Raw genomic sequence first — 246318 nt, forward strand, 5'->3', positions numbered from 1 at the left:
GTTAATGTATGCAGAAGTTATAACACACTTCCTGTTTCCATTATTCGCCATAAATTCGTTTCCTCGCCATGGCCAAACCGTTCGAGATATCAAAAATCCCCTGGCAATTTTTCATCCTCAATGTCTTGACATCATGCACACCGAGTTTCGTTGCGATTGGTTGAATTCTCTAGGAGGAGTATATCAAATTCCAGGGGCATGCGTTTCCAAACAACCCTAAATAGCCGACTTCCTGTTGGGCTGGCGTAAAACTTAGAGCACGAATGTTGTTCGGCCCGATGACATCTATATGTGTATCGAGTTTCATATTATTACATGTAAGCGTGTTTGATTTATGGACCAAGTTTTCGGACCCCGTTCCAGGGGGCGCTGTCGAGCCCCCCTGCCACGCCCGGGTACCATCTCCAGCCCGGCCCTGATGGCCGCGGGTTCTGACCTGTGTGCAAAGTTTCAAGAGTTTTCGTGCACGTTAAGAGCCCCAAAAGTGCCCGAATAGTCGATAAAATAATAATAATAATAATAAATATAGCTGCGAGCAGCGATTACGGGCCCAAGCCGGTGGCACCGCAACCCCGGTGCCTTTAGTTACCTAAAGGCACCGGAGTGGCGGTGCCGCCGGCTTTGGCCCTTCATCGCTGCTCGCAGCTATATTTATATATATATATATATATATATATATATATATATAAACAAGCCGGTGGCACCGCCACCCCGGTGCCTTTAGGGTTACTGTGCATGCCGGGCAATATCGTAACTCCGCTTTGACCTTTGAGAAGATGTGTGCTGTAGAGCTTGCATTGGTGTGGGCTCTGCAAAAGTGTGCATTGAGGGCACATATCAACCACAAAGTATGCGTGAGCAACCTTCTGAAACCTAAAATGAAAAATGAGACACCCTACGGTCTCATGGACTTAATGCACACATGAAATAAGTACACAAGTTTGAAAGTTATATGAAGTGTGCCAAGACAGAATATTACTTGCCTGATCTGATTAGAAAAATAGTTGGTGTGTGTGTGTGTGTGTGTGTGTGTGTGTGTGTGTGTGTGTGTCTGTGTGTGTGTGTGTGTGTGTGTGTGTGTGTGTGTGTGTGTGTGTGTGTGTGTGTGTGTGTGTGTGTGTGTGTGAGGCGTGATTGAACAATGTAGACATAAAAACATACCCCGTCCTTTTGTTCATACAGGACATTATTCAAACTGCAAAGTGTTTACTTATATTTGTGTACAATCACAATAAAACACAACATTGTGCTTTTGTCAAACTGTAAACTACAACTGTCACCCAACCGAAATCTCTTACACACACACACACACACACACACATAGTTTAAAAGCAAAAAAAATCTTTTGGACATTCATCATATTGCATTGGTTTTCATTTATTGTCCTCGATCAGAGCCCTAATCTGTTTATTTTTTCAGTTACACATTCTACATTGATTAAAAAAGAAAAATCAAATGTGTTTTTATTTTATACATAATTAAATAATCTATCATTCAGATGAGAATAAAGTTAGTGTTAGTTCAAATTTTAAGGAAAACAAATATATGATCTGAAATATAGCACATTCATTTATAATTCATTCAGGTTCAATTACCAAACATACAATCTTAATGTAATTTAAAGCAAACAATACATTTAAAATACATGGGTTGTATGCTATTTTTTTTTATATAAAAAGATATATATCCAAAAAGACAAGGCCTAAACTTTAACAAGGGTTAAACAATCACTGTAACAGACACAATCTCACACACACACACACACACACACACACACGCACACACACACACGCCAAATCACTTACATTTTAGATGCAATATTGACTTTTTTTTCTGTTTCAGCAGCGAAAATAGTTAAACAAAGATCACAGCAGAACCATCGAGCATCTCACAGCAACGCGTTCTCATTACTGATTCAGCATTTTGAACGAATCGGTTGACTCAAAGATTCAACGACCAATCCATAATCTGTCTCATTCATGAATGACTCAGCCGTTCGAACGAATCGTTTGAACGAATGAATCAATGACTCGCTCATTAAGACGGTCGCCTAGCGACACCTAATGACGGTTTAGTGATATTAAAAGTATCATTCTTTCCAACGATTGTTAATTAACTCATATTTGAAACATAAGCTATATATATATATATATATATATATATACACACATATATATACACAAAAATAAAATAAAAACACATTTGAAGCGTGTTTGCTTACTAAATTGTGAGCGGAACGAAAGTTGCAGCAAATATCAGCAACAGGAGTCAAATTTCATTAATCACGAGAGTGAAGAGCTGACTGAAAAGATGATGACGGAATAGGCTATTTTATGTAAAAGCCCCTATTTAAGAGAATCTATCATTGTACTCTTTTGTTGTTGTGTTTTCCGTGAAAAATAATTGACTATTGAACTCACAATTCAAGCAATCGGCCCCGTTATTGCACTAATTTTAAAGTGACACTAAAAAGTATGCGGCTGCACTGGCATTCATAATGGTGCGCGTCCATGGCGACGAGCGAGCAGAACAGAGCGAACGTTTTTTAGTTCATTCCTACTTCCATAGGAATTCCCTCAAGCGCTCTGCAAGCGCAACCCTTATCAATGTCCGTGTGGACGTCCGTATTTAAAAGCTCTCGGTCCTCAGTCACATGCTTGCCAAATATATGTATAAATATCATTTTGGACACAAGAGGGCAGTATGGCCCTATGTATAATTTTGTACAATAACTATCAATCGAAGAGCCCCTCCCCACACAGACACACACACACACACAGTTCGCCCGCGCCTCTCTCTCACACGCACACACACACACACACACACTCCAGCATTGCAATCTTGAGATCGCAGCTTGTTCATTATGCTGCGTTCACACCAAACTTTTATACTCTTTTGTTGTTGTGGTTTCCATGAAGAATAATAGGCTATTGAACTCACAATTCAAGCAATCGGCCCCAGAAAAGGCGCTAATTTTAAAATGAAACTAACGGCTGCACGGGCATTCATAACGGTGCGCGTCCACGGCGATGAGCGAGCAGAACTTCCATAGGAATTCCCTCGAGCGCTCTGCACGTGGCCATTATCAATGTCCCGTATTTAAAAGCTCTCGGTCCTCAGTCACATACCAAATATATGTATAATGTATATATAAATATAATTTTGGACACAAGAGGGCAGTATGGCCCTATGTATAATTTTGTGTTTAAACTAAAAGAGCCCCTCCCCCCCCCTCCCCACACAGACACACACGAATGGCAGGGTGCATTCTCTCTGTCAGAGGGAGAGGGAGAGAAAATTCTCAGAAACATCCACATTCAAACCAAAATATCTGACTTCCTCTTGGTCTGAGCTAATGACAGTTAATTAGAAAGTTGTCCGGCTTGATCTGAACCATATGCATACCTGTGTCTGTCGAGTTTCATGCAATTTCAAGCATGCTAAGAGTCTCAAAAGCATCAAACAAGAATATTAAAGTTTGATGTGTTGCCACGGCAACAGTATCTAAGATATCAATAATCCTTTCACAGGTCTACATCTGCCGTGTGTTTACATTATACACATAAAGTTTGAAGCAAATCGGGTAAAAATAAGAGGGTGATTTCAAAGCATTTAGGAAGTGACACACTTCCTGCTGCCAGTTGGTGGCGCTATAACTTTGACTCACAATAGTCACATCCATGTGATCGGGCTCTTACAACGAACACACTGCTGAAGTTTCATCAAGATTAGTTAATGTATGCAGTAGTTATAACACACTTCCTGTTTCACGTTTCTCGCCATAATTTTGTTTCCTCGCCACGGCCAAACCGTTCGAGATATCAAAAATCCCCTCGCAAACTTTCATCCTCAATGTCTTGACTTCATGCTGACCGAGTTTCGTGCCGTTTGTTTGAATTCTCTAGGAGGAGTATTTCACATTCCATTGCGTGTGTTTTACCAACAACCCTAAATAGCCGACTTCCTGTTGGGCTGGGGTAAAAAGTAAGAGTGTGAAGTATATATGAAACGAGGAGATCTACATGTGTACCGAGTTTCATATTATTACATGCAAGCGTGTTTGATTTATGGACCATGTTTTCGGACCCCGTTCCAGGGGGCGCTGTCGAGCCCCCCTGCCACGCCCGGGTACCATCTTCAGCCCGGCCCTGATGGCCGCGGGTTCTGACATGTGTGCAAAGTTTCAGGAGTTTTTGAGCATGTTAAGGCCTCCAAAAGTGTCCAAAAGGTAGCAGAAAAATAATAAGAAGAATAATAAAATATAGCTGCGAGCAGCGATTACGGGCCCAAGCCGGTGGCACCGCAACCCCGGTGCCTTTAGTTACCTAAAGGCACCGGGGTGGCGGTACCACCGGCTTTGGCCCTTCATCGCTGCTCGCAGCTATATTTATATATATATATATATATATATATATATAAAGCCGGTGGCACCGCCACCCTGGTGCCTTTAGGGTTATTGTGCACGACGTGCAAAAACGTAACCCTGCTTTGACTGTCGAAAAGAAGTGTGCTGTAGAGCTTGTATCAGTGTGGGCTCTGCAAAAGTGTGCATTGAGGGCACATGTCAACCACAAAGTATGCGAGAGCAACCTTCTGAAAGGTCAGGTCTACATCCAGGTCTACATCTGCCGTGTGTTTACATCATAGTAGTGAAGTTTGAAGCAATCAGGTGATTTCAAAGCTTTTTGAAAGTGACAGACTTCCTGCTGCCAGTTGGTGGCGCTATAACCGGGGTGGCGGTGCCGCCGGCTTTGGCCCTTTCACGCTGCTCGCAGCTATATTTATATATATATATACACACACACACACACATATATATATATATATATATATATATATATATATATATATATATATACATAAATATATATATATTGTTTTTTTAAGAGACAAGACAGAATATTACTTGCCTGATCTGATTAGAAAAATAGTGTTTGTGTGTGTGTGTGTGTGTGTGTGGCGTAATTGAACAATGTAGACATAAAGACATACTCCGTCCTTTTGTTCATACAGGACATTATTCAAACTGCAAAGTGTTTACTTATATTTGTGTACACTCGCAATAAAACACAACATTGTGCTTTTGTCAAACTATAAACTCTTGTCAAACTGTAAACTACAACTGTCACCCAACCAAAATCTCTTACACACACACACACACACACACAGTTTAAAAGCAAAAAATATCAAACAATCCTATTTAAAAACAGTCTGTGGGAGCCATCTTTTGGACATTCATCATATCGCATTGGTTTTCATTTCTTGTCATCAAACAGAGCCCTAATCTGTTTATTTTTTCAGTTACACATTCTACATTGATTAAAAAAGAAAAATCAAAGGTGTTTTTATTTTATACAGAAATAAATAATCTATCATTCAGATGAGAATAAAGTTAGTGTTAGTTCAAATTTTAAGGAAAACAAATATATGATCTGAAATATAGCACATTCATGTAAAATTCATTTAGGTTCGATTACCAAACATACAATCTTAATGTAATTTAAAGCAAACAATACATTTAAAATATATGGGTTGTATGACTATTTTTTAATATAAAAAGATATATATCCAAAAAGACAAGGTCTAAAGTTTAACAAGGGTTAAACTCTTATCACTGTAACAGACACAATCACACACACAATCACACACACACACACACAAGTCAAATCACTTACATTTTAGATGCAATATTGACTTTTTTTCTGTTTCAGCAGCGAAAATAGTTAAACAAAGATCACAGCAGAACCATCGCGCATCTCACAGCAACGCGTTCTCATTACTGAATGATTCAGCATTTTGAACGAATCGGTTGACTCAAAGATTCAATGACCAATCAATCCATAAACATCTATCTCATAAGTGTTTACTTATATTTGTGAACAATCGCAATAAAACACAACATTGTGCTTTTGTCAAACTGTAAACTACAACTGTCACCCAACCAAAATCTCTTTTTTATTTTATACAGAAATAAATAATCTATCATTCAGATGAGAATAAAGGTAGTGTTAGGTCAAATTTTAAGGAAAACTCTGAAATATAGCACATTCATTTAAAATTCATTCAGGTTCAATTACCAAACATACAAATCTTAATGTAATTTAAAGCAAACAATACATTTAAAATATATGGGTTGTATGCCTATTTTTTTTTATATAAAAAGATATATATCCAAAAAGTAACAGACACAATCATACACACACACACACACACACACACACACACACACACACACACACACACACACACACACACACACACACACACACACACACACACACACACACACACACAGACACACACACAAGTCAAATCACTTACATTTTATATGCAATATTGACTTTTTTCTGTTTCAGCAGTGAAACTAGTTAAACAAAGATCACAGCAGAACAATCGAGCATCTCACAGCAACGTGTTTTCTCATTACTGAATGATTCAGCATTTTGAACGAATCGGTTGACTCAAAGATTCAATGACCAATCCATAATCTGTCTCATTCATGAATGACTCAGCCGTTCGAACGAATCGTTCGAACAAATGAATCAATGACTCGCTCATTAAGACGGTCGCCTGGCGACACCTAATGACGGCTTAGTGATATGTTTAAAAGTATCATTCTTTCAAACGATTGTTAATTAACTCATATTTGAAACATAAGCTATATATATATATATACATACATATATACACACAAAAATAAAATAAAAACACATTTGAAGCGTGTTTGCTTACTAAATTGTGAGCAGAACGAAAGTTGCAGCAAATATCAGCAACAGGAGTCAAATTTCATTAATCACGAGAGTGAAGAGCTGACTGAAAAGATGATGACGGAATAGGCTATTTTATGTAAAAGCGCCTATTTAAGCGAATCTATCATTGTACTCTTTTGTTGTTGTGTTTTCCGTGAAAAATAATAGACTATTGAACTCACAATTCAAGCAATTGGCCCCCGATATTGCACTAATTTTAAAGTGACACTAAAAAGTATGCGGCTGCAGTGGCATTCATTACGGTGCGCGTCCATGGCGACGAGCGAGCAAAACAGAGCGAACGTTTTTTCATTTCTACTTCCATAGAAATTCATTCGAGCGCACTGTGAGCGCCACCACTATAAATGTCCTTACTTTACTTTCACTTTTAAGTTAGCGATATAAAAGCCCCCGGTGTTACACGTCAAATAACCGGTGAGAAAAAATTCTCGGAGTCACATAGCAGCTACCTATATTTAAATACAACAGGCCTACCTGATTTTGAACACAAGAGGGCAGTATAGCCCTATGTATTATTTGATATATTTATTTTTTAACTGAATAGTGCATCCTGGCTGTTTTTAAACTTGTACATTATTCTTAAATTGAAAACAAGAATAAAATGGGTTTAGTTCTGATATTTGTATAATTTTATCTAGAAATAAATGGTGTATAATTAAATTTTTAGAAGATATGAGGCTTTTAGTGTTTATTTTTTTTTACATGACTTTAATCCCTCGCCATAGCAAAACAATTAGAGATATTCAATAGATATTCACATTTATGCTTCTTTAATGTATTTTCATCATGTTGAAAAAGTTTGGTGGGAATAAAATAAACCACTTAAGAGGAGTGGGTAAAAATGTAGAGCCTGGTTTTGCAAAACATCCACATTAAGACCAAAATAGCCCACTTCCTGTTGGGCTGGCTTAAAGTTGTTTGGCCCGATGAGATCTATATGTGTACAGAGTTTCATAATATTACATGCAAGTGTGTTTGATTTATGGACCAAATTTTCTGACCAAGTTAATTTAATTAATAAACTAATTATATAAAACTATTTTCAATGCACTACAATTCAACTGGTTATATGCCTTTACTTATTAATACAACTTATTTAAAAAATACAAGGCGTAAGACATTTTTTTTTCTTTTTTAATGCAGGCCAAACCACACAGCAGTCAAATGGTTAATCTAGCCCCCCTCCCCCTCCCCACACTCACAGACACACACACACACACATAGACGTAGGCTCAGAGAGAGAGAGACATAAAATGACAATTTTCAAACCAAAATATCTGACTTCCTGTTGGTTGGAGCTATTGAGTGTAAATTAGAAAGTTGTCTGGCTGGAGGAGAACAATACACATACCGATTTTTATTACTGTAGATAAAATCAATCCCCCCACTTTTGACAAAAGGTGGCGCTACTGAGCCCCTCACCACGCCCGTTTCTGAAACTCTGCACATGTCTACTGTCTAATAAATGTGATGTGTCTGTCGGGTTTCATGCAATTTCAAGTATGTTAAGAGTCTCAAAAGCATCAAACAAGAATATTAAAGTTTGATGCGTTGCCACGGCAACAGTATCTAAGATATCAAGAATCCTTTCACAGGTCTACATCTGGCGTGTGTTTACATTATACACATAAAGTTTGAAGCAAATCGGGTAAAAATAAGAGGGTGATTTCAAAGCATTTAGGAAGTGACACACTTCCTGCTGCCAGTTGGTGGCGCTATAATTTTGACTCACAATAGTCACATCCATGTGATCGGCCTCTTACAACGAACACACTGTTGAAGTTTCATCAAGATCAGTTAATGTATGCAGTAGTTATGACACACTTCCTGTTTCACGTTTCTCGCCATAATTTTGTTTCCTCGCCACGGCCAAACCGTTCGAGATATCAAAAATCCCCTCGCAAACTTTCATCCTCAATGTCTTGACTTCATGCTGACCGAGTTTCGTGCCGTTTGTTTGAATTCTCTAGGAGGAGTATTTCACATTCCATTGCGTGTGTTTTACCAACAACCCTAAATAGCCGACTTCCTGTTGGGCTGGGGTAAAAAGTAAGAGTGTGAAGTATATATGAAACGAGGAGATCTACATGTGTACCGAGTTTCATATTATTACATGCAAGCGTGTTTGATTTATGGACCATGTTTTCGGACCCCGTTCCAGGGGGCGCTGTCGAGCCCCCCTGCCACGCCCGGGTACCATCTTCAGCCCGGCCCTGATGGCCGCGGGTTCTGACATGTGTGCAAAGTTTCAGGAGTTTTTGAGCATGTTAAGGCCTCCAAAAGTGTCCAAAAGGTAGCAGAAAAATAATAAGAAGAATAATAAATAATCCTAAGGAAAACAATAGGGCCTTCGCCCTTTGGGCTTGGGCCCTAATAATCCTAAGGAAAACAATAGGGCCTTCGCCCTTTGGGCTTGGGCCCTAATAATCCTAAGGAAAACAATAGGGCCTTCGCCTTTTCAAGGCTTGGGCCCTAATAATAATAATAATCCTAAGGAAAACAATAGGGCCTTCGCCTTTTCAAGGCTTGGGCCCTAATAAATAATCCTAAGGAAAACAATAGGGCCTTCGCCCTTTGGGCTTGGGCCCTAAATATTCCTCATTTAAATAATTCCCATCCAAGGCATATGCAAAAAAGGGGTGATGCCTGGTTGAGCTGTGCTAGTAGTGTGTTGGAACGGTAAAGGAGCGAGTTGACCAATCACAACACATAGTCCAGACGACCAATCAGAGCACATTGTGCATTTCAGAAGGAGGGGCTTCACAGAGACAGGAACTAAATAGAGTGTTACTGACAGACTGGGAAGCGAGGTGCTGCAACAATGCAAAACATGAAAATAATGTGTTTTTTTAACATTAAAGTATGAAAACCTATTCTAGTAGACCCCAAAAAAAACAAAATCAAGACTTTGAAAAAGGGTATAATAGGTCCCCTTTAAGCATATGCAAAGTAGATGCAGGCCTACTTAAAACTTTATATTCGTTTTTTTTTAAATAGCCTACATTATTGAAAAAAAAAAAATCGGTGCCATGGTAAGACTCAACATCTAATCCATTTATTTTACATTTCTTCTGAACATCACCTAGCATTCCAAATACACAGGATAGGATACATCTTTGACATTTCTGTCTTGTTCATTTTCGTATTCCTATAATTTATGTCTTAATAAATGTAATAGAATATTCATAAACTTATTATTTTAACTAATTTGAGTTTTTTTTTATCACATCAAAATTAGGTAAACATGTAAGTCATTTTTAAATATTGATTTAGAGCCAATATTGCAATTTCTGCATGCTCCATGCACATCTAACAAATCTCAAACATGACAAAATGGCAATTTATTAGGAAGTTTATTTTTCGCCCTCTTTTTTTCTAATCAATATGTTTGAAATTAAACATGTTTTCTTGGGAATGCTGTTTTAATAAATGTATAGATTTTTCACTTTCCATTTTTTTATAATAGCCCTTTAAAGTCACCATGAAATCAAAATGGACAATTCTTGGTTTAAAATGGAATATTGCAGTATTTATTATAAATGATTTATTTGTTCATCATTTAGACAAATTCATGTCACTCTTAATCTTTAATCAAAATAACTTCCCCTCCCTCTTGCAGTGACACCTTTTCTTTTCTCTGATGCTGTGTTTACTGGACCGAGGGCGGGACAACCTGTCACTCACATCAGATCACAGTAACAGCAAACCACAATGATACAATTAATTCCCGATGGAAAAAATCAAGTCCCGCCTTACATTTTTAAAAATTTTTAGAGAAGCCGCTTCACTCGGATATTACAATATGGAAAAGATTATCACAACTTTTGTTTTATGCCGAGTTTAACAAAAGCCATTTCCTTAATGACATCATTCTCCAGGAAGTGACAACATTTTGGAGAAAAAACATCGGCAGAAACATATAAAACATTCCTGTCATGATTCTGCCATCATGTCCTTGATTTTTCCTAGTCTTGTGGCAGGATCATGACTGACCCATGTTTTGTACAAGCGCATGGTCTGTTGTTTGGGCCATGTGCTTGTGTTGTCTCGTTATGTAACTCCGCCCCCTTGTTACCCTCGTCTTGTCATTATTGTCTAGTCAGTTTCACCTGTCCTCGTCATTAGTGTTCCCTATTTTATCCCCTCATGTTTTCTGTCCTGTGTCGGTTCATTGTCAATCAATGTGTAACCAGCCTGTGTTTGTAGGCTACCATTGCTGAGAGTTCCTTGTCAAGTAAGAGTATTTTCTAAAGAGTTGTATGTAGTAGGCCTATATAGTGCTCAGTCTAGTTATTGTTTTGCTTGTTAGTCAACCATCCTTACCTCTGTTTTACCCCCTCGTGGGTTTTGTTTTCCCTGTTTTCTGTTATAAATAAACCTTGTTTGTTTGCATATTGTCTGCAATTGGGTTTATCCATCACCATCATGACAATTCCAGACTATTTGATTAAAAAAATGTCTATGATAATATCAATATCTTAAAGTATTGATAAACTTTGAGCTTGTAAAATACTCAAGATTTAGGTAAACTTGATTAGTAGCCTACATAGGTGCAATGCAGAGAAGAGGAGAGAGAGAACTTTTATTTTAAAAATAAGTATTAAAGAACTCTGTCTCTACTCATACACTGTAAAAAATAATCCTGTAAAAAAACGGTAAACTACTGGCAGCTGTGGTTGCCAGCATCATACCGTAAAAATATGGTGTGTTACCGTTTTTAAAATTAACAGCTAAATACCGTTTTGTCAGCTACAGCTATATGCTGTTAAATTACAGCATATAACTGTAAATTAACAGCATATAGCTGTAGCTGACAAAACGGTATTTAGCTGTTAATTTCAAAAACAGTAACACACCGTATTTTTACGGTATGATGCTGGCAACCACAGCTGCCAGTAGTTTACCGTTTTTTTACAGGATTATTTTTTTTACAGTGTAAATACCTTTAAGTACTGTGGTATTCTGCCATGTTTCTCACTGACATGCCCCCAACTCATAAAAATCAGGGCTTAAAGAAAATCCCAAGCTTTCCACTCATATTAACGACATTGTGGTGGAGGTCATGTGCAACTCGTAAATACGATCTTTCCAACATGGCTTGAACGCACCATTACATTCAGAGCCTTTGCCATCACTGGACCCTCATGGTCATCATAGTAGTTGTGTTACTACTCACAACCCCATCTCAATTTTAAATATACCCTGCATTTTCTGTTATGTGGATAAAAAAAGAGAACACAACACTAGATAAACTTTTAGATTTATTCTCATTCAACACTAGAAAGACTTTTACAATATGCCTTAAAACAGGCATACATACAGTAATTACATACGTGCATACCTTAACTGTTCATAAAATACAAATATACTCTCAAGTCAGGTTTCAATGAACACTAGCCCATTACTTTATATCAAAACAAATAGTTTATAAAATAAATATCAGTATTTGATACTTTTGGACTGATGGTTAAAGTCTTTTCTGCACAGTTTTCCAAGTTATTTTACACACCTCTTTTCTCCGTGCAGCTTTGGTCCTCTTTTACAGATTTATTCCAATAAAGTATCTGAAAAATAAGAGGAGAACATTTTCAATTAAATGATTTGCAGTGTATATTTTTGATTATTTAAAAATGTCTAATCAAAAACTACTGGATAATTAACTGAAGACTTGGAATAAACTGCACAGGTCAAGTTATGTGTCAGTCTGGAAATGTGAGCTTTGTTTTAGTGAAACAAAATGCAGACATATATGACCAAGAATGATAAAACAAGGAGACACAGGCAAGCATTTTCATAAGGTCAGCAGGAGTGGCAGACATCTATTGGTAAATAAAACAATTAAGATGACTGACAGTATCTGCAAATAATATTTTTAAAACGTAATGTGCTACTTGTTGCTTGTATTCTACAGAGGCAATAGGCCTATCATTCAGAATATGAATGGTTTATGTAAAAATTATATTTTTTTCATTTACTCACCCTTATTCAAATTTAAACTCCAATGATGCAAAAGATGATATTTTCATTGGGATGAAATGTCTGTTTTTCCCTACAATGCAAAAGAAGAGAATGGGGATCAAACTTTCAAACACCAATATTCATAGTAAATGAAGGATAAAGGTAATTCATATCTGTCACATGGTTTAACTAGTTTTCTGAAGTGATTCAATTTGTTTGGGTGAGAACAGACCAAACACTTTTCATCGTACATCTAGGCCTTCTAGTCTTCTGAAGTGAAGCGATGTGTTGGTGTAAGACAAATATCCATAAAACTTTATCAACTAAAATAACTAGTTTCCTGCAAAGGCCATACGCATTGATTTACGGCAAAAGAATAACATTTGAACTTGACACACAACGTAATGACGAACGCAGTTGCCCAGCCCTGTGTGTTTGAACTGAGAGAGGCGTCAAAGCTTACGCTACTCCTACATCTATGTCATACATTTTTAAGTGTTACTCTTGTGGCGTAGTTTTAAATATGGGCATTTTTCTTACAAGAACGCGTCGCTTCACTTCAGAAGGCCGTAATTAACCCCTCTGATCTGTTTTGGACACTTTTATGATGGATAGATGCACTTGTATGGACTTAAAAAAAATGGGGCCCATTCACTGACATTAGTTTGGAAGAGCCAGGAATTTTTTTAATATAACTCTGATTGAATTCGTCTGAAAGAAGAATGTCATATACACCTTGGATGGCTTCGGGGTGAATAAATCATGGGCAAATTTTGGTGAACTATCCCTTTAATTGTACTGTACCTTTATGTTCCTTTTGGAGCTTGGTCCCCATTCGTCTTCCATTGTTTGGGCAAACAAACAGACATAATTTCTCCTCGACAATATCTTAATTTTTCCTCCAAGAGAAAGAGACAACATAAGGTTATGAAGTAAATGATGAGAGAACTACCATTTTTAGGTGAACAATTACTATTCAGGTGTTCATAGAACAAACAATAGGCAAACTTACAGTTTCTTGAAGAAGCAGTCATTGCTTCTCTACAAAGTAAGCCTTCATGAGTTGAACTACAATGACAAGAAAAACATAATGTAAAGAAGAGATACATAAAAAATAAATAAACTAAAAAAGTCTCAATAAAAAAGAAAAATCTGAAAATCGACATTCCGTCCATCCATCTGTTATTTCTGCAGCGGTTTGAACACGCACGTTCACAGTACACAAGAATTATGAATTTTTATCATACCTCACGTATATTTTGCTAAGCTAAAGATTGGGACATGTGTCCGTTGCATCTGCATAAAGTGTGCATGACGGTAGCAAACCAAATGCAGTCTGAGAATGCTAACGAGCTCACAAACAAGCTATCATATTTTACTCGGTTACTTTTTCCATGATTAAAACATGCTATCATGTCATCTTACACTTAGCTGGATAATTTTTATACTGTATGTTAATATTTAGAGGTAGCCTACTTGGTAACTTAGGCTACAGATCAAATCAAATACGTAGTTGCAAATAACAGTAGCAGATAATGAACAGTTTGAATCTCACTTTAAAATTGTAACCACACAAGAAGAAGAAAAAATATTTCACACTAATTTTTATACTCCGATAAATTTTAGGAAAATGTGCAAGTTGGATGAAAGTTTCTTACCCGTTTGAATGTGATGTGATGACAGTCTGTAGCCTACAATGGGATCACGTTCCTGTGGTCTTTATCCGTCTCTTTATCCGATTGAAATCCCAAAAACATCACTGGATGTTTAAAATGTAATATTTAAAAGTAATAGTTTACAAATAAATGAATAACAGGCAGAGCTGCAAAATGACCTCATGCAGAAACTAAAATGTCTTCTCACATGTACACGGGAAAATATGGTATTATACTGTTAAATAACAGTGTCATACTGTTGCTGGTCAAGACGAAATTTGAAGCGACCAAGTTCTCCCATAATGCATTGCAAAAAACAGTAACTTACAGTTATTACATGAAAACAGCATTTTGCTGCTAAATTTCCATGTAAATTTACAGGAATTTTTTACAGTGTAGCTATATATTTATGATCTGAATTAATTGGATCAGTATCCTTGCTTGCCTTATTTGACCCTGAGTGCCTGTTTCTTTAAGTGGTTTGATAGTTGTCGGATCTACTGCTGAATCGCGCAGTCAAAGCTTCCATGTAAATGTGCGCACTGAAACAGACCAGGGACTGGATCATAGTGGACCTGAATTAGGCCTATGTCTACTAGTCTCATGTTCAACACGATCTCACGGCAAATCGTACGTATTTAACAAGGTGTCTATTTTTTTTTTTTTAAATGCTTTTTTTTTTAATCGTAAGAAGTCGTAGGCTACGAGGTCGTACGTATTTGTACGATTTCTTAAAAAGCGTCATCAGGAAGGATTGCCCCTTACCATACTTTTTAAAAATCAATGACTTGAAAATTCTTGCTGTAATACAAAATATTAATTTAACATAAAATCTCATGATAATATCATTAGAAGGGAGAATGGGCTAGGCTACTTATTCAAAATTCATAACCTCATTTTTACACTGTTCCTTCACATAGCTGAATAGCCTTACTGTTCCTATAATTCAGCAGATGTCAGATGGGTTGTAAAGCAGGCCCAAGTGTTTAAAGTGGGTCTTGGAGTTAAAGGCTCTTTCCAGGAGAAATAAGTGAAGCCAAAAGCAGAGACGTCATGACTCAAGGCCAGTCATTAACAGCATTCGCTGGTTCAACCCTGTTCCTCTCGAGGAAAGCCCAGAGGGCTTGTAAAGTAAAATAAGAACTGTTCTGTTGCCTCATAATAAAATCTTTGCACACCAAGTTAAAGTAAAAATGTATTTGATTATTTATTATGTTTCTTTTTGTTCCTCTATAGCTCAAGTAAAATTTTACTGAACTGTTAACACATAATGAACAAATGCCTATAGCTTGAGCATCTGAGTTGACGAATTCACTATATGCATTTGAACATACTCAGTAAACAAAACTACTTCCTAAAAACGTTTGAAACAGGGTGAATTCAGGTAAAGTGGGCCACTTTTTGTTGAGCTTTTAATCCTTTTGTTAACTTTAAGGTCCAGTTATTATATATTTATTTGAATTCAGTCCATAGTTATTTGCAAGGTAGGCTATATAACAATAAACACATTGAGATAATGCACTCCAGACAAATGTATGTTCAGTGGGCCATCCCTGATTTATATATATATATATATATAAAAAAGATCTTTAGAAAACATATAAAACACATGGTTTAGTAATAAAATTATCAGACTGACAAACATATTCAACAACATAACAACCCCAATAACATATTGCTAAGGATATGAGTGAAATTCATCAGTTCACTCAATGCATAAAATTCAAAACAGCTTTGAAATGACATTTGACGAAAACCTGGATATCAGTGTATTCAGATATCAGAATATTGATGAAAATGAACTCTACAACATATTAAAAATCTGTGACATGCAACGACAAATAGGCTAACAAAACAAATGATGAATGAACATTTAAAATGTAATCATGGTGTAAAACTTGAAATTAACTTTGTGTCCATATTTTAAAGCTTTATACTCGGCATCTAAATTGTGCTCCTCTTATCCTTTCTTCATTCCACAGATGCTTGCCTTTCTTTCTGCTCACTCTTTCATTTCTTCCATCTCTGACTTGAATTTCCTGACTGCACTGTTTTCTAAATAAGTACATTATAAAATAACTTGTGAATTTCTGTTTATTTAATACATTTGAGTATTTTTGAAAGTTAGGTCACCCACTTTACCTGAATCCCACTGGCCCACTTTATCTAACACATTCAGCCAAAGTGGGCCAGCTATAATTAAACACCTTACAAGAAACATAATATATATATTCTTTGTATTCTATTCTCTGTTTACTGTAGTAACAAGCACAACTCTGCACAGGAGAGGAAATGTCGTAATCATATTTGTTTACATTTTGTGAACAACCAGTTAGAAATGAAAATCTTTATCTGAATTAATCAAACATGCTTAGGCCTATAGCATACTTATTATACAAACATTAAGGAACATTCTGTTTGATTATTTTGCAAACATTGTGGGAACGTTACTTTTGAATGTTCTTTAAACATTCTGAAACAAGTAATATTTATTAAATGTTACACAAACATCCAATTAAAATGTTCCATTAACCATGTATAAATAATGTTTTTGTGCTAACTTTTTGAGAACATTATTAAAAGCCAGATAACTTTATTAACTTCATAATATATTAACGTTACTTGAATAATGTTTTATAACTTTGAGAGAACCTTGCCACGAACGTTAGCCAAAGTTCATGAGAACATTCACTGTTAGCTTGGTATTTGTTTGCATACGAACGTTTTCAGGCAATTCCTCAAAAAGTCTGCACTGCAATTCATTAAAAATTACTTGAGTAACAATAAAATGAAAATGACAAAATATACCCCTCTATAAGTGTATTCACAGCTAGCAAATGAGAGGTGTAAAATAATGTGATTGTGTATTTAAAAATTGTTAATTGTGTTCTACCAGGTTTAAGAATACCACACTGTTCTCTGCATTTGCCCTCAGACAATAGGAATAGAGACAAATGACAGCCTAATCCCTCACGGTCTTCCTCCGCACTTTCATGACATAACGCCACTTAAACACCCTGTCCGAAATGGCACACTTCGGCCCTGTCCCAAATGGCACCCTAAACCCTCGCGTCTTCCTACGAGTCTGCACTTTCGTGACGTAACGCCGCTTTGACTGTTGGGAGGAAGTCTTCTGCGGAGCTCGCATCATTGACGGTTCGGCAAAAGTGCGCATTGGCATATCGACTGCAATGGGGGGCGCTCGTGAGCACCCTTCTGAAACCTAAAATGAAAAAAGGGACTCACTACGTCTCATGGACTTAACGGACATTGACGCGGCAGCCATTGTAAGTCAACAAGACCGAAAGTGCACATGAAGTGTGCCATTTGGGACAGGGCCTTTATGCACTTTTAGTCTTGTGGACTTACAATGGAGCCGCGTGGAGCACTTTTATCATGGATGGATGCACTTTGATGGACTTCAAAACAGAAACAACCATTCACTGCCATTATTAAGCTTGGAAGAGTCAGGACATTTTTTTATAACTCCAATTGTATTCGTCTGAAAGAAGAATGTCATATACACCTAGGAAGGCTTGAGGGTGAGTGAACCATGGGGTAATTTTCATTTTTGAGTGAACTAACCCGTTAAATGTCTCATGCTGGCTCCATAGCTATTCTTAGCTGTGCTCCGTTACGGCCCCTATTACAGAAAAGATCCATCAGCAGAAGTGCCACATAAGACACCAGCAGATAAACAAAACACATGACGCGGTGGGAAATAAAGTGTCACATCTAACTCTTACAAGTTCCAAGTTCTTTAAGTTTAGGCTCTCAAATAGGATGTAACTGACAGTTGCTGCTGGATATGAAATTCTCTGTCTGGTTAAAAAGTGTCAAGCATATGATAAGTTTCTTATTCTAAAAGACAATCCCACGTTTCATACTGTGCGCAGATGGCAAACATGTTTTTGTCAATGTTCTGTAAAATGGTTATTCTTAGATGAAATAAATAATCTGAAAGCATATCCCAAAAAAAGTTTTCTGGGTTTGCTTACAAACTTTTAGGAACACAAGTAGTGCATCTCGATGCTGCTTTTCTATTATGAACAATCATAGTAGTTCACACAAAAAAAGAAATATTTTGGCCATCTTCCAATCCTGCACTGGGGCATTAATAATCAATATGGTTGCATTGTTTGCCAATTTTTTTTACACGGTTGTTGTTGATTTTGTTGTCAGATTCAGTGGAAGCTTGTTCCAACCACCGAATAAAGAAAAAGAGGCAATTGCGACTTTTTTTCCTCAAAATTATTTTATCTCCAAAACTTTTTTTTCGCCGCAATTGAAAGTTTATATCTCAGAATTCTGACTTTTTTTCTTGCAATTCCAAGTTTATTTCACAATTCTGAGAAAGAAATGTCAGAACTCACAATTGTGAGTTATAAAGTCTAAATTGTGAGATATAGGCTAATTTGCAATTAGGAGAAAAAAAGAGTCCGAACTCTGAGATAAAAAGTCACTATTTTTTATTCCGTGGCAGGAACAAGCTTCCATAACTTATTCTCTTTTAATGTCAGGATGTTTTTCCTTTACTTAAAATGATTGTTGATTGTGACTCATATGTCATGAAGTCCATGCATGTGTAAGGTATTAAATAGTTAGTTCACCCAGAAATGTTGTTCTAACCTCATGTTGTTCCAAACCTATATGAGTTTCTGTTGAACACAAAATAAGATATTTTAAAGAATGTTGGTAACTAAACAGTTGACGGTAGCCATTGACTTCCATAATAGGGAAAAACAATACCATGGAAGTCAATGGCTACCGTCAACTGTCTGGTTACCAACATTCTTTAAAATATTTTCTTTTGTGTTCAACAGAAGAAAGAAACTCATACAGGTTTAGAATTAATGATGACAACATTTTCATTTTTGGGTGAACTATCCCTTTAAGGTTTTTTTGTCTCATGAACGTTGATGTGATGTTGTCAGAAAGTTAAGACAAACACTTTAAACTTTGACACATTTCTCATAGAAAACATTAAATGAAGCACATGGCTGTAATGCTCACTTGCTTGAGTGTTCACAAAATAACAAGCGACTGTTAAAAGTGTTCTATGATGTTCACGCTTTGTCGACTAAACTGTGAGCATTGCATCTCCCATGGTTGGTCTCGAATAGAGGCCATCTCAGCTGTTATTTATGGAGACGTCTATGTGCACTTGCTGCTCCTTTCTCAAGTCAACTTATGTGTAGCCCATGGAGAGAAACTAAGATCTGAACACACAGGGGGCAAATTCTCATAAATGTCAATTTCACAGTTTACGCTCTAATAATGTTTCAGCCTCTGGAGCATAGCAACGTCTTTCATGTGTTTTAACCAGCTGATGTCACCAGTCTTATTTAATTCAGTGGAATGTTGCATTGGTAAATGTTGAGCTTTCAGTGAAAAATCAGTGAGGCGCACTATAATTATGTCCTAGGGCCACCTAAACATACGCTACGCTGACTGGCATCATGCCGGAAAACTGCAAAGGGGTCGTCATGGGGCTTGTGAAGTCAGTCCGGTTCAGAAAAATACATGACTTGTGACAGTCATAATGTAGGCCTATGTATGATATACAAAACAAGAGCGTTTTTCACAAATCCCAGGTCGAGGCTTTTGTTACATAAATGTATACAAGTTATACACTGTAAAACATGATATTGAAGTTAATCATAACAATATACATTTCTTTTTACATTACTTTATCTCATCAAAATAAGTTAAGCATTTAAGTTTTTTTTTTAAGTTATACAAGATTCAACAAAAATTACTTGTACAGCCAAGTTGATTGTCCTTTTTCTTGGTAAATGAAGCTTTCCAGTGCAGACATATAAATACAACAACAAGACATAAAATTAAAGAAAAAAATATATGAAAAAGTAGTTAGGATAAGTCCGAATAGGCATATTTACAGATATGAACATTTGACATACCGGTATATGAACAGTATTATGGATAATGGAAGTGAAATAATATGATGTAAAGCAGTGTTTTGTATGTTAGCCTATACTTTTTGGTACCTTTTTGGTACATTTTTGCTCTACCAATATTTTTGTTTCATAATAGTTTTTCTGTTTAAATATAGGCTACCTGAAAAATTTGTAATAAACAGGTTCCATTGTGACAAATTATTCAATATTAGGTGACAACATGCCCCGCTATTGGTTAATATGGGTTAAATGAACTTGGGCAATAACATTATAAACAACTTTTTAAAGCCAAGACTTTAAAGTCCCCCTATGGTGAAAATCAAGCTTTTAATGTAGTTTATATGTCTATGTGGTGTTTTTAAAATGCTTTAAGACAAACCATGTGCAAATTCATAAGTCAACACCATTGCTGAGTATTTTATCCTTACAACAGTGAACCAAAGACAGTCTCAAATCGCTGGTGTTTCTGACGTCACAAATTACCTTGTAACCAATCAGGTTAAGTATGATCGTCAATGAGTGGATCTCTGAGCTGGTGTGAGTGAGTGAGTGGAGGCGGGGATAATTTGCATATTAATAGAATCGCGTATACTAAATGAGGCAAGGGTGTAGTTACATTCAAGCTATTTTAAAGCATGAAGAAATTTGTTTTCAAGGAAAAAACTTTCAAATATGTCATTTGGTGAGATATAGGATATAACTTTAAGATATAGACCTTGTGAATTTACCCCTGTGATATATAGGCCTAGTCTCCTCTATACGTAGGCCTATTTACAAATAAATGTATTGATTGTTATAGGTGTAAATTTATGAAAATCAGATTTACACTTGTATTCATGATGTGCAACTAAGTTTACAGATGTCAAAGTGTATTGTGACATTGTATTAGGCAATGTCTTGAAAAAGATTAATTTCAGCGGATTGTTTTTTAGAATGTTTTTTCAAGAACGTTTTAATGATGTTCATTTCTTGGATAATTAATTTAGGACACAGCATGCAATCTGTATAGGCTGCGTCGTGAATCTCACAAGGAGAACAGCATGAAAGTGTTTGATCAGGCTTCATTCCCCCCCACCCCCCGACACTATAACCTCCCTCTCTTCTCTCCTCCTCTCCTCCTCTCCTCGTCTGTGCCGCTTGTAGAGGCTCGCGCAGCATTGAGGAGACCTGAGCGCGGCGCGCGGGTAGAACAGGACGAGCTTCCCTTAATTAACGGAGCGCGAGCCCTGCAGGAATGCCAGCGAGACGCTGCTTGGAGAAGGTAGGCGATGCCTTTATTTTCTGTGAGTTTACGGTGACACCAAATACGGAATAACCGATGAGGCACAAGACAGGCAACATCTTTTCCCCAAAGATTGTCATCCTCCTGACTACTTTTTCTGCGACTGAAAACCAGGAAACGCTTCACTATTCTGTTCAATGCTGATGTTCACGCGCCGTTTAAAGCTCCTCAGATTAAATATCACAAGTATTATTAACAGGATAAAGCGCACTTTTAGGAACATTTCTGGCGTGAAAAGGATTAATGAACTTAAATACTTATTAGAAAAATCAAATGTAAGTATTCTATGAGTCTACTTAAATTGTGAATATTGATGTTAACTGTAGCCTACCGTGTAAGAGAGACCGAAAAGTCTTACAACACATTTTATTTGTAACTATTTTTCCCCCCTCAAACTTTAAAATAATATTGTAATATACATTATTTACCTGCTTTAAATCAAAGTAGTGACTTATTTTGTAAGCCGCATTAACTGTGCCTAAATGTCAAGTGAGTCGGGTAATTTGTAACAGTAGCTATAGGTTGGATGGACTGCAACATCTTTTGACGTGGACGTTTTAAATGTTGTGCATAAATATATTATAGTAATGCTTAAAACATATCATACAGCGTTTGTTAGTTACTTTCACAATTGTAAATATAGCCTGTATAACACTGTCTTATCTTTGTGGATCCAGCACTGAAACGTGTTGCAACCCTCCCCCATATCTCTCTCTCTCTCTCTCTCTCTCTCTCTCTCTCTCTCTCTCTCTCCCTCTCTCTCTGTATATGTAAATGTATACCATTTAGCATTTAGATGGAAAGCTTGTATAGATGTTATATATTAAGGTAAACAATATAACCTGCTGTTTCCATTTATACCAGTTTTGTCATTTATCACTTTTAAAATGATCCCAAATTAGATTATAAGCCAGATGTGAAATTATTCTTTTTCCCCTCATAATATTTGTCTTAGTATTTTGTGCTTTATCTAAAACTGAAAGGTTTTTATTGCCTGTTATAAATTGTTGTTTTTGTCCTCATACTGCAGCATCTGCCTGCTATGAGATGAACATACGAATAGAAGTTCAAATGGCTGATCTTAAAGTCCTCTTTTGTGGTCAAGACGCTGTCCAGACCGATCACCTTGACTGGTCCCTAAAACACCAGCAAAGTCATCACTCAGTGTGTGTAGATGAAAGAGCCCTTTACAATGAAGAGTGCTGCCAGGCGTATCTGGAGGAGAATGTTAATGAGGCAAACAGGCTTTCAGAACCATGGACAGCGACTCTGCCAATTGGACGACTCTGCAAACTCAATGAATGGGGATTCGACGAAGAAGTTGAGGTGTGTTACGATGAGCAGTATGAAACAGCTTTTCCAGGTGTGGCTGACATTACTGATCATAAAGACGGTCAGTTGTTAGAGGAGGAGACCATCTATGACAACTTCAGTTGGAATTCATCCAAAGAGCTCCAAGATGGCGCCCCGGAATGCTCCCTTCTTTCAGTTGACGATTTCATGGTGGATTCATCGGAAAAGTCAGTGGATTATGGATTTATAGGTGCTGTTACCTTTTTAGTTACTGGGATCTCCTTGGTTGTCATCTCCTACACGGTCCCGCGTGATGTCAAAGTGAATCCCGACACCGTTTCCGCCCGGGAGATGGAGCGCTTGCAGAGAGAGAACGCCCGAGTGGGCGCTCACCTGGACAGGTGTGTGATTGCAGGGCTGTGCCTCCTCACACTCGGAGGTGTGGTACTGTCAACCCTGTTGATGATCTCCATGTATAAAGGGGAGATGATCAGGAGACAAGCGTTTGCCTACTCTAAGCACCAAGCCAGACCGTACGGCTCTATAAATTTCAGAAGTGGCGCGAGCCCGACCGGTGCTCCTTCGCTTTTGTCTCTCGATGAAGATGAAGGTCCTGTTGAAGTGTTGAATTGAAGCCAAAAAACATATCTTGTCAGTTCTTCAAATGATCATAACAGCTTTGTGATACTGTGATCTAAGAGGACACATTATAAATACACAGTTTGTCATATTTGAAAAAATCGATAAATTACTACTAAATTTGAGTTGAAACTGAATAAACTTGACTACATTGGGTCATATCAACAAAAGTCATTTTAACGGTCCAATCAGGTTGAAATTCTACACTTTTTACACTGTATGTAATGGACAATTAAATGTTACATCGATGAAAATGTAACATACCAACATGGATTTGAGTCCTGTTTATGTGAGCAATGTCCTCGTGTGAGTTTGTGCATTTTTCCAAAGCATAAGTTCTTGTAAATATACAGCATGCTTTATAGTGCAGTTATATAAGCCTCTCAATTGGTGTGATCAGTTTCTTTGGATATGCAACTTTTTACTATCATAGGACCATGCATCTATCTTGCCAAATGCACATACGTGTCATATTTAGCCAGTTGTCACATTGGAAAAGAAAAAAGGCTTTTTTATTCTTCTTTTTTTTTTTGGCCTGGCTTGGCAGACTATGTCTGACAGCTGACTTAATCATCAGCCATTGTATGAAAACCTCTCTCCAATCAGGAGGGACGGAGATTTATTCCAATCCCTCTCTGACGCCAGTCAAATCTATACATTTGCATTCGCATTTACATAAAAATGCCCACTATAAACAGCTTTGCAACAGAGGTAACATGAATGCACACCAGGGAGATTTGAACTATTTTTTTTTTTTAGCTTAGTTTATTAAGAGAATATCTGTGCTTTTAATGCACATGGGATGCGGGAAACATGTGAGCAGATGTCTCTCTCTCTTTCCTCTCTACCTCTCATCAGCGTGCCAGTGTACTGGAGGAGTCTCATGGGAAATGACTGCTCTATGTTTCTCCTTCCCAATAGCAACTAACCCCATTAGAGTCACACATCATAACACGTAATGACCTGAAAGAACCGAATCCAGAATGCAGACCGCAGCAAAAGGCACATGCCATCGTGTAGATTCTCATCCCCCAAAGCACAAGCTGTCAGAAACAAGTAAAGAGAATTATCCTGAAACAGTGTTCAGGATTTTTGAAAATATCTTCTTTTATGTTCAATAGAAGACTTAAGTCGTACAGATTTGGAATGACATAAGGGTGAGTAATAATGACAGGATTTAGGAACACTTAAGATAGCGGAATCTAGACATATAAGCCTCAGGTTGCAGGTCAAGGTAAAAAATGTGTCCATGAGGCTTTGAACAAGCAATAGGCTCTTTTTGTGCTTCTGCTGAGGAACGCGGTCCGAATAAGAAACGCTTACGGAGGGCCGGATCAGATTATCCCTCGCTACACACCAGCACTGCAGACAAGATTCCTGACATCAGTGTTCTTTTCATCCCATTTCTACGTGACAGCACACACATGAGTGTTTTAACAGCCCCCTCGAGTGTCTGTTTGCGTGAGATCACTTACCTAGGGTATCGTTTGACGCTTAAACAAACGCTTGTAGGAAATTGCAGCTATTAAATCTGCAGGATACTAATATCACTTGTGGTTTTAATAAAGCTTAATGGTTCGCCGTAAAACCAAACTCAGACTTGTGCCCTTGATATGGGTGAAGATGGGTGGAAGGGGTGTTGTTTCTGAGAAAAAGTGGCACATATTCTTATATGTCATGTATTTTTAGTTTGCACACAGCAGTGTGGATAGCAATTAATGAAATGTCAACAATGCATGACCACATCTACTGATTTATATGCCATTTCTCCTCCTCTGGCTGTCGCCGTCTCTCTTTTTGTTTCTTTTTCCCCCTCTCTCATTCGCTCTAACCAGCACTCAGTATAATAACTCAATCACTTAGGGCCGCTGGCATTAGGAAATGGGGCTAAATTGATTAAAGGGTCAGTATGGGTCAGGGAGTGGGTGTGGACATCGTCTCAAGGGACAAAGTTACGGTCATTGTGTGCACATACACACAAGAAAACACATAGCTGAGCCATACCATAAATTGCCTGTGGCGCAGTGACATCCTAACATATCATCTCACTTTATTCTTTGGATAAGGAACCAGCCCAAGCCAGTCTGAGTGAAAAGATATCAATAAAATGAAGTCCATTCCAGACTGTCTGTGAGATACAGAGTTGTCAGTTATACTGTATGTCATGTGAGTGACCCTTTGGCCAGCTCATCCGTTCTCCTGTTTTCTTTTATGTTTGGTGTAATTATTCGGCAAGACAAGTCATGTGAACATTCCTCACCGTTCGTGCTGTTTAATGGAATGTTTGACAAATTGATTCTTATTACCTAGAGTTTGTTGCATAGCAACAGTAAAAAAAAAAAAAAAAATGTTATACAAAAAGTCAGCGACCATGAAGCAAAGTATGTCCAGTGGAAAAAGGCACTAGTTCATCATTCATCGCTTTTATTCGGGAGATCTTTGTGCATCACAGAGACCAAAGAAAGAAGTCAGCAGCCTTAGTCACAAGTCAGGGAGCTGCATAGTAATGTAGCAGCCGCACTTACTTCAATAGGATCTGAATTTATGACACCACAACGTATTGCAGTTTCTCAAATTAGGTGGCGGAAATAAAAGGCACCTTGGGGAAAAGCACAGTGCTCTATAGATAATTTCTGGGACCCTCGTTGTGCTTCTTGATGATGTAGTACTGTGACCTACTGTGGAGGAGAGTTTTGCACACGTTCTGTTTTAGCGACAGAGTCCAATTATAAGAACAGAATCCTTTAGTAAGCTTAAAAAGAGGCAAGTCAGTCATCATTTAATTACATTTACATGATTTCAAATGTGATATTTACATTTTTTGGAACACGAAAAGCACAACTTGTCATCTTTTTCAAGCTAACCAAAACAGCTTCTCTTAATCAAATAACATATAGTGAGCTAGTAGGTTGTTAGCTTGCCAACTGAAGCTTAACTGAAAACACTAAGAAAGAGGAATGTTTAAACCTTAAATGCTTGAGTTTCTCCAGTCACCATTACATATTAGGGTCTTTAGCGACCCGGATCTATATATCTAACACGGATGGATCTCTACCTGTCGCGATAATTTAAAACTCTCCTGATATTAGAGTAACAATTACAGAAGAATAAAATAAAGCATATTTTGTTACCTTTTGGAGCTTGGAAGGGTTCAGTTTGAGCAGATGTTTTATAATATCATCACTGTCTTCATCAGAACTCATTTCCCAGTGCATTCTGCATCTGGCTCATATTCGCCATCTCAAACATAATCTCAAAACTATCATTTTCAACATCTTCAAAATCAATATTTTTATATCGCTGACAGCTTCTTCACCAGATCCACCATCAAGTGACAGTAATATTTGATTGTGTTCATCAAATAAAGTAATGAAAAGTAAAATGCAGTAAATCGCTGAGCCATTTCAAGTTTTGCTGATGAAACTTTCTATTCTTTTGTTTTCTGCCTGCGGTAACTATGAGTGAAACGTCACTTCACCATTGTGTTTCAGACATTGACACCTTGTGGAATAAAGGTGAATTGCATGCATTTAGTCATTAAAGATTACATTTTTATTTTGCAGAAAAATATACTTACACCTCGGGTTGTATAGCGACCCTATACAATTTTAAAAATAAATAAATTGGAAAACAGGCATTATTTTATATTTGTATTGTTTTTTTCTTGCTATATTGTTTATAATGAATTTATTGAGGAATACTAAGAAGGTTGATGTCTACTTTAAAAAATGAATGAGAAGGAGGGTAGTGAATGACGTCTTGGGTCACTAAAGACCCGAGGTATGCATTTAAAGGTTAATTTGACCACTTTTAGTTTCAATAATATAATGTGATAATGTCATTTAAAAGACACTAATTTGCATATTTTCATAACTAGACCATTTTCATGACAACTACACCAGAATAGAGTTCCCATAACAAAAGCCAAAAGGTTTCTAAGGTGTTTTGAGCACAACTGAACTTGAATTTGTTTGATGTGAGTCATATGAAACCATACGATTTTTTAAAAAAGTAAGCTTTAAAAGTTCTCCCCTAACCCCACCCCAAAACATAACTGACACTGAACAGATTGTACGAAAACGTACGAATAAGATTGAACAAATTCATATGAATTAGCTACTAATTCATCAATTGAAATGAGACTGTGTTGGTTTTATTATAGGTATGTTGATAAAGTTAATAACAGTAAGTATGCGTAAATAATATTCAATGATCCTAATTATGACCAAGAATATGTCTAAGTCAGTAGATAATTAGTATTAAATTGCAATTAGAAGTATGATATGTGAGGTGCTTTTATAGTAACGATTCTATACTATTACAACAGTGGGTCAATAAGAATTGAGCTTTTCCTTTCAGTTCTGCCAATGCCATTTTCATACTGAGATGGTAAAGATGTTACGGGCGCGGAGCAATCACCTTTTCGCGGATTTCATGTCATTTCCTTACCCGTATTTTCCGGGTAATGAGTCCCATGAGAGTTGTGGTACCTTTCACATGCCAGAAGAGAAAAAGATGAGTTGGGGGGTGACAGGTGATGCTTAAACAAGAGAAACGTACCTTACTAAAGACGTCAACAATGCAAAGAGTGAAGCCTCATCATTTTATGTCTGTAAAAAGAAAACAATCTGCCAGAGCAGGGACTTTTCAACCATTAAAATTCAAGTTAAAGCTATTATCAGTCATAATAAAGATACTGCAAGTATTTGTGTGTCTCTTTCACCAACAGGGAACGCCTCACCTTGTTGACTTCCTGTGCCTATCGTTACAGTGTATCTACAATGATTGGTTGGTGAGTTAATGAGAGCCAGCTGGGATCGTGTTTGCATCGCCCACACAGCAGTGTCCCTCTCTCTCTCTCTCTCTCTCTCTCTCTCTCTCTCTCTCTCTCTCTCTCTCTCTCTCTCTCTCTCTCTCTCTCTCTCTCTCTCTCTCTCTCTCTCTCTCTCTCTCTCTCTCTCTCTCTCTCCTGTCCTGTTAAGGGCACATATCCATAGAAACCAAGTTTCGCTTGTTGCTAAGGAAAGAACCCTGCTGAGGTTTGAATATGTGTAACATCAATTGGGAAGTCGATACTGAGGTTTTCTGCTGAGTTTATGTAGTCTAACTTTGTACTTCTAATTGTAAGCCTCAAAGAAAACAAGCTCTGGCTGTTGTTTTCCATCCATTATATAAAAAAAAAGAGCTAGTGGCGTAAATGATGTTTTCCCTCTGAAACCGCTTCTACGGTTTACCAGAGACTGAATTAAAGTTGGGGATTGCTTCAGAGAACTCATTAATGTGCATATGGACTCTAGACAGTGATGGATGGCGCACAATATTGGAGATATGTCTTTATGGGTTTTTATGAACAGGCAGGTGAACTGTCAGACAATATGTGCAAATCATTCTCTTTCATGCGGCGAATGAAAAGCGCTGACTCATGAAATCATCATGTGGGGAGTATCAAAAGTGGAGGATGTAGGTTTGCATTGAAAGGGGAACTTCATAACCTACACCCCATAATTCTGCGATGTGCATAATTTAACACTGAGAGCAAAGTGAGATTAATCTCGCCGTGGGAAAGCTTTACTTACATTTTTTTTTTTGATTTACGCTGCTATTATACTTCATGCTAGGTTCCTCTCAGGCTTTGTCAATAGGGCTTAAGGCAAGAAGATGAGAAGTTTCCATTCTGTATTGATCTAGTTTTTTAAGTGCTCTGAACACTTCGATACTGAAAGTCTTAAACACTAGAGTGTTTATGACCTGCTTTCCATAAGACAATGCTGGGTTCTCTTACGAGAGGTTCTCTCGTATTGCGTAAGTTTAGCTTACGCTACGGGAAAGATTCATCTTCTCGAGATATTGATGCCAAAAAATTATCCTAATTTTGTATTCATTGTCAACGCAGTGCAGCAGCTAGCAGACCTAGAGCAGGCAGTCTAGCGTGCTCATTGGCTGCCCTGCAGGCAACTGCTGCAGCCTACCAGTGAGCCCGGCGTGACGTCACGCCCAATGAAGGGCGCTCGCGCCTTCATAGCGTCACAGCCCGCCAGAATGGGCGTGGCTTAGCGTATAAAAGAAGGGGCTCGTAGGCTGAATTCCCTGATTTTTCGACTCTTCAGCGAGCTCTTCGCATCGCTGGATTGAGGGAAGCCACCGTCGCCGTCGAGACAGCGAACAGCCAGCCAGGACAGCGCTGAGGAAGCCGGCCGTCTTCGCCACCTTCAGCCATCCGTGCGAGCTACGCTATCCGGCGACGTATCCTTTTTACATTGTTGTTGTATTCTCTTTTCTCTTACTCCTAAAAGAGCAGCGAGCGTCTTTTTCAAGATGCCTCGCACTTCCTGTGGACAGCCGGAACCTGTGACCACAGCGACGCGCTCGCCGGAGAACCTCCCTCGAGCCTCGCTCTCGCCTTCCCCGCCTCTCTTCACCGACGCGCAGCTGCCGCTCACGAGCCTCACTGCCGTCGCGTCTGAGGATGAGGTTGAGGGACACGCCACAAGGGACTGCTGTTCTAACCGCGGCTAGCTTCCTTTACGTTACAAGGAAGCTACCGCGACTCCGCAGAAGCAGTCACTCCGCCCTTTGTGGGACCGCGCAGTGATAAGCGCCGTTCCCAAAGGCAGCCGGAGCCTGTAGCCACAGCGACGCGCTCGCCGGAAAGCCTCCCTCGAGCCTCGCTTTTTCACCTTCCCCGCCTCCCTTCACCGACGCGCAGCTGCCGCTCACGAGCCTCACTGCCGTCGCGTCCGAGGATGAGGTCGAGGGACACGCCACAATGGACTGCTGTTCTAACCGCGGCTAGCTTCCTTTACAAGGAAGCTGCCGCGCGCGCTCTTTGTTATCTGCTCGCGCTACTTAAGCTTATGTTGTTTCCCCCGTGGCTCAGTGGCTAAACTCTAAGCTTTCGCGCCAGAGACCCGTGTTCGATCCCGGCTCTCGCAGCAGATACAATTTATGCAGCTCTCCTCTCTGAGCTCGCGACCAGCTTTCTTACATACAGAAAGCGAGCGCGCGCCCCGAGCGACACGCACACGAAAACTGTGATGACGCTCTCTCTCTTATCTGCTCGCGCCAACTAAAGCTTACGTTGTTTCCCCCGTGGCTCAGTGGCTAAACTCTAAGCTTTCGCGCCAGAGACCCGTGTTCGATCCCGGCTCTCGCAGCAGATAAAATTTATGCAGCTCGCGCGACCAGCTTTCTTACGTACAGAAAGCGAGCGCGCGCCCCGAGCGCATGCGTCACCGGCGAAAGAAGGAAAGAGTGTTTTTTTGTCCCGCCGAGGCTTGACAAACCCCCTCTTTTTCTCAAACATTTTCCAGCTCCTCCTAGTTCGAGCGGCTGGTAATGTCTATACTGCAGTAGAGAGCCTGTTATAACACGCACGCCTGCAGACAATGCCGACACGCACACGAAAACTGTGATGACGCTCTCTCTCTTATCTGCTCGCGCCAACTAAAGCTTACGTTGTTTCCCCATGTGGCTCAGTGGCTAAACCTTAAGCTTTCGCGCCAGAGACCCGTGTTCGATCCTGGCTCCCGCAGCAGATAAAATTTATGCGGCTCTCCTCAGCAAGCCGCCGTTTTCGGATCCGGCTCACGCCGATGGTGTTTTTTAGTGTAGAAAGGTGCCCACATCTCGGTGTTCACCCCTACACACAAGCACAACACTTCCCGTGTTATTCACAGAACAGAGCCCACTCCCTTAAAGCGGGAAACCGCTCGAGTGTTGAACGTAGGATATGTGTCCACGAGTTCGTGCCCATGCCTATTTTTCTGCCCGCTCTATCACTAAAGACTCATATCAAACTATGAGAGAGAAAGACGCGCGTGTCCCGCTGCGGCCGGACCGCCGTCAAAGTTTATTTCCCTGTCAGTCCCCTTCAAACAGGCTACTGCAGTGGTCCATTTAGCAGCCAACGAGCCGGTTCATTTACCCTCTCGCCTGCACACATACGCCGTCTTCACGGCGACCCAGAGAAATCTCAAAAGAGTATAGTGCCGTTGGTGTCTTAAGTGTAGTGAAAGTGCCCACGCCCCAGTGTTCACCCCTACACACAAGCACAACACGTTCCGTGTCACTCACAGAGCACACTCTCATAAAGCGCAGAAAAGCCGCTCGAGTGTTGAGTGTAAGAAATGTGTCCACAGGTTTGTGCCCACTGTCTGCCCGCTCTGTAACACGGTCAATGAAGCAGGTTATGAATGTAAGTCTCGTGCCCGCCAGAGAGCGTTCACGCTTACTAACACACACTTCTCCCCGGGCGCCGCCCGCGCGTCTAAGTGTTATCACAAGGCGCAGGGCGTTAATAAGACGCTCCCCATCCTATTCGATCGGGGCGTCAAATACACTTGTAAGTCTCGTGCCCGCGCACACGCGTTCACGCTTACAGAAAGCTTCTCCGCCCAGAGCGCTGCTCGCGCGACAAAAAGTGGAAAGAGAATGTTCCCCATCCCTTATGATTGGGACATCCCACATAAATCAGCCGGTTTCGGTTTTCAGCGAGCAGCCATTGCCCAGAACCGAGAGCGCGCGCGCCACGCTTTCGGCTCCGGTTCAGTTTTCACAAGCCCGCGAATGGCGGCGATCTGAACCTGGAGGCCATTCGCCCCCTAGCGGCTCACGTAGCTGCATGGGAAGCTATCCCAAGGGTTTCAGAATGGGTGCTGAGCACAATAAAGCATGGCTATACACTTCAATTCATTCGCCGTCCCCCGCGCTTCCGAGCCCGGACCGCGACGATAGTGAATGCGGAAGTAGCACACCTACTTCACGCAGAAATAGCAAAGCTGCTGTGCAAAGGGGCAATAGAAAGGGTACCGCCTTCTCTGAGCGAGTCAGGCTTTTACAGCCGATATTTTCTCGTACCCAAGAAGGACGGAGCCTTCAGGCCCATCCTCGATCTGAGACATTTGAACAAGGTGCTTGCGAAAAGACCGTTCAAAATGCTTACGACCAGAAAAATCCTCGCGCACGTTCGCCCGAGGGACTGGTTTATTTCTCTAGATCTGAAGGATGCCTATTTTCAGATTCAGATAATACCCCGTCACAGGCGATTTTTGAGATTCGCCTTCGACGGTCAGGTATATCAATACACCGTCCTGCCGTTCGGCCTGTCTCTAGCACCCCGTACATTTACGAAGTGCATGGACGCGGCGCTCGCCCCCCTGAGAAGTCAGGGGCTGCGAATAATGAACTACCTGGACGATTGGCTGATATTGGCACAGTCAGAGACAGAACTGATGTCTCACAGAACAGTGCTTCTCAGTCACCTGGAAAGCTTGGGTCTCACGGTCAACTGGACCAAGAGCTCATTAACGCCCAGCCAGTCAATTTCCTTTTTAGGAATAGAACTGGACTCGGTGACTATGACGGCATGTTTATCGACGCAGCGCGCGCGCCGTGTTCGACACCTAGCCGCATCTTTCCAGAAGGGCAGCTTTCTCCCTCTGAAAACATTTCAAAGGATGTTGGGCTGTATGGCGTCAGCTGCAGCGGTCCTTCAGCTGGGCCTACTGCGCTGGTTGAATGCTCGCGCGTCTTGCCGAGCTTGGGTGTCTGGCGGCCAGAAAATCAGAGTGACTCAGACCTGCATAGCGGCTCTGCAGCCCTGGTTAGTAGCCGACTTGTACCAGCAGGGAGTGATGATGGGAACCATCTCTTACCGAAAAGTCACAGACCGGCCTTCGGCCAGTGGTCAGATCAAGAGAAGTGTTTCCACATAAACTGTCTGGAGATGTTAGCGGTCGAGAACGCACTGAAGTGCTTCCTCCCGTTCATACAGGACCAACATGTTCTTGTCCGCTCGGACAACATGTCTGTGGTATCCTATGTCAACCGTCAGGGCGGTGTCAGATCCAGGAATCTCTGCAATCTGGCGGAACGCCTCCTTATGTGGTCTCAGATGCACCTGCGTTCGCTGAGGGCGACGCACGTGCCTGGCCATTTGAACGACGGCCCAGACAAACTGTCCAGGGACAATGTTCCCCCAGGGGAATGGTCCCTGCACCCACAAACGGTCCAGAAACTGTGGCGCCTATTCGGCAGAGCGGAGGTCGACCTATTTCCGTCAAAAGACAACGCTCAATGTCCGATATTCTTTACGAAAGACGAGGACGCGCTGGCCCAGGTTTGGCCCAGCCTCCCGCTTTATGCTTTCCCTCCGGTCTCTCTGTTACCTCAAGTGTTCAAGAGAATCAGTGAAGCACGCCACTCGGTGCTCCTCATAGCCCCGCGATGGGAGAATCAGATTTGGTTCCCGGAACTGACACAGCTGTCACGCACAGCTCCGTGGCTCGCGGCACGATCTGGCATCCCTATCCAGAGCGCTGGTCTCTGCACGCATGGTTGATCAACGGGTACTCGTTACCCTGCCAGAAGGAGTGATGAACACAATCACACAGGCTAGAGCTCCTTCCACGAGAAGGCTCTACGCGTCTAAGTGGTCGGTGTTCTCCAGATGGTGCACCGACAGAGGTCTGGACCCGCGGACATGCGGGGTGGCGCATCTGCTCACTTTCCTACAAGAGATGTTGGATAAGGGGAGGTCCCCATCCACGCTCAAAGTGTATGTGGCGGCCGGGGCAGCGTTCGCAGAGCCGACGCACGGCCAGTCATTGGGAAGACATGAGCTGGTCATCCGCTTCCTTAGAGGAGCTAGAAGGATGAACCCGCCGCGCCCCCCGTCGGTTCCTGTGTGGGATCTTTCATTGGTCCTCGAGGCCCTGAAAGCTTTTCCATTTGAACCACTGGACTCCGTGGGGTTGAAATATCTATCACTAAAAACCGTTTTTCTGATTGCACTGTCGTCAGTAAAACGTGTGGGGGACCTGCACGCGCTGTCTGTCAGCGCATCGTGTCTGGAGTTCGGGCCGAATGACTCTAAAGTCATCCTCAGACCTAGACATGGCTATGTCCCTAAAGTGATGGGCACTCCATTCAGAGCGCAAGTCATTTCACTGTCAGCTCTGCCAGCATCTGACAGCGAAAGTGATGTGAATCTCCTCTGCCCTGTTAGGGCGCTGAGGTTTTACATTACGCGCTCCGCCTCCTTCAGGCGTTCGGAACAGCTGTTTGTTTCGTTTGGAGGGCGCACCAAGGGTCTCGCCTCCTCGAAACAGAGCCTGTCCAGATGGATAGTGGACGCTGTAGCAGCCGCTTACGCGTCAAAAGGTCTGCAATGCCCTTTGGGTATCAGGGCTCATTCCACGAGAGGCGTTGCCTCGTCGTGGGCGTGGTCCAGTGGGATCTCTATCCATGACATATGTGTAGCGGCGGGCTGGAGCTCCCCGTCTACCTTTGTCAGGTTTTATAACCTAGAGGTTCCCGCCTTGCAGGCTAAACTTTTGTCAGTTTGAAAGGGATGTGTATTCTGCCCAGAAATTCTGCTCAGATCACTCTCACGTGACTCAGCTCTCCTGGTTGAGCTGCACCAGTAGGGTATGTGCCATGTGCCTATACAGACCACTGCGCTGCTCTGTATTCCCTATGTGTGCTTATATACAAGTGATGGCCCGCATGGCTGGCCACCTTATTTTTCCCACTTATTGGGCTCCCCTGAAGTTCGGGGTCTCATGGTGGATGCTTGGCGCGCACGGCGTTGACAAAGTGTTCCCGTAGCGTAAGCTAAACTTACGCAATACGAGAGAACCTCTCGTAAGAGAACGATACTCGGTTACTAACGTAACCTCGGTTCTCTCTAGAGAGGGAACGAGTATTGCGTAACCGGCCGTGCTCGCGCCACGAGCGACTTCGCTTCAGTTGTCGAAAAACCAGGGAATTCAGCCTACGAGCCCCTTCTTTTATACGCTAAGCCACGCCCATTCTGGCGGGCTGTGACGCTATGAAGGCGCGAGCGCCCTTCATTGGGCGTGACGTCACGCCGGGCTCACTGGTAGGCTGCAGCAGTTGCCTGCAGGGCAGCCAATGAGCACGCTAGACTGCCTGCTCTAGGTCTGCTAGCTGCTGCACTGCGTTGACAATGAATACAAAATTAGGATAATTTTTTGGCTTCAATATCTCGAGAAGATGAATCTTTCCCGTAGCGTAAGCTAAACTTACGCAATACTCGTTCCCTCTCTAGAGAGAACCGAGGTTACGTTAGTAACCGAGTATCGTTTTCTTAATACAATAAAAACAATATTCAGAATTAAAAAAAAAAAAAAATTAAGTTTGTAAAAATATGGGGAAATAATTCAAATGAATATTTTTGCTAATTATTTACATATTTCCCTTAAAATATAGGCTACCACTCATTAATTCAAATACTCTGTTGAGACTTTAATTGCACGTTGTCACATCAAAAATAAATCCTTCGAAAGTCCTTCGAAACTAATGTATAGTCACAGTAACTGTTCACTCCGCAGACTTTCCAAATCCATTTGACCTGTTGTCGGAACAGCACAACCACATGGACTAGGCTAGCTAAGTCAGAAATAGAACGAGTCATCTTTTATTATCGTTTATTGCCGGTGTCTCGAAGTGTCGAGCCGCAGCGCATCCAAGCGAATTTTTCGTTTACACAGGTACCTGAAACTGATTTCCGACAGACTAGGCACTAGGCAGCATAATGGTTTAATGATCTACAACAAAATAGAGAGAGTTTTGGTGATAAAGCAAATATTTAATTACCACAATACACATTTCCTGCTAAAAAAACAACATAAAAAGTAAAAAAAAACGTTGGTCAAAATGTACATTTACAAACAAACTGGCAACCGAACGCAAATTTCAGACAGCATTTTTATGTTTTAGCTCAACTGTCATGGAATGGAACGCACAGGATTGTGGGATATCAAAGGCAGCAAAGGATACATCTATGCAGCCTTCAGATGATGGTATCTCAGTAGACAGGCTGTGATACATTGGATTTAATCATGCATTGTTGCCTTCATACCTCCTTATTCTGCCTACGGAGGCTTTTCAGCTTTCGGATGTTGCCACTGGCTCTAGATGATTCTCGGACTATGAACTGCTAAAAGGGGTCACACCACACTTTTTGTTCCATTGACTTCCATTCACTTCCATACATATTAGAATGTGGGAGACAGGAAACACAAGCTCATGCAAATTTTGATGCGTTCCAAATGCCATGGTCACACTAGACTTTGAGTATGCAAAAATCACCATAACGTCACACTTAAAAAAAAACTAAAAAACATCATTCAACAAATAATCCCTCTAAAGTATCTCAGAATGGAAAATAACCGGTTCTTAAGAGTCATTTGTTCATAAATCAAACACACTGTGTTCGTTCGTTGTTGTGTGCATGCAGGAAAAAATGGCTTGCACTAAAGATAATTTTACATTTTCCCAACCACTGCAACTAAATGTTGCATTATTGGTGTGTTTAGTTTTCTGGAACCCTGAAACGTAAACACCATTTTACCTCTAACATACACTCAGGCCCTGTTTACACCTGGTGTTAAGATGCGTATTGGTCGATCGGATTACAACTGAACGACACTAAATAGAGGTGTAAATGGGATCAAAAACACATTTTGAGCTTGATTCATTCTTTAACGCTTTAGATGCAACGAGTCAATAAACGACATTTTTAGTCACAAAGATCTCTTTTTCTCCAGAGCAAAAGATACAATTCAGCATCCTGTGATGTATAAAATCACTTTTTATAGAAATATGCTCTATCAAATACATCACCCAGTGCCCTTTGATTTAGATTGAAAGACTGCACTGCTAAAGAGTCAGCGCTTTTGAAAGACCCCTATATCTGTTCTGTTTTGGCTGATGACTCACATGACCCTGCTAGGCTTTTGAGATCTGCAAGCAAGGCAGACAAACTCTTTTCCCCAAAGAGTCAGTTCACTATAGCAACCAAATGCATGGATGGATTATTTATTTGTCCCTTAAGGATGATCTTCTGTCAGTGATACCCATCAAGCACTGCACGGAAAGTGCCGGCGGACAAAATCTTATGCCCTCACCTCCCCGGCAAGCTGCACCCCCGCCCATCGTTTGGTTTCCATGGAGCACCTTCAACCTGTTTCTGAAGCTGTCCAGAATAAATGAAGCTATCCGTCAAACTTCTGCTTTTATGAGGCGTATAGTGGAAAACGCAGTGATAAAGTCACCCCACAATGGAGTTGAAACAGAAGTAAGATTAATGATGTGGAACAGCACTGACACTATCTAGCATGGCTCAGTTACAGGTTAGCTAAACCCGACCTCTTTTGTAATGCAGATTACACTGTCTCCTCTCCATTCTCTCTCGTGCTCCCTCTGCTAAATGAGCCCTTTATAGCCGTATAATTTGCGAATACTGAATTACCAGCCCCCTCATCCTGCTGTACGATTATAAGTGAGTCTGCTGTTTTGCTGTTATCAAGGCTATGGATGATATCTGTCACATTTATCGGAATAACTGAGTTACCATGAGTTACCAAGAGTTACCATGGAGATTTCTTTTCTGTTCCACATCACAATGTTTTATTATATCTTGAATTCAATGTCTGCAGTGCACCATAATTCATCCATTCATAGAGTGAAAAACTACAAAAATCACAGCTATAATGGCTACAACTCTAGGCATAGAAAAGACAGATGCTAAATTATGCCTAAAACTATGTTGAGATTAATATTATTTTAATATTTGAGTAGGCTACATATTTAATATTGATATTAAATTCTTTATAAATGTAATTATAAATAAACATAAATTAAATAAACACTATACTGTAATATAGCAACAAAAAAGAAATGTTCACAAATGTAATGAAATGAACATGATTTATTATTTATTTGACCAAAAATGCATTTTTAAAGTATGCAATTAAGAAAATGCAATTTTAAATAAAATAAAATATAATAAATACATATTTAAATGCTTGGTTGTTGGCTGAGGCTGATCATCTCAAAATGGGCAAATATCGTCCAATTACTATACTTATAAATAAATCATCTTAATAGTATACTGAAACAATGTAGCCACAATTTTCATTTTGCTAATTGCTAATAAATTGCACAAATAATTACAAAGAATCATTAACACATTGAATTAAACATGCAATTTTGAAGAAGAAAGACTTCAAGAGTATTTTCTTGAAGAAAGTCCTCAAATAATCTTTGTTTTATTTACAACTTAATTTTTTTTAGTAGTAGTAAAAATAACTGACTAAAAATAACCTCTTTCATTAAATCCAATTAATATGAATAAAAATAAAAACTAAGTGGCCCCATGAAGATTTATCCATGCAATTTTGATATATTGTAGACTTGAACCAGTTAAATTTGTATCTCTGCATGATAGTCCTGAAGACTATCATCACTCAGCATGGGTTGAAATATTCATTATGATGACTAATAGGCTGTAGTGTAATCTAATATAGGACATGTTTATTCTGAAACCCTGGGGAACAAATTAAAATGTTCACATAATATGTTTTAATTTGTCTCAGTTATTGGCCTTTAATCTGCAAAACAATACCATTTTACGGGCAAGATCCGCCAATACAGAAACTGTCCAATACTGTCACTCTGGGCTAATGATATTTTATAGGAAATAAACCACAGATTATATCTGTCTATAATTGATATGCTCTTATCTTCAGTATTTTTCATTAGCCCACTTTAAAGTTGGTAAGATCACCTCCTGTTTGAAATTAAACGAGACAGAAATTAAATTTTAATGTGCCACACTAGACTTGAGTGTTAGTGCGTTTACTAGACCTTTTGTTTCTTCAGACACATTGACTTTGAAATCATTTTTTAATTTAATGCTAGATAAAACATCAAAAGATGTACTGTGGCATTTACCAGAGTGAGCAGCATGACAAATTTAGCAATTAACTGAGAATGATGATGATATGTGTATCATAAGAAGAGTCTTCTTGAGAGTCAGAACACTCAATCTGTTTCGTCCTTTATTCATTTAGGTATCCTTTTACATCGAGATAATGCCTTTGCAAAATTACCATGGAACCCATACTTTCTGACAAAAGTCCATAATGTATGGACTCCTGCGATGTATTTCATTACATATTGTATAAAATATTAAACTCACTCACAATCTTCAGATGGAAATGATATCACTTAATAGAGGTTGCAAAGTTTGCCATAGTGCATATGAACCCTACAATCACACAGAAAGTGTTGGAGGACAAAATCTTATGCCCACACCGCAAGTATAGCACCACCACATTCCTTTGGGAAAGGAAAAAACAGGTCACCTAATTTTGCTTACAGTAGCCTATCTTTTTTAGGGAAGTTGTTATTTGAGCTTTTCAACCCCAGAGTTACGTGCATGATCTCACAATATAATTCTCAACTTTATATCTTAATTTGCATCCTGCTAAACGTGCTATTGTGTAAATAATCAGGTCATAATGAATAAAATGTATGTGCCAGAGCTTGATAACTTTCAATTTGGTATACCCTTTTGTAAAAATATTTTCTTAAATTACTAAACAAACCAATTTTTCTGTTTAAAATGAATGACACAGTAGGCTATAGCATACAGTTATATTACTACTATATCATCAAAACATCAGAAATTAAAATGACACAAATATTGTTTCAAGTGGATCCCATATCCTCATGAGACCTTTTTTTTTTTTTGTAGACAAACAATATATATAAATATATATTATATCTCCTATAGAGGACTCTAGGACTCAGGAAATTAAATCAAGAATCAAAACAATGTTTTTTTTTTATGTATACATTTTTTATAATATACCAGTCAATTTAGGCTATTTTTTTCTATAACTTATCCTCTGTAAAACAGCTATTTCCATTATATACATGGTTTTCCATTATATGTTGTCTCTAATTTGCATATTAATGTGTTCTGGGCAACATGTAAAAAAAAAAGAGAAGTAGCTATACTAAATACAGTAATAACTTGGCAACATTTTCATAATATCTCATATTTCATAGAAATATTAATATGTAATTTCTTCCCTATGCAATTATTCACCTAAAATGTCTGGTGCATGCTGTAAGTCCTGGACATGAAACTGATGCATGCCTCAAAACAGAAAGTCATATTCTGATTTGAAACCCCACTAAAGTTGTCTTGAGATGTTAAATTATGACAAACAATATGAAAATTAGTCTGATTTAGGCCTAAATGATAATTGCAAAATATTATCATATTCCCATAAATGCTGAATTAAGTCATTCAGTCAATGTCAGTCATATTTAAAGACCAAGGAGAGTGAGTTGTCATGGTGTAACCTCCAAACTGAAAAGCCCTGGATGTGCTAAAACTGTGGCTTATAAATGGTCTCAAAGAAATTTGTTAAAATATAATGTCTTCTACAGAGGAAAAAACTCCATTGCTGGGTCTCACGAGGATATGAACAGTTGTATACTAACAATAAACACCAATCTACTAAAGGGAATGACTTGAGCAGAGGTGTAGTGGTAAAAAAAGAGCTGGGTAAACTATAAATTCTGGTGGACCACGACGTGGTCACCCGGTAAGGTGGGCCACTGCCTACCGGTGTATGTGTATCCTGATGACATTGCTATAGGCAGGGCTCACATTAAGCCTTTTCATACGCTTGTCCTTCGGACAAGTAAATCTGTCATTCACTTGTCCGAGTAAAAAAGTTTCTCGTCCGGATTTTTTTTGTGTGTGTGTGTGTTAATTTATTCTGAAACAATATTCTCATCAGTGTTCAATTAGCTTTGATATTTAAATCGGCATATTGTAATATTGGCATCCCCTCCCCCAATATTATTAAATGTATGCTTCATCTTTCATTTTAAATTCCTAAATTTGATCAATAAATTCAATTATTTCGAATAATAAGACACTATAGGGCTGATCAAATTTAACCATTTACACTGAAAAATTACAATTGCATAAAATAATGTTTTGAAATTGATTTAAATTTACAAATATGAAACGTTGGAAAGAATGATCTACTTTTAAACATAACACAAAACCGCCAGTAGGTGGCGGCAGGCGACCGTCTTAATGAGTGAGTCATTGATTCATTCAAACGATTTGTTCAAACGGCTGATTCATTCAAGATTGAGACAGATGTTTATGAATGGGTCATTGAATCTTTGACTCAATCGATTCGTTCAAAATGCTGAATCATTCAGTAATGAAAACAGGTTGAGTGTTCCTGTGAGATGCCCCGTGGTTCTGCTGTGATTTTTGTTTGGAACTATTTTCGCTGCTGAAACAGAACAAAAACAGCCAATATTGCATCTAAAATGTAAGTGACTTAATTTTAACTGTTTTAACTATTGAACTGTTGTAGGAAATCAATGTCACATTTTCAATCATGATGGTGTTCAGGAAAAATAATTGAGGTTGCTTAACATATGTTAAAAATATAAAAACTCCACATTTAGATTTTTTATAGGCAGTATGTTGTTAACTGAGTGTGTGTGTGTGTGTGTGTGTGTGTGTGTGTGTGTGTGTGTGTGTGTGTGTGTGTGTGTGTGTGTGTGTGTGTGTGTGTGTGTGCTGTGCGCTCATTTGTGTAGATTTCTGCTCGAGAGGCTGCGCGAGCGTCAACAGCGCAACCTTACCGTCAGTAATACAACACTGACAGTAATGCAGCGCAATATGAAAGAGTTCGTCTTAGGTTTTACAACCTATGAAACTAATAATGAACAATATGAAACTAAAACGACATAAGCTTAACTTATAGCTCTTTAGAGGTGGATAAACGCAATTTAGAGGTGGATAAACGCACTTTGGAGGTGGGTAAACGCTATTTCCGAATATTGGGAGGTGCGTAAACGGCGTTTACGTGCGTTTAGCCTCCACTACATCCCTGGACTTGAGTGCTTGTGGAGTGCAGCAGGTCACTGTTGTCTCTTCAGTGTTTCAATAAAGTTATTTAGAAGCTCATTTCCGTTTCCAAAATGGCGGAGTACGATCTGACCACCAAGATTGCGCATTTTTTAGATCGACATTTGGTCTTTCCGCTGCTGGAATTTCTTTCTGTCAAGGAGGTAATATATAAACCACAGTAGTGTAAAGTAAATACTTCGTTACTCAGCTATATTCTTAATTAATTGGTAGTCGCTAATCGTGCAGCGCCACGTGTGGCGGAAAGTCAGCTGGTCTGGATAAATTATTTGGTTTTCTTATCTGATATTAAAGCAGAAATTACCTCTTTATAGTGATAATTGCATTAAACATTTATTTGTTTTGTATTATTTTTTGACAGGTCAGCTTAATTTAAAGCATCAATTTGTATTTCGTAGCTCCTGTCTCTTTTTATTTCTACTTGTATATATTATACTTGGACATAGTGTTATGTTAATAACACCATGATATTCTTCAAAGTAACACGTATACCATAAATACGTAAATATTGTCATCATTAATTGTTGTGGTAAAATACTATTACTGTGTGATACCATCACTTGGCACAACGAAAGTAACGTTACTTGTTTGTTTGTTGTGAGATAAATGAAAATATGTATGTCATGTAAGTTAGTATTCAGTGCTTTGACTATGATGCATGTCTGTTAAAATCATGTTATTATGGTGCATATTACCTCTCCAATTTAAAGTCATATTACCTCTCCAATTTAAAGTCAGTCATATATTCAGAAATCCTGATATAGTGCTGTTAAATCTGATGTTTATTGTCACCTCAGATCTACAATGAGAAAGAACTTCTCCAAGGGAAGCTGGATCTTCTCAGTGAAACGAACATGGTGGACTTCGCCATGGACGTATATAAGAACCTTTATCCTGACAAAGACATTCCACATTGTAAGTGTTTCCCCTCTCACCTAAAATAAAGTTAAATAAAAACGTATCTGTATATCTGGAATTGAATCAAATCGCAAGCTTGTGAATTGAAATCAAATTGTGAAATTAGTGTCAATCCCCAGGCCAGCCAGATATATTATATGTTTTGATTCAAGTCCTAAATGTTGATGAACAGGTTAAGTTAAAATGTAATGAATATGTAAAATGTAAGGGTGCATATATTTAGCAAAATGCTCCTCTTCAGAGTTCATTTTTCTAGCTAACTGATCATGGGTTTATGGTCATTGAATGGCTTTCCTGAGGTAAATGTAAGGTTACCTGACATATTGTTTACAAGCACTTTTATTGAAGTCTTTCTGCACTTGAAGCACTGACTGAGCAATTACATGTAATTAAGATTTTTACATCAAATAGAGTGTGTTACTATACAGTAGGCCTACCAGTCACAAATTTGGAAATATTACTTTTTGTATTGTTTTTTATAAAAGTCTCGTATGCTCATCAAGCCTGCATTTATTTGATCAAAAATACAGAAAAAGCATGAATATTGTTAAATATTATTACAATTTAAAATAATGCTTTTATATTTTAATACTTCAAAATTTATTATTTCTGTGATGTAAAGCTGAATTTCCAGCATTATTGATTTAGTCTTCAGTGTCACATGATCCTTCTGAAATCATTCTAATGTGTTGGTTTATTGTCAATGTTGGAAAGAGTTGTGCTGCTTAAATTGTGATACTTTTTTCAAATACATTTATGAAGAAAAAGTTCAAAAGTAAAAAAGTAAAGGGCCCAGTAATTTTTTTTTATTTTTAAGAAATTCATACTTTTATTCAGCAAGAATGTGTTAAATGGATAAAAAAGTGATAGTAAAGATTTATATTGTTAGAAAATATTTCTTTTTTTTAGTAAAGGCTTTTCTTTTTAACTTGTTATTCATCAATTAATCCTGAATAATAATATTACATGTACTACGGTAATTTCTCTCTGTTTAGCCTTAAGGGAGAAAAGAACCACAGTGGTTGCCCAGCTGAAGCAGCTCCAGTCTGAGACTGAACCCATAGTGAAGATGTTTGAAGATCCAGAGACTCAGAGACAAATGCAGTCCACCAGGTCTGCTGTCACCATATAACTGCACTGCACCTTGAAATACAATATCTGGTGTTTTTAGTGGTCATGCAAGTCACTACTAAGATGCACCTTTTTTTTCTTAGAGATGGGAGGATGCTGTTTGAATATTTAGCAGACAAACATAGTGTAAGTTTTGCAACACACCTCAAACTATAACCAATCATTCCTTTTTTATTTTCAGAGAAGCTAATTAACAACTTATTGCATCGTTGAATATTTCATTTCACTGCCATATTCTTCTCCCTCAGTTTCGTCAGGAATATTTGGATACGCTATACCGTTATGCCAAATTCCAGTATGAGTGTGGCAACTACTCGGGGGCTGCGGAGTATCTCTACTTCTTCCGTGTGCTAGTAAGTGTTCTTGTTCATGTAAGCAAGACTGCTAGTGTTTATCCTATGTTTTTGGTTAATTTGATTTGTGAAGTGTGAAATTGACTTTGGCAGAAAGTAGAAGCAAATTAATTAATTAATTCAACATTAATAGTAATTAAAAATGTTTCTTGAGCATCGAATCAGCATATTAAAATGAATAGTATTCTGAAGGGTCATGTGACAATGAGGACAGAAGTATTGGCTGCTGATAATATCAATAATTTAGCTTGAAAATATATTAAAGTAGAAAACAGTTAATTTAAATTGCAAATATTTATATATATATAATTTATTTATTTGTGAAAAAATTTCCTCAATGATTTCCAAATAAAAGTAAAAGTCAGTTGTGGTTTCAAAATTGTGTCCTAACCAATCGAGACATGGCAATTTTCATAAACGCTGAAGCAACAGTATATCTGAAACATTTATAGTTGTGGGAGCTGGGTCAATGAAATTTCACTGTGGAAATTGGCAGAGAATTGATACCAACAAAATCAATATGTTTTGTTGTTATGACTCAGGTTCCCTCCACGGACAGGAACGCTCTGAGCTCTCTCTGGGGAAAACTGGCATCCGAGATCCTCATGCAGAACTGGGAGGCGGCCATGGAGGACCTGACCCGCTTACGAGAGACCATCGACAACAACGTACGTCTGTCCGGCATCCTTCAAGCCTCTGTCTCCCCTGTATAATAGAAGCTTTGCGGCTGTATTTCATCAGCTGGAGCAATCCAATATCCTTCCCACTGGTTAATTTGCTGTATTACCCATGTTCCTTTGAGCTCAGATATAACAGTCCTCTAGCAGACATCAGGCATTGGATTAACTATACACACAAAATTGACCAGGATGACATTTACATTGCATCAGCTTTGAGAAGTAAATGCTTGGAATTTTTATTTGCAGTGCAGTTAAAGATGGATGTGTGTGGATTTACAGCGGCCTCGCTTGCTTTGCTAGTCCGTACTTGTAATGTATTGTCAACGACATGACATAAGGCTGAAGCAATGTTGACATATTTTTAATGAAACCATGTTTTTCTTTCCTGCCACGGTTCAGTCGGTGAGTTCCCCTCTTCAGTCGCTACAGCAGAGGACGTGGCTCATACACTGGTCTCTGTTTGTCTTCTTTAACCACCCCAAAGGCAGAGACAACATCATCGAGCTGTTCCTCTATCAGCCCCAGTGAGTACGACAACACAAAATTGCCTCTTTGTTATTATAAGCACTCTCAAATTGCTCATTAAAGGAACACTCCGACTTTTTGGGACTTTAGCCTATTCACCTTATCCCCCAGAGTTAGATAAGTCCATACATACCTTTTTCATCTCCGTGCGTGCTATAAGTCTGTTTGACGCACCCACCGCTAGCCTAGCTTAGCACAAAGACTGGATGTAAATGGTTGTACACTCTGTGACTATACAAATCACAACATGTAAATAGGAAAATGTTTGCGCTATTTTGTCACTTATTTGGATTAGTATGCTAGCTGCAACCATTTACATCCAGTCTTTGTGCTAAGCTAGGCTAGCGGTGGGTGCGTCAAACAGACTTATAGCACGCACGGAGATGAAAAAGGTATGTATGGACTTATCTAACTCTGGGGGATAAGGTGAATAGGCTAAAGTCCCAAAAAGTCGGAGTGTTCCTTTAAAGAATATAGGAATGCAGCACACCACATTTGCATAACATTTTTGTTGTCACTTGCTAAAGGGACTTGCCATGATGTGTGTGTTGCGTTTGCATCAATAGCTGGAAAATTCACTGTTAATGAGATTTGCTCTTGAAAGCGTTACATTTTTAGGGGGTACAGTGCTTGTTTGCATGACCATATAATGAGCATTGCTCAGTCTGAGCACTTTGAAGATGATACACTGTGTTGAGTATTTGAAAGACCACAGTGATGTAATTTTAAAACAGGAACCAATCAAAGTTTTTTTTTTTTTGGACAAAATATCGATTCGATTATCGCATTTTCTCGTGGTTTATAATTGTCATTGGCTTTTAGAGCTACATTATATCTGTACTGATTTCTTGAATTTATTTGATTCAGTTACTCAAATTCTGATTCAATATTATTTAATTTTGGAATGTTTCTGTTATTGGAAAATCTACAAATAATATTTGAAATTGCAAAACATAAACCATATACACTACAGTTCAAAAGTTTGGGCTCTGTAATATTTGTAAAATGTTTTTGAAAAAGAATTGGGCACCAAGGCTATTTTTTTATAAGAAATACACAGTTATGTCAAAAATAATGGCAAAGCTGAATTTTCAGCATCATTACTCCAGTCTTCAGGGTCACATGATCCTTCAGAAATCATTCTAATATGCTGATTTGCTGCTAAAAAAAAACCCATTTCTTATTATTATCATCATTAAAATAGTTTTTTTTTTCAGGATTCTTTAATGCATAGAGATTTTAAAAGAACAGAATTAATTTGAAATAGAAATCTTTTTTTAACATGATAAACATCACTTTTAATCAATTTAATGTATCCTTGCTGAATAAAAATATACATTTCCTATTTTCTTTAGAAAAAAAACTTTACTGACTCCAAGCTTTTAAACTGTGATGAATACAAAATGTTTTGCATTACTGATGGATGTTGTCTGTTTCTTAGGTACTTGAACGCAATTCAGACCATGTGCCCCCACATTCTGCGCTACCTGACCACGGCCGTCATTACCAACAAGGACGTGAGGAAACGACGACAGGTCCTCAAAGACCTGGTCAAAGTCATCCAACAGGTTAGCATGATCGCTGCAGATTTTCTGAATGGCTAGTGGGTATATAGTTATACCGTGGCAATTTCGCGTGAAATTGCTATGGATGCTGCAATGGGCGTGATATGATGTCACCAGTGTTTCCCACAGGATTTTGTTAGACTATGGTGTTTCGCTACTGGGAATCGGGGGCATAACCCCATATGTTTTTGTACATTAAAGTTAAATTCTTCTTTGAGAGTTTATTGTGCAAATTGAACAAAGAAAAAAGTCGGTGAATTGACTTGTGCTTTAAATGGGAACTCAACCCTCTTGTTAGTTGTGATATACAGGGTTCCCGCGGAGTCTTAAAAAGTCTAAAAAAGACTTAAATTCAGAAAGTGAAATTTAAGGCCTCAAAAAGTCTAAAAAACACAAGTTTAGGTCTTAAATTTAATTTACCCAAGTCTTAAAATTCTTACCTTCGTTAATTTTGTTAATTGTGGTCAAGCGTTGTCCGCCGAAAATAAAATGTTGGTTGTTTTGTTTTCTAGTAGGCTACGTGATGATGATAATCCCATGTGATAATCCCATTGCGTGATCACTGCAGGTATAACTCCTGTAAAGTAGGTGGCGGTATGTAACCCGCGCCGCCAATAAAGTGAAGGAAGTTGGTTCACTAGCTACCTGCCCGCCGAATTCGTGCAAGTTGCAACGTCGAGGTCGGGAAGTCGGGGCTGTCGTCGAGCGCGTAGTTTTCAAATATCATGGGGACAGGGGAAGTGTGTGTTTAACATGACTTGGCTCGATAAGGGTGAGTTTTGCAGCTGGTTACAAGCTGTCCCTAGCAATAGATATGAAGCTCGCTGCAAAATATGCAAGAAGATAATACAGCTAGGGACATTGGGTGTGAAGGCGCTCGAGCATTGCGAAAACGTTTACGTGCGGACCGAACAAGATCGCTTATATAGCAAGATTTGGTATAGCGGACTTCATCAAGAGAGATCTAATTAACACCATTAGCGGACCGTATGTCTTGATGTTCGTTGTTTACTCATTAAACTGCAAGAAAGAGATGATAATTTGGTGGATGATTTAAAAATATTCGTTAATCATCTGTAAATTGTGTAGTCATTTGAATAACGGTCGCCTGAGGGCGCTCAACGACCACGTCATCCGTAAGCGTGAGTTTCTAACAAAAAAACAACAGTTTACTAAAAAGAATAAATACATTAAATAATTTACCATTGTTAATTTGTGTTTATTTTTGTTTGTTTTTGTATTTAACCCTTTCACACGTAAATTTAAAATATTCGAACTGATCCCCCAGCGTGAGTTTTTCTAGGCGACCGTTATTTAGAACCTGTCACTTTAATGTTTCCATGGTGACGCGTCATTGCTTGTCACGTGACACAGCGCAACCACAACAGTGCTGAATGAATGATGATCTGCTTTGATGTCATTTTCCCTTTTCTATTCAAAATATTCACATATGTATTAGCTATAACATGAAACACTGATATTCCGATTGTCAAATATGTGCAAGTGGATGTGTTTTGTTGTTTAAACACCTTCATAACGATCGCGTTAGTTGATCGTTATGAAGGTGTCAGCACAAATCAGCTGTTTGTGCGATGGGCGGCGCCATGTTAGTTTACAACACGTCAATTCCTCAACTTCTCACGAAATACATGAAAGTGGCCGGAGAACTGGGAGAAGAATAGTTTAAAATGTAAAGCTACTTACACAATGTGTATCTGATATGAATAAAACGTGTCGTCTTATTAGAATGGAAAGGATTATTATTGCCGCTTCCATAGACATCAGTCAGTGTGTCTGTGTATTTTACAAACTTAAAATATGTTTAAGAATTTCTGGGATCATTCTAATGTTTCTATTTATGTGTCGTGTTGGTCTTAAACTTCACACATAATGGTCTTAAAAGGTCTTAAAAAGGTCTTAAATGTAACAAACTGAAACCTGCAAGAACCCTGGATATAGTGTCTTAGTCTACATTAAAGTGAAGTGAAGTGACGTGAAGGTCAAGTATGGTAACCTATACTCTGGGTTTGTCCTCTCCATTTAAACTATCCAAGTTAGTGCACACAGATTAGGAGTAGTGAGTAGTGAACACACACTCACTGCAAACCGTGGACACGCACACCCGGAGCAGTGGCCAACCATTCACTGTGGCGCCCGGGGAGCGATTGGGGGTTAGGTGCATTGCTCAACTCAGTCATTTCCTGCCAGAATTGAGAATCAAACTCACGACCGGGTTACCAGTCTGACTCTCTAACCAATAGGCCACAACATTCACACTGGTGTTTTAGGAAGCCAAACAATTAGAATATTATAATAATAATAATTTTATATTATTATTTCTATGACAGTAATAGCCATATATTGTAAAACAAATGAATATTTCATGAATATATTATTTTACTTTATGCTACTGTAAGAAATTAAAATACTTTTGTCCTAATTTCTACATTTTCAAACCCATGAGCCATTATTTTGACAGAAACTACAGTTATGCTATTATTTTGTCGGAAACCACCGTTTCTGAAAACAGGTTTACAAACGTGTCTCATTACAAATCTAGTGAAATGCTGTAATCATCTTCCTACAAAAATGTTGGAAATTATGCAAATGTGAAAATAATGCGTAGCTGGTGCTCGCTACGTTCCCAAATGCATGAGCTTGCGTTTCTGGTTTTCCGCATTCATGTGCATTTGAATGCAAGCCAGTGGAACAAAAAGTAGTGTAACTGCCCCTTTACTCTGGTTTAGGGTCATGTTGTTTGTTTGCCATAAATTAACAAAATAGATAATGTAATGTTTCATGGTTTCTTTGTACAATGACATCGCTAGGTTTGCTCAGTGTTGTGTGTTAGATTTTACTGTGTTAATTTGTCACATTGTGTAGACCAAATATATGATGCGTTCAGATATTAACTGCTGAATTCTAAGAGTAACATCATATTAATACGGTTATGTTAATTATAACAGTAATTAACTACATCAATATCAACATTTTTATGCTTTAAATATTAAAGCTAAAATAAACACTCAAGAAAAAATGAAGATAAACCAACTAGTTGAACATCCCTTGATCACACATGCTAATATGCATAAAACCACTGTTTTTATGAAAGTGCATCCGAGCCGATAGTTTATTTGAGTTCAGGTTGTTTTGAAGATTGTCTTTGTGGTTCAGATGAACGAGCAAACAGATTTTCCTTTGAGGTTTCTATCACGACAAGCATCATCGCATTCAATTACGCTCATACTAAATGTGCTTCCTTTTAAGTATTGATTCAGAGTTTGTGAATTAGCTTCTCTTTTTAAATGTAGTCGTCAGAGTGCTTCTTGGGGCGACGCCACATTTATACCCCCGACTTTGGCACTCGCTGTCAAATTAGCACGAGATTAATGTTTCGCTCTGCTTTCACTCTCTCAACAGGAGTCATACACATACAAGGATCCCATCACAGAGTTTGTGGAGTGCCTCTATGTTAACTTTGATTTCGACAGCGCCCAGAAAAAACTGAGGGAGTGCGAGTCGGTAAGATCACCACCCGCTGTGTGTTACCAGGCCTGTCATCCCTGTGATTCCAACTAGCACTGTTTCCCTCAGTTTGAGTCGTTTGGAGGCATACATTGAGAAGAACACTCATCCTAGAGCTTGAAGCCATATGTCTATTCATCCACTGCAAATCCCTGTCTACTGTAATTTAATGCTGTTTCCCACTGGGCTTTTCAAAGCCTTTCTGCTGTCAGTTCTCAGACCTACAGTTATGAGGCAGCTCCTCTCTTAGACGTGGCCAGAGGGAGCGTTGAGCATTCAGACCTGTGAAAACATAATCTCAACTGCCTTTTCAACACCATTTCAGTTTACGCCTGTGGGATTTGTCTATAAAAAAAATAAATAATAGTAATAATATATATATATATAAATAATATATTAATATTATACAATTAATAAACTATATATATTTTTAATTATTATAATATATTATTATAAACATTTTATATATATTGTATTATATATAATTAATATATTAATATTATATAATTAATAAATTATGTATATTTATAATTACATTATTATAATTTATTATTATTATAAATATATCATATATACTGTATTATATATATATATATATATATATATATATATATATATATATATATATATATATATATATATATATAATGATTTTAGTATAATTTGCTCAATTCGGAATTCGGAAGTTATATATAATAATATATATAATATTTTAAAGCATTATTTTTGCAATTCTGTTTGTGCTACTGCATTTTGCCAGCAGCCATATCACCCTGTAGCCCAAGACTGGTTGCCCACTGAAGCTAAGCAGGGCTGAGCCTGGTTAGTACCTGGATGGGAGACCTCCTGAGAAAACCAGGTTGCTGCTGGAAGAGGTGTTAGTGAGGCCAGCAGGGGGTGCTCACCCTGTGGTCTGTGTGGGTCCTAACGCCCCAGTATAGTAATGGGGACACTATACTGTCAAAGAGCACCGTCCTTCGGATAAGACGTTAAACCGAGGCCCTGACTCTCTGTGGTCACAAAAAATCCCAAACCAAATTTGCCCAGTGGCCTCTGTCCATCATGGCCTCCTAATCATCCCCATATATATATATATACCAATTGGCTTCATCACTATGTCTCCTCTCCACCAGTAAGCTGGTGTGTGGTGGGCGTTCTGGCGCAATATGGCTGCCGTCGCATCATCCAGGTGGATGCTGCACATTGGTGGTGGTTGAGGAGATCCCCCCTTCTATGTAAAGCGCTTTGAGTGCCAAGAAAAGTGCTATATAAATGTAATGAATTATTATTTATGTGCAGGAAATCATACACTTTACTGTAAAGTTTTATTGGAGAAAGTTTATTTTCTATAAAAAATTTGAATTGTTTTTAATGTAAAATTAAGTGATTTTTTTTTTTTTTTTTTTTTTTTTTTTTTTTTAAGTACATAGTTCAGTCTCCTTGCCTTTCAGTGGACCATCAACAATTTGAATGGACTCTATTTGTTTTCAAGGTGCTGGTGAATGACTTCTTCTTGGTAGCCTGTTTGGAGGATTTCATTGAAAACGCACGTCTGTTCATCTTCGAGACGTTCTGCCGGATCCATCAGTGCATCAGCATCAGGTAACCCCCCCCCCCGACCCAGGATGAATCCTGATAGACTAGTGTGCGCTAATCCTCTTAGCGCTGTAAAAAGAGCGTAGTGCGCTGCGAGGATTCACTGCGCTGCCAGGATCAATGGGCCCCAGCCAAATCTGACAAAAGCTGAGAGACATCACAATGGTGTACATCCTGAATACTGAGCTAAGGATAGCTAGATGGAGAGTACAACTGTTACGTGTTATTTTAGTATCATTGAGATACTATTAGAGTTATTTCTAGTTTTATTTATTGTTTTATTCGGGTGTGTGCGTTTAACATTAAGTGAATTGAAATAAAGTAACAAATGTCTGTTGGTTTTAGTTTCCGTTTACTCTAATAACATTTATAGGCACATTTCTATCCACATTTTTTTATATTATTGCAGCACCTCTTTTTCCAGTCTGTCAGTAACGCTCTGGACTGCGTTTCTCAAAAGCATCGTGAGCTAAGTTGATCTACTTGGGCTTGCGATGCTTTTGGGAAATGCAGCCCTGTTTAGTTTCTGTCTCTATGAAGTCCCTCCTTCATAAAAGCGCAGTGTGATGTGATTGGTCAACCACACTTCGAGCATGTTTCGGAAAAGTCACGCCCCTTACCACAACCACGAGTTTTAACACACTACTACTGCAAAAGAACCAGGCCTCACCACTTTTTTTGTATGCCTTGGGCGGGATTTATTATAAAGAGGAATATTGTGACGTGTTCGTTCCCAGACAAAAAATCAAGACTCCAATCGAGCCGTTTCAGGGATTTCAGAAACAGTGTTTACTTGAGTGGACTTTGTTCTTTGTCACTTTGCGGACCTTTTTCATGCTCAAAAAGCAACAAAATGCAAAAAAAGCATAATAGTTCCCCCTTTAAAAGTTTCTTTGAACACCACTATTTAGGAACCCTGTTGTGTTCACATTTAATCATAGACATGGTGGTCCTTCTTAATTCATGTCATCTGCTTGTGTTTATTACACTGATTGATTTTCACTGAGACTGTTTGAAGTCTTGTTTGAAGAGGAGAGCTACAGCTTGTTGTTGACCTTAGGCAATCTCAGCATTTCTCATTTTCTCCCTCTCATCCATCGCTCTTCCTGTCTCTGGGCAGCATGTTGGCAGATAAGCTGAATATGACCCCCGAGGAGGCTGAGAGATGGATCGTAAACTTGATCCGCAATGCCAGACTGGATGCCAAAATCGACTCCAAACTGGTGAGCAAGCTTTGGGGTGCAGAACACATGTCCAAACACAAAGCCCATTATTTTGAGACGCACTAGACTCCCTCTGACAGTGAAAGAGGGCTGTTTGTTGGTACACTGTATATGGTACACATAGCCTGAAGCAGTTTTTTCAGTCTTACGTTTATTTTATTTTTTTAGCTCAATATGAACCTTATAGGGATAATTCAGCCAAAAATCAGTTATTCACCCTCATGTTTCAAACCTATACATTTTTTTGTCAGCAGTTTTTACAATTGGGCTTTCATTTGATAGCATTATTTAACATGAACTAAAAATGAACAATACTTATGCAGCATTTATTAATCTTAGTTGATAAAAATTTCAATATTTATTTTTACATTTTTTAAATCAAAAGTTGTATCTGTTAGGGATGCACGATGATATCGGGACAACATCGGTATCGGCCGATAAAAGCTTAAAATGACCATCATCGGCATCGGCCGATATGAATATTTCTGCCGATGAGCCTTGCCGATAGGGTGGCGTGTTTCCTATGCGCACGTGACGCGAACGAAGCATGAGCGCCAGCAACTTAAACTTCCAACTAGGGGTGTGCGTCTCACGGTTTTTGATCGTGGACGATTAAAATGTCTCCACGATCTGCTTTTGAAGAAAAATCATAGTATCGTGCATTCTATCAGTTAAATTCTGGCGCCTTCATCTGAACATACTGTACAACGCGACGTACATTCACATCACATCACATGTAAACGCAGAGGTAGAGTTACACTCACGGTCACGGGACACCGCAATTCACAAAAGTTCATTATTTGCATGTGCGTCAAAGTCTTGCTAGGTAAACATATCATTCACGTGCTGATGTGCTGTTCTAACATGCGCTTTTCTGAGCACGTACACGCGAAGCTCACAGGAACTAAAAGCCTGTCACAGCGCCTGCATACTGGATTAATCTTTCGAGTCTTATTGCGCTGATACTGTCAAATACACACACGGTTTACATAAACAAAGTTGGTTATGTCTAAAGTGAAAGCAAACAGAGAAAATCTGCTTGTCAAATGCGTGTATATTAGACGCGTCGCGTGCAGTTCTTAAAGAGACAGTATAATATGCTGCCGCTTGTCCTTAAAGAGATACTGCACCCAGAAATAAAAATTCTGTCATTATTTACTCACTCTAATGTTGTTCCAAACCTGTATTCATTTCTTTCTTGTGCTTAAATATACTATGGAAGTCACTGAAGTACAGCAACTGTTTGGTTAGCCACATTCTTCCAAATAACTTTTATAATTTCAACAGAAGAAAGAAACTTGAGTAAATGATGACAATTTAAATTTTGGGGAGAACTATCTCGTTAATGTTAATAAAACAACAAAACACAAAGAGGAAATCACTCACTGCTCTTGACTGAGAACTTTAATAGAAGCTTTAATAAGCTTTTTTTGCACTTAAAAAAACACACAAATATATCAGTATCGGCATCGGGCAAAATTAGTCTGAAAATATCGGCATATCGAATATCGGCCAAAATCCTATATCGTGCATCCCTAGTATCTGTTAATATTAGATATTAGATTGTAAACTAACATGAATGAAGAATGAACAACTGTTTTTTAATTAATTACCAATATTAATGTTAAGTTATAAATGTCATAGTAACATATTGCTCATTGATAGTTAGTGAACGGATTTATAGGTAATGGATTAACAAATGGGGCCTTATTGTAAGTTACCTTTTTTTTTTTTTTTTCTGTGGGACATAAAAGGAAATGTTTAGCAGAATGTCCAAACTGCTCTTTCCCATTTTACACAAGTAAAAATTTAGAATAAAAGGTAAACATTAATATTAGCAAAAAACACTTTTTTAATATAGCTTTAAATATTAATCTAGGTTACTGTTAATTTTTAAACAATCTATTATTCATCTGTAATTCATTTTGTTCATAATACAATAACTAATGTTAATTTATTGAAGTAGTAAAATTGTTTATGTAGAATTTATCATTAAGATTAATGTAAAAATATTAATAGTTTCATGTAAACTATTGCATTAAGTAATGTTAACATAGAATGTTATTGTGAAGTGTTTCCAAAGAACATAAAACTTTATATTATAAATTATAAATATGTTAAATTCTTCTGGAGTCGTCTTCATGTTAGCTGTACCTCTCATAAATCTATTCCTTTGTGCTTGTGCATTTCTAACTTGCTTTCACGACGAGTCATGCCTGGTTTGACATCTTTGACCATTGTGTGCAGACTAGTGTTGTCACGATACTAGAATTTCTAACTTCGATACGATACCTTGAAAAATATCGATATTCGATACCATTTTCGATACCACGGAGAAAAAACTGCCACAATATTAAGGGGGTATTTTTTTAATTTAAAGCTAAATATAACAAGTCTAGAACATGACAATGAGGTATATTTTACATGAACAAAAATGTCCTGAGTTCTATTTGTTTATATTTTTTTAATTGGACCAGAGCCAACATGATGTATTTTTATTACTGTTATCAAAGATTAAAATATACTGTAACAAAAAAGCACTTAACAGTATCAAATTGGAGGATAGAGAGTCAGTAATGTATAATAATAAGATTAAACATTCAATTTTCAGTTAAAGGCATGTCATTATTGAATTTAGAGATGCCATTGTCTAGCTGTTTAGTTTAATTAATATCTGTGTAATCAAATTGATGATAATAGCTAATGAAGGAAAATTGCAGAATTAAATAATAATTTTTGAATAAAGTTAAATAGGCACCAGTTAATTTACATTTGACGGTTTTGACCACAGTTACAATATTTACTTGTCTAAGATTCCTCAGTCAGATTATGTTAACTTTAAGAATTAAAACGAGACAACACAGACTCTTATCAACAACAATACTAGGCCATCTTGGTTAATGTTTCAGAAAAGTTCAAATGGGAAGAGTTACAGTGTTTCCTTGAGGATTTTTTTTTAGCAGTGGGGGCAGGTCTGTCCAAACAACCAACACCCCTGATGCTGAGCATATGCTGCTAAATAGTAGCCTACCCCTGGAGCCTGTTCCTTAAGTCTGTTTTCACCTATACAATAATTTTAAAAAATGAGTGATGTGAGGGATTATTGATAGTCAAACAATCTGTTGGGTGCCCGCAGCCCGCTCGCGTGTCCGCGCTATTCTCCGACATGCCCGCTCGCGGTGTGTAGCTCGTGTCCGCGCTATTCCCATGCCCGCTCGCGGTGTGTAGCTCGCGTCCGCGCTATTCTCCGACATGCCCGCTCGCGGTGTGTAGCGCGTGTCCACGCTATTCTCCGACTCCGACATGCCCGCTCGCGGTGTGTTTTTTACGCGTGTCCGCGCTATTCTCCGACATGCCCGCTCGTGGTGTTCTTTATCAATCAACCAAAGCCGGTCGCGGGGGCGCGGCCCTCGCCATCTTTCCATTCACTTCACTTTTGCTATTTAACCAGAGCGAATGAGACGAGTGCGTCACGTGTGGTGTTTGTCAACGCGCCTTTTGAGAGAAGTGAAAGTGACTGCTCGGTATCGATACTTCGGGAAATTAGTATTGGTACCGTTCAGATATTTCAGTATCGATATTTATCGAAATATCGATATTTTTGACAACACTAGTGCAGACAGCAAAGTTTGAATATGTGCAAGTGCGTAAGAGATTTTAGATCTACAGAGTATGACGGAAACATGAGGGTGGCATTTTTTTGTATTGGTTGACCTTTTTAACTATGGAGTTTAAAGGGAAAAGCAACCAGTTTACTTGCCTTTCTTGTGTGTTTGTCAATGAATGGGGCTTTTATTGTAAGCTGATATAGGAACTAGGGGTGTGCGGTATTGACACTATCGTAATATTTTCTGGGATTTTGTTTAAATGGATTTTTACCTGTTATCTGCATTTTTACCTAATTAAATGTAGCTTATGCATCATTTATTATGTCAAATTATTACATTTAATCAATAAGTTAAATTACAAAAAGTAATTCAGGGGACCTGTTACCACATCTTAAATAAATGAATAGTTTTAATTTATTGTTATAATTAAACCTTTTAAGTTGCAAACATTATTTTGTAGAGTTCCGTTGACATAATAATGTTGATGTTTACATTAACTTAATATTATCTGTAAGTTAAACTCAAATTTCTGTGTTAATTGGCTTTTTAAAAACATTTGGTTGTAGTAACTTAATGAAATTGTCTTTAACTTCGGAAATTAGGCAGTGGATTTCTAGTTCCCAGGTTTGCATAGGACTGGATAAGGAGAATACATGTTTAAATTAAATGTTAATTTATTTGTTTTTAGGGAACGAAAAGACCTGTTAGTGTGTTTAATACTGTTATAACGTCTCGGTTACATATGGTAACCCGCGTTCCCTGAAAGAGACGTTTGTCGGAGGGATCCGACAGAAATGGGATCTTCGCAGAGGGACCAATCTACTTCAAGAGAAACTAAACGAGCCAATGCACATTGGCATGCGATAATTGTGCCAGCTGCTTCTGCAGCGATGGTACAACAACATGGCGACGGGACGAACTCTTCCTCTTTCAGGTAACGTGGGTTACCATACGTAACCGAGACGTTCCCTTTCATGTCGGTCACTCCAATGTTCGTCCGAGGGATCCAACAGAAATGGGATCCCTACCAACATGCCAGCTTCATCCCGGTCCGGGTCGCCCGCATACCTGTCAACACTCCCGTTTTCTCCGGGAGTCTCCCATATTTCACACCCATCTCCCGCCCCCCTCCCGTTTTGTTATTTCTCCCGTGAAACTCCCGTAATTTGTATGGCCCAAACCTCGTTATATGAATAATCACATCAATATATTATTCCAAGGTTGTCCTGTTGCCAGATCTTGTATAACGCATTCTACTCACTCACACAATCAACACATCATACAAATTTCAACCCATTTGTGAGCTCAACCTGGCCACCTACAACCCAGTTGCACAGTCGATATCTGCACAGGTAGTAGATGCGGGAAGTCACTGGTAGAAATGGGAAGAGAAGACTCAGTTGTAAATATTTAACGCAATTAACGTAGCATCCATTTTTTCTGTCATTCTTTGGCTGGCGTTACATTATATGATGCGCTCTTATTCATGCAAATGTTTTTAAACAATTCAAGCCAAGACAAATTGAGCGCCAGAATCGAGTTCTCTTTCGGGTTGAAGTTGACCGAACACTAACACACGCAATTATGCCAAAATGTCCGTTTTGTCGAGTATCCTCATAAGAGCAGACTGAGCAGTCTTAAATGAGTTTAAAAAAAGTTTTAAAAGAACTTTTTAGAGAGTTGTGAGAGATTGAGGCGCGTGTGAGATCCTCTTCTCTGTCAGCAGCGGCTGGTTTTAAAGGGACAGTAGCCACTAAAGCTTTCTGTCAGTAAAGTTAATGAAAGATCAAAGGGAACAGAGAAAAACACTTACTGATCTTGACTAAAAAAACTTTTGTAACTTTAATAAGGATTAATCTATATATAATTTAAATTTAAATGTTTGCAGTCCAAACTGTTTGATAACTTTATTCAATTTCTGTATATTTCTGTAAGACAAATATTTAAAATATACTGTCTTTACGTTGTTTCTACATTAATTTGGAGATTGACTGTGAAATTATTACATTGTAAAATATATTAAAAAACGTTAGGTTTTTTTAATGGCGATTCATCGTGATTAATCACAGAAAAAAAAGTGTGATTAATCTAGTGCAATCGATCAAAAATGAATAAAAACAGAAACATGAGAAACTCCCTCTTTAGATGTTGACGGGTATGGTCGCCCGTCTCAGAGGTGATTTTTCACTGACCTCGGCGGCTGAGACGAACGGCGTCGTTTCCCTGTGAGGCTTAACGTCATAGTAGAGCTGGCTGTGGTAGAGTCCTCCTTTTTCTTGAGGAACGATGCCCTTGGCGACGAGCAGACGGAGGGGCAGCCCACGAGTGCTCTTGAAGCACAAATGGGCAAGCTCTTGATTGCCTCAGCCTGCTTCTGAACTACGGAGAACTGCTGGGCCCAGTCCGAAAAGGCCACCTTGTGAGATGAGAGCATCGAGAAGGCACACTTGGCGATATCTCGCACCTCTGCAAGGTTTGGCCAGGGGGCGCTTCTGGACCACCAGGGTGGACATCGTCTGGCCGAGGGCCAACGCTTTGACTTAATCTCAGTCAACATGCAAAACATGCGCAGCTCAACCCCGGCTCAGAACTACCCTCCTGCATTATGAGTGTTTTGGCCTTTCATAGTTTCAGGGTGGCCATCACATGCAGGGTAGAGGCGGCCTGCGCGTAGCACTGCCACCCTACCACCGTGGGTAGTGAGAGAGAAAAAAAACTTTTTCTGCAGATTTAGGCATGTTTGGCTTGCCATATTGGCGTCAATATGCTTCCATACTGCCAAAGTTCTTCACGCACATCCAGGAAAACAGCACGGAGGCGGGCAAGGCGATTTACGCGTTGCGCTCCCAGAGTGACCCTGGAAAGCATGGCTGTCAAGTCTGAATCTGACTCAAGCTTAGCATCATCATTTCCAAAGTATAACAGCCCTCTCTCCGATGCAGCGGTCGACATCTGTCCTCAGCTGGAGCCCCGAATGAAACGCTAGGTCCCCCATGAGAAGGACCAGCAATCCCATCCGTAAGCTGTCAGGCATGCGAGACCGTGAACGTGGCCGTCAAACTCGACGGCACACGGTGCGCTGAACGCTCATGCCCTTATGAGAAAGGCAAGACGAACAACATGCCAACGTGGTGCTGTTCGTCATGTTCTCTCAGGAGAACATGAATCACCCACTAATGCAGTTTCAGCATGCTTAAGCCCAGGCATGTGAGACAGTGATCGTGGGCGCACGAGTGGACACACGAGTGGAATGTCACACTCGTGTAAGCTCTTTTAGGAAAATTTGCTCTCTCTTGTGCTGAAGCGCACAGGGGGATGTCCGCGGCCAACAGTGGGAAATAGTGCAATCCGCTGAGGCACACAACCGAACCGCCACGCTAAGAGCTGTGAAAACAGCTGTTTTTTTTATTTAAATTTTTTATTTTTTTTATAGGTGATCCTGCCGTGACACCAACACGAAGGAGAAGGCTTCTTTCCAAAAAGAACACTCGAAAAGTTGTCTCTTCTTTAGAAGTAAGACTGCTGGAACAGAACATAAATCAGTTCGGCTCCGAAGTGAAATGCAAAGATGCGTTGCACCTCCTACTCATTATATACCCGCACTGCATGATAGAAGCAGCTGGCGCAATTATCGCATGCCAATGTGCATTGGCTCGTTTAGTTTCTCTCGAAGTAGATTGGTCTCTCTGCGAAGATCCCATTTCTGTCGGATCCCTCCGATGAACGTTGGAGTGACCGACATGAAAGGGAACTTATGTTTGACATTTAAAAGATTTTCTGTCATGTTGAAGTTTTAGTGGTTACCATTGTGCACTACATTGACTCTATAAGCAGTGACTGCGCTAATGCCAGTGACAAGTAATATCTTAGTTATTCATTAAATATACATGTTAAAATAAGTTATGTTAGCATGTGCTATGATAGCTGTTGATTTGAACTGAAATGGATAAGATTAATTGGTTCCAGGGCTGGCTTAATCAAGTTAAAATTTTGTTGATGCTACAAATTACATTAAGTCCCTCTAACTCGATGTAGCTTGTTGGTTAAATGTAAATTCACTCAGTTGTCATAATAACCCCCAAAAAATGTATGCAAACTGTTGCGTTCATTTTTTTTTTGTTGAGCCAACACATTATTTTTTAGTGCTCATGAAATCAGCATCAACCAAATCCATCTTTGCAATGCAGACTGTTTAATGCTGCTCAGAGGACATGAATGGACATGAATGCATTTAACCTGCAGTTACAAATGCATAATGTTTTGATGTTTTTAAAAAACATTGAAGATCTATGAAATGATTTTAAAATTGAAAAGATACTTTAAATGTGAAACTGCAACTAGGTGGCGGCAAGTCACCGTTAATGAGCAAATCATTAAATAATTCAACTGATTCATTCAAATGAACTGATTCATTCAGTAAAGAAACACAGCTGTGTGTTTCTCGGAGATGCAAAACAGTTCTGCTGTGGCTCTGTGCCAAAACAGGCACTATTTTGTCTAAAATGTACGTCACTTAATTGTTTATTAAACTGTTATATAAAATCAATATTGCATTTGCAATTATGCTGATATTTGGGGGGGAAAATGCCAATCTTTGTGTGACTGCTTAACTATGTAATATGATATAAATATAGCCTAAAAGACTAAAACTCATAGGCGTGTTTTACTCTTTTTTTTTTCCCTTTTTTTTTTTAGATTTCACATCATTAAAACAAGTACGATATTATCATAGACGATATATTTTGCACACCCCTAATAGGAACTGTTATTTAGTAAAAGAATAGTTCGCTGAAGTTTTGCTAGTCACTTTAAAACCAAAGTGACTTTTAATCCCCAAATCCCCTGAAGCCTTTACTCTTTCATTATATTACTTAGAAAAGTTGTTTGATAATTTATAAAGGCATTGTTTTAGTCTTATTCAGTACCCTGTTCCTCTCTAATGGGTGTTTTCTACTCAGGGTCACGTGGTGATGGGCAACAACGCAGTGTCGCCGTATCAACAAGTGATCGAGAAGACCAAGAGCCTGTCGTTCCGCAGTCAGATGCTGGCCATGAACATCGAGAAGAAGATCAGTCACAGCAGCAGGAACGAGGTAGACTCAAAGCAAACAAAACGGGTTGTAGTAATGAGTTTTTCCTTCAGACGGGCCTCATTGGGATCATTACCGTCACGAAATGAGTGTGCCGGGAAACTTTTGCTTTTAAGCGTTGAAGCATTTTTTCCTTAACTGAACATTAGCCAGCATTAGCTGGCATACAGTTCCCCTGAATATCTCACACACTCCCAAATCAAAGCCCAGGCTCTGCGTAATATCTGAATAATGGATTTTATGTCAGCAAAGCAATTCACGTCATGTATCTTCTGCTGTCCTGTATTTTGCTTGCTGTTCACTCTGGAGACATTGCTTGAGTCAGAGCATTTTAAATATTTATGTCAAACTTGTTTTGAGTAAACTTCTGCTGTATATCCTGCATCTTTTATGCAACTAATGATCCTCCATTATCTTTCTAGACACCGAACTGGGCGGGTCAAGAAACTGGCTTCTATTAGACCGGAAGCACAAGGCAAAGAGTGGATTTACTGTTATACTCCTCAACCTCATCTTAGTATTTAACTAACATCTTTTATCTAGCCATGTTTTATAATAGGATCATTCTACGAAAGACTGTTGTCAACATTTCCAGCATGACAAAGCTATGGAGTTTCGGGATGCTGTTGTAAATTCTGTATTCTGTATGAAGGAAGGATTTTACCAGGCAAGTTTTTATGAATTATTCCAGTTCTGTGTAATCTCAAAGGACATTTTTTTTTCTTTTTCCTTATGTTGAGCATCATAACACCACAATAAACAATGAAAGTGTGTTTTTGAACACATTTTCAAGGATCCTATAATATACTTCGGAAATCTTTAATGGTTAAAGGTAAAGTGTGTAATTTTGTCATAATTGGGCTTTCCAAACGCTCCCTTATTTCTACTATTGTTTGGTCCAACAGGTCCTGCTCCAGTCTAGTCGTTTAAGCCGGTGTTTGTCTTGTGAGACACTTCAGCAACATTTTTAATGGCTAGTTTTCTGTGGACAGTAAAATTGGGATGGGAGAAACTACACACTTCACTTTTAATTCTCTTTTTTTTTCAATCTATCACCATGGTTCCTAAAGTACTGAAATATTAGAGGATTTTTAAAATGTGTGACTTTCAGGCCTGGAAAAGTTATGCAAATGAATAATCTTGGACATTTCTGTAAATACTGTTAAAAAATTTGGGGCCAGTAAGATTTTGTAACTTTTTGAAAGTCTTATGCTCACTTATTTGATCAAAAACTGTAAAAAATCAGTAATATTGTGAAATATAATTTCAATTTAAAATAACTGTTTTCCATTTTAATATTATTAAAATGTATATATTTTAAAATGTTATTTATTCCTGTGATGCAAAGCTGAATTTTCAGCATCATTACTCCAGTCTTCAGTGTCACATGATCCTTCCGAAATCATTCTAATATGTTGATTTGCTGCTCAAGAATAATATCTTATTATTATCAATGTTAAAAACTGTTGTGCTGCTTAATATTTAATATGCTTAATATTATTCGATGAATAGAAGGTTAAAAATAACAGTATTAGTTGAATGCTTTTGTTACACGACTTTACTGTCACTTTTGATCAATGTAATGCATATTTGCTGAATAAAAGGATTAATTGCTTTCAAAACAAAAACTTGCGGACCCCAAATATTTGATCAATTGTGTAATTTTAAGTAACTGTTCTAAAGCTTTTTTTTTAATTTTATATACACTACCGTTCAAAAGTTTGGGGTCGGTACGATTTTAAATACTTTAAAAAGAATTCTCTTCTGCTAACCATGGCTGTGCTTATTTGATTAAAAATACAACAAAAATCAGTTATAGTATTAAATATTATTCCAGTGTAAATCAGCTGTTTTCTGTGTGAATATATAGTAAAGTGTAATTTATTCCTGTGATCAAAGCTGAATTTTCAGCATCACCAGTGTCAGTGTCTTCAGTGTCAAATGATCCTTCACAAATCAGTATAATATGAGGATTTGATGCTCAAGAAACATTTATTATTATTATCTATGTTGAAACAGTTGTTGGTCTGTCAGTTGTACAGTTTTTTTTTTTTTTGGATTCTTTGATGAATAGGAAGTTCAAAAGAACAGCATTTGTTTGAAATATAATCTTTTGTAACATTATAAATGTCTTTACTGTCCTTGATAAATAAAAGTATTGATTTCTTTCCTCCAAAAAATTCAAATAAAATTCTCACTGACCCCAAACTTTTGAACGGTAGTGTATATGTATACGATGGTCACAGATGGTGAAAAGTAATTTCAAATCACAAATTCATTGGTCATAAATTGTGGGAACCCAGCATCAGTTCTGTAATGAAATCCTTTATTAATTTTCAGCTCATGTTTTATCCACTAGGTGGCAACAGTGACTAACTTTTCCACCACTGTTTTTTTGTTTGTTTGTTTTTTGACAAGGAAGTAACATACAAAACTCTAGTAGGGGAAAGAGAATATACAAATGTTGTCAATATACAAAAAGTATTAACCAAGCAGAAAAAAATAAAAAAAACAAAAAAAAAACAAAAAAAAACAAAGAGGGGGAGCTACTTCAAAATACACAAGTCAAAGGCAAAATAAAATTCACATTTGAAGCGCCACACACACACACACACAAGGGGAGATTAATCAAAACAGTAGTTTCCTAGATATGGCACTATACATTTTCCTTTTTCCACCACTGTTTGGCTAGTCACCCATAGACGGCCACAAACCATTGATTACCAGTTGCCTTCTTGATTTTGCACTGTTTACAAGCTGAAACCTAGGAATGTTGGGCATCTGTGTTTGATTTTGTGACCAGGTAATTTTGGGCCAGAGGTTTAAAACACAGGGTGTGTGTTGTCAAAGAAGCTAACCGCGATGGAAAGATCCGGTAGTGACTCACAGATGACCAGCTTCCTCTAAATAACAGATTTTCCTTTGGTTGTTTTTTATACTTCATCCAAAGTCCAGACAAAATGCTTGTGGAAAGTGTGTGTTTTGTACTTACTGAATGCATGTTGTTCCTGGAAGCTGATCTATTTGGTACATTCATCAAAATGGTGACTGTAAATGTATACCTTTCTGTAAAATCATCAAATATAGTTTTGAATGGGAAAGAGAACAATGTTTTGTCATAAATTGTGGACCTACTTTTTATTAACAGCTATATATTAACATTTAGTTATGATACAATGCACTTATTGTGTACTTGCATGTTTTTGCATTATACTTAAAAATACCTGCTTGTAATTACATCCATAATTACACTGTTGACCCCTTCCTTTACCCTTTAACTCTACCCATACTACCAAACCTGTCCCTGATCTTACCCGTATCCCACCTCAATAGCAGCAAAAAAAAAATTGCGATACAAGTACATTGTATCTTTCATTTTTTTAATGTAAGTACATAGTAGTTTAAGACACCTCAAAATTGCCTTATTACGAATATATAGTAAGCCAAAAAGTGAAGTCACACTTAAAATGTGCAAATGATTCTAGAGACCTTTTCTCAGAACTAACTTCACTTTTCTCAGCCATTTTAGCAATGACTGAACTCAAGTCTTTTTTTTAGTGGATGTATGTTATCATTTCCGCTCAAGATCTTTTTTTATAAGTGTGACTCAAGTGTCCAAATACATTTTGAGGCCACTGTTTACATTAACTACCTCTATGATTGTACACACACTCCTAGTGCGTGAACTATGTTGTCTCTTTAAACCGCCTCGGGTGCATTTCTCGTCTCCTACCTACCATTAACCAACAGGTCTCGGAGCCTGAGTGAAATGAGGGTGTGTGTGAGTGAGAGATGTTATGCCCTGGGAGTGGCTGCTGGATATTCCAGGCAGGGTTGCGAGTGCCGTACACACTCGTATACGCACTCCTCCAGAGCTGACGTGGGCTGTGGCCTTAAACAGCTGTTGCCCATCTGCCACTGAGAAGCAGCCACAGGAGCTAGACGAGAGGAAAGAGGGAGTAGACAGAGAAAAAGGGGCTAAGAATGGACACGCTGCAGGACTGGGCCCTGGAGTACCCGGCTCTGGCCCGGCTGCTCTGGGTGATCGTGCTGGTTTTGGCCACCCTCCTGGTCTGGAGCTTGTTCTTCTGTTGCTGGGGTAACCAAAGCTCCACCTCCCCTCTGGAAAGATATCTCTCAGGTAATACAGCTGCTTTTATTCTCACTCAGCTGATCTGGAATCAGTTCTTACTGATGTTCTTCAGCTATTTCCAGATCAGTAGGAATTCCAGACTGTTTGAGGAAGAAAGTTTTTACAGTGGAAACAATGCCGGTTTTTCATGACTGGCTGCATTCAGTGGGCACAGGATGGTAAAGTGGTTGAGTTATGTGTTCACTTGACGTCATCTGAAGGGGCGTTCTGAATCCTCAAATCACGGTTTACTATTTTTCAAGCGTTATCCCTAAATTATATGTTCCCCGGGATGTTACGCAATGGCAGCCTTTGCAGATTTCGGCTATTTCCAAACCAAGATCTGAATTGCTTTAAAAAGACCCACTTTGGAAAGACCACAAAGAAATTGTTGTTAAATCAGATGTATAATTGTAGCCTTCAGTGAAGACTGTCAGCAATGTATTCTTTGAATAAATGAAACCCATTCCTGTAGATTTTCACAAATGTAGAAGCCAAGAAACATTGAGGGTCTGACATGCATTTGAGCTTGAAAGAGTGAAGAATCAGTTCATGTAACTTGACTATTTCTTTCTAAGAACTTGCTGTTTGAGTGATTACTCTGAGTTTTGACAGCTGGACACAAACTTAACCTACTGTTCATACAAATACACAAACCTCCTCATGTGTATGTACTGAAATGTTTCAATCAATATCATGCCACACGGTTGAGAAGCATTTGTCATTATTCATTTGTAATCAGTATTTCAGTTGGCCAGAGCTCATAGAGTTTAATTTTCTCCACAGGGGCTTTCTTTATTTGATTTAATACTGCGTTTCTGTTTCAGCCATGAAGAAACAGTCAAAGACAAAACACCAGAGCCAGGTACGTCATCAGTCTATTACCATATTAATGATGCCGATATGATGTTTGTATTAAAGGGAAAGTTCATTTATTTATTATTTAATATATTTAATTTATTATTACTCACCCTCATGTCGTTCCAAACCCGTAAGTCTTTCGTTCATCTTCGGAATGTAAATTAAGATCTTTTTGATGAAATCTGAGAGCTTTCTGTCCCTCCCTTGATAGCTACACAACTACCACTTTGATGCTTCAAAAAGTTCATAAAGATATCGTAAAACTAATCCATATGAATTAAGCGGTTTAGTCCAAATTTTCTGAAAATACGATCGCTTTATATGATAAACAGATTTAATTTAGGCTTTTATTCACATATACTCATTGATCAGCGAACATAACCAGAAGTTCAACTGAACCGGCTTGACGCGCGAGAACAAATCTCACTGGAGAATGAACCTCATTGGTTCTTGCAGAAGCTCAAACATGCTGCGTAACACTAGAATGAACCTCATTGGTTCTTGCAGAAGCTCAAACGTGCTGCGTAACACTAGAATGAACCTCATTGGTTCTTGCTGAAGCTCAAACATGCTGCGTAACACTAGAATGAACCTCATTGGTTCTTGCAAAAGCTCACACATGCTGCGTAACACTAGAATGAACCTCATTGGTTCTTGCTGAAGCTCAAACATTCTGCGTAACACTAGAATGAACCTCATTGGTTCTTGCTGAAGCTCAAACATGCTGCGTAACACTAGAATGAACCTCATTGGTTCTTGCAGAAGCTCAAACGTGCTGCGTAACACTAGAATGAACCTCATTGGTTCTTGCAGAAGCTCAAACGTGCTGCGTAACACTAGAATGAACCTCATTGGTTCTTGCTGAAGCTCAAACATTCTGCGTAACACTAGAATGAACCTCATTGGTTCTTGCGGAAGCTCAAACATTCTGCGTAACATGAGAATGAACCTCATTGGTTCTTGCAGAAGCTCAAACATGCTGCGTACCATGAGAATGAACCTCATTGGTTCTTGCAAAAGCTCACACATGCTGCGTAACACTAGAATGAACCTCATTGGTTCTTGCTGAAGCTCAAACATTCTGCGTAACACTAGAATGAACCTCATTGGTTCTTGCGGAAGCTCAAACATTCTGCGTAACACTAGAATGAACCTCATTGGTTCTTGCTGAAGCTCAAACATTCTGCGTAACACTAGAATGAACCTCATTGGTTCTTGCTGAAGCTCAAACGTGCTGCGTAACACTAGAATGAACCTCATTGGTTCTTGCAGAAGCTCAAACATGCTGCGTAACACTAGAATGAACCTCATTGGTTCTTGCAGAAGCTCAAACGTGCTGTGTAACACTAGAATGAACCTCATTGGTTCTTGCAGAAGCTCAAACATGCTGCGTAACACTAGAATGAACCTCATTGGTTCTTGCTGAAGCTCAAACATTCTGCGTAACATGAGAATGAACCTCATTGGTTCTTGCAGAAGCTCAAACATGCTGCGTACCATGAGAATGAACCTCATTGGTTCTTGCAAAAGCTCACACATGCTGCGTAACACTAGAATGAACCTCATTGGTTCTTGCTGAAGCTCAAACATTCTGCGTAACACTAGAATGAACCTCATTGGTTCTTGCGGAAGCTCAAACATTCTGCGTAACACTAGAATGAACCTCATTGGTTCTTGCTGAAGCTCAAACATTCTGCGTAACACTAGAATGAACCTCATTGGTTCTTGCTGAAGCTCAAACGTGCTGCGTAACACTAGAATGAACCTCATTGGTTCTTGCAGAAGCTCAAACATGCTGCGTAACACTAGAATGAACCTCATTGGTTCTTGCAGAAGCTCAAACGTGCTGCGTAACACTAGAATGAACCTCATTGGTTCTTGCAGAAGCTCAAACATGCTGCGTAACACTAGAATGAACCTCATTGGTTCTTGCAGAAGCTCAAACATGCTGCGTAACACTAGAATGAACCTCATTGGTTCTTGCTGAAGCTCAAACATGCTGCGTAACACTAGAATGAACCTCATTGGTTCTTGCTGAAGCTCAAACATGCTGCGTAACACTAGAATGAACCTCATTGGTTCTTGCAGAAGCTCAAACGTGCTGCGTAACACTAGAATGAACCTCATTGGTTCTTGCAGAAGCTCAAACATGCTGCGTAACACTAGAATGAACCTCATTGGTTCTTGCTGAAGCTCAAACATGCTGCGTAACACTAGAATGAACCTCATTGGTTCTTGCAGAAGCTCAAACGTGCTGCGTAACACAAGAATGAACCTCATTGGTTCTTGCAGAAGCTCACACATGCTGCGTAACACTAGAATGAACCTCATTGGTTCTTGCAGAAGCTCAAACGTGCTGCGTAACACTAGAATGAACCTCATTGGTTCTTGCTGAAGCTCAAACGTGCTGCGTAACACTAGAATGAACCTCATTGGTTCTTGCTGAAGCTCAAACATGCTGCGTAACACTAGAATGAACCTCATTGGTTCTTGCAGAAGCTCAAACGTGCTGCGTAACACTAGAATGAACCTCATTGGTTCTTGCTGAAGCTCAAACATGCTGCGTAACACTAGAATGAACCTCATTGGTTCTTGCAGAAGCTCAAACGTGCTGCGTAACACTAGAATGAACCTCATTGGTTCTTGCTGAAGCTCAAACATGCTGCGTAACATGAGAATGAACCTCATTGGTTCTTGCAAAAGCTCACACATGCTGCGTAACACTAGAATGAACCTCATTGGTTCTTGCAAAAGCTCACACATGCTGCGTAACACTAGAATGAACCTCATTGGTTCTTGCAGAAGCTCAAACATGCTGCGTAACACTAGAATGAACCTCATTGGTTCTTGCTGAAGCTCAAACATGCTGCGTAACATGAGAATGAACCTCATTGGTTCTTGCTGAAGCTCAAACATGCTGCGTAACACTAGAATGAACCTCATTGGTTCTTGCTGAAGCTCAAACATGCTGCGTAACATGAGAATGAACCTCATTGGTTCTTGCAGAAGCTCACACATGCTGCGTAACACTAGAATGAACCTCATTGGTTCTTGCTGAAGCTCAAACATGCTGCGTAACATGAGAATGAACCTCATTGGTTCTTGCTGAAGCTCAAACATGCTGCGTAACACTAGAATGAACCTCATTGGTTTTTGCTGAAGCTCAAACATGCTGCGTAACATGAGAATGAACCTCATTGGTTCTTGCTGAAGCTCACACATGCTGCGTAACACTAGAATGAACCTCATTGGTTCTTGCAGAAGCTCAAACGTGCTGCGTAACACGAGAAAGAACCTCATTGGTTCTTGCTGAAGCTCAAACGTGCTGCGTAACACTAGAATGAACCTCATTGGTTCTTGCTGAAGCTCAAACGTGCTGCGTAACTTGAGAATGAACCTCATTGGTTCTTGCTGAAGCTCAAACATGCTGCGTAACTTGAGAATGAACCTCATTGGTTCTTGCAGAAGCTCAAACGTGCTGCGTAACACGAGAAAGAACCTCATTGGTTCTTGTGGAAGCTCACGCATGCTGCGTAACACACGAGAATTAACCTCATTGGTTCTTACAGAAGCTCAAACGTGCTGTGTAACACAAGAATGAACCTCATTGGTTCTCATATGTCAAGCGAACATGCATGAGCTTCCGTTTACCACAACTGATGTGTCAGTTGATGGATGTTTATATGTAAATAAAAGCCTTAATTCAATCTGTTTATCTGTTTATGTTTATATAAAGCGATCGTGTCTTTTCAGAAAATTTGGACTAAACTGCTCAATTCATATGGATTAGTTTTACGATATCTATGAACTTTTTGAAGCATCAAATTGACAGAAAGCTCTCAGATTTCACCTAAAGATCTTCATTTGTGTTCCAAAGATGAACAAAAGTCTTACGGGTTTGGAACGACATGAGGGTGAGTAATTAATGACAGAATTTTAACTATCCCTTTTAGTGCATTAGTTTTCAAGACACTTATTAGGAAGAATATTGGTTTACTAGAGTCAAAGCCTACTTGCACTGGATGTGCTGTTTTCAGCCTCATCACAGGCTGTAGCCACGTCCTCTTCTCATAAATGAAACACCTGTGATTCAGCAACTTCCTGATGCACTCGCATTCATGTAAAGTAGCCTTGTTGACAGCTTTGGGCAAGGGCAAAACGCACAAGATACAGTACCTTCAATGCCCTGTAGATGGTGATATTGCCTCTTTTGCAACAGAAATAAACTGCTGCAGAAAAAGTTAGGTGCCATGCAAAATGTGTAATTGCATGACTTATTACAAATGTAGTCAAGTAAAGTCGTTAAAAAGTGGCTAATATATTTGATACTGAAAGTACAAAGAAGCCATAAATATACTTAAGTGCAGTAACTAATTACATTTTCTCAGATACTTTACACCACTGTACTGCAGAGCCGGCGGCAGAAACAAATCAATGGACGGGCATTTAATATTCTTGGGGGGGCCTAATTATGACATCTAATAATACATTTTTCTATAGGACAACAACCAACTATTGCTACAACAGTTTCACGGCAATTTCAATATCCTAACTACAATTAAAATAGAAAACTTTTGCGATTTTTTTCTAAATGTCGATAAAAAACTATTGCGAAATGAAGGCATTTCCATTAACCGATGTTATGCGACTAAAACGTCCTTTTTTCCTCCCGCGTTAAGTCATTCCAAAAATCATGGCAACGGACGTTGGTAGGTTTATAGCCTATATGCAGCCACCGCACTAGACATTATTATTATTAATGGAAGGAGACGTGGTGTGTTATCCAAGCATTAATGGCAGGGAAAGACCCTTATACTGCGAACGGCACACATAAGGAGTTTCTGAGTGTTTCTCCCTCATTTCTGCTCCGAGGTCTTGATTGTGGCATTTCTTTGAGGTTTAGAATCCAGTAGCCTATTCCTGTAATTATTGTTTCTTTTTTATGAATTTAATAAATAACTGTCTCGTATTCTGTCCAAATGGTCGGTGTCAGGGTCACTTTTGTGTCCATTCGTTTTTCCTTTTTTAACAGGTAATTTTGCTAAACGAAAAATGAACCGTTGTTGTATTTTTAAAACGCAAAGTTGAACACCAAAATGTAAATTTGAACTGTAGCCTACGCACCAAAATGCTGCGCAAAATAATAAATAGGCCTATTGACGGATTTTCAGATTTTTGTTTGACTTTTTGCCCCTTTATTAAACATTTAAAATATTCACAAATTAATATGAAAAAAAAAAACCTTTTCTTGTTATTTTGAGTTTACGCAAATCAAAGTAGTTGAGAATAATGTATTATTATTTTCTGTGTGGCCAGAAATGATAGAGTATTTTAAGTTGTTTCCACTGTTGATAGGAAATGCAAGTGTTCGCGCCCGCGCCTCCCTGCCATCCAGTGCGCGCTCCACACTCGCACAAACACTTGGATATGCGTCAAAATCATTATGAATGACATTTTACGAATTGCTTTCTAAATATGTAGCCTAATAAATGTTAATTATTATTATTATTATTTGCGTCCACAGACCCCAAACACACCGCGTCTTCAAAGTCAAGTGACTGTAAATGCGCAAAAACTGTTTCCATTGCAGTTTTGCGAAATATTCCTTTTTCCAATTACCTGAAAAACCTCCTCATGCGAGCGTAACGAAAAACCTTCGTATCCATATTTTCAATTTCCACTTTCACGATTAATTTAACCTAGCTAGCTAGCTTAGGCAAAACCGAGCGCATGTTGCTTCGCTATAACTTTACCGAGATGCTGCTGTTAGGGAAACTCCTTTTTTGTAAACAATCAGTCAAACTTCCGAGTGTTTTTTTTTTATGAGTCAAACATTACACTTAAATACACACATCAATAAATATATAAATACTACACGTAAATTATTATTATTTAAAAAATAATTTATTAAATGCATATTGGATGGAGCACAGGAGCACTGTAGGGGGGCCCGGCCCCCTAAGGCCCGCCCATAGCGCCGGGTATGCTGTAGGCTACTGTTTAGTAATATTAGCATGCTAGTATGTCATCCCAAACATCTCTAGTGATCATACATTTTATCCAGCAGCCTCTAGAGGCCAGTATTGTAAAACAAGCAATTTGATGACATTTTAAATGGCATTTTCAGCAACTTTTCAGAAATCCAAAAATTATTATGTGGCAAAATACTAGAATTGTTTGTGGTTAAATATGCTGGTAAATGATTTGATATGCAAGTAAAACATCTCAGAACCTCACAGTTTACTTGATATATGGATGCACACAGTAAAAAACAGCTGAGCATTCTTCCTTATGGTTTACAAAAAATTTGTACTAATTGATGTATATGGCATAGATTATTGAGTCTATGGGTCAGTGTTCGGTGCAGGTTTGTCGCGTTCATGCTGGTTTGATAGACTGCCGGTCAGAGCTTGTCTGTGATAGCTCTGTCTGCATGAATGGAGACACTTTGTCTCTGCTCACTGTTATAGGACAACAAAAGGCTGTTTCCTCCCCTGTTCGCAAGTGGACAGAGAGAAAAACAGATCCAAATGTCATTATCTCTCAGCCTGAGAGAAAAGGCAAGTTTATGAATTAGATTTATTTGTGCAATTTACGGAGCAGATGGTCAAAATAATTAAGGTCATAATAATTTATTCTGGATACCGCAATATCCTGGATTGAAGTTTTTTTTTATTATTATTGCAGAAATATTTTAACTTTTAAATTATTTTCCAATACAATTTATTGCATTTTTGTGTTGATTCGGAAATGGCAGTGGCACCAAAAAGGAATTAAACACTTGAAATATTGTATGAATTAGATTTTAATAAACAAACGCACAAGTGGCTTATATATTACGTTAATGTTATTGGTTAAAAATAAAGCAAAACGGCTCAGAAAAGTAAAGTTAGTTCTGAGAAAACTTGCATCATTTGTGTGCAGATGCTGCTTGGTTTGATCTTTTTGATCTAAAATGACGATGTTCATATATTTTTAATTATGAATTAAGTTTCCAAATACTTTTTGGTGGCTGTACTTCATATGTTGGAGAAATAAATTATTTTGCCCCATAATATAACCGGCACTTTGGTTCTTGCATTTGCATTTGTCTATGACGTCAAGACTATCATTATCCTCCTTTAGTCTTTAAATAGTGTTAATTTAATGCTCTATTTAGTTTTCAGTTTGAGGACGTGAGTCCACTCCATATGTGTCTAGATATTTACATTTAATCATTTATTTAGCAGGTGCCTTTATCCAAAGTGGCGTACAAATGACGAGAACAATACAAGCAATCAAACCAACAATAGGGCAACAATATGTAAGTGCTGTGAATAGTCTTTGTAGCTTTTCTTAGTCATGTGAGGGTGTATGTTAAATCACTGCAAAATGTAAGTGCTACGTTATGTACAAACACTAAAATCTCATTTGGTAATGGACATTGGGTAATTAAAAAGCCTTGATTCAGGGCTTGAAACTGTGAATGATGTTCTTGTACCTGCTTTCTGTGTAAAAAGTGATTTGACTGACAGAAATGGCCTTTTAATTGTGTACCTGACAGATTCAATCACACTCACAGCCTGTTGAATAAGGACTCCTTTGTGTGATCCAGGCAGTGGGCGTCCGAAATAGCCGAACAGTCTCTAAACTCACTGATAACCCCTTTGTTGCCTTTTCCGAATGATCTTATATGACCACTTGGATCCATCTAAAGTCCGTTTTACCTGCATGAGTTTGAAAGGTGGTTCTTGTTGCAGGTTTTATTACAGCGTGCGAATGAATACGCTGATTTCACTGTTTTTTCAGCGGAAGAAGAAGCCGAAAGACAAGAGTGTCTCTGCGGCTTTGCTAAATGAGGGGATCGTCGGGGTGATCAAACTGGCAACCCCTCTGTCTCAAGAGAAACAGAAGAAGAAGGAGAAGGAAAGACACGGGAAAAAGACAGAGGAAGAGGAAGAAAAGAAGGAAGGAAAGGATGAGAAGGAGGAGGAAGGGAAAGGAGAGAAGCCCTCTACAACAGTGAGGAAAAGAAACAAACGGCACCTGAAAGTGACCATCGCACCTGGAACCGTGATTTCAGCATCTACTGACCAGGTGAGATCAGGCTTAAGTCAAATAGAAAGACAATAGAAAAATTCCTTTAGGCTTTTATTGTAGTGTCATTTTCAACATCATTTTCTGATGGTGCTAATTGTGCAGATTTTCCTCACAATATACAACTTTCATTAATTAACTTGCATAAAGACATAAACAGAAGCTCAACCGTACATGCTTGATGCGCAAGAACTCATTGGTTCTGGCGGAAGCTCAAACGTGCGGCATAACACACAAGAATGAACCTTATTGTTTCTCATATGTCAAGCAATCATGCTTGAGCGTCCGTTTACCACAAGTAATGGGTAAGTTGATGAATGTATATATGTGAATTCAAGCCTAAATTCATTCTGTTCATCATATAAAGCGATCGTGTCTCTTCAGAAAATTTGGACTAAACCGCTCAATTCATATGAATTAGTTTTATGATCTTTTTATGAACTTTTTGAAGCGTCAAAAGTGGTAGTTACGCAACTATGGAGGGACAGAAATATCTCAGATTACATCAAAAATACCTTCATTTGTGTTCCAAACATCACATGCGATGAAAATCGTGCAGGTTTGGAACGTTTGTAAGAGTGTTACTCTTTCGCCGTAAATCGATGCGTACGGCCGTCTGCCGGAAGCAAGTTATTTTAGCCAATAAAATAAAACATTTCTTACAAAAACGCATCGCTTCGCTTCAGAAGGCCTTTATTAACCCCCGGGGCCACGTGGAGCACTTTTATCATGGATGGATGCACTTTGATGGACTTCAAAAAAATATACAGCCGACCACTGCCATTATAAAGCTTGAAAGAGCCAGTACATTTTTGAATATAACTCCGGTTATATTCGTCTGAAAGAAGAGTGTCAAATACACCTTAGGATAGCTTGAGGAGAGTGAGTAAAGTGCATTCAAGATGAGTCATGTAAAAGCATTGAAGTTAGTCTTGTTAGTTTTGAAAAAGGCATCTGCTAAATTGATAAATTCAATAAGTGAAATTCAAGAAATGTTTAGTAGCTCATTCTGTATTTTGTCTGACCCAACAGCTTCAAACATTGTAAAATACTCATTTGTACCCCTAATGAAGTGAACTAGAGGGTTCATTTTAGTGTTCATTGTGCACAATAGGCTGAAGCTGGCACTGTGTTCAATAGTAGCCCCTCCCTCAACTGGCTCATGCTAATGGCAACAGCTATCCTTTTATTTTTCTTACAAGCCATTGAGTGGTATAAAAGCTTCTGTTATGTAAGATGTTGTCAAGCCTGAGCTCTGTTATTTGCTTGCAAAATGCGATGAGATAGCTAGAAACTGTAAAACCAATGCTTTTAATGCTGCTGCATATGTATGTGAAAGAATTATTCAGGATTTCATATAAAGACATGTAGTTTGATCCACAAATAATTGGTCTTTTAATGTAATGTGGCATAAACATTTAAGGACCCATAGATTCCGTAAGGGTTAATGCCCGACGAGGTGTGCATTCTGCTGCGCGTCGGCCGGTTCACACCTCGCCCGGTTCACACCTCGCCGTCGTCCATTAAAACCTGACAATGGACACCTCGAAGGGCATTAACCCGCTTATACCATGGTCACTTGCCAAATAAAACATTTTTAAAACATTAGTTTATATTTTTATTAGGCTAAATCTAGTTTTTACAAATAATAACTTGCCTGATGGTTTATTTAGCAACCGGAGATATTTAGTCCGCTCAGCTTGTAGAACCCTTCAGGTTAAATTCTTTTTTTTTTTTTTTTTTCATGAAACACAAAGTTTATTTTTATTACACATAAAACAATTAATCAAACAACAATCAAACAACAAAAACAATGAGTACTGCGCTCCAGCGATTTGCGCTTATAGAGCGCAATAAATTAATCAGATCAATCTCCGTTTTATTTAAATTTTTTCTTTCTTCAGCAGCATCCCAGTCGTCAAAGTTGTCATATTCTCCATAAATGTTAAAAGAAATAACGAAGTCGCTCATTGTTGTATTAGTAGGCTATGTAATATCTAACTAACGTTAGATGTTTGTTTTGATAGAGCAAATTGTTAACGGATACTTTGACTGCCTGTTGCTATGGTTACTCACAGCTGTTGTAGGCAGCGCATTTATTTATTAATTTCGAATGGTAAACAGTCAGTTTCACCAGAACTACTTTACTAGGTGTCCTCTATCACTTTTTAACGGACACCCTGCAGCCAATCAGAATCGAGTATTCACCCAGACCATGGTATAAAATGAGATATTTGATTATATTGATAATGAAACTAACACCTGTCATTGATTAACTAAAGTTAACAAAGATCAATAAATACTGTAACAGATGTATTGCTCATTGTAAGTTTCGAAGGAATTAATTGATGACGCACCGCTGAATTATTATAAAAATAATGCACTGAGGTCAATATGTTCAGATTATGTATTTCGAGACATTTGTCAAGTTTTTGTCTTTAAAATTCTCTTGTGTGTAGGACTAATTTCTTACGCATCTAATCTTGCGCCTAATTTCAAACTGTCATTTTAGAGCTATTAACGGAGGCTTGAGCCCCTGATAGCAGACTATTAATGCAGTTGAGAGAGAGAGAGAGAGAGAGAGAGAGAGAGAGAGAGAGAGAGAGAGAGAGAGAGAGAGAGAGAGAGAGAGATTAAGTATGTGAATTTTCTGAGTTTGTGTGTCTCTCAACAGTGTTTGGCAGCAGTGTCTACTAATAGCGAAACTGTAAGATTATCTGCTTCAAAGACAGCACTGATATTACCTCGCTAAAGAGAAATGTCATGTAGCTTGTTAAACTATTACTATACTGATAAAAGCAGATCAGAGCAGCACTGACAACGCGGTTCTGTGAGAGTGTGTGTCCGACTGGTTTGAGTGAGAGAGAGCAGGAGCAAGAGAGTGCTTTCCGTACATATTAAAATGTCATTTTGTCCCAAAATTGTTCACTATTTATTTGCTTGGTCAGTGTCCTTGTGGGTTTTGGTTCTTTTGCTGTTGTAGTCTGTAAGGTATGGAAGCTTGTTTGCGCCACAGTGTAAAACATTAAGATGTTTGCGACTTTTTATCTCACAATTGCGAGTTTACGTTAGCCTGGCTAACGCCAGACCACGTCTCATTGACATGGGAACCACCATAGATAGTAAAAGAAATGGACACAGCGACCCCATTGATTTCAACGGAGAAAATTGAAGCCCGTTAAAAGCTGATAGCCAGGCGTACTGCGCAGGCTCAAACTGAGCCTGTCACGTGAGCAACCTGTATGTCTTCTAGTAGCTGTGCCGAGTGAAATCTGAATAATTCCCTTCCGAATCTCACAGAGACGGAGAGAGTGAGTATTAGCTGTCCATGAGCTAGCAGCAGGATCAACTTTATGACTCTCTCTGGGCTTCTCCCTCGACTTTATGCCTCCATGTACCCCCGATTGCCTGCGAGCTTCTCCTCCTGTCTATACGGTAATTTCTCTACTGTGCGACGGAGAGTCGATTCATTATGACGCAATCGTTAGCCTATTTTTACAAAAACTGCTTCTACGGGGCCATAACGTAAGATACAAGGTAATGGAGCCTTTTATACATTGTCGTGTTTCTTTAGAAATAAATAATGGACAAATGGAGTCTTTGGACACCTCAGATGTAAAGTTATTCGCTGTCAAAGTGACGCCAAAATGAATGGGAGTCAATGGAATGCTAACGGCAGGTGAAGTTCTGCTACAATGGCGGGTCCCGCGAGGCTTCCCCCTTGGGAACCACATGTTCATTTTCTCGTATTTGAGGCATGGCTTACGACTGCCCAGAGCCGTTTATTGGGTGCTACGAATGTCTATCAAATGCGCCTGTACGTAGCTCATAGCCAATCATTTCAATTATACCAGATGACGTATGTGGAGCGAAAGAAATTAGACGAGGAAGAAGACGATGGGTCAGAGATTTATTTGCATTCTAAACTACCTAGAACAATATCTAAGGCTGCGTCTGCTGCCATGTTTGATCCATAGGTATAAACAAACTGCTTCGGTGTGTCGCATAGACGTCGTCATCGTCTTGCTGCTTCTGTGATTGGTTCCCTAGATGAGGCGAAAATTTGGTCCATGTTATCCAGAATAAAATCGCGCTGCGCAAAGGCAGTATGGGGAAACCCAGGCTAAGTTTACGTCACGGAATTCTGACTTTTTTTTCTCCAAATTGCGAGATATAAACTCGTAGTTGCGAATTATAAAGTCAGAATTGCGTGATATAATCAGAATTGTGATATAAACTCACAATTCTGATTTCTTTTCTCAGAACTGAGATATAAACTCGCAATTGCGTGTTATAAAGTTAGAATTGCGAGATAAACTCAGGCATTCTGACTTGATAACTTTCAATTGCGAGTTTATATCACGCAATTCTGAACTCTAAATTCGCAATTGTGAGAAAAAAGTCAGAATTGTGAGATAAAAAGTCACAATTACCTTTTTTAAGCTTCCATAGTAAGGACCTTTGCAAAAACTGAAATCATTTTGTCAAAGTGATATGGAACTGTAATGCGGTAAAAACCTGAACTATGTACTTTAGCCGAGCGTTTCCCTGAAAATAATTAGAATGTTCGTCAAGCAATCAGTTCAAGCATTCTATATATAATAAAAGGTAACACTTTTGATTTAACTAACATTAAATAGATTTTTAAAAAACATAGATTCCTAAAATAGAAGCTGTAATTATCAATTATTTTTTAATTGTATTTCCTTAGGAATCGAACCCATGACCTTGCCATTGCGGGATGCTTTACCACTAGTTATGCTTCAGGTTTCTTTTGTAACTCATTCTGCATCAATAAGTCGATATCGAAGCATATCTAACAAATTCCTATTACAAATTATTTATTCAAATGTTTCAGTCACTTTTGAGGGGGTAGTTAGGGTGCATTACTTTGGGTCACACAACTGTGTATAGTTTATCAAACAGAGGAGCATTTGTTCATGGGGAGGCAATAAACTCTCCCCCACATAAATAGATAAAATCTATCGTTGCATTGTGCAAAACACCCAGTGACATTCCACCATTGTGTGGAACTGAAGCACTACAGGGGGAACACGGAGATCAGATCATAGATCACCTTTCCCCTCTCGAGCAGTGATCATCCACAGCATTTTGCACCGTCATCTCCACAAACAACACCAGAGCATCCAGCGGTAAAAAATCCCTTGACATTCATAACTAGGGCGCGTTCGTGCTGGATTCATCCCCGGTAAGTTCCACTCTGCAGGTACATTTCTCCTTATCGCTGCATCTTGCAGTCAGGCGCTGCTTCACTGAATATGCGTTATTCGCCGGCGGGACGCTGTAAGTTTGGCATCGTTTGAACCGCAGCGTTACATGAGGGGTGGAGGACATTGCCGTTTTGACAGATCAGAGGGGAGGGTGAACAGCTGAATGTAAGGAGACGCGGTACCGTTATAAAGCAGTTGTTTAAAGGATGCTCGGTGTGTTTGCCGCATCGTTGAATCTGCTGAGCAATGATGACGAGAATGTTTCTGCGCGCGATGATATGCGCCTCTGCAACGCGCTGACATTTTTTAAAACAACGGTTACATTTACAGGGCACGTGAAACGTAAACGACAGGGTTTTCTGTCAGTATAATAAGATGGTTTAAAAGTCGTTAGTAGTGCGTTTGTTCTGGTCGTAGGTCGAACATGACAGTGTCCGTGTTATAATGTCAGGCTAAATATCATAATTCAGTGGTAAACACTACCAAACGTGTGGTGGACACACAAGACACAAACTCATTATTTTCTAGAATAACAGTTGTCCAAATTATATAAAACAAATGGTGTATGTAGGTGTTTAATTTATTTATAGGCCTACATTTAAAAATTTTTGGGGTCAGTATAAGTTTTTCTTAAATGTTTTTGAAAAAAAGGTCAAAAGAACAGCATTTATTTGAAATATAAATCTTTTGTAACGTTATTTTTGTTAACAATTTAATGTTTCAATGCATTTGCAATGCAGTCCTTGCTGAATGAAAATGTCCTTTAGGCTACTTTAAAAAATAATCTCACCGTAAACTTTTGAAGGCTATAGTAATGAAATTATTTATGAAAAAAAAAAATACTTTACAGTTTTGTAAATAAATTTATGCATAGATAGAAAACAATCATTTTAAGCATTTAAGCAAATGTTTTAAAGATCATGTAGAACATAAATTAAATAAAATGTATGTCCAAACTTTTGACTGGTATAGTTTCTATTAAAGTAACATGCATTACCATCTAATACAAGCACTGTAACATTATACTGTCATGGTATTCTTGTAAGGGTAGTATTAATCTGTGCTTGTGTATGAAGAAGAGTGTGCCGGAAATATTTAGCTAAATAAAAAATGTAGGTCCAGTCTTTTCACATTCGGACAACAAAGGTCACAGAAGTTGTGCCAGCTGACTTTGTAACCTCTCTAAATCACCGCCCTGCATTTTACTCCTGTCTGAAGTCTATTCAGACACTAGTAACAATAATGAGATTCATTTTCTTCCTCAGGGGCAACTGAAACATGCTCTTAACAACACCTTCATGTTGCCTTAGTAACTCGTGAGTAATCAATTACCCTCAAATCAGTCTCCGACAAGGTTTTCCGCCCTCTTCAGGAAACCGAGCAGAAACTTCCTGATTTCTTGTTTAATTAACATTGGTTATATTCACAGACTACAAGCTACTTTCACAGGTTGAAATGCTGTTCCATACTGTAAATAGCAATATACAAAAGTATTTATTTATTGCACACTTATGGTGTAGTCTCTTAAGATATTATTAATAAATATTAAACATGCTGATGATATGCTGTGATATGCTTTGTAGTGTCTTCCAGTGACCCTAAACAGCCAGCAGTTGTCCAAAGACGTGCACCAAAATGTAGAACTGAAACCTCTATATCCTCCTGAGGAGTGTCAGCTCTCTGCTGTTGCATTGTGTACTATTGTTGAATCACCTCTAACACTCACGTTTACCGTCTCACCGTTCCCAGGTCATGTCAGGGGGTCGCCGGCGGATACTGGAGCGGTCTGCATCGGAGGAGAGTGCGAGTGACCTGTGCTCCTCACCTTTTCCCGGAGACACCTTACCTTGGAACCTCCCTAAACACCAGCGCGTCAAACGCTCCAAATCTGCCTCCGGAGATGTCCTGGACCCCGCAGAGAGAGCGGTCATCCGTATTGCAGGTATGGTTTTGACATTTTAAGCCAAGAAACTTGAAACTATGTGAGTTTAATTAGTTTTAAAGAGTCTTGATTTCGTCTTGATTCTTTTTTGGGGGTCTACTAGGTTTTCATGCTTGAATGTTCAAAAACATCTTCCACATATTTTACCTTATTGCAGCACCTCTTTTCCCAGTCTGTCAGTAATGCTCTGTTTAGTTCCTGTCTCTATGAAGCCCCTCCCTCCGAAAATCGCAATGCACTCGGATTGGTCATCAGTACCATGTTGTGATATGTCAACCTCTTCGAGCATGTTTCGGAAATGTCACACTCCTTACCATAACCGTGTGTTTCAACACACCACTACCACAACTCAACCAGGCGTCACCTCTTTTTTTTTGGGGATTATGGCTTGGACTGGAATTTTTTAAACGAGGAATATTGTGACGTGTACGTTCCCGGAAGAAACACAATTCAGAAACAGTGCGAACTGATAATAACTCAGTTTGGAGTGGACTTTGCTTTGTAACTTTGCAGACCTTTTTCATGCTCAAACAGCAACATTACACTACAAAGAAAGTTGAAAGTATAAAACAGCATTATAGGTCATCTGTGTTTTTTAGATGCAGCAAAAAGCCACTTGCAATTTGCAACAATAGCATAATAAATGTAATATAATATAATACTATTAAATTTACACAGAAGTCACTGTCAAACAAAGCATCTTTCTGCAGCAAATCTGCATGACCATCTTAAACCCGTTGCGAAATCAATGCAAAATTCCCAATTACTAAACTTTGCAAGTGAAAATTCCCAGAACAATGGTAAATGTGAACTCACCTTAGTCAGAGTACATGGCGACTTTTTGAATTGCAGTCTGTGTAGAAGATGCTCTTTAATGCAAAGTGATACAATGTACCTTGATACCTTTTTAAATCACTCAGAAATGACAGCATGATTTAAACTTCACCACATGACACATTCTCTAGCAAGCCTTTTTAAGTTGTCTATAATTCCCCCGGTTGCTTTTACATGTAAATTTCTATATCTAGCTTTTACATTTAACCATATAGTCAGTCACTCAAACATATTTACAGATGGATAAAAAGTGGCAGAGGCTTCGCTAACTGTATTTGCATGTGGGCTTAAATGTTTTAGCGTAGACAAATACAGTGTTTTGTATCATACACACAAGCCTAGAGTCCACTATGCACAAGGAGTATTACTTGCTTGGCAGGTGTCTGATGTGCCGTTGAAGTTCCGTATAAAAGACTTCTGGTGTATTCTGTTTGCTTAAAAATAGCTTTTTCCTTGTGTGAGTCATTAGATAGAGAACTACCAAACCTTTTCAGGATATTGTAAACTATTGGCTTGGGGGGGGGGGGGACACCCCTGGCATTCTGGATGTCCTGTACTTGCGGGTTGTATATTCAAGTAGAACATTTATTTCAGAAAAGCACATTCAGAGGCATGTTACAGTCTGCTGTGTTTTTTGTTCATTAAAAAGCTGCTTGTGTATATATTTATATCTGGTAACCTGCAGTAAGTCTGTTTCCTATGTGACCCTGCCATGCTGCAATAGGTGTGATGCAGCAGTTGTTCTGTGTGTGAGTGCGTAACACACCATACACACTCGCACAATATTAGGCAAGGGTGTGGTCGGAAGACTGCAGTGCTCTTATCTCATATAGTTCCTCTGATCTGCATCATGCATGTGTAGGGAAGATTTTGACACTATTAAGCAGATTATTACATTCCTCCTTTGTGCCATAAATCTCTTATATAAGTGGAGAATTTTCTTCTGAATAACTGACATCTTTATTTTACTGTGGAAAGCAGGATGCGGATGTATAGTCTGGGTGAACCATATCCATTCTTTCATACGTAGACCTTGAGTGTTTTGAGACTGTTTCAGGAAACTTTAAAGCATTTAACGTTTGTGCATATTTGGCTCACATTTTTCCAAAATGACTTTCAGTGCATTAAGGGTTGGCATTTCATCTTTCCATGACTTTGGTGTTGCTAGTGCCTTCCTTGCTCTACCAGAGTTTTCCTTTTTCTTGCAGACATGACCATGTTTCTAGTAATAATCATATTATCCACAAAGTAGATTACCACAGGATGTTTTGATAATATTCCAAGTTTGATCTGCACTTGGCTGCCATCCTGTGGTAGTAAATTGTTGCTGTGGAAATTAGTGAGTCAGCATCTCTGCTTGCTCAGCTCATTTAAATTCAATGTAGAACTGCACAATTATGACAAAAATACTTTCCTTGACATTGTAATCACAATTATTAATATTGATTAAATTAATCACAGTAGCCTTTATTCTAACCTCAATTATTTTTCAGATTTTTTCAGATATTGTCAAAACATACATCCAATTTTTAGGGACTAGGAATACTTAAATAACAAAATCAAAATATTAGATTTATAATGCTGAAATGCATGATCCTTTGCATCTGAGTCTGAATACACAAATTTAATTTGTGACTCTTAGCTCCTTATATTTTGAACTCCAGATCTGATGTTTCTGACCTGCCATCCCATTGCAGGGGCCAGGTTTCACACAGTTGCCTCTGGCTAGTTTGAGCCCTGCAGAATGCTCTAGAATGTCTGTAATTTTATTTGTGTAGACGCCAGAGAAGGGTTTGAGGGGTGATTGTTATGGGTTTCATGGAAAGGCAAGCATAACAAACTCTGACACTGAACTGACAGGATGACAGGGAGTTATAGTTACCAGACACAATATAATAAATCCAACCCAAGGCGTTATATTATATATGATTGTGATATTTTATGAACTTCAACACGTCCAATTTTTCCTTCGTGCCATCACTGCACAGCACAAACTGATTATCAGTTACTCCTCACTGGAACTACTGGCATGTAGAAAATCTCCAGACGATTGCATTTAGCATTTATGTCATTAATTAAGAATTCAACCAACCCATGCACGTGTATTGCAACAAGATGTATCTGCTATAAGTAGCTTGTACTATTTATTTATTTTTTTTGCTGCTGCTGAAAAATTTCAGATGGTTGTCTCCCAAAAAATTCTTGGGAAAATCTGTAACCTTTTAGACGGCACACCATGAATCAATTATTCATGATTAACTATAAATAGCATACTGAAGTTGATTCCACATACTTCCAGACCTCAAACAATCCAGTGAATTATTCACAGGTTCTGATAGTCAAGCATCTAACTTCTCATATCTCATTGTTATCTTTACATTTCACACACAGATAATGTGCAAGAGTTCAGAAGCAGATCTGAGGGAAATCAGTGGAGACTATCCGTTTTGATCTATATACCGATTTGGTGTTATAAGCTAAAGTCCAGGTTAAGTGCCTTGATTCAAGTGTATTGTTTTTTTCTTATGTTAGACAATGACAGAAAAGTAGATTGCGGCAGTTCAATGCCAAATATTTTTGAGATTTTATGTAGCCCCCAAATGTCAGTCCTACTGCAACCACATGGTGTCAGTAGTTCAAGCAAAAATATCTGAGAAATGTTTTAGATTGATTTTTTTTTTTTTTTGCTCATACAGGCTTTCCAGCAAGCATTCTTTTTCCTTTAAAGTCCAATAGTTTAGACTGAGTTTGAGTGATACCGATCATGTAGACCAAGATGAAAAGCTCATTAGGCCAAAAGACATCTGTCCTGCTGCTGCAATGTAGAAACTCGAGACATTAGTGTCATGCCTTTATTGATTATCTGATTTTGAAGACATGAAAAGCTAACTGTGCTATGTCAATGTAAATGTGTAGAATTCAATGCTGCTATTCTTTGGTTCTCATGATGAACGTAGACGCATGTTGGTTCTTTAAATGTCCAGTAAGCAACCATCCACATTACCCTAGCAACTGCATAGCAACACATTAAAAACAACTCAACGCTTTAGTAACTGCATAGCAATGTCCTGGCAAACCAACAACACATTAGCATCATGGCGGAGAGTAGTGTTGCCAGATTGGAAATGTCAAATTATCATACCAGAAGCTCAAATTTATCGTATTTGGAAGAAAATTATCGTACACGAGTCAAACGTACAGAATACAGCTATTTATCTATTCTAGACCAACAACTTTTAGGACCTGCAAATTACTGTGTTGCTAAATTATGAACCTCAACTGACTTAAGCGTCGCGGCAGGAACGTTAACTTGTGCTCGTGAGAGAGAGTCATTCTCCACGATGATTGGCCGATAAGACATAACGTGAGATGAGATGGAAGACGTGTAATACCACGTTCTCCTCACAATCATGACGGTAGACGTAGGATCTACAGCTAGATCAAGAAGTATAGAAGCCTTATGATTACAACGACAATTATTTGGAGTGTCACAATTTTCAGAAATTATCGTACATCGGTCAAAAATATCGTACAAATACGATAATTACAGTACGTCTGGCAACACTGACGGAGAGTTTTGTGCTACCAAGAGTTTTCTTCAGAAAATTAAAAAACTTGGTTTATTTTTGTTTCTGGACAGATTTTCAGCTGCTTTGATAAATAAACCAGCTGTTAAACTGTGATTTGAAAAGAATCCATAAATATGTTGGACCATGTTTTGCATCTTTTTAAGGCATATCCAGTTCCCTTAGTTCTTGACAGATTAATCACATACTTTATTTTCATTCCACATTTGGCAAAGGTGTTCAGAGCACATATTTCAGACATGAATAAATTATTTCCGAAGAATTTATTACATGGCATTTCCGGAAAAGCAATACAAATGAATGTATTTTCTAGAAAATATACTCCGTTCTCTTTTGTGAGGGTGTGCAAAATAATCTGTATTTATTTTGACGTTTTATGGCTCCTGAAGCCAAAACATTTGCAGTAGTTTGAGAAAGAGCTTCTCAGTGACATTAAAAATGTAAAAAACTGACAAGCATTATCCAGGATATTGGAAAAGAGCTGACAGGTTGATGCATTGTGGCCACCTTGGGAATGCTCGTAACAGGGCACATCTGGTGTTGGGGATTTCTTATGGTAAGGGGTGGGGTTAATATGGATGGCTGCAAACATATAGCCGCTACCAGCTTGAAAACATTTTTGGAATGTTTTTTTTTTTTTTTTAGAAAGGGGCTAAGGAGAGACAGCAGAACTGCATCTCACACCCACTTCATTCTTTAAAAGCTAATTGCTTTTTAAAGTGATAAAAGTTCAATTCCTCCGCCCCATCCTCATCTCAGGAAGCTTTTCCATTTCCTCCTGAGATAGACTGTAGGACACACTTCATACAAAAGGGCTTTATTTCCTTCTCTCCTTCCCACTCGCTCTCTCTCTACTTCATTTAATCATCACTGTCACACACACACACAAACACACACACACACACACACACACTTTTGCTGGTGGTTTCTAGGGTGTTTTTGGTTGTTGCTAAGTGCTTTCTGGGTGTTATTGGTTGTTGCTAGGTTGATTCGAGGTGGTTTCTAGGGTGTTTATGTGGTTACTAGGGCATTGCCATATGGTTTCCAATGAGTTCTGGGTTGTTTCTGAATGCGTTCTTGGGTATTCTGGGTAGTTGCTAGTATTTTGTTAAAAGTACTGGAACTTTGGTATCAAGCCGATAATAAAAAAAAAAAAGATGCTACATGCCGTTTTAATGTATGAAGGCTATATGCCATTTTAATGTGTTATTTACTTATATATTTTTATTATTGTGATTAATAATGAACTGGATTTTTTTTATTGTAAAATCATTAAAAAGTTCCGACTGTTTTTGCTATAATAAATTGGTATGTGAAATTTTCCTAGTATTATTGCCAAGTGCCAACTACTGAAATTTTGGCATTGTGACAACAACACTAGTTGCTAGCCAGGGTATCCTGGGTTGTTGCAATGTTTGTTTATTTTTTATTTTTTATTTTTTTTTATACAGGGTGTTTTAAGTGGCCAATAGTTGGTTTTTAGGGTGTTCTGGATTGTTGCAGAGTGGTTTCTAGAGCATTCTGGCTGGTTTCTTGGGTGTTGCTTGGTGGCTTTTAGGGTGTTTTGAGTTGTTGCTTACTGGTCCAGTAACTCTTTTATCATCTGGCAGGTGTAAACTGTTAGTCTGGACATTTATAAAAGTTGCAACTTGCAACTGCATGATTTGAAGTGTTTTTCATGTGGAGGATGATGAGAAATATGGATGCTTGCTGTAGCGAACACCGTTATTAATGGATTTGTTTTGGTCAGGATCTTATTTCTTATGTTGCCAATTGCCATTGTTGAAAGTTTAGTATTTTTGTTCATCTGTTCAGTTCTATCTGATCTTTTCTTCTTAAGCATGTTTTTTAAAGGGGTCATCGAATTCCCATTTTCCACAAGTTGGTATGATTCTTTAGGGTCTTCATGTAAGGTTTGTAACTTACTTTGGTTAAAATTCATCAATGGTTGTGTAAAACAACTAGCCTGGTCCCACCAGACTCTCGTACATTTCCTTTGTACAGAGAGTCTGGCCTCGCTCCGTTGACAAGCGTTAACTTCCTTGTAGGCGGGTACTCTGTTGAAGTTTAAAACTATTGGATCTGCCCAGAGCCACTCTGGATCTGCCATAACCAATCGCTAACGTTAGGTCATCATGACGTATGACGACTCAAACTAGCGCACACTATGAGCGCACGACATCAATGTCATCGCTCTCTGCCACTCCCTCTCGCTGTTCGCCGGTTGGACCGGTAAATAATTGACCAGAGAAAACCAAAGAATAGACCACAAGCCCAGACGTAGTACTGAAGGAAAATGAAAATTGAGCGGAAGTACGTAGGAGGGCGGAGGCAGGCTATAAAACAACATCCTTTTTACATCCTCAAAAACAGCTCTGTTCACAGTGACCCGTTTCAGTGCATGTCTCTTTAAATGATAATGAGCAAATGATCACCTCTCTTCCATTGGATGTCACACAAGAGTCAAGACACATAAAGTGCTGCCTTGGCAACCTGCCTTGGTGGACAGTAAACAAATGGCTGAGGGCGGAGATATGCTAATACGGGACAGTCCTTCAATGGTCGTGGGCGGAGCATGAGCAATATGACATCATATTGCTCAGAAAATCCAAACGGCTTGATTATTGAGAGTGTTTAGAATTTTTGAGGATAAAAAAAAAAGGAGTGAATAGATTTTTTTCATTGTATGGTGGTTGTGTCCACACACTGCAAAGACACATTTATATGCAAACACCATATAAAAGTGAATTTTGCATCGATGACCCCTTTAATGGCCGCTTAAGGATTATGTTATGCTCTTTTATGCCAATGTGGATACCAGGAATTTGTTTATGTTTGTTCACACACTGTTGTAAGTGGGTCTGTATGCGTGTAATAGTGTCAAAGTCCTGCTGAGATTTAGATCTTATGTCAAAGCCAATATTTTCCAACACCACATACTTCTGCTGATCTACCAGCTTCATAACGTATTCATTGTACTAGATCTGAAGTCCTTAGAAACCAGCCTGTTGCTCATGTGTGTACATGTGTGTTGCATTTATGCCTTTAAGAGGTGGGACCATGCTCTCTCTCTGTGTGTGTGTGTGTGTGTGTGTGTGTGTGTGTGTGTGTGTGTGTGTGTTGGTATTTCTCAAGCTTAAGGAGGGGAGTGTTACTGGTGGTCTGGAACGAGAGCCAGAACTGTGGGGGAATACTCACTCACACACTTACTCATACATACACACACATATTCTCTCACACACACAGCCTGGAGAGAGTGAGACTGTACAAACACACCAGTCTGTTCTGACAGACCAGTCGTCAGAAAAGCACGTCCGAAGAGGGACTGAAAGTAAGAGACGAAGGGAAAATAGACGAGAGATTGACCTGACCTCATGTCCATGTACGATCCAGCCAGCGTGACTGCTCACGTAGACGAGCAGGAGTTTGTTCAAGCCTACGAGAACGTCAGGGAGAAGTATAAAGGTACTGAAGCCGCGGCTGTCACTGTCCGTGTGTGAATGCACCATCTGTGCGACTGTGATTGTGTGCATGCGTTCACGTCTGGAGAAGAGGGGGCTGTAGCTCAGCCATTGCCGTCGGGTTATAAGTAGTTCCACATTGACTGGCAAAGATGTGCGCGACTGCAGAGTTGCAAAAGACTAAACCTAGAGGCAATAGTTGCTCTGAAACTTTTGAATCGCCATGAGTTCTACAGCTGTTTCTGTTAAAACACATGCTGGCGAGTCCGTTTAATTCAGATGTAATTCAGATGTCTTCAACCCACCTGGTGTATCATGGTCTTCAATCATCCGGTAGAGGACTGTCTATAAACAACATGTCTTATGAGACAAGTTTACTAAGTGTTAATCATTTATTCTTGGCATTTTTTCAGCTATAAAGACTGATTCATAGCAGTTTTATAATATTTACCTTTATTTACATATACGGCCTGCAATATGAAGTTGTGAAGAGGAATGCAATTTAACCAGACTGAAAAGCATTGTGTTATTATATACATTACTGTTTAAAAGTTTAGGGTCAACGTTTTTTGGACACTTTTAATTTAGCAAGGATGCATTAAATTGATCATAAGTGACAGTAAAGACATTTGTAATGTTACAAAAGATTTCTATTTCAAATAAATGGTGCTCTTAATTAAAAAAAACTATCACGTTTTCCACAAAAACATTAAGTAGCTTAAATGAACAGTTTTGAGCATTGATGATAATAAGACATGTTTTTTTGAGCATTAAATCAGCATTTGAATGGTTTTCTGAAGGATCATGTGACACTGAAGACTGGAGTAATGGCTGCTGAAAGTAAAAACAACCCCCCCCCCCCCCCCCCATGTTATTAAATACCTTGGAATACCATGGTATATATGTGATGCCATTGTTGTTTTAGGGCCATGTCAGCTAAAATATATCTTGCAGCTAATTTGATTTAAAATGACATGTTCTGACAGTTGTTTTAAGTTAAAAGGCTCATCAGTCGGTTTTTGTGTTCTTAACTATGTAACCTTCCTCTCCCATAATCCCACTTCTGCCCCATGTCTGCAGGACTGGGTCCTGAGGAGGGATCTATAAATATCGCCCCAGTTTATTATTGTAGAGGAGAACTGGACCCAGACGGCCTGCATAAGTTTGAATATTAGTTTGAACGAATCCTCTAGGGTGGTTTTATACAAAACGTATAATATTGGATAAAATACATTTTATTTTACACGATATTGATTCAAGTGGCAGCACACTTTACACAGGTTACATGCATTTACTGGTCAGGTTGCACTCTTTGTCTGAATCCCAAATGTTTGCTGGATTACACAGAGCCTATCTACTAATATCAAGCCTATTTAAACATCTCTTCATGTTTTGAGTGTGTAAAATGTTTTGTGTCATCCTATGGACCTCTTCCCTTTTGAAGTGGGTCACATGGTGGCAAATTTGGCAGCAGTGTGAGTGTTCCATGACCCACTGAGACTGACAGTTTCCTCTTTTGTGTCGCCTTTCATTTTTGCGACACCTGCTGATAAGAGGCAGATTTAGAGAAGATTAAGAAATACATAAATTGAATTAGACGTGATAACTTATCAAATTACTCTGAGCTAAATCTGTAACATTTATATTTTCTCCATTTCAGGATCATTTTAAATGTGATTTTCAGGTGCGTGTTTTAAAGTTGGTTTGTCCCCACAGTGGGTTCAGTACTGTTGGATTGAAATGCAGCGGAGCGGATATTTTGGTGTCATTTCTGTTTTTAACATCCAAACATAATACTCTTCCTGTGTCTCTTAAATAGGATGAATGAACTAATTTTAACTGGAATGAAATCTGTCCTATGTTTAGATTACTTTTAAATGAAGCATGCACAGGCCTCTTCAGATGCAGGATCGTATTTCGTGACTTTGACATCACATTCTTCCCCCTTTAACCACATCTGTCTCCGAACTAGAATCTGACCTTTGACCCTATGGAATACTTATTGAGCTTCCTGATTGTGAGGTTGAATGGTAACCAGGTAAGAGAGCCTGTGTTTGATCAGCGGAGTGTGTCCTCTAACCTTAACCAAACACAAGGTCCCTCAGATGACTGTCTAAAGGCTGCTGTTGACCCGAGGTGACCCTGTGTTCAGGGAGAAGTAGCTTTTAAAGATGCAATGTGCTGTTAAACTTTGGTTTGGCCACATCTTGAGATGGTATGCACACTCACACTGAATGATTTAACCCTTGACCCCAAGAGTATTTTCCTGGTATCTCCATGGCAAAGCCATGACTCGATCCTCTTGGAATTCCTGAAGTACATTAGGGAAGTACATGTATGTAGTATGTGTATTTTAAAACAATAATATACCGTGGGCCCCAAAAAGTATTTTAAGCCACACCTAAAATATATGAATGTCATAGTATTAATAAAAAGTATCAAACCAAGTAGCATTTTTCTTTAACGAAAACATTTCAATTAGGGAGTTTATTAATATAACAATTAAAAAAATGATATAACAATAGATTAAAAAATGTAGGTAGGTAAGATTGAAAAAATATATTTAAAAGTAGTCTCTTATGCTCACCAAGGCTGCATTTATTTGTTAAAAAATCCAGTAAAAACTGCAATATTTCAATTTAACATGAAATCATTACTCCAGTCTTCAATGTCACATGATCCATCAGAAATCATTCTTATATGCTGATTTGATACTCAAGAAACATTTCTTATTGTTGTCAATAGTGAAATTATTTATTGCTGTTTACATTTTTTTTGTGATCCAACTGTGATCTTTTTTTTTTTTTTTTTTAACAGATACCACTTGATTTTATATTATCAGTAATGAAGGGAGTCAATGAGAGTCCAAATACTTTTTAGGGCCACTGCAGTTTCAACTCTTTATTTTAGTTTGGGAAGAGGATCAATAAAGCAAAGCCCTAAAATTTAAGTTTATAATGTAAGATTATCAGTGTATTAAAAACGATCACGACGGGTACTCACGTGAAACAAGGAAAACAGTGCGAGGTGTGGCATTGACAAAGTCTGTCTGTGTTTGTAACTGGCCAAACATGTGTTTCTGATCTGAATAACTTCCTTGCTTTAATCTTGAGCTACCTTTAGATCGTCCACATATGGAGCAGCTCTCACCCCTCTACTCCCTCAGCTAGGATCAAGTTTATGCAACCTGATCTTACATTCTAAAATAGTGCCTCTAAAAAGCCTACACATAGTGATGAACATACAGGCATCCGTTAGTATGCACGTTCACCTATTCATAACGCAGATTTGGATTTGAACTAATGCTGGGCACACGTTTAAAAGTATTCGATGTGTATCCATACAGTATTTGTTACACCCGATTTCCTGGAACTGTCCTGAGACACACCCACTTGCACAGAAAATACACCCATGAGTAAAGCTCATGACTCAAATGAAGCTCCAAATGATGGCATGGCCAATGGGAATTGAGGGATTACTTTTTGTAATGTGATAATGATTGATGTCATTAAGCGTTCCCGTGTGAAATACGTGGATCATCATGGGAAAGTCAGCTCCTTATATTTAGAAAACCCAGGCTGGGGTACAGTGTCACCCTATTTGAATGGGAATGATAAAATTGCAGACTGTTTACAAAGAATAACAGCATATCATACATTCTTTATTGGAATTTCCTAATGCATTCAGTAGTTGTGTTCAAGAATCCATAGTTTAATAACAGAGCTTTTTAACTGAAAGGGATGAATGTGAATGAAAAGGGGAATTAAACTTCAGTTAAAGGGATACTTTTTTGGAAATAGGCTCATTTTACAACTCCCCCAGAGTTAAACTGTTGAGTTTTATCGTTTTTGAATCCATTCAGCCGATCTCCGGTTTACATTTTCCGTCGGTCTTAGTGCACGATGTAACTACAGAAGAGTCAAGTTTTAAATAGGAAAAACATCGAAACTCTTTGGTCATTTTTTTTTTTTTAGAAATGCCAATGGTCTTGTCTACTTCAATGATGTATGCTAAGCTATGCTAAAAGTGGTACCGCCAGAACCGGAGATCGGCTGAATGGATTCAAAAACGGTAAAACTCAACAGTTTAACTCTGGGGGAGTTGTAAAATGAGCCTATTTCCAAAAAAAGTGGAGTATCCCTTTAATATTCTTTCACCCTAATGCCATTCTAAACCTTAAAAACATTATTTCGTCTGGAAAAAAGACAGTTTGAATAATGCCTATACAATGATGAATGTCAATGAGGTCAAGTCTTTTTTTGGACCTCACTGACTTTCATTGTATGCATTTCATTCCGCCCTGTACTATTAACAGAGTGGACGTTAATGTCGATATACCGTAGTTGCTTTTTTGAACATAACAAACCCCGGACTCTGCTATCCGGGATGAACGCTAGAAGGCCAATTTGTGTCGCACCGAATACAGGTCGTGGTGCAACAACAACCATCCCAACAGTATGGAGAGAAAGCGGTTCAAACAGTCTTTAAAACGTGTTCTATTGTGTTCTAGAAGAAAGAAATTCATACAGGTTTGGTACGACATGAACATAATCTCATGATTAAATGATAACAGAATTTAAAGTCCCATAAAAGCAATTATATGCCACACTTTAGCATAACATTGACTGTTGACTGAAAGTGGAAAATGAAAAAGAAAAATTGGAAAAGGAGCATATCGAAATAAAGCTGTTTTCCTGTCCGAGGCCTGCATCCACGTCTTGAAGAGGGAAAGCTTAGGTAATGGAAGTCATGGTTTTCCGAACTGGAAATAGAAAGGGAATATTGTTAATACACCATGAAAAACGTGTTTCTTGGAAAGAATGCTGGAAAGAAAGAGGTTTAGAGAGATATTCTATGCTGTGGGTTTCATGTAGGTGGATGATGAAGAATTGTGATGTTTAAATTGCGTTTTTTGGTCATGTTACTTGATTAGCATAATTGATTTACTAAATGAGGTGCTAAAGCAATGCAGACAGAATGTACAAATAAAATATCTTATTGAATTTCTCCCGCTCTATTTAACACAGATTTACCAACACATGATATGTTTCTTGGATGTTTCATTAGTTTTCTAGTAAGTTGAATAGGAACAGCTGGAAAGAACAAAAATGTAAATGTGCAAATGTTCTTAATACCTTTCACACAAGGGATACTTTCCAGCCGATATTGGTAACCAAAGATTGTTTACTGCACTTTTCTTCACCTCTTTAGGATTTCCCACACATCTACAGGCAGTACCTTATGCTTAATGTCTTTGGTGCTAACGGCCATGTCTTGCTCTAATCTGCATGTTTTGGAAACTTGAGATTGTTTGTTCTGCATACCAGCTCTTTTCCAGACGAAGGGGAAAGCCAGTTTTTGATCACTTCAGCTAATGATTGATGATCATGATTGATTGCTCGCACTTAAGGAAGAATGAATGTGCTATCTGCCTGTGACTTGGTTGTCAGCAAGTTAAAAATTTGCTCAGTTGGTGTGGAATTTCTGTCACTTGGATACCAGGGATGTCTGCAACAAACTCCCCATCCGTCTGGTAATGCTGCACATACATTTGAACAAAGAAACCTGGGAGCTGTAGAAACATCTCAGTCACTTCATTATGTTGAGTCATGGAATGTTTAGTCATTGTTGGAATATAGTAGAGATTGTAGTTTTCCTGTTTGCGTTGTCCAGACTAAACCCAAGGAACATGACTAAGTTGATCTGTATGTAAGTGATGGCAAAGTCTATTTGTATGCCAGTAAGTGAGTGTGTCAGAAAGTATTTTAGACCCTCTCAATAAAACATCAGTTTGTCATATCGTCCAGCTCTAAGCTACAAAATGTGGAAAATTAGGCATTAAGGTATTACAAACATTAACATCATACATTTCTGTAAAACTGCTTTGAAACGGTGTGTATAGTGAAACAAAGCTTCTTACTTGATTCAAGACTGTATCGTTTTAGCTTTGATCAGTGGCACGCTATAGGCCAGCCTGATGCCAGGAGTGCTGTATCAGGTTGCCATGAATGCCATGTGCATTCATTAAGGCCTGTTGGCACCAGGGTACTGGGTTAAGTCTATTGTTCAGGAATTTGGGAGACTGCATTACTGACACGTAACTTTTAGAAAAACATAATATTTTCTGTTTTCCATCCATCCATCCATCCATCCATCCATCCATCCATCCATCCATCCATCCATACATACATACATACATACATACATACATACATACATACATACATACATACATCCATACATCCATACATCCATACATCCATCCATCCATCCATCCATCCATCCATCCATCCATCCATCCATCCATCCATCCATCCATCCATCCATCCATCCATCCATCCATCCATCCATCCATCCATCCATCCATCCATACATACATACATACATACATACATACATACATACATACATACATACATACATACATAGTCACTAATGTTTTGTATTGTATGCCATCGTTTTTTTTTTTTTTTTTTTTTTAGTTGAAATGTATTTTATGAATTTGTTACATTATACAGTAGCTTTTCTTTTTTGTAAAGGAAAAAATAGTGAACAAAAATAAACTGTTTGTAAATAAAACAATAATATACCTAACTGGGCTTTAGGACAATAAATAAACAAATGATAGTGTCCGCCCACTGAGTAGTATCTAGTATAATAGACTTTATATCTATTACACAAGATGTACGAATCGCAAAAAAAAAAAAAAACTCCCATTTTTGTCTGAGCCAAACCTTGAATGACTTACAAATTAGATGAAATCTTGTGGTGAGTTTCACGAAAGGTTAAACAGAAGTTTGATGGGATTCTTGGAAGGCGTTGTGCTGATGTTTGTCATCTGTCAGCACATAATTAACCAGTGAAAGTTGACAGATGAGCTTTAATTGAGTATTTGGCTTATGTGTTTATCCGTCTTGACTGATGGCTCAATAACTTATAAACGTTACTCAACGAGACATCGTTATCATCACATGCACTAGGGTCAACATCCTCAGAAATTTTCCACAACATATAACAAAGAGGATTTCCCTCTGATAGATAAACAGCCTGCTAGTTATCAGATTGGTCAAGTTCCCTCATTAAACTGTCGACCTTGATTCTGTGCGCCAGAAGAGAAGCTCAAAATCAAGGTCTCTCAAGTGTCCTTTTATTTTGCTTTGCTTTACTCTCTACAGGGGTTAGTTAGATGGATGGATAGATAGATAGATAGATAGATAGATAGATAGATAGATAGATAGATAGATAGATAGATAGATAGATAGATAGATAGATAGATAGATAGATAGATAGATAGATAGATAGATAGACAGACAGACAGACAGACAGACAGACAGACAGACAGACAGACAGACAGACAGACAGACAGACAGATAGATAGATAGATAGATAGATAGATAGATAGATAGATAGATAGATAGATAGATAGATAGAACTTCACACTGTCACACTGGCTACTGTCTGAGGAGAGAGGAGTGAGTTGAAAAGATTAAACTTGTGTTTGTTGACAGATTGCTATCTGACATGTATCTATGGGGACCGTCTAAACAGTCTCCTGCAACGCCATTGCACTGTGTGAGGTGGGCTGATGGGTCACAGAGAGACAGGATGAGGGATCTACATGTGAAAGAGTAAACATGTCCGTGCAAGTTGCCGAATTCTACAAGCTTTTGTGAGGTGACAAAAAGTAAGAGACAGGTCAGAGTGTTTTTGTGATCAGAGCCAACACACAGGAAACAAATATGCCATCTACCTGTCCAGTATTTGGTAATGCAGTATCACACAATATATTCTCTGCATATTAGAATGATTTCTGAATGATCAGCTAACACTGAAGTAATGAAGACATTTTAAGTTGTACTAATATTTCACAATATTACTGTTTTATCATGTTTTATAAATGCAACCTTATAAGAGACAATTTTTTAAACATTTTTTAAAATCCCAAACTTTAGTCTACATGGAGATGATATTTCAGTTGAAATCATTTTATTAGCTAACTTTTAGATTAGCTTAAAGCTTCCACTAAGAAAAATAGTAATTATTGCAATTAATGACTTTATATATATATATATATATATATATATATATATATATAGAAAATTAATTATTAATCTATACAGTCTGATACTTTTTCTATGGACCAGGTAACATTAAAAATTCTCTCTTATCCAGCTCTTTGTATCTCTAACAAGTTTGTTCTACCAAAGGATGTTTTGGTTTTCTTGCTTTGACTGACAGTAGCCTTTTGAGTCTCAAGATGGGCTCTGATTAGCTTTCTATCTTTCATTGGTATGGAATGTGGAGTGATATAAAAGACACTGGAAGATGCTCCGATATGTTGCCATGGATTGCAGTAAAAGAAAAAAGTGACTGCTCAATGTTGTGACTGACCAATCAAAACACATATTTCAGAGAGCCGTGTAATAGTTATTTACCACCTGCTCTAATGCAGTATTTATCAGAACAAAGCAATGGCTTCTTTCCCAGCAGTTCAACACAGATTTGGCAAATGTTTTTTTTTTTTTTTTTTTTTTTCACTCCCTGCAAACTAAGCTATTAAAGCAAATCAAATGCAGTGCAGCTGGCCATGGCTCTAGACAGTGACTAAAATTCAGAAGGAAACTATTATGTATTTGGCATATCTGAGCTGAAGTGTCATTTATGCGCTATTATACATTTCCCTAACACATTCATAGTTCCTAGATATGCTTTAATAATGTTCATCTAGACTATTCAGCTGCAAAAATTGATTATTCAGAAAGGATCATGCTGTTGACGTCTGTTGTGCTTCTTAGTTTACAAAGGTTGGCCAAAACACAGATCATTAGAATCTAAATATCTTTAAAGAAAAATCTAGGGCTTTTCACACTTGAAATAGTCAACAAACCCTGGGTAAACTGAATGTCTGGTTATATTGCTTCATGTTTTACACTGCTCATAATTTACCCAGGGTTAACAAATAATCCTTGGTATTCTTTTCCTACTGTACATTCCTAAACTCAGGGTTAACATTCTTATTTGCAGTGTCAGTCTTATTGATTGGATGAACATTGTATACGCGACTTGTTTGCAAAGGCTCTAACATTGCGCATTCTCATATTATATATCGCCAACTGTTTTCAAGTTTGTCCTTAAATGGACTTTTCGGACTATAAAGGTAAAAATGAAACGGTCTCTTCCACACTCCAATTGACGCGTTTCTATCACCATTTGACATTTTTCCCCTCAAATGCTGAAATTTATATACTACGAACTCTGTTTCAGTGATTGTACAGAGCACGGGACGGGAATATGAGGCGCGTGACTGGGTGTCTGTTGCATTGCTAACCCTGCTGTTAAATTACAAGTGTGAAACATTCCTTTAGCCAGGGTTAAAAACGGGCTTTCGAACGACGATAACCCAGGGTTAAGCGCAGTGAGAAAAGCCCTTGTGAGTAATGTATTTTTTACAAAGCAGTTGATTCTTTTACAGCGTATATACTTTTATAATGTTTTTTGTTGTCGTGATTGTTGGTGCTTGACAGTTCCAGCCCTCATTCACTTTCATTAAACTGAACAGAGCAATCAGAATATTTTCAAAATAAGAAAGAAATATGTCCTTGAAACAATTTGAGGGTAAATAACGACAGTCTTTTTGGGTGAACTTTTCCTTTAATGCCAAATCTTATAAGAAATATTTAAAGGAAGCGGCTATTTACACTAAGTGAAAATAGCATATTTTCTTAGCGAACAACTTTTTGCCACGCACCTTACCCTTACACTATTGCTTCTGTTGGCAATCTTACGTCTTTCGTAATTTGGTTGTCGAACCAGATGTTATTGGGTGGAGTTAGTGTACATAGCCTCTGCCAACAAGCCCGCCTTTACACTTTGTGTTTATAAATTAAAGCCCAAAAAAAATAGTCATCTTCTTCATTTATATAGCGCTTTTAACAATGGAGATTGTTTCAAAGCAGGTTTACAGAGATAAAATACAATTTACGGTAACAGAGATTGTTTTGGCTTTATAGCGATTTTGAATACTGTTATTTCGGCTAAAGTTGGTTTTGATTGATTCACTTCCAGCAAAATTATCATTTGTTATTACATTAGGGGCCACTAAGACGACGGCGTTCTCTCTAAACCAGGGGTGGGCAACAGTTTTAGTCTGAGGGCCACAGTTACTTTGGCAAAGTAAACGGAGGGCCACACTTTGGACAATTGCAATTAAACATATACATGATTAAATATTTATTTTTGCCATAGGCCTGTCTGACCTGCTACTCTAAGGTTACAATAACTTGATTTACTTTCCTACACTACCCTTCACATTGTTCAACTGTCATTCACACCAGCTGTAGCTATTCAAGATAGAAAACTATTAACAAAACTGCAAATGTATGTGTGCAGGTTACATTAACATACAGACTTCCAGTGTTGGGAAGGATACTTTCAAAACGTATTTCGTTACAGAATACATGCCCAAAAATGCAATTTGTAACGCATTCCATTATATTACTCAATCTGAGTAACGTATTCTGAATACTTGACTTACTTCCACATTGAATTGCCTTTCATAAGTATAAGAATGCGGCCATCAAATCATGCTTACTAAACAGGCCGCTCATGTAACATAAGGGTGGCGCTGCCAATAAAGCACCTGAAAGCTGTCACAAAGAACCGGCAAAAGTAATGATTAGGAATATGTAAAATATAGCAAGGAGATATTTTAATTGTTTATTAATAAATAAGTTTTCTTTGTCATTGTCGGCTAAGATGAAGTTGACGATGCTGACTCGCGATCTTCGCAGTAGTGAACGCGCCAGAGAGAAATGCACATTTCATACAGATTACATAAGCAGAGAGCAGTCTGTAGTCTGTTTTCTTTCGTTTTGAATCGTTCTGTTTAAAAGTAGACATGTGAAGCAAGTAGGCTACCTTATATGCTGAGTTTCGGTTCATTTATGAGACACGCTCCAGTTCACGCGTCGGCGCCTCTGTTTCTGATTATCTATCGTCTGCTATATTTACAACTTATTTATAAAATCCAGGCAATTGGTTGATGAAACATTGATTAAAATTAAGATACAATTAATACAAAACGAAATTCACGTTAAAGAAAGGTTTTGTGCTTTCTGTTTGATGTCTCTGTGAAAGTTTTAAAGCATCTTTTAGTGCCGCTTCAGAGCGGTCGCGTCCGTAACGGAGAACACGTCCGTAACATTGTTTTTCCTCATAAATGCGAACACGAAAAATTAAATAAAATGAATATTTTATGTTCTGGGGAGACTGAGAGACAACCCTTCTTCATCCGGTGGGTAGTATTACTTTGGTTTGCGCAGTGTAATTCACAGAATCACTAAAACATATTTTGCCACCTAAAAGTTAAAGATTGTTTTGTGTTCAACTACCGGTAGTTTTGTGTGGTGTAGTGTAGGTCTACGTATTTTAACGTCAAATAATAGCCTACTAATAGTATTTTGAAGATTGAAGATCTGGATGGGAAGGATAACGGAGTTGGAAGGGGTGTGTTGTGATTCTGCCTTCTCACACCGCGACACAGGTTCGTTGATCTGAGTGTCGCGATTTCGGTTTCATATTGCATATCGCATATCGTTACAGCCCTGGTAGCTAGCTGATACAACTAAAAAATAGCAAGGTGACCAGTAAAACTACAGTAGACGAGTGAGACGACTACCCCTGGCTAATAAAAAAAAGTACTTTAGATGCTTCTTCTTTAGGTTGGAGGTGGAGTCTATGGACACTGAAAGGAGGTTACACTGCACAGTTATATTTCGTTCTCCCTATAATGTGAAATGCTGTTTGGATTTCCAATATAGAAACGCATTCAGGATCGCAGTTCAGATAAAGGCGGCGTGTGTTTCATCCAAATTGCGAGTGCATTGCGGGGGCCGGATTGAAGCTCTATGCGGGCCGGATCCGGCCCCCGGGCCGTATATTGCCCATGTATGCTCTAAACAGACTTTAAACGCGAACCTGTGACCTGATGGCGTTCACATGCGCATTAAAAATTGATTCTATAGTTATAAAAAAAAGATGGACGACCGCCTTTACTACCATTGTAGAAAAGTGAAGCCGCCAATGTCTAAATATGGTGCTGACATCTTGAAACCCGAGCCTGCGCAGTGTGAGCATAAAGTGCAGCCGCGCTATCAAGACCCCGCCCACACTTCCGCAGAATCAGTTAGTACGGTTTGAAATGTAGAAATTAAAGTTGAAGCTCCAATCTCCTCCCGAAAATCCCGAAAAAAGTCTCAGTGACTACTTCGCTCAGAGAAGCTGTCAAGAATCACAGCTGTCAATCATGACGTCACACCCCCGTTTTTATAGCATCAAATAACTTACACAAAACCAAACTTATTTAAAACACGAACACTTGAACTTACATCAGCGTGATGAAAGCTACCTAAAATCACAGAAACCATCTTTGGAAAAAATGTATTTGAAGCCTAATTTAGTTTAGTATTAGTTTAGTTTGTCACGTCCCATTCGATTACAATGAGAGGGCGGGGTTTATGAGCTAGACTGCATCCACCCACCTGGGGGCGATCAAAACGTTTTGGCTTCACATTTCAGGACTTGTGCGGCACACTTGGTATAAATAGACACTCCGATATTTAAATATCTCAAGCTTGAACCCCTTGAACTCTACTTTGTGCTCTGCCTTGTGGCTATGACAGACTTGTAGAGGTAGAATAAAAAAGGGTCACTGGGGAAAATAACAGGCAGTAATAGAATAGCAGTCTGTGTCAGAGAGAGAGAGAGAGAGAGAGAGAGAGAGAGAGCTGCTAATCTCAGGAACTTCAGCAGAAGGCCAGCTGCTCTCAAAATGCTGTGTCATCTAGTCTGTATGGGGCTTTTCTCTTTTTGTGTGTTTTGAGCCGTGTTCTGGCTTTGATTGTGCACACACATCAGTTATTACAACAACAGAGTCTGATGACACAATCAAATAATGCTTTGGCAAAAAAGAAGATTAGGTGCACTGATGTTGTCAATAATTGTTTAATGTGAATTTATCTTTTTTTTGCTGCATAACCGTTAAGTAGACTTGTCCTCGCAGAAGCATTAATTGCCATTCTTTGCTGAGTCACTGTACTGTAGCTGTGCTGAATTATGTCTGTGATGCTTTTCCATTACTTTATTCATTCACTATGAAAGAATAAGGTATGTAATAAGATTTTTTTAGTTGTTGTAGATCATCATTGCCATGCCATCTGTTGTTTGAAAAGCTTACACACTCTCAGCTTTAGATCTTCGCTCATCTGTTTGTTTACATGTCAACCTTGTTTTTAATATCACACCTTATTTTTGAGCTTACATGCTTACATAAACGCATGAGAAGCTATTCAAAAAAACGTCTGCCACAATTCTGTCCGCTCATATATTAACGAGCTGTCATTCTCACGGTTAAATAGCTTTACAAGCTTTTCACACATCATTGAAATGGGTAATAGATGGTGACTGATCAGGCAGCCTAATCAATGATTTAATCATTCACATAAACTCGTTTTTTACAGGCTTTCACTAGCCAAAAACGACACACAAGTATTTTTTTGAATTTACATTGTATTACATTTCCACAGTTTCTATTTATTTTTTTTGTTTTGTCTTGTTAGGGGCCCGAGGACCCTATTAGAATAGCTCTATTTATTATCTGAATATAATTATTATTGTTGTCCGAAATGAATCACATTTTTGAGGGCCTAAACATGCTCGAAAACACATGAAACTTTGCACACTTGTCAGAAGTGGTGGACATAAAAGAAAGTAGTAAAAGTGTGTAAATATATGTCTAAGGGATCTATTTATATATTCAATGAATAATTATTATTTTACCCTGGAAAATGCTAAAAATATGAAGCCAAGTCCAGACCACAAGAGCAGTTTTTTGGTAGTGACTCATTTGTGTGTGCATTTTAGCATGCTTTCATTAGATACTGATGCTGTCATGATGAATTAGAGATTCAGATAGAAAATATGGAGTCATAAATGAGAATCTGTGGGTGCATTTAGCTAAAAAAAAAAACTGACAGGTTGTAAATTGTTTTTATGGATAGCATTTGGAGTCATCATGTTAAGAGCTAAAAAAAAATACAGTGGTTTGACAAATTACAGGGAAAGAGAAAGGCGACCAAGGTCCCAGAGTGCATTTCTCTCAATTTTGCTTTCTTGTGCCATTTCTGCAGTTTTTTACTCATTCTTTTGCATTTCACTACTTTACATCTTTCTCTCTCTTAGTTTATACTATCTGCATCTGTCTCCCACCTTCAAAGATCCCATAAGTGGGCACGATTTCTACTTATCCCGCATTTTGATTGGCTCAGGCACCCCGTGGGACCCATGGGGGGATGGGATGGGCTGGGCTGGAGGAAAGACAGAGAAGGAGGAAGAAGTGAGGGAGGGGTACTTTTCACATCACAGTTTCCCTGCGAACAGGGAATGAGCAAGTGTGAGAGAAGGAGTGAGTGGGCGAGCGAGAGAGAGAGAGGATCAAAACAGAGAAAACACACGGTCAGCAAGCAGCACTGCAGACTTAGCCGAGAGGAGAACAGAACTAAATCCTGAAGTCTTGCAGCTGGTGAAATCTTACTGGACTGACCTTGTGCAGTGCACGCGCACATACATACACACACACACACACACACACACACACACACTCCCAGGAAACCAGCGTGACAGAATCCAGTGACATGGACACAGCCCGGTCCATCCAACACGAGATCACCTCTCTCAAAGGTACTCACCTCTCTTGATCAATGTGCATCAATTCCTAGAGGAATGCGCTGCAAGTTGAGCCGTTTAACAGGACGGGAATGGATTTTAAGGAGTGCGTGAATGGTGTGCAAAGTTCTGAATTTCATTGTGTCCTCTCTGGCTCAACTTTGCTGTGTTATTTATGAAGGGAAGGGCCTGGTCTTTTGTGCGGGAGCCCTCATGCTTGAACTCTGGCTGTGTTTGTGAGCTTGGCTGCATGTTTCCTTTTAACTGTGTTGGGAAGCAGCAGGATTCTGCGTCAGCCATGCGGCATGTTCGGGTGCGCTGACTGCCGCATCACCACGGTAACAGCCAGTGAATGGCCTGGGTTCCCCTGTTCCCGTTATAGAGCTGCCTGTAGTGTACGGCGTGTGTAATGACATGTGGACCAGGAAGTTTGCTGTCATAGCACACAGCTCTGAGTGTTTTCATTGGATAGATGTCTGTAATTCAATCAAAATTGATATAAACTGTGTTATGTGATGATAGTTTTGTAGCTAAAGCATCCCAGGTCTTCCTCAGGCTTGGGCTGAAAAATGCTGAGTGCAGGTATCCAAGAGTCTGTCTATCGGAGCATGAAAATAGACCAGCACTAAATGCCTGGAGATTGATTGGGCAAATGTGCTTTTGAGCATGCAGCAGATTTTAGTGATTGTTTCTGTGCATTGGTGCTGAAAGGAACTGGACGTTTTTTGTTGCTCTGTCTCTAGGTTAAATGGTCCTTGTTAAATTTGGATGCTACGTGAGTCCAAACATTAGCGTAACCTTGTGTGGTTTGTCATTTTTTTAGTAAAAGTTCAGTTGATGGATTAGAGCAGATATTGACTCACAATGCAGATGTGCTGAGTCATAACTCAATACCAGAGCCATGCTAAACCTGTCAACTAGATGGCAAAAACTTTTAGTTTGATTCTCAGCTCAATTATTGCACGTTATTGTACGTCCATATAAGTATTTGTAAAAGTTGTAAAAAAAAATATTCCCTCTCAGGTCATATTTTATTTTATTTTATTTTATTTTATTTTATTTTATTTTATTTTATTTTATTTTATTTTATTTTATTTTATTTTATTTTATTTTATTTTATTTTAATTAATTTATTTTATTTTATTTTATTTATTCTTTCCAAATTCCAACTGCTATGCAACATTGACTCTCATGACTTGGTCTCCTGCATATATGCGTGGTTGGCTTAACCACATTTTTCTTTTAGAAGTAGTTCTTCTGGTGTTTAGAAAATAATAGAATAATAGAACCTACTTCACCCTCACTGCGACCAGCCACATTTCTGGTGACTATATAAGTGTTGTTGACATGTAAATGTGGGTTGTCATGTCATGTGTTAATATATTCACCTAGCCGTCAGTAAGTTAAGGGAGTTCATAATAAATGTTTCCAGAGCTTACTTTTGAAATACTATGGAAACATTAACATCTCCAGTTATTGTTATTTGTGGCTTGATAGTTCACATTCTTTTTCATTATTTAGTTTATCTCCTTATCCTACTTTAAACCTGTCTGAAAATGTTATTCAGTCCAAATCGGAGTTATTTGTGATCTAAATGTGTCTATTATGAGGAATCACTGACTGTAGCTTGAGTGTGTTTCAATGGAGCTGCTAATGATCCAAAAAGCCTTCAACTGTTGTGACCAGAGTGAATGTTTTCCCAATTGTCAGAGTAGACAAAGGCTTCTCTCCCATCAAACACTCCTGACAGGCCTCTACCCCTACTTACCCACTTCATTGAGGGGTCACTTTCAGCTGGACACACTCTTGGCAGCCTTAAAGCAGAGTTGGATGTGATGTACCTGTCAGGAATATCAATGGCAGTGAAAGATGCCTGCTGGAGGAGGGAATGCTTGTAGTTTAGCTCGAGAGATTTTGATCATAGAAATAATGGCTTTATAAGAGAATATATTAATGCTTGATAGATACACACATACTAATTAAACAAAATGTAGGGTCAGTAAATTTGGTTACATTTTAGATTCGGGTCCAATTCTCACTATTAACTACAAATTGGCCTCAATAAACTCCTAATTACAGCTTATTAATAGTTAGTAAGGTATTTTAGGTATTGGGTCGGATTAAGGGATGTCGAATATGGTCATGCAGAATAAGGCATTAATATGTGCTTTAAATGTACTAATAAATAGCCAATATCCATGCATGCAAGCAAATAGTTAATAGTGAGCAATGGACCATAAACTAAAGTGTTACCGTACATTTTTATTGGAACGCAATTAATATTTTTTTTCAGCAAGGATCAATTAAATTGATCCTACGTGTCAGTAAAGACATTTATAATGTTACAAAAGATTTATATTCCAAGTAAATGCTGCTGAACCTTCTATTCAACAATGAATCTCAGTTTCCACAAAAAAATATTAAGCAGCATCTTAACTGTTTTTAACATTGATATTAATGATAAATGATTCTTGAGCAGCAAATCGGCATATTAGAATGATTTCTGAAGGATCATGTGACAGCTTTGACATCACAGGTATAAATTACATTTTAAAACATATTTAAAAAGGAAAGTTGTTTCAAATTTCTTTTTTATATTTCCTTTTATTCTTTACTATATTTTTAAACAAATAAATGAAGCCCTGGTGAGCAAACGGAACTTCTTTCTTACCGACCGCTAACGTTTAAACGGTAATGTATACAGTAAATTCATATTAACTATAAAAAAATCATGCAGTTACAATATTTTTCATTTGTGAGGCAGTAAAAAGGCAGTAAGTATTATAGTATATAAATCTGAAATTGCTTGTGTCCAAAGTAGCTAACTAAAGATTTGCGTTTATATTAATTGAAGGAATTTATAGGAATTGCTGTTTTCACTGTGTCCAGTCAGTGACCAGCCAAATGCTGCCGTTTCCCCCCTGATTTGCCTCAGCTTAATACTGCACTGGATTCAGAATTTCAGACCCAGATTCCTTTTTAATGAGCTTTTGGCTTTTCTACCTTCTCTTTTGTTTCAGAAAAGCGTTTTATGTCTGTTAAATGGTTTCCTTTTACTACTGCACCATAGAGACAACATGCCTGATGCAGGAATCTTGTTGAACATAGAGATCAAATTATCTTGTGTCAGTTATACAAAGAGTTAACAGGTTGAATTGATGTGTTTCAGGGAAATAGTTCAGATAGTAAACGATGGCTTCTTCTAGGCCTCTTCAGAGAAAGGTTGTGTGGGGGATGGTATTTTTACATGCATACAGACATGAAAATGCACTTTTACTTTAATCTGTCAGACACAATAATGCTTTCTTGTTTCTTTCTTTCTTGAAATAGATGCATTTTTTGTAGTCGCATGGGTGTTGTGTGTGTGTGTGTGTGTGTGTGTGTGTGTGTGTGTGTGTGTGTGTGTGTGTGTGTACAGCCCATGCAAGGACAATCAGAACTGCCTGGCAATGGCATTCAGGAATTTTCTCAATTTTTCCCACTATTTTACTACACAATGAACTATCTGCTAAAATGTGCTGTTTTAGATGTTGCTCTTTCACTTTCTTTCCTTTGCTATTTAGTTGCTTCACTTTCACATATTTTTTCTTACTAAATGTGTTATTTGTAAATGGATGTAAGTCTGGTGTGTCTTAACCCTTATTTGTTGGGGAAAGTGTAAAATATGCAAATGCAGGATTAGCACATTCCCCTTTTTCATTAATTAACAAGAACAATAGCTAAATGCTATTGGTACTGATCATTTCGTGCCTAATGGGCGTGTAATTTAATATGGAAATATCCAATCCTGATCAGGCAGTGATTTATTCTGCAGCTGGCCTTAGTCTGCCTTTTATTCTGCTTTAGGAAGGAGAAATACCGTAGAGAGCTTATATAGCTTATGGACTACGGAGAAATCAGAGAAACTAGTGGAGGCTGAAGTAGAGGAGTTGATGGAATTAATAATGATGTCATCAGCCCTTCCAGTCTATTCTATTCTCTGAGACCCCACCCTGCTGTGCCACATCTCAGGCACTGTGCAATTCGTTCAGTTTAGTGAACATGAAAATGTAGTATCAGATAAGTGTAATCAAGTGTAAACAATGACCAGAATTGTCGTTTTAAAGTATTCTGATGTCAAATTTGCATTTTGTCTGTCATTTACTTGACAACGTCGTTTTGAGGGGCCTGAAATGCAAACTTTTAAAAACAGGTTTCAAAAGTTTTTTATCATCACTGTATATATATATATTTTTTAAATTTATTTATTTTTTTAAAGTGTCTTGCACTTACATGCCCAGCCCTTAGGCTTAAAAGACACTAATGACATAAAACAAACATAATACACAAAGATGACCATCATACAAAGCACATAGGAAGATGACTATCAAAAAAGATATATCACCATCATTTTCACAATATAAACAAACAAAACAAGACAAGACAACTACATAAAATTTTGTATAAACTACAAAAAAGCGAATTTTTGAAAACTGTGACGTCGTGCACATGCATATTACGTGTTCAGTCTATGCCAGTATTCTCCTCCGTATTAGTGTTTTGTAGGCTTTAAAGGACTGTAAAAGAGTATTATTTTTTACAGCGTTTTTAGTCGTTTTTGCGGATCCGTGTGAACGGGGATCGTTTTGACAATGTTGTCGTCTGTTTGCAAAACATTTCAAAAACGTTAAGGAAAAACTTTGACTTTTTTAGTTGTTTAGACCTTCCCTTAATCACGACCTAAACAGAATCATTCAATCTAGTCTGAATAATTTTGAATAATTTGTTTGTGAATGGTGATGATTGATCAAGTTCTTGAGTTCAACTCTTTAAATCAGTGAACACAGCGGTTAACAGTCCAATGGGGGGAGAAGCTTTTCAGTAAATCCCAACTTATTTTATTCTATTCATCAGACACCGCTATCAGATTCAGAACTAACCTCAGAATGCTTCAAATTTAGTGGTGTTTTTGGGTCCTTTTTTTTAAAGATCCACTTCCCATTCATTGTAAATGCATTAAAAATATCTTTCATGTTCCACAGGAGAAAGTAAGTCATAGAAATTTGAATCGCGCAAGGATAAATAAAAATGATTTATTTTTCATTTTTATCTTTGGAGGAACACTGCCTGTATGTTTCAACAGTCAAGTCTTCATTTTCATCTCAATAACTGATTAATCAAATCTTTTCTTTCCTCCTCACTCATACCAGATAATTGTGCCTATAATTCAACTCTTCCTCTAATTCATCCCATCTCTCCTTTAACCCCAGTCAGTTGTAATAAAACTACATTATAAGCACCGGTACTGATGAAACGCAGTGTTTAGAGAGGCAGCCTCGTGATGGAGGCTTTTGTCAGCAATCTCTTCAGTATTAAAGTGTTTTGTAGGCTATAAAGGGCTGTAAACGATGATTTTGCTGATCCTGGTCCACACAGTCCGCCAATATATTGTCAGCTTGCTTCAGAAGTGGTTTTCAACTGCAAATACAAAAACATTGTGTTTTCATACCTGCAGTGTCCAGTAGGTGGTGCTCTCACAAAGATAATAACATGGAGCTCCTGCATCGGATGTACACTACTGGTGTGCAGCTGTGGCCCAGTAGGGGGTTTATTGTGTCTAATCGAGGGTTAATGTTGTAAAGTGAACCACCATCCTGCAAGGGAACCTTTTGTGCCATGTCTGCTGTTTCCTGAGCTTTCTTTTCTTTTGTTTCAGCTACATTCACTTCCTTGCCTGTTTTTAATAGCTAGCACATTGGTGGAGCTAGGTCCTGTCTGATGTCTTTAACAACTTTTCCCATAAAAACAGGCGTCAGTTACTACGTCAGCACTCAAGCTAACACCTAAGAACTATTTCGAGGGTGGGAACTAGCATTTAGCCTCTGAGGCTGTAAATGTGTAAATCATGAATGTTGCTAATGTTTTCTCCTTTTTCTTGTTTTTCAGGTAAGTTGCTGTTCCTCTTCAAGCCGTAGGTGTGTGAAGCTTGTCTGTGTCTGGTAAGGAAGGGAATGTTTAACAGGAGCCAAGACATTTTGACAAGAAGACGTTTGGCATCAAATGTCAAGCATCTGCTCATCTGGTGTGATGTTAGTTCTGCCCTCTCAAAGGAGTGTTATGAGAAAAACATGGGTAACTTTAACCTTTTAAAGTCACATGACTTAAAAACATTACTGATTATAAAGCAACAAATAGGATTCTTGGTATTATGGTATTCTTTGAAGTATCTACCTTTTTTGAAGGCCTGAAGTGGGCGATTATTCTTAAATAAAAGTGTAAAAAATATACAGTACTATTGAAAAGATGGTCTTTATGATTTTTTGTTTATGCTCACAAAGGCGGCCGTTATTAGATAAAAATAGTAAAAGTTGCAATATTGTGACATGTTATTACAATTTTAAAATAACTTTTTTCTATTTTAATATATTTTGACATGTAATTTATTCCTGTTTATGAAAGCTGAGTTAAAGCTGCATTACAATTCTATCACTTTTACACAATTGAACGCATCCTTGCTGAATAAAAGTATTACTTAAATAAAAAACGTATTGACCCCAAACTTTTGAATGGTATTGTACCATGAAAATGTATGATAGGATATGACAATAAACAGAAAAAATCATGTTTACAACACAACCAATAAGTCTGTCTGAAGCCTGCTTTTCATAAAAAGAAAATGAAAATAAGTAAACATCTCTTTCAGAAACGTCTCCTGTGGCGCCTTTGCACACTAAGCACACTTTGTCTGGAAATGTTAGACTTCTCTTGGACATATGCTTTTAATCCTTCGTGATTTTGTTATATAACTGACATTCAGCTCAATTGGCAGTTAAATTACTAAGCCGAGGGCTCTGTGACAGTGCCAAGTCTGGTCTGGAAGGTAACGTGGTGCCACATAATAGTTCAGTCTTCATGAAACTGCGTGGCTGAGGACCTCACCACATTGGCGGAGTCAATCTGACTCAGCCAGGATCCTCTTTGTGATCCAACAAGTATAACTATTACGCCTGTGCCTAATTTATGCACTGGTGCACGTATGCAAAATGCATTTTGTCTTGATGTTTATAAAGGATTTTCTGTGTTGTGAGTGTAAAGTGAAGTCACAAATGTCATATATATTGTATTTCTGGTTGGCAGAAATGCCAATTCGCACATGGTTTTACATGTCGCTGTGACATCTGCTCACATGCTGCTAAGTTTCCTGTTTGCCAGGGTGTTATGGTGGTAAAGTTTAGAGCAGTAAATTGGCCTTTTGGGGATGCATTTCCCCAAAAACCACACCCAAGTAACCAAATGGCCTGTATGTTATTAATGTTTCTTGAGTCCTGTTACTGCCAGAGGGCACATATTGTGCTTCTATGGATTTTGCATCGTATCATTCAGAGCTACTTGAAGTTTCTGGTGTCGGGGGTATCGGATTTTCTTAAAGATATCTCTAAGGCTCCAGCGTGAGTAATGTGGTAACGTAATACAGTTATTCACATTGCCATGGCACCTGTAAAGCTGTTGAGCTGCTGACTGAACTTCCCCATATTCATATCAAGGATCAAGTTTCTATGTACCGCAAACCGTTTAAGCGCCAAAAATTAACTGCAGTTCTAAATCGGGGGTGCAAACTAGATTAGAAGTTATTGGTTCAGGAAACATCGTTTTCTGAGGAAAATATAAGAGACGATTTTAGGCCTGTGCAAAACTCACAGTGTTGTGAGTGGTTGCTAGGACGTTGGTAAGATGTTGTGGGTGGTTGCTAGGACGTTGTGAGTGGTTGAAACCATTCTTTGATGGTTGCTTGGTGGTTTGTTACCGGGCAGACAAGCCCATCCCAAAGTCCTCTAATGTTATCTCTATGGGATTCTTTTTTTTTGCATGTTTTATGGCTTGCTAGGCAAAAATCATAAGTCTGATCTTTTGAAAAGTACCTCTTTTCAGAAGCTGTATGATTTGAGGTATCTTTCATGTTTGTAGCACAGAATGAATTGCACAGTTGAATACTTAAAGGGATAGTTCACCCAAAAATGACAATTCTGTCATCATTTACTCACCCTCAAGTTGTTCCAAACCTGTATGAATTTCTTTCTTCTGCTGAACACAAAAGAAGACATTTTAAGGAATGTATTTAACCAAACAGTTGATGGGCCCCATTGCTCCATAGTATTTTTTCAGCAGAAGAAAGACATTCATACAGGTTTGGAACAGCTTGAGGTTGAGAAAATGATGACAGAATTGTCATTTTTGGGGCGAACTATCCCTTTAAAATTAGGGGTTTGTATAAATAAAATTGTTTTTCTTGTTTGTGCCAGAATCAGATCAGAATTGATGCACTACCTGTTTTAAATGCTGAAAATGCTTGTGCTTATGTTCAGTAATATAGCTAAATTATATATTAAATTATATGACTCAGCAATGTCAAATTCAATAATATTTCAATTAGATTGCTGGAAAATCTAAATAATGCAATCAGACAGAATTTTTTCCAAACCATGAATTACTCCACTTACTTGCCAATAAGAAAATGTCCTCATAAATAAGCTTTGAAGCTGGAATTATTTCGATCCATCAAACATTATTCAGCGTTTTCTATTCTGTTTTGTATTTAGATACAAATTATTCAAAAAAATGTTTTACGTCTTTTCTTGAGACAGGAAATGTTCCAGGAAAAAGTCTAGCTTAATATGTGCTGTTTTGTTTTTTCTTCTTCTTTGTTTTTCAGTGTTGCTAGTGGTCATGCCTCATTTGGCCATGACTGCTGTTTTGGGCACCTTCAGTTATTACTCATTGTCTGTATGGGTCATTTTAGGTTGCTGTGGCAACAGTCGATGGTTATGGACCACACCCAGCAGGACCTTAGATCGGCAATGACTCACTCGCTCACATTCGAGGCTCATCTCATGAGGGTATTGGGCTGATTAGTCATTCGCTGTACCTTCCTGAATCCTCCCCTGTTGCCATGGGTCTCTTCCTGCCCCTAGATATTAGGTTCCCATCACCGTCATCACACTCTTCTAGATAAGTTAATTTTGAACTAATGGGAAGCCTAATGGAAGCCTTAATAGTTCAGACTGAAACTAATTTTAGCAGGTTTAATTAATCAATAAAGTATGAGAATCTGTGATATATTGTGAAAATAGTTCTAAATGGCGTTGTTAGGCATCTGAGTTGTGATGCTTTCAGAAATGTATTAAGAATTCCTTTTAAATTACTAACCAAACTTGATTTGAATTTAAAGTTCAATAGGCTTTATGCCCAGCTGCACTACTTTCTGAACTTCAGCCAGCTCCTTGTTTCCTGTCTGACATTATTGGACAAACTGATTAACCCAGGTGTGTCTGGTATTTGTTACTGGTCAGGCACACCTGGATTAATCAGTTTGTCCAATAATGTCAGACAGGAAACAAGGAGCTGGCTGAAGTTCAGGAAGTAGTGCAGCTGTGCATAAAGCCTATTAAAGGTCCAGTGTGTGATTCTTAGCGACATCTAGCGGTTCGGTTGCGAGTTTACACTAAGGGCTCAGCCCACCGCTCACCCCTCCCTTTCGAAGAAGCTACGGTGGCTAAAACGGGACAAACATCGTCGTCTGAGACAGCAGAGAATAGCCAGCGTAAACCAAGTTTCTGTACCACAGTCCATTATAAACCACATCATGGATAAAGTTTCAGGTGAGGATCAAGGGTCTTAATACATAATATAATAATAGTAATCAGCTGATTGTCTCACGAACGTAACCAGCACATTTCTCCCCACATAGCAAACCCATAATACAGCGAGGGAGAAGAACCACATGAAACTATGCAACTATATATTTTTTCTAACAGGGTAGTAAAAGTTTAGCTGGCTAATATGAGCTGTTACTGTGGCTGAGTTGGTTAAAGCGTAAAGCCTTGGTTAAACTCGACGCGTCCGCATGAGCCCAAAGGTGCGTGCGGCAAAAATGACGTGATTGTAACAGCGCGCGCGCCTCCGCATCCCCTAGACACACTTACTACACACAATAGGCTTTTAACTCTGATTTTGGAAACTCGATCGACTTAAAATGCTTCCAAGATCGACGGGTTGGTGATTCCTGTAACTGTTTTACGGTCAATGACAAGAGTAGCCTACTAATCAGCTGTCTCACGAACTTAAACAGCACATTTATCCCCACATAGCAAAGCCATAACACAGCGAGGGAGAAGAATTAAGTTACATGAAACAATCCAACTACATATTTACACCACTGACAAGGGAAAAGTCACTACTCACGGTGTTTATGACTAGCTTCTTCTAGCTTCCTGCGGCTTCTCTCTCAAGGTAGTGACGAAACGCGCTCTGTAGTGTTGTTTGTTCGCGTTCGGCTACTGTAGAAACATGACGTCACAATATGGCAACCTTCGTAGAAGGGTATTCCCGCGCCTATGTAGATATAAATGCCTCATTCTAAGGTAATAAAAACATTACGGTTTATTAAGTAAGTTCTTTATACACCACTGAACACATAGTTATGCATGTCATATTGCATTTCTGTTAATAAATATTCAAAAATGTTACACACTGCACCTTTAACGCTTAAATGCACTAATGTTTCGCCAATCATTATCACATATTCGGGTCTTTAGGGACCCGGATCTATATCTAACACTACCTGGACACTTTAAGCTCTACCTGTCGCGATTATATAAAACTCTCCTGATATCAGAGTAATAATTACAGAAGAATAAAATAAAGCATATTTTGTTACCTTTTGGAGCTTGGAAGGGTTCAGTTTGAGCATATGTTTTATAATGTCATCACTGTCTTCGTCAGAACTCATTTCACAGCACATTCAGCATCTGGCTCATATTCGCCATCTCAAACAATCTCAAAACTATCATTTTCAACATCTTCAAAAACAATATTTTGATCGCTGACAGCTTCTTCGCCAGATCCACCATCAAGTGACAGTGACAGTAATATTTGATTGTGTTCAGTATTTGCTTTGCAGTAAATCGCTGAGCCATTTCAAGTTTTGCTGATGATACTTTCTATTCTTTTGTTTTCTGCCTGCAGTAACTATGAGTGAAACGTCACTTCACCATTGTGTTTCAGACATTGACACCTTGTGGAATAAGGGTGAATTGCACTTATTTAGCCATCAAAGATTACATTTTTATTGTGCAGAAAAAATATACTTATACATTATACATATAATATACATTGTTGTACACCAATTTTTTTTTACAAAAATGAATGGGAAAACAAGCATTCTTTTATAATTTTGGTATTATTATTTTTTCTTGTTATAGTGTTTATAATGAATTGATTGAGGAATACTAAGAAGGTTGATGTCTAACTTAAAAAATAAATAAATAAATAACAAAATGTAAATAGTCATATAACCGTCATTTCTAATTAGAAAAGCAAAGTTTGCCAAGACAAAACCTTGTTGGAAGTTGTTTTTTTTTGACGTTGACAGATGATATTCTAGTGTTCTTATTGAACATTTAATTTCCCAGAATGCATTGCAAGTGCTGAATTTAGAATGTTGCTATGCCACAAAAATGTTTCAGTCTGCAATTGGTGCTGCATTATGATGAACCGGTGTTTTGTGTCATAGCTGTTACTATTTCATGGATATAATTAACCTGACTCCGCCAGATGGATTTGCTCCGCATATCCATCTGGAAACCTTCCGTTGAAGTAGTTTTGGTAAGGGGCGAAAATACTGGTTAGCTGATTGGCCTATGTTGGTGATAGACGGGCCAAATCAACCAATCAGATCAACGAAGCATATGACGTACTAACAGAGCGTATCTTTTCCTCTGAGAAAAGCCTCCAGAGCAGTGTTTTGCTCTTCTTTCAGTGAAGAAATACTCTGTAATTCCGATAAAACTTGCTCGATAGCCACGCTGATGCTAGTTTCATCCGCTGAAGCCGACATGTTCTTTAGACTGAACTGACGCGCTTCTCGTTGCGTCACACCTCAACCCGCCTCAAAGCCAACGCTGATTGGACGTTCGTTTGGTGAACTGCTCCCAAATTTTCTTTAACGGAAAGTATCCAGACTGATCTGCGAGTGAAACCTTGAAAGCTCGCGAGATCAGGATGGTCTCACGAGGCTAGGATATAATATGGTTGCATTGCTTTGGGATGCAAGACACTTTAGAGAACAGGCACACCCGTTCGGATCTATCATGGGATAATTGCTGGATAACTGGGGTGTATAAAGTGGCATATAACTAATTATGAAATGTGTGTTGCGTAAGTAAGAGTGAGATACAAAATATGTAGACTGCATCTGAAAAGTCCCAAAAGCATAAATCAGTTTTTCACATTGCTCAATGTGTTCAGTGTCATCTTGTGTGAAAATAGACTTCATTTTAAAGAAAGAGTTCCCTTGTGGCTGGTAATATATGTGCATATTTGCATGATTGTCCTGTGAGTTTTTGTTTGCAGTTTACAATGTAGTATGTTACATCAAAAGTTATATGCAAATGTGTGTTTCTGTGTGTTCACATGCCCGTTGTCTATTTTTTGAGCTCTTTCCCACTGTCAGAGTGCAGGGGTGTGTTGAATGGTTTGGAGAACAACCATGTGCAATAAATTCCAGCCCATAAACTAAGCGTTGGAATGCGTGAGAAGCGCCAGTTGTGAAGGGGAAACTGGAGTTTTAGGAACATTTTATCTGCCAGAGGCTTTCAATGAGCTCCTTTCATACAGTTTGTTTTATGAACAGCCCTCTTCAATGCTCTTTGTGTTTGATACTAAGTTGGAAAGCTACTGTCTGAGAGATACTCAAATGAGTGTGAGGTCAAAAATGAAGGGCAGCATCTCTCAGTGAATATGAATATAAGTGTGCACAGCAGCTCATTGCTATAAATGCTTTGGCTTATTTGAATGCAGTGCGTCTAATGGTTTTGTGCTGTCATTGACTGATGAGATATGCCTGGTTGAGGCTTTTGCGGATCAGCGTGATTTAAGCTCCCTTTCTTCGGGGGGGTTCAGACTACACAGGGTTTTTGTTTACCCAGCTTCACCCTAAATCAGTTTCAGTGTCAGGCAATGACTTACAGATGGGCTTGCGCACTACTTGTGGCTTGGCTTCTGAGAAAAGCTTGGTAAATGTTCATTTTGTGTCTCTTTCTCAAGTGGAATTGATTCAACCTTTTTGTTTTTAAAGTTTTAAGCAAAAATCACATTTTAAAAGCCCCTGAAATTGTAGATTTTCTCAACAAATATATCACGTTCTCCACCCAGCTTGGCCTTGCATGCTGGTTTTCCGTGATTAAGTAATGGTTTTAGAGGCTAAAATCATGGTTCTTTGATTTATAGCATGGTTGTCATATTCATATCCCGTACAAAAAAAGAAGTAATTATTAATAAGTTCATTTTATTAAGTATACTTAAGTTCAAGTATTTTTTTATATAATTATACAATTATTCTATTTTTATATTGTTCTATTTTTATGATATTATTATATTTTTAAGTATATATTATAGTAAGTATACTGATATCAATGTACTTCTGTTAAGTAGATTTGAAGTAAATTCCTATGTACATTACCAGTGCCTATACACAAAAAATCACATACTCAGTATTAGGAACACCTGTTTTATTTATAAATCAATTTTTTCAAACTTTATAAGACAGTATGATCAATCAAGTGTACTTGCGCAGACCGAAGCGCCCACGCCCTCAGATCACTTGGACGTGGCTGTGGTTACAAGAGGTAAAAACGATATAAATACTGTTCGTTCTCTCACACAAACCGCTCGTTTTGTGTCTTAGGCCATCAATGTGTACTTACATTTACGAGTCATTAAATCATGTTTAATTTGGACTTCTCTGTGCATGCTCTTTGAGGTGGTGACCATAGACCTGCATTATATGACTGACAGACAAGAACGGTTTGACCTAAAAATATCAAAATTGAAACTACTGCGGAAACAAAGACACCTACATCTTGGATGGCCTTGAGGTAAGCTAAAACATACCAAAAAATTAATTTCAAAGTGAACTATCCCTTTAATAATACTTTAAAGTATTGTTATTATAATCAAAAGAACGAGTTCAATAGGCCAAATACTTAGACATTTTCTGTCAGTAAAAGTCATGTACAGTATACCTGTGCAATTTTAAGTATATTTTTGGAAGTAGACCTACATAAACAGTAGACTGAAAGTATACTTTCTTATATTTATTTTTAAAGAAGTATACTACGGTAATAGCACACTTGAATAAACTTATTTTTCATTGGGGATATTATAGTATTTACAGTGTACTTTAAAGATAAACCATATTGTTGTTATGGTGTATGTCCAAAAACGTAGTATTACCATCGTCTTCTGAACTTTTTTTGTTAGTGTCAGGCTATACACTGCAGATTTGAAGCATTGTCTTTCTAGTTATTGTAGGTGCAAGCTCTTGCTGGTTAAGGTGGTCAACTAATGTGGTCCTGATGGTTTAGAAGTTTGAGCATTTATCTGGTTAGAGATATAACCGCACACTATCAATCAAAACAACATTTTCCAGCAGGGAGTGTGCTATTTTATCAGCCAAATATTTTGAAATCTGAACAGATTGTGAAACGTGAGGTCTTGAAACACTGATTTAAATGGGAGACAGATTGCATATTTAAACCTCGTGCGAGATTTCAGGGGTAAGTGATAATTCATTCTCTTTTAATGAAGCTGCAACTAATGAGTGGAGAGGTTTTTGAGCAGCCGGAGTACAGATAGGCCTAATCTCTTCATGAGTTGCAGATGAGGCATAAGATATGTCTCTGAAAATTTCAAAATTGTGTTTGAGATCACGAAAGAATGTCTATTGAATTTATTACTGTCATACTCTGGTGATGGATGTTTCAGGGATTCCTTGTTTATTTCATTCTGCACTTTAAATCTTTGCAAATATAACCAGCATTAAACTCCAGAGGGCACTGTGTGGTTTGGTAAAAGTCAGCATCATTACCCTTTATGGGTATATTATGCCCTATATATAATATATATCAGTTTCTAAGATACATATTCTACTTACACAGAGGCATTATTCAAAGTATTTAATGTAAACGTAAAAGTTATGACGTGAAACAGACACCCCAATCTAAATCCAAGTTGTTTTTCCATTATAATTTTTTTCTATGGCCATGTTTCTTTCCACACATTTGCAGTTATGCCTCATATATTTTGTCAGACACTGCAAACATAGGCACCATTGTCTATATCTCCCTTTGAGAGACTACTGTAGCTGTATTTTCCATCAGCATCCATTAGCACGATTGTGTACGTATCATAGCGACGTCTAAAGGGAGATGGAGCGAGAAACAGTGAAACTTGTTCTTTCAGCACTCACGCCATTTACCTTTCATTAGATTTAATTATCCATTCTGAAATACAAGCATCCTCTATTCCTGGTGCATGCTTGTATTTGAGTGACCTATTACTGTAAATGAACCATAAGATGTTGATTAATGAACCTGGACTGCCAAACACCACATTCTAAATCAGTGGTTCATAAATGAAAGGGTGCATTGAGTTTCCTTTGAAACGACTATTCACCATGTCTCTTATTTTCAGCATTCATATCCTCCATCTATCTCACTAAAATAAATGGTATAATTGAAATAAATGTTTTAGATTGTAAATGTATACTTTATTTTTAAACTATTATATTTATTTTAATCAAATAATTGTTTTCTGATAAGTAAAGTGAAATATTTTAAGCACAAAGTTGCAATTAGCTGTATAGTTCAACATGATTATGTATGCCTCAAGCTATGATTTGTCGAGACAAGGTGATGATTCTTGTGCAAGGCTGTTTTTGGTAACATGGCAGGGAGAGTCATTTTTCATTTGTGGCATTTGTCATCTTAGTACATTTTCCTTTCTCTTAAACATGATTTGGCGCCTCAGAAATGGATGGAAGAAGTATAGCGTTTTCCACACAGTGTAAACTGTACTACTTCTGTAATTTTACAACACATAATTAGGCTTTTTTACCATTGTTTTGTGGCATTCTTCTTCCAAAACGCTTCCTTATACATAGTCTTGTGAGGATTTGTTCTTGACTCTGTGCAAACTAACCCTCTTGTCTCTTTCTTTATTGGCGAAACCCCTTGGGCCTAAACATACTGTTCAGTAGTGTTGATTGTCCGGTTCTGGCATGGCATTGAAACAAAACCCCTGTTGAAGGTTTACACTCAGTGTTTCACCATCTACCAAACTCAACTTCCCAAGTCTGATTTTGAAGACAGCCATGGTGGAAAGATGATTTTCTTAAGCCGCGTTTCCACCGCAATTACCAGGAACTATTTGTCCCAGGAACTTTTTTTGCCCCAGAACGGTTGCTCACTGCGTTTACACCGTGGACTAAAGTACCGGGAAGATTAGTCTGGTGACGTTGAACTGCGTGCGACTGCTCCTCCCAGTCTGCGCGTACTTGTTTTGAGTTTTAAGTATTGAGGAGATTCAAGCTGTGCTGTTTTTGTGTGCGATCTATTGGTTTACTAGACAACGTTTGTTATCAGCTATAGCGGACATGACCGTGAGATGGATGGGACGAACGCGCGCCCTCCGGCAGAGAGAACAAGGTAAAAGAACCAATCAGCATGTTCAGCGCACAAGTCCCACCCCGAAAGTTCCTGAACTCTGAAAAAGTACTACCTCGCCAGCAGGGACTTTCTGGGGGGTAAATTTTTACCCGGAACTTCATTTAGACCCTGGTTCCTGCGGTGTAAACACACGGAGTACCACCCCAAAGTTCCTAGTTCCTGGGGAAAGTTCCTGCGGTGGAAACGCGGCTTTATATGATACTTGCAGTAAATATTAGTGTCTAACTTTAAGAGGTAGTGGACATGACAATCGCATCCTATTTTATTTTATTATTTATAAACATCAGTGGATTTTGCCCAATGGATGCACTTTTACTATATTTTTGTTGCTTTAGTCAGTTTGGGTTATTTAAGTTTCTAACAAGTAAACTTCTGCTGCATTGGCTGTAAAAGGGCAATTGAATATCTTTTTCAATCTATATTCACAGTATACAGAAATGCATACAAAAACAAATATATGTAAAGGACATAGACGTCTCAAGCAAAAGACATGTAGCCACATCCCTATTATGGCTGATTCAGCATACAAAAATGCTGGGTTGTTTCAACCCATGTTTGGGTCAAATATGGACAAACCCAACCGTTGAGTGTATAAAACTAGGCTGTTCCACTAATTAGCAGGGTTTTATGACTGAGCTCTGACTATTATTTTTTTCTTTATTTTTACTCTGATAAAGTAAACCTGTGCCATGTGTACTTACTACTACACTATGACTGTAGTTTCCTTTTTAAGAAATGATATGATAAACAGGTTAAGCTGCACTGTTGCTACAGTTTAGTAATGATCCCTCCCTTTCATTCATTCTTTTTGTATGCCTCAGGCTTTACTATTCTGAAGAACTGAATGTGTAACCAATTTGTAGAGTTATGAGAAATATGAAGGGCATACAAAATCTCTATTTCTGTTCAGCTCAAATATATCAGACTACATGTGTTGAGATGACAGTATTACCATGAAAATCCCAGTCATTATTTAGTGTAAGCAATGGAACAAATGAGATGGCCCTAAAATGGATAGGTTCGTGACTTTGTTCAGCTGGAATGTCTGCAGTGACTCAGAGGGGAAAGTGTGTCTCAGAAATGCTGTGTCCATATGCCTGAGCTTTGACCTTCTGAGGTCTGTGATGCCCTTTTTAAAGCAAAGACCCCCACGTGGAGGTGCGTAGCAGGCTTGTCCGGTCTTTCTTCTCTCTGTCTTGTTTCTCTTTCCTCATGAAAGTTTCCCGTTTCCGCACTCTGAAGGTAGTAAAGTTTGACTGCTTTCTTATGTTATAATGACTTAGGCTTTTGATAAGAGAAAAACGTTTTTGGGAAACTGTTTTGGCTTTAACTTTTTGTAAAAGGAGATCATTTTCCAGGAATCAGTGACAGAAGCTGCTTTGTTGCCTTTTTTGAAAAACACAAAAGCGCCCGTGGCGAATCGATAACACCACAATCGAGGCAAAATGAGTGCTAGAATCCTCATGCCGCTCTCAGACAGACAGACAGACAGGCGATTTATGAGTCCAGAAGGACTGGCGCCCACAGAGAAATCTGAAAGTGATACGTTCTATGGGTTTCATAAAGTCTAAAGGGTATGTTAGGGAAAATTTAGCCTTTAAAAGAAATAGTAAAACAATCCTTAAAAAACTCAAAAATGTGATTAATCGAAAATTCAATTTGACCTACCTTGACAATCCGTTATTATTTATTCATTTTTTATTAATTAATTTATCACTCATATTTGGCCCATTTTAGACTTCATTCCATTATAGAATAGTTTCTTTTATGTGCTTTAGATGTCTTTGAAGGATTTTTTTTAAGAGCTTTAAAGGTGAAGGTTTTTTTTTTAACAACTTTAAAGGTCTTTCTTGGCATCTTGGTTCAGTTTTAAACAGCACAAAGAGGTCATAGGTCATGGCACAGGATGCAGCTTACGCCCCCTCACTGGATAAGGAGGACAGCTGCTCGACTCTATACTGACACCTCCTGTTCACATATCTCTACAGAAGCTTTATATTTAAAGTTTAGACAGACCTTTAATTCATTCATTATCATGGGACCAGGACATATTTACAGTCAGAGGCAGTGCACTATTTTAAAACAAACCATTCTGCTTTTGCTCCAGAAGTTTCCTTTTCCCAGTCAGATGAATGAGAAGAAGTAGATCTGAGACCAATTAAAGTCCATTCATTTTTTTTCCCCCCTCTCTCTCCTTCTTTTGAAAATGGGCAAGAAACATGCTTGCTTCTGTAGTCTTGATGATCACATTAAGATGTTGCCAACTCAATCTCACCAAAAAAAAAAAAACGTATTTCCAGATTTAGCGCAGACTGCAGAGTGAAATAAAGACAAACGGGGTCAGAGAGACGAAAGGGAAACGCTGTCGTCCTTCAAGTCATTTCAGTTTAGTAAATCAGACTAATTGCTTTAAACAAGCTGTAATGGAGATTGATGATGGTAGATCCTTCATGGAGGATCTGATCCAGAAAGGCCAAGGTAGGCAACATTTGATTTGCATAATAAAGGAACACTCGGAATAAATCAAAATATAAAAAGCCCTTTTTTTACAATTAAATACAGGATTCTGAAACTTGCTCCAATGTCATTTTGTTTCTTATGTTGACACTATTTATCATCTAAACTAAACATACATCACTTGATTTATTGCTGTTTACATTGGCACACATCTGCATGCTAATGTTTTTTCTTTGCTAGATGTCTTGATGGGCGTTTCTTGAAAAGAAATAGATGTGGAGTTTCCTAATTGGTTGTTACCTGGTCTCGGTTATACGATTAAAAGCTACAATTCGGTTGTGTTCTAGGTTGTTAGCACCATTTGCATCTGTATTTCTTTCCTGCAAGGCTTTACTATTTTGGTACGACCACTTTACAGATGTAGAATTTGAAACTCTGAGGTTATACTGCAAAAACCCCTGCAGATTAGAGTTGCAGTTGTTTGGCAGTCCAGATTTGCAAACCTAGTAGTTGAGGTTCCCATTTATTTTCTAATTCTAGCAAATTTCGGGACGTCCCACTGCTTTTTGACTTCAGAGGCATTACACAATGAGTTCTTTGTTAAATATAGGCTGGTTTGCACCATAGTCTTTTTTCCATATACTTCTTGAAAAAAAGTACGGAAATAAATCCATTTGCTATGTTTATATAGTTAAGTGTATAATGAACTTCACCACCATTGCAGGGATGCAGTTTCCACAACGGAAAACATTTGGATTGAATAAAACCCATACCTTTCTTTTTTTCTCTCTCTCCCTCTCAGTCTCCCTCCCTATTTCCTTCCATGTTTTTCTCTTTTTTTTCCCCTCTTCTGACTGTTGTACGCCCCTCTGGATTTGATCAGCATACAATGTCTTGAGGTCAGATGTGCTACATTAGTAGTTGGTGTCAGTATTTTGCTTGAGAACGATAGAAGGGCCAATTTTGTTCAACATGAACCTCTGCTGCTGTTGCTGCCGATCTCGACCAGATGGTAGGTTGAAACTGAAGAACTTTTCTCATTATTTTTGTGGACGATATTAAAAGTGCATATTAATTGAAGCTGGGCATTGAATTGGACCCTTGTTCAGGGGGTCTTGCTCAAAGGGGACGTTTGTGTCATATATCATTTATATTGCATAACTGCTATTCCTAATAATGCTGTTTTTGTGTTCATAGCAATTTAATGTGACTGCAGCTTTTTAAAAGCTTAGCGTGAAGTGTTTAATTTTAAATTCATTCAGTTCTACTTGTGTTCTGCTCCATCTCTAATATGTATCTCACCTGCCATCCATCTCATGCTTGAGGAATGGATGGCAGGTGAAACGGTACCACACTAGGAAGTGAGGTCAGAGTGTGGCCTGTAGAGGACGCCATTTTGGTTCTATCCATCAGCCCAGTTTCCAGTTCAGCCATGTAAACTAGATGTGTGCAAACTGCCCATGGGTGTGGTTTTGCAAGTTGAAACTTATCAAGTTAATATCTTTCTATTTAATGTCTGTCTATCTATCCATCTATCTGTCTCTCTCTCTCATTCTCTCACCTGCCACTGTTTTATTCCCAGTAACCTGGAAGATTATTCCTGTTAGATTGTGTGTGTGTGTGTTGGCGTGTACGTTTTTAAGACCACAGCAGCAGTGAGTGACGGGTATCTCGGGGTTGTTACATAGCTACATACCCGACCTGGATTCTCTTCTACTTTTAAACCCTTCCGTCGTCTCGTCTATGCATAGCATGAGTCCCGTTTAATGTGTCGCCAGCTCTATTTGCGGTGTCTTTATTCGGTAGTGTAGAACTGTAACACCTGTGCCCCTCCCTGTTGCTTGGTCACATGGGCATAGATCACCAAGATGGTCATTGTAACTGTTTTAAAATGGCGGTTCTTGTGCAGTTTCATTTGAATGCCATTGCTTTGTACATTGCTCCAGTACTTTAATGTGATAGTAGATAGTTAGTGTTTTATGACTTTGGGTGTGCCATGAGCTATGTGTTTGGAAACAAACATTCATAATAGTACCCTTCACCACAGCACTTTAAGTACAAGTAACTGTGTTGTAGGTTCTGCATGTTCTCAGTCCTTAATTTGTTTGTTCAGCAAGAGCAAGAGCAATAGCTCTCTCCCGCCGAGGATTAAATAATATTTTGACATTTCTTTGTTGGTAGGAAGTCTAAGACATCTGTCAGTCTGCTTGGCATTTTGTTGCGTTCCCGCTGTTTAGAAATGAGAACCTTTTAATTGCCGGGGCGTATGGAAAGTTACAGCACATTGCTGAAGCTGGAAAACATATGGAAGTCATTTTCAGCTGAAAGTACAGTGCAGTTACATAATGAATGAGGGAAACTGCAAAAAATCTCTCTAATATGCTATTATACATTTTCACTTAACTACTGAAAAAAGACAAAATTGTCTATCTGTGTTGATCCAGTACAATTTTTTTTATTGCAGACCAGAAAACCTTGGTACAAGACGTTATGTAATAGTAGACTCTTATCGGCTAGTACTGAGGGCAAGTGAGTGTGTGTATGTATGAGTGTGTGCACTCCCAAAAACAAACCTCACTTATGTATTATTAACTTAAGCCGGAGACTCGAGTCTGAGTAGAGAGGGAAAAAAAGCTCCTACAATGGATTATAAGAGAACAACTGTAGAGAAACAGGATCTCTCCTGAATCATAAGACTGCAAAGAACAAACTGGAGTGAGCGAGCGTGCTTAAAACGGAGCACAGAAACAAAAAGTACGCAGGCAGTGAGCTATTGGTCAAGGCGAGAGTGGTTGTGAAAGGAGGGTGGGAGGTGGAGGAAACTCATACGCTTTTACCAGAGTCACGGACTGAGAAAGAGAGAGAGACAGGGAGGGAAAAAAAAAAAGGACAGGAGGGGGGCAGCTGTCGTTTAGAGCTTTCGTACTTGGAGAAACCTTTTTTTGCTGGGTACATTTAAAGCCCCCCTGCCTCCTCCCCCCTCCTACAGCCTCCCTCACCTTTCACCTCCAGCCTTGCTCCTGTGCACGGAGCTCACAAACTCGATCCCAGGCTCGATGCCGGCAAACCCGTCTGGAACTGTGTTCCCAACCCTGGTGGTTTTGGGGCATGTGGCCACCTTGATAGCCGTGTGGAGATGGATGCAGCGAAGAAAGCAAGCCAGCGAAGGTAAGATGAAAATAATTTGACGCTCTAGGCTGGAAAAAGTCACGTATCGGTGTTCTGATAGTATCGGACAGCGTTCGTCCTGCGTGCTGTTGCTCTCTCTGTACACATGTGCAACACACCCTCAATTTCCCTATACACCTCCCTCTCTCTCTCTTTTTTTTTTCCTCTGGTGTGTTGAAACTGCGGGGTTAACCCTTTAAGTTCTGGACAGTGCAGAATGACGTTCTGGCTTTTGATGGGTTGCAGATGCGCGTGCTGTTGCCTGTGGTGAAAAGCTCATTCATTTGAAGCACTTTGTTTGGGTTTGATTCACAATTCTGGCAGGCGTTTGTACCTGTAGTATAACCTGTATTTTGTTATTTGGTTTAACTTGACGTAATGCAACATCATTTTTATGAATGTCAATGTCCCACAGTGTTTTACCCATGTATTCAGAAGTGTCTTACTAGTATGTCGAGAATGCAAAATGTTATTCTTAGTGTCTAGAAGGAGCCACCTGGTTTCAGTTGCCTGACAGGGCTTGCCTAAGGCATTGTACTGTAAGACATTCTGAAAAACTGTTATCATCTAGTCACCCGTGAGGGCTGCAGGGACATTTTTCTGTAGTACGAAGGCAAAACCCACACCCTAATCCTAACCTTCAAACCTGCCTTTTATCTGTCAGTCTATTTAAATAGATAGAGGTGTGGAAAGGGGACCAGTGTCTATACAGTAGGTGTGTCCTCGGTTACTGTCACTTCAGACAATAGTGCTGGGAGCATATGCTACCAACAGCAAATAATGACCTGCAAGCCGTAATTTACATAACGTGTGTTTATTTGTGCTTTTGAATGGCGTATTATTTGCATAAATCGAGAAGTTCTAATAAAACTCTCTCTGTGTCACGTATCAAGAACAAAAAAAAAACATTTTTCTCCGACGACCTTGCCTTTGATGGCGTGTTGTGTTCATTGGTTCGTTGAAGGAATTAATTTAATTGCATTTTCAGCATACTTCACTGTTCTGCTGTTATTCTATCCATCGGGACTGGGTGTGGGCCTTGGGCGTTAGATATGTAGTCAGGGCTCGTTTGACTGGTAAATGAGGGCTGTTGCGCTGGAGGACAGGTTACGTTGCATTCAGACACCTGCAACGTACACTAGCTTTTCATGTTCCTGTGGTCCCGTCTTATATAAACATGAAACTCCAGTTTGTGTTGTGCACTAGTCACAACACTAGTGTTGTGCATAGGCATCATCTTATGAGTTGTTTTATTTCCTAATAGATATTTTACTATAGCTTTTTCTGAGTATTTTAGTTTATACTACTGTTCAACAGTTTGGTGTCAGTAAGATTTTTTTTTTATTCAGCAAGGAGGCATTTAAACAGATAAAAAGTGACAGTAAAGTCATTTATAATTTTCTAAAAGATTTATATTTCAAATAAATGCTGTTCTATTCAAAGAATCCTAAAAATTGTATCACAGTTTCCACTTTTTTCAACATTGATAATAATCAGAAATGTTTCCTGAGCACCATACTAGCATATTAAAATGATTTCTGAATTTTAAATTGAAGTAATATTGCACAATATTACTGTTTTCACTGTGTTTTTGATCATATAAATACAGCTTTAAAATATATTCTTATAGACCCTAAATTTTTAATGGTACAATGCTAGTGCTCAAGCTATTGTTCAAACCCCAGTATTTACCTTCCCTTTTCTGGGTACACTGACTCGGTTGGGGTTTTATGAGGTGAATTCTGGTGACAGTGCTCTTCATTAGAAGCAGGTGATAAGGATTACACAAAAGGTTATGTCAGTTTTAAGAGACTCTGTTGCATGCCAGTTGAAACGGGGCCGGCTTCGGTCTGTTTGATCACTGAAGGTCATTCAGTTGAGGTGAGTAGCACTGGCCAAAGTAAAGGGTAGTTGTGTAAGGTTGAGATTGAATGTCAGCTGGTTGTGGCAAGTTTGAGGTTATGCTAGGAATTCACCATAGCTAGTTTAAATTAAGAACACACTTCCTCTGCAGAGTACTCCGTGCCACGATAGTTTACTTGCTGTTAGTGATGTGTGTATCCTGGATACAACCAAAACACCTGCCATACAACACCCGTGAGCTACATGAAGTTCTTGACTTGGGGCTTTAAAACACGTCAGTCATTAGATGTGTGCTCATTTAATCTGTGAGCAAATATCACACCGCATATCCTTAGCATGATGGTATAACCTCTGTGTCCAGTTAATATAGTACTCTGCTGCCTACAACGTGCTGGATTGTTCACTGGTAACCGAAAGTAACTCACTCCCGCTAAACGTTTACTCTTTGAATTCTTGCACCCAGCAACAATACAAATCAACACCATTATAAGTTTGCTAAGAAGTATTTCCTACTAAAGAAAGGCGGTATTTGACTCTGGTCAAGCGTATCCACAGCAGACTGGGAGTGGCCTTGGATGGCAACATGTCCAGTGCATTATGGATGTTGAATTTTTACTTCCTGTTTGGCAAAAGGGAAGACAACTGGCTTTTTTCTTGTCAGGCTGATCTTTCTACTGGATAGGCAGCCAAGCCTTATTGAAAGCCCATTTTGCCAGCGATGAATTACCCCTTTAACTTTAACTCAAAGTTAACTTTGTTAACAAGAGTACTAAAATCATGATTTTTTTTCAAACTTTTTTTCATTTATTTTTATTTTTAAATTTAAAGTTAAAGGGATAGTTCACCCAAAAATGAAAATTAACCCATGATTTACTCACCCTGAAGCCATCCTAGGTGTGTATGACATTACAGACGAATACAATCGGAGTTATATTAAAAAATGTCCTGGCTCTTCCATGAGAGAGTGAATGGCTGTTTGACTTTGGAAGTCCATTAAAGCGCATATTCATGATTCGACACGGATCTGTGGGGGATTCGAAAGTGCTCGACACGGATCTGTGGGGGTTAATAAAGGTCTTCTGAAGTGAAGCGATGAGTTCATGTAAGAAAAATATCCATTTTTAAAACTTTACCGACTAAAATAACTAGCTTCCGGCAGATGGTCGTACGTATCGATTTATGCCGAAAGAGTAACCCTTGAACTTGACGCACAATTCAAAATTTCATTTTTGGATGAACTATCCCTTTAATTGACTATTATTCCAGGGCATGAAATCAACAACAATCTCATGGCAATTCGTAACTATTTAACTTTTTTAGCGAATCGGTGGCTAATTCTTATGAATTCAAACAATAATTCATACTTTTCATATGATCTGCTTTCATGTTTGTGGTGGAGTTAGGGCTGGACCTTCATGCTTACTTTTTTTCTAATAATCATATTTATTTGTTTGATTTACATCATACAAATTCATATGAAATGGCCGCTTGTAGTATAGATGCGTTTCCCCGTGAGATAGGGTTGAGATAATTGGGTTAATGTGGCTGAAACATCACATGAAGAGGTGATTTCAAGTTGGCAAGAGTGCTTCATAATGTACCTTATAAGGAAGAGATTAGACTCAATTAGACCTCATAAGGAAAAGATTGTTGAAGCTTATCATTTTATACATACAGTGTTTCTGTGCTTTTTATTGTACCAAGGAAGTCTTTAAGAGGGACTTGACCTTTTCATGATCCAATGTATTGTTCCCATTGACCACACATTTAATATAGTTAGTTAGTTAGTTAGTTAGTTAGTTAGTTAGTATGAAGAATGTTTCCCTGAGCTTCACAAAAATCAAAACAGTCATATCTTTCACTATGCAGATATTTCTCAGTTTCCGATAAAAACTGATGCTTAGATAGCAGCTCTTCGGAAGATAAAGCACCATGTTTTGCTTACAGCCACGAAGCAGGCAGAATAACATGCTGGAACATTAACGTTAGCTTAAATAGATCTGTATGAAACAGGTTTAAAAAAAATGTAAAGGATAAAAGTCTTGTATTGGTGGAAAAATCTGGCACATCTGGCTCATCATCTGCTTACCTTTTGTTGCATTGTTCATCTGCAGTGTGAGATAGATTGGAGATTTACCATTTGGGACATTTAGTAGGCTAATATGCAGTTGTGTAGTCCAAATGTTTTTGGTGAAATAACAAGTCTGGGATGTGAAAACGAAACATGATGTATTTTAAAAGTGTATTTTTCACTGTAAGATCGTACTGTGTGAATTCTTGAGGTAAGTGGTGCTTTTATTTACACTTGACCAGAGATGCTCATAGTGTTGCAGATGCAGTGTGGTGTAGTGAGTCAGATTTTCTGAATGCGTCAACTGAAGAATTCCCTCAAATGAAATTCTTATGTTGAATGACTCACAAACATCACGAATCGTCTTTGTGATTCTGAAAGCTTTTGGTTTGAGTCAAAGTCTGTTTTGTTACCCACCCAATTCATCTGTTTTCATTAAATGCATGATATAATTCATTTTGACCAAGTCTCACTGTAGTGTATACCATAGCTCTTCACAGCACATTTCAATGCAGATTGAAATAAAATGATGTTGTATATCTAGAGTGGGGATGCTAGAGGAAAGAAGAAATTCCCTACGGTGAGATTGTTGTTTTGTGAGCATTTATGAAAAATATTGCATTGTGAATGCTGTGAATTGGAGAGAAAATCTGAATTCATCTTTCTATTGAGCATGAGCGTATCGCCAGCTCAACATGTCCCACCTGTACTGACACCGCCTTTGTTTGCGTCCCTATTCAAATATTGAATAACCTGCACTCCAGCAGTCTTTGAATATCACTCACACTACCTCACAGTTGAAACAGGAAACGAAAAACAAAATATAGCAGCATTAAAAAGCTCTTCATTACTGCTTTTAAATCCAGTTTAAATGTTTGTATTATTAGTTTGTTGAAGTTTATTCTAAATACACCCCTCCCCTATTGTATTTCTTCCTCTTTTGTTTTTTTTGTTGTCTAATATATATGCCTTGTTTCTTATATCTTTATGCTGTTTTTATCTCGGCTGTAAATCACCTTGGTTTTAAAAGTGATTTATGATCAAACTTACTAAGACTAATTTGTAACTATTCTATTTGCGTGCAATCTTAAATTGTGGAACTGTTCATCGTGCTATCAGGACGTTTTTCTGGTGAATTTATGACATGACACCTGTTGCCTAACAACCCTATATCACCAGTGTTGGAATTTCACAATGACTTTCATGAGGGTCGACTTTATGTAGGCTATATATTTTTGAAGCCTATTTTATTCGCAGCGCTGAGGTTCCTTTCGCGCTACCAGACTATGTTGTCGCCTCAAGCTTGCCTAAAGCCTATATTTAACCGTCAACATGTTAAAGAAGTTGTTAAAAAAGACATGTTAAAAAGTTTTAAACAAAACAGTGAAGTCTGTAACAAATTGATAATTTGTGGCTTTTAGTCTGACACCTAATGGAAATCGCTCGAGAGGCGTAGTGTTGCTATAGTTACCTCCTCTACAAACGTGACTTTATTTCGGGTCAGCTAGTCACATAAGTTACGCTCTGGCTAATTTTAACGTAGCTAACATTTGTGGTTTTACTTAAACGTTGTTTTAAGACCTCGAGAGTGCTTATAGGTTTAAAGGAGCTATACGAAGCCTGATAAAATTTCGATATGTTTTATGATATTCTTAGTCTATCTCAAAACAAGGCTAAGAGCTTTCGGGTTAAACTGCTTGAATGTGTTTCTAATTAGATAAACAATCTGGTTCCCCTTTACACATGGTTTAAGCAATATCTGGGAAAAGACGCATAAGTGAAATGTTTTAGAATTAAAAAAAACTTTCCCTTAATCAGTAACAGCGGCGAATAGCCCATTTGGGAGGAGGAATCACATTTCAATGGCAGTCCGGGAGAAGAGTTTGTCCCGGAGCTCGAGCAGAATGAGCGCAGCTTCAAACACATGCGATGGGTTGGGCTAGTATTGAGGTAAAGCTTTCACTGCTTTCCCAGTGAGACGCCCCTTCGTTTTTCAGTCCCAAAACAAATGTATCCAAACGTGTGGCGCTGATACAGAGTTTGGGGAACTAAACTAAACCACAGAGGGTCAGGGAGCGCAACAGTTTTTTCCTCCGTGAACATGGCTGGCGCGGGTGACACTTCCACGGCAGCTCCGCCGTGTCTCGCTATATTCAGCCTGGATGTGATTTACGGACGCGGGAACTATATTCACGAGATGAGCTGCGGTGAAATCGGACCGCATTTGTACAGCCGCATGTGCTGCGCAGGTATGTGATGTACTGAGGCTCCGATTTTTGCCGAATGCATCAGGCAAATAGGAGGAGTTCGATCGAGGGGGGCGATAACTGTCTGTGTGGGTGGGTGCGCGCGCGCGCATGTGTTGTTTAGTTAAGGGGGAGGGGGGGGGTTAACCTGTTAACCTGTTTTGTGCCAATGTTATAAACGTATAGATGTTATAATGTTATAATAGCCTACTCAGTTTTGTTTTGGTGGTGGGGGGTTCGATGACGTGCTCACGGATGCTTGTTTACTGTGAAAACATTTTCATTATATAGGTTGACGTGACGGTTGGTAATGACAGGAGTGTCCTGCAGTCTATAACACTTACTAAAACAACTTTAAACATTTCCTTCTTGGATTTCCTTTTATGGCCGCCTAATAATTATTTATAGAATATACATGGAACCAGAATATAGGCCTACATGGAATATTACTGCATATGTGAGTGGTGAGCGGTCTATAATTGTGCAAGTAAAATTAATTTCCCACACCACATAGCTATTTAAAACATAACATACAGTTTAAAATATTCATGTTAATATATATACACATACATTTTAAATTAAAACCTTAGTGCTGAAAAAAGTAAATGTCAATTTATAATGGAGTGTATAATTAATTGATATATTATAAATGTAATCACTTTATGTAAATAACGATTTTTATTTATACAATTAAAAATGACAAAATGTACAAATTACAACTGTGTGTAGGCTATATACCTATAGGCTAATGAAGATATTTTAATTGTTTTGAAAGAAGTCTCTTATGCTCACCAAGGCTGCATTTATTTGATAAAAAATTCTGTAAAAATATTGTGTAGGCCTAGTAATATTATGTAGTAATATAATATAACGGTAATATTATTACAATTGAAAATAACTGCTTTTATTTGAATATATTTTAAAATGTAATATATTACTGTGATGGCAACACTGAATTTTCAGCATCGTTACAGTCTCCAGTGTCATGATCTTTCCTAAATCATTCTAATATGCTGATTTAAGATACATACCTTATTATTATCAATGTTGAAATCAGTTTTTGCTGCTTTTTTTGTAACCGTGATACACTAGCCTATCATTCAAAGCTTTAAGGAAGTTTTTTTAGAAACACCTAAATATTGTTGGTTTAACTTAAAAAAGTAAGTAACCTGGTTGCCTTCATTTTAAGTTCTTTGAAATAAAATTCAAAGTTAATACAATGAAGGAAATTGGTTTAATGAACAGAAACTCAATATTATGTTATCTGAACCACATAAATTGAGTTGATTTGACAAAAGAAAACATTTTGTGATAACAAATAATAAAATATTTTTTTACAGTGTACTTTTATTCAGCTAGGATGCCTTAAATTATGATATGATCATTTCTTATGATAACTGCAGCAAATCAGCATATTAGAATGATTTAAGAGGGGTCGTGTGACATACGATACAGCCTTGGTGAGCATGAAAAAAATTGTTCTTATTCTAAACATTTGACTAGTAGTGTATATATTTCTTTGTCTTTATGGGCTTGTTTCACTAACTATAAACATATGTGTATTGTAAGAGGAAAAATTGCATCTCAGCATCTCCTTCCTTTGGAAAAGTGTGCCTCACTGGACCAAAACCGCAATGACTCAAATATATTGGCGGGTTGTTCCTAAAAACTCACAGCTTCTGTATGTTTGGGTCTGTTGCCTCGGTAACCGGTCAGCTTTCATTTTCCACTGAAACTAAGTGACTGCCTGAAAAAAGTTTAGACATGGCTACCAGCTGTGAGGAACACCAGTGTACAAAGAGACATATGCTAAAATGATACATGCCTTATGGTGCTTGTCCTTACCTCATTAATTAAGTGATAAAGTGGTTTATTTGTCTTTGCTCTATCCAAGTGGAACAGTGGCCACTAGAGGGAGACATTTTATTAGGCGTCCCAAACCTTTCCTAAAGCATTTCTTTTCATGCTGTTCTAGCAACCAAAGCAATGCCATTTTGCTTTTTTCCCCTCAGTTTTATTTTTATTTTCTCCTCACCCTTCAAAGTTCGTCCAATAAAATGGTTTGTAAAATAATTTCCATCTAAATATAAGCTTGTTTCAGTAAGATTTCCAGACTCTATTTTTACATCATAAACCAGGGCCTTTTAGGTAAGTGTGAATGCTTGAGAGAATGTATGTAAAAGAAGGCTGACCAGAACATCTTTTGCTAGCATTCCAGCCTCGTTTATGAATGAACTAGCACGTTTTCACACGTCTGACTGGCTGTTGGAGGAGGGGTCGTTGGTGTGAACCTGTCTTTTAAGAGTAATTATTAGTCAATGTAAGGAGTAGCGGCATTATGTACCTGATGAAGGATGAGTTACTGCTTGAAGTGTGTGTTTAAAGGTTACGGAGCTCCCTCTGCCCCATCAGTCACAGCACATCTCTGCATTCTTCTTCAACAACAACAACGACAACAAAAAATGACCTTGAGCTGAGTTTTTGTTTTAGATTTTTTTTTTCTAAAATTATTTTATAAACAAATTGACAGTATTTAACTATTTAAGAACTAACAGAGTAATGTAATTTGAAATATGAACGGCTGTGCAAAGAAAAACAGTATGTACTTAAAAGTATATATTTTTAAATTATTAACTACAATTAGTAGCATTAGTTGATATGATCATTTATTTATTTTATATTTATTTAATACCTGTTCAATAATTATGATAAATGTGTAATTATTAAATTATTATTATTTAACTTATATTTTGTAAATTTGATTGTACAAAATAAAATTAAGTTGTGATCAAATATTTAAGAACTACATTACCACATGTTTATCAGTTGAAAAAACGCATCAGTTTGTTTTGTGCGTATCAGAGTTTTATTTACTCTTAAGTTTTCTTAGGATAGAAATGAATAGCGTAAGTAAACATTGTCCTGTCTGCCCTAAGGACACTTCAGAGAAAATCAAATTCCAAATTCCAATGTCTGCAGAATCTGGCACCCTCCGTAAAACTGTCAAATTTTCATGCACTTCTTCTCTTTACATCTCATCACACACATAAGCTGAAGGGGTTGCCCCGTGTTATCGGTATGTTTTTATAAAGGATTAAGTGTGTATCTGGTCTGTGTGTTTTGTTATGGTGCTCTCAAATAGTGCTGAACTTGTGATGCCTGGTACCTGTGAATACACGTTATATCTGTCTTACTCCTCCGAGGTATTATGTGACTTACATAAGGACTAAGGAATTAACCCGAGGACAAATTACTTTCAAAATGGCACTAACATTCTTTTATAAAATTTAGTCTGAGCATCTTCAAGATTGTTTGATTATTCTTTAAAGCAGATCACAATAGATAGTTACATTACATACAGGTTTTTTTTTACTGTTTATGTACAAGTTTCTTAAATGTTTACAAGTGATTCTGACACTAACTGATTTATAACTCCAGGCCATTTTTCCAAAATTCTTTTTTTTTATATAATTAACTAAAATACAATTTTAATCAATTACTCTTTTTTATATATTCATAACACTCATACAATTCTCACAAACCTTAAATATACAGTCATAATTTTGGTTAATTTCCATTGGAACAAAAAATAATGATAAACTGAGTCAGATTTCAGTAATTCGGTAAAAAGCTCTGACTACTCGGTGAGTTCATTCAGCGGATTCATCAGACAGATAACTTGGGAACTTTTTCTCTCAAGATTTGCACATAATTGATATCTGTGTGCAGATGTGCTATTTATAGTCTTTGCATTAATTTGGATTTCATATTTTAGCTCATCTCATTACATTTGTTGTGTTGCTGTAAACACAACACTGCTAGTGACTCTGGTTAGCGTTGTCTTCAGTCAAGGCAGATGGGTAATAGCTGCAGGTCTTCCAGCTCAAGCCTAAACAGGCCACGGCCCCGAGCTGCAATGCAAAGAATCCTCCATTCCTACCTGCGATCCGCCTGCCATCCTTTCCAACGTAGAGATTGTCTGTGAGGTTAATGTTCCAGTCACACCTGTGCACTCAGGAATATGACTCCTCTCACTCCTCCATATGCACATGCACACACTTCAAAGAAGTGACTTGCTTGTCATTTTTTGTGCTGCTGATAGTAGGGGTCCATTGTTCGGGGAAAGAGAGACTTTTTGAATCTTTGCATCGTCTGTTTGTATTCACACACATGCTCGTTTCAAATGCTGCCTTTAGGAGATGCCTTTATTGCAACCACACATGCACAGGGGTTCTCTTGTGTTCAGCCGCATTTTTGCCTGTCTAGGATGACTTTGGCAGGACTGCATGAAATAATGTCTTTGTTTTGACTATCTACATCAACCAAAGAGCATCAGCGACTCCTGACACTGAAGATCTGAACCTCCTACTTGAGACTACAAGAGCCTTTCTGTGCGACTCCTGAAATTAGTCACATTTTCCCCTATGAGTGGGATTTCCCGGTTGGTGGAACACCAACCCCCTTCTCCCCATCCCAAACAGATGGAATACCCAGATGGAAACAGACCCTCGCCTTGATTTTTCCCTTGGTACATTACATGGCGACTTATTTCCATTGCTTGCTACTGAAGTAGCTTGTACAGTAAAATAACTTGCTTATACCAAGTTTATGTCCTAACCAGTCGCGACCATGTCAAAGTCAAAGCTTGGATACCACTCCGCCCACAGTGACATCTGATTAGTCCAAAATTCTGTATATTAAACATCAAATATGTTCTGATTGGCTTTTAATTTACAGACAATTTACTGTGTTCAGGCTTTTCACTGGTCACATTCCCAGGGCAGCTGCTTCTCTTGTGTTTGCAGATGTGAGCTGCGGTAACTGTTAACTGTTTTAAGTCTGTGAGAAATGTGCGGCTTTTGTGCTTCTGAGCTGCAGTTTACGTATAGTATTTAAAAAAGAACGATGAATCATATTCTCTGCTGTGTTTTTCATTTTTCTCTAACTTTTTGCTGTTTGTCATGTCATTTCCTCAGCTGTACACCATCAACATGTGGTCAGCCACAATGTTTTTTGTGTGTGCGTGTTCACACTTTTTTCAACCACAAAATTAGAGACCCCCATTCAAAAAAGAGGACGGCTTTTGTATTTATAGCCTAAAGACAGGTATTTAGCTAGAAGTGTGGAAAAAGAAAGCCGAGGGAGAGAGAGAAACAGAACTGGAGGGGAAGAAAAGTGAGAAAAGGGAGGGCGAATCGAGCAGGCTTGGAACACACCCACTCGACTGCATGGGTCTTCTCTTTCGCTTTTTGAAACGCCAGACTGGGTGAAAAGAAACAGTTCAGGTGGTTTAAACAGATCGGTAGAAAGTGTGAAACTGTGGCTTTACTGAAAGAACTGAAGTGCAGGAATGGCTGTATATCAAGGGTACAGAACGTACTCCACTGACAGCGTCGGCAGTGATGTGGTCTTCTCAGAGGAAAGCCCTTACCAGGGGATGCTCAGGGCCATGGATGAAAGAAAAGGTACAGCGGAAATTCTTCGTTTGATTCTTCATTCTTCCATGCTAGCTATGAGACACTAAATCTATCTAATTTTGATATCCTATTTAATCTTTGCTTGGTAAGTTCTGCAGTATAATGTTAACATCTGCAGTCGTAATATGTCAAGGACCATTGGCACACATTTGAGGTTCCTTGAGCTATTTTAACATTATGCGATCAAGTTATAATTCTGCATCATAATTGGCTCTCCATGGACAGGTGAAAAGTACTTGTAATCTTTCCAACTAATGATAAGATGGGAAAGATGTCAAATGGATGTTTTGGGGCTCCAAAAGGAGGGGCCATTGCAAAGGCGTATCCCAAATCTGGGTTGTGGTCCCGTGTGCACACAATTGGCATGTTTTGGTACAGCACAGCTCAAACGTTGTATATGTTATTGATTTATTTCTGACTATAATTTACACTGACTTATTACTTCATACGGTAAAACTCTATTCCCTCAAGCTATGCTTTCAGTTTTACGAGTGTCAAATTCAAGCTGCTGTGCAGAGGAATGCGTCTTCCCTCAGATCTTGTGTTTCTCCTTGTCAGACCATGAAAGCTTGAAAACCTAAACTTAACTAGGCTTTTATGTCGAATGTGCATGTAAGGCGTTACCTTTCAATAGTTACCTTTCAATGAGGCTCTACATGTCTGTTGAAGTTTTGCTTGGAATTTTAAAGTGCCACCCTGATCTGGCCTTTGACCTTTGCAACCATTCACACATGTCTTAGAGCTGTTCTCAGACCAGCTCACTGATGGAAATGATCACTTAGACTTACTCAAAACTGCAGTAAAACGCACCACCTGTGTCGTCTTTTCATGTCTCCACATGCTTCTGAATGTTTTGTGGTTATCAAAATGTTTGCATTTTATGCAGTGTAATATGTAAAAATGTAACTAGGTTACTCAGTTGTGGTTGACTAGATAGATATTTATTGTTTCATAAAGGACTTAATACAATGAGTCATTATCCTTTCAAAGGAATTGGTTTTCGTGATAGCACGAGTTTTGAGAAACAGGAAGTGATATAGTGATGCCAACTGGCGTTGTCACCATGGCAACAGAATGACAGAACAACAACATGCATCCAATGCCCTGCAGCTGTTTTGATATAGCTAGTTGTCCTGCATTATGTTATCTTGCAGTGTTTTGATGATAAACAGAACTTTGGAGGCTGATCACAAGAATTTCAGTCACGCTTGCTGGTCATCAGAAACATCATCAGTCTTAGTGCTTTATCTGTGCTTCCTGTGTTCTTCTCCAAATGTCCTTCAACTACAGCTCCACTTGCATTGTCCTGTTTTCTCTTATTGCTTTCATGCTAGCTCAAGTGTAACATCAGATAGTCAGAAAGAAACCTGAAAGTGGCATTTATACTGGTTTTATCGAATCGCTCTCTTATCATAACGCATTTTCACTAGATCATTGTGAAACCCATTAGATTACTTCTGGAACATCTCATTCCTTTAGCACAACTTGAAGCAAGTTTCCAAATAAATGTTTAATGACATTGATGATGGTAATTCAAGATGAAGGTAAACACGGAACATTTGAAAGCTTCTAAACAAATTGAGGAGGAAATAAAATAGTAAAACAGTGCTGGTAAAACCTTATTTGAGGTCAGTCATGGGTTTCTCAGAAGCATCTTATTCCCGGTTCACATTATACGATTTTAGGCTGTCCCAAACAAAAGATGACCAATCGTGGCAATTTCTGTGGTCGTGGCTCCTAAACGGTGGCCATACGTCGGACAGTGAGAGAGGTTCAAAGACATTGTCATGGTCTTGTGACCAGAGATATCCTGTGATATTTTTCTGACAGTATCAGAAATTTAGCATGATGACCTAAGTCTACTGACTAGCCAATAAAAATGCAACATGAAATGGCGTATTGATCAACGTGAATGGCACTAAAACTTAAAACTATCTCAAGCTCCATTTGCAAAATTGGCATGCCGAGTTGGCCTCTTTAGTCTATATTCTCCTCTTTCGCCTGCTCTTCTTTTTTCAGTGCACATAAAACACCACAGTTGTGAAAGTGTGATTCATCTTGCGCTTGCTGATGATGTTTTTTTTCTATACTAACTTACGTCATAGCCTACGATGCATGTCGTACCCAAGTTTATTAGATCCATGTAATACAATGTGATTTGTAATGATCTTATATGATTGCTAGAATCGCACAGACTGTAGCAGGCATAAGTTCCAGACAATTATATTATTTTTTTTAATTATTTATTTTGCTAGCTAGTAGTGAATCACTAATCACTAAGACCTGCAAATGTCTGAACTCAAGTGAAGAAAATAAAACAAAGAACTGAAAAACTTTTAAATTAAGTCAGTCAGCTGCAATTTAAAGAGCTAAAAATCATTCAACCCGTTCACTTTCACCAGTGCAATTTTTGAAGTGCTCAAACAAGCAAATGTAGACCGCTAATTTACACTGTGGTATCTTTAAGATATGCATGTTCATAACGTGGGCCCACCCAATCACAGTGCACAATTTTGGCTGATTAAATAGGCTACCACTGAGAACACTGCGATTTGGCATTGAATTCTGCTTCATAACATACACTGCTATTCAAAAGCTTGGGGTATGATTACAATTCAAAATAACTTTTTTCTACTTTAATATATTTTAAAGGGTAATTTATGTGACGGCAATGCTGAATTTTCACCATCTTTACTCCAAGTCTTCAGTGTCACATGATCCTTCATAAATCATTCTAATATGCTGATTAGGTGTTCAAACTGTGATACTTTTTTTTCAGGATTCTTTGATGGATATATTTGTAATAGAAATCTTTTGTAACATCACAAATGTCTTTGCTGTCACTTTTGATTAAATTTACAGTGTAAATTTGAATTCAGTGTCTTTGCTGAATTAAATATTTAATTTCTATCAAAAAAAAATATTATTGACCCCAAACTTTTAAATGGTAGTGCATTTATAAAATGTAAAAGTATATGAAAAAACTATAACGACATATCACATGCAAATATTATGAAAAACGAATTATAATTCCTCTAAGCCTTTGCTTCTCTAAAATCCTCTCAATGTGAAACCACATAGAGCACTATTATCTGAGAATAAAGAGAACTACTCATAAATTCCGAAGTTTTCATTAGTATGCTATAACATTCAGTGGTTTTCAGTGTTCCTCTCTGATTTGACTGAAATTTTGTACTTTTTGTGTCTTGCAGATGAACGAGATCGAGTACAGAAAAAGACCTTCACAAAATGGGTGAACAAGCATCTGATGAAGGTATTACCATCCAGATAACAAATTCAAACAATCGCAAACAATTCTAAGTTTACAGCCGTATACAATTACTCAAGGTGCTTGAGAATCATACGGTCACAGAGATTCAATTGAATCGTATTGTGAATCATATGCAATGTACATGTTCCTTTTGCTCAATGGCTTGATTCTACACTCTTAAAAATAAAGGTTCTTTATTAGCGTTTCCTGTTCCATGAAGAAGCTTTAACATCCATGGAACAAAAGGTTCTTTATAGTGGAACAATGTTTCTTTAGATTTTTTTAAATGTTCTTCACACTAAGAAAAAAAAAGGTTATTTTAAGAACTGTTCACTGACCGGTTCTTTGGGGAACCACATATGATTCTTCCATGAAGCATTTTTTTAAATTTAGCTTGTTGATTTATTAATTGGATTTCAGGTCATTAACACATTGTTAGAGAGTTTAATTTTTTAAATATACACTTCGTATTAGTAATGTAGCTCAAAGTCTAGTTTGACCAATGGCCACTTTATCAATTCATAATTTGAAGGAATATCTCAAGGACTCAAGTTGACAACTACAAATAATTAGTGACAGCTGCTTGATTGGGAACTATTAGCACATGCTAAAACGACACAGAAAACATTGTTATTTGTCTGTCATTACATGGAAAATAACAGGGTATGACGAAGTGCAAGAGTGAAAATGATAGGAGCGTGTGTGAGAGAGAATTGAGAGAAAAGCCATCAGTTCAGCGGGAGATACAGTTTTTGTTTGTCTAAGCTGTATGTGAAAACATATGGCGAATGTACTGTACTTATGTGCCACCGCTGCGGAGATCATGGTGGTTAAATAATCATCCTGTATACACCCAGTACACTGCACTGCTGAAGGGTGCTGTTTATTTATTTATGAGTGTTTGAGGATGAGTCATCAACATCTGGTCTCATTTTATATCCCCCAAGAAACAGATCGTTTTCTTGGTACCACTTGTATTTCATCCGACAGTCTGGCCCACAGGCGCCCCCTGCCCTGGCTGCTGCCACGAGCAGTTGCGCCAATTTGGAACAACTGTTTTACCCCTAGAACAAACAGAGAAAGCTAAACGAGTGATGCTTCATTGTACTGTACAGTGACAATTAGATCAACAATTGTCAAACAAAACACTATACCTTATATCTGTAATTTGATTTAAACAACAAGTAAAATAAATGAAACAATAATAATAAATGATAAAAAAATAAATCATTTAATTATTAAAATAAAATAGGTAAGCACTTTTCATTTTGACTGAAGCCGTGTTATTTTTTTTAATCGTGCTAGACTGATTTTTCTTCCTCCGAGGAGGAGGCGTAGGGTTTATTTGGTGGTCTGCAGTTCAGATCCAGTGACTCAGAGGCTTTGCTGTGGGTTGTTCGTGTGCCGTTTGGGATGGAAACCCTGGACAGCAGCAAAGCCTTTCTGTCTCTCATTTCAATCTGGGCACAGAGAACGCCAACCTTAAAGATTAAAAAGGTTTATTTAGAATGAAATGCCAAAATGATGGTTTCAGCAGATGTGTTAGTGATGTTTCATTGCTGTTTCAGGCTTAATAATATGCTTGGAATTACATTCAAAAGACAATTAAATATAGATGTTATGTCACATACATTATGTGCAGTGCTCTATCATATTTGATTTGTTGCTTCATAATTGAATATTAAATCTAAACAAATATATTGTTTCAGTCATCATTTTATACATTTAAATGTCCATTAAAAGATTCAAATCAATTTAAATGTTATATTCACCCCATCATACAATACTCTATTACAGTGTCATCTGCTCATTTCACTGTTATATCTGTTTGTCTCTCACTGTCTATCTTACAGTACTCATTGTATTTCCCATCTGTTCCAACCTTGCTCTTTTTTATCTTTCCATTTTCCATCCTTTCCTCCATGTGTCTATGTCAGCACTGGAAGGCAGAGGTAGGTGGTGTCTGTGATCACACCTTTGCAGAGTGACTTCTGTTATGTCCTGCATGGGTTACACATGCACCGTAGTTTCCTACATCTGAACCTAGAGCTAACACACACCCTCCCTGCCTTCCTTGCATGAAATGCAGTTTTCTAACACTTAAGATGTCCCCCCCTTGTGTATTCTGTCTCCTTTAGTACTTTCTGTGTTTACTGCTTCAGCCTCCAGATATTGTCCTTTGTCAAAGAGTAAATCCAGTTTCATTAGATACAGTGGCCCACAAATGTATGAATTTTGTAGTACAGAACCATCTAACTTCACTTTCCTGAGCCATTTTTGTAAATATTAAAATCCCAAGGTTATTTTTAATGGATGTCTGGTGTCATTGAAAACTGAGTCACATATGGAATGCTCTGTCTCAACAGTTTTTTTTTTTTTTGTGAGAAAGGTCAATTTAAATTACCTTTACCCATATTTTCCTCAGAGACTGGAAACATCATGATATTTGCGGTGTGTGTATGTTTTGTTTGTAGTCTTAATGCTTACAAAAATGCGTACATTTTTAAATTAACTTAAAACTTTCTTTTAGAAAGAAATATGGAATGATAATAAAACAATAGGTAATGTATAGTCAGATGGTAATCATCAAAAAATAAACTTACCTATCAAGTCATTTAGAAGTTGACATATTGTACAATTATTTTAAATACAATACCATTCAAAAGTTTTATGTTGGTAAGAATTTGTAATGTTTTTTGAAATAATTGTCTGGTTTTTGTGATCACTATTTTTCAATAATATTTTAGTGCTGCTTATATTTCTTTAATATTTTTTTCAGTATTTTTAGATTAATAGAAAGTTCAAAACAACAGCTTTTATTTAAAATGGAAATATTTTGTGACATTATTAATTTCTTTACTGTCACTTTTGATTAAAAAAAAGTAAAAAAAAAAAAAAGGTTACTGGCCCCAAATATTTGACTTCCCGGTGCTATACAGTCAATCAATTATAATAATCAAGCATTCCTGAGTTATTAGCATAATATTGTCTTATTCATACAGTCTTCCACTTCTCACAATTTCCATAATTTGTTATGATTTCCTGTTTTTTTTGTCAGGCCCAGCGACACATCACAGACCTGTACGAGGATCTCAGAGATGGACACAACCTCATCTCACTGCTGGAGGTGCTGTCTGGAGAGACACTGGTAAGTTAATGCTGATGTGGGATCACATTGTCCCTCCACAACCCTATTCAAAACCTAGTTCCAAACATCAGTCTGGCAAGGCTAACTCTCACTACCTGGATCTCTTCCTTTAACATAAGCCCCTCCTCTACCTGTGTCATCTTGCTTTATAGACCCTATAGTTTGTGTTTAAGTGAAGTTACCCTTCAAATCTGCATCTGATTGGATAGTCCTATAGTTTTAACACCCTCAATGTCGTGTCCCTCAGATTTGTTTTGCATGCATCAATGGTTGACATCTGGCATTCAAATCTGTATGACCAGTGGGCGTAACCATGCATACAGAAATGTGTTGGTAGGAATGAATGCTTCCTCACATCTCCCCTTCCTGATGAGCACTTCTACTGTGACTGTGTCTTTTTTGCATTGCGTCTCACTCCTTTAACACATTAACAATCTGACATTTTCTGCCTCAGTTTCAACTCTGCACCGGTTTGACCCCCTTGACCATTCCTTTTTCAACTTCCTGTTTGCTCACCTCTGCCCTGACCTTGACCCCTTTGCCTTTGCCTCCTCTCTTGCGATGCTCTTGCTGTGGTAGCCGAGGGAGCGAGACGTTGTCAGGAATTCGCGGTTGGTGAGTTGGGTCTGAAAATTTCCGGCTCGCCTCCCCGGAAAGGGGTGTGGCATGTGTCACTGCCAGGGGAAATGTGTTGTGCATGATGTCACTTCCTTTATCATGTCACCTGTTGACAGTGCTGTCCTCCCCCCATGTTCGAGAAAGTATTCAGTTAAAAAGTCAAATAAATCACGCTACTATTTGTATAGAGTGCAACAGTGCCCGCCCCCTTTTTCAGCGGTGCTGGTTCCGGAAGTATTTTATTTTTTTCATTCATTTTTCCCATAGGGATTTTTAAATAGTCTTTGTTAAAGAGTTATAAGCCATGAACCAAGCCAATCAGCTACAAAGAAAATTGGTGTATCGGCTGATTGGTGTAATTTTCTTGGGAAATATAGTTTTTCACCAGGAATACAACTGTTAAACACAATAATTTAAAAAAATAATCTGAAATAATGCGGGCTGGCGGTTTCAGCAGAAGCAAATGTCATGGATTAAAAACCTCGTAGCTCACAGTAGGTCTGTCTTTAAAGGTTTATACGTTATCGTTTAAAATATTTTTTTTTTACTTCCGGAACCCAACTGTTGCACTCTATAGGACTTAAAAAGTCAGGGTGGTTATTCAGTGTTTTTCGGTTCTTGTTTTTGTGATGGAATGTTCTGGAATGCATCGCATTCACTTTCAGGGAACCATTAACTACAGGGTTTCAGGAATCTAAATTCGTTTTAGTTATGCATCGATTCATGTCTTTTCATGTTTGCAGAAAACCTTAGTGACATCATGCACTGCAAGCCAATAAGAGCCTGGCTCATGGGACAGCTTAGCTTTTGATTGGCTATTTCTTGTGATGACTGATTGACAAGTGTCATTGCATGTTCTTATTGTATGCTGGTGCATTTTGTCCACATTTTGGCATAGTGGGTGTATTTGCATTCCGGTTTATAGATTCATCATAGATAATAAAGCTGGAATATCTCTGGTCCTTGGCTTACAGAATAATAAGGTTATGATCTAGTATAATGCAGTTGTCTTTAAAATATTAGAGTGTCGTTTCTGCGTTTTTTTAAAATATAACGCATTGTTTATTTCATGAAATGTGTAAGATATTAGAAAGAAATTGTGAATTTGTCTAGTTATGGTTTACTTTATCTTAGGGATGCACAAATATGAATCGAACATAATTAAAAAATAATTTTGTAAACTGTATAGGTTATATAGTTTCCAGTATATATAAGAAATATTGGACTATTTTCCTTTTTAAATAGTCTTTTTCTATGCAATTCAGAAGTGCAAAGCAGTTATCCAGTGTTACTGTTCAATAAAATGTTTGGAGGACCTTCTGGTCTCATTTAGCATATTTTTGTGTTTGAAACTGGCAAGACATTATTATAATATTCCTATATCTTTGCTGGTGCATCCCTACACTAGTTATTCTTATGTTTATTTAATGTATTTTTTTTTTTAATCATTCATTTCAGTACATCTATAATCTAGGTCTTCTCATAACCGCATCTAAATCTTTGAGAACTCATCTTCCTTTCTTAATCTCTCGTTTTATTTGTTTTCCAGCCCAGAGAGAAGGGTCGCATGCGCTTTCACAAACTACAGAATGTACAGATCGCACTGGACTTCCTCAAACATAGACAGGTACAGTGAACCTAACACTTTATAAGCCATTATTTTATATATTTATCTTTGGTTTTACCATCTGGGATCAGGGATATAATACATATAAAGCTAGATTTTATTGGCCAGAAGTTATGATAACTTTTTATTAAAAACATTCACTAACATTCTCATTACAGATGATGAGTTTATTTTTTAATTTCCTCCTGCAGTACCTTTACAGACCCACAGAGGGCTGTGGACTCCTATGGCCTGGCCTTATACAATTTCACTTTTTAACACCGATCTCATTGTTTGACAGGTGAAACTGGTAAACATAAGAAACGACGACATTGCAGATGGAAATCCAAAACTGACCCTCGGGCTAATATGGACCATCATTCTTCACTTCCAGGTCTGGTGTAGCACTGGTTGTGCTCTACTTACACATAGCAGACACACTCTTATTCGTTTTTATATGCTGTCTTTAGGTTTGCTTCACAGGTTTTCATTTCCCCTTTAACTGTTTCTAAATGTTTTAGACTCTCAACTTACTGTTACTATTGCTGTAACAACAGACATCTGTGCAGACTCGTGACAGGGTTTAATGAATCATCTGGCAACAGTGATATAGAGATCACTTTTCATTAATGTACCAAATATAAAAGCAAAGTGTTGGTTGTATTTTCAGACGTGATCTCATGTTAAGTTGTGCATGAACTTGATTTTTTCTTTTTTTAATATAAGAAAAAAGCCAGACAAAACAATAAAGAGAACCAACAGGAGTTTTGTACCATGTACATATGGTTGGTTTTCTAGGCCAATGCACTGTTGTCTTTGGATTGCTGTTCAAAGTTTTCTCTCATTATGAGGAGACTGGAGCGCATTTGTTATGCTTGTTTTCTGGGAAATAAAAACTCAAGCGTCCGTCTTTGATGTCACAGTAAGCCTGTGGGGGATTATGGGAGGGGACGGTGTCCATTTCGGTTGGTGACTCACACGTTCCCTTAAGGAAGGGGAAGCAGGCACGCTGGCATGGTGGTTTGGTGACTCATGAGACCAACCGTTATGTTTTTGGTTGTGGGAATGCATCTTAATTGTGTTCTTTTCCTTCCATTTTTTAAATGCATTTGTCATTTCACAAAAGCTTATTGTATAGAACTTTTTGAATGGGTCACATTTTTTGTTATTTTCTGCAAGTTATAAGTTGAGTTGTTTATCTGGTCAGACATACCTAGAGTAAAGGTTATATATAATACAATAAACACACTCCAGAATTGGTCAAAGCAATGCAGAATTAGCTTAAATTATGCATTCTCTACTATTCAGTCAGGCACCAAATCTTTGCTAACACCTTTTAATTGTTGAGCTTATTCTCACCACTAAAGTTTGTTAAAAATGTGAGAGGCATTAAAAGGAATCCTGCATTGAAAGAAACCTTAAATGACCCTCTTGGCTCTCGTAAAGCTAGGCTGCGAGGGAGGAGGACGTGTTTCCGTGTCTGAGTCATTGTGTACATCCTCAGTATAAGGATCCAGAGGTTTAGGCCAACCAGACTTCCCTACAAAACTCTTATAATTGGAGGAAACTTGATTTTAGCCGTTGAACAGTAATTACCCAAAGGGGAATCCTGATGATGAGTCACCAGAGGAACGAACACATGCAAAATCACAGACTAAAAGTTGAACAAGCCTCTTATTATAAACGAATCTTATGATCACTGCTAACCACATTGTTTGTCCATAGTATCTTGGCAACAGTGAGGCTATTTAAAGTATACGTTTTTTTCTCAACCTTAAATTATGAAATGGCATATTTTCCCAGAGCATTATAGGGTAGTTTTTTTATTATTGGAAAAGCAACAAACTGCACATTTTTAACTATGAAACAGACATTTACTGAAAACAGTGTAAACTTTGTTTTAATATAGTAACGTTAATTGCAGTAACTGCATTTAGTCAGAAATATTATATAATAATTTTATATGATACATAATCTGTTTTATTCAAACCATGTTTACATTGATTCTGATTTTATTTTAACGAAATATGAAAGTTGTAGTTATAGTTTCCAAATATGTTTAGTCTGTTACTCTGTTTTCTATAATAATTAGTGCTGGGCAACAATTAATTGCAATTAAACGCATCCAAAATAAAGGTTTGTGTTTAAATAATATATGTGTGTACTGTATAAATATATACATGCATGTGTGTGTATTTATATATACAAAATAATTATACACCGCACACATATATTATGTAAACTGAACTTTTATTTTGGATGCGATTAATCGTTGTCCAGCACTAATATGACAGTAGTTTCTAAATATTTTTTAGGGCCTTTCACACCAAGGACTATAATTATAACAATAACAATAAAGATATAGTTCTAATTGTTCTAAATATAAAATAATAGCAGAGTCCACACCACAACTATAATGATAACGGCATAGAGAAACGATATAGTTGGGCATAGCATTAGCATAGTATAGCATTTAAATCAGCAGATAAAAAAAACTGCAGCATGCACTTAGAATAAACAGAACGATATCATCCGCTGGTGTGGATGCTAAACGTTCTTGGTGTGAACGGGCCTTTTGTCTAATATTTTTATATGATAATACATCATTTGTTTTATTGAAACTATATTGTTTTCCTTTGCTCCATCAGATCTCCGATATCCAGGTGAATGGTCAGTCAGATGATATGACCGCCAAGGAGAAGCTTCTCTTGTGGTCTCAGCGGATGGTGGAGGGCTACCATGGCCTACGGTGTGATAACTTCACCACCAGCTGGAAAGATGGCAGGCTCTTCAACGCCATCATCCATAAACACAGGTAGAACCTTCTTGTAAACAGAGAAAAAGTTCTTGGAACTGAGGCTTAGCATTTAGAACACATTCTCAGGACACATTAAACCACGATGCTCATATGAAAAAGGCAGATTTCTGAGGCAAAACTCCAAAAATAGTTTATAAAGTGATCTTAGTTCTTGAGAAATGACAAATACGCTTGTATCTCAGGGCTGTTTATGCATTTTCATCTCCAGACTTGCTTGCTGTATTTGCCATGTCAATCACAGACCCCTTCTGCTCCTTGCCGGGTCTATAATTTATGCTTTAATTCCTGGCTTTTACCAAGTGATGTTTGACAAGAAACAAGATTAGTCATGCCATACTTAAAGGAATTCACCTGTTTGCACACTTAGCCATCACACATGGGATTCAAAAAATGTCATGCAATATCTTTAGAATTGCTGACCTATTGCAGCCTTCATACAAATACCTCTTAACCACATCAAATTCGGTTGAGTTTACGTAACATTTTGCAGGATTAAGTTCAGGTATGTTCCAATTGGCGCTGATAAATAGAATTCAAAAATAGAATCCTGTGATTAGGGCGTGTTGAATCTAATAGGATCCCCAGAGGGTGTGTTTTTCACATTCAGCTGCATAGCTCAGGTTCACCCTACACTACCAGACACAGATGGCTCTTGAGATTTGAGCAAATAAGGAGCGGTTTGTCTTCCCTCTCGCCTGCAACTTAAACGTTCTGATATACAGATTACTATTTGAACGGCACTGGGACAGTAAACGGAACATGTGGAGTGCAGTTGAAGCTCTCAAAGCTTGATGCGTGACATAAGATGGAGGGTGTTTTCACTGAGGAACGACTTTGCTAACCGTTGACTGGATAGTGAATCGCATTGGGAAAGAATACTCGTCTGCTCCCTGTGTGAATCCACACGTTTAAAAAAAAAAAAAGGGAAATTGAATCCAACACAATGTTCAATCTCAAGAAGAAGTTCCGCTCCAAGAAGAGTCGCAGCAGCTCGTCCAGCCACGGATCCGTCAGTGACCTGGAGGACCGAGTGGTCATGCTGTGTGAAGATGTGCCGTCAGAGGCTTCTTTCGATTCGGGCCAGGGGTCCATCAGCCCTGGTGCCTGCTCAAGTGGTGGATCCCAAAGCGGAGATCTTGAACATGTCATGGAGCAAAGTAGAGACGGGTTTTCTTACAGGAAGGTGTTTGTCTCAGATGCCGAGCTTCCCTGGGGCCAGCCATGCTACCTGCTCTCCCAGACAGTCAAACAGTCGTATGAATGCTTTGGTTTTATTCGTTGCATTGAAACGAGAGAGCAAAGCAATTCTGCGGCTGCCATTGACTTTGTAGCTTTAGCAATTGAACTGATACTCTCAGTTCCTGCGCTTAATTCCTAGTAATTGTGTGCGCATAATTTCAGAAAGTTAGCGAGTGCACACTATAAAATGATTTTGTTTTGCTAGACTTTCAGGTTTTCATGTTCCTAAGAGGCTGCAGAGCATGTGTGTGTATGTATTTTTACAGTAATTGTTTTTTTGGCGCCTTGCAGTGATTGCTGTTGAGTGAGTACTTAGTCACATAAGACAGAGGCTTTTTTTTCAAATCCCGTGAAGAGAAATCCATCTTGCCTTCACCTGCCCAGGCACTGGCACAAATGTTTACATAGCCTCCAGGTTTGGCCAAGCAGTGTGCAGTTAAATAATGATCTGCAAGTATGCGTCCAAATGAGATCCGGATGAAATTTCCATTTTAAAGCCTCACAATTCCTACGGGTTGGATTTTTTTTTGCTAAAATGGAAAGTATTTCTTTAAACAAAGCAGACATTAAAATGCAAAATAATAGACAAAATAAGGAGAATCTGTGTTAAAATTAGATTTAGATTTCCAATCATGTTTTTTTTTTTTCTTTCTATAGTCATCTTTTTTTCAGTGTCCCCCTTTAACTGTATTTTGTGAATTCTCTCTTTCATTCTAGGCCGAATTTGATCGACATGAATAAGGTGTTCAAACAGACCAACCTGGAGAATTTGGAGCAGGCCTTCAGCATAGCAGAGAGAGACATGGGCGTCACACGCCTGCTGGATCCTGAAGGTAAACAAAGGGGGAAGATCCCTCTGGATTCTCATTCAAAGAATTTTCTTTCATTCTTCTCTTTCATTGATAACTATAGTAGATCTTAGAGAATCTTAGGGTGTATTCACACCTGCCTTGTTTGGTTCGATTGAATCGAACTCTAGTTCGTTTCCCCCCTTGGTGCGGACCTTTTGGGCAGGTGTGAATACAGCAATCGAACTCGGGTGCGGACCAAACAACCGAACCGAGACCCAGCTGAAGAGGTGGTCTCGGTACGGTTCCAAACGAACTCTGGTACGGTTCGTTTACGGTATGAACATGAACCGACCCAACTGCAAGAAAGCACTGCGCCTTTAAGTTAACAGGCTTCCGTAGTCGGAGATTTTGGCATAATGGTTTGTGTTATTGTTGTTCAAGTGCGAAAGAGAATTCCATTCCGGGGCGCTGTCTGGCCACACGAAACTGTTGCGCGTCTTTCTGCGCGCCGTGTGTGCGTCATTGGAATGGAATGAATGAATGAGTGTGTGCATCAGTACATTCACATACAGAGCGTTCTCTTTAGTCTAATCGCGCATAGATGCAAAAAAAGCTTTTTCAGTTCATATAATGTAACGATAGTTACAATAGGCTACAAGGATGATGCTGCGTTAAACTGGACAAACTTAATCGCAAGCGTTAACATTGACAGCACTTGTTAGCAGTATATAATTGGAATTGGTGGTTGAGGAGATTCCCCCTTCTATGTGAAGCGCTTTGAGTGCCTAGAACATAGGCGTCGATTTCGGTGGGGATGGTGGGTACGCGTCCCCACCAGATTTCGTCATGAGTCATTTTGTACCCACCACTCTTGGAAACATTGAGGCACGGATGTACCTAATAAAAATAAAACATCTCCAGTTAACTAGCAGAGCATTCATTTAGTTCGCTCTTAAATAAGAGATCTAGCGCTAAAATGTTTTGTTTTTTAACTCAAGCTGAGCGCTCTTGTCCGCTGCTATCAGTGTCGTGGATACAGTGTTCTCTGTGGCTCGCGCACAGCCTTCAATCGGACGCGCACTTCAATGTATCGCCGTTGCGGAGAGACTCTCTATATATTCATTCCGGTGAAATTACAAAATAAAATGCACACAAACGTGTTCCTGGCTGCTTGATATAGACTGTAACCACTGATGAACATATTCAGTTTTGAGAGGAAAAAAACTATACCGAGGGCGGTTTAGAACCCGTAACCTCTGACACTCTTTGCAAAAGATCTACCATTAGACCATTTAAGAACTCAAACATAAATTTGCGGATTGATGCATTTATTTACGGGTTAAACAGGCTGCAGAGTTTGTACCCAGCACTTTTGAAAATGCACTTCCGAATGCGTCTCTTTCCCCACCACATTTAAAACCAAACTGACGCCCGTGGCCTAGAAAAGCGCTATATAAATGTAATGAATTATTATTATTATTATTATATACAATAAGAATCTCATTATTTGAATCTGTGAACATAGCCCCTCTCTATGAATGAAAACTTTATACCTTATCCGTCTTCTGCGCAGTGTCTTCATATTGCGTTTGTACAGAATAACACAAAATTAGTAAAATAACAAATATTGCAGTACGAAATATCTCCATGCTGAGCCTTTTTTGCACTTCCTGATTTCCCTACTTGAGAATCCTTGTCCAATGAATGAACGACCTTAGCACACGTGTGGTTTTGTTTACAAATTTTGGTTCACTTGCAAAAAGAGCAGTGTGAAAGCGAACCGTACCAAAAAAAAAACAAAAAAAAAAATTTTGGTCCGGACCAAAGCAAGTGAACTATCGGACTTTGCTGGTGTGAATACACCCTTAGTGGATTTAATGGACTTGTAAAATATTTTCTTTTAGCCTGTGTAACAGTTGTAATAGTTAAGTGATTTTTCTTAACATTTTTGCTGATGTTGAGTTCACTACTGTTCAAAAGGATTGGTTTTTATAAAGCAAGCTTTAAAATGATCAAAAGTGACAGTAAAGTTGGCGCCGATAGCCTTGTGGGCAAGTGCGCCAACATGTAGCGCCGTTGCGCTTCGGGCGACCCGAGTTCGAGTCCTGGCTCATGGACCTTTCCCGATCCCGTCCCTCCTCTCTCTATCCCACCTCGCTTCCTGTCTAACTACTGTCCAATCCAATTTTTAATTGTTTCCACAAAACTATTGAGCAGCGCAACAGTCTACAACATTGATAATAGTAAGAAATGTTTCTTGAGCAGCAAATCAGCATATTAGAATGATTTCTGAAGAATCATGTGACACTTTATGGCTGCTGAAAATTCAGGAATAAATTTCATTTTAAATTATAATAAAATGAAAAACAGTTATTTAAAATTGTGAAAATATTTCACAATAATACTGTATGATCAAATAAATGCAGCCATGGTGTGCATAAGAAACTTCTTTCAAAAACATTTAAAAATGTTACAGACCCCAAACTTTCGAACGATAGTGTACATAATGACGGTAGTTTATTTTCCGTTTTTGCAGATGTGGACGTCCCACACCCAGACGAAAAGTCCATCATCACGTATGTGTCTTCTTTGTATGATGTCATGCCAAGGGTTCCTGACGCTCGTGATGGAGTCCAGGCCAATGTGGGTTTTGAAAATATAATTTTGTATATATAATTATAATTAAATATAATATGATGGGCCATTGATATTGTTATCTTTGATCTATACAGGAGTTGGAGTTGCGCTGGCAGGAGTATTACGAGCTGGTGACCATGTTACTCCAGTGGATCAGGCATCACATTATCGTGTTTGAGGAACGCAAGTTCCCTTCCAGCTATGAGGAGATTGAGGTTAGTGCCATGCTCCTTAGGTTTAATGATCATATATGTGCATATATACATGTGTAATTATGATTTGGTGCAGTAATTCACTATTCTTTACCAGCTAGAAGTGTTGTAAAATGTATAAAATAGCTATTATGTCACATAACCTTAATCGAGTGTTATTTTGTGACCATAAATGCATATGTTTGTACTACAGAAAAGCATCCGAAACAATTTTTAAAAAGATTGTAAATTATGGAATGAGCATTTTCCCTTCTGTTGTAGGTTCTTTGGCGTCAGTTTCTGAAGTTCAAGGAGTCTGAACTACCAGCCAAAGAGACTGACAAAAATCGCACCAAGCACATTTACAAGTCTTTTGAGGTAAATTTAATTTGTCACAGTAGTAATTGCCTTTTAAACAAGCATGTAGTGCAGTACTTTAGGGCTTTTACATGAGTTTTCTTAACATGTTTTTACCAAGATTTGACTTTATGTATGGGGTTTGTTTGGCACCAGGGTGCTGTGCAGGCGGGTCAGGTCAAGGTTCCCCCCAGTTACCACCCAATTGATGTGGAGAAGGAATGGGGCCGTCTGCATGTGGCCATTTTGGAACGAGAGAAACTATTGCGTTCAGAGTTTGAACGGTGAGAAATCTGTATAATAACTTCTCATGGCTATTCTTTGTTTGGACAATATGTGCAGTTATTCATTCGAATAATCCAGACAATTTACAGGGGTATTTTGCTATAATACTGTGGTTCAAAAAGTAAACTAAAGAAGTAAAAATGTATGATGATATTGTGTTTAGATTTTACAGATGTTTTTAAGAGAATCTAAGCAGTTTTAGTTATCTCATTCAAGCTACTGTACCTTGCAAGAAAAAAAATCAATTGACTTGCCCTAACAAGAAACTTCCACTATACCAATTGATAATTGTCAAATCTTGAACAATAATAAAAAAAATGTGGAAGGACTCAACTTTACTTTTAAAATCATTCGTTTTTTTTAATTGAATTATTTTTAATTTTAATTTTTTGTTCTAAAAGCATGGACCTTTCATTGCAGTTAAAGGGATAGTTCACCCAAAAATGAAAATTCTGTCATCATTTATTCACCCTCAAGTTGTTCCAAACCTGTATGAATTTCTTTCTGCTATTGAACACAAAAGAAGATATTTTGAAGAATATGGGTAACCAAACAGTTGATGGGTCCCATTGACTTGCAAAGTATGAAAAAAAAAATGTCAACTGACATTCTTCAAAATATCTTATTTTGTGTTCATCATCAGACAAAATTCATACAGGTTTGAAACAACTTGAGGGTGAGTAAATTAAAAAAATTGTGGGACTCTCCCTTTAAGATGATTTTTTTCATCAAAATAAAAGCATTTTTATTGTTATTAAATAGCATTTAGCTCAAGAAACAGGGCGTCACTTTTAAAAAGATTTGTCACAAGACAGACTCGCTGCTGCTCTGCAGAATGTTTATGAGCCTTATCAGTTACAGCAGCACTTCTTAACATCAATAGCTGATTCTGTGCGACTTCACTCTGAAAAATCCTCTCTGGACTGTGATTTAGCATTATTAGGATTATTAGCCATGGCCTTTATGAATGACAGCCATGGACTGGAGTACCTGCTCCGTGAGAGGAGGGTGTGAGTGATTCAGCTGATGTTTTTTTCCGATTGATTGAACATTGAATGCCTGTAAAGTCTGAATATTGTTTTGTGTAGCCTTTGCCCAGTCATTTTATTCTTAATATTTTGCTTGTAGTGAGTATATAAAGAGTATTTGTGTGTCTGTTACATGTACAGGCTGGAGCGTCTGCAGAGAATAGTCGGTAAGGTGCAAATGGAGTCAGGTGTGTGCGAGGAACAGCTCAACCAGGTGGAAACGGTGTTACAAACGGTGAGATTGAAAGCCATTTTATTCCTTTATTTGAATCCAAAGACCCAATAGCTTTTGAGCAGGTAAACCTGCATTATTTGTAAGCAAATTGCTTTAATTTAACTTTGCTTTTATTGCAGGACATACGTCTGCTGGGTGCGGGAAAACCTATCCAGCACTCGTCTGAGATAGAGGCAGATCTGAACAAGGCTGAAAACATGATCCGATACCTTTTTAATGATGTGCAATTACTTAAAGATGGGCGCCACCTTCAGGCAGAACAGATGTACAGGCGGTTAGTATGATATTCTACTGTCATAACCTAAAGAAATACAGTGACAGCTAGAAAGAACTATATTGTTTTTGCTTAGTACTAGTCTTTAGGTTTGAATGCAATGCTCATCAACCAAAAATGTGAATATTGTACGTTATTTATTTACATAGGATAAACATACTTTGAAATGTTACATTTTTTTAAGAAAGTTAACTCCTTTACATAATTCTTGCTTTAATTTATAAGAGACTATTTTCTGTTATAATGTTTTACAGAAAATATGTGTTAAAAACTATTTGTAATGGTTAATTAACAATTATTAATAATATTATCTATAATAATATCTATATATCTAATAATATTTATAATAATTAAAATCTTATTTATTCTCATAGCAGCTTTGTAACTGTCCTCTCTTGGCTCTTTCAGGGTGTACCGTCTCCATGAGCGTCTGGTAAACCTGCGCAGTGAGTTTAATCTGCGTCTGAAGTCTGGCGTGACGGTGTCGCAGGTGCCCATGACCCAGATGTCCATGTCCCAGACCTCCCACGTCCAAACTTTACAGCAGTCTCCGCAGCGCGTAAAACCTGAGCTCGACGAAGTCACTCTCAAGTACATTCAGGACCTCTTGTCCTGGGTGGAGGAGAACCAGAGGCGCATTGATGGTGCGGAGTGGGGCGAAGATCTGCCCACTGTGGAGTCTCAACTCGGTAGCCATCGTGGCCTTCATCAGTCAATCGAGGAATTCAAATACAAGATTGACCGTGCACGGGCTGATGAGGTAATAAATAGTTATGTAGTACTTAAAATTGTCCATTGTACACTTTTGTAGCATTTATTGTGTTCCCTGAGGTCAACTAGATTTCTTGCACCGTAATTTTGTGGTTGTGATGTTTTTGCTACAGTATCTTTAAAATTTTTAAATGTAAATTACCTCTGTTCTGATTGGCTAATTTATTTTCTTGTGAAATGAGGAACAATAGCATCGAGTGATACATACTGGATACTAGAGTACAAACAATACTGTTGTCAATAAATCATACATGCTTTATTAAACAGTATTAATAATTCAAATTGTTTATTAAACTCTGAATATGAGTTAAGAATGGCTAAGACTACAATGAATGTTATATGAAAACCCAACATTATTTTCTCTCCTCTCAGAATCAGTTGACTCCATTCAGTAAGGGAGCTTATCGAGAATACTTGGGCAAACTGGACCTTCAATATGCCAAACTGCTGGTACGCTCTTAAATCTAGAACTAATACACACTGATCACTTTGTTGAATCTTAATTATGGATTCTAAAATATATTTGTTGCAAACCCAATACCACAAAGCCTGATGAAATAGAAATTTATGAGTTGGTTGTTGTTCCTCCTCAGAACTCGTCCAAGTCACGCCTGCGGAATCTAGATCAGCTGCACGCTTTTGTTGTGGCCGCCACAAAAGAGCTGATGTGGCTGAACGAAAAAGAAGAGGAGGAAGTGAACTATGATTGGAGTGATCGAAACTCCAACATGACCGCCAAAAAGGACAACTATTCTGTAAGGCCACCAACACTTTTGAACATGATTCCACCAGCACTAAATTTATAGGTGGAATCATGTTCATGTTTTAATTGTAGAGAATCCTCTGAAATCATTTAATTGCATTTGGCAATGACAGTGAATGCTGCTGTGCTGTCTTGTAGGGTTTGATGCGAGATCTTGAACATAGAGAGAAGAGAGTGAACAATGTCCAGATGACCGGAGACAAACTCTTGAAAGATGGCCATCCTGCCAGGAAGACTGTGGAGGTGCACAATTTTACATTTAATAATTTGTGCATGTGTTTACCTTGGGCTTGCTTATTCGGGGACACTTAATATCCAGCAATATTACTGATTTAACTGCACTGACACTATCAGATGAAAACAAAACTACAGCTGAATAACGACACTATTGTCTTCTGTCGAGCTGCAAATAGCTAAAATGAACTTGCTTCATAATGGATGAATTTTACACAGTTATTGAACTAAAGTAAATCATCAAATTGATATATTAGGAGAGAATTGTTTGAAACTCCAACTGTTTGTATTCTATTTCTCTGTAGGCTTTCACTGCAGCTCTTCAGACTCAGTGGAGCTGGATCCTTCAGCTGTGCTGTTGCATTGAGACTCATCTGAAAGAAAACACCGCCTACTTCCAGGTACATACAACAAACACGTATGCTTGTAAACAGTGGGTTTGCAGTTCACATCCAAGTAGACAGCCAAATAGATTTACTTCATCAGAATTATTTTGATCTCCAAAACGTCTGTTCTACAGTTCTTCTCAGATGTTAAAGAGGCTGAAGAAAGGATGAAGAAGATGGAGGACACGATGAAGAAGAAATATGTGTGTGACCGCTCAATCACGGTTACACGGCTAGAGGATCTGCTACAAGATGCAGTGGTGGGTGTTAATATGAGTGGAATTTTACAACCCTGTATATACCAAAATGTACATGAACTTTTTATTTGACCATTAATTTTCATTGAGACCTTCTGTCTGAAATCAAATTCTTCCCTACTGTATAGTATGTGTAAAACAGTATGTCAGAATACATAGTAGGTGAAAATTACACAGATGACCTACTACTTCCGTTGAGATTCTGAAGTGCACATTTGATAAACACTTTACTATCCCATAAGGGCTCCGGGAGAGGAGTTGTGAATCGATGCTGTAGGTCACATGATAGCAGTACGTCAATGCTTATGCTTGTAATCACTGGGTTTGTAGTTCACATCCAAGTGACATTTACTTGAATCAGTTTATACTCTCTATTTCAATTAGTTGATTAACTCAATTCAGTGCTTCGTTTGAGTCGTAAAATTATTAACGCATTTGACGCACCCGCCTCGCCCCAGATCTACGTAGTTCATCTTACATTTCATAAAGTTGATTGGTTACAAACATGAAACAACTCACTGCATGATGTAGCCTATAGAATGCGGTTATAATGACCCTAAAATTAAAGATATCAAGGCAAAAAGGCCCCTATATGAATTTTTGTCTCGTATTTATGTCATGATAAAATTAAGCGATATCACACAAGTGCTGTTTTTGTCCTGAATAGCACGAGTGCAAATGTGATATTGATTTTATACAACAGTTCAATAAATAAGAAGTTAATATTGTGTTATATTTTAGACACAGTATTGTCTGCTTTTCCTCAATTTTTACAATGAAAATATTACCTATAAATCCAGAGCAGAACTGTTGTGCATATCTGAGCAACACACAGTGGTGCATCATTTCTGAATGAATCTCCGTTTTAAGCGAATCATTCAGGTGAACCAATGATTCAATGGCACATTCATAAAAAAACCTGTTTGAAATACCCTTAAATAGGGCACTATTTGAGGCGACAGACATTTGTAGTGCTGTCCGAAACCATAGTGGACGTTATTGAGTGCACTCATTCAATCCCACAATGCACAGCAATAGCAAGTGTACAACCGTTCACGCCGAATGAATTCCCCCGTTTCGCCAGAAGATGGTGCCCGCAGCTAAAACAGCCATCCATCTATTTTCCAAACCGATGGTCCAATGTGGATACAGCATTATATTATATAAGTGTAAATTCCTTTTTACTTGATTATTACATTTTTTATTTCAGGTTTATACATGCTCGCTCCCATGTCAGAGTTACTACTGGAGCTGCCAGTTTGCTAAGTTTCAAATGATTATTAAACAGCAAGCACAAACTATGCAAAAGCTGCAGTGCACTCAGTGTCCGAATTCACTAACTTATTTTCATTCACTCCCTCAAGTAGACTATATTAGTGTAGTAATGTAGGGAATAGTGAATGAGGGTACAGGGGGCGATTTCGACATAGCCAAAGAGAGCCATTTACCGGTACTTGAATCCGCCGTTTGAACGAATCGAATGAATGAATGTCTCAATGACTTGGTCATTTAGACGTTTACCGCCTCTTATTTAGAGTATCATCTCATTAAAAAAATTATTTCATATTTCCATATTAATAAAAAACCCATTACAGTTCACCCAAAAATGTAAATTTTGTCATTGTTTACTCAACCTAATGGCCGTTAAAGCCTAAAAGTATGTGTGTAATAAATTCTATGTTGAATCAAATAAAAAAAATCTTCTTTTTGTAATGTCTATTTGATGCTTCTCTCATTTAACACCATAATGACTTTAAATGATCTTTTGTGGGTAACATTTAATTTGATGTGCGATTAATTCGATTAATTAATCGCCACATCATGTAATTAATTAGATTAAAATTTGTATGAGATCCATCTGTTCACACTGAGGACAATTGAGAGACTAAAACGGAACTATTATGAAAGTGAAACATACACTGATTCTCCAGAAGAAAACACGATGCATTAAGAGCCGGGGGTGAAAACTTTTATTTTGTCTTGTGGACTACATAAACATCTTTTATGTAAGATATAAAGATGTAAGATGTATTATATCTTATTCAAGACAGTACTAAATCAAAAATTTAAATGCGTTTTGTATGATCCCTTTTATTTTGTTAGAATAATAAATATTTTGCAGATTCTGCAAGGTGTATGTAAACTTTTGATCACGCCTGTATTTACATAGATAGATATATACATACATACATATGCAAATTTGTCTCTCTGGCCATCAGGAGGAAAAAGAACAGCTAAATGAATTCAAGACACACCTGGAGGGTCTCAACCGGAGAGCTAAGACCATTATCCAGCTCAAGCCGAGGAACACCGCTCACCCCGTCAAGGGCAAATTACCCATTCAGGCTGTTTGTGACTTCAAACAAATGGAGGTAAAGCAGAGACACTGAGTCACTTGTTTTTTTGCGTGTGTGTATGTGTGTACATGGGTAATAAAATTAACTTATTCCTAGGGGCTTAATTAAGAACACACAAACAGCTTGTGTGTTTATTTGCTTTCCTATATTCCAGTCCCTCTTTTTCAAAAAATGGTTGAAGAAGTCACATGTGTGATCATGCTCTTGCTCAACATGGGTGTAATTTGTGTGAAGCATGAATATCTTGCTATTACACTGGCTCAGCCATTAGCCTCACCCATTAATTAGTTCTTGCTCTTAGTCACCTCAATTATATTATCAAATACACAATGCAATCCATTAGGGGTGGAACGGTACATGTATTCGTATCGAACCGAATCGGTACGGGCGTCACGGTTCGGTGCACGAATTTACACGGAGAATACACGGTATAAAATAAAAAAAACTCGCGTGCAAATTAATGTAATGCGGAACTACTGTTAGATACGCGGGTTCTTTAGGGACACATAATCATCTGTAGCATCGGCTTAGCTCTGAACGCGCGTTCACTTCAAACGTTGGCTTTATACGCGCGTCCTATTCGCTTGGACTAGCCTCGAACTAGACGCGAATTTGACGCTCTATTCGCGTTTGGTGTGACCGTGACCGCATAATGAACAGGCTACAATGTCAATATTGCAATGGTGGAGTGTGTGTGTTTGTGTGTGTGTGTGTGTGTGAGAGAGAGAGAGGTGCGCGGGCGCGATCGAACTGGGTGAGTGTGAGAGAGAGAGAGAGAGAGAGAGAGAGAGAGAGAGAGGCGCGCGATCGAACAGTGGAAACAAAAAACATACTCCGTCATTTTGTTCATACAGATCATTAAACCTGCAAAGTGTTCACTTATATTTGTGTACACTCGCAATAAAACACAACATTGTGCTTTTGTCACACTGTAAACTGTTGTCAAACTGTAATCTACAACTGTCACCCAACCAAAATCACACACACACACACACACACACACACACTGTTTTAAAAGCAAAACATATTTATCCAACTCCATTTCAAAACAGTCTGTGGGTCCCATCTTTTGGACATTCGTCATTGGTTTTCATTTCTTGTCCTCGGAGCACTAATCTTACACATTCTACATTCATTAAAAAAAGAAAATTGAATGTTTTTAATGGTAGTATTATTTTATACATGCAGAAATCAATTATTTATAATTCAGATGAGAATAATGTTACATTGTCAATTCATAATGTTAATTAAAATTAAGGAAAACAAATATATTGATCTGAAATATAGCAAAATAATTTTTAATTAATAGTACAATTACCAAACATATCGCAAGGTCTTTTTGTCTTTTTATTAATTTAATTAATAAACTAATTATATAAAACTATTGTCAGTGCATAAACTGGTTCTATGCCTCTATTAATAAAACTTATTTTAAAAATACAATGCCTTCTGCATTTTTGTTTTGCTTTTCCCTCCATTGTACCGAAATCGTACCGAACCGTGATGTCTGAACCGAGGTATGAACCGAACTGTGACTTCTGTGTACCGTTCCACCCCTACAATCCATTATTACCGTAAACACTTCAAACTTAATTAACATCCTTCATTTTTTTGGCCCAGATCACGGTACACAAAGGAGACGAGTGTGCCCTGGTGAACAACTCCCAACCGTACAATTGGACAGTGCGAAACTCCAGTGGAAATGAAGCCACAGTACCATCCATCTGTTTCATTGTCCCTCCCACCAACAACGAAGCTATGGATGTCAGCTCTGGGTAACACAGTACAGCCTAATACTAGTGCACAAGACTAACCTCACTTGACTTCCCTTCCTTCAGTTGGCAGCACATTCAGATTCCACATACTTTTATCTATCTCTGTCTTTGACATCTGGGAGGAGAGATGTGTGGTTTTCTTGTGATGTTGCAATATAAACCAAATCTTTCTGTTTAGTGTTTGGCTTTCCATCTTATCCTTTGATTTGTTTTTAACCTCAGTATGGATGCGAGTCTGCAGAGGCTGATGGTTCTTTGGCAAAGGCTGCATGTTGATATGAAGAGCCTGCTGTCCTGGCAGTACTACATGCGAGATATCCTGCTTATCAACTCCTGGAATTTCATCATGGTAACTAGCACTCACACCCCTTTTTAGATACGTTCAAAGACTTGATAAAAAATAGTAGAACCCAGGAAGGATGCACCTATATTAAAAGGCTGGTGCAAATAATTAAAAATAAATGAATGGCCTATACAAAAATCCGTTATCATTTTGTGTAAATAATTGAAAAAGAAAATCAGTCCTTTTAAAAAATACAGTATGAAAAAGGAATACACTACCATTCAAAAGTGAAAAATGACGAGACTTTTACATTGTTAGAAAAACTTTCTATTTCAAATACATGCTGTAATTTTGAGCTTACTAATCATCAGACAGAGAAAAAAAGTGTCACATTTCAACAACAATATTACACTGCACAACAATTTTTAGCATTGATAATAAAAAGAAAAGTTTCTTAAGCACCAAATCAGCATATTAGAATAATTTATGAAGGATAATGTGACACTAGGTAGATCAGGGTAATGGCTGCTGAAATTTTGAATTGTAATGATATTTCACAATATTAATGTTTTTGCTGTGTGTTTGATGTAATAAATGCAGCCTTGGTGAGCATAAGAGTCTTCTTTCAAAAACATAAAAGGTAGTGCATTCATTTTGAGTTTTGCTAAAGCTTACATTTAACAGTGTTAATAAATTATTATCAGTGTTTTTTAACTTTACCTTTAAGTAAGCATTATTTGCTACAAAAGTCTAAATGTAAAAACATTTTAACATGCACAATTAAATATTTAGTATCAGCCAATATAAGTCTAATATCAATTGCTACGATAAATATAATCTCTAATATTGTCTTATAACTGATATATATTGAAAGAACTCATTATTATGTATTATTTAATTGTATGCAGAGGCATACGAACTGAAAAGTTGCATTATAAACCTTATACATTTACTAATGAATAGTAATTAGGTGACATTGTTTTCTAATTTTGTGTAGTTCAAGACTCTGAGAGTCGAGGAATATCGACTGACCCTGAAGAACCTGGAGCAGCACTATCAGGCCTTCATACGTGACAGTCAGGATTCTGAGCTCTTCGGTGCCGATGATCGCTTGCAAGCTGAGAACAGTTACAGCAAAGCCACTCAACACTATGATAACCTGCTACGCTCCGTTGAACAAGGTGGGTGTCCAATAAGGTCAGCTGGTTTGTTCAGATGTATAGAAACCATTCATCACTTTCACGGTTCAATGAAATTGCACACATACAAAGCCATCTTGGCCCCAGCAACACCCCAGTTTTAAGACTTGTCCCTGAGCACGGCTGAAGGTTTTTCTGCGTGCTTGAAGCAACACAAAGGCATTATGACTTGTAGGAATTTCAAGATGGGGCTGGATAGGGCATTCCATCCAACTCCCATTATGACTGAGACTTATTTTTCAGAACCTGTTCTTATCCAAAAGGACAGCGCACTGGGTAAAGATCCGAGAGTGGATTTTTTAACAAACTGTGAATGATTTGTCCTTGTCATTGTTTGTTTCATACTTTCATGTGCATTTTGTCCTAATCCACATTGACTCCAGGGATTTTTAGCATGTTTTTCACAGATTTTCTCACCATTTGACAGTTTGAAATGCAGTGTACTCACTTAAAAAGTGTGCAAATTAACTGATTTACTTGGTCATTAAGGCCTGAAACATTCTCTATGAAAGTACTTGAATGCAAATGCTTTTATAGCTATGCAAGCTCGATTTCATGTGCCTACATATTGTATGGATGCTGCATAATTGAATGTTATTAATGAAGAAACATTCTTAGATGTGTGTACTTTAGCTTTTTTCTCTGTATTTTTCCAATATTTAAGATCATTTCTTGAGCTTTTTTAACACAAAGTATGTCAATTATTTAGGGGAACAGGATGAGTCAGTGTGCAAGAGTTACATCACCCAGATAAAGGACCTGAGATTGAGACTGGAAGGCTGTGAGAACCGCACAGTGAACCGCCTCAGACAGATGGTAGACAAGGAGCCTCTCAAAGCCTGTTTACAGAGAGCCACTGAACAGAAGGTCTGCATAAACACTGTATTAATATACATTATACCATTGAATCCATCAAGAAATGCCTTCAAATGCATGTATACCACATGAAGAGCCTGTGCATGTCTACTGCACAATTTTTTTCTTTTTAATGAATTTAAATCTTAATACAGTATATATTACTTAATGACTAAATCCTTGTGTATTCTCACGTCGTCCTACAGAAAGTGCAGACTGAGTTGGAGGGTATAAAGAAAGACTTGGATAAGATGGTGGAGAAGAGTGAAGCAGTGCTGGCCACATCTCAGCAGTCCAGTTCAGCCCCTGTCCTGCGCTCAGAAATAGACATCACCCAGAAAAAGATGGAGCACGCCTACAGTCTTTCTTCTGTGTATCTCGACAAGTGAGTTTCAAGTCCATTTGTTATACATATATACACTACCGTTCTAAAGTGTGGCTTAGGTAAGCTGGTTTAATGTTTTTGAAAGAAGTTTCTTATGCTCACTAAGTCTGCCTTTATTTGATCAACGATATAGCAAAAGCTGTAATGATGTGAAATATTTTTACCATTTAAAATTACAGTTTTCTATTGTAATGTATTTTAAAATGTAATTTATTCCTGTGAAGGCAAAGCTGAATTATTCCAGTCTTCAGTGTCACATGATCCTTCAAAAATCCTTCTAATATGCCGATCATCAATGTTGAAAACAGTTGTGCTTTTTAATTTTTCGGTGGAAACTGTGATACTTTTTACAGGATTATTTGATTTGAGTAGAAGTTCAATAGAAAATAAATAGAAAAAGATTTAAGTTACAAAAAATGCTATTTCTGTCACTTTCAATTTAATGCATCTTTGTAGAATAAAACCCCAAAGTCATCTTTTTTTCCTTCCCCATATAAAATTATGCTGAATCAAATTATTTTTGTCCATAAAGGCTGAAGACCATTGACATGGTAATCCGCAGCACACAAGGAGCAGAAGACATTCTCAACAAATATGAGAACCAGTTGCGGGATGTGAACAAAGTTCCTGTTAATGAGAAAGAGATTGAGGCCACTCAAACACAGCTCCAGGTGCATTATCTCTCACACAATAACCCAATTATGCATGAAATTGTTTACCAGTATAAGCTCAAATCATACATGACCTCACAAACATGTTCATGTTCTTTCCTTCTTTTTTGACCCTAGAAACTGCGCTCAGAAGCGGAGGGAAAGCAAGCTACGTTTGACCACCTGGAAGAGGAGCTTCAGAGGGCTACCGCGGTGACCGACCGTATGTCTCAGCTGCACAGTGAACGTGACATAGAGCTGGAGCACTACAGGCATCTGGTGGGCAACCTGAAGGACCGCTGGCAGGCTGTGTTTGCTCAGATTGAGCTGAGGCAGCGAGAACTTGACCTTCTGAGCAGGCAGATGCAGGCTTACAGGCAGAGCTGGGACTGGCTCATCCGCTGGATAGCAGACGCCAAGCAGAGGCAGGACAAGCTCCATGCTTTGCCCATCGACAGCAAAGCCCTTCAAGAGCAGCTGACCCAGGAGAAGGTATCTATCTATCCATCCATCCATCCATCTATCGGTCAATCTGAAATGCAGGGTTTTCATTAATTTTCTGTTCTCAATGCTTTATATAATGAATATTAGGGATGGGAATTGAAAACCGGTTCCACTCGAGAACCGGTTCTAAGTTTTACGATCCATCGATATTGTATGCCCTCGACGTTAACGAGTCCTCTTATCGATGCTCCTGCTCCGAGTCAGCCAGTATGTAGGCTACAGACCGTGAACTCACAACTGTCCCTTTTGTCCTTTATCAAGCACCATAGCACGGCGTCCAAAGCTAATTTTTGTACCGCCAAAGTCTTATTTGATCGGTGAGTAATGTAGATGAACTGCTGCGCTTGTGACAGGGCGCATGTTTAACAGAACGAGCAGAGAGAGAGAGAGCCCCGGTCGCGCGCGCGCACACTCTCTCTTCGGAGCAAGGCGGCTTCACCATCTCAAAACTAAGCGCTGTCTTGCTCTCTCTCCCTCGCACATATTAATCAAAATAAACGACACGATGGTAAGGTCGGGAGACTAAAGTTTAATGTGGAGCATTCGGAGATTTGTTTTTCCTGAATTAGGCTACCGCTGGGTGTGAATTGTGCTAAAATACATTGCCTTATCTTCTCTGAAAAGCGTTCCGCACATTCAGCTGACATAAACCACACTTTAAATAAACGGGAAAAAAAACTATCCATTGATGAAATGTTTTCTGTGATGACACCTTGTGGGATGTCCCAACCGCCGGCACACGTCCGATAATGACACGTCCAAATCGCGAACTAATGACTCATTTGAACCAATTCGTTTTAATGAATGGTTAAAACAACTGATCTTTCCAACACTGAACTCACGGTACGTTTAATCGGTGTACAATAAGGTTCCATTTATTACATAAATTACATAAAAAGTACAGTTTGCTTACTCAAGTGAAAGCTTTAAAACAAAATAAAACCACTTGGCTTTTCCCCCCGGAAAAGCATAAATACTTTTTTCCACACAGTGCTATCAGGAATCGATAAGAGAATCGTTAAAGAATCGGATCGATAAGCAGAATCGTTAGTGGCATTGATATTGATAAAATCTTATCAATTCCCATCCCTAAATGAATATCATATCATATTTTGCTAGAAAATCATGTTAATAATCTTTTTATTTATGTCATGTCCATTATTTGTACAGAAACTGCTTGAGGAGATTGAGAAGAACAAGGACAAGGTGGATGACTGCCAGAAATATGCTAAAGCATACATTGATGCCATAAAGGTGTGTATGAATTCTGCAGCATATATATTTTACTCAAATCTAAATGATTTATGAGTAGCACTCTGACTGAATGTTCTCATCCAGGATTATGAGCTCCAGCTGGTGACTTATAAAGCTCATGTGGAGCCCATAGCTTCCCCTCTGAAGAAGACCAAAATGGAGTCTGCATCTGATGACATCATTCAAGAGGTACCCTAGATATCTAATATCCACCTGTCTTTGGCTCTTAATCTGCTATATGCATTAATTTACATTCTGTATGCATAACTTATACTGTTCTACTTAGGCTTTTATTTCTTGATCTTCTTTGACATGCCAAGTAACTTCAAAAATATCTTTCAGTATGTGACTCTGAGAACACGCTACAGTGAGCTGATGACTCTTTCGACCCAGTATATTAAATTCATCATTGAGACACAGCGCCGCCTAGAGGATGAGGTGGTAAGTATCAAAACCTAAAGTCTTAGTATTCTAGCACTAACTTTAACTCACTAACTTGATCCTTTTTGTAGTTTCATTTGTGGATGTATGGACACATGAAATATGTGTTTATTTCACAAACCATATGAGACACAGTTACATTTTTATCTTAAGTTATCAAAGAGTGACACAATTGTGAAGACAAAGTTGAAACATGCTATTGTTGGCCGTGTGCTAGAGGATAAAGTTCTGGAAATCAAAAATGTAACAGATTGAGCTGCTCACCTAGGCCTTCAGTAATAAATGCTAGTGGTGCAGCACATTCCATTTCTTTCACAATGTATGTCTTTCATTATGTGCTTACTACTATGGAGGTGTTTTAATATCTCTTCCATTATAGTGAGCTCTCAGTTAGTATAGGTACCCTTCAGCCTGAAGCAAACTTAAAATATGCTGTTATCCTAAAAATAAAAGTTAGTGCATGGTGCAATGTACCAGTGATGCCACATGGTTTCGCTAGTTTAATTTCCTGGTTGGATTCTGTCTGCTGCTTAGCCGCATTCTTACCCATCATTCCTTTGTGCCCTATTTGTTGATTTTCCCTCTGAGTTTGCTTCAGCCTGACTGTCAGACCTTCTTCTGTAGCTGTTTTCTGCTCAATTTTGGTTTCCATTTTCCTTTCTAACCTTTATTTTCTTGTCTGCTTCTCTAAACTGCTTGCCAGTGCTTTATCATGATGAATGTTTGTCATGTTTGGGCGCTAAAGAGGTAAATTGTCCACAAAAATGCATGTTCATCCTTTTCCAGTCCCTTGTTAATTACATTTGCATTTTTGCCATGATTAAGAAATATGAACAAATATATGCAATAATATATATTATTGGATTTGTCAAAATCTACACTTGTTTTTCTTCTTTCCCCCCCTTATGGTCTAGCATTGTTTAAACATGATTTAATAAGTCTCATTCTTTCTTTGCTGCATCACTAAGCTGTTCTGTTGTAGGCATGATAATACTATGAATATACATTTTCAAATATTCTTTCTTCATTGACCCTTTATAATAATAATGTGTAATTTATTAAAAGGTTCAATTTCCATATTTTGTTCAAAAGGGAATCCAAAACACATTCTATAACCTTTTTCACTCTAATGTAAAATATATTAAAAACCACAAATCTTCAGTCTTCAAAATGACAGGGTAGAGTTTTAAAGTTTTTATTCATTTAAAAAATGTATCCAGTGATAACACCTCATTAGCATGAAACCATTCGATATTCCAGCTGTAGTGGTGTTTTGTGAAGTGATTGTGTCTCATTTTGTGTACCATACATTGTGACTTTACATAATCCTTAATAAAAAATCTACATAAGTTGTTTTTCTGTTTAGCATAACACCCTGTAACTTTGTCCATGTAATATCTAACACTTAAATATTTAACTTTGTTTCTATTTCCCCTACTATTTACCTTCACTAATACAGAAAGCTGCCGAAAAACTTAAGGAAGAAGATAGAAAAAAGCTGGCCGAGATGCAGGCCGAGCTAGAAAAGCAAAGGCAGTTAGCTGAATCTCACTCAAAGGCTATTGCTAAAGCAGAACAAGAGGCGAATGAGCTGAAGACGAAGATGAAAGATGAAGTCAGCAAACGACAGGACGTTGCGGTCGATGCTGAGAAACAGAAGCACAATATCCAACGAGAGCTCCAGGAGCTCAAAAGCCTTTCTGAGCAGGAAATCAAGTCTAAGACTCAACAGGTAGAGGAAGCCCTCCACAGCCGGACCAGAATTGAAGAAGAAATCCATATAATCCGACTCCAGCTAGAGACGACGATGAAACAAAAAAACACTGCTCAAACAGAGCTTCAACAGCTCAGGGAAAAAGCTGCAGATGCCGAAAAACTTCGAAAGGCAGCACAGGATGAGGCAGAGAAGCTTCGGAAGCAAGTTGCCGAAGAGACTCAGAAGAAACGCCAGGCAGAAGAGGAGCTTAAACTGAAATCAGAGGCAGAAAAGGAGGCTGCCAAAGAGAAGAAGAGGGCCCTTGAGGATCTTAAGAAGTTCAAGCTTCAAGCTGAGGAAGCTGAGAGGCACATGAAGCAAGCAGAGCTGGAAAAGCAAAGACAGATTCAAGTGGTAGAGGAAGTGGCAAAGAAGACTGCAGCCACTCAGCTTGAGAGTAAACAAATATCATTGACAGCAAAACTGGAAGAATCACTCAAACATGAGCAGGTGATGGTCATTCAACTGCAGGAGGAGGCAGAACATCTCAAAAAGCAGCAAGCTGAAGCAGATAAGGCAAGAGAGCAGGCAGAGAAGGAGCTAGAAACATGGAGACAGAAGGCTAATGAAGCTCTCCGGCTCCGGCTCCAGGCTGAAGAAGAGGCCAATAAGAAAACTACAGCTCAGGAGGAAGCGGAGAAACAGAAGGAGGAAGCCAAACGGGAGGCAAAGAAGAGAGGAAAAGCTGAGGAGGCTGCCCTTAAACAGAAAGAGATTGCCGAAAAGGAACTGGAGAACCAAATGAAGATGGCTGAAGAAACGGCTAAACAGAAGCTTGCAGCAGAGCAAGAGCTTATTAGGTTAAGAGCAGATTTTGAGCATGCTGAACAACAGAGAACTGTCTTGGATGATGAGCTCCAGCGTCTCAAAAATGATGTCAATGCCGCTGTTAAACAGAAGAAGGAGCTTGAGGAGGAACTGGTCAAAGTTAGGAAGGAGATGGAAGTTCTACTACAGGTAAAATCCAAAGCTGAGAAAGAGTCTTTGTCAAACACTGAAAAGAGCAAACATCTACTTGAATCTGAGGCTGCCAAGATGAGGGAACTGGCTGAGGAGGCAACTAAACTGAGGTCAGTTGCAGAAGAAGCAAAGAAACAGAGGCAAATTGCAGAAGAAGAAGCTGCCCGTCAGAGAGCAGAGGCTGAGAAGATCCTCAAAGAAAAGTTAGCTGCTATCAACGAGGCAACCCGTCTAAAAACTGAGGCTGAGATCGCTTTGAAAGAGAAGGAGGCTGAAAATGACCGCTTAAAGAGAAAAGCCGAAGACGAGGCCTACCAGAGGAAAGTTCTTGAAGATCAAGCGGCTCAGCACAAGCAAGCAATTGCAGAAAAGATCGATCAGCTCAAGAAGTCTTCAGACACTGAGCTCGACAGGCAAAAGAAAATCGTAGAAGAAACCTTGAAGCAGAGGAAAGTGGTGGAGGAGGAGATCCACATTCTCAAACTCAATTTCGAAAAGGCTTCAACTGGCAAACAGGACCTTGAACTTGAGCTTAACAAACTGAAGGGCATCTCAGAGGAGACACAGAAGAGCAAAGCGAAGGCTGAGGAAGAAGCAGAGAAATTCCGAAAACTTGCTTTGGAAGAGGAGAAAAAAAGGAAAGAGGCAGAGGCCAAGGTGAAAAAAATCCAAGCTGCAGAAGAAGAGGCAGCGAGACAGCACAAAGCTGCTCAAGAGGAGGTTGAGCGTCTAATAAAGAGAGCAGAAGATGCCAAAAAGCAGAAAGAGATTGCAGAGAAAGAAGCCGAGAGACAGATCATTTTAGTCAAAGAGGCTGCACAGAAGTGCTCTGCTGCTGAACAGAAAGCCCAAAATGTTCTTCTCCAGCAAAATAAAGACAGCATGGCGCAGGATAATCTCAAGGAAGAGTTTGAAAAAGCAAAGAAACTGGCACAAGATGCAGAAAAGGCTAAAGACAAGGTTGAGAAAGAGGCTGCCTTGTTGCAGAAGAAAGCAGAGGAAGCTGAACGTCAAAAGCAGGCAGCTGAGGCTGAAGCTGCCAAACAGGCCAAAGCCCAGGAAGATGCTGAAAAACTGAGGAAGGAAGCTGAAAAGGAAGCTTCCCGGCGGGCTGAGGCAGAGGCTGCTGCTTTAAAACAAAAACAAGAGGCTGATGCTGAAATGGCCAAGTACAAAAAGCTTGCAGAAAAGACCCTGAAGCAGAAGTCTTCGGTTGAGGAGGAGTTAGTGAAGGTTAAATTGCAACTTGATGAGACAGACAAACAGAAATCTATCCTTGATGATGAACTTAAGCGACTCAAACAAGAGGTCAGTGATGCTATGAAGCAGAAGGCTCAAGTAGAGGATGAGCTCTCTAAAGTTAAGATTCAGATGGAGGACTTACTAAAACTGAAACTTAAAATTGAAAAGGAAAACCAAAAGCTTATGAAGAAAGATAAAGACAACACAAAGAAACTCCTTGAGGAAGAAGCTGAGAATATGAAAAAACTGGCAGAGGAGGCAGCACGGCTTAACATTGAGGCTCAAGAAGCTGCAAGATTACGACAAATTGCCGAGTCAGATCTTGCCAAACAGAGGGAACTGGCTGATAAGATGCTGGAAGAGAAAAAGCAGGCCATTCTTGAGGCGACAAAACTGAAGGCTGAAGCCGAAAAGCTCCAGAAACAAAAAGATCAGGCACAGGTAGAGGCTCAAAAGCTGTTAGAGGCCAAAAAGGAGATGCAGCAGCGTCTGGAGCAGGAGACTGTAGGTTTCCAGAAATCTTTGGAGGCTGAACGCAAGCGGCAATTAGAGATTACCGCAGAGGCTGAGAAACTGAAGATCAAGGTGATGCAGCTAAGTGATGCTCAGTCAAAAGCAGAGGAGGAAGCCAAAAAATTCAAGAAACAAGCTGATGAAATCAAAACCCGTCTGCTAGACACTGAAAAACAGACTTCCGAAAAATACACTGTTGTTGAGAAACTGGAAGTACAGAGACTGCAGAGCAAAAAAGAGGCTGATGATCTGCATAAAGCAATTGCAGAGCTTGAGAAAGAAAAGGAGAAATTGAAAAAAGAGGCTGCTGACTTACAAAAACAATCAAAAGAGGTATTGTGTTATATGTTGTAGTACTGCTAGTGTTTTATATATTAGCCTTAAACACCTTAATTAACAATTAACAGTTTTATAAAATTGCTGAACCTTTGTTCATGTACATTGCATGTTATGAGTCTCAGTGATAACAAAGCCTGCAATTGTCATGAACAAAGTTGTTCTGGTCCCCTTTAACACTAGTGTCCACGATGTATTCATTTAGTTTGCAATTATGTTGTGCAGCCTATTTGCACATTGTTGGTATCACTATTTATTTTAAAATAGTTTCTAATGTCTGTAACTTGGGCACTATAATATATTGTATTTTTCCTAAAATGTCCATAATGAACTAAATATATTTCATCTGTTAGATTTTAGTGTAACTTTAATTAATATCTATTTTAGCATGCTGGGAAGTTGTCATATTTACATAATGTATTGTATTCTTTTGATTCTGTGATTACAGTGAAATCTGCTATCATTTACTCGCTTCTTCTGTGGAACTCAAACAAAGATAATATTATGAAGAATCTGTTTTTCCTATGCAGTGAAAGTCAATGGGCTCCAATATTATTTTCACCCCCTTTGACATTCATTGTATGGACATAAACAGTTAAAACATTCTTCAAAATATGTTGTGCTCTGCAGAATAAAGTTAGGTTTGTGACGACATGAGTGCGAGTAAATGAAGACAGAGTTTTCATTTGTGGGTAAAATATAACTTTAAGATGTACTTAATTGGCATGTCAATGATCACTATAACCACAGAATCAAATAGACACAATACACTATATAAATGTGACATCACAGCATACAACAGATATCAATTAAAAAGTACACTGACAGGTGTAAGTTATGGTGTAATTATATGAGAAAGAATTTTATAAGAAAGAATATAACTGCATCTTAAAATGCTAAATTATCTGTTCTATAAATATATTGTATTGAGTTGAGTTATATTTTTCCTTATATCGTGATTTCCATGCCATGCATTGAATTAATTATTGTTTTATGCTGTTTTATGACAGATGGCCAATGTACAACAAGAACAGTTACAGCAGGAAAAGACTATCCTCCAGCAGACTTTCTTTGCAGAAAAAGAGACACTGCTGAAAAAGGAAAAAGCCATTGAAGCAGAGAAAAAGAAGCTGGAGAAGCAATTTGAAGATGAAGTAAAGAAGGCTGAAGCACTTAAAGATGAACAGGAGCATCAGAAAAGGCAATTGGAGGAGGAGAGGAAGAAACTTCAGTCTGCCATGGATGCTGCCATCAAAAAGCAAAAGGATGCTGAGGAAGAGATGAATGCCAAGCAAAAAGAAATGAAAGAGCTTGAAAAGAAAAGAATTGAACAAGAGAAGCTTCTGGCAGAGGAAAACAAGAACTTGCGAGAAAAACTCCAGCTGCTTCAGAGTTCACAAAAGCCATCCCACACCAAGGAGATTGAAATTCAAACTGACAAAGTCCCTGAAAAAGAGTTAGTTCAAATGAAAATGGTAGAAACAACAACGAAGGTCCTAAATGGCTCTACAGAAGTGGATGGTGTGAAAAAAGATGTACCCTTGGCTTTTGATGGAATCAGAGAGAAGGTGCCTGCAAACAGACTTCATGAGATTGGTGTGCTCAGCAAAAAAGAATTTGACAAGCTTAAGAAAGGCAAAACAACTGTGGAAGAGCTTTCTAAGAATGACAAGGTCAAGATGTGCCTAAAAGGTAAAGATTGCATCGGTGGTGTAATAGTTGATTCCAACCAGAAAATGAGCATCTATCAAGCTTTGAAGGACAAGAAGATTACACAAAGCACAGCTATGATGCTTCTTGAAGCCCAAGCTTCATCTGGTTACATAATTGACCCCATTAAGAACAGAAGACTCTCTGTAAGCGAAGCTGTGAAGGATACGTTGATTGGACCTGAGTTGCACACCAAGTTGTTATCGGCCGAAAGGGCCGCCACAGGATTCAAAGATCCGTTCACTGGAGATACAATCTCACTGTTTGAAGCAATGAAAAAAGGTTTGATTGCAGAGGACCAGGCCACAAAACTTCTTGATTGTCAATATGCAACTGGTGGGATAGTTGATCCTGTCAATAGCCACCGTGTAACAGTCCAAATGGCATGCACGCAAGGTCAACTTGATGATGATCTAAGCAAAATTCTGTCCAGCCGTCCTGCTGACAAAAAAACATTCATTGATCCCAACACTCAGGATTGCCTCACTTATTGTGAGTTACTGGAGCGATGCAAACCAGATCCTGAGACAGGCATTCCATTACTGCCAATCACAGAACATGCAGCCCAAATTGAAAGAACTTATACTGATGAGGAAACTAAAGATGTATTTAGTAAGGCAAACCTAACAGTTCTATTTGGAAGATTCAAAGGAAAGACTGTCACCATCTGGGAGGTCATAAACTCAGAGTACTTCACTGAAGACCAGAGAAAGGATCTTATCCGTCAATACAAGACAGGCAAAATTACAGTTGAAAAAATTATTAGAATTGTAATAACTGTTGTAGAGGACAAGGAAAGCAAGAAGGAACCTGCATTTGATGGTTTGAGATCATCAGTGCCAGCTTCTGAACTTCTGGAAGCAAAGGTTATTAATAAAGATTTGTTCAACAAATTGCACAATGGAAAAGCCACTCTTAAAGAGGTCTCTGAGCTTGAACCTGTCAAGAAAGCCCTAAAGGGGGCACACTGTATTGCTGGAGTGCAGATTGAGTCAACTTCTGAAAAGATGTCTTTCTACGAAGCCATGAAGAAGGGCTTGCTCGGAACAGAGCCTGCGCTAAACCTTCTGGAGGCCCAGGCTGGAACAGGCTTCATAATTGATCCAGTGAAAAATCAAAAGCTCACTGTTGATGAAGCAGTCAAAAGTGGTGTTGTTGGCCCAGAGCTGCATGAGAAATTGTTGTCTGCAGAACGAGCTGTTTGTGGTTACAAAGATCCATATACTGGAAAAACTGTATCCCTGTTTGAAGCAATGCAAAAAGATCTCATTAAGAAAGACCAAGGTGTCCGTCTGTTGGAAGCTCAACTTGCAACTGGAGGAATTATTGATCCTGAGAAAAGTTACCGCATCACTCCAGATATTGCATATAAACGTGGATACCTAAATGAGAAGATGAATGAAGACTTAAGCAGCCCATCAGTCTCCAATACAGTATTCATTGACCCAAACACACAAGAAAATGTCACTTATGCTGAACTGCTGAAAAGATGCATCACTGATAAGCAGACTGGTTTTCCATTGCTCCCACTATCTGAAAAGGCAGTCAAGTCAAAAGAAATAGAACCAGTTTCTGATGCGCAAACTAAAGAGACCTTGAGCCATGCTACAGTTGAGCTGCACAGTGGAGTTTTTAAAGGAAGAATAGTCACCATTTGGGAGATTATCAACTCTGAATATTTCACAGAGGAACAAAGGATTGAATTTATCCGGCAATATAGATCAGGAATAATCACAATTGAAAAACTGATCAAGATTGTGATCACTACAGTGGATGAAAAAGAAATGAAGAGACAGGGCGACTTTGATGGTTTTAGAGGACCTGTAACGGCCAGTTCCTTGCTTGAATCTAAAATCATTGACAAAGACACCTATGACAAAATCCAACAAGGAAAAAAGAAACCTGCAGAAGTTAGTGACTCCATCAAACGCTACTTGCAAGGTTCTGATTGCATTACTGGGGTATTTTTGGAAAAAACAAAGGAAAAACTCAGCATTTACCAAGCAATGAAGCAGAAACTACTGACATCAAACACAGGTGCTTCCCTGCTGGAAGCTCAGGCAGCTACTGGCTACATAGTTGATCCTATCAGGAATGAGAAGTTTACAGTGGATGATGCTGTTAAGACTGGCATTGTTGGTCCAGAGCTTCATGAAAAACTACTTTCAGCAGAGAAAGCTGTTACTGGTTACAAAGATCCATACACTGGTAATAAGATCTCTCTTTTTCAAGCAATGCAAAAACAGCTTGTTCTAAGAGAACATGCTATACCTCTTCTAGATGCTCAGGAGGCCACTGGAGGTATAATTGATCCAGTAAATAGCCATCGACTTCCTAGTGATATAGCCATTCAGCGTGGCTACTTCAGCAAGCAATTAGCCAAATCTTTTAAAGACCCCACAGATGATATCAAAGGTTTCACTGACCCAAACAAAGATGAGAATATCACATACAAACAACTGAAAGAGAGATGTATGTCCGATCCAGAATTTGGAATTGCCCTGTTACCACTTTCTAAAGCACAGACTCCAGAGCAAGCTGAAAAATCTTATGTTTTCACTGAGGAACAAGCACAGACAGACTTAGCTAATACCCAAATAGACATACCACATGAAAGTTTTGCTGGAAAACAGGTGAACTTATGGGAAGTCATGAAATCAGATTTGCTTCCAGAAGAGGAAAAACAAAGGCTCCTTGAACAGTATCGCTCAGGCAAAATCACAAAAGAGAGAATGATCATTATTATAATTGAAATCATTGAACAAAAAGAGATCATCAAGACTGAGCAGAGTATGTCGTGTGATGTAATCAGACGCCGGGTTACTATTGATGAACTTTACAGAGCTCGTATTATAGACCTTGAAACTTACAATCTGCTCAAACAAGGCAAGAAAACAATCCGGGAAGTTATGGAGATGGCAAGTGTGAAACACTATCTCTTTGGAACAGGCAGCATTGCTGGAGTACTCTCAGATAACTATGCTAAGGTTAGCATCTACCAAGCCATGAAGAGAGGTCTCATTAAACCTGGCATTGGCATTGATCTGTTGGAGGCACAAGCAGCGACAGGATTCATCACTGACCCTGTGAAAGATGAATTGTTGACAGTTGATGAGGCCGTCCGGAAGGGTCTTGTTGGCCCAGAGATCCATGACAAACTCTTGTCTGCCGAGAGAGCAGTCACAGGTTATAAGGATCCCTACAGCGGTAAGGTTATTTCTCTATTCCAAGCCATGAAAAAGGACCTTGTTCCTGAGGATTATGCCATGAAGCTTTTGGAGGCCCAGGTAGCAACAGGAGGCCTCATGGATCCAGAGTACTACTTCCACCTCCCAATTGATGTCGCCATGCAACGTGGTTACATGAACAAAGAAACCAGTGAGAGGATATCTGATCCAAGTGGAGATGTCAAACAGTTTATAGATCCAACAACAGATGAAAAGCTGTCTTATGCCCTACTTCTCAAAAGATGCAAGATTGATAAAGAGAGTGGCTTACGATTATTGTCTCTGGCAGACAAGAGACTTCTATTTAAGGGCCTTAGAAAACAAATCACTCCAGAGGAGTTGTTGCGCTCTCAAATTATTGATCAGAAAACCTACACAGCACTCATGGAGGGTACCATTTCTGTTGAGGACCTCAGTAAAGACCTAAAGAAATATCTTGAAGGCATCAGCTCTATTGCAGGTGTGTTTGTAGAGGCTACAAAAGATCGACTTTCAGTCTACCAAGCCATGAAGAAGAACATGATCAGACCAGGCACTGCCTTTGAACTTCTGGAGGCCCAAGCAGCTACTGGGTATGTGATTGATCCAATCAAAAATCTCAAAATGAATGTCCACGAAGCTGTGAAAATGGGAGTCGTAGGACCAGAATTTAAAGACAAGCTTCTCTCTGCTGAACGAGCTGTGACTGGCTACAAAGATCCATACTCTGGCAAGGTGATCTCCCTGTTCCAGGCTATGAAGAAAGGTCTTATTCTGAAAGACCATGGTGTTCGTCTGCTCGAGGCTCAAATAGCCACCGGTGGAATCATTGATCCTGAAGAGAGTCATCGACTTCCTGTTGAAATGGCCTACAAGCGGGGTCTATTTGATGAGGAGATGAATGGTATTCTCACTGATCCCTCTGATGACACTAAGGGGTTCTTTGATCCAAACACAGAGGAGAATTTAACTTACCTCCAGCTGATGGAGCGCTGTATAACAGACCCTGAAACTGGACTTTCTCTATTACTGATGAAAGAAAAGAAACGGGAAAGAAAGACGTCCTCTAAGTCCTCAGTCCGCAAACGTAGAGTTGTTATCGTAGATCCAGAAACAGGAAAAGAGATGTCTGTGTATGAGGCATACCGCAAAGGACTCATTGACCATCAAACATATATTGAACTTGCAGAGCAAGAGTGTGAATGGGAAGAAATTACCACCTCATCATCAGATGGTGTTGTCAAGTCTATGATCATTGACAGAAGGTCTGGACGGCAGTATGACATTGATGATGCAATCTCCAAGGGCCTCATAGACCAGTCTGCTTTGGACCAGTACCGTGCTGGTACCCTTTCTATCACTGAATTTGCTGACATGCTCTCTGGCAATATGAGTGGCTTCAGATCGCGTTCATCTTCCTTTGGGTCCAACTCATCCTATCCCATGAGTCCAATTCCCTCCATAAAGACACCAGCTACAACCTGGACTGATCCATCTGAGGAAACTGGACCAGTGGCTGGAATCTTAGATACAGATACTTTGGAAAAGGTGTCAGTTACGGAGGCTATGCATCGGAATCTAGTTGACAACATCACTGGTCAAAGACTACTAGAAGCACAAGCATGCACAGGGGGAATTATTGACCCAAACACTGGAGAGAAATTCTCTGTTGCTGATGCTATGAACAAAGGGCTGGTGGACAAGATCATGGTTGATCGTATCAACCTAGCACAGAAAGCTTTTCAGGGATTTGAAGATCCAAGAACCAAAACCAAAATGTCTGCCTCTCAAGCCTTAAAGAAGGGTTGGCTCTACTACGAAGCTGGCCAACGTTTCCTTGAAGTCCAGTACCTAACAGGTGGTTTGATTGAACCAGATGTTACAGGAAGAGTACCACTGGATGATGCTGTTAAGAAGGGCAATCTAGATGCACGCACTGCACAGAAACTAAGAGATGTCAGTGGATATTCCAAATACCTCACCTGCCCCAAAACAAAACTCAAGATCTCATACAAGGACGCCATGGACAGAAGTATGATAGAGGAAGGATCTGGCCTGAGGTTGCTAGAAGCGTCCTCCCAGTCCAGTAAAGGTCTTTACAGCCCATACAGCATCAGTGGCTCTGGATCAACTTCAGGGTCTAGGTCTGGATCCAGAACTGGTTCAAGATCAGGCTCTAGAAGGGGAAGTTTTGATGCTACAGGCTCAGGTTTGTCCATGGGTTTTTCTTCATCCTACAGCCCCACTAGCTATGGCCGCCGTTATGATTCAGGGGCACATGGTGGACTGCAGATGGATGAGCTAAAGCAAGCCCTTACAGCTTTAGCATCAGGCAGGAACTGTTGCTATGATGAAAAGAGAATATTCACATCATCACAAACTCAATCCTCTTTAGTTGCTTAATTTATGTACACAAAAAGGACATTTATCCTGCTCTGCATGATATTGCTAATGTTTTTTTTTTTAATTATGGGGATACTATTGCTATACAAGACTGGCTTTAATATTTTATTTCATTTTTATATATTTAGTTTATATATATATACATATGTTTGTCACTTGTTATTTTTCTCTCTCTTAATTTTCACATGACAATATGAAACTATCATATACAGTTTTTTTCTGCACAACATTCATGGCAGAATCATAATCATATATTTTTGTATATTCAATCCTTTCAATTTTTAGCAGTGTTAAATACTTATAGCCTCTCTTTTTGTATTTTTTTTTTCATGTACCTTGTACATTGGCACATGAATTATACTGAGAAGTTTCAAGAATGTATAGATTTCTCGGAGAGGATATGGTAATGCTTCAGATGAGATGTAAAAGTTATTTGTTATATATTTTTGTGTAAAGATCCCTAGGGTATCTGTACACCACTGAATATTTTAAGCCAGCATGATAAAAAAAAGAGGAGAGGAGGGAAGGGAAGGGGAGTGGGGGGATGGGGACTCTTGACTATCTGCAGAGTGGAATAAAGTCCATTTGGACACTCATGATTGGGAGCATACCAATAAACAAAACATATTGGCAGCACTGCCATGGCCATTGTTCTGTAGAAACTCATTCTCTTCTCATTATTGAAAACTAGAAAACAATAAACTTTGTGCTATGCAGTCTTACCAGATAAAGTGAAATGGATTTACCCATCCTACAGTCATCTTAAAAACAGAACATCATTACAGAATTTGCCACAAATCACTCTAACGATGACAGAGAAAATTCTTTAAAAGCAGAAGTAACTCACATCCCAACTTCCCACAATCGTCTCATTTAAAGGGGACCTCACTTTCGCCTTAACCTTGTGACGTCTGCATTAACTTTCTTGTAAATGTAATGTGCACCCTCAATAGGCTTGAAAAAAAAAGACTAAATACGATAATAATGTTTCAATGCAGATTATATTATTATACAGATGTAAAATGTGTAATGTTTATTGTAGCATACAAGTGTTATATTGTCTTGGGACACTCCCTTCTATGTTACAATGTCAGTTTAAATATTAACTAACCTGGCCAATAATGTCAATTCAAAGACCTGCTTTGTTTTTGTTTTTGCAGAAAAGCTCATGCACTGTGTAATTATCAAATGAAATACTCTTAATATTATAAATGATAATGATATAAATGATGGTCTCATTTTTCTTATAAGTAGATGTGCCTTTCTGAGAGGGCACTGTCTACAGAATTGCATAGTTACTGACACCTGACAACAGATTTTACAGAAACCGAGATGTATTAATGTTTAATGTGGACTTGAAGACATGGTTAATGATTTTTGTCAAATGCCATAAAATACTTAAGATTTTTAGAATACAATAAAGCAATTAGCAGAAAAAAAACCTGGAACCTTGAATATGCCCAGTCTACCTCTTCTTTAAATTCATGTCCCCATTTGTTATAGTAACTAGCTTTGTTTTGAATCATCAAAAAGCTCCATATCTTGCACTGCCACTTGAGCTCCACTTGTGTGTTTAGAGAATATGGAATGGATTGCTCCTTTCAAAAGAATCACATTGTGATCTTTCAACCAACATACATGTTCCACTACCTTTGTTTATGCTCCATATAAGAATTGTTAGATTTATTTGGTTGAGTAGAATTAAAACGCTAATGGTCTAGTCAGCTGATATTCACCCATATTGGTCACTTTTAACACTAAATCTGAAGTGTTTTAGTGTATACTAGAAACGTTGAAATGCTAACCCAATGTAAATCAGTTTCTGCATAATAATATCTTGTGTGTTGGTATAATGATGTAGGCCTATTGACAAGCATTACAAATAATTTAATAAATATTGATCTCTGACCTGATTGTAGAGGTGTACAAAAACAAGGACTCTGTAGGTTAACAAATTATGACATATCTAAAATTGTAGTCATGTCATCGGAAACTAAGAAAGACTGAATTTCAAAGGCTCAAAAAGAAAATCTGTTTCAGTCTCTCCAATGCAATGTTTTGTTTGGTGTTTTTTTAGACTTTTGGTTCACTGAACTGTAAATCATAATACTTCAACTTTAGTTATATTTTCCTACATTATATCCTCTGCTTTTTATGTTCTACTAACATGATTAAAATGATGCAATATGATCAGTTATACTCAGCAAAACCCTTTTAAAGGAAGCTTTTTGAGGCACTAAAAGGTATATTTGAAACTGTTCTGATATTATAAATGCATGATATGAGTATGAAATGTTAATATCCTATTGTAAATAAACATTAAATATCTGCTGTACAATGTCAGTTTACCCATGTGTCAACTCTTTGGTAGGAAAAAATGTCAACCATCAGCATTCAAACCAAATTAAAGTAGCATTAAAAATGTATTAAAGTTGGTTATATCTTACCTACATAAGGGTTTAAATCAGTGTATGCATCATTTATGTAATCTTTTAAATCCATCAACTTTCGCCTTAGGGTAAGAGAGAGGATATGTCATGCTATGTGACAGGTTTTGTAATGTGTTAGAAACTCCCTCAAGCTATTCACACACACTCAATTTGCATAATCACAAGAAAATACTTGAAAGGTTGCAAAAGTGCAAAGAGGTTTACAAACTACATTGCATATATTAATACATTTAATGTATTCCACCATCCTCGTTTTTCTAATGAGCAGAATTTTACATTCTTTGAAATCAGATCTTTTGTGTTGTGAGTTTGGTAACAGTTATGAACTCAACTACTAGGTGAAAATCTAAATAATTCTAAACACAATATTTAGAAAGAAATGTACCATTTTTAATCACTGTAAATGTGCAAGACAGTAGCATTGAGGTGTTTCACAGCATGACTGACAAATGCTTAATCTCACTTATATTTAAAAAAAAAAAAAACTGAAAAAAATATTTGCATATAATCAAGAAACCAACATAGCCAACTGTGCCAAAAGAAACCGGTAAATTAAGGTTAACTTCATAATTACCTTGTCATCAACACATTATGATTAAATGGTGGCATTAATGTTTTTTTACAAATGGGTGTGTATTTAGATGAACTATCTCTGAGCTTCGCAAATTGATTTAAGTATAGGCTACTAGCTCTATCTCCACCTAAACTTACCAAAACCCTTCTAACTGTCAAAGTTTTGTTTCCAAAGAAAAGATTAAAGTGTTTTGTTTTGTTTTTTTAAAGGTTTGGATGCATACAAAAATACAATGTCATCACATAATTTAGTCAGAACAAACTATTAATTAAGCACACCCAAAAAAACTTGACACAGAGTACAAAAATATCTTGAACGTTACATTTAAATGACCTAAAGCATGTGTCTACCTGAATACACACCCATGTGCTACAGCATTTCAATTCAGAACGATGAAATTATCACACTTTTGATCACACGTTTGTCACAGTTAAAAAAAAAAAAGACGTTATTTATTGGAATTGACGGTTCCACTAAGATACTTTAACAACTTTGAAATGTTTTCATTGCACAAATGGTTCTTTTACAGTGGAACAAGAATAAAAAAAAAAATTATTTATTGGATTAAAGTGTAGAATAAAAATATAGGCACTATTCATAAAATAATTGATATCATTGTAGTATTGTATGTACTGAGCACCAGACTCTCTCTCATCCCTCACAGTCACAATACACCATGCATTTTTTTCTATTCTGAATAACCGGATAGAAACAACCAGAAACTCTGTCAAAAGTGCCACTGAGCTCTGCAACTGATGAAAACACATGCAAATAGAAGAAGAAAAAAACACCAGCAAATTAAGAAAACCTCATCAATTTGACAACACGTGCTGCAAATACTCACAATGTTAACAAATACATAAAACGCGCTGCAAATAGCACCTTTTTTCAACAAGGGGGATGCCATCCCTCCCTCAAGTCGAACCCTGGTTAGCGCACTTATTCATGTTCATAAATGAGACCTTATTAAGTGTAACCAAATTTGGAGGCATCATTTACGGTAAAGGTAATGATTTACCTAAATGTTTTCCTCCTACTAATAAGAATCACATCACTTTAGGTGCTCTTTCTCATGCTCTTGACTTCCTGTTATTCGGGACACTGTGGGTGTCTGTCAAGAACAATGAACAAAAAATGTGAGGCATTTTCCAGCTGGGAGCGGCAGTAAGATAGTGAGACTAGGAATATGGAAAATAGAAATGTTATGCTATGTAGAAATGTGTAATTTTGCTGGATTATAGCTTTACAGAGTTATCACAATTGAAATGAATTGGTTTCATGGCTTTTGAAACCCCAGAGGAGCACACAGACCTGGATGGCATGATCATTATTTTTAGGAGTGACTCATTTTGAAACGTTTCCCTAACAGTTTATATGATTCTGGGTTGGGTATGATTAATTTCACTGCAAAATATATTAATGAATTAAACATGGTATTGACAAATGTTATACTATATTAAATGCTCTAACACAGACATTGATGGCCAACGTGTATAATGGCAAAGGTTCCTCATTGAAATCAATGGAGTAACTTGCGCATCGAAAAATGCCGCTAAAGGGATGCCTTGTGCATTAAAAAGTGATGGTAGGTCCTCCTGACCCAGCGCCAATGTGACGAGTTGGGGGTGAGAACATGTTGCTTTGTATTGCAATGGAAGTCTGTTTTCTGAATGTGCAGTGCATTGGCATGAAAGACATCAAATTAATATTACTCGAAAACAACATTAATGCTCCAGCAGGTTTTGACAAACTGTTAAATCATTCAACACTGTCACCCAAAACATCTTTGGTGTTTGGTGGTGATTCCAATAATATATATTCACTGGCATTAAGGATGTTGTTAACCCCTTCATTGTGACAGTATATTACAGTTTTTCTCGATTGCTTAAACACATTTCTTGAAACTATGACTCGTATTCTAAAAACAGTAAACACAAATCCATAACGTCTCACCCAATTCCCCAAACATCCTATTTTCAGGTCAAAATGAAGCTCTACACTCAAAACCATTCACTCTTGCTGAAAAACCAAACTTTGCCCTCAGACAGGACACACAAGCCCTCAAAAATACACACACTACAACATAGTCTTACACACTGGTGCTATAAATTCAAAACAACATTTCCAAAACTGGTAAGTCATGTTGCTTGTGGCCACATATGGTTGAAATACCATCATTGGCCTAGAAAGATAACATTCTGGGAGTCAAGACTATAAAGGAGAAAGGATGCCCTCCCTTCACTGTCACACTCTGCAGCCACTCTGTGTGACTGTACGACTGCTGGCCTTTTCTTGCAAGAACATAAACCTCATCAAAGACAATTGGAAATGTTTGTCTCTTATTCAGTGATAGAAATGTGTTTGCCACTTCCTCCTCCTTCTCCTCCTCCGCCTTTTCCTCCTATTCCTCCTCCGCCTCTTCCTCCTCCTCTTCCTTTCCCTCCTCCTCCTCTCCCTCCTCCTCCTCTTCATCCTCTCCCTCCTCCTCTTCCTCTCCCTCCTCTTCTTCCTCCTCCTCTCCCTCCTCCTCCTCTCCCTCTTCCTCTCCCTCCTCCTCCTCCTCCTCCTCTCCCTCCTCCTCTCCCTCCTCCTCTCCCTCCTCCTCCTCCTCTCCCTCTTCCTCCTCCTCCTCTCCCTCCTCCTCTTCCTCCTCCTCCTCCTCTTCGTCTTCCTCTCCCTCCCCTTCTTCCTCCTCCTCCTCTTCCTCTCCCTCCTCGACCTATTGCTTAATTTCTCTGTGGATCCATTGTTCCAAAATTCAGTAAACTGATTTTTATCTTTTATAAAAGATTGTATAACCTTTTATCTATTGAAGGATCTGACTGATGCGTGTTCAATTTTGACTCTTAGTGTTTTCACCTGGGTAATTGTGTGCTAACTGAGCTGAAGCTGAGCTGACTTGAGTGAACAATATTGAATGCTAGTGCTTTCTAAATAACCATGTGGTGTAGGCAATGAGAAATGAAGGGATTTGTGTGTAGAGTTTTGCTGTAACAGTTCAACAAATCTGACTAATGTGTCAAATCAGGGGAATAGTGTTCATAGTTCAGTGAAATGGGTGTGCTTTTTGATAAATGGCATTATAGTTTTGAAATTTTAGTTCAAAAGCCTGGTTATAGTGTTTAAACAATCGAGAAAAACTGTAATAATGCAGTGTGGCCTTAGACACCTTATTACATGTTTACTGTAGGTATTCTATAAATATTAACTTTAAATATTCAGTCCTGTCAGGGAAGACTTTCAACTTTATGAAAACACTTATATTTATTAAAAATAATGGTCACACTTTATATAAGGTGTTAACTTGCAAAACACTGTTGCTGCTATTGAGGTGGGATGTGGGTAAGGGCGCGGGACAGGTTTGGTGGGATGGGTAGGTTTAAGGGTGGGTTATCATTGTAATTATGCAATGACATGCAGGTATTTTACTAAATATAAGTCAAAACATGCCTGTAAACAAAAAGTGCATTTTATCAAATGATTAATTCAAATGTTAGTACATAATAGTTAAAGACATTTAAAATAAAGTGGGATCAAAATAATTGGCCTTGCTCACCTCAGAGGATTTAATCCCTACTGAATGCAATACTTAAAATCATATCATTTTGACATAATCTGTTGTTGATATTCAGTTAATTGTAGGATAATTACATTTTTTCAATTATTCCCAAAATAATCAGCTTTTAGGGAGAGTTTAAGGCTAAATCTACCCCTTCTGGCATAGTTTAAAAAAAAATATTATTTAATCTTTTAATTATTTTTTGTTATACGTTTTATTTAAATTTTTAGGCACATCTCAAATTTTGCTAGGGGGCTGTAAATATTAGAAAAAGTATATAACATAAATAAAAGATAAAACCGCTTATGCAAATAGCACTGTTCAAAAAAAACTTTCACACAGCTTATTTTTATGAGAAATGCCAAAATGAGAGATCATTTTGACCCTTATCAAGTTTTCTTTTTTCCCAGGAAAGAAAACAGTCTGTAAACTGCCACACCTTGTTTCTTCTGGCCAAGCCTTGCATAGTTATTCCGTCAGTTCTTCTCCATTGCATTGCTGACAAGTGTGGGAGTAGACGTTGTGAAAAGTGAGCGGAAGGACAAACGAGACATCATAAAAATTCTGGAGTGGTTTAAACATGAATATGGTGATTGTGAACAGCTCTAACAAAATAAACTGGAACAGAGTGAAAAGGGATTTTTGCATCTGAATACAACCCTCTCAACATGAAAGTACAAGCATGAAACCACACCTTTCACTTTGGCAGAAGAGTGTGCTCATCTGGCTCTGCTAAGATAATTACAAGGTCCTTTCCGTAACAGGCAAACTCAGATAATGAATAGTTGAAAATATTTGATTCGCCCTGAAGGTTTAGATTACTTCAACATTAATTGCTACATTGTAGAATGATTTCCCTTCCTAATTTCACAATCCTTCATAGATATGTGCAGATATTCCTTAATCACGACTGACAGTTTGAATCTAATACGGTGTTGATCGGAAAAAAAACATCATAATTACATTTTATCACCAACCTAACAAGTCAAAACAACACATTTCACCAATCATTCTCTTGAAACATGCACTTTGTGATCAATTCTAGGTTCAATCACTAGTCAATGGTCCTGCATCTTAACCTGGTCTTTGCTTTCTTCAAGGTTTATCCACAAACAAAGAGCAGCAGGTAGAGCAGGAACTCTATGCCCGGTGAAAGTGTCTCCACCAAGAAACAGAGATAAGACATTGCACGCAATCCAATGTATTCTTATGCTGTTCTTATTTAGTGACTTCTGTCTGCAGCAGTGTGTGGGGGTGCCGGCATACCAACCCTTTTCCCTGAAAGATGAGGAATTCAAAATACTTAAGAAGTCTGGAACAGCTCCAGCAACAAGACAAGGCGGAGGCACTGTGTGGTTTTGGCAACATGCATAGCTTGTTCTGTCAAATCAGCAACACGATCTTCTCTCCAATATGCAAATATGCCGCACATTAAATCATTTAAAGAAATGGGGCAAGATACAACTAAGTTATTCAGTTCTTCATTCAAGTTTCATGTTAAGTTTACCTGAAATGGAGCTTGGTTTAAAAAATGGGTCAGATTTAAAATTGGACCCTCATAAAGCCCTTATATACTAAAGATTTTCTGTAAGTAACTGTTTAAAAAATGAATTAATAAATAAATAAAGTGTCCGTTGTTCATATCTTAAGGCATTAACTAAGATAAACACATAAACACTCGACTATATACAAAATATCATTTAATTGAAGATAATTTAATTTGAGTTACTATAATAGGCTACCATTAAAAATTTGTGGATCAGATTTTTTTGGGGGATAAATTAATATTTTTTGTTTAGCAAGGACATTCAATTTATCAAAAGTGACAGTAAATACATTTATAATGTTACAAAAGATTTCTAGGTTACACTTTTTTTTTTTTTTCTTTTTTTTTTACAGTAGGTTTACTTACGGGTAATATATGGTAACTAGTTTGAGGTTATGTTCAGGGTTAGTACCTATAGTAACCCAGTTATTGTAATTGCTATAATAAGTACATAGTAGCTATGTACATACGGAACAGGACTGTAAAAATAAATTGCTACCGATTTCTATTTCAAATCAATTATGTTATTTTAAACTTTCTATTCATCAAAGAATCCAGAAGAAAACATGTCAACTTCAAATTCTGCTGTAATGCAGCTGTAGCAAGATAAGTGATGATTCGGTTCAATAAGATATATTAATACTGTCAATGACTGTAATACTGTCTTAATGTATGATACTTGCACCTCCTTCAAGGATATTTGCACAACAAAACCATAAATCTGCAGGTTAAGCGGGCTCTTGTTTAATGACCATGCCTTCTGTGTCAGAGATAAGACATCACTTGCAATTTACATTATTTGAAATGATTAACAGAAACTGTGCACAAACTTGAGAGAATACTAGTGAAATGCACTGATAAAATCGTTCATGAGAACAGGTTTTCAGTGTCAGTTTAAACATGAGCTTGACACATTGCTGTACCACAGTGGTGTGTGTGTGTGTGTGTGTGTGGGGGGGGGGGGGGGGGGGGGGGGGTAATGAGTTCATTTATTATGACTGCTACTGTATATGCTTTGGCTTGTTTGCATATAACGAAAAAGGAGAGGGCCATTCCTTCACTCTTCTTTAATCTGAAGCAAGAGGGGGGAGTGTTCATGGAGGTGGAGTTTGGCCCTGGTCAATATATTAAACAGAGGAAAGGAAGGAAGGAAGCATACTCAGTTTCTTTTGCTGTGTTCGCAGTGTGCTTGACCCACATCAAGTCTTAGTGAGCAGGAAAAAAAACACACCCTCAACTGGACTCTGACTGAAACCCTCTTGCAAAAAAAAAACATTGAAAGAGGTAAGAATGAGTTCGCTGTGAAACTTTTTTTTTGTCTTAGATAACAAGCTAAAGAGTTTTTGTAATTGCATTGTTGTTTGCTTTAAAAAAAGGTAGCAGTGGTAACATTGTAAAGCAAGGACTTTCAGGCAACTGAACATGTGTGTGGCTTTATTCATTATGTCTTAAGAATGTCATGTTCAACATGTGTTCACTTGATCGACCACACCTTAGCAATATAGAGCTCAAATGCTTTATCAAAGTGCAAATATTTGCAAACAGTGCACAGTTAGACACTTTATAGAACGTAATCTACTTTTTAGATGGCAAGAGGATTGGTAAACATTACATTATGAGTTTAGAATTTTTTTTAATCAAAAGTGACTTTCAAATGAAGAAGTCTAAAACACAAGAAAGTAAATAATTAATTGTGCCAACTTCATGGGGCAAGTAAATGAGCTATATCCACCAAATTATGGATGTAGGCTTTCTGTGTTAATGCATTATGAACATATTGTACACTTATGCATGTATATTCTTAACTGTTCTCAATGTTTTTAAAAGTACAGTACAGTACAGTTAATCTGCATTATTATGCATCACACCATTTAACCATGGTCAAATAATATAATTTATAATTTGGGTTTAAAAACTTTGTGGGGGGAAATGGATTGGGGAAGATGCTCCCCTTAAGAACAATGTGGACTTACTTTCAAATTGTAACATATTTCAATATAGGTTTAGCATGTGCATGATGATGATCCATCAGCCAATGTATTATTATAGGAAGTAACATTTGCTAATTTAGTTGTTATAGCATAAAATGGCAAAACTTTTACAGAATGTATAAATTACTTTTGATATTATTTTTAATAATATTTAAATATATTTTTAAGTGTCATTAATGTAAAATACTAAATAACTTTATTTTGACGATTTAGTTGATACTAATTGAATGATGGCAGACAATGAGATTTAGGCTACCTGAAAGATAAAATCGACTTATATACAGCCATATGAATATTTAATTATTTAAAGGTGCTCTAAGCGATGTCATGTGTTTTTTAGGCCAAAACATTTTTTGTCACATACAGCAAACATCTCCTCACTATCCGCTGGCTGCCTGTCCCCTGAACACACTGTAAAGAAACGCGATCTCTGTAGACAGCCCATGCTTCACAAACAGCACCAAAAACAAACTGCAGCGACCCGCTCCCCAAAACATAACAAACTGTTCCAGCCAATGACCGACAAGAAGGGTTTGGGGGTGTGGTTTGGGGGGTTAGTGTGCGGATGAGGAGGAGGGAGGGTCTAGCTAGCCTCCGTTTTGTTTGACAATAGTTCGAACGTCAACAAGAAGTGACGTCACCCAGGATCGCTTAGAGAACCTTTAATTGCCTATATTTTTCTTGAAGATATGTCTTAATAGCAACACTATAAATGCAAATTTAATTACTTCACTTATTCAGTTTTAATGAAAGCGAAGATGTCTGAAATGTTCATCTCATTCATAACCCCATTAATTACAATAATTATTACATTTAAAAATAATAATACTATACGGGGTGTAAACTATGATATTCAACATAATACAATGTCATACCAGAGACACACAATTAGATAAATGAACCTCAAAACTTTGACTGTCTAAATCTCACAAATGTTGATACTCAGATGACATGACAAAATTAAAAATAGTGAAGCCATTTATCAAAAGATTGTGTCATCTTTATGATTCAATAAAAATAACCTTATAATGCATTGTATAAACAGCTTGGCAGAAAGTGTACTTGAAGTAGTGTTTATTTGAGTGCTCTTGTAGAAAGTGTCTAAGTCATGTGACCTTATATGGTTTCAGAAGTCCTTATTTATTCCTAACACTCATGCATCCAAGGAATTTGGACAGGAAGAGGCCATTAGCAGCCCTTTTCATTGTGTGTTTTTTTTTTTTTTTTTTACCTGCTAAAGCTATTAATGGCTGATTACATATCTTAGTTATAAAGTCTCACTGCTGCAAAGCAAACATTACTTGCACAAGATTTTGCATAAAACATTCAGTGTTTACAGAAGGATGTCAGGTCCTTGTTATAAAATCATTTAAATTGTGATAGCAGTAACATCAGTAACCTGATGAACCATTGTTATTACTAGTGATATTTCTGCATTGCAAATAATTTACTTGTAGATGAAGTAAAGTGTTATAGAAAAACAACATACCTATCATAACATGCACCCTGCTTGTTCTGAGTAATTAAATTATTCATTAAAAGGGATGTGTTCAAAATAATAGCAGTGTGGAGTTTAATTAATTCTGTGAAAAAAACAGGTGCCATTAATTGTTCTTTATTAAGGAAGAAGGGAAGCAAATGTTTTGCATATTGTTATAAAATATATTTCCTTCCTAATTGCTAAGTAAAATGGGCCGTTCCAAACATTGTTCGGAGGAAGAAGGCATTTTGACTAAAAAGAAATGAGCAACTACTGTTAAAAATGGATTAAAATGAATAGTCAGAAAGGCAAAGATTCCGCCAATCATGACCTCCAGAAAGATCAATGATGATCTAAAATTACCTGTAGGTACCGTTACAGTCAGAAGACTTATGATCGGAGCTATCAGAAAGAAGCACCATTGTTGAAAAAACGGCATTTTTATACACTACTTCACATTTCAGGATGTGTCTGTATGGATGAGTGACATGGCTTGAGTGAATGTCAGAAAATGTATCATCTTATTCAATTGTGCAACAACAAAAAGTTTACACATAAAATTGAGAGAGAGAGAGAGAGAGAGAGAGAGAGAGAGAGAGAGAGAGAGAGAGAGAGAGAGAGAGAGAGAGAGAGAGAGAGAGAGAGAGAGAGAGAGAGAGAGAGAGAGAGAGAGAGAGGAAAATGCCCTTTTGTGCATGATTGTGTAACTGACAAGTAAAAAGCTTGTCTGGGTCATTGATTCTTTATCCGACATTCTTCAAAAATACATCAGCATCCTGAATTTCCAGTTTTCCATTGCTTACAGGGTTAATGCAAGAAACTTTCCAAATGATGCAATGCTCAAAAAGTTTTTCTTGTCAGGACAAGTCATGATAAAGGTGAAATGTGCTTTCATTGTTAGCACAAACCCACGTTTTAACAGGGTATTCATCTTTAAGTTAAGATTTTCTGTGGTGTCCCTGCACTGCACAGTTTTGCCATGTGCTTTTTCTACTCTGTAAAAAATATCCTGTTAATTTTAGGGTAAAAAAACCTGGCAGCTGTGGTTGCCATAAATTTACCATAAACAATGCTATGGCAATTTTACAACTTAGAACAGTATATTTCATTAAGTAATATAATATTAATATACCTACTTCTAGGGTACCAAACTACCAAAATCTACCTTGTTACCTTAAAATGTAACGATAACCACCACAATAATCCAGGTGCATCTACAGTCCCCCACCGAGAGTCCCGCATTCTCAGACCCCTCGTTTTTCGAACACAGCGCCTCCTGCTGTTCGAAAGATCGTATAACATCCGCACACAGAGTACAGCGCACGCTTATCCAAATGCAATTAAAAACAATAGGATGCAATATTACGGTCTCCAAATAAATGATCCAATAAATATTTGCGTTCCCTGCATGCATGTGCCAAAAAAAAAAAAAAAAACTCATTGCGATGGAAGGGATACAATTACAGATTGAACTATCTTCTGAAAAATAGTATGTGATATTATATTGCTACAATGTTTTTTTTATTATATTTTTTTATTCAAATTCCAATTTTTCTTTCAGTTCAACCTATAATGGTCTAATTAACATTACCATGCTAACATTACAAAATCTGTTTTTTGATATTTTGAATGCGAAGCAAAACAAATCAGAATAGACAAAACACCAATAATAAACAATTCTGTACTTTATTTAATGATCACCTAAACATCATCTTGCTGTAAAGAAAAAAGGAAGAAAAAACTGTGTTCGTGACTTTACTTTTCGTCTTCAATTGCATTAAAAAAACTAATTTATAAGTCGCTTTGCATAATCATATAATGATATGTTGCTGGGTTCGGCAGGGGCGACTCCATCGATGTATGGTGTACCCTGGAATAACCTACAACAGTATAGGCCCGATAGCACATGTCTTATGATGTTTCAAAAAGAAAGAAAGAAAAAAAAAAGAAAAAAGATGTTTGCAAATGTTACCTTCATGTTGCACTGCTCTGTTGAAGTGTCCCTTGAGATGTTTTTGAACTTTGGACAACTTTGTGGGTTTGAAATATATGGGGGCCGGGGCACAAAATGGGCAGTGAAAATCACTGCAGCATTTATGACATATCTACAAAAAGTCCAAGGTTAAAGGCTAACGTTAGCTATCAAAATATTTTCGGGGGGAAGAGGGCGAAAAAACAAACATTAACGGCTCAAATCTTGTTACAAACTATCTTTACAAATATTAAATAGACTATTCATATGTTGTATCGATGAGCCAAATTAGTTTTATTAAAAAATAAATCAAACGAGTAGGCTACTACGATTCGCTAAATAAAATTGAAGATAGCCTACTCACGTTTTGGCTTAAGTTCTTCACATGTTCTTCACATGTTTATCCGATACAATTTGATAGGAGGCGCTGTCTCGAAAAACGAGGGGTCTGTCTGAGAATGCGGGACTCTGGGTGCAGAGGGACTGTAGATGCAGGTCTCCGAGTCTGCAGCTTTACTCAGCCTGTTCATAAAACATGGTCAATACTCATATAAACCTGTAGATGGTGCACAGGGTCATACAAAGACAAAACACCATCAGGGTAACACACGTGACACTAAAATAATGAAATATATGTTAAATTAGTTAACATAAAATGTAACACAATGTAACATCACTGATGACAAAAATAAGAAGAAACAAAATTATATATAAAAAAATTAAATCATATGTGATGTGAAATGCAGGGACTTCTGGGAATGTCCTTTTTCTGTTTTTTTGTACCATAAATGATGTGGTAATTAGATTAAAATAGTTAAAAATTTGTTTTTTTCTTGCAAAAGCAGATAACCAGTTAACATGTTTTTACTGTAGCATTTTTGGTAGTTTTCTTTTAAAAAATTAAAACGTTTTTTTTACAGTGTACAGTAAACAAAAACATAATGAATAATTTAAATGTATTTTTTTAATGCATTGCTAATAATTATTCTTATGTAATCCACAGAAGCTGGTGCAAGAAAATATCCACACAAAAAAATGCCAGCTCAGGAAAATTGCAATTCTCAGGGGCCAGTAGCTGGGGTGTTTCTTGAACATTCAAATGAAACCATTACAATATACCAAGCCTACAAGAAACGCTTGTTGACTCCAGGAACATGTCTGGCACTGTTAGAAGCCCAAGCTGCAACAGGAGGAATCATCGACCCAGTCAAAAACAGGATATGCACTGTAGAAGATGCGGTAAAGGAAGGCATTGTGGGACGTGAAATGAAAGAGAAACTTCAATTCGCTGAGAGGGCCATCATGGGCTACACAGATCCTTACACCAACCAACAAATCTCACTCTTCCAGGCCATGCAGAAAGATGTGATTCCAAAAGAGTATGGCATTAGACTACTTGAGGCACAGATCTCTGGCAAAGGGATCTATGACCCTATTGAAAAATGCTACCTAACAGAAGAACAAGCCAATGGACGAGGTCACTATGACAAAGATCTTTTCAGAGACCAGATGGATGATCTAAAAATATTCTATGACCCAAACTCTCAGGAAAACCTCACCTATCCATCGCTGATAAAGAAATGCACAGTAGCCCCAGACACAGGTTTACTGCTTTTCCCGATGTACATCACATTTAAAGGCCTCCGCAGAGGTGTAACCTCTGCTGAGCTTCTGTCATCAAAAATAATTGACCAACAGACATTTGAAAATCTACATGATGGTAAAACCACCACCCAGGACGTGATGTTAATGGAAACGGTTAAAGAATATCTAGAAGGTCAAAAGAGCATTGGGGGAGTAGCTGTGCTCTCCACAAATAAGAAAATGAGCATCTATCAGGCAATGAGACAAGGAATAATCATGCCTGGTTCTGCTTTGATTCTGCTAGAAGCACAGGCTGCAACTGGATTCATGATTGACCCTGTTGAAAACAAGACATTCACTGTAGATGCAGCCATTAAACAAAAACTTGTAGGACCAGAATACCATGCAAAATTGCTTGCAGCAGAACGTGCAGTTACTGGTTACAAGGACCCATACACTGGTGAAACCATTTCTCTTTTTCAAGCTCTGAAGAAGGAACTGATTGTGAAGGAGCATGGAATCCGCTTGCTTGAAGCACAAATTGCAACTGGTGGAATTATTGACCCCATATACAGTCATAGAGTTCCTGTGGATGTAGCATACAAGCGTGGCTTCTTTGATGAGGAAATGAATGCCATCCTTAAGGATCCTGAAGATGACACTAAAGGATTCTTTGACCCAAACACAAAGGATAATCTGACATATCTACAACTGCTGGATCATTGTGTCATTGACTCTTCTACAGGACTTACATTGTTGCCCATTCAGGATACATCTGGTAGTCTGAATCACACATTCATTGGCTATGACATCAAAAAAGTATTCAAGGGTGTCATGGTGAAAGTGACACATGGTAAATACATTGGAATGACTGTTTCACTCTGGGAATTACTTATGTCTGAATACTTCACTGAACAGCAAAGGCTAGACTTTATCCAGCAATACAGAAACAGAACAGTCACGGTTGAATTTATCGTCACTAAAGTCCTGGAGATCATTGAACATTCAGTGAAAACAGCTAAAGTAGTTTTTGAAGGTATAAGGGAAAAAGTAAGTGCAAACCAGCTCTTTGAGGCTGATATCATCACAGAGCATGATCTAGAAGATCTCAGAGAAGGAAAAAAGACTGTCAAAGATGTTACGGAGAATGTATCTGTGCATACATATCTACAAGGCAAACCAAGCATTGCTGGTGTGCTGCTTCCTGACTCACAAGTGATGTCAATCTACCAAGCCAGACAAAAAGGGATTCTGAGGCCAGGAACATCACTTGTTCTTCTTGAAGCCCAGGCTGCAACAGGATACATAATTGACCCAATTGCTAATCTAAAGTTCTCTGTAGATGATGCAGTGAAGGCACGGGTGGTAGGGGCTGATCTTCATGCAAAACTATCCTCAGCAGAGAAGGCAGTGACAGGTTACCATGATCCATACACTGGCAAGAAAATCTCATTGTTCCAAGCAATGCAAAAAGATTTAATTGTGAAAGATCATGGTATACGTCTACTAGAGGCCCAGATTGCCACAGGGGGCATTATTGATCCTGTAAATAGCCATCGCATTCCAGTTCATATTGCTTATAAACGAGGATTCTTTGATAGTGAAATGAATCAGACCCTTTGTGATCCAACTGATGACACAAAAGGATTCTTTGACCCAAACACTCATGAAAACCTTACCTATATGCAGCTTATGTCCAGATGTGTCACTGACCAAAGCACGGGCCTTTGCCTTTTGATAATCAAAGGGAACGACAAGAGAGTCAAGATAGGGGACAGCACCAAAGAGGCCTTCCACACCACGCATGTCTCTGTGCGATACGGCAGATTCAGCAGCAAGAAAGTGACACTCTGGGATCTCATCAACTCAGAATATTTGTCTGAGGAGAAAAGACAGGAGCTGTTAAAATGTTACAAGTCAAAAGCAATCACAATTGAAGAAATCATCACAATAGTTTTAGAGATCATTGAGCGCAAAGAAGTACAAAGAAATGCTGACCTCAGTGTAGATGGTCTCAGGGGAAAAGTTTCGATTTTGGAGCTGCTGAATTTGGGAATAATAGATGACAATAAATACAAAAATGTTATTGAGGGGAAGCTGACAATCAAAGATCTCATTGAGACGGGCACTTTGAGGAACTTCCTCAGCGGAACAAGCTGTATCGCAGGTGTAATATTACAAAAGTCTAATCAGAAAATGAGCATCTACAACGCCAGAAAAGAAGGCCATCTTACCCCTGGCACTGCATTGTGTCTTCTTGAAGCACAGGCTGCCACTGGGTTTATTATTGATCCAATACAAAACAAGAAACTCACCGTTGATGAGGCACTGAAGCAGAAAATCATAGTTCCAGAGTTGTATGAAAAACTCCTGGCTGCTGAGAAAGCAGTGACTGGTTACAAAGACCCATACACAGGCAAGACAATATCACTTTTCGAAGCAATCAAGAAAGAACTTATTGTAAAGCAGCATGGCATTCGTCTGCTTGAAGCCCAGATTGCTACAGGTGGCATCATTGATCCCTTAACATGTTTACATTTGCCACTTGATGTTGCTTTCCGGAAGGGTTATTTTGATTCTGACTTAAACCAGATACTTGCTGATCAAACCGATGACACTAAAGGATTTTTTGATCCCACCACACAAGAAAATCTGACTTACATGGAGATGATCGCACGATGCATAAAGGATCCCCATACTGGTCTTTTACTTCTTCCAGTTGCCGAAAAAGGGAAAACACAAGAGAAATCACAAAAAATCATCTCCGACGTTGAGATTAAGGAAGAATTTGAGAAAAACAAAGTTGTCATTCGTGTTGGCCGTTTCTCTGGAAAATCACTGTCTCTTTGGGAGATAATTCATTCTGTATACTTCACAGATGAACAGAGGCAGCAGTACTTTGAACAATTTTGTTTGGGCAAGATAAATATCAAGGATGTTGAAACCGTGGTTACCACAACTATTGAAACACTAGAACAGAAAGAAGCAGCTCCTCAAACAACAATGGGCCTGAGAAAACCCGTTTCTGTGCAACAGCTGCATGAGTCTGGAATCATTGACACCAGTACTTACAAAGCACTGCAACTTGGTAAGGAGACCCTTGGAAATGTGGTTAAACTTGAATCTGTTCAAAGGTATTTGAAGGGCACTGGAAGTATTGCTGGAGTGAAGCTTCATCCATCAGGAAAAGTGTTAAGCTTAAACATGGCAAAAACTGAAGGCTTACTCACTTCCAATGCAGCACTGTTGCTGCTTGAGGCTCAGGCAGCAACTGGATATGTTATCGATCCAATCAAAAACACACATCACTCAGTCATGGAGGCTGTCAGAGGTCAACTTATTGGACCAGAGATATTGGAGCACTTGCTATTGGCTGAACGTGCTGTCACTGGCTTCACAGACCCATACACAGATGAGCAGATCTGCTTATTTGAAGCTATGAATAAAGGTCTCATCCCTCGGAAACATGGACTGAACCTCTTAGATGCACAGCTTGCCACAGGGGGAATTATTGATCCAACGGGAAGCTATCGGTTGCCTGTTCAAAAAGCAATTATGAAAGGATGCTTGAATAAGGAGACCAGTGATCTTCTGGCAAATCTTAGTAAAAGTGAAAAAGGGTTTTCAGACCCCCAAACAAAAGAACCTCTTACCTACCATCAGCTCATGACGAAATGTGAAAAGAATTCAACAACCGGCATGCTGCTTCTCCCAATAACTGAAAAGAGTGCTGAAAGCTCAACCTTCAATGACAAACAAATAATAAATGTCCTCAAAGAAAAATCAGTGATCATCAATGCTGGAAAGTTTGCAGACAAACGTGTATCACTTTGGGATGTACTACACTCAGAGTATATATCTGCAGAGAAGAGAAACGAATTACTTGAACAATACAAACAAAAGACACTATCAATAGAGGAGATAACAGAAATGGTGACAGTAATGACTATTGAGGTAAGCACAAAAAGGCATTCCTTTAAAGGTCTGAGAAAACAAGTGTCAGCAAGTGAACTATTTGAAGCAAAAATCATCTCAAAACAAATGTTTACTAAGCTTATCAATGAAGAAGTAGATGATGAAGATATAAACAATATGGAATCTATTCAAAAATACCTTGGCGCAACAAACTGTATTGCTGGTGTATATGTCCAGTCAACCAAACAGACCATGAGCATTTTTGAAGCAAGAAATAAGGGACTTCTGACACCTGGAACGACTCTGGTTTTACTTGAGGCCCAGGCTGCCACTGGTTTTATGATTGACCCAGAGAAGAACAAAAAGCTTTCAGTAGAGCAGGCGGTGGCAGAAGGGATTGTGGGGATGGAATGGAAAAGCAAACTGATGTCTGCAGAACGGGCAGTAACTGGGTACACAGATCCCTACACAGGCAAAACAATATCCTTGTTCCAGGCCTTAAAAAAAGATCTGATTGTCAAGGACCATGGTATTCGTCTGCTAGAAGCTCAGATTGCTACGGGGGGCATCATTGATCCTGTACACAGCCATCGTGTCCCTGTGGAGGTGGCTTACCAAAGAGGGTACTTTGATGAGGAGATGAACAAGATCCTCTCTGATCCAGATGATGACACCAAGGGTTTCTTTGATCCCAATACACAGGAGAACCTCACATACTTGCAACTTGTGGAGAGGTGTGTTAAAGACCCCAACACTGGCCTGAGCCTCCTTGTGATTGTGAAAAAGGGAGAGTACTACTTCTTCATTGATGAACATACAAAGAATATCCTCAAGTCTGCAACCACAAAGAAAGCAGGAGGTAAATTCCAAGGACAGCTGGTGACACTTTGGGATCTGCTGTATTCAAATTACATATCTGAGGAAAAGAGGAGAGAATTGGTGCAGCAGTTTAAGTCAGGTACAATAACTATTGAACAATTCTTAGAAATAGTTTTGACCTTAGTATCACAGAAATCAGGAACAAGCACCCACACAATTACTACCACCACCACAGCAACAACAACAGAGACAACCCAAAAGAACAACTTCCAAGGTATCAGAAAGGATGTGAGTGCTGATGAGCTGCTGCTATCCAAAGTCATTGATGAGAAAATGTACAAAGACCTAACTACTGGGAAAGTCACAGTTGATCATGTAAGTGAAATAGACTCTGTGCGAAAATACCTGAAAGGGACGAACTGCATTGCTGGTGTATTTGTGCAGTCTACCAAACAGACCGTGAGCATAAGCGAAGCCAAAACTAAGGGACTTCTAACACCAGGAACGTCTTTGGTTTTACTTGAGGCACAGGCTGCCACTGGCTTTATGATTGACCCAGTGAAGAACAAAAAACTGTCAGTAGAGCAGGCGGTGGCAGAAGGGATTGTGGGGATGGAATGGAAAAGCAAACTGATGTCTGCAGAGCGGGCAGTGACTGGGTACACCGATCCCTACACAGGCAAAACAATCTCTTTGTTCCAGGCCTTAAAAAAAGATCTGATTGTCAAGGACCATGGTATTCGTCTGCTAGAAGCTCAGATTGCTACGGGGGGCATCATTGATCCTGTGCACAGCCATCGTGTCCCTGTGGAGGTGGCTTACCAAAGAGGTTACTTTGATGAGGAGATGAACAAGATCCTCTCTGATCCAGATGATGACACCAAGGGTTTCTTTGATCCCAACACACAGGAGAACCTCACATACTTGCAACTTGTGGAGAGGTGTGTTAAAGACCCTAACACTGGCCTGAGCCTCCTTGTGATTGTGAAAAAGGGAGAGTACTACTTCTTCATTGATGAACATACAAAGAATATCCTCAAGTCTGCAACCACAAAGAAAGCAGGAGGTAAATTCCAAGGACAGCTGGTGACACTTTGGGATCTGCTGTATTCAAATTACATATCTGAGGAAAAGAGGAGAGAACTGGTGCAGCAGTTTAAGTCAGGTACAATAACTATTGAACAATTCTTAGAAATAGTTCTGACCTTAGTATCACAGAAATCAGGAACAAGCACCCAGACAATTACTACCACCACCACAGCAACAACAGAAACAACCCAACAGCACAACTTCCAAGGTATCAGAAAGGATGTGAGTGCTAATGAGCTGCTGCTATCCAAAGTCATTGATGAGAAAATGTACAAAGACCTAACTACTGGAAAAGTCACAGTTGATCATGTAAGTGAAATAGACTCTGTGCGAAAATACCTGAAAGGGACGAACTGCATTGCTGGTGTATTTGTGCAGTCTACCAAACAGACCGTGAGCATAAGCGAAGCCAAAAATAAGGGACTTCTAACACCAGGAACGTCTTTGGTTTTACTTGAGGCCCAGGCTGCCACTGGCTTTATGATTGACCCAGTAAAGAACAAAAAACTGTCAGTAGAGCAGGCGGTGGCAGAAGGGATTGTGGGGATGGAATGGAAAAGCAAACTGATGTCTGCAGAGCGGGCAGTGACTGGGTACACCGATCCCTACACAGGCAAAACAATCTCTTTGTTCCAGGCCTTAAAAAAAGATCTGATTGTCAAGGACCATGGTATTCGTCTGCTAGAAGCTCAGATTGCTACGGGGGGCATCATTGATCCTGTGCACAGCCATCGTGTCCCTGTGGAGGTGGCTTACCAAAGAGGGTACTTTGATGAGGAGATGAACAAGATCCTCTCTGATCCAGATGATGACACCAAGGGTTTCTTTGATCCCAACACACAGGAGAACCTCACATACTTGCAACTTGTGGAGAGGTGTGTTAAAGACCCCCAGACTGGCCTGAGCCTCCTTGTAATTGTGAAAAAGGGCGAGTACTACTTCTTCATTGATGAACATACAAAGAATATCCTCAAGTCTACAACCACAAAGAAAGCAGGAGGTAAATTCCAAGGACAGCTTGTGACTCTTTGGGATCTGCTGTATTCAAATTACATATCCGAGGAAAAGAGGAGAGAACTGGTGCAGCAGTTTAAGTCAGGTACAATAACTATTGAACAATTCTTAGAAATAGTTCTGACCTTAGTATCACAGAAATCAGGAACAAGCACCCAGACAATTACTACCATCACCACAGCAACAACAGAGACAACCCAACAGCACAACTTCCAAGGTATCAGAAAGGATGTGAGTGCTGATGAGTTGCTGCTATCCAAAGTCATTGATGAGAAAATGTACAAAGACCTAACTACTGGAAAAGTCACAGTTGATCATGTAAGTGAAATAGACTCTGTGCGAAAATACCTGAGAGGGACAAACTGCATTGCTGGTGTATTTGTGCAGTCTACCAAACAGACCATGAGCATAATCAAAGCCAAAAATAAGGGACTTCTAACACCAGGAACGTCTTTGGTTTTACTTGAGGCCCAGGCTGCCACTGGCTTTATGATTGACCCAGTAAAGAACAAAAAACTGTCAGTAGAGCAGGCAGTGACTGAAGGGATTGTTGGAACAGAATGGAAAAGCAAACTGCTGTCTGCAGAGCGGGCAGTTACTGGTTACACAGACCCCAGCACGGGAAAAACAATCTCCTTGTTCCAGGCCTTAAAAAAAGATCTGATTGTCAAGGACCATGGTATTCGTCTGCTAGAAGCTCAGATTGCTACGGGGGGCATCATTGATCCTGTGCACAGCCATCGTGTCCCTGTGGAGGTGGCTTACCAAAGAGGTTACTTTGATGAGGAGATGAACAAGATCCTCTCTGATCCAGATGATGACACCAAGGGTTTCTTTGATCCCAACACACAGGAGAACCTCACATACTTGCAACTTGTGGAGAGGTGTGTTAAAGACCCTAACACTGGCCTGAGCCTCCTTGTGATTGTGAAAAAGGGAGAGTACTACTTCTTCATTGATGAACATACAAAGAATATCCTCAAGTCTGCAACCACAAAGAAAGCAGGAGGTAAATTCCAAGGACAGCTGGTGACACTTTGGGATCTGCTGTATTCAAATTACATATCTGAGGAAAAGAGGAGAGAACTGGTGCAGCAGTTTAAGTCAGGTACAATAACTATTGAACAATTCTTAGTAATAGTTCTGACCTTAGTATCACAGAAATCAGGAACAAGCACCCAGACAATTACTACCACCACCACAGCAACAACAGAGACAACCCAACAGCACAACTTCCAAGGTATCAGAAAGGATGTGAGTGCTAATGAGTTGCTGCTATCCAAAGTCATTGATGAGAAAATGTACAAAGACCTAACTACTGGAAAAGTCACAGTTGATCATGTAAGTGAAATAGACTCTGTGCGAAAATACCTGAAAGGGACAAACTGTATTGCTGGTGTATTTGTGCAGTCTACCAAACAGACCATGAGCATAAGTGAAGCCAAAAATAAGGGACTTCTAACACCAGGAACGTCTTTGGTTTTACTTGAGGCCCAGGCTGCCACTGGCTTTATGATTGACCCAGTGAAGAACAAAAAACTGTCAGTAGAGCAGGCGGTGACTGAAGGGATTGTTGGAACAGAATGGAAAACCAAACTGCTGTCTGCAGAGCGGGCAGTTACTGGTTACACAGACCCCAGCACGGGAAAAACAATCTCCTTGTTCCAGGCCTTAAAACAAGATCTGATTGTCAAGGACCATGGTATTCGTCTGCTAGAAGCTCAGATTGCTACGGGGGGCATCATTGATCCTGTGCACAGCCATCGTGTCCCTGTGGAGGTGGCTTACCAAAGAGGGTACTTTGATGAGGAGATGAACAAGATCCTCTCTGATTCAGATGATGACACCAAGGGTTTCTTTGATCCCAACACACAGGAGAACCTCACATACCTGCAACTTGTGGAGAGGTGTGTTAAAGACCCCAAGACTGGCCTGAGCCTCCTTGTAATTGTGAAAAAGGGCGAGTATTACTTCTTCACTGATGAACATACAAAGAATATACTCAAGTCTACAACCACAAAGAAAGCAGGAGGTAAATTCCAAGGACAGCTTGTGACTCTTTGGGATCTGCTGTATTCAAATTACATATCCGAGGAAAAGAGGAGAGAACTGGTGCAGCAGTTTAAGTCAGGTACAATAACTATTGAACAATTCTTAGAAATAGTTCTGACCTTAGTATCACAGAAATCAGGAACAAGCACCCAGACAATTACTACCACCACCACAGCAACAACAACAGAGACAACCCAAAAGAACAACTTCCAAGGTATCAGAAAGGATGTGAGTGCTGATGAGCTGCTGCTATCCAAAATCATTGATGAGAAAATGTACAAAGACCTAACTACTGGAAAAGTCACAGTTAATCATGTAAGTGAAATAGACTCTGTGCGAAAATACCTGAAAGGGACGAACTGCATTGCTGGTGTATTTGTGCAGTCTACCAAACAGACCGTGAGCATAAGCGAAGCCAAAACTAAGGGACTTCTAACACCAGGAACGTCTTTGGTTTTACTTGAGGCACAGGCTGCCACTGGCTTTATGATTGACCCAGTGAAGAACAAAAAACTGTCAGTAGAGCAGGCGGTGGCAGAAGGGATTGTGGGGATGGAATGGAAAAGCAAACTGATGTCTGCAGAGCGGGCAGTGACTGGGTACACCGATCCCTACACAGGCAAAACAATCTCTTTGTTCCAGGCCTTAAAAAAAGATCTGATTGTCAAGGACCATGGTATTCGTCTGCTAGAAGCTCAGATTGCTACGGGGGGCATCATTGATCCTGTGCACAGCCATCGTGTCCCTGTGGAGGTGGCTTACCAAAGAGGGTACTTTGATGAGGAGATGAACAAGATCCTCTCTGATCCAGATGATGACACCAAGGGTTTCTTTGATCCCAACACACAGGAGAACCTCACATATTTGCAACTTGTGGAGAGGTGTGTTAAAGACCCCCAGACTGGCCTGAGCCTCCTTGTAATTGTGAAAAAGGGCGAGTACTACTTCTTCATTGATGAACATACAAAGAATATCCTCAAGTCTACAACCACAAAGAAAGCAGGAGGTAAATTCCAAGGACAGCTTGTGACTCTTTGGGATCTGCTGTATTCAAATTACATATCCGAGGAAAAGAGGAGAGAACTGGCGCAGCAGTTTAAGTCAGGTACAATAACTATTGAACAATTCTTAGAAATAGTTCTGACCTTAGTATCACAGAAATCAGGAACAAGCACCCAGACAATTACTACCACCACCACAGCAACAACAGAGACAACCCAACAGCACAACTTCCAAGGTATCAGAAAGGATGTGAGTGCTAATGAGTTGCTGCTATCCAAAGTCATTGATGAGAAAATGTACAAAGACCTAACTACTGGAAAAGTCACAGTTGATCATGTAAGTGAAATAGACTCTGTGCGAAAATACCTGAAAGGGACAAACTGCATTGCTGGTGTATTTGTGCAGTCTACCAAACAGACCATGAGCATAATCAAAGCCAAAAATAAGGGACTTCTAACACCAGGAACGTCTTTGGTTTTACTTGAGGCCCAGGCTGCCACTGGCTTTATGATTGACCCAGTAAAGAACAAAAAACTGTCAGTAGAGCAGGCAGTGACTGAAGGGATTGTTGGAACAGAATGGAAAAGCAAACTGCTGTCTGCAGAGCGGGCAGTAACTGGTTACACAGACCCCAGCACGGGAAAAACAATCTCCTTGTTCCAGGCCTTAAAAAAAGATCTGATTGTCAAGGACCATGGTATTCGTCTGCTAGAAGCTCAGATTGCTACGGGGGGCATCATTGATCCTGTGCACAGCCATCGTGTCCCTGTGGAGGTGGCTTACCAAAGAGGTTACTTTGATGAGGAGATGAACAAGATCCTCTCTGATCCAGATGATGACACCAAGGGTTTCTTTGATCCCAACACACAGGAGAACCTCACATACTTGCAACTTGTGGAGAGGTGTGTTAAAGACCCTAACACTGGCCTGAGCCTCCTTGTGATTGTGAAAAAGGGAGAGTACTACTTCTTCATTGATGAACATACAAAGAATATCCTCAAGTCTGCAACCACAAAGAAAGCAGGAGGTAAATTCCAAGGACAGCTGGTGACACTTTGGGATCTGCTGTATTCAAATTACATATCTGAGGAAAAGAGGAGAGAACTGGTGCAGCAGTTTAAGTCAGGTACAATAACTATTGAACAATTCTTAGAAATAGTTCTGACCTTAGTATCACAGAAATCAGGAAAAAGCACCCAGACAATTACTACCACCACCACAGCAACAACAGAGACAACCCAACAGCACAACTTCCAAGGTATCAGAAAGGATGTGAGTGCTAATGAGTTGCTGCTATCCAAAGTCATTGATGAGAAAATGTACAAAGACCTAACTACTGGAAAAGTCACAGTTGATCATGTAAGTGAAATAGACTCTGTGCGAAAATACCTGAAAGGGACAAACTGTATTGCTGGTGTATTTGTGCAGTCTACCAAACAGACCATGAGCATAAGTGAGGCCAAAAATAAGGGACTTCTAACACCAGGAACGTCTTTGGTTTTACTTGAGGCCCAGGCTGCCACTGGCTTTATGATTGACCCAGTGAAGAACAAAAAACTGTCAGTAGAGCAGGCGGTGACTGAAGGGATTGTTGGAACAGAATGGAAAAGCAAACTGCTGTCTGCAGAGCGGGCAGTTACTGGTTACACAGACCCCAGCACGGGAAAAACAATCTCCTTGTTCCAGGCCTTAAAACAAGATCTGATTGTCAAGGACCATGGTATTCGTCTGCTAGAAGCTCAGATTGCTACGGGGGGCATCATTGATCCTGTGCACAGCCATCGTGTCCCTGTGGAGGTGGCTTACCAAAGAGGGTACTTTGATGAGGAGATGAACAAGATCCTCTCTGATTCAGATGATGACACCAAGGGTTTCTTTGATCCCAACACACAGGAGAACCTCACATACCTGCAACTTGTGGAGAGGTGTGTTAAAGACCCCAATACTGGCCTGAGCCTCCTTGTAATTGTGAAAAAGGGCGAGTATTACTTCTTCACCGATGAACATACAAAGAATATACTCAAGTCTACAACCACAAAGAAAGCAGGAGGTAAATTCCAAGGACAGCTTGTGACTCTTTGGGATCTGCTGTATTCAAATTACATATCCGAGGAAAAGAGGAGAGAACTGGTGCAGCAGTTTAAGTCAGGTACAATAACTATTGAACAATTCTTAGAAATAGTTCTGACCTTAGTATCACAGAAATCAGGAACAAGCACCCAGACAATTACTACCACCACCACAGCAACAACAACAGAGACAACCCAAAAGAACAACTTCCAAGGTATCAGAAAGGATGTGAGTGCTGATGAGCTGCTGCTATCCAAAGTCATTGATGAGAAAATGTACAAAGACCTAACTACTGGAAAAGTCACAGTTGATCATGTAAGTGAAATAGACTCTGTGCGAAAATACCTGAAAGGGACGAACTGCATTGCTGGTGTATTTGTGCAGTCTACCAAACAGACCGTGAGCATAAGCGAAGCCAAAAATAAGGGACTTCTAACACCAGGAACGTCTTTGGTTTTACTTGAGGCACAGGCTGCCACTGGCTTTATGATTGACCCAGTGAAAAACAAAAAACTGTCAGTAGAGCAGGCGGTGGCAGAAGGGATTGTGGGGATGGAATGGAAAAGCAAACTGATGTCTGCAGAGCGGGCAGTGACTGGGTACACCGATCCCTACACAGGCAAAACAATCTCTTTGTTCCAGGCCTTAAAAAAAGATCTGATTGTCAAGGACCATGGTATTCGTCTGCTAGAAGCTCAGATTGCTACGGGGGGCATCATTGATCCTGTGCACAGCCATCGTGTCCCTGTGGAGGTGGCTTACCAAAGAGGGTACTTTGATGAGGAGATGAACAAGATCCTCTCTGATCCAGATGATGACACCAAGGGTTTCTTTGATCCCAACACACAGGAGAACCTCACATACTTGCAACTTGTGGAGAGGTGTGTTAAAGACCCCCTGACTGGCCTGAGCCTCCTTGTAATTGTGAAAAAGGGCGAGTACTACTTCTTCATTGATGAACATACAAAGAATATCCTCAAGTCTACAACCACAAAGAAAGCAGGAGGTAAATTCCAAGGACAGCTTGTGACTCTTTGGGATCTGCTGTATTCAAATTACATATCCGAGGAAAAGAGGAGAGAACTGGTGCAGCAGTTTAAGTCAGGTACAATAACTATTGAACAATTCTTAGAAATAGTTCTGACCTTAGTATCACAGAAATCAGGAACAATCACCCAGACAATTACTACCACCACCACAGCAACAACAGAGACAACCCAACAGCACAACTTCCAAGGTATCAGAAAGGATGTGAGTGCTGATGAGTTGCTGCTATCCAAAGTCATTGATGAGAAAATGTACAAAGACCTAACTACTGGAAAAGTCACAGTTGATCATGTAAGTGAAATAGACTCCGTGCGAAAATACCTGAAAGGGACGAACTGCATTGCTGGTGTATTTGTGGAGTCTACCAAACAGACCATGAGCATAATCAAAGCCAAAAATAAGGGACTTCTAACACCAGGAACGTCTTTGGTTTTACTTGAGGCACAGGCTGCCACTGGCTTTATGATGGACCCAGTGAAGAATAAAAAACTGTCAGTAGAGCAGGCGGTGACTGAAGGGATTGTTGGAGCAGAATGGAAAAGCAAACTGCTGTCTGCAGAGCGGGCAGTTACTGGTTACACAGACCCCAGCACAGGAAAAACAATCTCCTTGTTCCAGGCCTTAAAAAAAGATCTGATTGTCAAGGACCATGGTATTCGTCTGCTAGAAGCTCAGATTGCTACGGGGGGCATCATTGATCCTGTGCACAGCCATCGTGTCCCTGTGGAGGTGGCGTACCAAAGAGGGTACTTTGATGAGGAGATGAACAAGATCCTCTCAGATCCAGATGATGACACCAAGGGTTTCTTTGATCCCAACACACAGGAGAACCTCACATACTTGCAACTTGTGGAGAGGTGTGTTAGAGACCCAAAGACTGGGCTGAGTCTGCTTGCTTTAAAAAAGTAGAGTTAAGATTGGATGCAATATCCCATGCAAACTATTCATGCTTTGTTAACTACAATCATACTCTTCTCTTCCTACTTATTCCATTTGCAAATCTGTAAGTGTATCATTTAAGTGTATACCATTTCAGTTTCAGTGTGCATTGTTTATATTAGAGTTTAAGATAACTTCACTTTCTAGTTTTACACTTGTAAAGTAAAGTTACTGCTTTCTGGCTACATGTTCAAAACAATACAAATAAACTTACAGCTGCAACACGTTATTTTATTTCATAATTCTCAAGTCAGTAATCTCTTTCATTATAAAGATTGTGTTTTTTATTAAACATGGCTTGTTTACATTATCATAATTTCACAACATTTGACATTTATTGCATTCCAGCACATGAACATGAGAAAAATTTTAGCAGAGTTGGACAGTAAAGATACACAAATATATATGGGTTCTTTATTGGCAAGTCTAACTTTACATGGGAAAAGGCTTTATATATACAAATCACAACACAAATACACTTTAAAAACAACTGAATTAAATTAACTATTAAAGTTAGACTTGTCTAACTTTACATGAGAAAAGGCTTTATATTTATATACAAATCACAACACACACAAATACCACATTTAAGTACACTTTAAAAACAACTGAATTAAATGAACTATTAAAGTTCCGACAATAAATAGGCTACATGTTCAGCCTAATTTGTCCAGGAGAAGCTGAATGTCTTCTTGACCATGATATACTCTTTTGAGCCCTCTGGGCAGATACCGGCAAGACGACAGATTCAAGTACTTCAGAGCTGGTGCCTGGGTTATTAGCAACCTATGAAACAATAATAAATGGTACCAGAACATCTTTACCAATCTACTGAAAATTAAGAAAAGCCTTGTAATCTCTATTATATTAATAAACTCTTGTCAACAAGTGTTAATGGGTGGTAAGTCTTCTGGCAGGCACTATAAGCATGTGAGCAACTACAAAGGTAATCCTTACCTGAGTGTAGATGAAGTGATTTTTGTACCACTGAGGTTCAGGGAGCGAAACAAATCGACTCCAGCAGCATGTGCAAGATATCCCATGGCAATCTCCATATCTTCCTCAGAAAATGGCTGGTTGGCCAAATCAAGCTCCCTGAGGGTGCTGCTCCATTTCTGGGCAAGCATGTGTATGCCTTTCTTGGATGCTACCATGGTATTGCTATTGAAGTACAGGCCCCAATATAGACACTCCAGTTCTAAGACAGGGCAGCAAATTAAGGGAAAAGCAGCATATTATTGCATCCCTGAAATTCATAGGTATGATTAAATCCTTTTATACTGTGAACTCCATCAAACCATGTGCTATTCATAGCTCTATGTGGCTTAAATATTACATTCACTACTGTTTGAGGTACATCAATGCTTACTCTCTTGTTATTTCAAAATCGAAACTTACTCTCAAAAGGCAGAGCGTAGAGGCCTGTGGCTGTGATGCGGGAGGCACCACGCAGGTCTAGCACACGCAGGTGGGGGGAGCCATGCAGCACATTGTTCAGGTCACTGTCCGTCATGAAAGAGTGAGAGGAAGTGGCAATGCACAGCTCCTCTAGCATGGGAAAACCGGACGTTGAACTAGGCGTGTTGCGGATCATTTTAGGAACTGGAGTGACATTCATCAATCTAAAAGTCTAAATAATAAAATAATTTAAAAGAGAAGAAAAAAATAAGATTGTAATACTTTACATTTGTAGTACAATTTTTTATAAATTCTCATTCTACATCACCATTAATAACACTTAGAGCAGGGATGGGCAGCTCGAGTCCTGGAGGGCTACTCTCTTGTGGAGTTAAGCTCCGACCCTGATAAAAACTCACCTGCTTGTAGCTTTTTTTTAGTAATCCTGAAGACATTGATTAGCTGGTTCAGGTGTGTTTGCTTAGGGTTCGAGCTAGACTCAGCAGCACAGTGGCCCTCCAGGATTGAAGTTGCCCATCCCTTACTTACGGGAATGTCAGGGTTGCTGCACATTTTTTAAAGTAAAATTTAAGGCTTTTTAAGACCTGGAGAAATTATTAAGTACAAATTAATACTATACATTAGTAGTGTGCAATATTAACAAACATTTTTGTTGATGACAATAATTATATTTTGCTGAGCGTGTTTTTGTGCTGGTACCATGGCTGGTTGTGGACAGCTGACTCACAAAGACATTCATTTTATTGATATTCTATGTGGTGGTCAGTTCACAGCAGTGACAGAAATCAACTTTTTTATTAAGGGGCAATATTTGCCAACTTAAATTGATTTCCAGGGGCTTTTTTCCCTAAACTTATTAGATGCATGCATCTCCCTTTATTCAAATTAAATTAAATTATAATAACACAGTATAGGGCTGTTACCAATATAATAATTTGCAGTGCGGAGGTGACACAGAAGCGGCATTAATATACAGTAGTCAACATTTGAAGTGGATCAAAACCTTTCATCAAAGTTATACATGAATTTGGAACTTTGACAACTTTAACTTTTTTGATCCACTTCAAATGTTGACTACTGCATTTACAATTACATAAATAATGCTATTAGATTTTTTATTCAATATTTAAATATGAGATGATTTCTCATTTTTCAACTTAATTAAAAGGTACTTTAAATATGAAACTAAAACCAGGTGTAGGTGGCGTATAACAGTATACATACCCAAGTATTTAGATATGTCTAAGTCAAAATGCCATCTTAAATTTCAGACCTCACGGAAATGTAAGACCTTCCTCAAATTTTACAAATCTAATGTAATACCTAATGTGTGCAAATGTTTTTTAGAATGACAAACAATAACTGCACTTAATTGAGAAAATACAGTTATACATCACCTCTTGTGCACTTTCTTGTATATTGAATTGGTAAGTTTACATGTACATGAAGATCACAAAACATTTTAGTTTAATACCTGAAGTTTAGGGCATCCAATCTGCAAAGCCTGAATACAGATGGGAAGCTGGCAGTATCCTCCATCTAATTTAGTATTGATCTCCAGAAGCCTGAGCTCTGGACAGCAACCTTTCTTTAAATTCAGAGACATTTCCCTCATCAGGAACTAACAAACATACAGTAACAACTTGAGTCACATTAAGTAAAAAGGATTAATATTAACTTACAGACAACCCACTGAGCAGTTTGTCACTTTTGGTGCTGTGTGTGAAGTAAATTTTCTTTATTTGGTTGCCGTACGCCTCAAGGAAGGACACCAGACCATCAACATTAAACTATATTAAAAAAAGGACACAAAACAGGTAGCATGTGATGGTAACAAGGGGTAGCATATGGTGGATCAGTGAAACACGCTCGGTAAAGTAAAAACAAAAGAATGAATGTGGCATACTACTATAATGGACAAAAATACTCCAGGAGTCACTTTCTTAAAAGAAAAGTTCACATTAAAAGAAAATTCAAAACCCCTTTGACAGTGGTCTCATTTAGTTGTTTTAACATTTGTTTTGACTGATTATATTTTGTGATTCGTCCAATTCCACACATGTGGAGGTTGAAACCACTTTTGACCACATTGTGCTTGTAACATAAGCACTCATGCAACTGAACAACAGTGAATGACTGATTACTAACCTGTCAATCAAAAACTAAACTAAAACAGGGATTTAGAAAAGCAGATACATATGCACAAGACTTCATGGATATTTTGGGAGAACCGGTTTTAGGAGAATTTTGCACTTTATCAACACAATATAGTGGTCACAGTGACGGAGTGCGCAGCACCGCTTTAAGTCAAACACACCAATTGAAACACGTCACTACCAGGTGTAAATAGCAATGTGTTTTGACTGACCACTTGAGAATGGATCACCTGCAGTAGCGTTGTTAAACACCACGCAATCGCTGACCAAGCAATTAATTCAGTTGATGACTGCTGTTACAGCAGCGCTGTTGACCTCATTTATTATTACATATAAACATTGCTTCTGTAACCAAATTTAGAATGCTGCAAATATTGTTCGCTGATCAATGTTTATATGTGAATAAGCCTAAATTAAATCTGCTCATCATTAAAAGCAATCGTGTCTCCTCTTGGATTAAACTGCTCGATTCATGATTCTTAATGAACGTTTTGAAGCATCAGAGTTACAGTATGGGTGTATAGACTTTCAATGGAGGGACAGAAATCTCCCAGATTTCATTAAAATAGGCTAGTATCTTCACATTTGTGTCTTGAAGATGCACGAAAGTCATATGGGTTTGGAACGACATGAGGTTGAGTAAATGATAGCATTTTAATCTTTAGGTGAACTAACACTAACCAAATGGGTGTGCGCGCTTTGACGCTGAGCCAGAAATGCTTGTCATATGTCATATTTAACTGTGCAGTTTTTTTTCCAACAACAACAACAACGTTTAATTTAGGTTTCATTTAAATACACGTAATACTAACAAAAAATTCATGGTAACACTTTATTTTGATGGTCCCATTTGAACATACTATTGACTATAAGTAGCTTTGCAACTACATGTCAAATAACTCTCATTAGAGTATTAGTAGACTGTCTGCTTAATATCTGCCAACTCTTTATTGTGATGCTCCTCCAACAGACAATCTACTGACTATAAGTAACTTTGCAACTACATGTCAACTTATTCTATCCCTAACCCTACCAGTCTACTGATACTCTACTAACACTCTAGTGAGAGTTAGTAGAGATGTAGGTGCAACGTTACTTATAGTCAAATGAATGTGTTAAAGGGACCATCCAAATAAAGTGAAACCAAATTCATATTTAGTTCGTAAAATACACACTGATGTGATGTCTATGGAAGCGGCAATTAAAACTCTTCTAATTTGACATGTTTTATTCATGTCAGAAATACATTGTGTCATTTTAAATATTGAAGACAATGGACAAAATGAAGACTCTTGATGAATCCAAAACCAAGAAGGTTTATATATTAAAGCTTAAGGGAGCAAGTACTAAAGCGTAGACAATTTTTGTTATGCAGTGCAAAATAAAATAAATATATTTTTTTACATTTCTCACTTAATTCTATTAAATATTACTGTTGTGCAATTCAGGGCAAAATGTTACATAATGTCCCAACAACTCCCCAGAGTGGGGTGTAGGGATCCTGACTTTGCTTAGGGCCCCCAAAATGGTAAACCCACCCCTGATCACCTGAATTAATACCAGGTGTAAAATATTTTTGTCTATACTGAGAATACAGGCCACTCTTTTCCATGCAACTACAGTGACAGAAGCTTTTCAAAGATGCAAAATTAAAAAAAATATATATCATTAAGTAGTCCATATGACATTATATACACCAAAGTATCCTATTTTCTGTTCCACAGAAGAAAGTAAGCCATACAGGTTTGGAATAACATCAGGGTGACTAAAACTTTCATTTTGGGGTAAGAGACCCTTTAAATCTAGGTAAACAATCATCTAATAATTACATACAAACCTCTGAGTGTTGCACATTTATATTCTCCAATGAACGACAGTCAGCGCCAAGGCTTTGGAAGGCTGTTTCTGTCATTCCCGTGCAGTAAGACAGCTTGAGCGAATGAAGATTGTGGCATGATTGTGAAACTTTCTAGAAAAACAGAGCACAGTCCCTGATTATATAATACAGAACAACACTCCCAAAACATTTTTAGAAACAGATTTAGATACCAGAAACAAAATTCCAAAGCAGATTAATTATTATTACCTGAATAACATAGTCAACATGTTTTTTCCAGTGGCAAAGGGAGAACTCTCTCAGCTGAGACAATCTACAGGAAATGAACAACAAAACTTGGATAATTTGCAAGAATTATGCTTTTTGCGATGTAAGTTATTCCAGTGTAAAAACAACAACATCCTTTTATTTGGTTCAACCACTGACCTGTTTTCAGCTAGCCAATCTATCGTGTTCCTAATCTTCTGTTCTGTCCCGGGTAATTGAGTCTTACTGGGTTCAATCCAGCAGTAGCCAATTGACACATTGCGCCACAGGACCGGAGAGGACGCGGCTCCATTCCATAGATGGCAAACTCTACCAACCCTTTTAAAGACAGCAAACAAATGCAACTATAAACATAAAGCAAATATAGTATCTGTAGCAAGTTATAAAGGCTGTAGTACAGAAACTGAATAGCACAAATACGCCGTATGGGCCTCACCTGCACAGAAAAGGAACAGCTCCATCCTGGTGAATTGCAAACTGAAAGATTTTAACCAGGACCTCTATTGGTAAACTCTGACCCCAGTGGTCTAAACTAACAGAATTCGCAGCTTCCAAATCAACATGTGTATCAATCGTTCCTTCTGTGACTTTGGGGACTTTTACTGCTGCTTTTTTGGTTTTGTTAGCAGAGGTTTTACTCTTGCCTTTTTTGTTTCCCTTTTTTTTCTTACATCCCTTGCGCTTGGGCTTCCATATACTGTCACCACTACTTATATTTGATATAATCAAAAGCATGTCCTCTCCCTCCTGGATGGTGTAATTTGGTCTCACAGTTCGCTTGACATTTTTTCTCTTTTTCTTTTTGCTTTTGTCATCCTTAAGAGAATCAGCTTTCCTCTTCAAAGGTCTTTTTGCTTTTGCAGGTGCAGTCTGGGACGTCCCTGGAATGTCCCCCTGGGTGGTTGACATTTCTGCAGAAGGAGCCTGGAGTGAATCTGGCTCTGTGCTTGAATTGGAAACCTGCGTTATTCTATAACAAGTTCTTAAAAATCACTTTAGTAAATTCAACAAAACTTCATGACGACGATTGTAAAGGAAATATTGCAAATTGGCATATTACGCACACCTTACAAATAGTTCATTTAAACTTTATAATCCCTTGCATTGTTGCAGATAGGTTCAACAGCAGTTGTCAGGTCTTCGCTGAAAATCTGGACAATCATGCTTATTTATTTAGCGTTTACAGCTCCATTACTGAAGCATACTCGAAGTACCGTATTGCTCCTTTGTTGTTATTATCCGAGCCCCATGATGCACTAGCGTAAGTCAATGAATGTCGTCATATCCGCTTCCATACCCAGTGGTGAGAGGCTCTGCCTAGCCTGCCCACTCTCGTTTGGAGAATTTTGCAAACCATGCATTACAATTCGTTATGTATGCCATGACTGACTTGTCTTCATGTTTTATGTGGCTGGTGAATCATTGCTGCAACAAAATGGGCATGTACATTTCAATAAAACTTAAATGACAATAAAACGCTTTTGTTTATAGAAGTTAATTGAAAAGGAAACATAATATCAACTATAAGTGCCTACATATGATTTCATTATGACGGATCGGATGGTTTGTTAATAGTTTGTAAAGCTTTACGGAGTTACGCAATGACACGAACGATTCGCAATTTCGCGGAAGCAATGTTTTATGTATAGCCGTTTTATACAAAGAATGCAAGGGGTATATCCAATCAGCGACTCCGCGGTAAACGCACACGTGACTTAACAGGGAAGTCCATGGTGTAGAGTGGACGCTCCTCCGTTTACATGAAAGTTGTTACCAAGACGGAACCCCCCACTCTCTCTACACACTGCAAAGGGTCCAAAGAGAAAAACACGCTACACAAAACACCTACATCCTACTACAAAGCAAATAGAACCGCTGCAGCGCAATACATTGGTGAGTACATTTTGAAATTTCTCACTAAAGCAATAACAGGTATTGTTGTCTATTGAAAATGCATTGCCCTTGGTACATTTTTGTGAATGCTTATTAGTTTTAAACATGTTTACTAAATAACGTTGTTTAAAAGTCTTATCAATGGCAATCTTCCACAGAAATACCAATTCAACACAAAAGGCATGTTTCAAACATCACGATACGGCGCATTCTCGCGCGCTAAAGAGACCAAACAACGAAGAATGCAAACATTCTAGTTTTCAGGCATAGTGCTTATGGTTTTTTTAACTAGTAAAACCAAAATTATCAAAAGTGATATTTAATCAATAATATCAGGAAGTCGATAATAGGCCCCCTTCCCCTTTTTTATATACAAAAAGCAGCCGCGTGAGCAAATGTGGCGTGAACATTTTGTTCCTTGATTATTCAAGGATAACTAACCAATAACCTAACTCGCCCAGTTGATAGAGTGTGTGACCTTGATTTATGCTAGTAAAGTTAGCAGTGATGTAACTATTTTTTGTCCCATGAGCAACTGGTAATTTTCATAACCAATATTTGCAAGGAAACCACAGATACTATAGTTACTATAAATATTATCACGACTGTAAAATAATGGTGAAATAATTCATATGCAATGTAAAAATAGCATTAGATAGCAAATAGCAGGTTACCATGTTACCTTAGTATATTTATAATATATTGTATACCAAAGGATATGTTTTGTAAATCTAAGGACTGAAAAGGCGGAAGATGATTGTTTCATTTTTTCCGTTGAAAATTATTAGAACCCTGTAATACCAATAGGACAATTACGGTCTCAGACAGGTAAGTAACTCCTGTTGTAACGTGATAAAAAAAAAAACCTGAGGAATAATATTGTTTCACGGTTAAGATTAGCTGTGGACTACCATGCTCTGGTCGTTATTACTAAAACATTTATCTGGCCTTTATTTGGAAGTGTGCTCACCGGATGGTTTAAAAAACAAGCCAAGCTACTTTGATGTTCAACAATGGAGGATCTGCAAGACTTGGGTTCCTCTAGTGCCAGTGCTATGACCATCGCTGCTGAGCTCAGTGAGTACCACTTTTTGTCTTGTTTTTCAATGACTTGCAATCAAAACAAACTACTTTTTTTTTTTAAATATCTGCCTTATATATAATAGTTAATTCTATACATAATATATATATATATGAGTCATTGACATTAAAACTTCAAAAAAAGGTGTTTTAAAAATCTTCTCAACTGATGTAATGCATATTTTTGAGTCATGTACAGTTTGTTTAAAAAAGTTTCAGTTGTTAGATAACATTTCAAAGTGTTACATTCGTTTTTTGACTTTTTATGTCAGGCGGTACAACCAAATAATTGTATGTATATATACTGTAGTTGTACCACCTGACATGGAAAGTGTACCAACCTACCCATACTTGAAATTAGCGTATATATTTTTTTACCAGTATTTGAGAGAGATCTACAAATCTTTTCACTCTGCCACAAGGATCAGTTGGGGTCCTCTGGATATGCATTATCAGGTTTACTGTTATTACCATGTCAGTTCATAATAAAAGAGCCACTTTTACAGTTGTGCCACCCTGACATTTAAGAATGTAAAAATAGCTGGAAACAAGTTTTTCAATTAACTTAACAGCTTTAAAACTACTGATATTTATAAAATTAGTTTTTTAGTATTTAGTTAAAAATGTTTTATTATTAAGTCACCATTTTAAATAGTTGTTTTAGTCTGTTCATTTGTTCAGACAGTTGCACCACCTGACATTCTGGCGGTATAAAATAATATGTATTATTTAAATATACACAAATTATTTCAAACTAAATAGGTTTTATAGAATAAAGTGATATATGTCAGGAATTTATCAGATAATTTAAAAGAAAATAATGCACTTGGACATACAAATATGCAGGTCATGTCATTGACCCATATATAATAGTTTTGTTGTTTTATGTCTTGCAGAGGATGATTTTTACTCCAAGCTTGTTGACGACTATCTTGGTGCTCATTACGGAGAACTGTTGGAGCTGGATGAAAAGCCCTGGAAAAACCGCATGTTGGTCCAGATTGGGCTGATGAGAGAGGAGCAAGATCTTTCATGGGTTGATTTAATACAATGGCTCCAAAAGATTATCCCAATGTTTCAGTCTGCTGATTTCCAAAGTCTGATTGAGAGAAACACCACGACAGCTTTAAGCTTAACTGGAGATGCCAGAGAAAATTTTCTTGAGTCGGATGTCAACTTCGAATTTGTTGGACCTATATGTGATAGTATTGGAATCGGAAGAAGAGATTTACTTGAAATGTCTGATTTTTCTGATCGTGCAAAATTAACTGGTCTCACAAACGGCCTAATTCTCGAATTGACTAACTTTATTTCACGAGAGAAATTAGACCCGGTCGTCTTAGTTTCCTGGATTCGTAACTTTGAGCCTCTATTTTGTTATGATGGCAAGATCCAAAAAGCCTACAAGCTCCTACGAGCTAATCTCAAGAATTTCAGAATACAGTACCGCAACAATCAGAGGAGCCGAAAGCGGAGCCGTGGATTGCTGGATGAGTTTCTTCAGAGTCCATTTGATCTTGCTCCTGAAGGGGATGCAGAATATATTGAATACAAAAGGGTGGCAATGATCAAAGCACAGCTAAGGAAGAAACGCAGCATTTCTGTGCATAAACCTACCACTGCAGTCAAGAAGGAAGATGAACCCTTCGATATTTATACAGATGCCACTGTAAAAACTCAATTTCAGGGTGACCCAAAGCAAATTCCCCATGTGATCAGTGTAAAAAGGGAACCGAGATCACAGAGCCATCAAACATTGATACAGTCACTAGAAGATGTGGGAGAAGACCCAAGAAGTGACACGGGCGACAATGTAACACTTCTTGATATCTCTGTGCTGTCTTGGCAAAAGATTGCAGACGTGTGTGGAGGAAAGAACGAAGCTGCTAAGGTGGCCTCAATGGACCTACTTCAGAATCACTTCACAGCAATGCTGAAGGAAGATGCCAACCTGAGATCTCTCGATGACAAAGTCAAAGAAAGCACCCATCCACTTGTGCCACCTTTAAATTTCCTGCGTTACATCTGCCAATTCCTTTTCGAACTTATTGATGTAACTGAGCAGCAAATGATGTCATTCGGAAGAGATCTCGTGAACACCACAGGCGAGAAACTAGGACGCGACAAGCACCCCAGATTTCAGAGTTTTGTCAACTTCGATGAGAGCGCAGTGGCTCGTTACATTCACACGGCTTCTGAAATTTTATGTCCAAGTGAGGAGACCAACCCAAACTACCGCAGGTACTGGCTTGCTTTTTGCCTCGAGAGAAAAAACCCTTCCAGACTACCTATAAATCGGTCGAATCGTGTCATTAACTACTTTGAGGCAGCTGCCGGACTCATTCACCATCATGAAGATGTTGTTCTTTTTGTATCTGACCTGCAGCTTCTGAATGAGAACTCGAACTCAAATATCCTGTTAGAGAGCGTCAATGCTGATGCAAACGACGAGGCTTTGCAGGCGCTGGTCTGTGTGGTTGCTATTGTCTACCTTAAAGTCTTGGGACCCTTTTGGCAGCTTCTGAAGAGTGATGGAGAATATCCTCTTTTCAGTAGGTACATCCTTTGCCTGTATGACAAGCTCTTGGAATGGTCGCAAGATGCCAGTTGTCTTTTGCAACCAGAAGCTTTTGTGAATGTATTCTTACAGGTTCCAATGCAAGAGGGGACTTTTGAAGGAGTGTTCAGATTTTGCCGTGCTAATGCAGAGAACCAGTACGGTACTCTCATGAGAGCTTGTTTACAGAGGATGATGAAAGCCCTTGCAGCTGTACTGGAGGACAATCTCAAAGATTTCTTACCTGGCGGTGAGTACTGCAAAGATCAGCCTAAGGACACAGCGGTTCAAATGGCAAACTGCACATTTTCACAGCTGATGGGTGAGTACCCCTTCGGTCATGGGTACCCTTATGAGAAGAACAGGTCGAATAAAACCCTCAGTCAAGCCGAAGGTTGCGCTTCCAAAGAGACAGAACAAGAACCTGCTTCCCGAAAGGCGACAGATGAACCTACATCAACAGCGGTCACATTATCACCGGGCAAAACCATTCAAAAGCAGCAACAAGAGTCAAAACGCTACTCCATCTTGGAAGGAGCAAATCTTAATGCTGCAAAAAAAATGAAAGTGTCTAGACTAAAGCAAAAAGCTCAGGATCACATTTATAAGAAATTGATTGTTGAAGCGGTTTCAAAATATGGCGGCCCATGTAAAAGCAAGCAAGATGTTGAACGATTGCTTGCAAAACTTCAAGGTGCAAGCCATGCACATACACGCGAGGTTATTCGCTGTGAGCTGAACTACCAAAAGAGCATCTTGGGTTCCAGAGACAAAAAGCTAAATCACATAGGTTTCTCTTTGAATGACATGGTTTCTACACTGAAGGACATCTTGCCAAATGAGAGAGTTATAGTTACAACACCAGGTGAAACTGTGCTTGATCACACAGAGATTCAAGAGACCATGATGCAAACAACATCCTCAGACCCTCAAAGCACAGCCACTGGTCAACAAAGCAATATTGATATAAAGAAAATAAATGTTTTTGGCCCTTGTTACAGGGAGAACTTTGAGTTTATTTGATTGTGTTTTAATGCTACTGAATGAATGACACTTGCATTAGTTTCTTGATTTTATTTTTCTGCATATGGATACGTTTTTTGTTCTCAGATGTTTTGTTATTAATAAGCTTGATCTCTTATACCTAAGAGATTGCTAGACTTTTTTTTTCTGTAAGTATCAAAATAGTTAATTATGTTTTTTGACATTTGTTTTTATAGAAATTGCATTACAAAATTAAACAGTTTTTAGAAACCTAGTTGTCCTGACTTTTATTAAACAATACAGATTTTACTACTACAACCAATAATGACAATCATCTTATTATTACCAATAATATAAAACTGTATTATATTTATATTGTATACTCCATATATCAGAGTAGAATATATTTATATAATATGTATATATTATATAAATGTATATAATTGTTTGGAATCACGGTAACACTTTACAATAAGGTTCATTAATTAATGTATTAACTAACATGAACTAACCATGGGCAATACAGCAACAAATGTATTTAAAGACCATTTATTTAAAAAAGATTTAGAAAAAGTCATTTATAACATTTTATAATGTTATAAATGACTTTTTCTAAATCTTTTTTAAATAAATGGTCTTTAAACTTTCTGTTCAGTAAAGAATCCTCCACTTGCAGTGAAGTTCTACAGACCTTAGACTGTATGTTTTACTAGACCTTAAATACTAACCAATATTTAATTTCTTTTTTCTTTTTTTAAGCCAGTGTTACATGTCTTTTTCTTTAAAACCGCAGCATCTCATATTTCTCTGTTGTTTGGCAAGTACTGTTCATTTAAACTGAGACATTTTAAATCATAAAATAGGAAATGGTAATTTCAAAAAGCAATACTTCATTTTATGTATACATACATACAGTCAAACCAAAATGTATTCAGACACCTTCAACATTTCTCACATGATCACAGTTTATTCGCTAAAGTTTAGAAAATGGTAATAAAATATGACAAGAACTAGAGTTATCAAATCAGTTGATATTGCACTGGTTTTTGCCATCCTTCCGTTAGACTGTCTCACATGATCTCGGTTCAATAGCTGTCAGCTGTTAAATTGAAGTACACAATAAGATAATACTAATTTAGGTCAACCAATTACCAAGCAATGCTTAATGTTGTTCAGTCTGTGGTGTGAAAAGGTCGCATTAGCAATTAAAGAAAAAACACTTAAGCAAAACATGGTCAGGTCAAAGTGTCTGAATAAATTTTTGTCCTGAATTTTTTTAAGTTTTCCTGGTAGACCACTGTATGAAGAATGTTTGGGTAAAATATGTCACAGTTTACTTTATTTTGCTATCCTCACTTACATAAATGAACTATAGTGTCTTGCACCTACTAGTAAAAAAATATACAAAATTATATCTGGTGTCTGAATAATCTTTGGTTTGACTGTATATTGTTTTAACACATTTGTTTTAAACAGTTTTTTTTCATATTTTAAAATTAAAATACTAAATATATATTTTATATCTCATTGCAAGTGAATACGGAGTTTAAGTGAACACTGATAATCACAAGAATTATCAGTTCATTCATATTCACCAGATATAGGAAACGTGCAATTTTCTAACTTACCCGTGCCCTTTTCCTAGACGTATAAATGGCAGATACATGGTGGAATCATGCCATCGTTACACACATTTTGGTGGCCCTGTTTGGAATGGGCTCATGGATCTCTGTGAACTCATTATGGGTTGAACTGCCGGTTGTTGTAGGTGTTCTACCTGAAGGTAATTAGTGTTTTTTTTTATTTTATTTTTTACTTATACCATAGTAACTTATTTTAATAAAACTTTGATGTGTCCCACAGCTGTACCTAGTAGATGCTGTATGTATTATCCTGACAACAGTAGAATTTAAAACATGTCCTTTCTTTATAGGGTGGAACTTACCAGCCTATATTTCAGTGCTGATTGCATTTGGGAATTTGGGTCCAGTGGCTGTCACTTTAACCCACCACTTTGCTCCAGGACAGCTAAATGAACGTGTGGTCATTCACATCATACAAGTGCTAGCGGTGGTTGCAGCTGCATTTCTTGCTCTCTTTTGGTCCCAGGTGGTCACGGTCGCTGGAGAGCCTAGGTCTGTCCCATTCCTGCTGCTTACTTTTATACTGTCATTTGTCTGCTGCACTTCCAATGTCACCTTCTTACCCTTCATGTTCCGTTACCCCTCGCAATACATCCGGACGTTCTTCGTCGGACAGGGTCTTAGCGCACTCTTTCCCTGTGTAGTTGCTTTGGGGCAGGGTGTAGGGAAACTAGAGTGCGTTAATACGGCCAATGGCACAAAACCCCATTATCTCAAAGAAAACTTCCCTGCCCAAAACTTCTTCTGGTTCTTGTCCGTGATGCTGGCGTTTTCGGCCCTCTGTTTTGTGGCTCTGACGTACAGAGTGGTGTCCCAGACTGCAGCAGAGGAAGTCCCGAAGAATGAGCAGGAAACAGTGAAAACGGAAGAAGAGGCACACCCTTTACAAAATGGAAGTTCGCCTGTTTCTGAGGAACAAGTTGAAGTTGAAAAACAGGCACCTGTTGTGGCCTTCTGGACGTCACGCAATGTCTATCTGCTCCTGTTGTTAGGAATATCCAATGCTCTGACCAACGGCGTGCTGCCGTCAGTACAGAGTTTCTCCTGTCTGCCTTATGGCACCATGACCTATCACCTCTCTGTCGTCTTGGGCAACATTGCAAACCCTCTGGCCTGCTTTGTGGCTATGTTTGTCCTACTTAGGTAAGTGAGTTAAAGTTCTTGTTGAGCTTTTTGGTGTACATAACAGTACTGTAAAAAAAAATTAGTGTTCCTGTTTTTTAAATTCTGCTCCTGTACATTTTGTCATTGAATTGTGTGATGTAAGTGTTGTTAAAGGGTTAGTTCACCCAAAAAATGAAAATTACCCCATGGTTTACTCACCCTCAAGTCATCCTAGGTGTATATGACATTCGTCTTTCAGATGAATACAATCGGAGTTATATTAAAGGGGGCATATAATGGTACATGCACTTTTACAAGTTGATTGTACTGAAATGTGTGTTGGCAGAGCCTGTACACAACCATCATAAAATGATAAAAATCCATCCAGTGTTTTTGTGTTAATCTCCTTATATGTTTTCCTCTGCCTCAAATCAAGCCGTTCGACCGTGTGACGTCACACGATCGGAAGCCCCTCCCACGATTGTTGATTGACAGGAGCGTTTCAACACAGACCCGCCCTCGCTCTTGGGGGAGCTGTCAATCATAGTCCGCGCGGTCATTGTTTATATGCTGGAGCACTGTCTATGAGCAGAATGGCGTCTAAGCGATTGTGGTGTTCTGTTCTTGGGTGTAATAACGAACACAGCAGTCATTTTAATGTTCCTAAATCCGAAACGCTGAAGACGCAGTGGCTGTGTTTGTTTTCGAAGGGAATATTCCCCACGAGCAACGTCAATGCTCTCATGTTTGCGCGAATCATTTCTCACCAGACTGCTTTATAAATGAGGAGCTTAGAAGCTGCTCATGAAAAAAGGATCGGTACCAGATATTCGTGTTCCTGCTGAATCTCCAGAAGAACGGAAGTGAGTGTAACGTTTTATTAAACTTTATATTAATATATTAATCTTTGCAAATCGCTAGCTGCACGCTTCACAATGAATGCGTCTAAGGTTTACACTCAGGGTACATTACGGCATGTTTTCTATGTATGACGTTCTCAATATAATTCATAATCCCACGTTTATACTGAAAACGCGTTATGGTTATTGTGTTATTGTGTTACAAACGGTGTACACACAGAACAGAGAGGCGGGGTGAGCAAAGCTCATTATCATTTAAAGTCATATGCACTGAAACGGCGTGCTGAAAACAGAGCTGTTTTTGACCAGGTAAAATAAGTGTTTTCTTACAATACTAATGAGAATTTTTAATTAAAGTATATTACAAACTTTTAATGTAGACCCTAAAGAATCATATTAGCTTGTACAAAAATGGCATTATATGACCCCTTTAAAAAATGTCCTGGCTCTTCCAAGCTTTATAATGGCTGTGAATGGCAGTCTATGTTTTGAAGTCCATTAAAGTGCATCCATCCATCATAAAATTAATCCATACGGCTCTGCAGGGGTTAATAAAGGCCTTCTGAATTGTTCGTGTAAGAAAAATATCCATATTTAAAACTTTATTGACTAAAATAACTAGCTTACGGCAGACGTCCGTACGCATCGATTTAGGGTGGAAGACTAACCCCTGACACAACGTAATGACGAACACATCGATTCACTTCAGAACTTTTTTACACCTCTGCAGAGCAATGGAGATTACTTTTATGATGGATGGAATGGATGCACTTTGATGGACTTCAAAACATAAACTGCCATTCACTGCCATTATAAACCTTGGAAGAGCAAGGACATTTTTTTAATATAACTCCGATTGTATTCGTCTGAAAGAAGAACGTTATATACACCTAGAATGACTTGAGGGTAAGTGAATCATGGGGTAATTTTCATTTTTGGGTGAACTAACCCTTTAATTTAGTTGATTTTAGAACTGAAATTAAGGTTTCATTACAGGTCCAGTGTTGGTCTTGGTATGATGTCACTAGGAGGCGGTATTTTTGCAGCCTATCTCATGGCCTTGGCAGCACTTAGCCCCTGCCCACCACTTTTAGGAAGTCAGTCTGGAGTCGCTTTAGTGGTTAGTATCTTTATCTCATTACTGGGTGGAAGAGGAACTTACTAAGAATGAATCTCTTAAAATATTGAAAGTGATCTTTACTACACCACTGAAATATCACGTGCAAATACCACATGCAAAAGTGGCGCAACTGTTTAGTGATTTGCCACACTCTGATTATTTTATCATCTGTAAAGATCTGATAATAAAAAGTGAAAAGTAATCCTAAACCTTAAAATCCGCTAGTAAAGATAATTATTTAAAAACAGGTCATTATAGCAATATATATATATATTAATAATTTATGGAAGTCTGTGGGGCAACTTTTGTATTACTTGCTTCTTACACTTCCATTATAAATGCTTAATTGTTAAAGCATTTAAAACAAAAATTAAAGTGATATTTTTTTTAATAAAATAAAAAATAGGTTAAATAATAATAATATAATATTTAATATTATTTCTAATTAAATGTTTTCCAGGGTAAATGACAATTTGCCACAGATGCTGTTGACCTCTATTTATCCCAGAATATTCCTTGAATTTCTTTAATGATTTATTTACACTAAAAAAAAGTCATTCCTGACCACAGTCACTCATTCATTTACCACACATAATACACAAACTATCTGTAAATACAGTAATTCTATGAAACTGTATATTTTTTAATCGAAGCCTGTTATACTTTTACCATTTAGATCATATCCTGGATCATCTTCACTGGCCTGTTCTCTTACCTGAAGGTGATAGTTGGGACTCTGCTTCATGAAGCAGGACATGCAGCTCTTCTCTGGTGTGGAGTCTTCATCCAGGCTGGCTCTTTTATCGGAGCCTTTACAATGTTCCCTTTAGTCAGTGTGTACCAGGTCTTTCAGCGAGCCCAGGACTGCATCGATGAATGCAGTTAATAATTCAACGCTTGAGTTTACATTCACGCCATGCCTTTATATAGCAGGTATCTCTTCACGTGGGAATCTACGATGAATGGAGATGGTAAAGCTGATGCCTTCACAGGACATTTCAAGTTAATGTCAATGCAAACTGAGCTGCTCTTGATCACATAGCAAATCTTTGTGTTACCTGATGGCACATTGAGAATGTGAAGAATATGTGGTTGATACAGTTGATACACTTTGAATGTGTGTGTGAACACCTTGAACACCTTAATCTAGATGAATTTGTGGTTGGAAATCAGAGCAGGCCTGATTTTATAATAGAATATCAGCATGTCAGCAAATGTTTAGCCCAGAAATCAAAGTCAGCGATCTTTTGCTACAATGTACACTATGCCCATGAGTAGACTTATTCAATGTTTAATCCGTGTAGCATTATACACAGCATTTGTTTATTAGCAAGCTGATTATTGTTAATGAATGCAAATCAGGTAAAAAAATTTTCAATGACTCTAAGATTAAACTGTTTTGTTGAGCACAAGCAAAAAATGTGCATTGCCACATTCCATGTTAATGGCTTCTTACATTTGGATTTAGATCAGTGGTTCTCAACCTCTCCTGCAGGGACCCCCTGACACACCATGTTTCTGTTTTAACCCTGAAATGGCACACCTGATTCAATTAATTAAAGGCTTAATGAGTCATTATTAGAGTAGGAAGTAGGAATTAGTTAATTGATCAATTAGTCAACTACTCATTAAGCCTTCAATTAATTGAATCAGGTGTGCCATTTCAGGGTTAAAACAGAAACATGGTGTGTCAGGGGGTCCCTGCAGGAGAGGTTGAGAACCACTGATTTAGATAGACACACTTGTCTCTCTGCTGAATATCTAGTTTTGTTTATCTGTAAAAATTTTAATGTACACAAGTCTAAGTCGACAACATGTCAAACCTGTAATATCTGCCATGTGTGATGCTGCCATGTTTTACCTTTTTGATTTTAGATGTGAGGCCAGTATTTTAATTATGATTAATCTCATGAATTCTCCAGCTGCTGTTATCACTTATTTTATGTATTATTATTTTTTAAATAATAATTCAGATGCATTCCTGACATCTCTAATGAAAGCCTTTATTTAAAACCTGTTGTATTAACATTGCATAGTAGTATTATCATGCGGTGGAAACTTTGAATAGGCTATACCAATATAAAGAATTTCCCCTCAGGTCTTCAATGACATTGGTGCTGAATGGGCTGAAAATATTATGACATTATAGAACTATCATATGCTATTTTTTTCTGTTCACTTGTTCTTATGCCCTTTTTAATATGTTATTGTTATGTATGGAAGCTTGTTTCCGCCACAGCATAAAACATTTTAAAAGATAATTGTGACTTTTTATCTCACAATTTCGAGTTTACATCTAGCAATTCTGACTTTATTTCTCAGAATTGCGAGATATAAAGTGAGATTTGCGTGTTATAAAGTCAGAATTGCGTGAAATAAAGTCCCAATTGCGTGTTATAAAGTCAGAATTTCGAGAGAAAAAAACTAATATTTCGGACTTTCTCGCAATTGCGAGACTTTATAACACATAATTGCGAGTTAAATCTCGCAATTCTGAAATCTTTTCTCAGAATTGTATATAAACTCGCAATTGCGAGTTATAAAGTCCAATTCTATAAGGGAAAAAAGACTTTCCCTCATGAGAATAGTTTATATCTCACAATTCTGACTTTAATTGTGAGATATAAACTCGCAATTGCGAGTTATAAAGTCCAATTCTAAGGGGAAAAAAGGACTTTCCCTCAGAATATTTTATATCTCACAATTCTGACTTTATAACACGCAATTGCGACTTTATATCATGTAATTCTGACTTTATATCTCGCAATTGCGTATAATAATTGCGAGATATAAACATGCAATTGTGAGAGAAAAAGTCAGAATTTCAAGTAGGCTATATTTCTCGCAATTGCGAGTTTATATCTCATATGTCTGACTTTACAACACGCAATTGCGACTTTATATCAATAAATTCTGACTTTATATCTCGCAACTGAGAGAAAAAAAGTCAGAAGATAAAAAGTCGCAATTACCTTTTTTTATTTTTCATTCTGTGGCGGAAACAAGCTTCCATGAGGTCTCACAGCTTTGTAAATAAATGGTTCTTTCAACAAAGGTGGAATGTTGTGGCTGGTATCAAAACAAAGCTTATTCCTGGCGCCACTAGCACCCCCCATAAAAATGTGTGATTAATCACTAAATCGTGATCGTCTCAGTCCCCTTACTCATAAAAAAACGTCGGCAGGCTTCGGCTCCTGCTCCGTATTTTAGTCTGCGTTAGGGCCCGAGGACCCTATTGCTCCGTTTATTCAGCCTGTTCTTCACTCCGTATTCCGCAGCAGCGCCAGCGTCAGAAGCAGAGAAAAGGTATGTACATTTATTTAGATTGTCATGGCTTCTGCCTCTGTTTAGTTGTTTGTTATAAATGCATTCACGTAATATGAATATGATGATGGGGGAGCGATACAAGACGGTTCGTCGACTGCAAAAAGTTATGGCTGCATATCCCTCATGATCATCATCACACAGTTGTTTTCCACAGTGCTTCACAGCAATGAAGGCCGGCATATAGGCTACTTTAGAAAAACATCACAATGCTATTTTGTTTCATTTTTATTTTAGCAATAATAATAATAAGACTTTCTAGACCTTTGTGACTTTACATTGTGTTCAAATGTAGAGTTAAAAATAGTTTAGTGTGTGTATACGTATACCCACTACTAGGCCCAAATTAGGAGGGATTTTAGCCCCCCTAAAGTTCCACCCAGCCCCCATAAAAATGTGTGATTATTCACTAAATCGTGATTAAAAAACAAAGCTGTGAATGACAGAGAAATAGACAAATCATGTGTGGAGCTAGGCCTATTTCAGCCTACTAAATAATGATCCAGCAGCTGATTGTGACACATTTATTAGCATTAGAGTAAAGGCAATTGTGGTTTTGATGCAACTTTGAAATTACAGATTCATTTTGTTATGTTTTTTTTTTTTTTTTTTTAAATAAACAGAAAACATACACAAAAAGGAATGATTTAATACTGGACAGATTAAACATATTGCCAATAGTAGGCTAATATAAGGTTTGTCGATGATCTTAGTATAAGCTGATTATTTAAAATGATTTTCAGTTTGCACCATCTTCCTGAATTGAACTGATTGTTATGGTTATTGACTTGATTTCGTCATTTAGTTCAGGTGTGTCGTTAATTATCCTTGTTTGCATATACTTAAGTTCCTCTGTTTCTGTTCATTGTTGTCGAGTCGTGTTACCTGTGTTGAAAGCTGTTCTCTGTTTGATACTGCGTGTAGATTTATCAAAGATTACCTTTGACTCCATCACCGTTTTTTTTTTTTTTTGGTAAATGCTCTTACAACACAGTCAGTCCTTGTTATGACACAAATAGAGTAGAATCTATTGTATTGTTCATGCATATCCTAGTGTACAAATAATACACTATATTGCCAAAAGTATTGGGACATCCCTCCAAATCATTGAATTCATGTGCTCTAATCACTTATATGGCACCAGCTGTATAAAATCAAGCACCTAGGCATGCAGACTGCTCCTACAAACATTTGTGAAAGAATGGGTCGCTTTCAGGACCTCAGTGAATTCAAGCGTGGTGCCGTGATCGGTAAATATTCCACGGTCAACTGTTAGTGGTATTATAACAAAGTGGAAGCAATTGGGAACAACAGCAACTCAGCCACAAAGTGGTAGGCCACGTAAAATCACAGAGCAGGGTCAGAACATGCTGAGGCGCACAGTGCGCAGAAGTCGCCAACTTTCTGCAGAGTCAATAGCTACAGACCTCCAAACCTCATGTGGCCTTCGGATTAGCTCAAGAACAGTGCGTAGAGAGCTTCATGGAATGGGTTTCCATGGCTGAGCAACTGCATCCAAGCCTTACATCTACCAAGTACAATGCAAAGCGCCAGATGCAGTGGTGTAAAGGACGCCACCACTGGACTGTAGAGCAGTGGAGACGTGTTCTCTGGAGTGACGAGTCTGCCTGGCAATCCTATGGACGAGTCTGGGTTTGGCGGTTGCTAGGAGAACGGTGCTTACCTGACTGCATTGTGCCAAAATAAAGTAAAGTTTGGTGGAGGGGGGATTATGGTGTGGGATTGTTTTTCAGGTGTTGGGCTTGGCCCCTTAGTTCCAGTGAAAGGAACTCTTAATGCTTCAGCATAGATATTTTGGACAATTTCATGCTCCCAACTTGTGGGAAAGGTTTGGGGATGGCCCCTTCCTGTTCCAATATGACTGCGCACCAGTGCACAAAGCAAGGTCAATAAAGACATGAGCGAGTTTGGTGTGGAGGAACTTGACTGACCTGCACAGAGTTCTGACCTCAACCCTATTGAACACCTTTGGGATGAATTAGAGCGGAGACTGCGAGCCAGGCCTTTTCGTCCAACATCAGTGCCTGAGTTAGCTAATAGCTAATTTACATCTGCTGTCCCTGGGCAGGTAAACAAATTAAATAACATACAATATTACATATACACCACATAAAACATCACAATACATATATCCAGAGATGTAAGGCATAAACACAATCCTAAACCTTGTGGAAAGCCTTCCCAGAAGAGTTGAAGCTGTTATAGCTGCAAAGGGTGGGCCAAATCCAAATTAAACCCTATGGATTAAGAGTGGGATGTGATTAAAGTTCATCTGCATGTAAAGGCAGGTGTCCCAAAACTTTTGAGATTCTCAATGCAGTACATTAAATCCACGGGGAGGAGTCGGATCCAGATCCAACTCCTCCCACCTTACACATACCTAAACCTACCCATCTCCACCCCCTAATCCCTAAACCCACCCCTAATCCTACCCATCTCCACCCCTTGGATCTTGATCCGACTCCTCCCTGTGGATCTCATGTACTGCATTGAGGTGCTACTGAAACTTTTGGCAATATAGTGCATATTACATACATTTTTCTAAATCATACCGTCATTGGGGGCTGAGCCCCCCTAATATTGAAATACTAGAATCTTCCTATTCAGTCTTTCTGATTACTTTTCTTTTCTGTGTGTCCTTGCATGTGTTTAGTCAATTAACCATGATCATTTATTACAGCAGTTGTTACTAATGTTGGTGTCAGTAGGTTCATAGAAAATTACGGATACATTTATAAAAGAAAAAAAAATCTGTTATTAACATTATTTGGAAAATGTACATGTCAATAATAGTGTTAACAACACTAAATAAATTATTTCAAACAAATATTTTACAACTAAAGTTGAACTATAAACTATGTAAAACTACACTAGACCACACTATGTATTTTTCAACAATATTCTGTGCTTGTTTTAAGTCACCTTTTTACTATACTATTGCATAACATGGTGGTCATGATCGGTCTATCAAAGGCAAATCGTGTTTTACATTTGCTGTCAGAATTCATGCAAGAAAACCCCTCTCAGCAATTACTGATGATACCACAGTACACATATACTATTGCATTTTTATTAAATGTATGATTCAGGTTTTTCTGACTTTCATACTTCCATTGTAATATATCATCTACAAATTACACATTATCCCTTTATCCGTTTCCTTAATAAAACATCAACAGACAGGGGCCATGGTTGGCTAGAATGGGCACACCCCCTCATGCAGAGGATATAAGACACATTTCTCTCATTGTACAGGACTTTGTGTCCATATGATCAGCCTCAGATCATGTGAGTACCTGTCAGATTTTACACATGTTATTATGAACTTTTTTCCCTCTAATTCACTTTATTCATTGCTACATACTCCTTTCTGTTAATTTTACATTCCCATAAGTTAATATAACATTATTTATTATTAAATTAAAATTAACTTCTCAAATGTTGCAGGCATGTAGTTTATTATCAGTACAATTAGTATAAAAGAATAACTGCTATATATGTTGCATAATTAATGGACCATTCATTGCATTTACTATGTACGTTACATCTGATATATTTACCTGATAAATATTTGTTGCTAATGACAATCAATAATAATCGTTGTGTTTAGTTCCTGTTTCCTTTGTTTTTATTGCCTACCTTGTTAGTTTTTATAGGTTTTTTTTACCATAGTATATCTAATATCCTTCATCTGTCCCTGGGACCTTGTGATCCCTGCATATTTATACCCTTGTGTTTCAGTCGTGTTTTGTCAGTCGTTGTTCCTGTATGTTTGTGTTCTAAGTTGTTGCGCTCCTGCTTTCTCTGTTTGGATTATGTTCCTGATTCCCTTGTGTGGATTATAGTTCTGTTTCAGGACTGGATTATCTGTGACTGTGTTTGTACCTTTTTTAATAAACTGTGCTTGCTTTAGGATTCTCGCCTCTTCGCGAAACAAAGTAAACAGAATATGTCAATATTGAATATGTCAAAACTATCAACATTGTGATAGCTGTAACTAAATTACCTAACTCGCTAACTCAGCGATGGACACAGACCTAATCATTTAGCCAAATACTCAAACCACAATGACGGCGACAACCAAAAACAGCATAAAGATGATTTTTCCAAAATGACAAATAAACTAAGAGTCGCAATACAGTAACAGCAAAATAAGTAGCCTAGCACTGCATTTTCTGCATAATTTAATCATGTCTTGCAGCAGCTGGGATGTCCAGTTATCACCTTGTTATCATCCACAGACTCCACAAAAGTGCTAAAGTTCAACAGAACAGGGAATGAATGACGGAAAGTTTACCTTGCGGGTATTAAAACGCTTACTGTGTTCAATGCACTTTTGACTGGTACATTGCTTATTCATTCATTAGAATTATAACGTTTTCTAAAAAGTATTCTGGGCAACAAATGCAAACACTGTCGACAAAAAGATGCAAAAATCTGTTTTTAAGAGGTTTGTGTATATAATCGTTGCATATATTTATATTTGTTTGTTTTAAAATACTTTTGAAGTGAATATATTCAGTTTTTTTCCCCACGATGTAGCATACGGCCTACCTTATTTTCATTTGTTTTCTGTTCACTTTTGAACAAAGTTCTGTCCCACTTTTTGCAGGCCAATTTTGTTGCACTAAATAAAAGGTATAGTCCTATTCATAGTTATATGGCTGACATGAAATTGAATGCTCAAATTCCCTTATACATTCGAATACATTTTAAAGTTTCGGTACATATGTGTACTGTATATTGTTTTAATGCTATTGCTATGACAGTTTTTACACCAGTGTGGCCCACTCCCACCTAGCGTCCCTACAGACCCTCTGCTATAACTGCATTCTGATTTGTACTTTGATAGACCTTCTGCAAATGCACAATCTTCCTGACTTTGTTCTTTAAATAGATTGGCATAGCATCAAAGTGTTAGTTAGACAATGCTCCAGTTGCTACAGATGTTACTGAATAACTTCACTTTAGCAGATGATTCTTGTCCAAAGCGAAAGTGCACTCAATGAAGGGTCAATCCGCCTGGAGTGCCCTTAGATTAAATGTTTTGCTTGAGGGCATAATGATGAAGCTTTCTGACATTACAGGTGAAAGAATTTAACCGCAGCAATTTAAAGATGAAGTGTGTAATTTCTACTCCACTAGTGGCACCAAGTGGAGTTGCAAAAATAATGGCTTTCATTATTGAATGAGATTCTGTTGGTTAAAGGAATAGTTCACCCAAAAATGAAAATGCTGTCATTTATTCACCCTCAAGTTGTTCCAAACCTGTATGAACTTCTTGCTGAACATGTCAAGAATGTCAGTAACCAAACAGTTGTTGAGCCCCATTGACTTCCATAGTATTTTTCTTTTCCATACTACAGTATAGCCGCGTTTCCACCCAAATTACCCAGAACAATTTGTCCCAGGAACTGTTTTCCCCCCAGACCTGTTGGTGTCTGGGTTTCCACCCCGTTCTAAAGTACCGTGAAGATTAGGCAAATAGTCCGGTGACGTAGGACTGTGCGCTACTTTACAGTTCCCGCTGGATTTCATCCTCTGAATTTAAGCTTAATAAAACCTGAACCTCGTCGTCGTGAATTGCAAACAACTGTTACTGCACGCACTGCAACAGATGGTGGTTAAAATTAAATGCTGTGTGGATTCAACCAATCAAAATGCGGCATGAACTCAACCAATCAGCATTTTCAGCGCCAAAGTCCCACCCCTGAAAGTTCCTGAACTTTGACAAAGTACTACCTCGCGAGCAGGGACTTTTGGAGGGGGAAATATTTACCCGGAACTTCATTTAGACCCTGGTTCCTGCAGTGTAAACAAACGGAGTACCACCCCAAAGTCCCTAGTTCCTGGGGAAAGTTCCTGCGGTGGAAACGCGGCTTATGAAAGTCAATGGGCCCAACAACTATTTGGTTACCCAGAATCTTCGAAATATATATTTCTTTGTGTTCAGCCGAATAAATAAATTCATACAGGTTTGGAACAACTTGTACATAATGACAGAATGTTCATTTTTGGGTGAACTATACCATTAATAATGATGATTCTGTTGGTTACTAACTGTATCGTTTTTCTTTCCTTTAGACATTTAGGTTATGAATTCTGAGGGATACTGATCTAAATCATCATGGCCATGTCCATCCTCACCCATGTTTTGGCCAGTCTGTTTGGCATGGGCTCCTGGGTCACCATCTGTGGTGTGTGGGTGGAGCTTCCTTTAATCGTTCCACATGTACCTGAGGGCTGGTACCTTCCCTCCTACCTCTCTGTTATTGTCCAAATTGCCAACATCGGACCTCTGTTTGTCACATTAATGCACCGCTTCCGCCCAGGAACTCTCAACGAGACAGCGGTTATTTATTTTATTGTTGGTTTTGGGATACTGGCCAGCCTCTTCCTGGCTTTCTTCTGGAGTGAGACGGTAGCGGTGCGAGGTGTGGAGTGCAGCCTTCCTCTCCTGCTCCTCATCTTCTTCATCTCCATAGTGGACTGCACTTCTTCTGTGACGTTCCTTCCCTTCATGGCGCAGCTCAAGGCGGAGTATCTCATGACTTATTATATAGGGGAAGGCCTGAGCGGTCTTGTCCCAGCTTTAATGGCGATGGTTCAGGGTGTAGGTGTGATGGAATGTGTAAATGCATCTCAAATCCTCAGATCCAATGAAACACATCTTAATGAGTCTGAAAGAGACGCTAACTACCTCGTGCCCCAATACCAACCAGCTAACTTTTCAGTTGAAGCCTATTTTTTCTTCTTGGCTGCTATGATGGTGGTTTGTTTAGTGGCGTTCTTACTTTTGAACTACCATCCAGCTGTGGCTCGAGAGCACTCCAGTAACACAAATGGAAATGGAGACCATACATCCCACAGGAAAAACAAGAGATCTGAACAGAAACCAATGATGCGTTCTCAAAAGGTTATTGAGAAGCCCAGGAGCACGTTTGGGACCGGGACGTATACGTGGATACAAGTAGTGTACATCTACATTATCCTAGCATGGGTAAACGCTCTGACCAATACTGGCTTGCCGTCAGTGCAGTCGTATGCATGTTTACCATATGGAGACCAGGCCTATCACTGGTCAGCCACTATGGCGAATGTTGCCAATCCTATAGCTTGCTTCATCACCATGTTTTACACTCAAAGGTGAGCTACATCTTGAAAAACAATTATTGTACTGTGATTTCTTTGTTCTTTTAAACAATATATGATTATATATTGTAGCTCTACAATATTGTATCATGCTTATTACAAGGCTACTTCCCAAACAAATATGTGGACATGAAATGATGATGAAAGTTTAAATCAGCATTAAATCAACATTGAAATTAGAATGATTTCTGAAGGATCATGTGACACTAAAGACTGGAGTAAGCTTTGCCATCACAGGAATTGATTTTGAATACTAAAATTAAAACAAACTTGGATGTTGGCTTGAGAAAGGCTAAAAGTTTTAAATAGACAGACAGATAGTTAACTTAATTTATTTGAATTTAGTTTTAATTTGATTCTAGCTCCATGCTGATTCCAATTTAAAATGATCCTAAAATTTAGACTGCAATTACTATGAATTTAGTCATGTTTTTAATTTGGATATTTCATTATTCACAATCAGTTGCCTCGATTTTTAAGTTAATAAATTCAACGTTTAAGTAAGCAGAACTGGCAGATTTTATTTTGTACTCAAAAATTTCAAGTTAAGAACAAGTAAAATGTATGAGTACACTAATCCATACATTTAACTCTAAAACTTTCTTGTAACCTCAATGTGAACATTTTTATTACTTAGCTAGCTATAACAAGCTAGTTCAATAAATGCTAACTTGCTAATTTGCAAACATTTTAACAATAGCAGGGAATAGCACTTGCTGTATGTGCAGCAATATTAAGCTTTTATCATACTTGCTCTCAAACTCGTAACTCTCCTAAAACCAACATGAACAGAAATTCTTCTAAATTAGCATAACAAAACATTAATTACTACTAAATCTCCCACGTAACATTAATCTTGCACACAAAAAAAAATCTTATATTACTCTTAATGTTAGCATTTACTCTCCCTTCCAAGTGCCATGGGCAAAGCATGCTGGGAAACAGAAATCCCAGCCCAGTTTCAGTTAAACTTAAGTTTATTTCATAAAACTCAAAACAATGAAACCGTTCAGTTTACTTAAACATGTCAGTTCTGTGAACTTGAAAGAAAAAGAAAGTACAAAATACTCATAAAAGTTAATGTGACTGAACTAATTAGTTTAATTTAAGTTTGTCCTACTCAAACCAATTAATTATTTTGAGCGTTAGGGTTTACAGTGCACCAGTTCTTTGTCAGGATGAAGAGTTGACAACTTTAAGTCGGCCAGCACATGCTTACTCAAAAAGTGTAGTTTTCTTAGTCACGTTCATACAGCTTGCTATATCAGTGATAGGCAGAAATCAAAAGGTCCAGATGATGTGCCATTCTCCATTCATCCAAGGACTTCAGTTTGGCCTATCCTGGATGTTGATTTGCAGTAACACCAGATGTCACTTGATAGATAGATAGATAGATAGATAGATAGATAGATAGATAGATAGATAGATAGATAGATAGATAGATAGATAGATAGATAGATAGATAGATAGATAGATAGATTTGGCACATTTTGGATATTAACACAATTAACTAACTCATCCTCAACTCTTTGTCACATTCTGAACAGGTCTTTAGTGCTGATGGGAGTTCTCACTTCTATTGGCTCTCTAATTGGAGTTTTCATTATGAGCATGGCTGTGTTGAGTCCCTGTCCACTGCTAGTTAATGAGACCTCTGGAGCCATCATTATTGTGAGTATTGGGGACCAATACATGTTTATATCTTATAAGAAGCTTATTTTCTTGGTCTATATTATTGTTTCTTTTTGTATATTTAGTAATACTTTGTTTTACAGGTGTTGGCGTGGTTCTTTTTTATCTTCGTCCTATCCTACGTAAAGGTGATTGTTGCTGTCATCTTGCGAGATGAAGGCCACAGCGCTCTTGTGTGGTGTGGAGCTGTAGTGCAGTTGGGCTCAATGTTGGGGGCAGTGACTATGTTTCCTTTGGTCAATGTATTTGAATTTTTCACCTCAGGTGACCCATGTAACACTAATTGTCAATGAGAAATGGGATCTGTAAATAATATTAATCATATTATACTTAATTGTGGAGCATATGTAAACATTTCTATTAGAATTTTTGTCAGAAAAGGGAATTGTTTAAAACTAATATCAAATATTTTAATTAATGTAAAATAATCTTGCTTTCAATGTCAATTGTTTTTGCATGCTATTCAGATATGTTTATTACATTAACAATGTTTGTAAAGTTTTTTTAATGCTGACTTTTTTTGTTGTTGCAATGTTTGTAAAGTGTTTTATGCTGACTTTTATTATTATTATTATTATTAGTTGCTGGCTTGTCCATTTTTTTAACATCTCTAAAAAAATGGTTTCATGAATAGGAGTACTATTTTCAATGGCAATTTTGCCAGAATCATCAAATGTCCACTAGGAGGCGGTAACAGTCTAGATCAGTTCTTCTCACCCATGAGCAGAGGGTTACTAGGGGACCTCAGTAAGCTAGTTTCAGAATGTCTTAAAATTATTAATTATTACATTTGATTTTTTATCAGTAAAATCTCACAGAATGTGTAAGTGAAACATAACATGCATTGGATTTCTTACTATGGAGAAAGATCAGGAAGGTTTTTAATTCGTCCCCTCAACAATTGTATAAAGTGATCTAAAATATTTCTAATGAATTTCCCAATATAAACATTTACTTGAGATGCCTTTAAAATATTATAGTTGAGTTAAGTTTAAGTTATGAATTATGTCAGGAAACAAAATCCTGCAGAGAACTTCTACATCAAAACAACAGCACTTATTTTTTTCTTTCCTTAAAGGGGTCATATAATGGTACATGCACTTTTACAAGTTGATTGTACTGAAATGTGTGTTGGCAGTGTCTGTACACAGCCATCATATAATGATAAAAATCCATCCAGTGGTTTTGTTTTAATCTCCTTATATGTTTTCCCCTGCCTCAAATCGAGCCGTTCGAGCCTGTGACGTCACAAGCTCGCACGCCCCTCCCGCGATTGTTGAATGACAGCCGCGTTTCAACACAGACCCGCCCTCGCTCGTGAGAGCTGTCAATCATAGTCCGCGCGGACCGGCGCGGTCATTGTTGATATGCTGGAGCACTGTCTATGAGCAGAATGGCGTCTAAGCGATTGTGGTGTTCTGTTCTTGCGTGTAATAACGAACACAGTCATTTTAATGTTCCTAAATCCGAACCGCCGAAGACGCAGTGGCTGAGTTTGTTTTCGAAGGGAATATTCCCCACGAGCAACGTCAATGCTCTCATGTTTGCGCGAATCATTTCACACACCAGACTGCTTTATAAACGAGGGGGTATAAAGCTGGTTTTGCTAAGAAGCTGCTCCTGAAAGGATCGGTACCATCTATTCGTGTTCCTGCAGCTGCTCCAGAAGAACGGAAGTGAGTGTAACGTGTTATTAAACTTTATATTAATATTTATATTAATACTTGTAAATCGCTAGCTGCACGCTTCACAATGAATGCGTCTAAGGTTTACACTTAGGGTACATTACGGCATGTTTTCTATGTATGGTTCTCAATATAATGCATAATCCCACGTTTATACTGAACAACGTGTTATGGTTATTGTGTTACAAACGTGTACGCCAGAGCCGGCTCTGGTGTACGCATAGAACAGAGAGGCAGAGTCAGCAAAGCTCATGATCATTTAAAGTCATATACACTGAAACGGCGTGCTGAAAACAGAGCTGTTTTTTTTACCAGGTAAAATAAGTGTTTTCTTACAATACTAATGAGAATTTTTAATTAAAGTATATTACAAACTTTTAATTTAGACCCTAAAGAATCATATTAGCTTGTACAAAAATGGCATTATATGACCCCTTTAAAAAAAATGGAACAACCTGTTAAGGCAGTAAAAATTGTTCATGATTCTACATGATTATTTAAATGTATTGACAGCCTTAGTTTCTGTTAATAAAAAAAGCATAATTTCAACAGAAAAAAAACCTGATATATTAGTCTCTTTTCAGTATGCAAAGTCATTGAATTGAGCTGATAGAATCTTAATAATCTGCAGTGTTATAGATTTATTTTATTGTGCTGCAAAATCACAATTTAAAGTCTATGTCTTAACTTCTGATATTCTAATAGGTTTTCAAACTGGGGGTTTGAGGTGCTTGGGGGTCCACAAAAAAATTCAGAGAATTAAAAAAAAAAAATGTTTAAATAGGAAAATAGATCAAATAAAACCAAATTATTATGCTTAAACAAATAAGCAGTGTTTGGTAATGCATTAAAAAGTAATGCGAGTTACGTAATCATATTACTTTTTTCAAGTAACTATAATTCTGTCACGACCACTATCGTCAAATACGATTGACAATTAGCATATAGTTTGGATTGGCGGTATGGTTCTGTTGAATGAATAAATGAATGATGAGGCATTTATATAGCGCTTTCATATGTACTACTGTACACCCAAAGTGCTTTACAATCATATCAGGGGTTCTCTCCTCAACCACCACCAGTGTGCAGGATCCACTTGGATGTGCAGCATCCACTGTTCTGGGCGAGAACTGCACATCCATGTAGCCTGGATAAGAGCAGGGAGAGCCGCAATAACCCCCCATAGGGTAAACAGAATAGAACCAACATGAATGTATTGCAGATATCATTAATGTCAATATTTTAATGTACAACAATTGCCCACAGGGGAATCAGAATACCAAATCCTGACGGGAGACAGGAGGAGCTGGGGATGGAAGAGGGTAATTAGCTCCTGAGAAACGCCATAGCTGCTGATAAAACTGAAAGAGCTTTTATATGAATACAGTGATAGGCGTCGTATTCCTATAGACGTGTATCAGCTGAGAGTCAGCTGATGCAAGCTTGACATGACCTGCCAGAAGTAACCCCGCGTGTGATAGTAACGCACTACTTTTAAAGCAACACTAAGTAACTTTTCCTCTGCGGTCGCCCTACTGTTTGGAAGCGGAATTGTCCATTACCGCTGTCGTAAATAATTTAGCCTACCGCAGCCTACTGTCGCACTCGTGCTCGTTGTTTATCCAGCATCGGCTTTGGAATGAACGATGTCCACAGACAAGGTAGAGTATGTTGCATGATTTCATGAAAGTATGATGTATTGCGACTCAGAAACGAAGAAAAACAAAATAATGATGACTATTGTAACGCTTGACGTAAAGCAAGTCAAATTTGTAGTTTTCTTATGTCTCATTAGAACTACAGAAATGCAACCCGATCTGGCAATCTTACATAGCGTGGTTATAGCAGATATAGGACCGCAAAGCGAATCCAGAAGTCCCTTTCACCCTGTTACGACTTAATGAACCACTGAAACGATTTTGGAAACATTATTTCAAGGTAAAAAATCTTACTTAGTGTTGCTTTAAATTCACAACAAATTAAGCAACACAAGTTAATATGTATTTAATCTCACTTTATTAACGTCTTTGCTGACCTTTGATGATCCAAATAAACCACATGAATAAGCAAAAATGACTTTAGTTAAACATGACATTTGTGTTTTTATTGATAAGTGAGTGGAACTGTCCTATACTTCTTCAATCCAGAATGGCGGGACAGCTGCAAAGTTACTTTGAGCTGCGCCTTCTACTGTACAGGTGTGGATTTGCATTTCCTTCAGCCTTATTCATTTCACTTTAAGTGTGAAAGGGCCTTTACATTTGCCAAAAATAAAACTTTTATTTAGCTATTAAAAAACAAACAAGCAAGCCCAACCCAGGTGAAACACATTATGTAACACATTACTTTCCATACTTTTTAGTAACGCAATATTGTAAAGCATTACTTTTAAAATTAACTTTCCCCAACACTGTAAATATGATTCAGTGTTGAAATCTGACATTTGATTCCTAATGACAGGTCTTTAATCATTAGATTGATGGCTCTTTAGTTTATTAAAGTTTGTTTCTCTACAGGTTTATAGTAAGTAAAACAAATATGCAATGTCAACTTAATAGAAAGCAAGAAAAGAAAAATAAATTCACACAATATTGTACATATATTTATAGCATTTTTGTTTTACTGTATATAAATGATTAAGAAAGAGGTCCCTCTAAAGATACCAATATTTATGGTTTTGTGGCATCAAAACGTTCGGCAGTCTGGGAGGAACAGCCTCCATCTTGCTTTGATCCATTATCTTCTCAAGGGAGAGAAGATAATAGGAGGATTATAGTTATATGTATTGGGATGTGAAGCTCACATCTGTGAGTTTTAAGACTCCAAGTTCTTCACTCAACAGGACAGTTTTCACACAATGATAACTGAGACCGTTAGCAAAAGCCACTCTTCTTCTTGGCTCTCTAGCAATCCTCACATGGGCCGCCTACCAATAGAGTGGCTATTTGTGGGCACTGGCTTTGATGATACACCGCACCCTGACTGTGCGTTGTCACCATGGCTATGTGTGACCGAGGATTCAAACCCATGGAAAATATTCCCGTCTGCCTAGCAGGTGTCACAGGGTGCTTGGCTCAAAGCCTGGATGCAACAGCTGCTTCTACTTCGATCCATTAGTTACTACTCTGGAAGTTCAGCTCTCCTGGGCACATGGGGAAGAGATCTTGCGCATTTTTCATGATTCCTTTTCAGACGACGCTGCCGCATTTTTAATGAGCCGTTGTGACTAGGGTTGAAACTAGATCTGTGAAACGGAACATTGGGTCAGTGTTTTAGACTCTTTAAAAGTTTGGACAAAAGACTTTTTCAAATAAATCATCTCCGTTTTTCATTCTCTATGACCAGTAAGAAACATCTTGAAGTCTTTTGTCATTTGATTTTGTCGTAAAAACTCAATATCAATCACTAGCAGTCTCCTGTCATAACAGAGGCTTTTCACACGTCTTACTCGAGTGAATATTTCTCTTAGTGGGTCAGTTACTTCATCCACCTTCTTTTGCAACGCAAAAATAAGCTGTTTTCTGTAAATGTGCAGAATTCATTAGCCGCTATATGTATTAATAACAAAGTGCTGTAAATGGTAAAACTTGTTATGCTATGTTTAGGATTATAATAATAAATTCAAATAATATATAATAATTTAAAAAAAGAAAGAGGCCTTTGGGCCTACAGCTAAAATAACTGGAAGCGGATGCCACTGGAAGCCTCGCACAATAAAGTTGCAAATGCGTTATATGCATGGTAGATGTTATTTTAAAGAATGTTGAAATTAAATCAGAAATAATCTGATTTTTCAAATAATCAGACATTTGAAGGCACATTCAAAACATTCTCTTGTGACAACATGCCCCGATAGTGGCCAACATATGGGGAAAGTTGTCACAGTGGAACCTATTAAAGGCTTTTCAGCTAAATTTAAACAGTATAATATGACAAGATATTTGAAATAGAAATACAATTCATGAAACACCAAAAAAAAAAAAAATGTCAAAGGCAATCAAAATATCAAACCAATGTTTTGGCCAAAAATAAAAATTGGAAGTAATAAATTGTATATATTTAGAACATTAAAACCATGTGACAACCTGACATTCATGCAATATTAAGGACACCTTGCAGTTAAAATCTCAGTTCATTACAGTTGACTCAGTGCTGGGGGTTTTTTCCCCACTTGTTACTCAACAGCTATGGGGAAAAAAAGAAAAGAAATAAAATAAATACGATCACACTTTAGATTAGGGTCCAATTCTCACTATTAACTACAACTTTAGCCTCAATAAACGAATAATTACTGCTTATTAATAGTTAGGTAGTTGTTAAGTTTAGGTATCGGGTAGGATTTAAGGGATGTAGAATATGGTCATGCAGAATAAAACATTAATATGTGCTTTAAATCTACTAATAAACAGCCAATATCCTAGTAATGTGCATGCTAATAAGCAACTAGTTAATAGTGAGAATTGGACCTTAAACTGAAGTCTTACCAAAATATTGAAACTTAGGTT

General features: G+C 38.3%; 7 protein-coding genes, 1 long non-coding RNA gene and 1 pseudogene across 10 annotated transcripts; 7 read left to right on the plus strand and 2 right to left on the minus strand.

Annotated features, from left to right (window-relative positions):
* Positions 1-21439: 21439 nt before the first annotated feature.
* Positions 21440-23599, plus strand: LOC130085105 (transmembrane protein 74). Its single transcript, XM_056250682.1, has 2 exons — positions 21440-21562; positions 22614-23599. Exon 2 carries the CDS (start codon positions 22631-22633, stop codon positions 23507-23509), a length of 879 nt encoding a protein of 292 aa, XP_056106657.1. The 5' UTR covers positions 21440-21562; positions 22614-22630; the 3' UTR covers positions 23510-23599.
* An 18714-nt stretch (positions 23600-42313) lies between these two features.
* eif3eb (eukaryotic translation initiation factor 3, subunit E, b) lies at positions 42314-63239 on the plus strand. The gene is made up of 13 exons (XM_056250691.1): positions 42314-42439; positions 43094-43211; positions 44210-44327; positions 44429-44471; positions 44594-44698; positions 45241-45366; positions 45778-45902; positions 47345-47471; positions 50889-50990; positions 52486-52595; positions 53710-53812; positions 62379-62513; positions 62933-63239. Exons 1-13 carry the CDS (start codon positions 42350-42352, stop codon positions 62969-62971), a joined length of 1341 nt encoding a protein of 446 aa, XP_056106666.1. The 5' UTR covers positions 42314-42349; the 3' UTR covers positions 62972-63239.
* LOC130085146 (5S ribosomal RNA) lies at positions 51749-51865 on the plus strand (annotated as a pseudogene).
* Positions 63240-64072: 833 nt separating the features above from the next.
* LOC130085122 (uncharacterized) lies at positions 64073-64905 on the minus strand. The gene is made up of 2 exons (XR_008807111.1): positions 64728-64905; positions 64073-64193 (listed from the first exon to the last, which is right to left on the minus strand). It is a non-coding gene; the product is annotated as an uncharacterized LOC130085122 (long non-coding RNA).
* A 1488-nt stretch (positions 64906-66393) lies between these two features.
* LOC130085113 (epiplakin-like) lies at positions 66394-211158 on the plus strand. Its single transcript, XM_056250686.1, has 37 exons — positions 66394-66651; positions 67470-67507; positions 75292-75579; positions 82560-82752; positions 142391-142452; positions 145508-145597; positions 147765-147842; positions 148123-148215; positions 150470-150636; positions 152596-152711; positions 155206-155312; positions 155402-155521; positions 155780-155875; positions 156011-156138; positions 157309-157402; positions 157522-157676; positions 158085-158436; positions 158820-158897; positions 159041-159202; positions 159349-159453; positions 159750-159845; positions 159965-160090; positions 162307-162459; positions 164065-164219; positions 164442-164568; positions 165500-165683; positions 166411-166568; positions 166763-166941; positions 167474-167612; positions 167730-168083; positions 169266-169349; positions 169434-169538; positions 169692-169790; positions 171250-174594; positions 175608-181910; positions 196062-196089; positions 196492-211158. The coding sequence occupies exons 1-37, from the start codon at positions 66495-66497 to the stop codon at positions 210987-210989; spliced, it is 28812 nt and encodes a 9603-aa protein (XP_056106661.1). The 5' UTR covers positions 66394-66494; the 3' UTR covers positions 210990-211158.
* A 418-nt stretch (positions 211159-211576) lies between these two features.
* On the minus strand, positions 211577-217684 carry fbxl6 (F-box and leucine-rich repeat protein 6). Its single transcript, XM_056250693.1, has 9 exons — positions 217135-217684; positions 216858-217016; positions 216681-216744; positions 216432-216563; positions 214121-214228; positions 213913-214026; positions 212418-212649; positions 211977-212217; positions 211577-211805 (listed from the first exon to the last, which is right to left on the minus strand). Exons 1-9 carry the CDS (start codon positions 217605-217607, stop codon positions 211676-211678), a joined length of 1653 nt encoding a protein of 550 aa, XP_056106668.1. The 5' UTR covers positions 217608-217684; the 3' UTR covers positions 211577-211675.
* Positions 217685-218407: 723 nt separating this feature from the next.
* LOC130085124 (uncharacterized) lies at positions 218408-223434 on the plus strand. 2 transcript variants are annotated; one of them, XM_056250694.1, is made up of 3 exons: positions 218408-218591; positions 219553-219668; positions 220568-223434. In XM_056250694.1, exons 2-3 carry the CDS (start codon positions 219605-219607, stop codon positions 223249-223251), a joined length of 2748 nt encoding a protein of 915 aa, XP_056106669.1. In that variant the 5' UTR covers positions 218408-218591; positions 219553-219604; the 3' UTR covers positions 223252-223434. The 2 variants fall into 2 exon arrangements, with proteins under 2 accessions (XP_056106669.1, XP_056106670.1); XM_056250695.1 differs by lacking the exon at positions 218408-218591 and having other exon boundaries at positions 219412-219668.
* Positions 223435-224633: 1199 nt separating this feature from the next.
* Positions 224634-230110, plus strand: LOC130085125 (solute carrier family 52, riboflavin transporter, member 2-like). Its single transcript, XM_056250696.1, has 5 exons — positions 224634-224995; positions 225146-225998; positions 227816-227939; positions 228616-229411; positions 229672-230110. Exons 1-4 carry the CDS (start codon positions 224866-224868, stop codon positions 228823-228825), a joined length of 1317 nt encoding a protein of 438 aa, XP_056106671.1. The 5' UTR covers positions 224634-224865; the 3' UTR covers positions 228826-229411; positions 229672-230110.
* Positions 230111-234554: 4444 nt separating this feature from the next.
* si:ch73-196l6.5 (riboflavin transporter 2) lies at positions 234555-240480 on the plus strand. Of its 2 annotated transcripts, XM_056250698.1 has the most exons (4): positions 234555-234572; positions 237369-238430; positions 239984-240107; positions 240212-240480. In XM_056250698.1, the coding sequence occupies exons 2-4, from the start codon at positions 237412-237414 to the stop codon at positions 240419-240421; spliced, it is 1353 nt and encodes a 450-aa protein (XP_056106673.1). In that variant the 5' UTR covers positions 234555-234572; positions 237369-237411; the 3' UTR covers positions 240422-240480. The 2 variants fall into 2 exon arrangements, with proteins under 2 accessions (XP_056106673.1, XP_056106672.1); XM_056250697.1 differs by lacking the exon at positions 234555-234572 and having other exon boundaries at positions 237297-238430.
* The last annotated feature ends 5838 nt before the right edge of the window (positions 240481-246318 follow it).

This window comes from Rhinichthys klamathensis, unplaced genomic scaffold, assembly GCF_029890125.1.
Source record: "Rhinichthys klamathensis goyatoka isolate OS25496 unplaced genomic scaffold, OSU_Roscu_1.1 h1tg000073l_1, whole genome shotgun sequence".
Classification (NCBI taxonomy): Eukaryota; Metazoa; Chordata; class Actinopteri; order Cypriniformes; family Leuciscidae; genus Rhinichthys; species Rhinichthys klamathensis.

What these genes read in the sequence shown, in the direction of transcription:
- LOC130085113 (XM_056250686.1), top strand. Translation starts at nt 66,495, where the DNA reads ATGGACACGCTGCAGGACTGGGCCCTGGAGTACCCGGCTCTGGCCCGG. An exon ending in TTTCAGCATCTACTGACCAG is followed by an intron (nt 75,580 to 82,559) that starts GTGAGATCAGGC and finishes CACCGTTCCCAG; the next exon opens with GTCATGTCAGGGGGTCGCCG. An exon ending in GCAGAACAGATGTACAGGCG is followed by an intron (nt 157,677 to 158,084) that starts GTTAGTATGATA and finishes TGGCTCTTTCAG; the next exon opens with GGTGTACCGTCTCCATGAGC.
- fbxl6 (XM_056250693.1), bottom strand. Translation starts at nt 217,607, where the DNA reads ATGTCAACCACCCAGGGGGACATTCCAGGGACGTCCCAGACTGCACCT. An exon ending in ATGTTGACTATGTTATTCAG is followed by an intron (nt 216,564 to 216,680) that starts GTAATAATAATT and finishes CTGTTTTTCTAG; the next exon opens with AAAGTTTCACAATCATGCCA. An exon ending in TAAATGTGCAACACTCAGAG is followed by an intron (nt 214,229 to 216,431) that starts GTTTGTATGTAA and finishes TTTTTAATATAG; the next exon opens with TTTAATGTTGATGGTCTGGT.
- LOC130085125 (XM_056250696.1), top strand. Translation starts at nt 224,866, where the DNA reads ATGGCAGATACATGGTGGAATCATGCCATCGTTACACACATTTTGGTG. An exon ending in TGTAGGTGTTCTACCTGAAG is followed by an intron (nt 224,996 to 225,145) that starts GTAATTAGTGTT and finishes CTTTCTTTATAG; the next exon opens with GGTGGAACTTACCAGCCTAT. An exon ending in GCTATGTTTGTCCTACTTAG is followed by an intron (nt 225,999 to 227,815) that starts GTAAGTGAGTTA and finishes GTTTCATTACAG; the next exon opens with GTCCAGTGTTGGTCTTGGTA.
- eif3eb (XM_056250691.1), top strand. Translation starts at nt 42,350, where the DNA reads ATGGCGGAGTACGATCTGACCACCAAGATTGCGCATTTTTTAGATCGA. An exon ending in TGACAAAGACATTCCACATT is followed by an intron (nt 43,212 to 44,209) that starts GTAAGTGTTTCC and finishes CTCTCTGTTTAG; the next exon opens with CCTTAAGGGAGAAAAGAACC. An exon ending in ATTTAGCAGACAAACATAGT is followed by an intron (nt 44,472 to 44,593) that starts GTAAGTTTTGCA and finishes CTTCTCCCTCAG; the next exon opens with TTTCGTCAGGAATATTTGGA.
- si:ch73-196l6.5 (XM_056250698.1), top strand. Translation starts at nt 237,412, where the DNA reads ATGGCCATGTCCATCCTCACCCATGTTTTGGCCAGTCTGTTTGGCATG. An exon ending in ACCATGTTTTACACTCAAAG is followed by an intron (nt 238,431 to 239,983) that starts GTGAGCTACATC and finishes CATTCTGAACAG; the next exon opens with GTCTTTAGTGCTGATGGGAG. An exon ending in CCTCTGGAGCCATCATTATT is followed by an intron (nt 240,108 to 240,211) that starts GTGAGTATTGGG and finishes TTTGTTTTACAG; the next exon opens with GTGTTGGCGTGGTTCTTTTT.
- LOC130085124 (XM_056250694.1), top strand. Translation starts at nt 219,605, where the DNA reads ATGGAGGATCTGCAAGACTTGGGTTCCTCTAGTGCCAGTGCTATGACC. An exon ending in GACCATCGCTGCTGAGCTCA is followed by an intron (nt 219,669 to 220,567) that starts GTGAGTACCACT and finishes TATGTCTTGCAG; the next exon opens with AGGATGATTTTTACTCCAAG.
- LOC130085105 (XM_056250682.1), top strand. Translation starts at nt 22,631, where the DNA reads ATGAACATACGAATAGAAGTTCAAATGGCTGATCTTAAAGTCCTCTTT.